This window comes from Columba livia, chromosome 8, assembly GCF_036013475.1.
Source record: "Columba livia isolate bColLiv1 breed racing homer chromosome 8, bColLiv1.pat.W.v2, whole genome shotgun sequence".
In the NCBI taxonomy this organism is placed as follows: domain Eukaryota; kingdom Metazoa; phylum Chordata; class Aves; order Columbiformes; family Columbidae; genus Columba; species Columba livia.
Window position 1 is genome coordinate 21,829,479 of NC_088609.1, and position 284,195 is coordinate 22,113,673.

The window sequence follows — 284,195 nt, forward strand, 5'->3', positions numbered from 1 at the left end:
CAAAGGCTCATGTTTAGTGAAGTATGAGATTACAGACAAACAGTTTCAAGATCTCTACTCCCTAAACCTGCAGCTAGAGGTACACTCTGGACTGGAAAACATCTCACCAATATCGTTGCTATGGCAAAGCTTAATAAGAGTTTAGTGACTGGGCATGCAGCCAAGAAAACAGGGAGGGCTGACACATGACATTTCCTCCTTTGTTCTTTTCATACAATTTGCTTTCTGCAGCTCTTCTCAAGAGCACAAGAAATGTTTCAGCTACAATTATCTCCACAGGAGCTTCATTTTTTTTTTTTCCTCCTTTTCTTTTTTGGCTCCACAACAACAGTCAGAGCTATTGTGACTTTTTTCTTTGATTCCGAATGAATTACATATGTGTTCATAATAAATAATTCCTACAAACATTATTATCACCTGTGCTGTTGATTTCCTTTTTATTAAAAGCAACTAGATGCGAAGTTGGGAACACAGACCTAAAGGCTTCCTTTCAACTCCAGTTTAACTTGATAGCAGGCATTTTCTGAAAAAAGGTATCAGTTTATTGTAAAAAGCAGATTTTTTTTTTTTTTTGTTCATCATTGTAAACAGATCTTACAAAGCCCATCACAGCTGCTTTTGTCACATCACCTTTGAAAGCCAGTGTTGGGCAAGGTTGCTATAACCTGATGCTATAATTGCATCCGGTTAACTTTAACATAAACTGTATCATCAAGTTCAAATATCTTGTTAAATATGATTGTTTCTTGTAGAAAATATTGTTGTAAACCTATACAGATGTGTTTTAATACAGAACAGCATAGTTGAATACAAACCCAGTACAGGTTTATGTATATATTTCAAATAAGGAAGGCAAAAGAAGATATAAAGGGACATTGAATGCTCTTTGAAATGCCTTTACAATTCTAGGAGACCCTTATTAGCTCTAGCTCCCTCAGCATTGGTATTGTTGAAATTGCAGGGTTAAGCTATTTTCATGCACCATGAGACCACAGCAACAAGTATGTCACATCCTGGAAACTGTCCTAGCTACAGAAATTAAGTGTAATTAATACTATTTACTCAGAAATTAGATGCTGAAGAGACTGTTGATCTGCACATCTCTATGAACATGCCTCTGAAGGAACTAGACTCAATACTATACAAAATGACAAAAGTAAAATAATACCAAGGAGGAACTGAGTAAAATCACAGGGTCCAGGGACAACTAGCCTCCTCCAGGTGCCAGATTCTTGAACGTAGGTCATGACAAGAAGATGGACATTAAGTTCTTCACTCCATACCATGCTCTCACAGGGAAATACATCACAAATGCTCTCTGCATGGGCTTGCTTAAGTTTAAAATTCAAAATACAAGTTATCACAACCCCTATGTGACCACCAGCGCAACACACTTTGATTTTTAGCAAATAAAGTGGTGGCCTTCCTCAGTGTGCCTGACACTCACCGGGGGACCTCAGGGTGCACAGATACAACACGTGAGTTCAGGCATTGTGTAGATGGGAAGCCCAGCATGGTGTATGGAAACCTCTTCTGATGCAGGAGCCTACAGCCTCCAAAACATCTGATCCAGCAGACTGTGAGCTTGGCCAAGGCCATTGCTCTATAGCTGTATTCTGGCAGGCACAAGGAGCACATAACCACTGCCAGCAGTTACAGAGCAGCCCTGGTTTGCTGGGAGGAATAAGAGCTGTATTCTCCCAGTCCTGCTGTTAGAGTCCTGCTGGGCTGTCTGCTCTACATGCTGCAGCTGAGGCTGCTTCCCCTTCCCCCTCCCGGCCCCAGAGCACCTCAGAAGATCTCCAGCAGTCACCTGAACACAGCCTGCAGAATTTTACACCTTCTGCATGTCTGAGTCCTGTTGACATTATGCCACAATACAAGAAAGCTTCCCTCCCTCAGATAGCAATGATGCTCAAGGTTAAACACATCTAAAGCCAAAGCCTCAGTCTGCTAAAACAAAGTACAAACTGAACTTACTGCCTGGCAACTATAGCTAATCATACAACTTTACTATTCCAAAACAAGTGATTCCAGAAATTCCATACTTTCAAAGATACTAGGTGTTTCCATTTTGTTGAGATTCCAAAATTAAACTGAAAGTGTGTTTTACAACAGTGAAATTTTGTCTCCCAATTGATTTTAAGAAATCTCTTACAGAAGGAATAACTTAATGGCAAAAAGGAAAGGTTTGAGCTGTTCCACTCTGCTCTGCACCCGCACAATAATTGGTTGTGAGCCTGGACTTCAAAATGCTTCCAGTAAAAGAAGTCTATTGGACATGCCTCTTACCAGGATTTGTAGCAAACAAGTAAGCCCTTTCAGAAGTGTCCTAAACCTCTGAAATACTTTTAACTCATACCATGAACAAAATAAGATCAGGAAAAAGAAAAGTAATCCGTAGGCTAGTGCACACTAAATAAACCTCTAAAGCAGGTGTAAGGTGGACAATCCTTGGAAACAAGGAGAACTATTAATGGCAATATTAATTGAGGAGGCTATGAAATAGAAACATGAGGTACTTACTAATGAACTACAGCTTATACACAAGGACTGACAGCCACCGTCTTTAGTTACAAGGACAACCATTTTCACTGTCACTTGAAAGTAACTCACCACTCAGCAGCAAAAGCACCTGCAAGGATGCAATAAATGAGTAACTGACACATGGGCAGGCACTTCAACTAGATTAGTAGCACTTTGAGATTTAATAATATTTTAATAAGAACGCTAACAGTGCTCTGCTGAAATGGCTGAATGTGGACTGCTTGGAAAAAAGCACCATATAATCTGATGGCTTTATGAACATAATGAAAACACCACATCACAGTACAGAAGGGTTTACAATTGCTGCAATTCATTTAGCCATCTGCCCAGGAAAAGGTCAATGTAATTAACAGTTTAAAGATAGATGTGATGGAAAAGTAGAGACTAGACTTTATATTAAAAAAAGTCTCTAAGTCAAGAAAATAAATACTTTGATTCAAGAGATAGTACCATTAATTTCTTCCTGAAAGACAGATCTATTTCCATAATAACATGCTGCAGCCAAAGGTGGTTATTACCCTTTAACAGATGTTTCAGCCATATTAAAGACACCAAGGATATCAAGCTTTGAAGACCTTGTTCTGGGACATTAGACCACATTAAGAAGCTTACAGTCACCCACACAAAACTACATTTGTTCAGAAACCAAAACCCATTTAAGAAGCAACTCTAAAAAGTCAAGTCTTCCACCCTTTCAGCCCCTTTTCTGCATTGCCAACTTGAAAACATCACCTGTATTTCTAAGATCGGATTACATTGCAAAGAATTAGAAAAGCACAAAGAAGGTGACTACAAGAAATACTGAAAAAATAAACAGCATTTAAAGGATACATTTCTACCAAAATGGATTAGGAATGGCCAGAAGCCAAGAAAAATATAATTGTTTGGGTTAGAAACTCACAGAGCTGAAACGGCAAAGAAATGTCAGAGGTTTCCAAACTGGCAGTGGTCTATGGAGAGCTGCTCAGACTCATGGTGTCAACTCCTCTGCTTTTGCTATCTGCAGTTAATTCCTGCAATCAAATATCTGACACACATTCTCCCTTGGACAGATCTGAAGTAAGGGGCATTTGTAGGAAACCCACATCTGGCCTCCTGCACATGGCTATCGAGCGCAGCACACCACACCACATCAGGTGCAGTAGCACTTGAGGACTGCTACTGGTTTGAAAATCCCACCCTTACCACTGCATATGTACTGGAAACATCCAAATTCTTCGGGTCCCAGACACCTAGAAACTCTAAGCAAAGCTATGCTATCTTTAAAATGTACCAAGGTAGAAAAAGCAGTCACATCCAGTAAATTCCAGGTGTACAGCAGCCCTAAATTAAATGAACATGCATATACTAGATTGTATTTCCATAATAGTAGTTGACAAAAGGATGTTTCCTGGGATATGTTAAGCTTAAATCTCATGGTGTTAGAACAGCATGGCAGCCACACAATGTTGAGCACAGTCACCACTCTCTGATTTGCACTGCTGGTCACAGAAAGAGCCCACAGTCTCAGAGACAAAGTGGTGTCACCAACCCACTAAAGCTGCTTAAGGTGCAGCAGAGAAGGCTCAGAAATGAAGCTTGCTCCTTTTTGTCCCTTCGAAGGATTGCACCCATCCAGCAGCTTGAACAAGAACAATTCTGAAGCTTCTGATAGGCACGTGAGAGCGCAAGTTCGAGCCAAAAACATTCAGACTGCCGAGCGATTAGAAGAACTAATATCCACTAGGGATTTTCTTAAAAAAAAAAATACAGCTATTGAAAAGATTAGGCTACCTAAATTTAATCTTTACTTGGTAGAAATCTATATAGCTTCACTGAACTCAACACAAGTAAACTAATTTTTTTTTTTTTTCTGGTTGAAGACCTAAATGTAATTTGGACACAAGCAGGCAAGTTCTGTGAAATTTCATAAGAATTAGGCATGCAGACTTCTACAGAAATTTATCTACAAACCCTAGAGATGGAGAATGACTACGAATCTCTACATAGGATTTTTGATCTATCCCCAGGCAGAAACAGTTTTTTCAAATGCCCTACTGTTATGTTACAAAAGGAAAAAAAAAAAAAGCTACAAAGTCAGGTTTTAGCAACCCCATGAGGCAAGTAGAGATAGCTTATACTCCACGGGGCTGAATCCATAAACTCTGCTTTGCTACCTACACAAGAAAAATGAGAACTCAAAATGCAGCTAGGTGACTCAATGCAGCCTTCTTATATACCTGTGCGGTTGGTATTTAGATCTATTTAATATATTTAATGAAAAATTATTATTTCATTATGATGGATCCTATCCCTCTCCTTCCAAAATGCTGACTAGAGTGTCAGTGAACTGCTACAGCATCATAACACTAACAACTGTACAACTAAGAGTTGCATAACTCAACTTTACCTAGCTACTAATGGAGAAAGGCTTCACAGTGCTGTTTAACTGCTCACTTCCACACCAGTGGAAACTAATGGAAATACATACTGAACAGACCTGCAGACTGCATCAACAGGTTTTGCTTCTAAACAACTTTCCAAAATAGCATAAATTGTAGTTTAGGGACTGCTTGTGTCAACTATTTATTTGAATACCTGTTACTAACAGATGGTGTATAACAAGTAAAGTTTTCGAGAGGTCCTAGGAAAGTAGAAGACAACAGAGTAAAAATGTTCTCAATGCAGAAATGACAATTTTCATTAAACAATGAGGTAATCTTTTTCTAACACTACTTGTCATCATTTATAAAGATTATTACCACAGGAAATATATTTAAGCCTATCTAGCTCATCATCCTAGTGTCTACCAACTACTGCTCCCCATTTATTTATAGGACTCCAGGCTATAAGACTCAAACTAGCAATCCTACCCCCTGCTAAGAAGCTTTCCTGACTTCAGAAATCAAAAACAGGATTCAGTTGTCTAAGGACAGGCATGGAACATTGTTTTCAACAATCAAAGACATTTCAGACACATACAGTTATTTTTGCACAGTATGTTATACTACCCACTCAGGGCAGCATGCCACAGAATTCATGGTGGAGTCTTCAATAAATATAATTCATCACTTTTTTTTTGCTTTTTGGTACAAAGCTGTAAATAAATGAAAATACTCTGAACAATGCAGAAAGCTGTCATTACCAAATGTGTAACGATCACTTTTAAAAATGCACTTTAATTTTCATAGGAAAGATCTACCCCATTGTCAGATCTAATCGCCTTATCTGAGACTTTGATCTAAGTGGTGGTGAAAACTGAAGCACACGTACAAGAATTTTAAGGATTCTATAGGTTAAATTCTTATAGAATGAGAAATATAAGGGTGTCGATATCCTGCAACTGTTAATGATTAATACCTGCCAGTTGCCATAATCAAGGAAACAGTAACTCAACTAGTTAAAAAACCACAGTAAAAGAATCATTGTCTGCTAAGGCATATTTAACTTCAGGCAGAATCTCTGTAATTAACAAAACAGACATCCATCCACTTTGAAGATAATCCTCAAAATATAATTTTCTCACTGGATTTATGTGATTTAACACATAGCCATTTTCTCAGTCAGACTTAAATATGCAGTAGTCGAACAAGCGATTGCTGTGTTTTAACCATAGTTGAGCATTTTTTTCCAGGTCTCTTTAAAGATTAGTGTAGTCTTAATTTTTATCTGGTACAGTAAAGCACAACAGGCACATGCTGGATCATGCCACTTATGAAAACAGGAATGCTCCCTGAATTTTGTAGAGCTTTCAAGCATGCAAGAAAAGCAGAAGTTTCAAATACAGAGGCACTGAAAACTAATAGCCACATTTAGAAGTCCAATCCTATACTTCTTAGCTGACCAATCATACTTAATGGAAAGACCAAGTCAGGCACTCTGAGCTCTTGCACAAACAGCAGTCTCCAAGTTACCTGTTAAAAGATCTGTTCACTAGTGACCACCGTGTTACAAGAGGATTTACAGACGCTGGGACTCATTGGCAAATGATACATTAACAAAAAGTGATTTCTTAATATTCATAAAATAATTCAAACAGCTCTATTCTCTGTTAAATAACAACCCTCATAATGAAAAGCTTTTTTCCACTCTCATTCACAGCAAAATGAGATACAGCATTTCAGTGCTGTTCTCAATAGGCACTCATTGCCATGGCACTGAAGAGCTGATGTGCATTTTCACAGGTAAAGAAAGGCTGAACTATTGAGAGACCTGACCTGAATGAGCATTGTGAACAGTGTGTAATGGCTGCTGGAAACAGGAAAGTTGTTTTGTTACTTGTGGTTTTGTTTGTTTGTGGGGTTTGTTTATTTCACCACAAAATTATTTTAGTGAGAAAAACTCTCTGTTGTTGAAAATGAACAGCTAAGAAGTCAATAGTCATAACATCAGAGCAACACAAATCCTCCGGCTTATGGCATTACTGCAGCCTTGGAAACAGCCAATCCACCACTGAGAGCCCACTAACTCCGCAAAAAACAAATGGATGAGCTATTGTCATTGGTTCTTGTCTGAACTTACTTGAGGCACTGATAATTTTTTTTAGTTTAGAAAGAGAATTCTCTATACAAAGGACTTGTTTCTTCACAACTTTCCATAGAAATCAGTCTGATTAGGTTCCACAGAAAATATCTTTTAAACATTTCACAAGCAATGTCTCCTACAAAATGCTTCCTTCTCCTTGTGGGAAGGATATAAACAAGCAGAACATCCTCTCTGAGAAAGAAGAAAATAGAAGAAACCTGCATGCCCTTTCTCCTTTACAACATATGCAAGCATCAACTCAATCCCTCAAGACCACTTCAATGACAACAGCATACAACAAAAACACATCAAAAAGACAAAATAATCTCTTCTAAAAATCGTGTAGTAAACATTCTGCATGCTGTGCCAAATTGTAAAAACACAAAAACAAGTGTCACTTTCTTGCACCACAGCTGACTTACCCATATTTCAAAGAGTTTACTGAGGTCAAAGGGGTGGAAGAGAGTTTGCATAAATCTCAATGTAATTCCACTGTGTTACCTATGAACACAATTCTTCAGGCAGATTATCTGCCACAATATTGTCTCTCAAACTCCTCTCAGAGTACACTAAATTATCTGCTTATAAAATTACCACATTGGTTATGATGGTTTAGACCCACATTTACCACCACATAGTACTCCACATCCTACTACAAACAACTTCAGTGTGTACCTCCAGGCTGGCTGCTGCTCCATAGTCATGTTGGCACAGGCAGGATAAACCATTTGCAATTGCTCATATCCACAGTTGTCACAACATTTCAGCACTCACGTTCGGCTGGAGTCAGGCTGAAACACAGCCTTCCTTACCCTGTGGGATTAAAAAGAAGTGTTTCAGAAAAATAAAAACAGAAGGACACACACCAAGCTACTGCTAATGGATCACAGAAAGGAGGTCCTACAGATCAAAGAACTGAAGGACACTTGCAGGACATCCAATAACAAATCAAAACAAGACAGGCTTCTAGCAGCGCTGAAGCTACTTGTCAATACTACAGAGCCTGGACAGAATCTTCTCCCAGCTGACGGGCACAGTACAGAGGTCACTGAGGACACAGACTCCCAAACTGATGGCAAGGTGGGCAGGAAGATCTCAACTGCTGCTCCAGTTCTTAGATGAACACAAGAGCTAGAGGCAGTCTAAACTCCACGCAACATTTTGTTGAGTGAGGTGGGAAGGAGCACTTCACAGCACTGCACCCTGCCACAGCATGAAGCACAGCCCACAGGACTGCATCCCAGCATTTTAATAAGGGTATTTCATAGCATTTTAACAGGATATTTCAGGTTGCACAACATATTAACAGGCAGGATAGATTCTTTTAGGAGAACATGATACAGCAGTGATTTGCATTCACATAAGAATTCACAAAAGCAGAGGTATCAGCATGGCAGGAGCAAGAAGCTGAGAACATTTACGCCCTCCTGTTCCAAGCATTTCTTGCAGAACTGTATTTTACCATGTTTGCCAAAGGCATAAAACAAAATTTCATGAAACAATTATTTATAATGTTGGTAGCATTACAAGGTAGAACTGCCCTGCCTTTTGCTCCAGACTAGACAGCTATGCTTTTCTGTACCCTCAGGGAACTAGTCTGGCAAATTATTCTATTCTATATATTTTTGTGCTCTCTTTTGACATCTAAACAAACACCCTTCCAGCTTCCTTGCCACACACACAAAAAAAGTAATAAATCCTTCAAAATAGGTACCTACATTATTGTCAACCCTGTTAGTGCAAACTACTAAGTCCTTCCCACCCTTGTTCTCCCACTTCACAAGCCCCCCACAGCCTTGCTACCCATCCCAATGCCAGACTCCCCTGAACACACAAGCATGGGCATGCACACCATACAAAGACACAAGGGGTACGATTTATTTCAAATACAAGTTGTAAGAGAAGAGAGATTAAAACCCCAAATCTCCAGTCTCAACACTGGGAAGAGTTCATAAGGATGGTAGTTCAAATGCAAGAATTTTTTTTTTCTTTCTAATCTGTGATGGAAATTGGAAAGAATAACAACCATCTGCTACATTCAGTTCTCTTGTGGACCCTGTATTGAATGATGCAATGCTTTGCCTTCCAGAGCTTCAAAAACTGTGCAGGGATCTGCAGGGCAAGCTGCAAGGAGAATGAAGAAATGAGAATGAAGATGCCCCAAAGTCTGAGGGCCAGACAGTTCAGCAAGGGACAGTCCTTGGACCTGCCAAGAAGTCAGTGAAGTGACTCAGCAGGATCCCACCGCAGCCACACCACTATCAGCCTGACAGCAGAGAGCTTAACTGTGAGCCAGGACTCTGTGGAAAATAGCAGCAAGAAGGAGCTCAGGAACAAAAAGCTCACTTGGGTTGAGAGCATGCTCCAGGCAGGGGGACTGTGCTGCAGAGCAGCACACTGCAGCCCCAGCAAGGTTCTGGCTCCTGCCGGCCTGAGCCCCCGGCACCGCTCAGAGCAGCTCTGGTGCCTCCAGCCACAGCTGCCCTAGATCCGCTGCACCAGGTCAACCTGAAAGCCAGTTACACAGTGGCAACTTCAAGAACAAATGTAAAAGCATCTTTTTTCCCAAAACCCAGCATATTTCTAGCTGTGTAACTAAATGTGAACCCTGTACTATTTATTTCCAATTTCCATAATTTTGGTTGTTATTTATTTGCACTCTCATCCCAATGCTTTCACAAAAGTAATAATTCCATTCAATAAAACTAAAGAACAAATACTTATAACTTTAGTATATTTGTGTAACTGCATACACATATCTATACGTATCTGTACCTGTGAAAAGGTGCAAATGTTTCATTCAAGATCCACAAAACTCAGACTTCCCAAAATGGGGCTGGAGTTTTCCAAAACAAAACATGTAAATTCATTAAAAGGTATTTACAGATCATTCCATAATGTCATCCTTGACATTTCATTAACTATTTCTGATATGCTATGGAAACATCAGAGGAAAATACTCCAATTAATATTTATTAAAATTATATTTAAGACAACACTGAACAAATCAGCTGTTTTTACTGAAATATTTCACAAAGTTCATGAAAAATCTCCTGTATTTCTCACCATCCAAATCTACTTCAATTGGTGATAAATCAATATTCCCCAAAGTTAATCTGTTTTTCCACAATGATAACTGGTGAATGATCTCCTGGTCTTTATCTCAACCTACAAGCTTTTCCATCCTACTTTCTCACCTTGTCCTGCTGAGGAGGGGGGCGAGTGAGCAAGTGGGTGAGATCTGGCTGCAGTACAAGGTCAGCTCATCACACATATCTAGCAAACTGTCTTGATGTCTAACATTCTGCAACCACTACAGGTTTGCAGTAGTTCTACAGAGCCAAACATCGGCTGAGAAGTCCTCCAATGCTATTTAATTCTTGTTTCCTGAATCCAGATAAAATACCATGATGAGGAGGACAGCTGGGTGACATCACTAGCTCATGTTGTTGTGGTGAGGCAACTGCTGCAAAGATTGTTTAGTGCTTGCAAAGGGATTTCCTTGCAAAGCCATAGCCATCTCCTGGGGGAATTTCCAGTACACAGCCACAAGTGCCTCTGCCTGCATGTATTTGCCAGCCAGCACTGGTTCAGTCATGTGGAAAGCAGGATCCAGTGAGTCAATCAAAAAGACACAGCTAATGCTCAGGGGATAACAAAGGAGGAATCATATGAATTTATGAGATTCTAGCATATGCATATACAACAGCTTGCATGTGGCTTCTATTGCATATGGGGAGGGAACAGCGTAACTCACAAAGATCAGAAGGATAAGACACCATGGGATACCAATTAAGAATACCAAGCACTTAATGCAGGAAGCTCTACTATCTGAAAAGAAATACCAACTGTAGTAAGGCTGAGGTTGCTTTGTTTGTTTCTGGCCACGTGTATTTTCATCTGTCTGCACAAGCCACAAGAATTCAGTATGAAATAGACTGCCAAGTTCCAGCAGCTTTGGAAGCCCACACTTCTCTTTCCTCATGCCTGGACAATACAGAGACCTGCACTCAGGGTGTGGAGCCAAATTTAATGCATCAAGGGAAGTTCTGGCTCAAAGGACTTGTTAAATTAGAATGTTATTTAATACAATACAACAAGAATTCTTAAAAAACTAAAAATTTTACTTAAAATGTATGTGTAGCTCTAACTTCAAATGTATCTAGAATCATAGTGTTGAAGTGGACCTCTAGAAATAATAAACTATACACACAACTCTGGACAAAAACCTGTCTAAACCAGCGTAAAAAAATATTTCGGAAAGAAGCTTTCACAGGTGATAAGTTCCCTCTCTGCTTGGAGTGAAATAGTACTCTGGACAGAAGTCATAGCCAATTGAAAAATGATAAAACAAGACACACAGTGAACACATGTAAATATTCACTGTACAAATAAAGGCAATTACAGTAGAGTGATCACTGAAAAGCCCTCACACAGGGGGAATCATCCTGACACAGACGCTTTACTAGTCAGTTCAACTAAGCCTTGAACCCAAATTATACTTGCACTTGTTCCTGCAGTATTTATTCATATTCTGCACACTGACCCATTCCTAAACTTTAATCTTTCCTTGAAAGTACTAGCAAGTCTTATTCAACCCAGTTATCTCCACCTCAGCCATGGGCAGAGATAGCTTGCTTGACTCACTTGATATCATTCTTGTTTATCTTTGCATCCCCATCAGCCCTCAGAGAGGCTCAAGGGGCAGCCCCTGGCAAATTGCTCAATCTGTCCTCTTCCCTATGCCAACATTTTAAAGGTTCCCTTTGATCTCAGCTGCAAGTCTAGGACAACTAAACCTCACCAGACCAGCAGAAGCTACAATTTAAAAATAAATCACAACTTTTTTCATTGCTTCATTGTCCTCAGGGACCCTTGGCACTTTCTGGACTGTATCTTCTCATAGCTGCTTTTTCAGCCCTAGTTAGTTTTCAGTTCCAGCCACGTTCAGTATAACCCTGAATTCTGGCAGGAAGTCACATGGGTAAATGTAAGTACACTTGTTAAAAATAAATAAATATTTACACACACAACTCACTTTCATTCTTTAGTCACAAATAATATGTCTTTCCTGACTGAATTAACACATCGTACAACAACTTTATTATAAATCAAATTAAAGTCCTGCAACCATATACCTTCTGATTTTATAGCCAGATCATATTTCTGTTGTGGATGCTTTGCTTAGGTAAAGTCATCTTAAATTTAGTTTGCACTACTGTTATCAAGTCATGCAGTGATATTTTCTTCTTATGCTTCTCTAGGTATTAAACTAATGAGGCTAGATGGATAAAGGCATATTTCAGCCTCTAGTGATTTGATTTATATTTGGACACATTGTTTTTAGCTATACAGAGTCATGACTTATAAATATCCTGGAAATCAAATTAGAAACAGATACTAGATTTGGGAGAAACTAGAAGAAATTTTTTGCTCCTATATCAGAAATAAAATACCCTAAATCCAATCCAGCTACCAAACTAGCATATACTTTAAAACAATTGCATTTGTAGAACATTTTTGCTCCTAAAGTTTTTAGAGTTTTAAAATGCAAACATAGCAGAAATCTTTCCTTCTCATTGATATCCTGCAGCTGTCTTTTGCTATTTACACATGTGAAATGGCTTCTTTGTGCTCCTGAATTAAAAAGAACTTAAGAACTATTTTCCTGAGGTCTTCTATGGTTTTAGATGCATATGAAGTAGCTAAATAGTGGAAGATACAAGGTCTACAGACATAAAGGTGTGAGCCCAAACTAGCTCAGGGGAGAACTGGGGATTACAGCAGGACCCATCCCACAATACCTGACAATGAAAGCAGAGCAGCTCCAGAGATAGCAGCCACCCTGAACCATGGCCCCCATCCATCAGGTAAATTAACAGAGTGAGGCAGGTCTGAGGCCAAGCTTGGTCACTCCACAGGTCAGGATCCAACGCAGTCAAGAGACTGCCCAACAGACCCATAGTGACAGGACAAGTCTGCCACCAAGCCAGAAACTCACGCGCAGGTCAGCAGGATCCACGGTCAAAGACAAGTGTAGCTGTGGCTAAGCCAGAGACCAGCACTCCTCCAGCACTGCCCAAAAAAGAGTAGTGGCCCCAGGCTGAGCTTGAATAGTGCTCCTGGCCCGAGTGGGGTGGGAGGCCCCAGGTGAAGCTGGTCAGGGCAATTAATGCCTATCAGTGCCTCAGGGCACCTGACAGAAGGTTCCTTGAAATTAGCGGGACATTGCTATATTGAAGCTCACAGTCAGAAGCAGCACATCATTCACCCTAAACAGCTACAGCCAGTGAGGAATAAATCTGAATGTATTATCAGTGCTCCCACTCATCCTGGTATTATTAAAGGAAATCAGAAAATTAATCTTTGGTGAAAATGAGGCAAATGAACTTGCTTATATCTCTCAGTCTACCTAAATCTTTTCTCTATGACAATTTAGTAGCTCTGTTAATATTTAGGAATTTCTTTTCCCCTCAGTATTTGTGTGGAAAGAATTTTGCTCAAAGGACAGCATGGTTCTCAGTAAAAGAACTGGCTCTTTCTAACCAAACCTGTGTCCATTGAACTCATTCTACACTAATACTTAATGTGTTGTACAAATTAGACAGATTATTTTCTCTACCCACAAGACATGCAGAATGCAGCTAAGATTGTGCTCATGTATAAATAAAAAAAAAAAAAAAAAAAAGAAAAAACCTGCAAGTCATCTCAATCCAAGTAGAATCAAATCTTTTCCTCAATCTATTAGTTATCTGCAAAGGCAATTGCTTTACAGCAACCAAGAAACCAACAAGATGCAGATATCTCTAATAAACACCCCTCTCATATATGTTCAGATGGCTCAGGTTGTTTAGACTATCTTCCATCCGAGCAACTTCTCCATTACTGTGTTTTCCCTTCACGCTGTCAGCAGAGTTTATGTTCAGCTAGTTTAAATTCAAAAAAGACACATGTAAGGTGGCCACTACTCAATACACAGTGATTCCCGCCCTGTTTATAACAAAGCACACTTTCATAACAGTGACCCAAGCTATCAAACTGGGGACAGAGGATAAAGGTCACCTTCTTATTAAGAATCTTGTGTATTTTCTGAGCCCTGCTGTTGGAGCCATTTGGAGTCCAAAACTCTCTTAGCACAAAAAGCCTATCCTTAATCCCTTGCGTAATTCCATTTGATTTGAGCATAATATAGTCTGGCCTTTCAAATACCTTTTAAAATTCATTTTTTTCCTGTTTCCTACTTTTTCATCTCAACAGCAGACAAATTTTTTCAGCATTAGGAGGGAGCAATCTAACCTATACAAGCATTAGCACCATTCAGCATTTTAAATCTGTAGAGTCTGGAGCAATTAACACAGAGTAACAGTTTATTTCACAGTGTTTTGGAAATGACACAGCATACAGACAGTTCCACAGCTCATCAGTTTTAGAACATTTGATAAACAAGTTCTTGTAATTTAAAATAAATTATGATCTAACTCATGTATGATTTTCTAATGAAGCCAAATGATTAAATAATAATTTAAAAGATATTTTTAATTCCCAGTTAGTAAATGTAGTACCCGTAGTAAATGTAAAAACTCTTAACCCATTTCCAACAGTTCCTCTTTCTTTAGTGTTTTTGGCTTATTACTGAAGGAAGGTTTTTCTTTAGCTGCAAAACACTTCTGTGTCTGAAAGTGATGTGTGACAAATGGAAGAAAGTTCATTTTGGCTGGATGTTTAAATCAGTCTGTTTTCTGAAAAAAATACAGTATTTGGTGTACATACTTTTAAATTCTATGTAGCCCTTTTTAATAGACACTATTTATTACCAGCATGCTTCTGATTGCAACTAGCTTTTATTTACTTATTAATTTCACACCTATTACTGGCCAGCTTTATTTTAGCCTGGCCATACTCGTATCTTGACTCAGCACAAAGCAACCAAATTGTCTGCATGCAAAATTCAGTGCCGTGTTGCCCCAGTTTTAACACGGAGGACAGACATACCAATGACTCATGGATATTCTGAGTAGTGGTAAACAGAAGATAACTGCTAGTGCATGAATAAAGTCATTACTTCCCTGTTCCCCTATAATTTGATTTAAAAATTAAATTGGATAATTACTATATGACTCTTTGTCAATGTCAGAATTAAAAGTGTTAAGACAATAGCAGGCATTTCTCCAAAACCATGCTAAGACTATTCTTTTCTTGTTAGTTTATGTTCTGAAGAACTGTATGCTCAAATTCTCACTTCTGGAGTTCACAAATATCTTCTAGTGGCAGTCAACAGCACTTGTTTACATGGACAAAGCACCCACAAAGACCATGTCTGTGTCTTTAAAAGCATTCTCTGCAAAGCGGTGATCCTGATTAACACACATGCATGAAGAGATCTTGAGCCTCTGCTACAAATGGGTTTCTCAACAATGCAGACCTGTGATACAGCTTAAACAGCCACATCTGTTGCAGGGATTAAAATCATCCTGCAGCAGCACTTACATAACATTTGGCTGTGAAATGCTGAGTAACACCAAGAGAAAGCCTCTGAGATGTTGAAAAATGGACTGGCAGTGCTTGGGAGGCAGCAGGGTTTGATATGTTTGGTATATGCTGGCTCACCTTAAATGACCAGCTGATACGAGCCTCAGAAAAGAGTTGTGGCCATATCCCTTTTCCACTCCCTAAGGAAAATTCTATTGGAACACTTAACTTGCACATTAAAGCAGATGAACCAAGATTGTTAGAGCTCTTCGTGTAACTTTCTAGCATGTCAAGTAAAAGAAAAGATGTAAGGAAAATAGGAAAAGACTAAAAATCAACTGCTAAATGACACAATGTAAGTTAAAAGAACATTTGGGGACCATGGATAAAAAGGGGAGCCTTTGCCACTTGGGCTTGTGCCTCCTGACTAACATAACAAAGTTAGTGAAGAAAACCTACACAGAAAATAAGTGCTACTAGGCATAGCCCTACCAGAATTATGAACAATGAAATCCCACAGTATTTACCTGGTTTCAAGTTTCCCTACAAATCCCAAGTGTGGAAGATTTCCCTGGGATATTACCCAAGGTTCACAAACTTTTCCAGAGATTGGAGGATTCATTCTAATGGACTCTTCAGCCCTGTGGCATGAACTATCTATGTATACCTCTTCATCTTTTAAAAAGATGCACTTACAAATTAGGCATTCCATCTGCTATTTGCCTCTTTTCTGCTGACAGTGTCATAAAAGTGAGAGTTGGCAACATGGATGAGAACAGCGGCTTTGGTTCATTTGTCTTCATCACTTTTTCCGGTTTGTAGAAAGGGTTGCTGTGCTAGTGTGCAAGCATAACAGATTAGATTTTTGATGAAATGTAATTTCATGGAGAGAAAAGTTTAAAACTCAATTATAGCTGAAGTTTAACATGCTTTCACAATCCCTGAAGTTTACATCAGTCCTAAACAATACCTCTAAAAGCACTTGGTGAAGAAACTGTGCCGTGTGTCTTCCTATTCTCATCAAAACTTAAAGCCAAGGCAGGAAGAAAGAAGACTTTGCTGCAAAGCCCCACACAGTAGAAGAGCACCTAAAACTATATACAAGTCTTTTGCTCTTTAGGTAGCCAGTGTAAATCCAAAACAATTCTCTTTCCCAAGAGTAACCCAGACCGATACCACGATGTTGTCAGAAAGAGACCAACCCCTCAACCAAAGAGAAAACAGTGGTTAATGCAACCATTGAAATTTTCATTTTGATGAGTATTCTTCATCCATATTTCTAAAGAATCAGTGATCCATTTATCTGTATCACTGCACACTTTATAGGCCTTTACCACTAGACACAAGGCCCCCATCACCTACTCTTTGTGTTGATGCAATTCTATCTCAAAAGACTCATGCAAACAGGAAAACAAACACTTTGTTATGAAGAAGACCTTACCATCTTGGTTATGCAGCTGAAGAGCTTTATACCTAATGACAGGATCTGCTAAGCCATGATGAGCTCTGAGTATAGGAAGTACTTGGGTTGCAAAACCCACTTGCCACATACTGCAAAATAACCATGGGAAGTTGACCTGTTTCACTTGCAAAATAATACTCATGCGATAGTAAGGCAAGACAGAAGTTTCAGAATTCATCCAATATTTCTTTTTCATTGCAGAGCTTGAGAGTAGTATTCTAAGAGTAAAATTTGTGGAGACAGGCATGAGACATGAGACAGGTACTGAGACCCTTATCGTAATGAAATCACAACTTTTTTTCCCCAGTGAGTGCTCTGGGGAACAGATGCTTACAGAGTTTCTAACCTGCCTGCAGACTGATGGCTGACCTCACATAGGGCTAGCATAGGGGTGGTAATGGCTGCTGCTCCTTATAAAAACATGCTTTTGGTCTGGGTTATGTTTAGCAAAATGCCACAGACTCCACAATGAAGAAAGTCACTCCACCTCCTGCAGCACTGGGGGTTCAGTAGAGGCCCTTGAGGGGCAGTCTTACTTTTCAAGCAGAGCTTTTGTCTCAAATTTACTTATAAGCACAGGACTAAATATACCATAGGGCATACACTGAGGAAGTAAAGCTCAATGACTCTCCATAGGCTTACAGTGCAGCTAAGGCTTGGTTTAATCTGTGTCACACCACAGCAGGGTCCAAGAGACCATGTACCATTCAAGCACAGACAGACTGAATGAGTGGGCTACAGATTTCTCTGTGTCCTTCCTTGTCTCTCTGATCATGATTTGAGCTGCAAACTCCAGAGGCATTCCCAGAATATGGTGATGACTGGAACAGACTGGTCAAGTTCAGATCTGACAGGGTCATCATTAATTCATTAAGTAACAAACAAAGAGTATGTCAAAAGTGTTAGTGGGTGCTGAAGCAGGCATTGATGTCATGCTGTTAGTTATCAACACTATTTGTGGCAGAGATAAACTGCAACAAGGTCCACCAGCCAAGTCCCAGGCAGGCGTTGCTGACCAGCAGCATTTGCCCTGTCCCTGCAGACACTGCCTTCCTGAACAGTTCAGTGTCTGCACTGCTCACTAGCAGGAAACACTTTTTAAATGAAAGTTGAATTATTTTCATACAAACCAACAACTCACGTTTTCTCTAGCTGCTAGTAATTTTTATTAGGAAAAAAACAGCCAACCCTTTTACTGCTTACATAATTAAAGAATCACACTGTTCTTCCTGTGGTTTTTCTTGCTTATAATTTTCCATTGTAATCCATTAAGTGTTACAATATTAGCAGGGATTTAACACACCAGATTTAATCAACAGTTCTTCTCATACATCAACAATTGTGCTCAGAGAACTGTACATTAAATAGAGTTTTTAGTGAATTATCTGACCTTTCCCTCTCAAGTCTGCACCTCCTAATTACAACTTTCCTTGTTTTGGTATAAAATATTGGCAAGGTCAGACCCTACCACAGCACTTACAAATTTCCTCAAGAGGCTCACAGAAATGACCTGGCTGCTTGTACGAACTGTGACTGCAAATGTGTTCAGATTATCTACATATTTTGTATTCATGAGGTTTACAGTTCTAGCTTGCAGCCAGGAAAATGGCTTTGACTTTTTTGTAAGTGTCTGAGCAGAAGGGAAATAAAAAATATAATATGCTTACTAACACACACAGTTCTTTAAACTCCTGCTACATTCACCCTGACAATTCTTTTTCCATCAACCCTCCTGTCCTGGAATATCTTCTTGAAATTTGCTGACATAGCAGCAAAGAACATCTTCTGGTTGACATATTTTAAAATTAATTCTACTAAAGAACCATTGTTTCTCCTCTGGTACCTAAAAGCAACTAGACTTCACTCCTGTGTCAGAGACAACATGAATAAATGGTCTTTATCTTCAACAAATCATTATTTTGGGACACAAGGGGTAGTTTTACCTAACTATAACATTAAAGTCTAAATACTGAGCCCAGCTCTCATCTCACAGTCATTTGGGCTAGTAGGAGCTGACTAAATGCATTGTTATTGACAAACAATACATTCCTCCATTTATATCGATACAGGCTCAAGTTGATGCAGTAGAGTGGCATGGAGTGTGCATCATGCACCTATTTCCACAAAAAATATAGAAAAAAATATGGCCTAAAAAATGAGCCACAAATAGCTCAGCAGTTAGGGCATTCCAACAGGCCATGGAATACCTCCAAGTGTCCATCCCCTTCTGGAGCAATTAGGGATACACACAAGGTCTGTAACGTTGCTGGTTTGCTCCTGGAGGCTGAGCATGACTGAAGTCTGTGGAAACACTTCCAGCACTACCAATGGATCTGGACCAGTCTTCAAGAGTGCAACCAACCACTAGCAACCCTGGCATGCATAAATGCTGTTTGTGCCCTCCTCTGAAAAACAGGTGAGATGCAGAAATAAAAGAGCAAACTCCAGTCTCACTGGCTGGTGCTTTACTCACTGCACTGAACGCCTGTGTCACACTCCTATCTCACCTGCCTTCTGCAGCCCCAGCCTACGACCACACACTCTTCCAGGCCTTTCCTCAGAAAAACAGCAAAATGGCATTGGATGTTTTGAACATTTTCCTCCTTACACTATGATTCAGCTTCTCTCATCTCATTTCCAGATAGTTCAATTTTGGCTGGGAAAAGGTTTTTCAAACATAAAGTATACTATAGGAGCCTGTAACACTATTTTTCTTCCTTATAAAACTACATAGCCAGTTTCATCTAGGAGAAGATTCATCTACTTTGATTAAAAGTACTGAAATCCCCATCCTTTTCCTTCATTTTGTGTCTTCATTTCATATACCAGCTCTAAATACCTGACCTGAATTTCAGTGGGATGCTAGCGTGACTCTGGGACTCCCTGAGGAACAAAGGGGTATTTCAATCCTGGCCCATCATTACTTCTGGAATACTAACCATTTTTGCTGTGTGTATTCCAGTCCATTTGATAATTATATCCACTGTTATGAGGTGCAAAATCCAGGACATAATGCAGAGTACAGTTGGCACAATTGCACTTAAGAAAAATATCATATATATTACAGTCAAACTCTGACACCGCTGGAATTTTAATGGCTTTTCCTCCATGAAAAGCCTTCAGTAGCATTCTGCTATTGGTTCATTTTGTCCCTTCATGACTTGTGTCAGTAAAGCAATCATGTTTTAAAAAGAGTGCTTGTTTAAAAGACAGTAAAGGGAAGCTGTTTTCTTGATTTAGGTGACAATTTGGAAGGGCTTCAATATATACAGTACATCAAGTGCTGAAGCAAACTAGATTTTTAAAAAAGCCTTCTTTCTATAAAACAGAGAATGACATTTACAGATGTGTGCCCACAGAACACAGTAATAACAGCTTGGTAAGGACAACAGGCTGTTCAGCATCATCCTCAATATAATTTGTTCCCTTTGAATTTAAAAATCTCAATAGACGATGCAGAAGAAAAGATTGTCTCCTGCAGCCAGCTGTTAGTATTTCAGCCCAGTCAGGCAACAGAAGATTTTTCTAAAGCTGTAACAACAGGTGGGTGTGTTTGTCCTGGATGCAAAGTGGAAAATTAAGGTAAATGTAGCCACATTCACTGATTGCTGCCATTGCCAGCAGAGAAGGCAATATACAAGCTGCCTCTTTCCTCCTCTGAACAGTTACAAGGAGCCCGGCACCTAGAAAGAGTCCACTGAAGGCTACTGCTCCAGCAGCTCCATCAACTGGATTAAGAGGCAGCAATCCTGCACTGACTATCAGCACACAGCAGCACTGCCGCCCGTCCCCCTGTCCGCTGGTGCAAAGGACAGCCAGGAATTCCCCACAAGCTGCTGCCACAGCTTTGCTATTTGGAACAGACACAACCAGAGAAGATGCTGAGAAACAGGCTCAAGGGATAACCAAAAATGCTGAGTTTTGAAAGATGAGGGAGAAAGAAATAGTGAGGATCAAGGGTAGAGCTGGAAGGACAAGACAACCTGGAACTTGACCATAAAAAAAAAAAAACAAACCAAACAACTATTGTTAAAAGCAGTGAAGTACAAATATGGTGGAGTGAGACTGCAAAAGAAACGTGCAGTGGAGATTCATGATGAACAGAGGAATGGGATGTATAAAGCATTATCAGAAATGCGGAAGCAAAAGCATAGGAAGACGTGAGAAAAATGTGAAAATTTGTTGCTAGTCTGAAGTAATTTATTTCAGTGCAATATGTATGGGAATATATGCAATATGACAGGAAGGAGATAGAATCAAACAGGTTTTTTCTTTAAGAAAAATTCCCTTCTATACTACAGCTTCCTTGCAACTCAGTGGGAAGCATTTGAACAAGACAAGTCACTCCTCAGTGACTGTAAGTCACTCCTCAGCAGAGCAAATGAACTCACAGTTCCCTATGCACTGGGGAGGTTGCCGTCTGTACCTCAGCTACCTCACCTGAAGCTCATTCAGGCCTTTCCATGCTGCACTGCAGTCAGTTGCTATTACAGCATCAGCATAACCGAACTCTGAGAAATCTGAGCCTTTACAGATACCTGCACACTTTCCAATCCAGAAGGCTTGCCATCTTCCCACTAATCTGTTGTACAGCCTTCTGCACTTCACAGAACTGATTTGGGGGAGATGAAAAAGCTATTTGTTGTCATAGAAACAGTAGTACTTCATGCTGCTGTGCAGGCTGATATGTGAGGATATTATTGTTTGGCCTTTTTCCACGCATCCAGATTGAGAAACACTAAAAAGCTTTTAAAAAAGCCTTTGAAATTTTGCCAAACAATCAGATGTACAATTTCCACAAACACATCCAAATATTTACCAATTGTTGGGGATAAATTTGAAAAGCCTCAGGTATGGGAAACACTGTTGAAAAAGATATATTTTTGACCCCAAAAAACAAACAAGCAATGGACATTCTGTAAGGCTACAGGAAAGTCCAAATGTCCATAATCAGTTATGAACAGGCAACAGCCAGTTGTCTCCAGTTCCCACCACTTAGCTGAGGCTAAGACTTTAAAAGCCTATAGTAGGCACAGTAATTAAGGTTAATATTGCAACAGCAGATATCCTAGGGGTTTAACACCTGCCAAAGAGCACCACTAACTGAGAGGAGGGTAAGATGCTTATGACTTTTCCTTTACTTCATGTCCTTTGTAAATGGAGAATAACGGTGTCAGTTAGTGCATAGTAGTGACCAAACCTCCTAACACTCCACATATACAGCTCTGTTCCCCTAATAGCTCCAGGGGAAGACAGGTTTACACCCAAGTTACAACTGATACACCACAGAAATACAGGGCAACTGGTAGTGTTTAGGATCACTTACTTTAGATAAAAGAAGTTTTCTTTTACTGGAACATCTCTTTTTTTTTTTTTTTTCTTTCCTTAGCATTTTCCCTAAAAATATCTTCATCCTCCACTTGCAGAGCAGTATTTCTTGGTTATGATAGAGTGGAAAGATAATTCTGAATGTGTTATTAGTTCATAGGTAAGGTGGATTTTTTAACTATTTGATTTGGCAAGTGTGAGTATGACTAGGATAGATTATGCAAAAATTTAGCTGTATGGTGGGCACAGGTGGAGGGAAAGAGGCAGTTTAGAGTATAAAGGTCACCTCTTAATCCATCTGCATTGAAACTTTCCAACACTACAATTGTCTCTCCATCTGTTCCAAATAGTTCCAAACCCTGTCCCATTTAGCACAGAAATCATCGCTCCCTTGCTGAAAGCCAGACAAAATTATCCAAACAGCCTTACATGTCCTGTGTGGAGAAAAAAATAAAATAGCCCGGTGGCTTGCAAACAGCCTGCCTCTGTGATGCAGGCATGGCATTATCTGACATCTATGAGCTAATGTCCAGCTGTTCTATTGCCCCATTAAAATAGCCTCTGTTTTTCCTACTGAAGGAATCTGCTTCTGTTACAGAATACATCTCACTTTTCTCCCATCTCCACAGAAACAGGCAGAATGCCTTAGGAATTGTAAACATGCAATTTCAGCTCACTCAGGCCATGAACCTGGATGGACGTGACACTGAACTGAGCCACAAGGAAAGTAAAGCAAAACTGCTGGAGGAGCAGTGCGGGTGGGAGTACTTTTCTTACATTTAATGTCTCATTTCTCCTTGGCCAGCAGCCCAGAGCTGCAGCCAGCCTAACAGCCTCCTGTGCCAGATCCAGCATCCACCCTCTGCTCCGGCTTCCTTTTGTGGATCTAGGCCATTTATATTCAACTTAATTGCCAGCACCAGGAGCAATCTAATGTGATGCAGGAGGGCATAAGCCATGGGAAAAGAATAGCACGTGATAGACAAAATTGTCTGTAGAGGGCTAGTAATTTACACTGTAATTATTTTTGTATTATGTGTATAATTACACAAAACAGAACAGCAGGGTAAATGAAAAGAAAAAAAAAGCTGCCATTTTCTAAATTCTCCTTATTTCATTGACTATTCAGACTGGTGCCGTGTGTTAGAGTTCAACAAAAGGGAGGACCTGAGAAGCCTGTGGTGATACTATTTCTGACCTGACCATAGAGTGATTGGACTAGTCCCTTCCAATCCCTAACATTCTGTGATTCAGTACAAACACACAGTGACTTTTAGCCTACACTCCTCTTGGACGGCAGTCCTGTGTGACCACCAGCTGTTGAAAATCCAACCTAAACCCTTTTCCTTTCCCTTAACATGCTGAATAAGTACTTTTTAAAGACAGACAAAGTGAGTTTTATTAGATATGCCACTTTTTTCCAAGAGAGGAGAACTCGTGACTTTCAAAGCACATGAGTCTGGGCTATATAGTTGATCAGAAAAATAATCCACTTGTCAAAGCCTCTGATTATCTGAGTAGCACTGGATGCTCTGCTTCATCTGTAGTTATTCATTGACTTAGACTGTAGTTCTTCACTGGACTGCACCTAGACAGAGATGTCTTGTCACTAGAATTTGTAGACATGCTGATGATATAAATCAAGACATCATCATGCAGACAAACACAGCAAAGTCCAGTTGTTTTGAATTATCCCTCATTTACCAATATTATAACAACAGCTATTAACTGACATGACACACTTGTACTTTGTAAAAAGTCACAGAATCATTTTAGTGTGATAAAATACAGTTTGATCTGGAGTCCCTGGACTCTCTAACAGGAGATCCATATCTCTTTCCAATACACAAAATAATCATCTGGGCATCCTTATACTGGCTTAGGTCCCAGAAATTATAGTACATGTCCACTTCAGGACACACAAGCAAAATATGATGACATAGTAAAAACCGTAGTGCTCACATTGCATGTATTTGTGCCACACCTGAACATGAGAAAATGGCAAAATTATTCAGGTGAACACCTCTTCAGAATATTTTCTCAAAGCTAAAAGCAAATTCTTGAAGGTTGCATGGTCTTCTCATTAGATTACAGGAAAATGAAGGTGGTCTGTATACAAAAGATAAGGAATCAGACTGAGATGTAAGCAGTAGGTATCACTGGGCTGAAGTGAACCTCTGAAATTTCCCTGCCTGCCAGCCACAGGCTTGAGAAATTCCTATAGCTACAAATGTTTATTCCGTCATGTCCTGAAGAGGGGCTTTCCCAGTTTTCTGCAGGAAGCACATTAATTTGATTGCAGGAGTGACATCCTCCCACTCCCCCAGAAGCCACAGGGCCTGTTATGGTCAATCTGGTGAGATATTGAAAAGACAGCTCAGATAAATTGCTTATAACTAACCAAACTGAAATTATCAGATCCAGAGATTACTCTGATTTTGCTTCAGGAAAGTAATGGGTGCCCAAGGGAGAAGCATACGCTGTGCCCAGGACATGCCATGAATGCTGCAATACCAGCTGGACGAAGTCAAGCAAAAACCTTGCGGACAACCAGCAACTGCAGCTCAGGGAAAAGAAGTAGCAGACATTGCATAAGAGTACACTGACAGCAGATATCATGTCCCCTTCCTTCCGTACAATTTATATATAATTTTATATAATGCCAGAAAATTCCAGTACTAACCAATGAGAGAAAAACTCGAAGGAAAACAGCTGGTGTCACAGCAAGAAGAGAGTAAGGTTAAAAAAAAGGATGATGCTAAAGCATCAGCTGAAAAGCTGATGTTGCAAATTCTGGCTCATTTGACTTTACTGTTATATGAAAAGCTTGTTTTGATTTTATTTCTTCTTTTTACAGATTCATAATTTATTGCTGCAATATATAAAACTTCCTGGTCATGTTTTTACAGTGGCACTTTCCTTTACAAATATTACAGAGGTTGGAAAAGGTGTATTTATCTGCCCCCTGCTGGAAGCACACAGCAAAAACACAGCACTGCCAGCACTGTCTTACCTACTCAGTGCAAAATGGTTCCTCCTCCACACACAGACCAACTTCATCATGGATTCAGCATTTACACGCAGGTTGGATTTTGTTTAATGTAGCTAGTCAAAATAAACTTTGTCTTAGTCGTCCAGTATTGACTTCACTCTACTATATAAACACTAGAGTCCAATCTAATCCCACTTAAACTGGAGTAAATAAAAAGTATCTCTGTGGAAATCAAAGGAATTACACTATTACAAAACTGTCTAAATGAAAGCTGAATTATACTGTTAGAAATGCACCTGTTAAAATATGGATTGCCACATTCATAGATATAGAGGCACTTGACATATACTGTGTCCATGTCAGTGGAAATAAAGTACTAATCCAAGTGGATGAAATCCTACATCACCAGATATTTAAAAGGTGCCAGAAATTTGATTATTATTCATCAGAATTAAAAACAAACAAACACAACTTTCTGCAGACACTGTGTGTGTCTGAACCCAACCAGCTTGTTCACAAGAGCTTGCCACGTAAACGTTACAGGACCATTAGGAATGACCGATCAAATTAGAGATGAAGATCACAAAAGAGAGAGGGCTCAACAAAATCACATTCAGGAAAGAACTGATGCTACTCATCAAAACCAGAGGTAGATAGACCTGTGCTATACCAGCCACCCCAGGACACTGAGGAAGCCAGTGACCTGCCAAAAGCACTAAAAACATCCAGCTGCATTACATTTATCATTCTTCTTAAGCCATTCCTCCCCATAATCAACTTTATCAGAAAATACTATCTTTTCTTAAGCGTTTGCTTCTGTCTTCTTGACTTCCATCAGCTGCTTTAGTGCTGCCTTTTTGTTTTCCTCGGGGAAGACCGATACAGGGATTCGAGCATCTGAGTGAAACACGCCTTTTTCCAGCTGTTCTGCAATAACTTACTAGTGAAGCAAGCACAAGACAGAAGATCTTCTTGCAGTACTATTACTTTTTTTAACCCAAGTCCAGCTGTGATATCTGTTAGACCACAATCCTTACCCAGAACTCTAGCTAACATAGGAAAAGACATGGTTAGTTAAAACTGACAGAGACAACCTGCTAATTAGCATGCAGACTGTATTCTAAAAATCACACTGCTTCTTTTGCCTGCTTTGCATTTAGCTCATCTCTTCCTATAAGCTGATTCAGACCACCAGAACCTCAAAGATCCCAGATGTTTTGCCAAATACAGCCTTTGGGATAAGGCATATTTGCAGCATTGCTCTTTGCACTTCACTATATATGCATTTTACATTAATTCGGTTAGCACATATGTGGCAGCAGATCTTCAGCATTCAGAGGGTGTATATTATGACAATGAAAAAAGCAAAACTAGTGCACTGGCCATCATGTAGCACTTTTTCTGGGCTTGGCTTCACCTAGTGAAAGGATTCACCATTTGTGAAGTTTTTCTTACTGATGAAAAGTGGCATCATATTCAAAACTAACACAGCTGTCTCCTAATTTTATTGCTTTCCATGATGCTTTGATTCTGCTAGTCTTAAATTTTAAAAAAGGTAAATTTCTTTTATAGATATATATTTTTAATTTGCTTTCCTCAAAGAAAGATTTCACCCTCCATGGAGGCTCTGACTGTATTCCATCCTATGGGCTTTCATAGCAAAACTTACACTAGAGAAACATAGGATGGTAAAGCCACTTAAATAAAACATTATCCTGTCTCCTTCTACCTTTCATGCTGTTATTGTAAATTAATTTTTAATCAGTTCCTACCCCAGATACATTCCTCCTTTAAACATACACTTATCGCGCTCTGTTACAAGCATTTATAAAGGAGCAATTTAAACGCAGTGCCAAAGCTGCTCCTTGGAAGCCCTTCTAATTCACATTTATGTCTGGTATCAGCTTCAACCACGATGCTCTTCCTTTTTACAAGCTTCTAGGTGTGTATTCGACCTGTGCTATGGAATACAATCCATTTCTGCCTTCTGGGCTTGCTGGAAGGGATTCTGTATTAAAGAGGAGGCTTTCAAAGCTGCCAAGTGCAGTTAGGAATCCGTCTACCACACATGTTTTTGGAAGATCCTCCTAACATTTAATTTGTTTTAAAACATACAAGTACAAATATGACCCAGATAGCTAAACTACTATGAAGTTTGGTCCTGTTCAGTATGGCTGAAGTTTTCTGTTACAAAAAAAGGAGAGGATAAGGTCAATGATTCATAATACATAAATGAAAAATTACACAATATACAGCCAACACTGCTTAGCAATTGTCTCTCCATTGTAAACTCTCCTGTTGTTTCTCATTTGCCAAACTTTAAGCATTCTGACTTCATTTACCCACAGGGCTGTCTGCATCAGACTAAGGGGCTCTTCTGTTGTTTTGTTTTGGGTTTCTGGGGGGCATTTCTGGGGACTTGATTGGGGTTTTTTTCCAGTTGATTTTCTGGGGGTTGGTTGGTTTGTGGTATTTGTTTGGTTTTGGCTTTTTTTGTTTGGGGTATTTTGGTTGGTTGGGTGGGTTTTTGGAGGGGAGGAGAAAAAAGAAAAAAAACCAAGCAAACTCAAAATCACCTGCTTTTCATCACTGCAAATTTATCACTTTCATTGAGAAGTTCTAACATGTCTAACTGTGAAGTGGGTCCAGCTGAGAAGTATAGTTTTGTTATGCTTTGTCACCACCCAAATCTGACTAAGTCCTCCCAGAATCTTTATCAGTGCTAGTTCAGTAAAAATTTAATGGACTTTGGGAGCTGAATTATCTGAGGAGTCTCTCTTACCAAGCATGTTCCAGCATTTCATAGCAGGCAATGAAACCATAAACACACCAGTATACAAACAAGTCTGAAACACCTGGGGTGGGACTTTCAGGAGTCACTTGTCAAAGTCAAGGGTCCCGTGTAGTGCATGGGGTACTCTGGGCTTTCTGACTTTTGAGTGTTTGGCTTTACAATTTTAACACTACATCCAGGTATCCTTTATTATATAATTGCACAATCCATTCTGGCAGTATAAGACACATTAATACATCCATGCTTTTTGCAAAAGTGTTCAATATTATTACTATTTTCACTACTAGGTCAACTTACAATGTAAAGTTTTAAAACCTTGCTATAAAAATCAACACTAATAAAATTAAACACCGCAGGTTAACAACAGTTTCAGAGCAGCAAATCCCTCTGCTGAACGTTTTGATACTGCAGGCTGTACAATACACAAATCAGCAGCACGCGTTAACATGTTAACACTACAGACACACAAGAATTCCGCACAGAAGGAATCCTGCACACAAGCGACACATCCTGAAGCAGAGCTCCTCACCTTTGGGGAACTTTTCCCCCTCCCTTTCAGTCTGCAACAGTGCAAGGGCATGAACCATCAGCATGCAATGCAAACCCTGTGTTTTTCTCTGCAGCCAGGGAGGACGTGACTGATGGGCAAAGATCAGCAGAAGATTTGGGGTCTAGTGGGGATTTCTTCCATTAGGACCATGCTGTGAAATACTTGATAAGACTGTTTATTATAGCAGTACATTTCTAAGCTATTGTCAAGGATGTCTGGGCCCATCTAGTTATATCAATAAATGCCAACAGGCCTCCAACCTATGACTTGACAATTTTGGATCAAAGTGAGCATCTGAGGCTTACAGGCTGATTGCAACCAGGAGGAGAAGGAAGGAGAATTCTCTTTTAAGTAACAGTGATGGAGGCAGAAGTCATAACCTTCCAGTTCATGACCAGATGACAAAGACTGATGGCACAGCATACAACCAAGCATCACTGATCCCAGCCAGTTACTTATCTGCAGTGTATGCCCTACACTTTAACCATTACTGCTGTTTGAAAAGGAAAGTTAAACAAAACCCAGAGGGATATGGATTTTTGTAATGGCTTATACAGCTTCAGTTGACACAAGCACTGTACAGGATATTTCCAGAGACTTAACTTCTTACAGACAAACCCATAGATGTTAGGGATAGATGATACCTGCTAAGCCATCTGTTCTACTTCATTGACATGGCAAAACTATTCCTACTGCATATTTATTTGACTTTTACATTAGTGTTAAATACTCTGGTGGATGGAGCTTCCACTATTCACATGGGGGGTTTGACTCACTACTTTTCACCGGCAAGATATTTTTCCTGGTGTTCAGCTTAAACTTCCCCTTTTAAATTTCATCCTATGAGTTTCATCGCCCTTTATTTGTGCATGTGCAAGTTTTCATGTTTCAGCACACAGGGAAGAGAAGCTGTTCTCATCAAGGACTGTTACGTAAGCAGGTTTTAAAAGAACAGAGAATCCATACGCAGAAAACTTCAGAGAAAATAGCATCTACTCTCCTCCTAGAGAATGCCAGAACAGTGAAGCCTTATGTTTCTCAGGTACTGGCTATAATTATTGCAGAGTTATCCAAAATTTCTAGTAGGAGAGGACAGACAGTTTCAGGACACCAACTGTTTCCTTCATCTGTACAAAAGCAGTAGCAGCAAATTGTTTCTAGGCCAGAAGCTCTGCAGAGGCACAGTAGGCAGCAACCTCCAGTTCTCCTCTGTTTGTGGAGGCTGGAGCCAGAGAGGCCAAGTGACAAGGAGGGCTTGCTGCAGCCTCCCCAGCCATCAGCCAACCGTGACTTAGCACAGACTGACACTGACCCACTGTCACACGTCCCACCTGATGCTCAGACAGGTTCAGAGTCACACAGCAAGCCCAGCAGCATTGCTAGTCTGTGTGGAACTCTCAGGCTAGCATTGTAGTGTACCCTTTTTGGTTTTGATTGTTACATGTTACATGATTGTTACATTCCTTGGAGTGCCAGTAGAGGGATACTGCATAGAGGATTTTGTACTGCTGTATGTCTGCATTGACTACATTTTACCCTTGTCAAAACTGATTCAGATCTGACATATTTAATGCTTTCCTTCATTGTTTTCCTTTAGCATCTTTATTGTTCTCCAGTATAAAAGACTGTTCCGTAATTAGGTTAACAACATGGCAGGTTTTTTTCACTTAATCAGCCTCCTACACCCTTACTAATTTGGAGATTAGTTTAACTGAAGTTAATCTGTTACAAAATTCAATGTCTATATTTGCCCTGGTTTTAGTAATAGTAGAACCACCCTTCTATGTAGTTAAATTTCATTGAACTTGTATATCCAATTAACATTTAAAAGCAACTTGTTAATAATTGATCACTTTTCTACATAGCTTACGGTTGGGTGTTTTTCGTGGTGTTTTTGTGGTTTGGTTGGTTGGTCATTTTGAGTTTTTTGTTTGTTTGTTTTTCCCAGCAGATGAAGCTGACAAATTTCAGATAATTTCACTACAAATTGCCTCTTTCACTATTTCTTGCTGTTTCTAACAGGAACAATACTTGTTTTCAAGGAACACAGTGGCCTGTAGCAATACTGAGAAATATCATTAGCAGAGGCATAAAGTTTATATATAGATATATATTTAACAGTTTACTACGGTCATGGTACATACATCTAGGTACCATATACAGAGTTCTGTAAAAATCCTAGGAATCTGGGACAAATACTGTCTCCAGTGAGATGCCATAACATCCAGTGGCACATTCTGGCTGATCTAGAAATAGATCTGCAGTCACAGCCCCACAGCTCATTTACAAAAATCTGCTAACAGTATCCTCTCTTATGCTCACAAGTCCTTCATTTCCTGACTAGGAAATAGTCAGAAAAACATAAACGTTAAATACTGTTAAGTCCAAGAACAGAAGCCTGAAAGCTTCACCTATAAACAATGACATTTTACAACCTAGGAACTATTATTTTAACTCCTTTCACTGCATACATTTGATTTTGTATCACGGTGCTTTCTTTACCAAAATATCACACGGGACCAAGTCATTGCGCTACAGAATTCCTTGCTCGTCTCATTAATGCTCGATTACACAAATCCAAAGAAGGAAAAGTTTAAAACTCTCGCGTCCAGCAACTAGTTTAGCAGGCACCGACCTATGGAAGAGATCCCCCTGGCGGACCGGCGGCCGCTAGATGGCCGTCGCCTCCCGCCGCAACCAGGCGGCGCTCGGCAGTAGGACGTCCACTGCTCCCCTAGCAGGGCTGTCAGCTCCTTTAAAGACAAAAGGATCACCATTCTCTCTCTCATACGCAGCTGGCAAGGTCTCCTGAAGCACTCGTGCTGCTGCGTGGCTCCCCGGACTGCAGCACCCGAGCGGCCCCGCGGCGCAGCGAGGGCTGTGCCCGGCTCGGCGGGTCCCCTCTCCCTGCCCTTCTGCCATGGCGAGGGTTTGTGCGACACACCAGGCCCAAAGCCCCCAAGATCTGCAACTGATATTGACTTGAAAGTGAGCTAATTAATCCAGTAATCACTTGTTACGCAATTACACATTACCTAATCACAGGTTGAATAATTAACTCTTCTTTTTGCCTATATGTACAAATTAGCCAGTTGCTATCTAGGTAAGGTCAAACTGAGCACTCCATCTGGACAAAACTCAGGAGATGTGGGAGGATAAACCAGAGATACAACGGAAATGGGACAAAGACCACTAACAACTGTTTCTTGGGAAAACGAACTTTTGGGGTAGGGCCATTTTCCCCATTCCCAGATCCACAATGCACTTCCCTTCTGTTTTTCCCCCAAGTCAATGCTGTAAGCATCCCTCCCTGGGAGCTCCCTTCTGCCACTCAAAGCAAGCAATTTTGATGGAAAATGAGAAGCAGAAGAAACTAGAAGAAGCAGAGGGGGGCGTGCAGGCAGGCGGTGAAGGTGAGCAGAACAGGAAGACCCTGCTCCCAGGGCTGTCACTGCTGGTGAACCCCAGAGAAGCCCTCTCCCTGACCTGCTTGCTGTGGGGACACCGAGATGCCAAGGTGGCTGTAACAGAAGATGAGGGTGGCTGAAACGATCGCACTAGGCAGGCACAGAGCACACATCCGTAGGAAAATACATTCCATTGCCCTCAGCAGTCACAGAGGAATGTAGTTTTAAATTAGATTTTGGGACATAAAACAACAAGGACAGGAAAAGTTCCTTTTGAAAAGTTGCCATAAGTTAAGCTGATTGAACAAATTCTCTGATGTCTTTAGAGGTGACAGGCTGCAAGCAAAGCATCAAGCAAGAGAGACAATTCACTTATACTAGCACAGAATTTCCTAAGTTTTCACTAGCAAGTACCGAGATGACCCAGACAACCCTTGAAGAGAGCATTCTACACTAATCTAAATCAGTCAGGAACACCTCTGCTTCTATTAGAAAACTGTCCCTATTAAGTAACCAATATTTGTCATTCACCCGATCTGACACTTAAAACAGCTTTTGATAAGCTGATGAAAAAGTGTGCAACATTTGGAACAACCCTGTACACTCTCATCACTACTGTTTGTTACAAGGGGTCAAACTTAGTAATTTTTAAAGACAGTTGTAAAACTAGTGATATACTGTCTTCATATAGACATTGTTACTCAGTGCACACAATGCTAGCTGTTCGAAGCTTTAAGACCTTTTAGTTTATTCTTAAAACATTTATAGGCATGTTCACATACAAATATTATCCACTTAAAGAGAATCCAGAGGGGAAAAAAATAAAAATCACTGAAAGCCTAGGAAAAAACAAACCAACAAACAAACAAACAAACTTTGAGGAATGATTACATTAATTGGGATCAGTTAGTCTAAAGACAGGGAATGAGGTGGCAGCCTGTCAGATTTTAAATACATAAAAGCTTTCCATAAGTGCAAATGGAAGACTAACCTCTGTAGGCAGAGCAGATGGAATAAGAAGTGATGGACTTAAATGATACGGAATTTCAGTGGTAAGGATAGCAAAGTGCTAGGATGGATGGCCTGAAGAACCTGCAAGTCTTCACCCACAAAGATCTTCACAAACATGTTTAAAATGTTTCTAGGATGACCTTGCATATTCATTATGGCCGAAGGTGCAACAATATGTTAGATGACTTTTCTGTCACATGATTTTATGCAACACTAACATTTTTGTGATATTGCAAGTGTCATAAAATATAAGATTATGGATCATGTTGACTGATCCCTAATAGAGCACACAGCAGTGTTTCCTCTATGTCCAGTCATGCTACAAGCCCACGGGAACTCTCATTTCTTATGGACTTTTGCCATTTCTCCTTTCATGCCTGACAAAATCAAGAAAAGCAGAGGCAGGTTCCAAATACAGTGAAAGAAAAACAGCAGCCAAGTTCCAGGAATTGCCTATGTTTAAGAATGAGCAAAAACTCAACTCAGAAGTGGTTAATCTTCTCAAAAATCTTCATTTCAAATCAAGATGCTATGACATTCTTGGAGATTAAAGAAAACTAAAGTCTATTTAAGTGGATAGTCATATCATTCATAGGATGTGTGAAGACTTGAGACAGAAGAATTCCATCTGGCACAGAAAGACGGTACAAGAGGCCCTTGACCCACAGGAAAACCTTCAACTTCACCTCCTAAACTGCTGTTTTAGGTTAAGTACCTAATGTCCCACAAGGTGCAAGTTGTGAGCACCCTGGACAGACCGCTGGGTTTTTGTTTGTTTATTTAAGGTTCATGGAAGGAACAGCACATCAGAGCACGGATCACCCAGACCTTATTAGAAACAACGGTTTCATATGTAAAATACAATAATTTATCTATTTTTAAAATCCTGAAATTCTGCAGAGAAGTGCACTCTAGCTGTGTGGGTATCACAAGAAGTTTAACCCAAGGCCTGTCCTGACCAAACAGCTCTCTCTTCTGATGTCCCATAACTTTCAGCCCCCCTGCTGCCCAACTCAAGCTCACACATACCCCGCTCTTCTAGTTATGATTTGGTGCAAGTTAACTGAGTTAGCAGAGACTGGGTTAGCTCAGGACTTAATTGTTAGGTACTAGTACTTCCAGAGCACACCATTTGAAGTGCATATTTTGTACCATACATTGAAGCAAATGTCATTTCACAAAATATCTCTATGACTATGACATGAATTCCATTTCATGGAGAGAAATAAACACACTTCACTTGTTTTGCACTATTCTGGATTCTCAAGAATGAGTGAACAAAATGGTCTATTTTCTGCTGATGCAGACTTTCTGCATTTGCTCAAATAAACATTCAACCATGCCTGGCAGGATGGGGCTGAAGTTTGGTTTTTCTAAATATCTCTTATTGTCATTCTGAAACTTACAGGTGTCTTCAGCTTTTCAGGATTTCCCTTTCATGCTGGGTGCAACAACTGAGCCAGCATGCAAGGAGCAGCACAGGAAAAATTAAGAAGTGCAACAATCGTTCATTTTTCACCACAGTTCCAACACCTCTCCCGCACAAACTGATGGTAAATCTTTCATTGACCCAAGAGTTCAAGGTCTGACAGCCTCAGTGTATTTGACTGTGACCACTAAGAGGATCAGATGCAAGTCTAGCGTAAATAGGCTGAGCTTTTAACATCTTTGATGCAATTTCCACCACTTTTTGCCAGAAACAAATTTCATCTAAGCACAGGATCTGCATTAAATGAGCACTGTCCACATACAACTCTTGCAGTCTCCTTTCTGCTTGACTATTCTTTCCTTTCATAGCCCCATTGCTAATTAACTGTTGTACAATGACAAAGACTAAGCAAACGTGCCTTTAGAAATGAACCAGCAGGATCCTGTGACAGACCACTGAACAAGGAGAACGATGGGGAATGATGCCTGAACTGCTTAAAAATAAAAACCAAGCCAACAAAACAAAACTCTTAGGAAAAGCAAGAGAAAAAGCATGAATTTTCATCCTTCTCCAGAGAGGACAAGTAAACAGCGTAATTTCAGCTTCCCCAGTACTTTGCATATAAAAGCCCTCTTTTGAAATACGGACAGTAACCACAAACGGAACTGTAGTAATGTTTCTGCAATCAAAACAGTTCTGGGTACATCTGCATGCCTGGGGGCAGATAAATGAGAGTATCTAGGGCTGGCAGGATGCAAGACAGATCAAGTCCAGGCACCAGCTCGCCATGTTAGCACTGCTGAAACAAGTAAGGCACACAAACATGAGATATCGTACATTAGCTTAGGCTGCCTTGTGGTTACCCAGCTATCCAGCTTTCATGCTCAGAAGACCAAGTCAAAGCACAGAGATGTGTCTGCACTTGACATACTGAAAGGTAAATTAAAATCAAACACAAACCTCCAGAAACATGTAGCTACAAATGGAAAAAGAAGAGCAGCCTGTTCTTCTGGTCTCCTTTTGCTTTTCACCTGGCTTATTCTTACCAACTTCACCTTTGCAAACTCCAAGAAACTCAAACGATACTATGGCAGCATTTTAAAGATCGCTAGGATCAAGGCAGACACAAATCCAAGCCTTTTTCCTAAATAACTCTCCAGGTCACATTCATTTAACTCAAATGCAAACACACATACAGCCATTCAGAACAAGGAGTCAAAGGCTGTTTACATTCTCCTCTCATGTATCATCAGCGGCAGAAACTGCTGTACCTCCACCGCAACTAGTCAAACAGGCCTGACATTTCTTTGTAATGGACATAGCAGTAACATGCAACCTGCATGTGACCGAACCCCTGAGTATCATTCTGACATCATGGGAAGTCTGTTCATGAACTCCTTATGAACTATGTGCCCATCTCCGTTGGACCAAAACTTTATTTAAATTGCAGGGCTTGTCTGAGTCCTTCACTACCTCCACCATAATCTAAAATTCCAAGTCTAACAGCAGGGCTAATAGCAGACTATTATCAGCCTTTAAGGGCTGTCAGTTTAAGTAAAGTGTTTTCAGGCCAAGATGACATGTGCCGAAGAGGCACACGGTCCCAGACCAAAGCCAGATCAGCAGCCAGTTACCCTGGGATAGAACTGGGCAGAAACCTAAAGTGTTTGTTTCTGCCTTGATGTAATGAGTTTGTATTTTGACAACCTTTTGTAGGGATTCCAGTGTTACTTGAATCTGCAGGTTTTGCCAGCTTTTTAAATCCTATGCAAAATATGTATCAAACACAAAATGTCATAGGCTTAATTCATTATGTCATCAAAACACTGAACATGTTAAAGCCATCATTGTATTACCTTCAAAACCCAGGCAGACATGGACCTGCTTGATGTATCCAGGCAATGCTCATAGGTGACAACCTTTTTTCAGTTCCCTGCCTTTGAATAGGAGGTCTCACGCATGCAATTTTATCAGTGAAAATCCTACTTCTGATTTGTGGGAACTCCTCCACTTTCAGTTTCATTAAATTATTGCCAGATTATTATCACAATGAGGAAACACAGTTAGGGTATTGCAGCTGATTGATGGATGGGGGGGGAACTCATGGTGGTGGTTAGACTGCCATTATTTTGTGGTTAATATTGTTTCTTTTCTGACTCATTGTATTATAACAATGACATTCATTTAGAAGGGAAGGAGAAGTTTTACCGAGTTGATTTCCCATAACAGAAAGAGAGTAGAGGCCACACACAAGGCTAAGGCTGCAAGTGACACATATCAAAATGCCTTCAAAGGTAGCTAAAAATGCTTTGCTATTTGTTCTGCTTTGCTCTGAAGTGCAGTTCGGAGTGGCACTAACCTCATTCCATGCAGGAATACAGTCAAACAGGAAGAAAGGTGTGATCACTAGGAATATTTGCACTTTTTCCAGTGTATCTGAGCAGTTTTGTTTGCAGTCCCTCTATCCCTGAAAAACAAAACAAAACAAACACTTCGATGAAATCAACAAATCCCCAGGAAACTTCTTCAGTAAGAAAAATCAAGCCCCTGGGTATTTTATCATTGTGTCTGCACAAATGCAAACAAGATCAACAGAGCTTTGTGTGAAAGCTGCTTGATAACCTGTGTGAGAAAGCTGGGTCCTCTGCCTGAATAAGCATTAATTTTAACATACTTCCCAAGGTGTCAAGCAGGGGTGGTACCAACCTGTTTTGTGCCTTATGTCCTTACTAAGCTGTTCCCAAAAGGCTGCCCTCAGGTGGATAACAAACATTACTGAAGTAAATTTGGAGGACTACAATAAAGGCAAGCCTGAAACACACACTTTGTCTAAGCTCTCTGCCACAGCTTTTGCACTTGTGCACAGTGGATTTTGTAATTAAACTCCAGCTACCAAGACTTTGTTAGTTCAGGCTTTAATGTCACATAGCACCATATACTCTCCCCGCACTTCAGCATGAGAAGTATCTTGCAAACACACACTCACATGAGCTCACGCACACACAACTACGGCAGGTCTGCACCGTTCCCACACAAACACCACAGCGTCCCCTGCTGTGAGGGCAGAAATCCAGCTGGACCCGTGATCCTCCTTCCTCTTGGACACAGCACCAAGGGGCCGGGAGAGGACACCCCCCGCTGCCACCTGAGGAGCCGCGGGGCGGGCCTCGGCCTCTCCGCTTCCCGCCAAACCCGCCACTTTCCTCGCCGCGTTTTAAAAGCTCTGCCTACGGTACACGATTCGGTGCTGCTGGTTAAATAATCAGCAATAAATAGAGGCGTTTAGGTACTTCCCAACAAAAATACTGACTCTGCGAAGGCGTGGGCTGCTTTACAGCTGCTGCGCTTTAATTCTCACCTTAAAAGTTCAGGCTTAACACCCATTAACCCAGCGGCCACAGAGCCTGAGCAGCGTTTCACGTCTTCTGAGGCGCTGCTTTAACTTTTCACAAGCGGCACAGCACATGCTTTTTACTATTGACTCACTGCCAAGATTAAAGTGTGTTTCTTTGTTTTTTTGGTGTGTTTTCTGTTGTTGTTTCCCTGCTGCCGCTCCCGGTGAGCTCGGGTGGCCGTGCCCGTGTGGGACCCGCCGGGCCACCCGCTGCCCGACCCCGGCGGCTAAACCCGGGCAGCAGCGGGCGGGAAGGGACACGCGGCGCAGGAACAGCCGGGCCGGGCCGGCAGGAAAACCGGGGGGAGCGCGGGAACAGCGCTCAGGAAGGGGCCGGGGGAGGAGTAGGGGCGGCTTCGGTGGCCTCGATGGGCCTGAGGAGGGGGGGGTGCATTTCGGCTCCGCATAAGCAGCTCGGGGCCGCTGCGCACCTCCCAGGCGGCTGGGGCCGCCGTGCCCCTGGGATGTGGGCGGTTGGGAGCCCCGGGCGGGAATCCCGGGCTGTGTGCCCAGGGAAAAAGATCATGTTCGCATTTCTTAAAAGAAATAAGAGGTAAAAAAATATATTCTAAAATATTAAGGTACTTAGAGTCTTCAAACATCAAAATTCAGGTAAATCCAAACCTGAAATGCTTCACATGCTTTATCTGGCTCTGGTTTCTATAGGCACAGTCTGCTTTTTGTCTGGAGCTTTTAAAAGCTCTTTCTGTGCCACCCCGCACACTTGCAGAGCGGAGCTGCCGGGCTGGGCATTGTGTGTCCCCGCTCTCGTCTCTCTGGTGGGAAAAGGCTTTGCTCGGTGAGCCTTTTATGTTCGTTCATCCCATTAAAGCGCCTCGCTTTGTTGTCCTCTGAACCCTCTTTAATGCCTCCGCAGTTTTCAGCAAGTTTAGTGGAAAGCAAAACTTCACCCCGTATCATTAAAGAGTCCTGACCAGAGCCACTCCCGCTGCTGAACCGTTTCAAGTTAAAAGATGCAGTATTCCTTCACTGTAACCTCAATTATGTAGACAAGTTCTTTTCCCTCACACCTATGTTATTTTATGAGAAAAATAAAATAGAACCACTTTTGCATTGGAAATGAGCAGCCTCTGAGATGAAAGTTAATCTCAAAGATTTCCTCAAGCAACATTTGCAATATGAGGTACAAAACCAGTGAGAGATCTGATAAAATGCAGAATGTATTGAATTGCTAAGACTGGGGCGGGGGGTGGGAGAGAGAAAAGTTTTTAACACTTTTTGGAACAGAGTTGTAAGCTGCTTTCAAGTAACATCTCTGTGAAGGACGTTAGGGGTTTGTTCAAAGGGTGCATTGATCAGATGACCCTGATCAGAGAGGAAAACTATGCTTCAGCTACAAGCAATTTCTTATCTCGCGCCAAAACCAGCACTAGAAGTGGGAGTTATGATGGAAATAAAAAACACCTAAAACTGCCTGGTGTTGGGGAAACAGCTGGCATGTTGTCCTTGTGCAACAGGCATCCGAATGGTCACCAGATTAGAAGAAATCGTTAGACCGTAGTTGTGTCTTCTCTGAAAGCAAGAAAGATAATAATGCAGACTTTAGTGAGCTGTTTTTAAATAATAACACCTCTTCAGAATGTGTTTTTTAGCCAAGATCTTGATATTTATTCCAACCACAAGGGTAGAGTCGCACATACTAATATATTTATTTTTCTCCCACTTTAGAGTAACCATGATACAGCATCGCTCAGCCCATCAAAGCACAAGGAAATATAGCAAGTAGCTGGGCAATAAATGACCTGGCAGATCATCCCCCGAATTCAAAATGCCACAGATACCTGCTCTTTGAATAATACCACAAAATTCAAAACATTCAGTTGTAAACATCCTTGTGTATATATTATGTATTTATCTCGGTGAGAATTCATGAGACCTCACCCAGAGATGCTTAGGAAAGAATTGCAGATCTAAGGGTAGAGTTCACAAGTGAAAATCCTCAACTGTGAAAATCCTCAGAGAGGATTCCTTCTTTTCAAGTGGGAAGTATCAGACTGCAGTCCAACCCCCACCCCAATCCTAATTTGTCCCTGAAACATGTTCTCCTGTACACTCTCAATCAAAATCTTGTGACAAATCCAGTTTTCACATTATGAAAATTGTTATTGCGCTTTCTCTGTAACCATATAAATTCTATTGTTTACAGCAATTCATGTCCCCACCTTCACCTTATACCACTGTAGGTGCTCGATATAGGCAAGAATTTGTCTGAGACAGTGTTCCAGCAATTATACCAGTGTCCGGCTAAGTCAAGAAGTCTTGGCTTACACCAAGCGTATCTATGCTTAAAAGAGCAAAACTACCTTTAGCAGGCAGCTCAGCTCAGCACCAGAAAGCATCAGCTGTGATTCAAACCACCAGTTTTTCCCAGCTAGTGACACTGCTTTCATCAATGATTTTGTGGATCCTAGCAGATCATTTTAACCCGGTATTTATCCAGTGATTTCCTTCTAGCCTGTGTTTTCCAAACATTCATTAGTTATCAAAAATTATGCAGTCTGTATTTTGAGTCCACTTTTAGCCGAGAAGGGTGATTCCAAATAGACCCTGCAAATATCTTAATGCTTGTCATGGCTTTGATTACATGCGTTTCCAATGTGCTGTTTTGATCTGTAGTGTACCGTATATTTAAAAACGAATCTTCTCCAAGCAGTCTTTCACATAAGCTCAAAATAAGTATTGGCCTTTGTCTCAGGTTTCCATTATGCGAATCCTAAACCAGGCTTGGTGGAAGGTTCACGGAGGGTTGACAGCGCATTGTCAGCTCTGCTTTATTAGGACTTTTCCATGCTGGAGCGTTCCTGGGTGTGGCTGATGGGATTTCCTGCCTTTTTGTCCTGTGAAGGTAGCACAGAGGGCCCGAGTGCAAGGAACTGGTTCCCACTTCATTCCCGTATAAGATTTTTCGGTAGGGTAAGAGATCTGCCTGCGCAGAGCTTTGCTTGGGGGGGTTGATTTGAAAACTGCTGCTTTGACACAGCATCTCTCAGGATTTGTGGATGAGCAGGGAGACACAAGGAAAACGTCACCCTGTTTTGGCAGGAGAGAGGGTCCTTAGCATTGTAATTCTCTTCAGTGGATCACATACGTCTATACTAATTATGTTCCCAGCTTGCCCCCCAAACCATTTTTTTTTTCCTTAACATCTTAATTTATATTAGATGCTTGAGTTTCAGAACTCTCTAGACACTTATTTCAGCAGCAAATTTATACTGGAACAAGTTAGCTGTACCACATGTTCTTGTATCTAGCTCCTGTGTGCAGAGTGAATTTGATTATTGTTCATTATCACAGAAAATCCTGTGCCTGGAGTAATAATTGAAGGGAGATTCTTGACCCAATGTGATTCTTGCAGACTGTATAAAACGAAATAAGATTCTATCAGAATAAATGAGATGACAGAGAATGAGCAAATTCCATCTATAAATGCAAAGTGGGATTAGAAAAGTTTGTGAAGGCAAATTGTAGGAACTGAATTTAGATGGATTTTGCTTGTTTGTTTCTTAAATTCTTGGAAGTTGAGTTGTAGTTGGATTAATTTCATTTTCCAAGAAACAAAGTATGGGGAATTACTGAATAAGTGTTTTCCTGGGGAATTTAGAACCCCATCAATTACAAAGCCCGTCCTTGAGGAATTTCCAGCATTTCAGAGCTGAGTAGGTTAAATTGCTCTGGTCTACGTATCCACATTTTTGGATGCTTTGTCAATCTGACCCTTTTAACAACATCTGATAATGCCGCAGCCCATGCAAAATGCAATCAGTATTGAGAGCTTCCAGACCAAATTAGGAATTAGGAAATGTTACGGTTGGGCATTTCCTGTATTTCTCAGTTAAGTAAGAAAAGGATGGATAACAGTATTTTGTGCTCCAGTTTTGGTCCTGGCTGCCTGCATGGCACCGCCAGCCCAAGGGCTGTTCCTGCTGCGCTGTCTCGAGGGTATTCTGGCTGCAGCCCCCACTGCCCCGGGTCTCACACACACATACCCAGGCTCAGAGCAACAGACATTTTGTTACCATTTTCCATCCCTTTTCTATTCCTCACACTGGAAGAACAGCTAGGAAAAATAATATAAATCAAAGAGCCAGGTTACTCCAGATAATTCAGGCTATTTTATTTCACGTAGACATTTGGTATAATGCACCTTTTCAGTTCTCAGTTCATTTTCTCTGCCGGTTTGTCACATGGCCAACAACAGGACAAAGCCGCACACCCTTCGGTGTGGACAGAAGGCTGTCTGGGGCCTGGGAAGGTGCTTTCTACATTGCTCACTTCAAAACTGTGCACTGCACATCTGGCCTAACCTGCTGGGGCACGGTGATGCATGTCTGTGGCCAAGGAGCTGTGGAGTTCCTGTGTAGGAGGTGAAGCGCAGTGCAAATGGCCTGTCTTGTCTTCTTTTTTTTTCCCAGCAGGAACCCTTGCTTTTATTATTGTTATTATTACATTTATTGTTCCCTGTTTGAATCTTATCTACTTGCATAGATGTGGCACGTCTGTGGAGGAAACAAGTTCCAGTCATCACGATCAAGAGTGTAGGAAACACTTCCCATGGCCCGGTGCCACACTCTGGTGTTTGCATTTTTTTAATTGCGTGAATTACGTAGGGCTTTGAGCTCCCCTCCAAAACTGGGCTCCCATCACACAGTCACCTCAACAGGGGAAAACAGTCATTTTCCGCAAAGGCCCAAAGCGTCATTAGAGGAGATAGATAAGTGAGGGATACAGAAACAAAGGCAAAGCGGAGGGAAGTGACTCACCTGTGGGCTATCAGCTACGAGTAAGGCTGGTGGTGGTCACGAGGGGCCAGTGACGCAGCCATGCTGTGACATGGCTCATCCCTTGTCGCAAGATCTCAGACCCGTGAGGGACAAACAACCCTAACGCCCATAAGGCTTCAAGAGCGGAAGGGTGGTCATTGTTTGGATAAAATACCCCTACAAATTCAGATGTCCCTGTGCATTGCCTCGTCCCCATACATCACCTTTATTTACTCACTGGTAGCACATTGAGGGCTTAACTTGGACTTTAATGGTTTATATAATTTTGGTGCTCTGCACAGAAGTGACTTTATCCCTGGGACAAAGCGGCACTTTCCCTCATGACTGTCAGCACCCGGTGTAAACCACCGCTGCGCAAATGAAGGCCTGAGCCAAGAGAGACTTTATCTTGTGCGCAAATACAGATTTGACATTTTTTCCAGCCCTGCTCAGGTCACTAATTAAAAGCCTAGGAAGTGAGCACACATGAAATCATTCCTTCCGTACAGGCAGACAGATGGAGAGAAATTCAAGCCTGTTTCCAGTCTTTTGTCTTCAGGGCATTTTTGGAATTTCCTTCAGGAAACGAGGTTGTGACCCAGAGCCTTCCTCGGTGAGCAGGCTCTCGTTTCCCACAGTAAACCTTGCATGGCAATGACATACAGCACGAGAAGGTGAGGTTTATCTTCGCGCTCCAACTGCATCCTGTATGAGCTCCATGGAACTTAAAAGTAATACCGAGAGGCAACGGCAGCAAGAGAGGAAAGGGAAGTCAAGCCTTTGGAAGCAGAGTCGCAGCACCTATTCCGTTACACTGGTCTTTGCTGGTGGACCCAACGGAGCTGCAGCGGTTGCATAGTTGAGGCCGCCTTCTGTGTTTCAGAAAGTTCCTTGATGCTTGCAATAAGCTATGAACTAAACTCACAAATTATATTAGTGATACAAGTGAATTATTTGACTTATTCTACTCCAAGCAGCCATGGCAAAACTGGCAGTCATCTGTTTTTTTCCTCTGTTCGTACTTCCTTAGCTGTTGGAGACAAATCACTGCTGTAGAGATTCTTTTCATGACATTTCATTGATGTGTGTGCTGATGAAAAATTATATTCTGGCATTCATTTTATATTTTACATGATCCTGTAAGTGGTATTATGCATTTTATATCCCCGCAGATTTGGCTCAATCCCAGCAGGTACTGAAATTAAGGAATTCTTTCGCTGACATGTCAACCCTCGCAATAATACAAAACTACTAGTAATCTGATAACAGGATCTTTAAAAAAATCAGTTTATTAATGTTTAGAAGTCAATAAAGCTATGTGCAAATTGAACAATAAAAGTCAGAAACATTTTAAATACTATTTTTTTAAACCAGAAAAAAACCCTCAGTTTAATTGCACTGGACATTTTACTACAAAGGCAATAATTTTTTTTTTTTTTTACAAAATACCACTTCTAGGAATTGCCAATAACTGTAAATCAGTCAGTTGCTCTCAGCTATCCTAGATATACCACTTTTGTTATAGTAATACTCTAGGTGCATGAAGACTCCTGCATCTTATTAACTTATTTACATTGTACACATTCAACCCCATTAGCACAGGTTAGAAAAATAGAGGAGTAAAAACGATGCTGTAAAACAAATACATTCAATTTAATGACAGGTACTTCTTCCATGAACTGATAAAATACAGACATCTTTGCTGGAATTATAGACATTAATAAAATGTGCCAAAATGTATTGCATTTTGTTATGGAAGTGCATTTATCTATAGTCATTTCACTTCAACTTTCCTTTTATTTTTCTGAAATCCAAGATATTATTTTCAGATTTTCTGACTGATCTTTACCACTATGAACCTGACACCGAAATGCCCCTTCCGTTTTTTGTCAAAAATCCTGCTGTTGTCAGTAGTATCTTATACTATTAGATTTACCTTCAGTCATCTTAAAGAGAAATGACCTTTAGTTCTACCTTGCATTTGTCACGATAACGCAGTTTATTTAATGCTATAGAGTAACAAGGCAATCAACGTGTGGGGCCAAATGCTGCTCTGAGCTACTCCATAAAATCTGATGCAGTCAATGGAATTGTACAGGTAAAAGTAACTGCGGAGTCTGGCTCATGGCCGTCAAATGTATTATGGACCGACAGCAGAAATTCACAGCTGTGATCTTGCTAAATAAAACCCCAACAGCTTTGGACTCTGCAAATAAAACCTTATGACTTAACTAAAAACTCTGTAAAGTGATGCCAAATTATGGTTGTACGTGGTCTAAATTATATCTTTGTGTGATCTCTCTCCTTGTTATGTGCTAAACTTCTGACCAAGTATACCAGAACCACCACAAAACTCAGTACAGAAAGATCTTTGTGTCAGTGGTTTGCTGCAAGTAAAGGAGAAATAACTTCACATTCTTCTCACAGGGGAAAGAAAAAAAAAAAGGTTCATTCTCCCTCTCCCACCTCCCCCTCTCTCTTTCTCTCTCACACACCAGGCATCATTTCACCAAGGCATCAGTCTTTCAGAGTTACTAAGGAGATTTCAGGATATGAATGCGCCTGACAATCCCGAGCTGCCTCAGTGCAAAGACAAAACATGCTCCAGGGAAAAAGATTTTCAAGCCAGAACAGTCTGTCCCATTTCTTGAACTCCAGCCTCGCAAGTGCACCATTTGCCTCATTAGAACTAATGCTACTTGCTCACTTAGCCCAACGCTGCCACCGTGAGCAGGAGGCGTCGCAGCTCCGCGATTTCAGAGGAAGGCTCTGAAATACACCCCCATGGTTACTCTTAGGAAGATGAGGTAACATTGCCCGAAGACATGATGGTTTCAGGACGGTCACCTTCCTCCTTCTGTGGGTGGGAGGAGTTGTCAGACTTACTCCGGCTGAACTCCATCCCTCCGATGATCGGCCTCTTGAATTTGGTCCCAGAATCCGTCGGGGGACACTTGCAGCAGCACAGAATCTTGATGAAAGCCCTCCGCATCTCTTTGTTTGTCAGGGTGTAGATGATAGGGTTCGTGGCTGAATTGAGCACGGCCAGTACTAAGAAATATTCTGCTTTATAGAGGATTGGGCAGGTCTTCACCTTACACCCCACATCCAGTAAAAGCAGGATGAACAAGGGAGCCCAGCAGGCAATGAAGGCACTCAGGACTATGATCACTGTCTTGAGCAAGGCTAGTGACTTTTCTGAGCTCCTAGTAGCTTTGGTAATGTTTTTCCGAAATGTCAGCCTGCGGCTCCTAGTCCTCACCATGGAGTAGATCCTGCAATAGAGGACAACAATAGATAGCAAAAGGCCAGTGAAGACAGTGGTGCAAAACAGAATATAGTGCTTGTGGTAGAGAGGCAGCACGGTGGAGCAGTTGTACAAGAGGCTGATGCAGTTCCAGCCCATGATCGGGAGTCCCCCGAGTATCACGGAGATAACCCAGCACGCGCTGATCAGCAAGAAGGAGCGGAAGCTGTTGCTGCCATTGTGGAGTTTCATCTTCAACATGGTGATGTATCGTTCAATGGCAATGGCCAACAAGCTGAACACTGAAGCTGACAAGGCAACAAACATGCTGCCTTCTCTTACAAACCACTGGGAGGGGGTGAGGCTATAGGTTTTGTGCCCAGATAGCAGGAGGTTGGCGGTGTAAGCCACACCAGCCAGCAAGTCTGAAAGAGCCAAGTTCCCAATGAAATAGTACATGGGTCTGTGAAACTTCTTGGTTTTCCAGATGGTAAGCAAGACAAAAATGTTCTCTAAGATTATAAAGCAGCAAATGATGATAAAAACCACCGATGTCACTTTTATTCCACTGTCCGCATTTTCATTTAGCTTTCCCGTGTAATTATAATGCTCTTTGATGACATAGTTGACATCAGTGTTGGCGAGGTTGCTGACGACCTTCAGCGGGGCAGTGGTGCCGGAGCTCATGGTGCCCACCTGGGCGCCGCTTCCCCCGCGGCCGCCGGACGGTGACGCCGGCACAACGCCGGTGGCTGCCCCGCAGCCTGCCTGGCACTGCCGCGCAGCTCAGAAACCGCAGCCCTGAGAACAAGAGGCACAAAGCCCAGAGTTAAAAGGAAGGCAAACAATGTAACAAATGACAAACAGTTTAAGATGATCTGCTAGTTTAATTGTACATCAGAGTCACAAATGTAATCACACTGGAATCAGTTTCATTCATCTGTTAAAATACATTTAGAAGATGGTGAGGTGCTTTCAATAGGTAACGCTAAAAAGGCAAAAAAAGTTGTGTCATGCAGAGCTGAACAGGTGAACTGGAGTTGGCAAGAGCTGCATTACCAGACTCCTTCCAATGCAAAAAATCTCAAAGCTCCCCAGCAAGAAGTTCTAGAATATCTTTTTCTTCAGTAGGAAACACACCTTGTAATACAACAGCAGAGATGAGATTTAAAGGGCTTGATTCAGTTTAACTGCAAATGCATGAAAGCCAGCACAGAAGCTACTCAAAGGTAGACCTATATTCTCCTCCATTAATAAATTCTGAATATGTTTTGGAGGGGGGCAGTTATGCAATTCACTGATGCCATCTCGAACAGTGGTAAATTCACTGATGTATACATAAGCAAGAGATCATCTCAAAGCTGTAAACAGGAAAGGGTGCCCTTGCTAAATAAAAGAACGCGCTTTACAAATCCCGGACCAGTCAAAAGTTTAGAAAATCAAGAAAAATACGTTAAAAAAGCCAGATAGCAAGCCCATTCCATGGGTCTGAAACAAAGAATGGCAAAAAAATGCCTTGCATAATTAGCACTGCAAGCTTTTGAAATGGGCACGACTAAGGAATGCAGATATGGATGGAAGTTCATTTACATGTACACATGTTCGATTTTCTAGTGGGCACTTAGAATTAAAGACATGAAATCACGCCAGGGAAGAAGAACCGGTAGAGCTGTTAAATTACAGCCTAAACTGGGCAAAGCAGGAGGTGCGAGGCCAGTGAGTACGACTCCCCGCTCTGCTCCCGGCCTCCAGCCCGCACCGCTCCCCAGCCCCATCCCAGCCCGCAGCGCCTCCGCCGGACGCGGCACCAAGCCGGGCACGGCGGGTCCCGGGCACCCCTCGCCTCTTTTGTTCCGGGGCTCCGGCGGGACGCACGGAGAGCCGACCCGCGGCGCTGGGACTTCGCGACGGCCCCGGGATCCGCAGGGACGGCCCCGCGGCGCGGTGCGCGGCACCCCGGCCTTACCTCGCTCAAGCGCGGCGCGGAGCCCACATCGGCTCTGCGCATCTTGCGTGCCCACGGAACAACTCCCACGGCCGGGCTGGGGGCTCGGTGGTTTTAATGTTTCTGCAGCTGCTGCTCTCCACCCCGTTTCCGATTATTCCCCTCTAACTCCTCCCTGCTCGCGGCCACGGGGCGGCTCGGCTACGGGACCTGCCCGCCCCGCCCGGGACCCGCGGCCCCCGGGCACCCTCGCCGCCCCGCCCCGCCGCTCCACCGGCGCTGCTGTGCCGGGGCTTTACAGACCCGAGAGGCTTGGGGAAGAAAGAGGGGCGGAGGCGGGGAGCCCTCCGCGGGACACACCTCGCCCTGCCCGGCCGCGGGAAGGGGACGCCCCGGCCGGGCTGCAGCCGCCCCTGCGCCGGCCCCGCCGCTGGCCGCGGGGGAAGGCGGCGGCTGGCCCGGGGAAGGAGGTGTCGGCGGGGCCCGGCCGGCTCCCAGCACGGCCTCTGCGCCTCGTGGGGTGCCGGCGGCAAAATCCCCCTTCTTTTCTGTGTAGGAGCAGCAGGGATAAGGGCAAAGGAAACAACCCGTGTGCCACCTCAGTCCTGGCTCTTGCGGGACATTATATGTTGAAGGACATACCTGGAAGATGCTCTTCCCTTTTCTGTGCGGAGGTGGGGTTTTGTCCTGGCAGGCCCGGGGGCCTGCAGGCTCCCGTAGGGCTGGGTAACTCAGCACCAACTCTCCTGAGCTCTCACCAGCCCCACGGGCAAGGCTGGGTGCCAGCCTGCACTTGGGGAAGGCAGAAGTCAGCACTGGCCCATGGCCGACGAGGGATTCACTTCACACCACTGTTAAACACGACCCTCTGCTGCTGTTTTCACATGCAAAAAAACTTCTTGAATATTCAGAGGATTCTGTAAAACACCGGCATATTTGAAAATATTAATAAGTTTTAAATTACTTTTTTTAAAAAACAAAATCGGCAATGACAACTACAATGGTAACAGTGCTATTACATGGAGACCGAGAAAGAAGTGAGTTTACGTTTATATAATTCCTTCTCTCTTCAAACTTCTAAAAGAAAAAAAACACCTCAGTGTATGTGAAATGCTAAGTGCTGGTGATCTACTGCTGTGCTTGCTGCAGAAGTTTTCCTTCCTTGCTGTGTTCTCTTTAACTCCACTTCAAATTGAAACACAAAAGACTACCCAGAGCTCAATGGATTTAGGTTTTTCAGTTCACAGCATCGTACTAGTCAATTAGCAGTAGCAGTCGTTACGAGGAAGCAGCTTTCCTCTGAAAGACAGCAAGAGTAACTCTACCCTCAGGAAGAGTCCCTCTCTTATTTATGCTAATAGTCATGCTTCGATTGCTCCACGCCTCTCCCAGAATGACTCAGATAAATTACACTGGCAAACAGACATTTACTCTTCCACCACAAAGCTAGAAACTTGAAAAGATGTTTAGCCTCCTGAGAGCCTGGAGGAAAATACAGCCGTTAAATTACAACTGTCAGAAAAGGCATGCAAGATAAATCACGCTTGAGGTTGACATATGCATCCCCTGCAACTGCCTGACATACCCTAGATATTTCAAGCTTTCCCCCTTGTTTAGCTAATTTATAGAAAATACTAAAGAGAAGTGCATTCATTAGGCATTTTCTTCTAGGAAATAATTCTCACATCATTTTAAGCAAGGGGAACGTATTAAAGGAACATGCTTTAATTAAAGGACAGAATGACTCATGGTTTCAGCAGTCAGATGTACAGGCTTTCACGTTTGGGTTATTGGTCAACCGAGAGGCTACAACTCAGAGATGTGACATCCAACAAATTATTTTCAAAGGCTATGTAAAATACTTGGGCAACATCAGTTCCACTCCAAGCACTTGGCTATTTGTATCACAAAAAGCATCATTAAAATTAGATGACCACACACATCATAGCCCTCTTGACACCTCAACAGAGAGGAAACTGCAATACAGCTTCATTTTTCTCAGGCAAATGAAGCCAGATCAGCTGCGTTTGCACTGGTGGCTGTCTGAAACCTCAGAGACATAGGTAAACGTGGCTCAGCAGCACAAGTTGTAGCTTGCTTATGAGGGCTGAAACACAAACAGAAGTAAGTTCAGGTCGGTCCAGCCAACTCTACCAAAAGTACGTTGGTGTTTAATGCGGTGATTTACACCAGGGTTATACTCCATCCCCAGCAACAGAACAAGAACTCTTTTCTAGTATCTCCCCAACTGCCAAGTCCAGTGTTAAGGAAGCTTGTACTTCAATGAAAAGCCCTGCAGAAATCCAGGGCAGATGTAGCTCCTTTGAGAAAGCGACTCTGGAGTTACCTACAGTCAGAATAAGGAGAAAGGACAACACACTTAGTCACACACCATTTCAGAAATAACCGGAACGCAGGCCTCAGTCAGTGGGAGGGCTGCACGCCTCATGACACCAAACTTATACATAGGAGCTGCTTGACCTGGGTAAACCAGTTAAAAAAAACGTTTGTGCAACATGTCCACAAGCGTGAAGAGGCAGACGCTTCAGTTCACAGAGATCCTGAATATGTATGTGCTCGCAGACACCTGAGTTTTTAGGATGAGCAGAAACTCATGATTTAGGGTCTGGCACCAAAAAAAAAAAAGGCTGCCCATGATAACCAAAGTTCTCGTGAACCTTTCAGAAACCTGGCGAGTCGCAGGGCAGTTTTCCAGCTGGAGAAAGCTTTGATCTTGTCAGAAAAGAGGCTGCAAGCTGGGGTGTTCCCAAAGCCTGCACACTGACAGACTGGTGGCACTGATCCCACCAGAAGACCACACTGTCTTAATGTGAGCACCGCTGGACAACACACGATTAAATCAGAGGAGTGTCTGAACATTATCCACCTTGAAAAGATACAGAAAATCCCTGCAAGACAGATTAGCAAGGGATTTTTCTCCAACACATTACTGTTATGCACCTTCAAAATTTTTTCTCTATATAAGCAAAAAGTACTTTTATTCATCTTGATGCAACTTAGGCCACGAGCCAGAGACGTTCCTCCCTCATGTGGTGGGTCAAGACAGGATCCTTGAAATGGTGTTAATGGAACACATTTGCTCACCAAGAAAGCACAAACAGCGGCCTGCAGAAGCCCTCAAAATTCTCATGACTAGGATAAATTTAAAAAGCAGTATAAAAAAAAATCAGGTTCTGCAATCCTAGAACAAATATTCCAACATTTCATATTTTTAATAATTTTTCAAGATTTACATGCATTGTAGCATGCTCTTATCTGTGCCTATAGGTAACTAATACTTTTCAAAACGTAAGAAAATAAATTGTTCAAATGTGTTAAAATGACACCTTAAATGAAGTACCTGCAAGCAGCAGAAACTTAATTACAATACTGTGAGACAGCTCAACCCATACTGGGAGAATATGCCGGAAAGTTCCAAAAAAGCAGAGAAAATGCTGAAAGTAAACATTCCTGTATCTGTAAAAAAGTAACAAATAAAAGAATAAACTAAATGATTTTATTAATTTGTTAACATAACAGTACAAACAAATCATTGATATTGATTTTTGATCAATATTTCTCAGGTACTCTCAGTACCCAATTTAGCTTTATTGTTCCATTTAAAATTAATTAATGTTTCAGCTGCATCACTTTTGCAGTGTAGAACAATCTCATTTCAAATTATCCTTTCCACAATGGATAGGTTAGGTGAATTAATTTTTGGTTGATATTCATAGTGTTCAAAAATTCCATGTCTTCTTCCTTCAGATTAAAATCGAAAACCTGGTTTGGAAAAAAAAAAAAAATGGTATGAGAACATTGCAAAGACTAAAGCACACATATTTGTTTAGCATTAGTATTCTATAATTTAGGTGGTCTGGTTTTAAGTTCTTGATATTGATAATTAATATGCATTAAATGGCCTTTTTTGTTTTAAAAGGCTGTTGTAAAAACTTTGCTATATTCATTTTAGTAAGAATTTGTACTTTAGTTTTAGATCACTAAGCTGAACATAACATTAGGAAAAGCTTAAGTCCAAGTGGAAAGAATTGAAGCAGTTGAGAAAGTGACATGCAACAGTTTTACTGGATATCATTGCACCCAAAAACATAGATGCTTTAATACATCCAACTGTGATTTTATATATATATATATATATATATATATATATATATATATATCAGAAGTTCTACATTAATCAAACTGTATAATGCAGCATTAGAAAACATTTTGAAGGTTAATTTTTCTTCCCAGTGATACAGATAAGTTAACTAAAGTCCTACTATATGTTTTCTTCTAGGGTCAACTAAAGACATTAATGGAGATTATACCTGAACTTAACACAGTATTCTGAAGAAACAGAAGTTTCGGATGGAAAATCCACAATTATTTGGCAAATTACAGCTATTACTTATCTGTAATACTGGGAGAAGACAACCAAGCAGTAAAAGAACCATTTCCGCCCTCCCCCAAAAAACCCAACAAACCCACAAACCCACCAGTGATGGTTTTCAGATTAATCAAAGGTACTTCTATCTGGTTTGTAAGGCATTCATGACAATCACGCAAAAAAAAAATCTCAGAAACCATGTGATATAAAATAGCTGGTTGCTGTTTTGTTAATATAAAGACTCCATAATATATATATCTTTTTCAACACCAGGAATGTGAATTTATACCACAGTATATGTATGACCTTGACAGGTTTGCTTCAGATTCATCTTCTACCACATTTCTACTGCACCCAAAGCAAGTGATTTACTGTAAATTTATCTTGGCAACATTATACGTATGGGTATTCAATGGGATGAATTTGAGTCACGAAGAACCACTAGGAAAGAATGACTTCATAGAAAAAAGAAAAACAAAATAGAACAAAACAACCCAACGATCTCTGCCCTCCTTGTTATCAGGAAACTGTGAAAGTAATTGTACACTCCCCCATGCTCTAAATTTCACAGCCAAGTTATAAACTTAGCACTACTTCATTATACTGGAATTGTGAAGCCTCATCTAGAAAGTTCTGGAAATACGTTTTGCTGGAGAGAAAACAGAGCAATCATTAATAGGATGATAATGCTGATAACATACTCCTGAATTTCCTATTAGTTCAGCTACAGAATGGTTCTTAAAGGGCATTGGTGAGCAAAGCCACTATTCAGTATTCCTCTTGGGTGCAGTGATTGAGATTGGTACAATGGATCTGTACAAAGTTGCTTAGAGAAGCACATCCCATAATGGTGGCGATGCCCTAAGTGGTTTACAGAGCAATACATGTTGTATCACTGGGAAGAGTATCAGTGTCACTGATTTAAATTCATTTCAGGCTTTGTGTTTCTCTGGTCCCTCAGAAGTCATTACTATTGTGTCATGTCCTGGCAGCTGTAATTAGTCCAGTGTGATGCTGCAGATGGATAAGCAGCCATTCATAAAGACAAAGAGTAAGGTTGCATCGCTTGTATCACAAATATAACATAGGCTGACTGCAAGGCAGTGCAAATACTCAACACCTTATTTCAAAAATGCAGAAATCTTAATGGAGGCTGCAAAAAGAGCCAAAAGATTAAGTACAGAAAAAGACTCCCAGCAAACAACACAAGAAATTGCCAGAAGGTTGGTTTATCTGTTATTTTACCCAATGCACTCTAGTCAGAGATGAGCTTCAAAGCTTTGCAGGGAGTGTGGCAATGTGGAAAGAGTGACCGGCTTGGATTCAATTACTCTCAGCAAGAGCTACTCCACCTTTGTCCCCATTTTCAAAAACATGAGGTTAATGTCAATTTTCCTGTCAGAACAGTTCAACACTGCTACTTTAAAAAGAACATCAGCTGGTGTGAGCCATGGCACAAAAAGAAGGGTGACTATCATGCAGTCTGCTTGGCTTAGTAGATTTGCGAACTTACTGGTATTATAGTTTCTTGATTACAAATGCTAGTCAGGAGAATGATGTATTGAAAGTTACGTTGGGGGTCAGGTGTGGTAGAAACACTTCCGCAGCGTAATTAAAACTTTTCCTCCTGAAGTACGCACTTTACAAAAACATTCCTATTATTTTCCAATTAAATATTCTCAGGTGCTTTCATCTCCGGTAATATAAGAGATGAAATTCAGAAACAGGCAAGAAAATGGAGAGAGAGAGCCACGCAGAGTCAGACAAGAAGCTACCATCTGTGCAGAAAATAGCCTCATGCTTTCCACTGACTTTCCATTTATTTTTTTCCTTTCCTTAGTTGTTTCAAGAGAGTTCCCTTCCTTCAGGAGGACAGTGCTCCTGCAAAGGCAGCTGACTGCACTTAGCTAGATAACACTGATTAATTGTATCTTATTTCACATAGTGGTTTATCTCCAGTAGAAAGGAATGCTCCAATCAGTCACTACCATAAATGACCTGTATAATAGGGAAAAGTGCTTTTAATTTTCAGGTGTATGCCCCATTCCTATTGGCAAGACGATGGGTTACACTGACAAAATGGATGCATTGCTGTATCTTAAAAATGGTCATTGTAGAAAGGTGAAAATGTTTTGTCTCTAGAGAAAGCTTGTCTTACAGAAATATGGACAAGAGGAGGAATTTCAGCCCTGGGGATGAATATGCATATAATCCCAAGAATTCACTTGAAGGATGAATTCTGAGTTCACAGAACAACAATACTTAAAAAACTAGCAACTCCAGGCTAACTGACCAAAGAAGAAATAAAAAATGGAGTTAAACTTCCTAGTTTTGTATGTTAAGCAATTTTATATCCTTTTTGCCTTCTAGGTTCTGCTTCTTTTACAGAACATCACTCCTCATTGCTATCCCTAAATCTACTGTTCACTTTCTAATTTCTTATTAGTTGTCTTTTTTCATAATAGTATGATCGAAGTTGTCGGTACTTTAGACATGTTCATTTAGCTGAGGTGATAGAGACTTATTCTTCAGCAGCCTTTGCTTAAAAAGAAAACTATCTCCCACAAGTGTAATATCAATTTAGTTATATGGCGGAGCATAAAATATGAATCTACTGAGTCTGTCTTTCCTTCTGCAAAAAGAGGATTTGCTCAATGACTTCAAGGTAACATAGTATAAAACTTGTGCATGCCATCTTCAAAGGAAGAGACCTATCCCAAGCACACAGGAGATAACAGGGCTCCAGCCTCTTGGGCAATTACAGCTTCTAGCAGAAAACAATGGCTACTAGTGATGGCACAATGTGCAAAACTGCCCACCACACCTGGGAGAAAGATAGCGTGGGTCAGCTGCGTCCTGGCGCTTAAAAAGCTTATATTGCCTCAAATCACACTCAACTTTATGCCTAGTTCAAATTAAACTCTTCCAGTTAGATGCCATGATCTAGACCAGAGAAAATGCTGGCTTGACTTCCTAGCAAAAGTAAATGTAGACACAAAAAACACTGTAAAATCTCTTTGACAGAGGGAGCAAGGAAATACATCAATGAATTAGGAGGCCATTGTCGCTGCAACCTAAAGTCACCTATGTGAGCGATTAACAAGAAAATCTGGTTTACTTCTACTTAGTTCAGAACAAGGAGGTAATCAGTCAGAAATAAGTGCAGAAAAACCAGAACTGTTCTGACCAACATGGGAATACTAACTGTGTTATTAGCCCTGACTGATATTGTTCTGGTAATATTGAGGAAGAATTTGCTAGCATATCTCAAGATTTGGTTTACTTTGTGTGCATAATTTGTGTTGGAAATAGTATGTTGATGTGATGTCTGTTTCTTTAAAGAAAACTAAAGGTAAAACTCCAACTTCTCTTTTGCAGTTTCAGAGAAAGTCTTCACTGAAGCCAAAAAGCCACATGAAGTGAATACTAGGCACATGATTCACTTCTAGTTCTCTTTTTATGAATTCAGATAGAGTGTAAAGCAAGGAGTCCCTCAACAGCACTGTAACAGGTCTTTTTTTTTTATATTGCTAAGGTAGCTAAGGCTGTTCTATGAAGTGACTTTTGAAAAGCAGGATTAGCTGATGACCACTGGTAGACAGGCTTATTTCTGGGCAATGTTCCAAATTTTCACTTGGTCATTGCCACTGTTTTCTGCAAAAGATAGGGAAAAAAACCCTAAAAATTACCTTTATTTTATAAATAAGCCTTACTTTTTGGAACTACTGAACCCCTCATCACAACTGTTAAGCCAGATACATAGCTGGTCATAGACACCTGAAGTGCCATTCCCAGAAAATGAAGCACTCCAAACTCTAGAAAATAACCTTACTGTGAAGACTGTGCATCTTTCTCTTTCTAAGTCGCTTCTTGATAAGAACTAAGGAGCTTTGTTTCACCATATGACTAAAGCAGAACAGCACTGGGAAAACTGCCTCAGGAAATCCCCACACAATATAAATCACACTCAGATTTTCCATACCTTTCTAGACACAGGAACTCCTAAAATATTAAACCAATGTGACTAGAAGTTGAATGCTCAGGTGATAAAAGACTCCGCAGACATGTTTCTCAAAACAGATCTGTAAATTACATATATCTATATCTACAACTCTCTCTATACATACATATTTTATAAGAAAATCTGAGGAATGGTATAGTCTCTTAATGAGTTTTCCTGGACAAATCCCAAATGAAAGCTAAACTAATTGTCTCTAAAAACTATACAAAATTCACCTGAATTTCCAGTAAAAGATCAGTAATTACAAAGATGCTTCTTCGGCTCTTAGAGCTTGTTGCTCAACTCTTAGCCAGGCAGATAGTTTATTTGTACACGGAAAGACTTCTACTTTGTTATAACTACAGGCTAGTAAAGAATATGCATAGAAATCTCTGGGTCAATGCCATTATTATGCAATAATATGCATAAAAAAGGGTTTTTTGGGTGGTGCTTATGACAGTGAGATTGTATTTTTGATGGAGATTTGCAGTATATTGTACAACATAAATACTGTAATAATAATGGTATTAATGTATTTTTTCACCCAGCTTTTTTTTCTTCATACGTTGTATCCCTCTAGCAAAGTACTTCAAAAATTATTTCATATTTAACACCTGTCTTGTACACTAGTAGGTAGCATTTTTTCTTACATTTTTAAAGAAGGGTTATCTCCTCATGCTCTTTGATTAAAGAGCCTGAGGTAGGGTCAATGGCATAAATAGCAGGCTTTGCATGGGCTTCAGTGAGCTACGGATCAGGATTTGAGACTGAAATTTAAGATCTCTGTACGAAAGTGCTACCCTCTAAAATATATTTTGTCTGTTACCAATGTTAAGGATTTCAAATAAGTTATCATTAATAGCAGACATTAATCTTACTATTATATTCTTATTGTAACTGTCCCTGAGTTTAAAGTAAATGGTGTGACTGACAAAGGAAAAAGCTCAAACCTTCATTCACAAAATAAGGCTTGGGTCCCAGGAAACATGTCTCCCATCATGCATTCCATTCAGAATGTCAACATCATCTTCTGCTATTGTAAAATCAAACACCTATGGGAATGCATATATAATTAACATAATGAACAAAGAGAAAAATCAGGAGTGTTTCTGTTATTTAACCTGACCAAGACTCATTTAAAGGTAAAGCAGAATTTTTCAATATTTTTCCTCCTGGAAATTCTTCTTATATTTTGTCATAGGCAAATATTCCATAAAGCTGACAGGCTCCACTAGGTCCTTTGCTCCTTTTGTGACTCATTTTTATTTGTAGACTCCGTTAAGATGGTTTTGTGGCACTCTGGCCCCAGCAAGGGTCCAAGACAATGAGAGCATCAAAGGTGTTTTTGACAGCACTCTGTACGGTCACTGCCAGAGATATAGATATTTTTCCCCATGAGAGTGGTGAGGCACTGGGACAGGCTGCCCAGAGAAGCTGTGGATGACCCATCCTTGGATGTGTACAAGACCAGGTTTGATGGGGCTTTGAGCAGCCTGGTCTAGTGGAAGGTGTCTCTGCCCATGGCAGTAGGTTGGAACTAGATGATCTTTAAGGACCCTTCCAACCCTAACCATTCCATGATTCTATGATATGAATATCTGGACTGCAACCACTCTGGAAACCTGAGCTCAATATTTCACTTATATCCAAATGTCCAGTTTAGATGGTTACAGTTCTTTTCTTCGGAACTTTAAACAAAAAGAATTATTAGAAGGTATGAGGACATTCACAAAGGTAGCAAACCAAAGGCTATATCTATCTTTTCTATGTGCACTTAGACAAAACACACATGGATCAGCTAGTACAGAAACAGTGCTGTAGTGCCTCATTACTAACTGGAACCTGAAAGCAGCCCCTGTTTTCACACACTGGTTCTTAGAGCAAATGACTTCTCCTGTGGCAAGACCTGCAATGTGAATAACAGTGTCAGTGTTTTCTTAGCAGGTGTCTTATTCAGACATTATGACTTCAGAACTGAAGTTGCTTTAAGTTGGTCTGTTGTCTTTGTCAGAGCTCCTCCATACTCAACAAAAAGATCCTGTGGAGCCTGAACTGCTGCCAAATGAGCTCCTCCCATCCTGCATTATCCAGCAATCACCGTCTGCTAGAACAACCCTTGTAGTCAAACCTCAGTGCTCAAGCTTTTGAAATCTAAACCAGGGACCAGTCACAGAACCAGAAAATTATATTATATTATATTATTTATAATTTTATTTTAAGGGCTTAATGATGTCCATGCTTTCACCAGCTTGACTAGAGGTGGTAGAGACTCAGGCCAACACAGTGGTGTGGAGGAAAAAATAAAAAGAGAGATGTGATAACCAACATCAGATAACTGCACGAGTTCTCCCCTCTTCCTCTCCATCCTAAGTGATTTAATTTTTGCTGCAATGCATTCCCTCAGTTGTGGGGGATGGCATGCAGTAAACTCTGTAAAAATAAAATTAATCTGGAATAAAATTAATCTGGATTTAAAATATCATTGGGGAAAATAAAATAAAATACCGAATAAGGAAAGATTTTTAACCTGGTTTTGTTCTCTGATCTGGTTCACCAAACAGCACCATGAACAGCTGTGCTTGTACCATAGCAGACAGTGTGCATGTCAGAATAAACAGTCGAGGCAGGAACTATTACACCTAAACAGGCATAGCCACCAGGAGAAATCCTCATTACATGTACATGGATTTACACTGACACACACAGAGTGATTTAACTAGCAGACAGAAGTTTCCTATCTTCTTGTGAAGTTTCTTCCTGATTTGCCAAACAGTCCATATCCTACGATATTTTTGGAAGTAACAATAAAGTTGTTGTGGTTTCTCCTCCCCTCCCCCAAAGAAAGCACACTTTCAGATTAGAGAAATTGAGGGAAAAACGAAGTAAGGAATTAAAAACACCAGGTATGAAAAGAAAATGTTAAAAGGGTGGGGAGAATCGTGCTGCCCATCCTCATTTGTTCCCTGCTTTTCTTTGTCCACCCCCTTCATGCTGGGACTTTCTCTGCAAGTTGAGCAGAAGGAAGAAGGTGGGGAAGAGTCAGCTCTGGCAGGACGGTGATTTCCGTAGGTCTGTAGCTGGGATGTCCCCCAGAGAGTTTTACAGCTTTCACACGGTGTAACGCATAGCATACAAACTCCTTCCATTTGGCCTATGTGCCCATCATGAAAAGGACCTAACCAGAACCACATTAGAATGTTCTACAATCAGCCAAGTAATAAATGAAAATATTAATAAGAAAAATCAACTATAAAAGGTCTTTCTATGGATATATTTTTTGAACACAGTGATTAGCTCTCCAGTTGATTTCTGACATTTGTGAATTACAGTTTTCTACTATATTGTAGTAATTTTATGGTAACATTATAGGCCAATTATAACTGAGTTGTACCAGTATAAAACTGGTATAGGAAAACAGACAGGCAAACCGAAGTATTAAAAACAGTAATTCAGATGTTAGTCGGACTTGAGCGCATAACCAAATATTACCTTGCAGTTTTCCTGTATCCTTTCTGCTTTTGTGGACTTTGGAATAGTGACAATGCCATTCTGAAAAACATAATGCTTTTCATCATTAAAATGTCCATAGTTTCAAAGAAAATAATCTCTCTTCAAAACATTTCAAGACATTCCTCATGTCTTCTGAGGTTTTAATTTCATTTTTTCAGGACAATGACATTTCTATATGCAGCTCTAAGTGCAGTCATATACACTGCATTAAATTCCACCATAGATTATGTGGTTTATATCAACTTTATACACTATTTTACTGCTTAGTACTTCATGTTGAGCAACAGAAATGGAATGATGCCCCATACTGGTTGTAACATTTAGCTTAAAAACGCCTCGTTTATTGGTGGTTCTTTTTATTCTCTACAATCAGACTATTTGCATATTTAAAATACTGCCACACTTTTTGTACTACATTCCAAATTTCCAGTACAGCAAAGTTAGTTCATGAGATATCAACAAATGGAAGGCAAAAGTACTTTCTGTATAAATTCTGGTGTGATGCACACAACCCAAACTATTTGCATTTTTGTCCTGAGAGAGAAGATGAATTTTTATTACCACCCTCCATTACCTGTATACTCCAGCGTATGCAAATCTGTGCTGGAGTTCTGCCATATTTCTTTGCCAGCTGAATGATACTGGGATGGGTGAGTGCTTCCCCTTTGGCTAAAGGACAGTAGCCTTCAAAAACAATATCTCTGCTTCTGCAATAATCAACCAGCTCCTGAGGTCTTTGGAAAGGGTGGTATTCAACCTTAGATAAATAGAAATAAACTTTTAGTAAAAACCTGGAGAGTACATTTAGTAGAAAACATCATTGATAAATGAAAAGATTTTTTTCTCTCTTGTTTTAAAAGTACACCATGAGTGAAATCACTGCTCCTGGGAGACAGATGTAAGTTACCAGTTTTAGAAGACACGTGAAGGGTATTAATGCACAAGCATTTTGCCATTAATTGGCACAATAGTTTACTATGCATTTTAGGCTTCTCCCAGAAGTAAGGTGCATAGAGCAGTTGTCTGCCCTACCTGCAGTTGGTCTTGCACTCTTGTTCTGCTCTGTGTTTGAGAAATACACACAAATGCATAGTAGAAGTCATCATCAGGTCGTTTTGATTGAGACTGCCTTCTCTTCTCTAAACCTACTTCCTTTCCTGTTTCTTTGTGAATGATCTTTGAGCTGCACAGGGAAGGGGAGGTTTGCAAGAGACCAGCCAGAACAATTTGCTTAGGATGAGGGCCTGACCTCGGAAGCAAAGCCTGTTGGCATGGATCGTGCAAGGAAAATCCTGTGTTCTGTGTGTGATGTCACCGACAGCTAATGCAGGGAAGCATTCCCGCTGTGGAATGGCATGTGAAGGAGACCCTTAGTAGGAAGGAAGATCACAAATTGCCAAGAATCAGTTAAAAGAGGAACAGTAACAAGCTGCAAAGACATAGTTTTTGGAAGCAAAAAGAAAACAGACATGATTGGAAAGTAAGGATCTCAGAAGAGCCACGTATTCTGGCATGTAGCAAAGGCCAAAAGAGAACCTCCGTGACATTCCTGACTATGTTATTATTTAAATAAGTATTTCATAGTTTATACATTGTAAGAAGCATACCTTCCTCTGCATTCAGATGAAAATGGATAGTGTTTTCTTTTATAAAAGACATGTGATATATTTTTTGACTGGCCGTTACCACTCTCCCAGTGATCTAACTCTTGTGCATTTATAGAAAAATATTCTTCTGAACAATTACCTCAACACATGGAATCTGGAAAATTTCTTCTGCCACAAAGAGGACAAATGAACATTTCCTGTTTCTCATCTTTAGTACATGTTGTCTTTGCAGACAACAATAGCCGGGAACAATAAGCTGGCAGCCGTTCAATATGCACTAAGAAAAAACTGTGCCCCTCGAAGGCTGGGCTGAGTCAGCCTAAAGCTGCTATGATCTAAATTACTAGGTGGACTCGGGAACAAGGTTCAAGCAGCAGACACATCCCTGTCTTCAACCTTTGATGTTTCTTGACCTTTGAGTAGCCTTTTTATTCCATGTTTATATGTGTAAGACCAGTGTTTAGGTCATACAGTTATTCATTCGTTTGCACCTGAGCTGACTAGAAAATATTCTCATTGTTTTTACACAAAATTGCGAGGAAAAAAAGAAAGAGCAAGCAGGGTGTATTACTCAATTATTACAATAGTAATAAGCCATTCTAATAGACATTCTTTACACTAAGTGCAACAAATAAGATAGCCCGGAAAATATTAAATAAAGAATGATGTGTTTAGGATCACATGCTGAGAAATCTGTGGTACTCTATGGCATCAGGTGACTTATTCAGTATTTATTACTAATATAACTGCAAGCAGAATTTACCTGCTGGTCTAGTAGGATTTCTAGGCAGCACAGTTCCAGGTTACACCAGAAATATTTTAAGCAAGAACAGTGTGCTGAGATGTCACCTGCCTGCTTTACAAGCAGAATACACAGCAACAACTGCTTCCTACCTGGGAAGATTATACTTCGTGCTTTTCACTGAATCAAGAGACTCCCAAATTTTGTGAAGAGAATTTTGGCACGTGCAGTTCTGTGTTGGCAGCAGCAAGCATTTTTCTGCTTAAATATATTGCTAAAATAATCAAATGCATAAAATAAATAAAATAAGCACTTTTTAATTTATTTTTCTTGCGAAAACCTTCTGGAAGGTTCCAGCAGCACCTGAATACAAGAGACTAGCATCCTGAGCTAGAATAGGCAGAGGGTCAGTGGCCAGCACGTGCTTCCCCTCCAAATAACAATTCCTGCTTCCTGGCTTGCCCCACCCTTGCTATTTTAGTCACCAAACTCTTCTCAGGCGAGGGCTGTCCGTCATATGGTGGTAGATGAAGATCTTGATCTTTTCTGGCACTCTCCCCTTAGTGATTTGTGTGTAAAACCTGGCATTTGTCTAATAAAACAGTTTGAAGTTGACATTACAGAACTCGTGACAGTTGCTGCTTGGTCAGTCACAGAGAACTCCAAGTAAGGTGCTGGTTTTATGACAGTCATAGCACAATGGCGAGAAGTCGAGCCTCATAACAACCCTGACACACCGTCGTAGAAAACCACGCCTTGGATGATGGTATATGAAAGCTTCACTCTTTCCAGCCTGCTGTGGGTTCTCTTCCCCTGGTGAGATTTCCCTGCATCTGGACTTCAGCCACTTTCTCAGTGGGAATGCATGGTCTTAAAATTAGTTCTCTTTATAAAACTGAAATATAAGCTTAGAAATGTTTTCTATATAGAGGAACAGTTCTGGGGAGTTTATGTACAAAAGGCTTGTTTACTAACGCCTTGAAATACTAAAATACATTTCTACCTTGTACAAATTTACATAGTAGAGCTCAATATTAATGGCAATATTAACAACATCACTAAATCTCCCTGCAGTCATTATACAGTAATTCACACTTGTATAAAAGCAGATAAAGTAATGACGAGCTTTCCTACGTGGAATTCGGGGAGGAACAGTTTATATTGGGTTTCAGTGTATAACTTCATTAAATGAAACATATATTTTAATTAAATTATTTTAAAATCCAGTCTTACTACTGCCGAGTCAACTACAAACGCTGCAATACAAACCTGTAACTTCTAGGTTGTAGGTTTCATTCTACACAGTGCTAGAACAAAATATTTGTCATCATTTTACACAGTGTTTAACAGTATTTTTAATAGTAGACTGTTATTTCAGAAGATGCTTACTTAGTACCAAATACCTGAAGAATCCTACATTCTTGAAAAGACAGGCCTTTCCAGCTTCTTTAAAAGCCATGATGATATTGTTTTTTACAGGAACCGAGAGGCAGGTCTTACAACTTGGTTTTTAGAACAGCAGCATTGCTTACTACTCGGTTTGCAAATGCTAATAAAGAACCTCTTTTCCCTTGCCATCCTACTTCCTCCTTTTCACAGAAAAAAAAAAAAACCTTTCAATTTTAACATCATAGGAACTGTTGGAATTGTAACAACACCCTAACTTCTTTATGCAAATTTAACACAGAAAAGAGGGAAGTGATTTTCCTTCACTTGTTTTTTAAATATTTAGTCTTTGTATACGATTATTATTTGCAAATGTTTTCTATTTAGAAATAAGTTCATTGAAAGAGTATATTATTTTATGCATAAACATAGCAAAGATCTTTTGTATTATACATTCTAGACAGTGAAATAAGAATTCAGTATAGCACTTCCATTCCCAATTTAAATTTAGGAATTCGTTAGTTATTTCAGACTCAGCAACTCTCCAACACTAAGCAAGAAACAGAATAAATACTCTTTTGAGGATAACCTGAACTATCATTCTTAAGATTCCAGTAACTGTAAAAAAGTGTAAATTATAACAAAACTGTTCAAAGTGGAGGAGTCTGCAGTGGCGTGCTTTTTTGTTCTTAATTTGGAACAATGCTGTGCATGACCTTAACAAAGTGACTATGGGAATACAGCAGGGGCACCCTCCATCCCCATTCCCAGTATCGCTACCATCTCAACTTCTTGTCTCTTTTTCAGCCACAGAAGGAGAGGCCATCAAATAGTATCAACTTTTCCCCATTAACACTACTGACACAGTAAGACTGGTAACATTTTGACATTGTAGATAGGAGGAAATTTCAAAACAAATCCAAGATTACATTTCTTTTTTCTTTGCAGTGATTTAGTAGGACACTGAAAGGCTATTCTCATTTAACAGACAGTGCCAACTTAGGCCAAATGCCAGTAAGACTTTGAAGATGTATATTTCTGAAAAGGAGACACAATTGAACCTTGGCAAACTCAACAATTCTTAGTCATCAAGCTGCTCATTTTAAGACATATTTCAATGGCTTATTTTGAATAATTGAATTTAAATATTTTATATGGTTTCATGTTAACATTACTCATAACTGCCCTTTAGTAACCTTTAGTCTAGTGTACAGCAAAAATCACACATGTTCAGTTCTCGCAGTCACATTCTGAGCAACCTTTTTGTGGCTGTTTATGACATTAAACCATAAAGAGCTGCCAGAAATCCTCCCCACCCGCACAGAGGGGAAAAGCACATGCCTGCACTCCAGCCATTCCCGTTCCCAGCTCTGTGTTAGCACGAGCACACTCACTGGCAGGAGGAGGTAGGAACTGGAACATGAACTTCCAGCACTGCTGTGGGCAGAAAACTGCAACAGGGGAAGAGTTGTCAGCGTCCTGGAAGCCTGCCGGTGCGTAAGGGCCATTTTTTATCTGCCTGGCTCAGCAAACCCATTTTGCCTGGGCTCTCATAGTACCTTCCTAAATGTGAAGTTTACTGACTGTAACGTGATCTTGAAATATGAATATGAAATAAAGGAAGAGCAAGGTAAACAGTACCCTTGCATGGATGTATAATCACCTGAGGCTTTCAGTGTCACTTAGAGGAATGACAGAGTATTTGAACACCGGCTCTCCAAAACTTTGTTCACTCTAGAGATGCTCAATGTTCAGTGGGCCTTGAATTTTATTTCTAAACTGTTTTATCATCAAAACCTGGCACATGGACCATTTGTTTGTGCCTTAAAGCCAGCCACAAACAAGTAGCCTGGGGGAAACTGGGGAAAATGCACCAGTACAGGTTAGGGGTTGACCTGCTAGAAAGCAGCACTGTACAGAAGGATCTGAGAGTCCTGGTCAACAACAGGTTGACCATGAGTCAGCAATGTGCCCTTGTGGCCAAGAAGGCCAACAGTATCCTGCGGTGCATTAGGAAAAGTGTGACCAGCAGGTTGAGAGAGGTTCTCTTCCCCCTCTACCCTCTCCTGGTGAGGCCGCATCTGGAATACTGCATCCAGTTCTGGGCTCCCCAGTTTAAGGACAAGGAATTACTGGAAGGAGTCCAGCGGTGGGCTACGAAGATTGTTAGGAAGCATCTTTCTTATAAGGAAAGACTGAGAGAGCTGGGTCTGTTCAGCCCGGAGAAGGCTGAGAGGGGATCTTATCAAGGTTTATAAATACCTCAAGGGTGGGTGTCAAGAGGATGGGACCAGACTCCTTTCAGTGGTGCCCAATGACACGATGAGGGGCAACAGGCACAGACTGAAGCACAGAAGGCTCCACCTCAATATAGCAAGAAACTTCTTTACTTGAGGGTGGCAGAGCACTGGAACAGGCTGCCCAGAGAGGTTGTGGAGTCTCCTTCTCTACAGACATTCAAACCCCGCCTGGACACATTCCTGTGTGATCTGCTCTGGGTGAACCTGCTTTGGTAGGTGGGTTGGACTAGATGATCTCCAGAGGTCCCTTCCAACCCCAACCATTCTGTGATTCTGGGAAAAGAAAGGAAGAAGGACTTCTCCCCCACCCTCACTTCAGGTCATCTTCCTGCATGGCTTTCAATATGTATATAGAAATGAAAGAGAAGAAATTGCATGACTATGGCTAGTTTGGGTGTACTCTTTCAGGCATAGGGGTGGAAGGAAATTATTAACCAAAAAAACCAAAGCAAAAACCCAAACCCAGATACTTTAAATATATTTATCCACTCACCTGATTGACATGTGGAGTAATCACACAGTCTTCCTTTAGTTGCTCAAGATGACTGATAAGAAAGTTGCTTACACCAATTGATCTACACAAACCTAATGAGCAACAGAACAAAAAAAAAAAAGTTTGGGGACAATGCTAAGTATTTGGGAGGATGATTTGAAAAAAATACCACTTTCAAGAGACAAAATGGTTGTATGCATCATTTCTGTATAGCAAAATACTGCAAGGAAACAGAAAAGCAGCACTGAAATCTAGTTTGACAATATTATCTGAAAGCATGGTTCTGTCACAGTCACACTAGGAAATAATTTTATAATCTAAACACACTGGAAACTCCCCAGTGTATAAAAAGTCCAGGCTAAATTCTGGGAAAGGCTAATGTAGTATAAGCAAAGAACAATTGGACTCCACCAGAATGAAAAGAAGGAAATGGTGTTCTGAGCAGCCTGCCAAAGCTAAAGAAAAGTGGAACATTTGCTGAAGACTAATAAGGTGTGAGCAATACAACACAAGGACAAGCAGCCCAAATGAACTATGTAGCACTGCTTATATTTCTATTAGGTCATTATGAGATGTTGGGTAAATACTCAGTATAAAAACTTCAACCAAGTGAGCAGTATCTAACAAGAACCAAGACGCTTAAAAACGCAGCCAGATTTCTCAGCTCCTGTTGACATGCAAATAAAGTTAAATGGCAGAAGGGTGACAGGAAGGTTATTTTTTAAAATAAGCCTTACATGTGCATACATGTGTATAAATTAAGTGCTGACAGTCCTGAAATCAGATGTCTGTCTTCAAACCTCAGATACGATAAGGCATAACTCCCAACACTGGCCTGTCAACCACACCTCAGCCCTGACTCATCTCTGATAGTTTGGTCCTTGTTCCCTGCTAAACACAGTTAACAGGGAAACCAACTGTGGTCAGGCCAGTGGTGGTCTCCACATGCTGAGCGTTCTTTTTTATATACGTGCAGACAAATATCTACAGGGAAAAAAAAAAAAAAGGAATTAAGCCAAAAGTTATACTGTTATGTTTTCAGAAAAAAAAGAAGTAATTGGGCAATTTCAGCCATTTGATGCCAAAAGAATGATTTCTGGACTGAAATTTCCATCATTCCACAGTGAGAATCGCCACTTTATTGAGGTCAGCAGGGAACTATATGGACCTGCCTTGATTTGAAGCTGGAATATAGAGACATAAAAAGCACTTATTAAATGCAACTGAGAAATGTGAATACATTAAAAGGAAGAATTTCACTTGAAGTGAAAGCTAATTAACGTGTTGGAGAAAAATGTACTAACCAAGTAGTTATTCCTAGAATGTTTTATGTATTAAACAAATAACTCACAAGTAGACTATAAATTGGAATATAAAAATATGAGCTATAAAATTACAAAGTATCTTGAATTTACAGGTTAGATTTATCTGGAAAAAAACATATTAAATTTTTGTAGTTTCCTATGAAAATATGCAAGTGAAGTTACAGGTTTTGCTAATTATTTTAAGCAGATTGCTAAAGCCCTAAAAAAAAAGGTTTGCATTAGAAGAGCCACCAACCATATAAATATAGGCAACCTGACTGCTACGTTGCTTTCACTTATCTTAGCAGTACAAGCAGCTAAGCTGCACAGCAGCAAAACCTGTATACATGCTACCACTTTTTAATGTGGTTTCTTTTGTAAAATACAAAAAGGAGGAAAAAATACATGAGGAACTAAAATGCTTGACAGCTTCCCCTTACAGAATTTATCAATGTTGAAGATGTATAACATAATTAGGTTATAACCTGCACTATAGCGATTTGCATAATTGGTAGGTAATCTGCCAGAAGGAGCAAAACCCGAGCATTTGACTTCTGCTGACAAACAACCCTGAAGTGTCAACACTAATCAATCATTATGCCAAAGAAGTTAGAAAAACACTTGCAGTTTTAACACAATGGTGAACCAAAATATTACATTCGAAAACAAAAACCATGCTGTTATTGCTCTTGAAGAATAAAGCTTTTATTTCAGGCCGAAATAAAACTCAATCACAGATATGAAAGATGAAAGGGCTTATGAAACTTGCCAGTTTCCACAGAAAGTTTCCATTTTTCCCCCCTCCAGTGTACTCCAAGATGTTTTGCTTCTAGAATACTTGTCATAGACTTTGAAGTCTGTTCCATAGTCTCATTGCGTTCACTGATACGAAGTTTTTAGTTAGATTTCTCATCAAGAAATTTCAGGTCAGTTACGTTTTGTCTTAAAAGTGATCTGAGTTGCTCCCACTAAAATCAGCTTTATAGCATTCCTGTGTTTAGCGTGCTGTTGAACATAGAAAACTAGATTCAAAATTGCCAAGAAAGTAAACATTTTCCCAAGCAACGGAGAAACAATAATTAGAATTTCAATGTTTTTGTGGAACCAGCATTTTCTTAAAACTTTTTTTTAAGGGAATACAATTAAAATATTTTCATTAAATCCACATATTTAGTTTTGGTAAAGTTAGAAGACTTTGTTTCAACCCCACTGTTTTGTTTTTAGTTACAGTCTAACTCAAGAAAGTTTAAGTGTTTTGACTTTTGTGTTAAATTACAATATAAAATACAATAAATATGAAAACAATTGTACAGTCTGACTGTATTAAAAACCTTATTTCAATGCATGGTGGAAACATGAATTCAAAACACTGGAATTTCCTGAAAAATAGAGAGTTTAAATTTCAACGAACAATCGATGAATTCTACTCTAGAGAATTGTGACCATCTGCTTGATGGAGTATTAACACAGTTGCTCTCCATTTTCCAAATCTGGGAAAGACTGCCTTAAAGCAGGAGATTACACAGAATTACTTCCACATTTACATCTGCTGGATTAATTCCTAAGAGCGAAGAATTAGAAAATGATGGTGAAGAAAACGGTGGTCTGGTTAACTCCAGGGCCTTATCCAACAGACCAACACTTGCGACTATGTATATCAAATAAGATCCATGAAATGATCACATCAGTGGCAGAAATAAAAAAAAATTCACACCGAGAAACTTGCAGAAAAGGGTCCTGACTCATTGCCTTGAAACAACAGGGTGTGGGGGGCCACAGTTCTTTGTATTTCCTCTCTCCCGGAGCTCTGACAGAGGTAGGTTCCCGAAAGTCTGTGCCATGAGTCTCAAAACCACCAGAATGCTCTTGAAAAAAGGGGGGGAAAACTCCAACGTTTATTTTCAATTTAATACCTGTTTAGTGTGCTTTAAAGTCCCATTTCATAAAATTCAAGCACAACTCATGTCTTAGCTGTTGTGACAGCAGGTGGTTTTGAAGTCTATACTTCTTTTTACCTTAACCAATTTAACTAGTCCTGAAGCTCAGGCTCTCCAAGGTAAAAGTTGTAGTGTGCTACCTGCAATCCCCCTAGAAAGCACACTTTTAAAAAATTTTAAAATACATACTATTTTACTAGAAATGAAGTAACAACATAGTTAACACATTTGCATTTCTCAACCTAGAGACAAAATATAAGAAGAAAAAACTTAAAAGCTATTAATACTTCATAGTTAATATTAAAATGACATTTGAAGAGCATTATTTAATGACTGTATCCAATGTCTTAGCAATATGGAAGAAGTCCTTTTAATAAGCTCATATGTATCACCATAACCACAAAGAAATAATGTAAAAAATAGTTTTGTTTACTCATGTGAATACAGGACATTTTTGTCAAATCAGCAGTAACATTCCTGCCTCTGAAGTGTCACATTACACCACATGAGATGGAATTTATCTGCCTTAACATTTAATAGAAAAGTTAGATGTCTAAATTTGTACTGCCGTACTTACAAAGTTACAGAGCTTTGACTCGGGGAGAGAAAGCATCCTCCTTATCTGCTTGAGGAAATGGGTGGTTTGGCCCCTAGGAAGCAGATTTTGAGAAAGTGCTGGGTGCAATAAACAAAGAGTCTGCAATTCCCCATTAGCTCCCAGAGCTAACTGAGGCTTTGTCCTGCTCCTTGCAACCCTGACTTCACAGGCTTGAAGGAAAACTTGGCAATGATGCTTCTTTTATGCATGCTAAAAATTCACTGACCACAATGGTGGAATGTAAATTTGCATCCAGCTTTGAGAGACTAGCATGAAAATATATAGAAAATATATTGGCAAAATAATGGTTGATCATAATGGGAAAAATCTCAGTACCTTTCTCTTCCACAAAACCAACCAAACAAACAACTTGGCCTCTACCACACTCTACTACTCCTGGTTGCTGTGAAGCAATCCATCATGCTAATGGACTGGTTTGCAATATAGTTGTGTGTTAAGCTTAAAGCATTTTTATGGCAATCTAGAAAATTATTGTTTTTTTTTCCTTCTACTTAGTAAAATACCAAATTATACAAACTTTCATGGGCACTGTTAGTCTTGCAACGAAAAAGCGTAAATATACTGTCTTGGCACCACAATATTGTTTTAGTACAATAGCGAGCCTTATCTTTCTCTAGCACTACTGTGGACTTTTATCAAACTTTTAAATACTCTCTGGAATATCAAATGTACAAAGTTCAGTTCAAAAAGGGTTTTTTAAATTACAGAACTGGATACTGGATTTGTGGAGCCCATTTTCCTCCCCCGCCCTGCTGTTCTCCATGAGTCAGAGCAAGGGAGAATTCCCACGTCCTGTGAACAGTGCCCATTCTGTTATATCTTCTATTCAGGCTACAGAAAATAAACACAAATGGATCCACTTTTCACAAGAGGTCAACTGCAGTAACTGTATCTTTATTAAAGAAGGTTACACAGGTTGAAAAGGTCCACAGTCTCTGTGATATGCACGCTAAGAACTTCTCTGTGGGTAAATGGCATTACTCGCAGAAACCATACAAGATTTGATTTGAGCACAGCTCGCTAAATCAAAGCTGTAGGCTGAGTGTGCCCCGCATGCAGATTGCGAGCCAGAGCCTTGATAAATAAAGCAGATGGCTCTTAGACAGAACCAATAAGGTTCTGAACTTCTGAATCTATGCAATAACGCTTGTTCACATTTCACAGACTACAACACAGCCACCGAAAGGCTAAGTGTTCTGTCTAAGACACACAGAAGACTGCGGCAAAACTGAAAACAAAACAAAATCATGCTTCCTCCCCCAAAGGATTTATTTTTATCCTATTCATTACCACAGTATAATTGCTTATGTGCCTTAAAAATTACTTTCCTGCTTCTACAATGCCATGATTTATTACTCCTGCTACAAATCACCTGTGAACCATGACAAACTGTGAGGACAAGAGGAGAGGAGGCATGAGCAGAAGTCAAATTGTCAGCTTTGTGAAAACTCATTATAAACATTCAGTTTACACAACTGCTAGGTGGCTAATTAGACAGCGTAATGCAGCAATACCCTGTTTCCCTGAAAATAAGCCCTACAATGATTTTTCAGGATTTTTGAGGATGCTCAAAATATAAGCCATACTCAAAAAATAAGGCCTAGTTACAGTTCATAAAACAGCCAATTTAAATAGTGCCCAGGCAGCTCTACATGTAAAAAAGTAATAAGTTTTAGAGCAAAAATTCATATAAGACCCTATTGGGGAAACAGGGTACTAGCCTAATGAATTCTGTCTCTGACCCTGGCTGCTCACTCTCACTACTTCAGTGCAAAAGTATCTTAGTTACATTGTCATACCTTTTCCTTGAATTGACGTTACAAACCAGAGCAGATTAAAAATATTCCATCAAAAAGGCTGTTTGGTTGTTTTCAAAACTGAAATTCCCTTATACTCTTACAGATTTCCCCTTCTCTTACGCCAGTTTTAAACATGTAGAATCATACTGTGATACAGGTTTGAAAAAAGCTGAAAATACATTCTGCAGCTGCTCACAGTCGGGCAATCAAAACTGCAAAAGCAACATGGTACACAGACTCAATCCCACTATACCTTACGTCAATATTACCATCACATGCTATGTTGTGAAAATGCCATCAAAATTATCAGCAACTCAGCTAAAGGCTATTAGAAAATGTACCCTTCAAACTAACACTTGGAAAGTATTACAGAGGCCACATCGTCAGATGCTAAATAGTTTATCCTCCCTGTCACTATAATGGCAGAGTCTCCTGAACTGCCATACCTTTTAGATTTCTGTATCAGGGGGATAATGATTCCCAGCTGCTATGAGTGGGAACAACCTGACTGATGTCAATAAAGCAGTACTGATGGACAACAGGTAGGAGTCTAGGGCTTAAATCCAACATATGTAAAACTGAAAAATTGTGCCTTTTCCCCAAACCATGTACATTTTTTATTGAGATAAAAAGTTACTTTTGACAAGGACTTTACTTTGAAATGTATTTCAGCATTCCCTTCTTCCCAAGAGTTCTTGTGTTCACACTGGGACCATGAGGTACTTCTGTGTGGGTATACAAATGTGTACATTTGCTTAAAGTAAGCTAAGGGAAAAGATTTATCAACATTTTTGACAAAAAGGATTGCTAGTAAAAAAAGCACAAGCCATACACTGCAATAAATCATGAAACAAAGAAGTCTGAGGGCTTATTCTTCCACTTAGAATTACCCATGAAGTACTTAAAACTTAAGAAAAAAAGAGTAAAATATAGCAAATGAGGATAGACATGCAAGTTTAAATTTGTTCCCACTTTTATACTTGCACCAAAATGACATTCTATAGGAATTTCTTATTCTTAAATAAGATACTGCACATTATGAACACTTCTTTATGATCTTTAACATAAATATGTGTAGTATCTTTTTTTTTTTTGCATACGTCTTCAATTACTTTCTTATCTGATCAACAGGGTGTGGTGCAACCAACATCCTCACCAACTGCAACCACCTTCACCCATGAAAACACATCTCTGAACTGTGCTTCTGATAATAACAAGCCCATGAGACATCTTCATCTGTACGGAGAGAATACTATAGAAAATGCGAAAAAGATGTGTTACTAGAAAAATTAGTGACTTGCTTTTACTTATCAAAACTTTAGTGCAACTTACACGCATTCACAAAGGACTTCTGCCAAAATAAACGTTGAGACATTTTGTGGAGCTGTAACAAATGTTTGTGAATTATTCAACATTTGACAATATAAGCATAGATTTAAAGTAACTTTCAGTAGAATAAAAACAGAAAGTGTCATTTAGGAAAGGATGTACAAGAAATTTGTGCCCAGTGCACAAAAACTGCATTTGGTTTACTGAACCCTCACTCTTAAGAACTGACAGAAAATGGAGGAAGAAAATATGATGATTGAAGTGGTCTATGCACAAAGATAAAAAGGACAAGAATATTGTTAAGGTTGATTATGTTCTTCTCTCACTTGGAATTCAGCAAAACGTAACTTTTTCTAAGAACACAGTGACACCGTTTCAGTTACTGGGATAAACAATTTCTGTTACTTTATGGGAGCCTCTTCAAATCATACGTGAAGACTATTAAACTAATATGTTAACAGAATAATTGTATTTATTTTGAAGAGCATTTATCTATCCTTAGCCTCATCATATGTTAACACATTAAGGAATCTCTGATGCAAGTACAAATATTTTATGTAAGCATAAGCTGCATTGCTTACACTAAAATGATAAGTAAAGAATTTAACTCTCAGTGAAATGGCACTGAGTCCCAGTGGGATCTCAGTCCAGAACAACCGCCACATTACTACTCTTGCCAGCTTCAAGCAAAAGCTGGCTGCAGGCCTTCATTCTTCCCAGCATTTTAGAAGGAGGAACAAGTAATCATGTGCATGTGTGTATGAAAAGCTTGCTGAGATGCTGGACTAGCCACAATGCCAAAATCAAGGTCATTAAAGACACTGCATACGGAAAGGGTCATTTTGCTAGGAACAGACCAAGTACCAGTGAGCACATATAATGACTATCCATGATGTCAAAGCAGTTTGCCACATTGCTTTCATCTGCCAGCTGACAAATGCCTCTGCAAGAATGTTGCAGCTGTCAAGGGAATATTTGACTCAATGTATGTATCTTGGAATGGGTTCTGTAGGCAGTCTGGCTGCTGTCCTGAGGTATTGGAGAGGATAATTCCACAAAATCACAATGTATGAGACCACAAAACTTCAAACCATAGCCTTGATATTACAAGAATCCTAGTTGATTTCAGCTGTTACAACAGAAAGAACCAGTTATTATACACAAATGTCTCACTGACCAACACTAAGAATTTTCTCTCTTTTCCCTCAGCACTGTTTATCTCATAACTCTTTAAAGGAAAACTTGTATGCAGGCTGTTGAACAAAGACACATGTCTAGAATTCTCTGCCTCTCGGCACTGCAGTACTGAAAGAGACTTCTTTACTCGGTCGCCAACCTTAAGACAGATGCACATCCAGCAATGGAGACACCCGGTTCCTGTGAAAGAGCTCCAATCAAACTGGAGCAGATTAACAGATCACAGAACAAACCAAAAAGCTACATTATCAGGCATAACAGCATTGAAAGAAACTACTTCTTGATACTGTAAGGTTGCTTCCATTAGTAGGAATCAGTTTAACATTAAGGTCTTTCCCACTCTGAATAGCTACCAGGTTGGTCTATCAGAAGACATCCAGCATGTCTAAATAGGAATTTTTAGTGCAGGTAGTGCCTTTAGCCCATACTGTAAGGTACACACTACAATTCTGAAAACAGTAAAGAAAATAATAATTATCCTCCCCCATTTATTTGTTCCTAATTCTCAATGTAAAGAAGCTGCAGTGACCGACAGTGGAAATTGCTGAAGTTCCTAGGGAGCTTTCCCATAACAAACACCTTGTGATCACTTGGGCTGACTACCCAAACCAGGTGCAGAATTCTGACCCCTGAGCTATCATAAGAGACGGCACAATTCCCTCTGGAAGCAAGGCTGGGCCTAAATGTATGCAAATTCCAGTGCATGCTGACCTGGACAGTGGCAGAGACCCAGAACCTCTGGTGTCTCCTCTGTTAGCTGCGTGAGAAGATATTTCAGGCCAGAAGCTCTGCAAGTTGTGCTACTGCAGCCTCATCCATGTCTCAGCTGCTAAGTGCTGGTAGAAACTATCTTTGTAGATGTGACCTAAAAAAAAAAAAATCTCTCAAAGCTCTGAACGTGGATGCAGTTGGGATTTTTCTTGCATCAACTTGTGACCAATCTAAAACTTAACATAATCTTTAAAAAATCTGCTTTCAAGAGTTTTACAGTCTTGGGTCCTAACAGTTTATTTACCCTCCTCTTAGGGTAATCAGTAATAACAGTTAAAAATACTATTAATAATTCACATTATTTTAAAATGTTGCTTGCCCCAGGTAAGTGGGATTTTGCAGAATAAATATTAACCTGGATTTTCATTGAAGTTGAAAGAATGAGAATATTTGCACTCAAACGAACTGTGAATACAGAGAAGTGAATAAAGAAAATCTTGTTAACTTCAGCCAGACCAAAGACTTAGGTCAATACTAGGATCTTGTAACCATCTCATAAGTCTCTTACAGACAGATGTGCATTATCAGTCCCATAACACAAACCTTTTTTTTTCCCTACAGAGAAGAGTGTTTATTGTCCCTGTACTTTCAGATACTCTTCAGTGTGGACACAGCTAATTGCTAAAACCACTAGCAAGTTGAATAATTTCAGTATTTCCTTTGTGAATTGACTGCTGAAGCATACTACTCATTTCAATGGTCAGTCCTTAAATGTGAAGCTTTTAATTTCTACTCTTTTTATTTTTTCATAATAAACATCTCCTAAAAAAAAGGATTGCAAACAGAAGTCAGCATCTACCTCAACCAATGTCAAGTTCAGAGAAGACAAAGAACTCACCTGTTTAGCATAGAACTTATAATTTTTTCCCTCCATAAATGAAAATTTCCCCTCCCCGCCCCCCCCTTGAGTAAGGATTTTGACTAAATCCTATATTCAGTTCATTCCAAGGCTAACATGTTGCTCACATAACACATAGAAAGTCAAATGCGTGCAGTAAAGATATGCAGCAAGTGTTTAATCTTCAGTGGAAAGTCTAGTGGTTAACCACGCAAACAAATTATTTAACATTTTCCTCAGATATCATTGCATTTCTGTGTCCAGAGTGGTTAACATTTGCATGTCATTTCAGTAACACACAGTTATGGTCAAGACATCCAGAGTCTGTATCTCCTAAAGCAAAACTGGGGAAGTTAGTGTTCTGAGGCACTTGATTCAACCAGACTAATAATTTTTCCTTCCCCTGCAGATGATCTAACTCAAGTAATTTAGACAACCAGAGCTGGAAAACTTATACTCAGCTAAATAAATAATGAGTCTATAGAATGCTTATATTCAGAAAAAGACTGAAGGTAGCAACAGGCAAACTGACAAAACTGTTGAAGAAATGCAATTGCAGGAAAAATAAATACAGTGGTTCACATTGCCCAAGAAGTGCATGACAGGATGGTTTCTTTTAACACTATTCCTAATAACACTTTGCGGTGCACTGAAAATCAAACTGACAGTTACCAGAGCTTGACAGAATAGCTCCCTTCTTTGAATTTTTTTTTGAAAGTTAGTACCAAAGATTCTGCAGTTGAGTGTTTGTTCCTCATCTAGCCATTCTGTTTTCTTGATCTTTTCTAAAACACAAATGGATCTAGAAAGTACCACAGTATATTGTGGTACTTTAAAATTTAAAAATTAGAAAATGGCATCACACAATTAAAAATAATCTAAAGGAAGTAAAACTTAGCATGATGTATACTTAGAACAGAGGAGGTTACTACAAAGATGTTCTATAATGGCATATACATTTCAATGTAATTTGTAGATTTCCTCAAGAAAGTATGCACACATCTCCGAGGAAGAATTTGGCAACATATTCTTTGCAAGCAACACAAAGCTCTCTTATTTAACTTACCAAAATGCTAATGCTGCAGTTTCCAAAGAGATTCACATAACTCACACACACAAATCCCACTGAAATATGAGCATCCAGTTCAAATTAAGTTTTTGAACATCTCTGCCTATGAATTCCCCAAATCCCATAATGCACTATAAATCTTCCTGCCAATATAGGTTTTCATGATTATATCACCTTTCTCATAGAGCTCCTCCATCGCTCCCCAGGTTTCAGCACGGACCTCTCGATTGCTTTTACCAGGAACATGTGCATCAGGCCAGTGTATTAAATAAAGATCTACAAAAGAAGCAGAACCAGACTACTCATTAAAGTGTCCCCAAAATATATCTATGTATCAAACCACGTAAAACAGCGTTTTCCCTCCATAACGGCCCCTAACATATTATCATTGAAACAGCTACAATTACTACCCTGTGACCTTTACAGTACACATCCATTTAGTTTTAATAAATAAAGTCTACAACATTTCATTGACAACTAAAGGTAGCAGAAGTTGCGTATGTGCCACAGGTTTAGGTCACTGTAACCAGAATTTCATGGGGACATATGCACCTAATAAACTCTCAACATATACCAAGCTCCATCAAAATCAAGGTCACTGGAATTAAGGCTGGACTACTGCTCAAGTGCTACAAGTCTTAGAGTTTATGGAAGATAAATATGTCTAGCGGTTCTATAGATATTTTATACAATTTCTGCAGTGGGTCTGGGTTTTTTACCTTTCTAAAGAATACTTCCATTTATGAATTTCTGTTGGAAATTACACCACATTATTTCATGTAGGTTTTTTTTCTAAAATTTTGTGGCAGCATTTGTGATTTTTAAAAGATTATTATTTTAAGGGAACAAAATGATGCTTCACTAAGTTTTATGGAATGTTTGCACAATTTCAAACACAATTAACATTTACTGCTGATGAAATTATGCAAGGAGCTATTGAAACTGGCTATCTCAGGACAGCATTTTTGGTGTTGTCTCCATAAGAAAAGACTACCCTTTTACTGAAAAAGGAAGCATTTCCAACAGAAGTTAAAAATGAGAAATTTACATGTATTGGACTCAGAGTTCCAAATCAGATTACCTAACTTTCAAAAATGATAGGATCTATAACTCCTTTATAAGTTTGTAGACACTGCTAGACATTCTGAAGGAGACACTTAGGAGATACTTTGAAAACCACTACATTTCTACTTAAATTCTAACCGCAGATTAAACAGGTAACTGCAAGCATCCCAGTCAAAGAGGTGTGGGTCTTTGCCGCATACCTTAGTCAGACACAAAACAGGAAAAGGAAATAAATGCATGACTGAGATGTGCATCATTGTCTCTGTGCTTCATAATGCTCCTTTTTTCGCCATTCAAATATAGAGTTAAGAAACAAAAAATTTGCAATGAGCAGCATTTTTTGTTCTTTGAATGCATCACACCATTCATTGACAGCTCCTCTTTGTGAAAACACAGATCTTTGCCAGAATTTTTTAATTTATATTTATTTACATTTATGAACTGCACTAATGATTACTATAGCACAGTGCTAGTATATTAGCTTTCCAACTCCATAAATACAAATTCAACCTCAATTTAAGAGGAAAAGGTAATGTGAAATTTACTAGAATACACCAGTTCCCATTTGCGTGCAGCACTGCAACACTGTTAAAGAGAGTATTTTGCTTAGACTAAGAATCTTATTAGAACAGTACAGAATTTTGTACAGTAAGATATGTAACAGATGTACTGAGGAAAAAAATTATTTTGGGTGTATCACAAAAATCATCATCTAAATTTGCACTTTCTGATACCAATAACCCATTAGACTTTTAAACATAATTGCTCAGACAAGCAAATATCACTCATATATAATGATTTGCAGCATTTGGATTTATGTCACATTTAAAGAGAAAGTTGCTCATTCTCTGGCCTTATATACATAAAATCCACTCCCAATTTTGAAATAAGTATTTAAAAAAAGCAGTCTTGTCACTGATCTCTGAATAATATTTATCTAATGGCTCTGAAAAAAAGTTATATTTATTAAGAATAAACACCAATACATAGTATTGGAATAAATACCAGTTCCTGTGACACTTAAGTGAGAAGAGCTGTTTAACTATGCAGAAACAGGTCCTATGGTGTCAACAAAAAATAATCAGTAACTTCAGCAGAATTTTACCAAAAGCTACTTTACCAAAAGCCTAAATATTCAGTCAGATATCACAGTTTGCAAATGTTCACAGGAATAGCTACATTGTGGATTTCCACACACAAAGACGCTTTGTACTCAGCCCAAGAAATCGAAGCACTCATAGAAGAATGACTTCTAACAGATTTGATGACTAAAAGATCTCCGGCCTTGGATATTTACAAAAGCAGAACATCACCCTTCCCTGTATTAGTGTCTGAGACTTCTTCAATGCAAACATGATTGCCTGTTGGTCCTTTACTTTAGAAAGGTGATATTATCAGGTATGTGATGTCCATATCATCCTGTTATGTTTATTTTAATTACAGATTTTTGTTGAAATAAAAATTACTTCAGAGTCAGAAATATATGCATTTAGGACTAGAAAGCATCTAGTGGATCACAAAGTGCAGTCCTCCTGACTGCAAGAAGTGCTCGTGGAAGCTGTGGGGCAAAGGTACCATATATCAGAGGCAAGCAGCAGAATGGTTTTTCTGCCAGTCATGCACAGCGAGAAGCAGAGGGAATCCAATGTACCCTGCAATGAGCAGAGGGACTGAAGGCATGGACTCTCAGTGCAGGTGAAACAAGAGACCCTTTATTTTTGGCAAGGCACTTACATTTATAGTTAGTATCTGTTGTACACGCGTTTAACTTTCTGGTTTAATTGGCTTATGGCAGCTGTATGCGTGCTCAAAGTTATCTTATGATTCGTCTACTTAATCTTTCACACGCTCTGGCAGTTTGGCTAACACATTGTAAATATCTTTTCTTGTACAAAAACATTCTGGTTTCTCATTCTATTTTGGTCAAGATCGTTCCAGTAACTCAAGATGACTGTAAGATACTACACAATGAGCAATGGAGATGCCACTCTATTTAGATAAAATAAGCACAGCTCATTTTAAGTTAGAGCCTGCTCACTTCTACTACATCTGTTAGAAAACTTGTTGCCACAATACTTGTAGGCCAATCAAGACAACAAGCACCTCACAAACCAAGGTCTATGATTTCCTCTTTGTGAACACATTCACACTTACGCCTATACAATCTCTTGCTTGAAATATTTCCCCTCCTGTGGGTTACAAGAACACACACACTCATTTTCATTTTGGAGGCAAGAAATTAGTTTTAAATTATTTATCCAAATAGCTTAAGGTTCTAGCAATCAAGTGACATGCAATTTTACCACTGGAGGATTTACAAACAGAGCACATTTGTATCTGTTGAGAAGAATGGGGTTGTGCCTTGTAGCATGGGATAGATTAATCACTACTTTGATATGTCTTACAACCATATTTTTGTTTTAAATAATCTTAGAACAAAAAAACCCCAAGGACTCACAGTATCAGGATGCATTTGACAAAGAAGGAAAGAAAATCCCAAGCATTCACAATCGAACTTTGTATTTACCAGCTTTTTAAGGCAACCTTTATAGACCATCAAGCTGCAGTGGTACAGCAGCGAGGCCTGAAGTTCAAACGTCAAAATGCAGTGCTACAGGAAAACTAACATTAACACATGAACTGTGTTCCCACAGACATTTAAAATAGAGTGGCTTATTACTTCTCAGTGGTTGCAGCACCTACAATCACCACAGTTGTCTTAGCTTTAAAGTACGGGGACATTTTACACATTTAAAAGCCAACAGCACATTGTCATGGGAATAAAAGTTAGCAATTCTATTCAAATTCCTAATACAATATTAAAAAAAAAAAAAGTAAAAATTCACTAAAGCAAATATAGCTTTGAAGAACAAGCCCTGTTCCATATCAAACCTAAAAGCAAAAGTATATTTTTCAATGATTTGCATAGTTATCTTAATGAAGGATTGTATTTTCCCTGCTTTTCTCTTTTCTCAACTGCCACTACACTTAGTATGTACATGATGTATTTTTCTCTCCCGCTTAATCTCTTTTTTAAAATGTTTTTTACTCTGTTTAAATGAGGATCAATGTGAAGCAACCTCCAAAGTGTTCTGAATTAACACGCAGTCTGAACTGGGTGTATTATCATAATTCATGTGATTCATTTGTGACACTGAATATGCTGATAGAACATTTGTCCAGCTCCAGGTGGGAATTTGTGATAGGTTAGATTTCCCTGAATGTGACAGACTTAAAGCAGTCAAAAGGAAAATAAAATTGTTCATGAATTCAGTAACCCACAAATCACTTTGGAGGTTTGATCCAAATGCAAAGGAATGTATTCTGCTACTGCCAAACCTGCAAGATTTGCTGCCATTTCAAATCGGTTTTCTGTGACTGCTGGTTCAGGACCACATTTAGAAAATGCAAGCAGCAGAATATCTGTTACAACCACTGCCCACAAATAACACAAATTTCCAGCTTCTCATGGATATATAATCTCCTGAATAAAAATTCTGGAACACTGCTATCTTAATACCAGTTGCCCAAAAAGTGTTTATCGAAAAGGCTTCATAATAGTATTTTACATGGAACATTTTTTCTCTCAAAAAGCTGCAACTGCTTTCAACAGTTTGTTTCAACAGCTGCCATCTGTATACTGCTAATGCACAGATTTATCAATTCCTGTTAGATTACTTCCCAAGTCTCCTATTCAGCCTGCATGGACAGACTGTATAGCCCATAAGGATCCTCAAGAAAATTAACAGGACCCTCCTTAGAACAAAGAGCTCAGCTGCACATTTAGCTGCCAGGGCTCCTACAGCTTTTTCTTTTTGCAGTCTTCTGAATGACTAAGTTCCTTCCAACATAAAGGTCTAACTTCACAGAGAGTTTTTTAGGATTTTTCAGTTTTTCTATATGAACCACGTATCTTTATGGAAATGCTGTGAACCTACATATTTGTTTAATATCATATAATGAAACCAGGAACTTCTGATTCAGGTACATTTCATGTAACTTTATTTCACATTCCTATTTCACAGAAAAACTGCCAGGTTTAATACAGGCTTGTAACTGAAGAATTTACTTTCCTAAATAAGCTTGGACACAAATTGGCCTGTTATTACCAGATCTTTTCTCCTCATGGGTTTCATGTCGTCTCTATGGTATAGGCTGGCCAGCAGAAAAGGGACACAAAATGCAGATATGAAGGAAAACAGAGCTAGGATATTTAAGCTTAGTTCTACAAGCATATAACCATATTCCCAAACTTCTGCATTGCAGTTACTTTTGCTAGACTTGTGATAACCTTCAATTTCCAACAAAAAGTTCTTACTCTGTGCATTTTTGAAACATTTGAAAAGTTCATATTTCAAGATATTGCCACTTTTTACTTGAAAATCCTTCCAACAGAACCTTCCAGCTGAGTATTTTCAGACAGGAGGTCCAGGACTCCCTAAAGCATGATGCTTTCTCTGAGCCCCATGAAACAGACCACGTATTGTACCTCTTCTACAGGCCTACTTCACCAGCATATATAGCACTAAATATAGAACTTAGCTTTAACTCTTTCACACGAGTGCAGATTCTACTGTGTTTAACAAAAATGGTCTGTGGAACTAATTCAACAGAGACTAAGCTCAAGCAGCCAAAACCATTACTCCACTTGCCATCCCATCCTTCTTGCGGCACTCATCATCCTCACAGAGAGGTCAGTGAATTGCATGTGAAGTATCTCCTAAGCCATCACAACTTACAGATCATCAAGCTAAGCAAGCGGAAGCCAGCACTGATTTAGGTCACCATGTCAGACCAAGTGATGGTTCAGGAAGAGCTGTATACATTTTTTGGACATCTCCACATCAGTGGAAAAAAGGTGAGGAAGGAGGGAAGATGGGTAAGTGTATTAAAAAAAAAATAAAAGGGAAAAATCTAGTCTGGAAGCAAATTGCACAGACAGTTATAATAGTCCTTCATTTGTGTTACTAATATGAGCAAAAGTAGCCTCAGAGCTGAATATATCTGACAAACTGAAGTTCTTTCTGTTTATGCCAATCCAAGGATTCACCTGCATAGTGACAGTATTTGTGCACTTCTGGCTTGCAGGTATTTTTTCCCTTGTTTCATGTATTTCTGCTTAGCAGCAACACGAAACTGAGTGAATATGTAAATTGTGTGAGCACCTACTTTATCAGTATACTACCTGAGAAAATAAAACCAAAGTACAATACTAAAAGGAATCACTGAAAATGGTTTCCTGGAAGTGAGCCAAGTTTTCCTCTCATCAACATTCAGCACCAGTGTTATAGGAAGCACAAAAAGCAGAGAGGAGAAAACATGTTATTTCTTAATTTAGAGAAGAAAGTCAGGGTTTGAAACTTTGCTTATGAAAGTCTACTTGCAGTGACCTGTATTTGCATGGGACAGACAAAGAGATTTTAATTCATTTTGCATTATTCTGTACCTGGGCAGGAAGTTAAGGGACACATTTCCAGAAAGAATGGAGCCAAAGATGTGCATACAAATATCTCAGTCTTCAACAGATACTGGTTTGGGGTTTTTTTGCCTTCATCTTACAAAGTACCTAAGCAAAAAAGCCAGTGAATACATCACACAGCTGCCATTAATATTATACACCATTAGTTCTGTGAAATCTGTACTTCACAAAATCTGTTCACTGCCTCATTATTTATTGGTAACAGGGGGACAGAGTGAGGAAAGAGAAGCAAATTGAGGTTTGTCAGGACACTGAGAGATAATGTCTGACAGTTGAGTCAACTATTGCTTATCAACGTAAACACTATCACCACTAGTGTCATTATTTTAGATAATTATTTTAAATCCATCTTCCTCTACATTTTCTTTATTTTCATTGTTCCAGCTAGGGCAGAAGAAGCAAAAGCATTTAAAAATACCATGTTTATTTTTATCAGGTACCTCCTCTCCTATGACCAGTTGCAAATAATTAATTGGCATTGTTATCACAGCTCTTTGCCTGTCTAATAAAGGTGTAACAATATCACATCTTTTACTACCAGAAGTTTATGATCAGAGCAAGTTTGAAAGTGCATAAGTCGAATTCAGTGATAGTTAAATTTTTTCTTCTAAAGTTTCGTAGCTACTTCTAACATTTTCCACAAGGTATATTGCATCAGACAGACCAAACCAAAGGCAATTATTCAGAATTTTAAAGAGTTACTAGACCTACAAAATGAGTTTTAGAAAGGACCCCTATTCCTTGAGATTTAAAAGACCAAAGAAGAAATCAGGCATTTTTGTCACCCTGTTACCAATGAATTATTCCAAGGTTTATGAAGCCTTGTTTCATGTGTTTTTAGTAAAATACATACAACTCATGTGATAGTTCCTCAAATCAACTTAACAAGGAACTCTACCTTGATCTGTTTTAAAACATTCACAATGAAGAAAAATTCTGTGCTCTCAGTTATATGCATGTGAACTTCCTAGAGAACAAACAGAACGAGAAATCTGTAAGTGTATAAACAAAGGCACTACTTGGTTTCTGTGATCTATCTGTTCTACATCTTTATTTACAGGAATTCATTAATCTTTGCAAATACTCACATGGAATGCACAATAAATGAGCTATATATAAAGATTCATACCAAGATATTCGACGCCAAGTCGTTTACATGACTCCAAGCAGGCTTTTTTGGTGTTTTCATAGCCATAATCACTATGCCATAGTTTGGTAGTTATCCAGAGGTCTTCTCGCTTCACATCACTCTCTTTAATGGCCTTTTGGAGGAGGGATTCACAGCCATATCTTTTTGCTGTGTCAATATGACGAATGCCACATTTTTGTAATGCATGGACCACAGCATCATGGGAATAGCCACCTTGATGGGAAGTACCTAAATAAACAAAATCAGAAGTGAATTGTCAGCCATGAATTGTGAGGGACGTATTTTATTCTTTTCAATTTTTGTTTTCCTTTTTTTGTATGTTGACACAGAAGCTTCTTTTTTCTAGGCTGGGAAAAACCATGAAGTGCTAGAATGCTCACACTGATCAGAAATAACTCCACCAAAATCAAATATCATCAGCATTTAACTGTAAAGAAGTGATTTCAGAAGTTAGGCTGAAGACCATCAAAGAGAAAACACATATTTTATGGAAAATGAGTATATGGCACTTCATTTTCATATAGGAGCACAGCATTTACAGACAAAAATATTACCAATAAGAAATAAAATATAACTTCAAAAGCTATTTACTTTGCAGAAAGCATATTTTGAAACCTTTACTCTGCTGAACTCCTGGTAGCTTCAAGTTATTACTGTATTGTACAACTCCAGACCAGGCCATCCCGCAGGTGCAATTCCCATAACGTCAAGCTCAGCAGTAACCAAAACAATGGAATCCTACACAAGAGCTACAGAATGGGCATACAGGGGTTTCAGTAACAAAGTACTGTAACTTGCATTGTGTAGGTATTCACTGGATATGTATTTTGCATGTCAGGGGGACGGAAGGAGGAGGAGACTCAGCAGGAAAAGCAACCAGCAGGAGGACCGTCAGATAAAGAACTGGTTGAGAGCAAGAAGGATGATGTTTCTACTTACCCTTTCCTGTTAGTTGTTTTTCCTGCCATGAGCCCCTCACCCATTCACCCTCACTCACACACTTCCCACAAACAGTATTTTCTACAGTTTGTTGGAGGAAATGCTCAGTCAGTCCCAGTCAGCTCCCAAAGCCACCTTCTGAAATGGTGCGTAGTACTTCAAGGCCTTAGCGCTATCAACAACAGCAGACGGCTGCGTCACTGACTTCAGGAGGGCCCCATGCAGTTATGACAATCGACAGCAACAGGGTCTTCAGCCACTGCTGAGGCTACATAAAGGACCCCAGGTTAAAGAAAAAGAATATAAAGTGAAATTTGTATCTGCTGCTCCTCTTTCCCTCCAAACATAAGGTTTATTTCTACATCAAACACTAGCTGCATGTTATGAATTTAACACGTGTCTATGGCCACCCAGGTTGCCAGAGAAAGGAAGCAAATGAAAACACACACACAGTTACCTCAGGCTCATCCTCAGAACCTCCCAGCCTGAACTGGAGAGAGAACGCCCACGGCAGTCTGTGACTTGCTCACACATGTCCTACCAACACGTGCAAGAACAAGGAGAAATTACAAAAGTCCTACTTGCGTGTAAGGCAAGCCAGGCTCTCCTGAATGCTGATCATTTTTGTTCATTCCTCATTTTGGAAGGAAAGCCAATGAGACCTCTGTAACCTAGTTCAGCACTCCAAGTCATCTAAAATATGATCTCTTATGGTCTGATGTGACACACATACAACTGCAGATCAGTACACTCTACTGATCACAGTGGGACAATCCCCACTTCATGTCTGTGACCTACAAAATGTGGAGTCTTGAATTCTTGACTTATCTTTATGGATTTTAAAATGACAGAATTATACTACTATATTCCTACAATTTTGACATGCATATCATAAATATTTTACCTTCCAAATGTAAAGAAGGTTTTAATGGTTTAAAATACAAAACTTTAGAACTTTTTTCCTCCATAGTCATTAATTATGAATAATAATTGACTTAATTTCTGAGTTATCTAGAAATAAATGTCCCTCTAACTTGTTTTACATCAAAGTAAGTAGAGCTAGATCACTTTACACTTTCAAAACAGCTATTTCAAAATTTTAATGCATGTTTTAGAATTTTTGATAAATGCAATCCTAGTACATTGCAACTATGGGTAAAGAATATATATGCAATTAGTACATTATTCAGATCCTAAAAGAATTTTATTAAAGAATTATATAACCACCACAGAAAAATTACTACACTTTTTAATAAAAATCCCTTCACTTTTAATAAGCTGGTATTGGTGCCAAATAAATGATGTTGTAACTATTGTGTCTGTTTCTGGCTGAATGGACATTTCTAAGCACAGAATGAATGGAGTTCATTTAGAGGTCTTGCAAATGGACTCAGACTCTTTTCATGCATAATGGATTTCAGTAAGAACATTTAGGACAACCAAGTTTTTTTTTAATTTAACCCTTTTAAGTAAAAGGGAGAGAGTGGGAAAGAAGGAAAATTCAGAATAATTTTGTTATGGTCCCCCATTCAGTTATGGCATGCACACTTGTTTCATGGGAAATAAAGAGATCAAGATCAGTCTGGAGGGAATTATCTCAATTTCAGTGCTAAAAATGAACTACAACAGTCCTGATGCACTAGATAGTAATTAAAAAGAAAACTTATTTATTTAATATTGCCACTCTGTAAGCCAACTTAATAATGAACAACAGGTTTCTAAGTTAATTATGCTACTAACATAACAGCTTATAGACTTTAGAAATCACAGTTTTCTTGTGTTTACTCATGTGATTAAATATGCTTACAATTCATAGATGCAGAAGGTCCACAAAAGAAGGTGGAATGACTTATATTTCTATTTTGTTATGTTTTAAATCCAGACTTAACATTATTTGAACACATTAACATTCTCACATGTTTGGGATTGCTCTTTGTTCAGAGAGATGTAATTCACACTGTACCTGTATATTTAAAAACAAAATCCAGTCTCACATTTAAAACTAATATGAACTAGCACCCGTTCTGTCCCCTTACTGTTTCTAAAAATATTGCCTTAATATGAATTCTCTGATAAAAAATAGGAATTACTTTTAATAAATGACATCAAATACAAATAAGTTGGGAAAAGCTCTGTATTTTTTAGCTAGTATTTTAACTTGTTTTCCCAGGGAAATAGCACTGTTCTCTCTGACTGAACTAACCCAAATTGGACAGATCTGAAGATGTCTGAGATAATTACATTCCTACAGATTCTGTGAAAAGCAGTGGCTGAGAGAGACAAGGATACTGCACTGGAAACATGGACAGGTCAAAGGACACAAATCTATTGAAAACTAGGCTTAATTAGTTACGTTGTTGTTTTTGTCATGATTACTCATCACTTTCTGATATCCTAAAGAATACTTCTATCAAAACTGGGATGAGAAACATGCTCTGGCAATCTATAAAACATTCCAAAGATTATTACAAAGGCAGAATCCTGTTCACAATGTGGTTGCTACAGGAAAGAACAACAAAAAAAAAACCCAACACCCACACACCAAACAAAACACAACTAACCAAACACCCCAAAAACCCCAAATCCCCACACCAATCAGCTACGTACCTCCTCCTCCCCCCAAGTGACAAAATCAACAACATCCCCCCCTCAATCTTCTCCCAGAAAAATACAAAACAACTAACAAACCAAAACACTACCCCCCCTTATGCACTATCTCAGCTGACCCTCAGCCTCATTAAACTTTCTGTTCTCCTTCACGGAAGCTGCAGAACTACAGAGATCCAAAGCACCAGCAGTTTTTCAAAAGAGAATCAGGACCTACTTTCTCTCCCTGCTTTCTCCCTCCCTTTGTGGAGGAGTGTGCCATTCTGATCTTTGTGAAATGTGGAAGTATTATTTATCTGAATATATAAAAATATTCTTTGACATGAAGAACTTTGGCTACTTGAAATCTATGGAATCAGTTAGATTAGAAGAGTTCCTGTTTAAGAAACTGCAGCCAGGATACTTAGAGATCATATCAGAAATTAATGCTCTTCTGACATGAGTACTCAAGTACTAAATTAAAATAGCTGACAAACAAAACACCTACAGAAATGCCCATTCCTTTGCTGATTTTATATCCAAGTAATCACTCAAGTAAAGAACTCTCAAAAGCAAAAGTTCAAACATCCTTTTATTAATGTTTACGTACTCATTGTGTATATATGGTATTGCATGCCATAAGAGGCTCAAAATACTGTGTTCTATTAGTTTTACTTCTATTATTTCAACATTACAGCCACATAATGCATCTAATTAATACATTAAAGTTTTTGGTGCCAAAGAGTTTTATTTCACTTATAAACAAATTTGATGATAAAACATAAAATGTTGCCTAAATGTTCCTAAATAATAATATCACTATGCTAAAAAAAACACTGTTAATAGACCTGGCCTATATAAAGTCTAGAGATTACCATGAAGTTTCTCTCTTCTGTAAAAACTCTCTGAATTATGGATATTACTTCATATGCACGTTTTACTTTAGTAATTTTTATTTTTTTTCCCTCTAAATATTATTTTTTTTTCCTAAATATGATCCATTGCTTAGTGCAAGGGGGTCACTCTGGGACTATTTTTCTCCTATGTTACTCAGTTAGAATAAGCTCATAGAAGTCAATAACATGAGGAAGAGAAGTAGGCAAGCATGATTTTAAACTCTGCAATTCTACTCAGGCAACTCTGCACAGGCACCAAGGAACAGAATGCAGAAATACAGCCATGCCACAATGCAACAGGGTAAGAGAGAGCGATTACATGTTTATTATGTATCCAGGGAAAGGGATGCCAGAATTGCCAGTTTTCTCTCTTCCTGAGAGGAAGGAAGAAATGGCAATGAGCCATTGTTGACAGAAGCACTCTATTCCCTCCATCCCACAGAGGCTCTGACTGTAAATGATTTTCACATAATCTGCTGTAAAATGATCATACATCTCTGATCACTGACCTACCATTTATCTGGCCAGAACTCTAGAAAAGGATGTATAAAAGCAACTACTCAGAATGTGTCCCACAAGCAGCATTTATCATCAGTGGGATGCGATGGCTCCATTATGGCACCAATTCACTAATGTGTTTCTGCCAGCAAAAACACACTATCACCCAAAAAATGCAAATATTTTTCCTGTAGGAGTAAAGCGATTTCCACTGGAAAGTGCCAGCTATTTAAATTATTCAGCTTTTGTACACAAATATTTTTATCATGCAGAACTTCTCAATTAAATTTATAGGGAAGGAAAACTCTGGAAAGTGACCTATACATTTGAAAAGCAATTATGAATGTGTAATCCACATAGAAATTTCATAAGCGAAGCAGCAGCACACATTTATTCAAATGCCTTTACAGACAGACTGCCAAATCTTGAAGCCTTTTCTTTCACTCCACACTTTCCCACCACCGTGAGAACTATTTCTCATTAACAACCAAATTGGTTTCAGATGCTCTGCTATAAGATGTTACCTTAGAAACCATTTGGTAAAAGACTGTGGCTTCCTTCCATAGAAATCTCAAGCAGTGAAAAGGCAGATTTTCTGGCATAAATCAAATCCAATTTCTAGGGTTCACTAAACCTTTTCTCCTCAGAATAATGTTTTGTGACTAGATCTTAGCAGTTAATAGTGCACAAAGAATTGCTGGTGTGAAGCAGTTTTAAATGATTTTCATTCTATTCCCTTTGTTAACTCAATTGAAGTTACTTCCAGTGCTTATCATACCTTGATAGAACTTCTAACTTCATAAGTAATAAGGATATGTAGTGTGTACAGCAAACAGACTGATTAAAATACTAATTTTATTTTCTTCCCCTTTAATACATCTCTTTAAACGACTCTATCTGATAGAGATTACATTAATTGATTAACAATATTAGACATTTGGAAATACTTCACAATAAATAAGAGACCTGTGACCATTTCTTCCTTGTCCAAACAACTTCCGTGAAAAAGAAAAATCAAAAGAAAGAAAGTATTAAGTCCACACTCTGTATCTAAGTAGGGCATTATCAGAATAATTCCTGCTTTGAAAGTTTGACTTAAAAATAATAGTTACGTAAATAATTCACAATTAAGTATAATCAACATACAGTTGAGGGACAGCAATTTTTTAAAAAGTGTAGTCGACCATAAGACCGATAATTCAAAAACACTTCAATATTGTAAAGATATTATAGAAAAAAAATACAAATACAACTGCAATATATAGTGACTTGTAGCTTACAAGTTGAAAATGTATGTACAACAGCTCACCATTGTAAGATCCTAATTCAAGATGACACTCAAGTTGATGGCTAATTTTTGGCATCATAGCAGTGCCCTTTACACCTACCAGATGTGCTGGTTTTGGCTGGGAGTTAATTTTCTTCACAATAGCTGGTATGGGGCTGTGTTTTGGATGTGTGCTGGAAACAGTGCAGATAACACAGGGATGTTTCAGTTACCTCTGAGCAGTGGTTACACAGAGCCCAGGTCTTTTCTGCTCCTCATACTGCCCCACCAGTGAGCAGGCTGGAGGTGCACAAGGAGCTGGGAGGGGACAGAGCTGGGTCAGCTGATCCCAACTGACGAGAGGGATACTCAGTGTGACATCATATGGTCTGAGGTATTTATTTTGGGGGAAGGAGAAGAGGGAGATGTTTGGAGTTAACAGCATTTGTCTTCCCAAGTAACTGCTAGAGAGCCCTGCTTTCCTAGAGATGGCTGAGCACCTGCCTGCCCATTGTAAGTGGTGAACGAATCCCTTGTTTTGCTTTGCTTACATGCACCACTTTTGCTGTACCTATTAAATCGCCTTTATTTCAACCCACAAGTTTTCTCACTTTTACCCTTCTGATCCTCTCCCTCATCCCACCAGAAGGGACTGAGTAAGCAGCTTTGTGGAGCTGAGTTGCTGGCTAGGGTTAAACCACGACACCAGAGCACTCGCAGAGTAAGTGCAACTGTGAATCATGACAAGATCCTGCAATATCATGTGACGCTGAAAGGTCTGAGACTTGCAGTGTCCCACTGCCAACTAATTGCATTCATGAATTCAAAGGATGGTAGCAACCCAGCTTTCTGTAGTACAAACTAAAACTGAAAAATAATGTTTCTGATCAGATGCCTTCTTTTTTTCCACACATCACGTAAGTTTAAAATGTATTTTCTCAAGGTTGCCAAAGCAAACAACATTTCTTGTAGCTCTTCCTCTCACACTGCACACTCAACCTTAGAATAGTATTTATTAGAATGCAAAGCACTTCTATTCAGGCGTTAAGCCTGGGGAGCAGACCTTCCAGTTATGAAACTGATGTCAAGCCACAAAGATGGCTTTCTCTGTTCCCTCACCTCTCCCCCAGTAACAAGGATTTTGTATCACTCTCTGTGCTGGAGGTACTTGGCATAAACATTAAAAGAACTGAAGAAAGTTTAGGAATCGGTACCTCCCTCCTCCCCATTTGGAGGCATGAGGAACTACAGCAGTGTAGGTTACAGCAGCATATAACATCACCATTCAGTGCTGCCAAAACTATGTTAGGGAGCTCTGGCAAAGAAAAAAAGGTATGATGACTAAAATCTGCTACATGAAGGCCGAGAGATAAAAGTCAGCTTTCTTTTTTTCCCTAACAAAGTTTGGTATCACTTATTTACATTACAGAAACATGATGCAAGACAAAAGTTAAACACACTGGAGTTTGCTTCACTACTGATTTCAAATTGGTTACAAATAACTTGTTCATCTAGTGGGCAACTAAGCTTGTAGGATTTAAAAGTATTAATGGCAACAAGAAATTTGAAAGCATACGCATAAAGTGCCTCTGCTTATACTGGTAAAAGGTTTTAATTATTTAACAGTGATATAAACCTTTTTTTTTTTTCCCTTTTACTTAAACTTAGTGATGGACATTTAAAATTAATCTGCATCACATCAGCAACAGGGTGTTTACCAAAAAGAATCCAGCATGAGAAAGGAAGGTATCTTTCTGCTATTAAATCACAGTTCATGTATCAAAATATAAATAAGGAAAAATCCCAAGCAAAAATACAAAAAGCTGACTTCATAGATTTGTAGATGCACAGAGCAGAGACAAAGTAGCAATTTCCTCCGGGGGGGGGGGGTGTGTGTGTGAAAAAGATAAATTCTGTACTGCATACTGTCTGATATAAGCAAAAACTGGTGTAGTATTTTGCCCCATGTGTATTTACTGGTATCCTTTAAAACACCATCTGTATAGCAGTCAGTCTTTTTTAAGGAATAAAACACCACCAGACTGGAAGTAGGTGAAGTCAGAAGCAAGCAAGGAAGGTGAAAGCTCGGCAGGTTTAGTCAGGTTAAGAGAGGACAATGCTTTGCTCCACTGTCTACAAATACACAGCTCCCTGGAATATGGCCACATTTTGTACATGAGAGAAGTTAAATATCTGCAGGCCCTCAAAGCTCAAGTACAACTTCTCAAGGATGGATCTACTGAAACGGTGGATGAATTGAGACAGAAAGATTTATAGACATGGCATTTTGTTCATCACAAGAGGCTATTTAAGGCAACTTGGTAACCATGGGTGAGAAGCCAAGTCCCAACAGAATAAAAAAATGGTTGAGACATAAAACAAAGGGAAGAAATAAACAGCCGATTCTTATTACACGATAAGATTAATAGGGGGGTGTGCCATAGGTCTTGGTATCAGGACCACCAGTCCATAAATTTCTTTAAGAACTGAAGCCATGAAGAAACAAGAGCCATGAATTAAAAAAAGCAGTAACAGCGGAGAATGACAAAAAGTGAAGGCTTGATTCTGCTGCCATTGAATTGAAAAGCAAGATCTTATTTGATTACAATCGCAACAGACTGGGTCTTTTTTGACCACAGCTAAATTTAAGAATAAATATGAGCAACTCTGGGATTAATTATTAAGAAGTAGGTAACTGGATCAGTAATACCTCATGGAAGGAAATGTTAAAATACTTCCACTCAGCATTAAGATTCAAGTTATATGTATCATTTCAATGAAAAGAAACAAAACCAAACAACCAACCATAAAACCCACAAACCTTCCCCCTCCTCCCCCCCCCTCCCCGAAAAAAAGTAACTTCCCCCCCACAAAACACCGAAATCAACACAACCTGATGTAATGGAAGTGGAGTAATCTGATTCTGTTTTTCTCCAGAAAAATTCTACTTGTTGTGTAAAGAACTGGGAACAACAAAAGAAGTCTTTGTGTAGTTGCAATGCAAATGATGCAATGTCCTAAACAATGTAATCAGTGAAGTCAGTAAACACTTTTACAATTTATTTACTTAGATAAAGCTACTGCTGAATTATCAGGAATCTTATCTATGGAACACCCTGAAATGAGGACAGAGATTTTAATGGTTTCTCTTGAGTATGGAGGGACTTCATGTGTATGTATGTATGATTTTACCGTGTTAGCACTGCAACATACTAACAAATACAGTAAAAATGCAATTTAAGCAAGATAGTTGTAAGTTAACTGACATAATATCTTTTATTGGAATTGATTTTTATTCCTCTCAGGCTTTGGCTATTTGACTAGAAACTGCTCGAGCAGTACCTGCCTCCTTTCCCAGTCACAGTGCCTACCATAATGGCACTGTCCATTCTTGAACGGTCTTCTGAAAAGAACATCATTACTACTAGTAAAATACTCACTGTGCGTGGCATGGGTAAGGCACAATGAGTATAAGGACTTGATTATTTTGTTTAGTAATTGCCTGTCCTGAAGCCCCTTCCCAAACAAGCATGAAAATAATGTTATACTTTAATAGGAAGGGATCATTAGAGAACTTTTTATCTCATTAAGCTGTTATTAATTCTAGCTACTCCAAAGATTACACAGAAGGCAACTTTACACAAAACATTTTATGATTTTTTTGTATCACCAGCACATCTTCTCATGAAATCACATGCTGCTTGACCAACCCTCTGAATTTCATTATTGCTGTCCCTCTCCCCATAAAACAAAACCAACCAAAAAGCCTGTCTTCTAATGGGAATGTAACCACCATGTCAAGGGCAGGAAGATAGCCTCACTAGAGAGAGCCAGAACAAGCCTGAAGAGGTGTCTATAATTGCTGGTTTTTGGAACTTTCATAATAGAGTTGTGCTGCTTTGACTAAAATTGAGTTAATTTTTCTTCATGTTAGAAACTTTTCTTATTAGTAGCTAGCAGAGTCTTTTGGTTTGGATTTACTGTGAGAATAATGAGATAACATACTAGGTTTCCCATGCTCTGCCTGAGAATAGCTAACTTCTTTCTTTCAGTAGCTGGGCTATGTTTTGGAGTTGGGATGAAAAGAATGTAAAAACTCACTGATATCTTGGCTGTATCAAGGACTCCTGAATTGTCCAGCTACAGGTACAAAATAGCAGCTGGGGGGCAGAATAATGGGACAGCACCTAGACTGACATCCAGGTTTGTCAAATAAATATTCCCTACCATTAGCATCATGCTCAGTATATAACTGGAGTTAGCTTTTCCGGCTAAGTAGTTCTGTTCTGGTTGAGTTCCATTTGGGAATTTGGTTCCGTTCTGCTGTATTTGGAGTTCCATCAGAATTTGGCCTTTTGCTATTCTGCTGCTTTGCAGTTAGCTTTTGGCCGCTTTGCCTTTTTGCTCTCTTGCTGGGATCAGTGTGCTCTGCTTTCCAGGAGTGGCTGTTCAGTGCAGATGGAGTTTTTGAAAAATTGCATTGAGTATCACTTATTTTATATGTTATTATTACTAGTTGTAGTAGTATAGTATTATTATTTTTGTTGCCTTATAAAACTGTTCTTATCTCAGCCCATGAGCTTCTCCCTTCCTTTTTGGTTTTCTCCCAGGTTGCGGGGTGGGGGGGGTGGTGCGTGAGAGGCTACGGTGGTGCCAGTTGCAGGCTGGGGTTAAACCACAACACACAGCATTTTTTTTTAAATAGAATAAAACATGCAGAGAAGTATGTTGGTAAATTTCATGAAAACAAATACTTTTACCACTAGGAGACTTCATCAAGTTTCTCTCACATCACAAAGCCTTCCAACAGAGAGTGATGTCATGCTGAATGTAACCATTCAGCACACAACCTTGAAAACATCTCCTAACATTTCAGTTACAGGAAGAAAAGCCCTTGTGCTACAAAATTATATCCAAACGCTTTAGAGGGTAGCATTTTTACCCCTCAGACTTCAAGAAAAAGAGGAAGTGACAACTTTCTAAGTGGGGGCTTCCTGCTTAAAAGACATGAGCATGAACAGTACAAACTGTACGCATTTTTCTTCCAAAGCCTGAAGAGGATGATTTCACATGTACTACTTTGACAAGTGATGCAATTTTGAGGATGCTGCTTTAGATAAACACTAAATATCCCGATATCCTGTAGTTAAAGTAAGACTAGGTAATTCTCTACTACAATACAAAGACTCACAAAGTATGTGATTCTCAGATACATGTAGCTCCTATGAAAAAGTGTTCTACACCAAATTCAAAAGAGTGTAATTTTATATCAGTTATTTGCTCTGTATTTCTAAACCACTAATAAAGTCCTGCAAATATGGAAAGAAATTATAGCTATTTTATTAGCAAGACAGTGAATGTATCAATTTTCTAAAGCAATCTAAAACCACCATGAGGTGATGTACTCTTTGGGGCATACCTTTATACTTGTATCAAGTATTAGGGCCAAAATAGCAATTAATTTTAGACTTAAGCCTGTCCTAGTTGAAAGCAGCCTTTGTAATTAAAGTTAACATCGACCATAAACGTGCCTGAATCTCTGCATGTGAATAATATTGACTAACACAATTATTAGAATTGAAAGCTATCAATAGTTTTTAGAATCATACAATAAGCAAGATACAGATGACTTTTATTTGTTAATGAAAACTTCAGCTATACAGCATATTTCTAACACAAAGGTGACTGCTTTATAATAATTGGTAGGTGTCTCAGGAAAGTCTGCTTGTCTTACCACTGCTCGACAACTTTTCTTTCTGTCGGACACAAGACAGATACAACACAGTATGAATATGTATCTAAGTAAATACAGAATTTCGGATGTACAGAATTTGTCATGTTATTCCAAGTGACCTTTCAGACTGATCATAAGGTTATGTAGTGTGCAAAATTTATCTGATGTACAAATCCATTTTTTTCACTAGAGATTTTAGTGGAAATTGATCATCCTCACGAAGAACACTTTGTGTGAGCACAGAGCATCAGAAAGAGAATGGTAACCTAATGAAAGATCACTTAACCTTCTTCCTTTCCATCTCCCTTTCTGCATCAAACCTTAACTAACTTACTGAACTTTTCCTATATGAATTTGGAAGCCAAAGCAGCTGTGACGGGGAAAAAAATCATTAAAAACAAACAGTTAATAAAACACTACCGCCCACCTTTCGACAACTGAAGCTTGAACAGGAAGAACAGATCTTTTTGAGAGAATACTATCCTAGGCTACTGTTGAGCTCTCTCAAGTAACATATTCTGGCTGAGAAACATGTTATATGTCCCCTACTCCAGCCCTCAGATACTATGAAAGGGTTTCATCACCTGGAAATAACTTGCATGCCTATCTGAGCTACCTTTCAGCTGACATGACTGGATAGTTGCAACCCTCTTAGCATATTTATCTCTCTCTGAAGCTTTTAGAAAGATTATCTAGCAACAGAGACATCATACGTATCTGTCCTCTCGAAGATGACTTTTCATAGATAACAACTGTATCTGCATTTTAGAGGGATAAGAAATGACAAAGAAACAACCAAATCACAAATCCTGGGGAATTTTTTTGCACTTCAAACATTAGTTAATGCAGTAAGGCTGTAACAAAAAGAAGCTATTAATTTGTAGAAGGGTAGTTAAGTGGGAACACCTACCATTGATAAAGATCCCATTGTGTTAGGCTGAATATCATGGTATTCATAGCTGGACCACAAATGCAAGCATGGTGAGTCCTGAGCTTCACCCACCTTTCCTAAACCTGCTATGTTTTGCAGTATGTATCAAGGACTTCTTAAAACTACATGGCTGGTTCCTCAAAAAGCTGCAGAATGTTTAAACAATATGACAACTGTTACTCTAGCAAGACAAGAATAGGCAAGTGAAGTAAAAAGCTTTTGAACAACATAGGCCTTTTTGCTCATTATATAGGTACTATGTAAGGGACAGCTGTATTGAGCATTCTTAAGGTTAATAGATACTGAAATAACTAATTCATACATTGGGCATACACATTCTATGTGTTTATCAACATGTGTATGCACATGAATACATGATAAATGCAGTTATCAACATTATGTATACTTTAAAATTATTTTTTAAAAAATCTTTTGGCTGATGATGCTGAGTTGATAAGTGTTTTAAACCAATATGTGCAACTCAAATTACTTTTGGTACTTTGAAACACACATTACAAGTTCTATCTATTCACTTAGTGTTTCTGGATGAAAAACAGCCTTATTAAAATCAAAGGCTAACTCTTACTGACTTAACTGGCTTAATACACTCTAAATACAACAGCTCAAATTTTGCTCTCCTTTATACTAATGAAAATCCTAAATAATTGCTCTGAAGTCAATACACACTCATAGGCTAATGATGAAAAGGACAAAAGGGTCATTTTATTTTATAGCTTAGCTTGATACTTGTGTGACTGATTAAGTACAGTGCCACGGACAAAAAACATAAGTGCCTTTGATTTGCGTATTTATGTAAAATAATGGAAAATATGTGATATCAAATTGACCCACAATAAAACTGCACCATGAAGGACGGATTGGGAAGGGTATTCATGTTTTAGAATATGTTATGAATGAAAGCAGCTTCTGGAAAGACTCTTAAGAAGAGATGGAAAGAGATGCTCAAATACTGTGCCAAAAGAATCTGAGGCTTTACTCAAGAGATAAATAAACGTACTTTTACAATGTCAACTATACAAAAAGACAACTATTCAAAAAAGCCCAGAAAGACATGGTCAAGTATGCAATGGTCATTGGTATGTGTGTGGTTGCCTGTTTGCGGGCCACCTTCCAGGCACTCCTACGTGTTGGGAGAGTTAATGGTGACCTTACCTGTTACATGTACAGCATGGACAGTGCTCTGACACCACATAATTACTGGTATTAACCCTCCTCTGCTCACATCATCCTGTGCTGACTTGGAAAAATGGCCTTTAATCATTTAATAGTTTGGCTTTTTGGAACTGTTAACAAATCCACCAATTTAAAGGATTTGGATTTCAGTAGAGTATAAACCAAATATTCCTATGTACAACTAAAAGAAGGATTTTGCTGTATGCCAGTCTTGGGTTTATACCATCTACAGTTCAGAAAAAAGAAAACACTTTTCTCAAAAGCACAGAGGAAAAATCAAACCTTTTCTTGCCTTGTGGAAAAAACAAAACAAAACAAAACCTTTCAAATTTCACAGACACTTTCATACCCAAGTTCGCACTGCAAGAGTGTATTCTGGTTGCCCTGTAGCCTTGTTTTGCTAGGAATGAATGCAATAGCTTTCCTGAACTATCACTAGCATTGCCAGCAACTAACAGTCTTATAAGGACTTCTAATTTTTTATTCACATTCACATTTTAAAAAGCAAACTTGTTAAGAGTTTAACCAATTCTATTGCAGAACTTCTCACTGCACAATCAACAATAAAACTAAATGTGAATGATAAAAAAACTAATTACCCTTTGCATTTTAATATTTTCAGGCAACTTTTTTCTCCTAAAAACATATTTAAAACTGCATACACATTTGTATGAGCGATAGCCAAAATCATTAGCATGATAAACTTCAATATGTCACCAAACCTTGGATTTCAAGAAGTAAAAATTATAATTAAAAAAAAGGTTAAAAAAGATCTGCACACATGAGGTTCTGACCCAGTGCCAGGGTTTAACAGCCTTTGAATTCCTTCTCCATATGCACAGGCCATGTGTTCCTGCAGCCACAAGGCACGAAGTTCCCGCAGGCCTCTGACCCTAACGTGATGCCAAGACTCCCACACACGCTTTCGACGGCAACAGGTGCAGCCAACAAAAAAAACTTTCAATACGATTAATTCAGGCTTGAAAGCCCGTTTTAAAGAGAAGTCCGCTCCCAAGCCTCAGAAGAGGGAAAATAAAATAAAATAAAATAAAGAAAACACCAAAGCACTGACCGATACCTTTGTGGAAGCAAAATGAGGGGTTGGTGCTCCCAAGCAGCAAAGCACCTGTTGCTGCAGGCGGCAGCAGGAGCCCCTCAGGGCCCGTGTAACGGGCCCGCGCAGATTCACCGGTAACAAACCCGCCCCTGGCGGCCGCGCGGGCCCCTCAGGGGGCTCAGGCCCGGGCCAACAGCAGAGCCAAACCCGCCGAGCCGGCCCGGCCTTGCGGTGACCCCGTCACCTCACGACGTCTCTCAGAGGGAGGTGTCTCGGGCGCCAGTTCCGGCCGGGCCCGCCCCGGCACTTACCGAGCCCCGGCACTTACCGAGCCCCAGCACTGGGATGCTCCGGCCGCTCGCGAGCGGCAACGCGGGACAGCCGCGCGCCCCGCCCCCCTCCATTACCACCGCCGCCGCCATGCTCAACGGCCGCTGCCCGCCGCCGTCACAGGGACCACAACTCCCGGCAGCCCCTGCGGCCGGGCCGTGTGAGCAGGAGGAGGAGCGGGGGTGCGGCCAGGCGGGTGACAGCGGCGGGGAGACCTGACGCGTGGTGGGGTGTCCCGGCTGATCCCCGCTGCCCTCCCGTGACGGGCGGCGGTCGCGGCCTCCCCCAGCATGCTGTACCTGGTGGGGCTGGGCCTGGGGGATGCCAAGGACATCACGGTGAAGGGGCTGGAGGCCGTGCGGCGGTGCGGCCGCGTGTACCTGGAGGCCTACACGTCCGTGCTGGCGGTGGGCAAGGAGGCGCTGGTAGGTACAGCCCAAGTTACATACAAGTGACAATGCTGCACGGTAATCTGAATGTCAGCCTCCTCTAAACAGCGTGAAAAGTTATGGGAAAGCTCTCAAGAGATAACAGATTCTTTACTGCAGGCATTTTCTGGAAGTCTTCCTGTGCTGATGCTTTTAAAATCAGATCTCAAAATTCAAATGACACGATTTACTTAGTTTATGTTGTTGGCCTAAAACATATATTAAAAGCTATTTGATGTTGACCATCTAAATTGGCCCTCAGTTTGGTGAAAGAACTGTATGGACACACTGAGTCTACATTTCAGTTTTTGTCAGGAGGGTGCTTTTTATATATTCTCTAGTTAATGTGCTTTGATTTCCATTAAAGCGTGTAAATAGATTCCATGAGATGAAAACAAACAGAAAGGTCTGCTTCTGGGAATGCACCTGATAGGCTCTGTAGCGTGCATTTGCGTGCAGTACTGGACTAAAGCCAGGCTGCTCCTGTGGTAAACCCACCCAAATGGATGTAACACTGGTACTGAGTTCTCAGCACCAACTGCTTTGCTTTATAGATCAGCTCCTGTTGCTGCTGTGCCACTCGCTGAAGTGCATCTAGTGTAAAAAAAGAAACAAAACGAAACAGGGTGTCAAAAATGAGTTGTAGTTTGTTTAGTATAAAACTCAGCAGTACTCCAGGGTGGCCATCAAGCATTCTGAATCAGATACGAGTTTTGCTTATACAATTATTTGGTCCCCTTTCTATTGAATCTGTACACATTGCACTCTGTTTCACAAGGAAAACAATGCCCTCATTTACAGAGGTAGAGAAACTTATCCAAGAATGGTGAGGAAATCACCTCTAGGAAAGGGCACTGAACCCAGTAACTGAGGTCCCATATCTAGTACTTTTTTTTTAATGGAAGCACTGCTCCACTTCTCTAAGTTATGATGGTTCTAGTCAATTTTTTGTAGGCAAAGATGGAGCTATCACTAAAGTCACAGGAAAGGTCAGAGGAATATCTTTCTGGACCATAACTGACCTAATAGTTTTATCAATTTCTTAATATTTGTAATACCACCCAAATTTTCTGAATACTGTTCAGAACAAAACCACCTTTTTTGGTCTATGCCCTGGAAAACAACCTTCATCTGGTAACATAAAGACCTTGTGAAATATATGGTGAAACATGACTTACAGAGACAGGTATGTTTGGGATGGTCAAATAACATGTTTCTAGAACTAACTGAAGTTTTATTACACACATGAGTTTTATTTGCACATGGAAATAAAGGCATTTAGAACAGAGACACAGTGATTACTGAGCTGCTGGAAAAAGCAAAGGGGACAATCAAATACATGTTTCTCTGTATACATGACAACGTATTTCTTAGAGAGACCTAAAGATGAAGGATTAATATGAAATCAATAATTAGATGTGGTTAGTTACAATGTACTAAGGAAAAAATCAAAAAACCAAGGTTGTAGTCTATCTGGTGTCATATTTGTATCTGGTTTGATGTCAGTATTATAGCTAACTTAAGCAGTTAGGCTCAGACTTGTGAGAAGGGATGCCTGACAGTAGGATGAGCGGTTAAATTAACTATACTGAGAGTCTACCCAGGTACCTTCAGTATACGCAGGTGCAATTGAGCTACTTTTGGAGCAGATCCTCAACTGACACAGAAAGGACAAACAAGTCAGTACCAGAATAATGTGCTTGACTAATTTCTGTCAGCGCAGGAGCTGTTTTGTGGGAAGCTCATGTGTTCTTGCAAGGGGAGGCTGGGTTCGCTAGGCTATGGCTTAGACTGCTGGGGATGATAATAAAGGTGGCCTTTCCAGTGTCCACTGTCTGTGTTCCTGGGTGAGTACCCAGAGAGATACAAAACCACTCTGAAGTGTCTTATTTTGGTGTTTGTCATTAATTTCAATTTATAGGAAGAGTTTTACGGGAAAGAATTGATTTTGGCTGACCGAGAAATGGTGGAACAAGAAGCAGATAGCATTTTAAAAGAAGCCGATGTTTGTGATGTTGCGTTTCTTGTCATTGGTGATCCCTTTGGGTAAGACAAAAACAACATTTTAGTTATTGCTCTAGCTTGATCACTCTCTTTTTTCAATAGGAATTAGCCATATTCTATAACTGTAATTGTTTATGAAGAAGCTGATCTTCAGACCAAAACCACTTTCAATGTCTTTGTATATTTTTTAAAATTGCATTAGAAATACCTTGCTTTGGAGTTTCCTTGCCCAGATATTTCTTATAGGTAGGAATGTGGACCCTCCAGGATGTATCAATCTTTCCTTCAGCAGTCACTTATAATTTCATTCTCCATGCTAGCTTTTACAGAGAATGTTTTGTTCCAGGTTTTATCTGCTAACAGAAGAAATTCTAGGATATCACATAATTAAGACATTTGCTTTATTTTGAGAGAGTATTTTTAGTTGCTATTTGGACTTAAAACCCACAACTTTTATGCTCAGTTGTTTCAGAATGACTACTGATTGTTGGTTGTACAGTGCTTCTGCTTTGATATATGCTAGTTTTTGAAATAACTTAGGTGATTACAAATGTTTTTCAGTGTGGTTTATTAAGGCCTTTGTTTTCACTTTTTACTCCTGCTGAAAAGTATAGTCTTTTCCTATCACCAGAAGTATCTCCTGCTGTCTTTTTAGTCAGGCATCATCAATCTCCAATGTCAAGCCATACAGAGGAGCTTTTAGTCTTCAGCTGGTGATTCAAGTTTTATACCACAGTGTTAAGGGCACAAGAAAAACCAAATCACTGAGTACCCTATTTGTGAATGAAAAAATGGAGAGGGTTTATGAAAAAGAGGAGCAGTGTGCACATCTGTCAAAAGTGGGTAATTCATGTAAATACAGGTTGAAGGGGCCTGGCAAGAGAATATTACATTAAATCAGTACTTATGGGCAGATGATGCTGTGTTTTGGAAATATTAATTGTATTTTTAATGCATGTAAATATTAAAATTAGAATTCATGTAGAGTGTAGAGCCACGTTGCCTGTACCCTTGTGCTCTGATCCAGTGACTGATAGAAGTACACAACACGAAAAAAACCAACCTACATGTATTGAAATGTAATTGCTACTTGTAAGCAGTATCTTTGTCTTCCTCAGTTATCATTAGTTTCAGTGTCAAAATAATTCAGTTCTGATTAATATACTGCATTATTGTAGAAAAACAGCCTTTTCTTAATGAGTTGCTTCTTTCTAAATGTTTATGTTCTTGGGTCTTACTATTGCAGCACACAGAGCCCTAGGGATTTAGGGGTTCATGAGGTTACTAGGAAAGAGTACTGAACATTTCTGTTCTAAGGGAAGCCATACGGGAGGAAGATAGAAGCCACATGGCTGCAGCTGATCGTAGATTTTCAAGTATATTTGCTGGGAGGAAGAGTACTTGGCAGCCTTAGGAAATCTCAGGTGTTGGTGGTTAATGGTTAAAGTGATCAAACAAGTTGCGCCCTTGTCACTTTTCACTGCTGGTCACTGCAAGTTTTTATCTGCATATGTCGTACCAGCTATGGATGTGCTAGCAGGAACCTGACAATTTTAGTAGTATACTGGAAAGCCCACCTTCATCTAGCCTGGTGCTAACATTCATATTATGACTACCCATAAAATTTAAAATCTGTATCAGTGACAAAAAATACTAGTATAGCTCTGGGTGCAGAGCTGATGCCATGAAGCCTTTGCTAGTATTAGCTGCGTGCTTGTGAGGGCACTTCTGCTTTAAGCTGCAGCCATTATAGACAGATCTGTTGGGACAAAGTACTGGCTGGAGAAAATTTCAGTGAATAAAACCAGCTGATCCCTTGGTCAGGATTAGCATAACCACAAAATCCTCCAGTGCTCCTTGTCCTATGAATGTGAAGGGAATAATAACAAGGCCGTAAAACTGGTCCCCTCTTCTCTTAGCGCAGGTGTTCTTAAATCACCTTTGCTTATGGAAGTCAGGAGCATAGTTTGTTTACTAACCAGAGGGTTGGTTTAGGTCACTTTACTGCATTCTCCTAGATCTGGGAGGCTGTTTGTATCAGGGTGTCTGATTTCCCAAATTCAGATTCCTTTGTTTTTTTTGCCTAGTGAAACTGATTTCATTTTAAAATGATTGATCCCTACAGCCTTTCCAGCTGCTGCCACATATGTGTTCCAGTCCGAAGCACCTGATCTGCTGATTGGTGCCTGTCAGACATGCAGTGTCAAAACTATCAGACTGAAAATGAGGGGAGTTCTGTAAGGGTGGCTGAAACGGGCCAGGGTGAAAGCACTCTTCCTATTTAATTATTCTGATCAGCATACGCTGTTTGTATCTTTGCTTCCTCCTTTGGAACGGCCACACAGAAATGTGTGGCATATCTTGGAAATCAGATGGCCAAACCATTGTTCAGGTTTGATAAATTTAGGTAAGGGGTAGATGCGTTTTCATATTTCACATGCAAATGTGAATGGAATGCCTAGCGTGGAAGCAAGCACACATGCAAGCAAGATACGTATGTAAACATCGTTGCAATGCAAAGATTTGCTGGATCTATACGTACTTTCCATTTCTAATCCCAATTGCGTAAACTACAAGCTCAGTCATTCTTGCACCAGTCTCTGCAAGGTGTTTATTGAGCATTAGACCTCGAGCCAAACTTAGCTCAGTTCTAAGCTTAACGAGAATTTTTCTTAATTATTTCAGAATGAACCTGATCACTCAAAGTCAGTATAAAAGCTGTTTTAGTCTAAGGATGATTTTTTTAAGTACTGCATGCAGTTTACCTCAGTCTGTTCAAAGTTCTTGTTTGAGCATGTTGCTTTCCTAGCACGCACTGCTGCCAATGGGAGAAGGCCTGGCTGTGCAGCGAGTAAGGAAGTGGTGGAGTTTTGTTGAAGCCTATGCCAAACAGAGCTGACCTTTACAGTTCAACAGATGTCCGGCTGACACCTGCAGAAGACAAAGGATAAATGGAACTTTCCTTTTCAAATACTTGCCAAAGCTACTTTAAAAAGTAATGGTTGTGTTGGTGCTACAGTTTTAATGATGCCAGAAAGTTACAAAGAACTGTAACAGACCAAGGATGCTTGTATTTTCAGCTAGGGAGGATGACATGGAAACCTTACTGGAGTTTTTACTTTCTAGTAACAATTAGTCAAGTTGCCCTTTTGGGACCTCTGCATTGCCATAGTTGTGAAGGGTTTAATTTTACTTTCAAAACAAACTATAATGCTAGTACCACTTGATCACTTTATGTTTTCAATCCTTCTTTCCTTTCTGTTCTCAACACAGGGCCACGACGCACAGTGATTTAGTATTACGTGCAGTAAAATTGGGGATTCCATACAAGGTCATTCATAATGCTTCAATAATGAGTGCAGTGGGCTGCTGTGGTTTGCAGGTAATGTTTTTGTATATATGCTATTCCACAACTGCTAAACTTAGAATTGGTTAGCTGTTCTACTGCTGTGGCAGTGCATGTTGCAATCTGATGTTTGGAGATCTGTAGCAACTCTACACTCTTGTGAGAATTTGTTAACACTTCCTTTTCAGCATGTTACATGTCAGCAAAAGTCCCTTTTGATGAGCATATGTGTAAATGGATAGTAACACTTCTATTCTTGTCTGTCCCAGGAGACATTGATATTTAAGTTATTTTACAGATAGAGCTTTGCTCACATTGGCTTCCTTCTACTACTGGTGTCACCTAATAAGTTTATTCTTAAATTTGGTTGTTATCCTGTTAAGAGATGTGTTGGTCTTGTCATAAAAGGAATATATGCACAAGCCTGTCTATATGCCAAACTCAGATCATAACTAATTAAAAAATCTCATATATGATGCATTCTTTCTCTCCAAGGTTAGCCTGTCTTCACTCTCTGCCCATCTGCTGAGAGGAGGGATTTGCCTAGCCAAGGACTAGAAGAACAAATGACAGTTTTTGTGATTTTGAATGGCTGAAATAGAAAAGGTCTCGTGTCCCCCAGGAAAATACTTCACTACTTCTTTTTGCACATGTCCATTATTACTTTTCCCACATCAAAAATGTTATGGCAGTGTATGTAACGTGACTAATCACATACAATTAGTTGAAGCTTCCCCTTCTTGTCTTCATTCATTACTGCCCTCTCAAGGTTCAGAATCATTCCCCATGTATGGGAACCCCTAAACCAAGCTCCCACTTTAGCAAAATCCAAAGCAAGCACAATAACATATATGTATGACAAGCCAGAGTTGAGGGTTTAAACCCTAAATTTTCATCAATGAAGGAGGAGTCATTCCTTCCTAGCTTAACATAAAAGAACATTTTTTTTTTAATTTCAACAAACAACTGACACCTTCAGATTTACACTGACAAACTCCATTAGCCTTATTTCAATGCTGCGCAGCACCAGAAAATCTGTTGCAATAAGTTGGGTATTATCTCTGGCTTTGATCCCATCTGAATGGTTTGGAAATGTGAGAGCCCTGTCTGATTTGGCAGTTCAGCAATGCTGCATTGAACAGCTGTTCTGAGAGGTGAATGCTAATGCTAAAGGGAATGCTGCACAGGATTCACGTTCTTTATAGTTCTTCCCATGAGCACTTTTCTTAGTGATACCTGCCTATTGCTGTAAGATGGGCAAAATTATCTTTTAGGAAGGAAATAGGCTCCTTTGTGTCTAAAATCTACATGTACAGCAGCCAGATGGCAGCTGCCGCATGACTGCACTTACTGGGGCGGGTAACACAAGAGTTGGGGCTGGGGCTCACCCTTTCCCCTTTTGGCTTCATACTGGTACAAAGTTTGCTTCTGCTGTCAAGCTGCTGACAAGTAGTTTCTACTACCCGCTATCTTTTTACTGTTCTTTGATGGTCTTTAGGGAGGACAATGCAAGGCTCATATTCCCAAAAAGAAGAGGTGACTTAAGTTTTCTGAAAGTTTGCTTGCCCCACAACTCCAGCTAGGCATGGGAATGACAAGTGTAGAACTTCTAGTTTAATTTAAAAAAGAGCAGAAAGCTAACTGGGAGTATATTGCAAACATTCCATAAGGTTTTTGACATACGCAGAGTTTTGAAGATTAGTTTACTGTTTCCTTACACCATGCTGAAGGGGACAGACCATGAAGGAAATGTGATGTTATTGACTCTGGCATTAGTCTCCTTTTCCATTCTGGCTTGGGAGGGGCTGCCTTCTCATAAGTCAACATTCCTGTTGTTGTATACAGCAGTTTAGGAAATAGTGATCATATTGTATTACCCGACAGACTATAACCAACTATATGTTTAACTCTTTATTGCCCCTTATAGGCATAAACAGCAAGTGAGGGGTATCTTACAAAAAAAGTAGCCTGGATTTAATTAGAGTTGTGGTGGAACTTTATAATTTATTTCAACAGTCTTTACATTTATGGGTGTCTCCCACCATCAATTTAGCTTTGGAGTTACTGCATTCCAAATTGCAAAGTTGCTGTCAAGTGTAGCAGGGATTCCTCTTTTGCTTCACCACAGAAAAGGCTTGGCTTTTTTTCTTATTTTAATCTGATTGTGATACAAAACCTCTTTCTTTCTTACTAGAGAAAAACAGGAAACACCTTTATACGCTGTTCTGAAAGCCGTGTGCGTAGTGAGCTGTATCTGATGATTAGGCCCTCAGTAAAATGCAGCTACACCCCAGTCTGTTCACAAAAGAACATATTTCTTGTCAGAGCAATGTTTCTGTGCAGCCAACAACATGCTCGTAGTTGTGCAGTTTTCCTGCACAGTTGAGAGTTAGTGAAGTCAGTAGAGCATTTTTGATGGTCTGTCACCTTCAATTCAAAGATATATTTCTTGTTAAATTGTAAAGAAGGGTGAATATCTGTTTTCAAATACTTTTTTTTTTTTTTTTTTACCCTGTTGCCTATTTAACAGAATCAGTGCAGCTGTTTTGAAGGCTACACAGGTGAAGACTGTATTTGTACAAAGAATAGAGGTTTTTTAGTTTTGAAAAATGAAACTTTCGGAACTTCTAGGAAGCTCTCAGTTTGATACAATGAGCTATAGGTGTTGCAAGCAGGAGATAGTATAACTCAGCACAATATTAGTCTGACTGGGCATAAGGCTCTATGACCTGCTGTGGCTCCCTCTTTTACACTGCTCTTGCTGTGCTTCACTGTGTCAGATTTTTTTTTTTTCCCAAGGCTGAAGAAAATAATTTCCCTCAAAACCAAATACAGCCTGGGGGGGGGAGAAGTCAGGAAACGTGCCTGTGTGTGAGTGCCTCTTGGCATGTTCTCTACAGGTTCACCTCTTGTCTGGAGTCTGACACATAGGTATGTTGATCACTCTGACGCTGGTTGTAGTGAAAAACTGCCACCAGCGAAGAAAGTCATGTAGTTTGGTATCTACACATGCTGCCAGGGAGGTCAGGGAAAGGGGACACAAGTCCCCAGGGGAAGGCAAAAATTCTCAGAGAGCACTTCTGCTGGGTGGGAACTAGCGAGACAGTTCAGCTTTCCACATCAGCAGCTGCACTGTAGTTCTGTAGCTTTGGAAAATTCAGTATTTTAGGTAACAGCCTTACCTTTGTTCTACCACTGCTCTGCCACCCTGTGAACAAGACATTGCCTTGGCTTTATCCGACTAGGATTCAGCATTGCAAGCTGAGACCAAAGGGAGAGCCTAGCCTGACTTCCATGGCTTTATCTATACCCACACTCAGTTTTTCAGAATAGGGCTGATCGCTAATGCTTTTAGTCCCAGAATAAAGAGGAAGAAAACTCAGGATCTCCAATTTATACCTTTTTCCTTCCTTCCTAATCTGCATGACATCTGGGTTAGTTGAGGAAGGTGACTGGCCAGAGCTCTCAGGACAGAATTCAATCAGACCCGGTTCTGGTAATGTGTCTTTGAGGTAGCAGTGTGGATGGTCTCACACACACGAGGAAGACTCTGCATCATAATGACCTGTGATGCACGTGAAGGAATGATGCAACTTGAAATGGCTTGAGATAATGGCATGACTGTAAAAAACAAGGATTGAAAACTAAAGTGCAAAGCTGGACACAAACCATGGGATGAGACAGAAGACTAAAATGATCCACTCATTTCTGGGAGAGTGGTGTTGCTGGTTTTGGAAGCATTTACTTTATGTTTTAGTAGAGTAGCTAGGAAAAAAACATGCCATGGCAAAGACCTGAGTTTCTTTTCAGACATACCCACTTTCCACCTGAATAGCTTCAGAACAAACATCTGTGTGTGCCCTTGTTTCTTCCAGTGACTCATCTCGGGCTTTTTGTTTGCAGTCCAGTTGATTCTTATAAGACAATCACAGTTAAAGAAAGTTTTGTCTTTTCACTACTAGCTGATCACTTAAATGCAAAAGCAGTGCTTAGTATGTTATTTTTAAGTCTCAACAGATGAGTACATCTTCAGTGTCAAGTAGAAAAATATTACTTAAGGAAGCTGAAGGACGCTATCATTATTCGCCGTGCTCATAGTCAAACAGAAAACTTGTAGTAGCTGCAGGAGCGGAACCTCTCAGCTCCACCCTGTCTCTGTGCCCTAATAGTCAAAAATACTTACTGCTCTTATAGGAAGGGCTCTACACAAAATGTTTTTTATTCACTGACAGTTAAACTGCTTTCCATAACTGGTTGGTTTTCTCACTTACCTGCCAGCTTCTGAGCCTTTTAGAAGTTGGCATTTGCTTGTCAAACTCACTAAAGCTTAAAATAGTGCTAGTCACGCTGCTTCATTAATGACAACTGGTGTTCAGCTTAATGCCATTTGTCACCAGCAAACATGACCCAGAAACATCCATTTAATCAGAAGAGATTTTTTTCTTCATTTAGGTATCTTTGTTTCAGATTATTAACCCAAGTGGCCAGGGTGGGAAGGAATCATTTGATGTTGCTGGGAAGAGTCTTAGGGGGTTATTAAAGATAAGGTGACATTACCTTGGAGAGAAAATTCTGTCCTGGCCGAGTTTGCTTGGAGTTTCTGAATTTTTTGATAGCTGAATTTTGTTCTGCTTGTGGAGTGGCTGTTTCCTAAGTGCTGATACAGGAGGCAGCCAAGAGAAAAACATGTTTTTCCTTTCAACTGCTTTTATGTGATTTGTCTCAGCTGCCTCCTAAAGACTGCAATCATGTGGAATGGGCTTCCCTCAGCCAAACATCCTTTTCTTCATGGTTCCTTTCTCTCTGGCATGTACTACAGGCACAGGAGGTTTTGGGGACAGCTGAGCCAATCTGTTGGCTTGCAGTACAAAAAGGAGTCATAACCCTGTGTGTGTGAATGGTAAAAACTTCCAGTTTCATGTGAAGGTTCTCGTGAGAGACATTCAAAATTGCTAAAGATCTGTGGTACTAAATGAGATAGTGTAAAGGGCTAGAGCTAGGCTTGTGGTTGTTTCATATGACCAATTACAAGGAAAAATTAAGCTTGTCTGATTCTTGCTACCTTTTTGTTGATGATTGTTTTACTGTCCTTTGTCCTTCTGAGCTGTTCTCTTGCAACAGTATATAATATAAAAAACAGTAGGAGCCCTTTAATCTCATGCATACGGTCTGGAGGGTTGTTAACTGGTTACAAAGGGTAAGGTGAAAAATCTGACATGTTAGGTTCCTTTTTTTGAGGATGTACATTGCATAGCATCACATCAAAACACTTATGACAAGGATAAACAAAACATGTCTTCGTTTTTCTGTGTATGGTCGTTGGGATTTATCAAGAAGCAACCTGGGATAATACCAGGTGCTCTACAGTCTCCAAATTCCATTGAGGGCTAGCCTTAGGAGGAATAGCCTTAGGAGAAAAAGCCTCAGGTTTTTGTCAGAGGGATGTGAGCAGGCTGTGCAATATTTTCATTTCCAGAAGAACTCTCTGCAGAGTTACCTGTGGCTGTCTCAGCATAGAACATAAATGAGTGGCAGTTCAGGTTTACAGGTGTTTGCATGTGTATCCAGGTGCCAGGTCTGACAAATGTCATGCTAAGACTCCTTTTCACCTTCTTCCCCGGATGTGTGTCCAGTCCTGAAGCTGTTTGAAATTTTAGGAAAGGAGGTAGGTTCATAAGCGACAAATTGCTTTGTCACTGTTGCAGCTGATACAGCAGTAATTCTGGGAAAGATGCTGTAAAAATAAATGTCTGCGTTTTGAAATGTTTACTTCTTGGTTTCTCTGCAGCTGTTGCCCTACTGACCTTCATCATCTCGCCTCTTCTCTCCTGCTCGCTTTAGTACTTTTTAGAGGGGATGGGGGATCTTCCTTTTTTAATTTCCCTATTTAGTCTCAGCTTGTTCCTTCTTTTTATCCCCTATATTTTTCTGGAGATTAGCCACACCAGTATTTTAAGTGAGAACTGTTGATCTGAACAGCTTCAGGTGTCTGATGATGTTCAGACTGGCCATTAATGAAGTCACTCAGTAGTTTCATTGAAATTTCACTTGCATGCAGGCTTTCCAAGCTGAGACCATGGTACAGCACTTTTTGTCTTGTAGTTTGTTCTGATCTCTCAATTTGCAATCAATTCTGTTTATATAAACAACAAGTAAAATAAGAAATATCATTAACAGAAGGGTTAAAAATACAAGCCAAAACCAGGCACCTCAGTACCAAAAGTTGCCAGACATTCTTTCCTATTATGTGTGTAAATAAAATAGGAAGTTATAGCTGCTTCTGAGATGATGGAAGTGTGAGTTGAGGAACAGCTTTCTGCTGTATTTTGTGAGAGGCAGAAAACTCCAGCAGACAGAGCACTGCCTTGGAGCAGAGAGTTCTGGCTTCCTTTCCTTATTTCAGCTATTGCATTGCAAAATTTAAGTGCACAAAGCTTTGCTTAAGCCAAGTACTACTTGGGCTGGGGGTGAGGACTATTTCCAAAGACCAAGGTCTTTCAAAATGACCTTTTGAAATTTTTCTGTGAAGTTTTTGAGCATTAGCGAGAAGGTAAGCAGGTTGGTTTCCAAGCTGAGAACACAAAATGTCTGTCCAACTATTACACTGAGCCCCTTTGAAATTTTGTCACTTTTGTGCCTGAGCAGAATGTGGGCACTCTAACAAATCTGATGATTAGTCAAGTGTGATGCCTGAGATGTTTTAGCTGGCCCTGGACAGATCTTGCCCACTCCTAACCCCAGCTGCTTAATGTGGAGTGCAGCACACGGGAGACCGCTGTGAAACTTCATCTGCTGTTGCCTCTCTTTAAAGCTGTGCCAGAAATTGTGCAGCATGATCCTTTCACTGGAAATATACAGAGCTCTTCATTGGCTTATAAGACTTCCTTTTAGCAATCTCAAAGCATGACATTAATCCATAGGTGTGTTGTAATACACCTTGATTAACAAATGTGTGTCACAATTTTATTCCAATGACAAGCATGTTTTCTGGAATTTTGGGGCCCTATTCAGTCTTTTATGGTTGGTGGAAAGAATATTTTTAAATTTCAGTGGGTTCTGGCTCTGGTGGACCTGCTGTCCACTGTGACTGCTGAATCCATAGGGCAGAAGTAGAGTTCTTGGTGGTTACTGCTCTCTCTGCATCAAGGCTTTTGTTTAAAGTCTGATAGTACGTGCTAGATTTCAGGAGGTAGCAATTAGAACACACCACAGGGAACTGTATTAGGAACAAATTGAACCTGCATGAGGTACAGGGAGACAGTTAAAAGTGTAATTTCTAATACAGTTATGTGTTGTTTCTTTAATGCAGGCTTGCTCTGGTGGAAGAGCAGTGCCTCTGTTTCCATAAATGTCACACCTCTGCAGAGATCAAATGCTGGATGAGAAAGAAATATTTGTTCGTGTCTGTAAAAGTGCTTGTAAGGTGATTGGTTACACATAGTCAAGCACAATAAGGGTATCCATTTACTGCTTCAGTTCCACAGCATTCAGAGATCGTTGGTGTACCTGAAAGTTTCCTAAGTAGTATTTTCCCATCTTTAATTTTAAATAAAAATATGTATGCATTAAGGGTAGTAAATCTATTCTTTAGAATTTAGTTAGTAGAGGCAAAGTTGCAAAGGCATTTCTAGAAGGTTAATAAAATATGCCCCATTCCATCTTGTTGGTGTAGAAGTTACTTGTGTGCTGCCCAGGTGCTGAGAAAACAAGTGTATTTTTGTGAGACTGCAAGTGCAGTTTTCTATTATATCAATACTTCATGAAAATATTTTGAAGTTGTTTCTAGCGCATAGACAGGGCATTTCTGACACTGTTTTATTCTTTTTTGACATTCAGACTTCAATTTTAATGCAAAACCTGGTAAACAATGGACAGATTCAGTGAAGCTGACTGGCAGTGCTTGCACAAAAAGGATAACTTGCTTAACTTCTTGCTGGCAAAGATCATGGAGAATCTTTGTAATGAGCAATGGAAAAGACAGAAATACCAATCAGAAGGAGTACTGTAGAGTATAAAGTTGAATGCCCAACTTGTTTTTCAGTATGTGGCAGAATGGTCTAAAAGATCTGATTCCCAACAAAATACTTATCAGACAGTAACATTTTGCCCATTTCTGGACATCCTTTTCTTTGCTAAAAGGCAGAGGTGGAATTTGCTCTCCTTCAGGTTATCAGAATGCCAAAGGGACTGGGATAAGATTTGAGGTTGATCGAGGCCACATTCTGTGCTGGAGGGGGCGGCTGCTTTGGGAAATGAGTGCAGGGGTGCTCAGGTGGCAGAGGGTAAGCTGGGCGGTCAGGCTGCTCCGGGACATTCATCAGTTGCTGATGACTGAAGGGGCACTACCAAGGAGATGGAAGGTTAACTTGCTTGCAGGTGCTCTGACGGTGCAGGGGAAAAAGGGAAACTCCTGGTTCTAAAAGTTTTTCTTCAAGTTCTAGCAAGCCACATGAAAAATGGGCAAAACATACCTTGTTTTTTTCTTGTTCTAGAACGCAGCCTTGAAATAGTTAAAAGATTACATCAGGAGCAATTAATTTGGTTCAACCTATATTTAGTTTACTGGAAGAACCTTTAGATTGTGAAATGTGCGCTGTGTGTTCTTGTCCTTGTGCTAGAATGAAATAATTGAAAGAGGAAATGTTTTCACTAATGTTCCAGGAATCTTTGAATAAACACTGTTCCTATCAGCACAAATGGTTAAAATCTGAGCTTTTGGTCCCTTGAAAACAAACCTGTTTCTGCTTTGATTCAAATTCTGCTCTGCCAGCGTAGAGGACTTAAAACCGCAACCTAATGCCACAGTAAAATAAGTATGTATAGGGGAATCCCCGGGTGGCGCAGAGCTGCCAGAGCCGCTTCTGCACGGGCTCGTCTGCTCTGCCACCAGCACACACTGTGCCCCCCGGAGGGGGCTGGAAAAGCAGTTTTTCCTTCCAGGGTTCCAGAGAAAGCGGGAGGTTAGTCTGTATAGCTGTTTTTTCTCTGGCGGGCTTGAGCAGACAGAATATTGGCAAGCTGCAAAATCCATCTGGCCCCGTTCCAGAGTTGAACTGACCAAAATTGATGCATGGTTCTGCCCTTTTTCAAGTTGGTTACAAAAGCTTCCAAGCCAGATGCTGCCATATGGCTTTTGCTTTTGCAAAGTGGTTGGCAAGACTTGCTTCAAATGTCTTCAGCCAGATTAGAGACTTACAGTAAGAAATATAGTCAGTGAGTATGTTTGACATAGCATCTGCTCGCAATATTCTTCTTACCATAGGTGCGTAAAAGCTGTTGCATCCCTCTGCTTCATGCACAGTCAGTCCCTGTCTTCAGATCTTCACATCCACCATCTCTTCAGACTGTGACTTCTTTGGCATGACACAGTTTTCATCTGCAGGAAAGGGCTGTTTTAATACAAATACTACTGTATCAGTAGAATTGAAACATTGTCAGTATTATGGCATTATTAGAAGTTGCCTTCTTAACCAAAATAAGAAATAATAAGTAATAATTTTGGTGCTAATCTTGCAAGGTTTTGACTTTAAAAGGTCCTCAGAATTAAGTAACGGAGAATAGAATGTAGCATAGAATGTAGAATAGAATGTATTAATATACATTGGAAAGGCGAATGCAGAGATAGGTGAGAACTTTACAGGTAGTTCCTTAGTTGTTCTTTGACATGCTTCAGTGTTTGCAGAGTAAAAGAACAACAGCACATCTCTATTATGAAGAAGAAGAAAGTTCACTAATTACAGATTTTGTTAAAAAGAAAGGTGGGAATGCAAAGGAATGCACTAAAACCAGTCAAGGGATAGAAAAGCACAGGACAGCTTTCTTAAAAGGAAGGATTATTTTTAGTGTGATGTTTTGTATTTTATCTATGAAAGAGCAAACTTAAGCATTGTATAGGAGAGTACTCTCCTGTGGTATGAAACTTCCTTCTTAACTAGGCTCAGGACTTTTCAAGGTTGAAAATTGTTGACACTTTTTGTGGCATTTTATTGCATGTGCTATTTTTTGTTCTTAGTGTGTATGTGTGCTACTGCATTTTCTTTGTTTTACAGTTGTACAATTTTGGAGAGACAGTTTCTATAGTTTTCTGGACGGATACATGGAAGCCAGAGAGCTTTTTTGACAAGATTGAGAAGAACAGGCAGAATGGAATGCACACACTGTGCTTACTTGGTAAGCAGCAGCTCCCCCGGTTCCTTAGCTACCACCTTCCGCAGTGTCCAGAGACAATCGTGGTGGGCATGAGATGAAGCCTAAGATTAAACAAATGTTCTTAGCTAACATGAATCTTTGAAAAGATACCAAAAATGGGAACGTTAGCATATGTGTACGTAGAATCAGTTCAGCCATTGTTCATGTTAGAGCGGCCAGGAATTTCTTAATTCCTCTTCAGGAAATCTGTAAGAAATGATGCCTTTGTAGAAGTCAGGAGCAGGAGGCCCATATTTGCTCTACAGACCACGTTGACTTTAAGCTAGGTCTAGCTCAGGATCCAAACCAGAGTGCAGTGAATAGCAGCTATCTTTTATTGACTTAATTAGGTTAGAGCTCAACACATTGGACTTTCTGGGAAGCTAAATCATACATTTAACTGCATTGCTGTAAGGTGGCAGTCTTTTTCCTAAATTATCTTACCTAAGGATGTTTGGCAAAAGGTAATTGTCACTTGAGAAGCCTCAGTGCTGTAACAAACCCTTGCTGATGATGAGCAGAACCAGAATAGTGTTCCTAGCTGAGCACTGTCCCCAGGCTCTCCCGTGGGGCTGCCTCATCTTTATCTGACCCAACAGTCCTCAGCTAAAGCCGCTTTCCAAGTAGCTCCACCAACCCAGGTAACTCCTTAAGGATTATGGAGCTGCCTGCATAGAAACTGTAAGGCACTTGCATATCGGTATATGTAGTTACATACTTTTGTGTATCATCTTTAGACACTGCAGTGCTAAATGAACTAATATTTTAAGTAAAAACAAAGTCTGTGGTAACTGGAGGATCCTGATCAGGAAACAATTTAAACGTTTAAGCATCACTGCACATCAGACCTTCCAATGCCTTCAAAGTTGTTTGTTTTCAAAATTGGCTAAAAATCAGTATTCTGGTAACTTGTTTTAAAGAAGGATAACTTTGCAAGTGTTTTAAACAAGGATTATTACAACTATAATATGTTAAAACCAAGTATTCCTTAGATATTTTGTGTAATCATTTATACGAGCTCCCTTTTTAATTTTTTTGTACAGTAACGAGTAAGAATTTTGAAACCATAAAACTGCATTATAAATCTCATGTTTCAGGGGCAGTTGTGGTACTTGCATCTAATTGTAGCTCCCAGCTGAAAACTACCCATTTCTAAATTAATTGTTCCCTTAATACTACCTGGTCATTGTGGTCTGTGTATTGTTTATCCAACTAGACTAGATTACCAGATAAGCAAATGTGACATAAAAAGGTTAGTGCTGGTAAACATCTGAACTCAAAGTGACTTGACAAACATATAAGCAATTTGGTAAACTGCGCACTAAGAATCTTGCAGATTTGCATTTATAATCCCTGTCTTCAGAGTCACTTTGCTTTGGGAGTTCATTGTACAGGGCGTTTCAAAAAGGTGGACCTAGTTTGAAATCACTGTGCTTTGAAATTGGGTGCATCTTTTTGAAACACCCTGTATAACTTAAGCAATATTTTTAATAAAAATCAGGATTAAAAATGTATCCAGCCTTCACTATGATAGTATTTGGGGGGCATTTGAATACAGGTAACATTTGATTGCCTCTTGGGGAGATTGTGGTCAATTAGAATTTCATAAAATTGCAGGCGCACAGAGTCTTACCTGACCCCTTCTCTGGTTTATTTTTGCCCAAATCCTTTTATTTCCCGAAAGAGAAGATTGTTCTAGATTTTGATTGGACAGGAAGGAAGTGCTAACGAAAGTCAGGTTCCTGCAGGGCAGTGATGTAACCCCTGCCCATCAGTCATACTGTTCTACCTTTGGGACCACAATGTACTCATAATTTAATAGTCTCAGTGCCCCGGTGTGCTTACACATGCTGGCATTTAGTTGTCCTATGGTAAATATGCCTGCTTTTTGAATACTTCGCAGTATTTTTATTTGTCCGTGTTGCTCTGAAATCTGTGAAACTTTCCCTATCTTTGTGTAAAATCACATGCATAAAATCACAATACCTTGTGATCAATTAACATATGAAACAGTAGAATGTAATCCATGTTCCTTTTCCCTGTAACAGCTAAAATGTTGTTATAAAGTCTATAGAATCTGCTAATTAAATTAAGCTTTACCTAGACAGAAAACCAAGTGAGAAGTTTGTAGGGAACCTGCATTTAAATGTCTGTTTCGTTTTACAGATATTAAAGTGAAGGAGCAGTCTCTGGAGAATCTAATGAAGTGAGTGAGTCACCATTTTGAAAATACATAGAAACATACTATGTATTTACAAAGGGTTTTTGGACAAGGAACAAAGGTTCTTTGCCCATAGTCTAATGCTGAACTTACCTGTCTTCTGTACTTCTTTGTGGCCACCATCTTTTGTTTCTTACAAGGAGTGGAACTCTCTTGTTCATTACAATAGGACCTGGCTTTATTTGCAGTAACTGAATGAAGTTGCAGCAGAGCATTTTTTTTAACTGTTCCTGTGAGAAGCACCAAGTCAGGATGGGGTCAGCTTTCTGCTGGGCAAATGAAGTGTTATTTTACTGCTGTTCTGTTCCATCCTCAAACAGATCAATAGCTGAAACACTGTTCTGAATTAATTGTTCCTTACACTGGCTAGAAACGGTCTGAAGTACCGAATACATAGTACCCTTTTTAAACATTTAAATAAGCGATGCATAGAAAATGCTCTTAAGTTCATTTAACTGTGTTCAGAAAAGCTCTTGCCACATCTTAATAATCTCTCTGCAATCTGTATGTTTTGACAGTGGCGAATATAAATGGTTACTTTATACACATGCTCTAGCTCTGGTCTAAATTAACATTTGTGACGTCTCACAGTATCATTGAGGTTTGTTTATTCTGGAGTTTCAAAATAAAATCCATTTGACTGAATCCACAGTTGGCAAGGAAAGCGTTTCATTTAAGAATATATTTCTAGTCTGTAATCATCTGTCTACAGGGCATTTGACAGAAAAACAGCAGTTTGCCCTTGAATTTGAGTCTAATGCATCTTTCAGGAGTAGCTGCAAAACCTGCATGTTGCTTCCAGCAGCTGAATTTGCTTTTAGGACAAATGATCTGCCAGCTGGAGGCCCTGCTGTTTCACAGGTGTGGGGAGAGCACAAGGGGCTTCTGTCTTCCCTAAAAATTGCGCTTTGTGTAAAAGGCCCAGCCTGGGAGCCTGGGCCTGTTTAAGTTCAGTTTGCTGGTCTAGAGGTTTCTTGAAATAAACTGTAAGAATGCTAGGGGTAATGAAATGGGTTATATGTGAAATTTCTCTATTTTTCTATCCCTGCAGAGGAAGAAAGATTTACGAGCCACCACGCTACATGAGTGTGAATCAAGCTGCAGAACAGCTTCTTGCCATTATTCAAAACAGAAGGCTCCAAGGACAAGAACCAGGTACTACTGCTGCAGTGTTTATATCTGCTGCCACCTCTCTCAGGTCACACTTACTGATGAGCTTCTGAACTCCGCTCCTTCCCTCTTCATCTTGGCATTCTCTTGCTCTGCAGTGGAAGTGGGTGGCCTCAAATCCTTGTCGTGAGATGGATTTGGCAGAGGGTGCACACAATGTAGTTCAGTGAGCGCAGATGAACAAGCACCGCTGACTCTGGGAGGTTTAGTCAAAGCCTCTGTTTGGGAACCCTGTGCTGTTTCTATCTCTCTTTAACTGTGAGCTCTTTGATCCATTAAAGTTGCAGGAGGTGAAAAGATTCTGAGCATTTTAGGTCAGTCAAGCTTCAAAAATCTCTGCTACATTTTATTTAGACTGGTGACACTCAGCTCTACGTGAGTAGCAGCATGAATGGAGGGTAACCCAACAATGCAGAACTGTGATTTTGACCTTGAATTCTCAACACTAGTCAAGAGCACACTGTGAAAGGTGTTTATTGAGACCAAGAGTGAAGTTACAGCAGCTATAAATGACTCTGTGTCACAGAAAACTTGTTTCTAATAGCAATTCATTTAGCTATATTCCTCCTTTTAAATATGTATCCCTTAAATACTGTTAAAATGAAAATCCTTTCACTTTTTCCTTTTTTTGTAGCATGAATCCGAAGCAGCATTTTCCTCAAAGTGGACACAATTCCTGAATGAACTTTGTATTCTAATTCTGCTGCCTTCCCATTCTTGATTATAAACATCCCTAAGATACAGCTTTATTCCCTCTGAAAAACAAGCTGCTTTCTAGGCTACTCCCATGATGTATTAGTTGGGAGGTTTAAGACAGCAGTGTTAAGGTTTAAGCATTTTGAGTAATTTTTCCTTTATGATAGGACCATTAGTCAGTAAATTAAGCATTTAACCTTCTTTCTTACAGGAATTACTGAAAACACAATTTGTGTTGGCCTTGCACGTGTGGGTGCTCCGGATCAGAAGATTGCCTCAGGCACACTCCATCAGATGTCAGCTGTGGAACTGGGCAGCCCACTCCATTCCTTGATCGTGACAGGCACTATGCATCCGCTGGAATTGGAAATGCTTAAGCTTTTTTCTGTAGATAGCTCCAGTTTTGAAAATAATGCATTTCAAAGGACCACTTAAATAAAAATGAAGCATTTAAATTTTTATTTCATCTTAATTTCATGATAGCATAAAGTTATTCCTGTGAATATTTAAAGCTTGCCTAAGTGCAGTTAGATTGTATATCGCTTCAAAAGACACCACTGTGGGAACATGGACCTGCTTTTACCTGAGGCTACAAACTGCAAACTGCACCTGCTGGTATCAGCTTCTGACACACAGACACCTCCCGAAACCTTTAATCCTGTAAAACCTTTGTCTGATTCAGCTAATTGACATCTACATTAGTCTTAGGTTGCTGACTAAGGTAAGAAGTGCAAGTAGAGAACTGAAGAAGTGTACCAGGTATGTCTGGCATCACTTTTGCTGTAGTACATTACCCAAGCCTACTGCGTACACTGGTGTAAGTGCATTTGAGATATTAAATTTTGCTTTTCAGCATTCCTGAAGCTTAGTAGTTCTCTCACCCATAGAAGCCATCACTGCGCAAAACCTGTTAGGTCTATATTCATCTTTACACTTGGGAGGGTGGATACAGACAGGTGAAAATGTTCTTTATGCCAAAACCAAGAAAAGCAAGAACTGGCCCTTCAGCCAGCTGGGGAAACAGTGCGGGAAGCTGCACAGAATTTAAACAATTTAAACAAAAACTCCATTTCTTTGTGCACTAACACGAGCATTTATGAAGTGCTGGACTCAAACTGCAGCAACCACAATTAACCTCAACCCAATTCTCAGGAAATGCTGCAAGAATTCTCTTTAAAGTCAGCTAATGCAGGACGGTGGTTGCTATTTCCACTAGTCTTGAGAGTATGAATGACAACAAAGCAGACCTGTACGCATATTTTTTTAAACTGAAGATTTATTGGAAAGAAATTTGATCCCATATCTTTTCAGCAATATAGGATATTTAACATTTTATATAGACTGTATTCAAGTAGAAAAGATTACATTAAAAATTTCTAATATTGCACTTGGGACAAGTCATGGCTAAGCTACTAACATTAGCATTCCAGAACAAAATCATACATAGTCTTCAGAATTTTAGTGAGCTGCCTTGTGTTATTAAGATTCCTTTACAGGTATTTTGATACACTGTATTTAACTTAAGCTCACTGCTTAGAGTAATTCCTGTAATTTCAAGGTAAAGGCAAGCGATATGCTGAATGCAAGCACTATGCTGTATGCTACCAGGGATAATTTTGGCAATAGTTCACATTTGAGCCAAAATACTGTAGCGATTCATTTAACTCTTGTACAAGATCCCAGCATACACACAAAGGACTTCAATGCACATGGGAAGTGAAATACACAAGTCTTTTACACATTACCACACAGGCGGGAACCTTTTGTGGCTCACTGAAACAGACAAGTAGATGCCCCAGTGTGTGCACACAGGAGACAGTCTCCACTCGCCACGCACAGCAGAAGTGTCACTGGCACCTTTTCACATTCTAGCGGCCTCTGGCCAGTGAAGCCCAACAGGGATGGTCCCTGCAACAAAGCCTCAACGGGGGAGAAACCCAAAACAGTCCCGGCAAGTTGCAGATGGGGACTTCCATGGAGGTGTAAAGGACGAATTAACCACTGAGGCTGTGTAAGGGATCAGAGAAATGGATTATAAAAAAAAAATAAAAAAAATAAAATCCCTCCATGCTCATTCCCAAACACGCTTAGAAGGGGTGGGATAATCAGGAATCACAGCAAGAGGGGAAAACAGGAGAGGACTTAATTAGTAACTAAAGCTGTCGCTCTGAACTGGTATTTAAAAATCTCATTATAGAGTATTGATTAGGATTTGCATTTCATAGAAGCATGAAGGTTTCTGCAACTGAAATGTGCCAGAGAAGAGCCATGAACTTACAATTCAATTGCACAGTGTGTGCAAAGGGTGGAAATCTGCACATCAGCAGCAGCTTCTCTCCCCTCCTGGATCTTGTTTACATTCCCAAAACAGGTTAATGTGCAATAGTTAAGAAGAGATACCCTTTGTTTCCTTCCTCTTTAAATCTAACTTTACTTCCTCAGAAAAAAATTAAGAATGTTAAGAGTGACTAAGGTCCATTTTGTTAGTAGCAGCAGTTTCAATTTTTATGTAAAAATAGTGTCAGCAGATCTTACTAATGATGCAATTAAACTTTTGTTTTAGTAAGCAGTATTACATAAAAAGCACAGTCATTTGTTTGGACCAGCACTTTTGCCTTGGTTGGTCATCTCTTTCTCTGGAGGGTCCCCACGGATGCAAGGAACAATCTATCTGTATGTACAGACTCACAGGAGTTGCCTTCAAAGGACCAGTCTTCACTGTGCACACTCTGAAGAATAAGAGTCGTTTTCTTCCACTGTCATTTACCATGACAAACATTTGGGGCATTTTAACACAGCACTTGTTTTATCTTCTTGTTTTGCTACAGGTCCTGTAAAAATCACATCATTTGTAGGCTCCACCCTTGGGACAGGATGGTTGTAAGTCACTGTTTTCAGTCACAGAAAAACAAAGAACAAAAAACGCAAAACAAAGACAGACCAGTACGCCCAAAGTAAACCTCAGGTACATGAAAACAGGAGAAAAATGATACTTCAGAAACCTGCTTCAAAATTCAGTACTGCACACCAGGAAACTGAGTTTTAGGAGATGGTGTGCAGACGTTCATCCATCTCTGGATGTCGGTCATTCACACAAATCTTTGTTTAAATGATGCGATGCATCTCTAATGAAGTCTTAAAAGCAACGTATTGTATAAGAAAAGGAGCCAAGTGTTAGGTAATTAGCAAAACACAAAATAATGGAGCTTTGACTCAGGATAGGAAAAGCTGCACTTTCAATTGCATGACGTGTACTCTCCTAAAACGTGAGCGGTATCCCCTTAGTAGGTGAAAAAAGTAAATCCAATGTCACTCCACACTGACATCCTAGATGTGACTGCTGGCCACGTCATCTACTGTCTTTTATGGAACTTCGTGATGCTTATGCTTTTTCAGAAAGCCTAAAAAGGCTTGAAGTCTACTTTGAATCTGATTTCCCTACACTATCCTCAATTATATTGAGCAAACAAACGATACATTTCTTACTATAAAAACATCATGTTGTCCTTAAAAATAATGAAGTGAAGAAAGTATCTTGGTTAGAAAGCTCAGACTTACACATGCTTTCAACAGAAAATATATCATAATAAGCAACAAAAAGACGTCAAAAATTATTAAAATCAATATTGTGTAAATATAACCAGCTCACAGGCTTTTTCACTCCATTTCTCACATGTAAAAAGTTTGTAGATGTACATCTTAAAGAGAAAACAAAACACACATCAGCAGACAGACCCAGCTGCCACCCGGGCAGATTCTCACTTGGGAATGAATTGTAGCAGTTGTCTTTTCATTAGGGAAATGAAAATAGTGGCCAAGTTTAGCAACTTGGGCAGCACCACGGTTGTTCTGCAATTCCAGGAATACTCAGTCCCAAAATGTGCTGTTATAAGAATGATTTACACCAAAGCCTGCTCTTGGATCGTGATGCAATTGCAATGAAGTCGGCTGGTGCCGACTTCAAAGTGATATGTTAATATTCTCTAGCATCAAATAGTAATGTTAACTATAAAAATAACAAAAAATCCTGCTGTCAGCCACCAAGGAACAGTCTATGTGCAGTGTGAGGGATCTCCACCCAATAATCACTGCCATATTTTAATGACCTTTTCCTTGAACATATATGCAAATGGTACCTTACACTGCAATACTCGAACATGCTCAACAGATTCCCGCACGCTGGCCCTGTGCCGTGCGGCTTTAGACCCCTCGTCCCGCCAGGAGCTCCGGGCCCGGCCGAGCGCCCGCGGGGCCGCAGGGAGGGAGCACATGGGGCAGCTGAGGGACACTGCACCCGCGTCCCCTCCACGAGCCAATGGGGCAGAAGCCAGCAATGGGGACAAAGAAGGACCTGAAGACTGGAAGAGACTGCAAAGCTTAAAAGAAATATGCACGTGGCTTTTCACTGCTATTTTTCTTTACACCCATTGTTTGGTTCCAAGCGCAAGAGTACAACCCCGTGCTTTGTACAAAATGAACACTCATGTTTCAATATCTCATCTGGAAAATCTGGGAAGCACCTATTAATTTGGCAACCGTTATGTTTTCATGTGAGAAGTCAAAATTCAGGTGCTACAGGAACGACAGAGGGAATGCAAGAAACTCTTCATCTCTATCAACATCATCAGTGGCAAAAAATGTTTCTGCAAATGACTCCTCAGAACTTTGACAGTGCCCAGCACTTACAACACAAACACCGTCAGCTTCAGAGGGCCTTGATTTCAGTATTGCCACATACCAGGTACCAGGAGAATATTTAAAATACATACCAGTCAGTAGTGGCTACAATTTATCAGAAAAACGGCTGTCTTGTTTTTTACTCCACAATGTTCTGTTTGTAAAATGTCCTCTTATAAAAACCTCCCATTACAAAGTTAACTACTACAGCATAGTGAAATTAACATCTGTAATACCAAGTATAGCAGATTGTCTCTGAAAACAATGCTCAGATCTGAAAGTGTAAAATTATTATAAATGCTAGAAAAATATGACAGACTGATGTTTCTAGAAAAACAACAAGACAATGAGAATCTTTTCCCCCCATGAAAACACACAAGGCTACAGTAAGATAGTCAAAACCACCAGACTTGTCAACCTGGAAGCAGCAGAGTGTTGAACAGCACGAACCATGGTCCTGACTTCCATTTTAGCTATTATATAACCATCGGAAGAACTATTCCCAACATTTGGAAAAGCAAAAGTTACCTCACCAATCACTTTAATAAAAATTATTACAACCTATTAAAATCAAGGAGATTTAAGCTTTCACAAACAATTTAGGGATTTAATTTTTCCCACTATATAATCCGGAAGATAAATCATTGCTTCCATCACCAGCATCTTCCCCCAGCTGCCTGTTGATTCAGTGACCATTATGAACATGGGTATCATCATGTAATGTCTCATTACTCTCAGAAGTGTGAAGGGACTAGGAACTGGAGTTAAATTTCATATTTTGACTAAAAGAATGTCCACAAGATACATGCAACAAAATATCCAGCTTGTTTTGGAAGCAAGTCTCTTCCCAACAGCTTTGCCTTTTACATTTAGAATTTTTCTGTCTGTTTGGTAAGATACAAGTCCAAAAGTAGTCTAATATCTACACTTACACAAGTACACAACCCCCCACATACATCACTAGTAAATAATCAGACTGCAGACAAGATATTTGTAAAAGTAATAAAACCCTTTGATGCTCCATATTTTTGCTGGCAAATACCTCTCCTGACATAAAAGGCACTTTGAAAACCCAATATGGTTTGGTTCATTAAGTTTGCAAAGTACAAACAATCGTACAAACATACAATTATATTGAAGCATGTCAGCCATTGTGACATTATCTACAAAACAAGTTTCCAATTGTTGATAACACTGTTTTTATGGGAATGAGCAGTGGTTTCAGCAGCTTTACTGAAGACATGACAGGGTTTCCAGTACCACAATCTTAGTAAGTAAAAAACCCTCAAAAACTTGCAAGTTTAGGGGCCACAAAAAGACAAGACCCAAAGTCCGTAACATTCATTCAATATTTCGTCCTTAGAAGTGAACTCCATCTGTAGCCCAAGGGCAGAAATCTATTCAGCCGATTCCAGAACGGTGGCGGAGGCGGCTCTGTCTTGAGAAATCAGTTGTTATACCGTTACAGCACAGAAAACTTTGGTCCAACAGCACAATTTCAGAAATTCACTACATGGCTGCGACATCAATCTGAATGTAAAGCTGTCTTACTCCTGCCTACGGGAAAGAGAGGGAGAGTTAAAAACCAGAACTGTAAAGCCGAAGCAGTTCAGCTGTCTTGAACAGCAGTCCACACCAGTAAGTTAACTAGCAAAAAATCTTAGCATCTTATTTTTCTGTAATTCATCTTCCATATTTAGCACACCATTCACCAAGATCCTGGCAGTTTGGAAACCTACAAACTTTGAGAGCACTGTATGGATACACAGGTCTTCACACAATCAAGTGCACATAGGTAATTTTATATTAACATCAGCTTTGCTACATCACTTTTTCCGATTCATCCTAAATAGCTGTCACGCGTGAAGCTGCACAAAAGCAGTTCTTACTTTCTTTTGTACAAGTTTAAATTCCTGAAAAGCGAGCTGCTTGAAGAGCTGTCGGTTTAAAATGGAGCTAAGCACAAGAGCATGATATGGGATTTGTTGTTAGAACCAGTTCTACATTAAGATTTTAGCAAGAAACAACAATGGCTACAGTGAATTTACATCACGTCATGACACGCTGAAATAATTTTTGGTAAAGGTATGTGAATTGTATGAAAGGACTTCTCCTCTCAGAAGTCCTAATTAATTACGCTTACATGGGCTTGCTTTTATCATCGTTCAGTATAAAACAGTATTAAAAATCATTTAGTCATTCATTCTAATGTCAGCAGCAGGCCAGCAACAATGGTGCGATGGTCTCCGGTTATGCAACGTGAACCCGAAGCACCAGGCTGAACACTGACTGCAGAGCAGATCGGCTTCAACATCACCAGCTCGCTTTCAGCTCAGTTCAGTGGCAAAACCAACCGTCATATTACGATAATGAGGGCAAATATTACTAAGGAGAAAAATCTCTATTTGCTCCAACTGTTCCTCTGCTTATTACCATAGGTCACTTAAGAAAAAGGAGAGACCTTGTTCTCCCAGTTCCCTTCCTAGACATGTGGCTCTTGGTACCTCCGCAGCTACAAAGCGGCCAAAGAGCTAACAACTCAGCTGGAAAATGCAAACCTTTGGAGACTTTATGTTAAAACTAATTTTACACCTGAAAGAACGTTCTGCATAGTCCTTCCCCAAAATACCCCTCAGTTTCTAACTACATGGTCTGCAGAATAAGCCACACGGACAGAGTTCTACCTGCACCATAATCTGGAGCTGTATGTGATACAACATCACAAGAAGGACCAAACTTCGCGAATAAAGTTTGATTTTAGAATATCTGTAACAACAAATCCTCCTTCCCTAAGTGTCAAACATAACAACAAGTATGTGTGTTTATTTTTACTGGGTTCTCCATGACTGACTACTTCAAAATTCCTTAAACTTCCCGGAGTTCCCAAGAGCTCAAGCACTCAGGCAGCGCAGTGCAGGGTTGGCTTCAGTGGTGAGAGTCCAGAAACTGAGAAAATCCAGTCTGGATTTCTTAAGAAATGTTATAACACAGTTAATAAGAGGGGTGCTTATCAGATGCATAAACAAGTCACTAGGCCATCACATACACAAGCTGCCAATGCCACAGACCAGCAGAACATTTAGCACAAGGGAAAGAACATGCATGTGAGCACACAAGGACCTTCCCCACTGTAGAAAGCTTTGAGAAAGCACTAAACTGTTGACAGAAGTGCATTTGTATTTACTGTACGAAATATACCTGATCAGAAACTCCCTTTCTTACTGTCCAACTGACACAGAAAAGTCACTAATTTACATAGCTCCAAAGTATTACACTCTAACTGACAATATTTTGTTACCTAAAACACTGGTTATAAACAGCAATATTTGTCTCCTTTTCAGCTACAGAACTCTTTGTAACTCAAAAGAAGAGAAAGAACATTATGGGAAAACATAACAGTTTTTTTCAAACACAGTCCTCCCAACACCGTGAATAGAACCAGGATGTTTGGCCCTGGATGGTGTAAGAGAGAGTAAGTTTCCAGCTTTATTCTTTACAAAGTTCGCTTGCTGGACTAGAATTTTCTATTCTACCTTAATAGACTCTAGGCTCTACTTGTAAACCATTCATACCCAGTAGCTATACTGGAATAGGCAGCCAAAATGAATCTCATGTTTAATGGTTGAAAGTATAAGAAAACAACAGAAAAAGCTTTCTCAAATTTGTAAGATTTTAATCATAAGGCAAGAACTATCAACTTCTAAGAAAGTTTCTCTCATCCACAAGAATTCCAGCGATACCTATCAGCTGCAAGTGCTATCAAACACCTCACCATCTACATACATATATATATATATATATATATATATATATATATATCAACAAACAGGAACATGCTGGTCATATATGACATGACAACTGATGGTTACATTTTAACTAGTGATCACCACAGCATGGATCTTACTAAAAGACAACAAAATATGCTGAGATCATGGATTCTTACAAGTATAGAAATGAATGACAAACACAGCACCAGTCTGTGGTCAGAAGCCCTATCTTGAGGGAAACCTCATTGATTTTCTTGGTTCCTCACAGGTCAATATAGAGTTTCAACTGAATTTGATACATCTCAGACAACTACAGCTGTAATTCCCATTAAGTGGCATAAAAAAAAACTAATGCAGAGTGATGCAGTAATTCCATGTACACTGATGGAATTGTTCCATGCAGCTGAAGCAGAGCAGCTTTTCCAAACACACACACCAAAACCAGAAACATTTACTTTTTCTTGATAAGAATTAAAATGCCACCTCACATGACAGGCCGTTTCCACTTTGAGATGTGATCTCCACTGACGAGACGTACCTGAGTAAAAATGTTGTGAGTCTGGCTTAGAATCCACCTCCCATCAGCATCAGGAGCTACTAATAATTTCAAAGTCCCTATATAAACATCAGTACAGAGGGTCCAGAAGTGTGGATCATGTAAACTGTAAACTCCCTGCAACTGCTGCACCTAAAAATACAAGCAAATTTTTAAAAATATATGTCAGAAAATATTTATCCATGCGATGTTTTTTACAGAAAATATAAAAGCTGATGCATTCTTTTATTTCCAGTCCATTGTGCAATTTGTGATATTTCACCTAAATTCCTTATTATTATCTCAGTAATTGCAAGGAGGGTGGAAACACACCGATTGCATGTATGTGGCATGATTGTGGCATATATGTGGCATCTATCTGCATTTACATTCTACCTATATTTTACTGAAACCATTTCTGAAAACAGTGGTATCCAAGAAAGAAAAATCAGTTAATAAATTGAGAGGGCATGCAATCAAAACAGCAATTTTTGCAAATGTAGGAATCTCCCCATAAGACAATTTGTGAGAGATTCTGACTATTAACAGAAATGTATTAATACCTGTGTAAATATTTTGTGAGGGCTTAGGTTTGTCCTGTCAATTCATCTGTACAATTTTAGCAAACCCTCCACGCAACGATAACAATCCTTTCTCTTCCTGAGCACAGATGGCACTTCTACAAGTGCTTTGTATTATTTTTGCAAAGGTGCTTCAAGTGTTCAGGTCATGACACAGTATTAGATTAGAAACAGGAGTACCAGGAGAAAGATCAAATTCCGAGTAATCTGTGTACTCTAAGTACACTTCCAATGTTACTCCACCTCACTTTAGTAAAGACAGAACTAGATTTTGAGGGAGACAAAAACTGAACCAAACAGAAAAACATTATGCACTTTGTATTAACATGAAGTACTTTGAGAGGAAAAGCTTCAGGATCTGTTTTTCTAAACCAACACAGCTCATATTAAAACACAAAGTTGAAGCTATATACAACTTAGGACTTCAGCAAGAGAAGAATCAAACTGGTACCTCCACTTATACATCTATGGAACCTTTCACAGGCACTACTGGAAAACCATCACAAAATATCCTCACACACACAGTTCAGGGTCATTCAGACAGCAGCTTGACCTGAAGCAAACATGGTCCAAGAGCTCACCCTCTGGTAGCACTGAGGCAGCACCTTTTCCAGGGAAGGAGGAGTTCGCTGCATCAAAATTCCAATGGATTCCCTTAAAAGTGGAACAATACTGGAAAGAAAAAAGGAAGTTAGCTACCATTACATTTTCAAAAGATGCAGAACAAAGAGCAAGATAACATTCCTTAATAGTCTTGAAGAATTTTTCTTAAATTGTTTCACCAGAAACTGAGAAAGTCAACATGAAAACCTGTTACAGAAAACGAAAGGACTGACAAAATTGCTATGGTGTCTTACTAAAGAGAAGATTACTTCTCCCCCCAATTTTCCACAGAGACAAGTAGTGGACATTCTCAAAAGACTAACAGTGAAATCACGGGATCTGAGAGCATCTCTCTTAGGGTCTTAAAAGTTATACGACAAAACAGCTGATAAGTACAGCTCAAAACCCAAACCCTACTTCAATGGCAATCACTTGCAATCAACCATAAAAATATGCAGCTGAAATGGCTTTTTTTGCTTTTGTGTTTGGCTTAAGGCATATTTTTCTTATGAACTAAGATAATAATGGGGAGAACATAAAACTAAATTAGTATGGACCAGTCCAGCTATAACAAAGTTATTTTGTCAGAAACAGAAAACTTAGCATATTCTTGAAGTGAACTAAGTGTAGGGTCTCATCCAAGCTCAAGGATTAAACATTTGGAAGCAATTAAGAGTTCCCTCTTGGCCAAATGGTCTTGTTTAAGCCGCAAACTAAGATGACACTTAATACCCTCTACTATTATTATTATTATTCCTTTCCTTCCCTTCCCTTCCTCCCAGCCCCCAAACAGTAAGCCCATATCATGAAGCTACCACTAAAAATTTATACTTCTATTAAGTATTCAGTATGATGATTTTTTCTTCAGGAGTAGTGCATCATGTTTGGCCTGGTAAAGCATCTTAAAATTTTCAAGAGGATGACAAATATTTATAGCCCAATACAGAAACTTCAATAGCAACCTAATTTCAAGAGCATATTAGTCACCCAACACTCTAGAACAAAAATGCTGATATATTTCGGAAATCATAAGCTGAATTTCAGTGTTTGGCACTGGCATGACAGCTGGAGTATAGAGTGATGGGATAAAAAGCAACCAGAAAACATTTGTAAGAGATTAACTGAGCCGCCTGTTAAAGGAAACTGCAGCAGCTTAGTTTAAAAATCTCATGAAGTAACACAGAACGCACTGCGTAGACCAGCTGTGTATTTGCAGATGGCGAACAGCACGACTGAACCATTCCGGCCCATGTCAAAAGAGATGGCTCCATGTGCACGTGGAAGCAGCGCTGCCCACCACCTGCTAATGCCGGGCCCGGCGCAGGAGGCAAGTGGAGGGTGCTCGACTCTTGTCTAATGAACCTCTGGAAAAACAATGAGCCTAAAATTAAGCCTCCTTGGAGGCACACTGGTTACTCCAGCCCAGTTCACTGCCTGATGCACCCAGCACGCGGCCAAACAGTCACACTGCTACCGAGGAATCAGTTCAGAAATAGGAAGAAGCAATTAAGAGGCAGGCAGGAGCTGCCTAAACCAGACCTGTCATGAAGATAATTAAACATTTAGCAATGCAATAAGTGTCAATCTGTCTAAAGGAAGCTTAATTGGAGTGTCACATGCTACAGACAGTGGATTACAGAAGTTTAGGGAAAAAGGTTCTCTTATCAATGGACCCATCTCACTAAATAATGTCCATGTCTCAAGCATTATGTCAAAGGGAGCTGAAGCTGCCAAAATACTCCATTGCTGAATTGATTTTAGTTTAACTCACTATTTAAAATGCAGGTTTGCTTCTTAATAAAAACCTTGAAGACCAACACACAAGCTCAGGATGCAAACTGAATACAAGGTTTTCGAACATTGACTCCATCCCCATAAATTTAACAAGGCTCCTCTAACACATGCATCCAAAGGCTTCAAAAAACACACAAGTACAGGCTGCGTATTTCCTCCCAGAGAAAGGACGAAGGAAATGGAGAATGTAGGAGCTTGCCTTTTTATTGGAACATACCACTACGAGTGGAAAAAAATAAAATCCACAATAGCAATGTCAGCAAGATGGGTCAGACTGGCACAACTGTGGCAGATGCACTCGACCCCTCCATTACATTATTTTATATTATTTACATTATTGGATAAAACTGATGTACACAATCTGATGGAATGGAAATGAATTGGCAAGTAGGAGACATGGAGAGACAGCCTACAGAAATTCAATACTATCAGGTTGGGAACTCTGAAAAAGGATTTGCTCAGTGAAAGTGATTGACTCATTCTGGAACAGGATGCACGTTGAAAAGTGAAAGTTAAAGCCCCATTAGAGCTCTGCAGCTGAACACGAATTGAAAATTAAGATCTGCTTCATTCTGAAAACCTTGCTGCCTTAAGAAACTGATCTTCCAAGTTAAAGTCTCCGCAATCAGCAAGGTGTGTGCAAGCATCAGAGACTGTCTCTCCTTGCCAGCCAATGGGGTGCAATTTTAAAGTGGCACATATCAGAATCATTAGCTCAAATCAACTAATATACAAAAAGATACATGACAAAATACACTCCACTCTTAGTATGGGTGGTACAGCTTAGAAGATAGTCTCCCTACTGGCAAGATTTAAGAGAGAAACCTTCTGTGCCAGTTTTTGGCAATAATGCTGCACAAGTTGTCCTTGTATCCAAATTACAAAAATCCTAAAGCCGTGAAGTTTAAGTGAAACAGCAATATATGAAAAGTCCAAAGAACGGAGGTAAATCAGGACGTGGTTTGATAGCGTAGGTGGAATATCAAGCACATCCCAGGTCACCCCTCCCTCCTCTAACTTAGAGATAGTGTTCAGCTACAAATTTACGTTTTGCAAACTGAAAAGGCCAATAGACAGCTGCAGTGATGCGAAATGTCCTTACAGACGCCGTTAGAGCACAAAGCCCCTGCACTCAATTCTGTATCCAAAGGGACACTATCTTACAAGGCAGTCTTACTGTAAGCCAAACTAACATGACAAACTATAAAATCCAGTTTTCTGATGTCTCAGATTTTCCATCGTTTCATGCATACTACTGAAGTACAAAACCTTTAATTAAAACCCAAAACTCCACACAGTATGCTCTTTTCTCAAACACTAGAACACAGTATTACTTAATGACCAGGAGGCACTAGTAATATTAGTTCCATCTCATATGACTGAAGCAAACACTAGGAAACATGATGATACCAAACAGGCTCACAATGTGGTTAGAGAACTTGACCAAGCTTTCCTTTGTTTTGGATTAGTCATTAGTGCAAAATACACGTGGTTGTCTGCAACAACTATTGCACTGCTACTTCTCCTTTTTTTTTCCTTTTTATAAAGATTAAGGAAAATAAAAAATGCTGAATTCTCACTAAGTGGGGAGTTTTTTCATGCATAAGCAGTCTATAAGCTTCTCTGCTAAAGCAAACACAACTTTCCGATGGTCTCTGATTACCAAGCCCTGAATCTAAAATATCACATTCTTTCACAAGACAATGGAATTTGAAAGAGCACTAACCCACAGCAAGACTCAGGACAAAAACACGTCCTCTATGAAAGCCATAATAGCAAAAGCGGATGGTGTGTGCTAAAGGAGTGAGCAGCACATCCCACTTTCACACACACTGTTACAGAAGAAGCAAAAGGTCTTCAAACAGGTAAAAGCCACTGACACGAACTTGATAAATCCAGCCTGACGCTACTACACGTGGCCTGGTTAATATTAAAGAGTGAAAGCAGCAGACTCTCAATCAACTTGCATCACATTCAGATAATATTCACACCCAATCCAGTCCCATCCTGTTTATGCCACTGTTTTTGCGGGCAGAGCTGGTGAGATTGTGGCACTGTCATGATGTCAGAACTTTAATAAATTTTTTCTATTAGGCAACGGTGATTTTAATCAGATTGCAGGCTTTGCTCAAGACAAAGATCACAGCTTTAATATTTACTTCTCCAATTTTAAATTGTCTCTTCTTACAATAATGTAGTACTTTCATTTACAGGTACCTGCCAGCCTTGCTTGAGAATCAAGGTAGCACATGCCGTTTAGCAATGACGGCTCGAAACAACGCCAAGGACAAGCATGATAGTTTGGGGGAATTTTGCTATAGAACATTCCTTCAGAATCTTAGGTAACACAGCACTTCATTTAAAAAAGTATTTTTTTATACTATTATGTCTCAAGCATTGCATGGTGTATATACACCCAACGTTTCGGGCATGTCCTCCCCCCAAGCTCTTTCATATATTGTATCATGTTCAAGCAGCTCTGGACTTCAAGTAAAAATGATGTAACCCATGGAAACAACTTCACTAAACAACCGAAGTAAAATGCCTCTTTTCTTTGACCACTTAATATGTAGTCTGCATGCTCTGTCCAATCTAGTATCATATTTAGTCCACGATGACTTTCTAGAAACATGTGGCTCTAATAGTGGTTTCGGAGAAACTTCTTGCTTTATAATGGAGTTGTGGCTTTTGCTTGATGACTAATTTCACAGAGATGATGGAAATACTAAAGCTGCTTCAAAATTTCAGAATAAGGTTTAGAATCTTAGGGCTAAAAAATAAATGAACATTTAGTTTTAAGTACTAAAAGCAGTTTGAGATTTGAAAAATTATATTAGGAGGAAAACACCTTGGAAGATGCTTGGAGAATGTCAACCATGACAACTGTGAAACAGCTTTTGTGGGGTTTTTTTAAAGACTTCAAACAAAATGCTAGTGAAACAGACTTGTCTATTTTAAACGCGTCCTATTTGCACTTTATATTTAAATCGACACTTGCATGAGATGGTACAGAAAGTAATCAAAGAAAGATTCATTGCATATTAGTGGTGGGAACCAGGAACACTCAGAGCTACAACCCCTCACCCACACCAGCTTCACCCTCTGGAACGGGCCATAGATAGATGATGCAGAGATTTTAAAAGATCACAGTATACAGCCCTTCAATTGAGAAACCACAAACTACCAAGCCCTCTCCTTGTCAAGGCTCAACAGATAAATACATGAACAGAGAAACACATCTTTCTACAGCAAGTAAAAGCATAATGGAATTTGCAAAGTGAACAGTATCTGACTTCATGACTTTCCCTCTATCAGAACAGTAATATGTGGGCTAGTTTTCTTCCTCTAAAAAGATTTGAAAGCATGAACTGTAATAAGTATTAACAATATTTCGATATAATTCTACTGAAGACAGGCTTTTACTGGGATGTAAACAGTCCCAGTCTACTAAAGGGAAGTGGCTGATCTTACCTCTGTTTAATAAGGGCTACCTAAATTCTGCTTCTGCTAAGCTTGGAAGTGTACTTATATGCCCGTGAAAACAACCTCAGAGAATCCCACACCGGATTTTCACTGCACAGCCAGAATGTTCCGTGCTAACTCACGAGGAGTCTGGCAGCGAATATGTCACCTTAGAGCAGCCTTAGCGAAGGATCACAGGAGCGACCGTGTCAGTAGCTGACAATTTGCACTGATGTTGTCTACAGGAAGGCTCAACCTTTTGAATTAAAATCACTGCTTGACTTCCCAGGAGAGGTGATGCACAACCCCCGTGCATCCACGCAAGACAAAACAGGTTACAAATTAGAGGCTGTGCAGCTTTATATTGCAATGATAAATGCTCTAGTCATCCTATACAGGCATTTCTGTGATTTCTTTTGGCAAGTGTTGCCATCACTTCAGAAAACTGAAAAGAGCAGGAGACCCACTAATAGGAGCAGGCAAGACTCAAGCAAATCAGACAGAGCTGCCCAACACTGAAGCAAACGCTCAACATAAAATGAACAGCTACTCTATCCAGACACACGCAGTCCTGGATCAGGAGCAATGATTCCGCTCTGCACTTGCATGTGACCACTTTGATATTCTACTGGCTTAACAGACACAGTTCCACGGAAGGTAATAAGGATTTGTGTTTCGCCTTTATTTCCTTTGGATACATAAGTATCCTGGAAAGAAAAAGAATTTAGATTAAAAACCAAAACAACAAAAAACCCCCTACCACACAACAACAAAACAACCTACACACTCTATAAGTCAGACTCAGACCATTAAGCAATAACTTGGGGGATATGTGATTGAAGCCAAATCACTACCAGGTATACGCACATTTTATCCAGAAAAAATAACATATATATATATCCAAAAAAGCCCTCAATCCCCACACTTCATTAAACCCTCAAACAACTAAAAATGTACAAAGCATTAAACACTAAATTCACTGACTACACAGTGATTTCTTAATTTTAGTTCTTTCATTTTTCATTTAACATTTTCTTGAAAATTTCCTTGTTAAAAAGCAAACTATTAAAATGCTCCTCAAAGAGTCTCATGAACCTCTAAAAGCATCTCAAACTCTATACAGCTTATGCCTTTGCCTGATACATTTGAACTACAAAATATGTTCTATATACATTCCTACAGTGTATGCATTTTGTATTTAAAAATCCAATGGCCTGTATGAACACAGCATCAGACCTTCAACAAAAATCACAGCTTACTGCAATGGCATGAAAAAAATCACAACAGCTAATTAATCACCTTAAAGTACACTAAAAATATAAGTGCACTACAATAACCACATTTTGATTAAATATTTGCTTGGACATGCAAAGTGTAACATACTAATGCCGATTTACTGACATATATTTTTAAATTAAGCTATGTTTAATCATCAGCTTCAGAAAAATGATGAAATTAAATTTCAAAGTATTTATTTTGGTAAAATTTGAGACAAAATTCAGTGAGATAATTATTTTTCCATTTCAAGAAAATTTCAATACATACTCAGTTAACAAAGTAGCTGGAGTTGAGAAACTGAAAGTTCTTGGTGACAGTTCTGTTACTCCACTATACTTGTTTGCTAATTTAAGAAAGCAAGAGCAAAATATAATGTGATTTCATAAACACTATCTCACACCCAGTAATGGATACCAAATTCAATACGTGATAATCTTCCATTTTAATCTCGTTCTTTTCTAAATTACATTGTACTACTTGCATCACAGTATCTTTACAGGATGTAAAAGCTGCGAGTTGGTTATGCAATGGTGCCACATTAGTGCACTACCTAGATCTTCCTATTACAATCCCTCATCGGGCCAAAAAACATGACAATGTAATTTGTTAAAGAGACAGAATGGATTCTCACTAGTTTCAAACCAACATGCCTAACTACTGTCACACCATTATCTTTGCTCCTCCTGCACCTACTACCAAAAAAATTCCTCTTCTATATACATATACCTAAAGCTCAGCATCAGGAAATAAACCTGGTTTTGTTGAAAATAATTCAGGCATGTTTCTGAATACATATTTCCAATAATACCCATCATACTGCAAGAATATAATCTTTCCCAAATCCCAACAGTATCCCAGATTGTTCAGCTGATTAAGAAAACTACTTTTAAAAGTTAAGGATCCAAAGGCTTCTTTAAAGGTACCTTATTATACTGTTTACAAGAATGCTGTTTATCCTGTAGAAGACTCCTGCCTAGAATTTACATCTATAATTCTGTCCTAATATGCAAGCTCATTCCAGCTGGAAAGCGTACTAACTACTCAGATTAAAGAGACATCCAAAGTGCCCTGTAATCTAGACTGGTCTGAAGATCCTTCTCTCGGGGGAGAACACCACCAGCCAGCATGAGAAAAAATTCATTTATCAGTCTGTATTTTATTGGGAATTTCCAACTTATGAAAACAATTTGCTCAATGTACACTTTATTTTCACATACAACCCGCAGAGTTCCTAGACTGTAACATTCAGAATAGTGTATCGTCATTACTTAAAAATTAGCAGAAAAGATTCAAGTTTGGACTGCTCTTCCACCATTACTTTAGTTTTATACTCATGTAGCCATCTGCAATATTCACAACTGTTTCCTAAGATACCTTCCTGATGACAGAAAAGCACTCATATTATAAGCAAGTCTTATTCCAAGACTGCAATTTGGCATTTGAGAAGGGACGAAGGCCAGCACAACAAGAGCTCAAAGATACACACACATACAGACATTCTCCAAGGAAAGAAGTCTCCCTCACGCTTAACAAGCCCAGAGCAAAAGCACTTCCACACACATTTGACATTTCAACTGCTTTATTTTAAAGCTTCAGAGTACTCAAAGACATAGAAGAAGATCCACACTCAGGGTTTTGCTTTCACTAAGAGCTGTTGGTAGACATTAACAGCAGTAAGGAGAGTATTGCCTGCTCAAGTTCATCAGTTAATAACTAACAGATTTTATGTAGAATCCAGAGGTCTAAGCAGCTAATTAAAGTGTAAATGGACAGTTCCATATAATGGGAGTCAGGCAAAAGAGCTTTGGAAGATCAGCAATAAATACACTACTACTTAGATTTAAACCATCAGCTACTCTAATAAGAAGAGCCAGCACTTTGGGGCTTTCACACAACCCCGTTTGATAGAAGCAAAGCTTTACAGCCCCAGCTTGGGGAAAGTGCCCAGGCAGCATTCAAACTTTGGGACAGCTTTATCAGACTGGCTTTTGCTCTCAGACTCAAAACCATGCTTACTTTATTACAGCCACAAAGAACAGATTCCAATTTTGAAACACGCATGGGTCTGCTTGCTGGGGCAGACATGTACTCTTATCCCACTCCGCCTTAGCCAAGTTGGTATAACTAATAAAATGGACAAAAAAACGGGCTACAAGTAAAACTGACAAATATGCCTCTAAAACAGTAGACAATTATTTAAGCTAAAGCCAAATCCCCACCCCCCCAAGTTATTTATCCAGGTTGCAAACAGTTTAGTGTCTTTTTGCAAACCACATTTTCCCCCTCAAATTTTAAATTTCACAAAATTTCAGTATAATCTTTTCTCTTGGTTAGATTTAGGTGACTTGAAAAGATTAAGGACAAAACTATTACAAATCCTATCAATCACCAGTTGGGCCCCTGTATTACTGTTACAGAAGATCACTTTATGGGAAAATCTGAAAAAATCTTTTGCATTGATTTTAGAAAAGCACTTCATACACACAGCATAGTGAAGAGTAAGGCAGAATAAACAATGGTTTTATGTCCAGAAGCATAAATGGAGACAGCTAAAGTCAAACAACACAAAAGGAGATTCAAGCTCTCAAAGAATATCCATCTGAAATTGTCAGTCATCTTGTTTATAATCACGTTTAAGTGCATTTCAGGCAAGGCCATCACTAGTTAAGTCTATTGGATTGCTTAAAAAAATAATTAAAAAAACAACAACCAACCCAAACTTGCAATTAGTGTTTGCTCCACTATTGTGCCAGGATGTGTCAGTCTGCAAGAAATGCAGGCTTGCTTCTGCTGGCTGCGATGCACCTGACTGCACTCACCATAATGACTCTAGAGACCATTTACAGTGACATGGACCGACAAAATAACGTTACAGGCTGAGGTCTGGTATCAGGTCAAATGACACACCAAACCGTGAACTTCTCCACCATTTCCAGCACAGAATACAGACCTCAGATGTTCCTCCTAACTGTGCTAGAAGACCTATAAAGCTTTATTATGAAACCTCTATTTTGGAAGGTAGTCTTCTTCCAACCTCTGTATGAATGGGGAAAAAAAAACATATTCTCATTCATGTGGTATTTTCTGATCAGCACTCCACATCTGCTTCGCTGCACACAAAGCCAGACCCTTAAAATACTGGGTGTATGGAAACCTATGTTTTATTTAACTATTACCTTACCAATAGTTTCTTTCCCTTGGTAACATGAACATTTTCTCTCCCATTTTTTGAGGTTTCAGTTACAGAATTAGTTTGTAACAATTTGTCCTTTATGAAATTACAGAAGGTTTAAGTGAAAATATAAAGTTGATATTAAAGTGGTAATTTAATAGTGGGCATTCAGTGCCTGAAGCATATTGCCCATCTCTGATAAACAGGGAGATTCGCATCAATAATTCTGTGAATGCTGCCATGCGTATGGCATAAACACGCCATATATGGCATAAGCATAAGTTGCTGCAGTTAATCAGATGACATTCACCACTGCTGGAGAGACAAAGGTGTTCAGTTATTAGGCTGTAACTGGGTTTGTGGCGCTCTGCCCTATGCTGCCATTGAAACTGCTGCCAGAAAAGCCTCAGTAACAGCATCACTGAATGAAATGTTTGCTTGTCCAGCCTAATCCAAATGGCTGCACGTTTGGCTTCACATCGCGTCACAGACCTTGATAAGCAACAACCGGGAAAGCCCACAACTACTTGAAGCACTTCCATCAGATCTTAAAAGGAATAAGGATGTCTCAGAACACAAATACAAAGGAAAAGACAGTTCTTGCCGGCGGGGGGGGTGGGGAAATTACCGGCCTTGGTTTGTCAAGGACAAGGGCACATCCTGTGCCAGCAGCGCTGCCCTGCAGCCATTCTGCTCCAGTTACTGGAGAACATGGGCTTATGTAAGCCTGGACTAAACACAGAGAGGAAGCTTTTTACAGTTTGAACCTGAAAGACATTTTTGTAGTATTATGCAAACAGGGGTAAAATATGCAGATCAGGAGTGAAAGCTGTAGAAAAGGAAAAGAAACATAGCTCATGTAAGAGCACACCAGAACAGCTGTAGAGAACAGAGGTAACATCTCACTCTCGGAAGAAAAGCAAACGTCATAAGCCATTAACACAGCAGACAAATCTTTTTTTTCTGAGCTGTAATTTGTGCTGGAACTAGCATCAAAAATACTACCAAATATCAGTGATGGCAACACTTACCTTACACCTATAAGTATTGCTATCAGCATTGAACAAATAGGATCTGCTATCATGAGACCATAGTTCTGCATCAATATAGCAGATATGATTACACCGATACTTCCAAGTGTGTCCGCAACAATGTGTAGAAATACACCTGTAAGAGATTAATCGACATGATTACAACTTGGTATTCTCAAAGTTAACGGAGTATTTCAAAGACAGTTTATGGAGAAGAGTTGCAAGACCTAGATAACATGACTTATGCTTGTTAAAGCTGTGGTTAATTTTTGGTCAAACATACAGAAAGTGATCACAAGATTTCAATGTATTTGTAGAATACAGAGCATTTGAAGAATTTACATTATTTTCTGCACTTAGCAGTAAGGGGTATTTCATGGCATGGCAGTGATTAAGAGATGTTGCTAATTCTTTTTTCATTCAATACTCATCCATATTACAGTGAAGAAACTCATGTTCCCTGATGCCTAGAGACAACAGCAAGTACTGTACAAAATGGAAAGACTTAACAGGAACAGTTCTGTAAAACTCTGAAAGATGCCAATGTTTTATCTACAACATCTTGTAGAAGTTATTTGGCAAAGAAATATGAAAGAAAATGATTTTGAGAATTAAACAATACTGCAGACATGAACAACTTCACTCTTATTTCAAAGAATAACAGCCTACCTTAATAGACAAAGAAACAAGCACTTTGCAACGGGCTAAAATTTAGCTTTTGGAGCTCTCTGCTGGCAATGACAGGAATACAATCTCCAGATTCAGATAATCCCTCCTCTCAAAAAACAACACACAACTAGAAATCAGCTCTTTAGTGATTTTTCCAAGTCTACATTTGTACCGGGTCTGGCTGGGATGGATTCAATTTTCTTCACAGCAGCCTGCACGATGCTGTGGTGGAGACTTGTGACTAGAACTGTGTGGGTACCACACCAGCGGTTTAGCTCTTGCCAAGCAGCGCTTGCACAGCACCAAGGCCGCCTGTTTCCCACTGCGCCCCCACAGCAGGCAGGCTGGGGTGAGCACCATGCTGGGAGGGCCCATGGCCAGGACAGCTGACCCCAACTGGCCACAGGGGTATTCGCCACCACGTAGCATCACCCTCAGCAACAAAACCGGGGTGTTGTCTGTTCAAAGTAGCTGTTGCTCAGAGACTTCCTAGTGGGAGGTGATGGGTGATTATCTTTGCACTGCTTGTGGGGTTTGGTTGGCTGGGTTTTGGGTGTTTTAGTTGCTTTTTCATGGTTGTTTGGTTGGGTTTTGGTTTGGTGTCGGGTTCTTTGTTGTTTTGTTTAGTTTCTTTCCCCCTGTCCTTCCCCCACCCCCTTCACTTACTAAACTGTCTTTATCTCAATTAAAGAGTATTTTTTGCTTTTACTCTTCTAATTCTCTTCCCCACTCCACTGCAGCAGTGAACAAGCAGCTGATGGGTGCTTAGTTGCTGGCCAGGAACCAACCCACCACAGCACTGAAAATGAAATTATAGAAAATTGAGTCTTTTAAACACGCTTTAATTAAAATGTGCCTCTCATGAAAAGACTTTGAAATATCTTCTACCAAAGTACTGAATATACGTAACACAGTATACTTTAGATTCTCAGAGTCAAAAATGTTCCTTTTCCAGGACCATAAACAAGACAGAACGTCATCCAGTAAGAGAACACAGTATGTACATTTTGGTACGCCAAATAATTACTATCTCTTACCTTACCTAATTTTCTCCCTCTAACTTTTGAGCATTAAAAAAAAAAAATAACCAGAGCTCAAAACTTATGACTAAATTATCAGTAATTTATTTACACTAATGCTCAGGAGATCATGGACTCCAACACTCCTTCAAGCAATTTAGAGTGAATTACCATCTTGTCTAAACCAACTGTAATAGCTTGATGAAATGCAAGTTTTAAGCTCGGGTACTCTTTAGGCTCCTTAGGTTTCTGCTTTTAACTACTCTTTCCTAGATGATTATTATTTAACTTTTCAACATCAGTAACAGCAGCTGAATCCCAGCTCCTGGGATCTCTCTTTAAAATTGTGTTGACACTGCACCACATTTACACTTGAGGGAACACAGCTCAGCACCCGGCCATGCTCTGTTTACAGCTGGAAAGGGACTTCATAAAATATCTCCTCTAAGATGAAATATAGCATTTACCCAGACACATCTTCCAAAACAGATGTGTGACAAACATGTTACAAGCAGGCAGATCATGAAAAAACTAATACCACTATAGTTATTCTCATCATACCTTGTAAAATTTGTTTGCTGGATCCAGCCATCCCTTCAAGTGAATGGTCATCTGTGAAGACAATCATTGGCATGTTAACCTACACAAAGGCTCTCCCTAGTGGTATATTCTGTTATAGTCTTCCTTGCTGAAATTTCTTGAACAAACAAGCTGCTCACAGTGACCAGCTTCTACCCTAGCTATTGTTTTATAAAGCACCAATTAAGTCTTAAAACACATTTTTAAAAATAAAAGACCACTTTACTCAACAGATTTTATCTATGTACACACAAAAACGATCAACATTTGTTTTTTTAATGAAAACAAACTGAGAAATAAGGCCTTTCTAGTATTTAGCAAAATAAGGCACTCACGAATACAAGGCACACACACAAATGAGTAAGGTCAAATAAATTTACTAATCAGAAATATTTCACTTGAGTAAAATTGCCTGTTCATCTTTCTAATTATCTTGATCTGTAAAATTGTTCAAATGGAGAACACCAGCAAAGCAGGTTAACTTTGTCCATTGATTTTAATAAAAAATTGAAAAGAGAGTACTTGATAACTGACTTCATTATAGTGCTGTAGCATACATCTGCTTTGCCAACACATTACGGTGAACATTCAAAAAACACAGGTAAAGCAAAATCTTTCAAAACTAACACTGAACTTCCTGCAAGCAAAAAAGCATTTACCAAAATGAGTCACAACACATGGCGGTGGCACAGCACACCACACATTCAGTGAAACTATTTCCATGTATGCTCTCAGTGAGCTGCCAGCACCCTCTTGTTTTTTTCCAGGAAATCATTAATGGCAAATTTTAATTGAGTCACAATGGTCTGTGACATTAGCTAAGTACTTACCATGGCAATAACTCTGACCGTGAGAGTGTCCGTGGCCGTGATCATGAGTGTGTCCATGGCCATGTTTATGTTCATGGCTGTGACCATGACCTCCGTGACTATGTCCATGGCTGAGGCCACCATTAAATAGAGAATGGCTGTGTTCATGCCCTATAAACAAATATCATTGTCAGAATATACATTTAAGTGTTGAATAAAAGTGTGCTTACATGTGTTTCTAAGCTACTTGAAACCTATTCATCTTTTACGTCATCTCATGGTATGGCTCTAAATAAGTTAAGAAAATTAACACAAGCTGCTTGTCTTCTAAATCTATGCTGTACAGCCGTATAATGTATCTGATTTGAGAAGTCAAGTGCTTTTATACATTCCCACTTCTGAGAAAAGCTGTGCTACGCTTTTAGTACAATTTGAAAAAGGTACACATAATTTGATACAAGCACATTAAAAATAGCTGTTTTAAGAAACCAGAAATCGGCTATCATTCATATATTAAAAATTCAAGCTTAAATTGCTGCTTAAAGACCAAAGACTATTTTGTTCCACAAGTCTATATCAGTTTAATACATTAAGCTTAAAGTGACAGCATTTGGCTTTGCAGTAAAAAGCTTACCATATGTATTTAGACAAATTCTACATTTAAATTCCAAAGACATTAAGATGAGAAGCATCTGAAGCTGAATCATCCCATACTTAAAATGTGGTTCAGCCACTGTTTTGTAACTTTTCCAACCAAGAAAGACCTTGCTTAACTACAGCTTAATTTTTTCCAGACGACACTTTGCAAAATCTCTTCCAGTAAGGTGCACAAGAGTGCATGTTCTGGAGTTCTAGGTCTTCCAGTTAATGGATATTAACATGACAAGTACGGTAGTGACAAATCAGGGCTGGTGATAAAACATAAAAGTCAATATTGCAAAAGATCACATATGCATTTGGCTAGGATTGCCACTAAAAAGACATTAAAATTTAACACTGGGGTTCTCACTGGAGGATTATAAGGTCCTGCAACACAAGTTGCCATGAAAAAAACACAGTACTGAAAATTCTAGACATCCTACCAGAGCCATGTGAATGTCCATGACCTCCATGTTGAAAAACAAATATCCCTATAAGATTTACAATAAATCCTAGTATAGAAACAGGAAGAAGTCTCTCATGATGCACGTCAGGAGGTTCAAGCGCTCTCTAAAAAAAAACCAAAAAAACACCACAAAACAAAACAACAAAGCAGGAAACAGAGTTTTACAATCTCCTTACTAAAAGACACTGAAAAAAACAACTTAAACACAAAGCATTCTCATACATAGAGGCATATATAAAGACATAATTAGAAATTATTCGGGACTTTCAGTTTTTGGGATGGTACACAGACTAATTCTTACTGTCTGAAGTCAAAGCTCTGCGACTAAAGCTATGAAAATATAGTAGAGTGTTCTGATATCTAGCTAACTTTTACTGTAGGATTTCATTATGCTGCAGGATGTGGCTCAACACCATATGAAAACATTCAAGTTTGTTGTAGTACATGGATTGCCCAAGCCATCCAAACAATGCCCAAGAGCCTAAAATGCCATTTCTTCCTTTCTCCTTAGAAGTGTGAGGGGATGAGGGCAATGAAATGAAGATTGAGAACAAATAGTGGCATTTTTTGAAATTACTAAAATCTAGATTGATTTTTTAAAAATTATTTTTACCCTATTTTCTTTGGAAGTTTTTTTTTTTCAAAGAGACAGGCCTAACACAATTTGCATCTGAAGCGAAGTGTTGAAGGGGAAAGAAACATTCACCATCTGTCCACGGAGTTGAAAGGTACAGGCAACAGTGAGACAATGAAACTTACAGTAGATGTAAAATTTTGGATTGACAGTGAATCATCGCAAGCAAAGGGGATACTTAGCATGGGAGCTCAGACCAGAGAAAAGAATGATGTTTCAATGCTACCTTTGACCTTTCCAGTAGCAGTTTTTCATTTTTCTAGTAAGTTTTGTTGCTGTTTCTAGCTTTGGAGTGGTTTTCCCAAGCATTTAGGCAATTTTAGCCCAGTTTCTATAGATTTTTCATTATTTACAGGCTTATTCACGTAGAGGATCTGTTCCTGAAAGCTCTTCCCAGTTCTCTAATAACTAAAATAAGCCCACTAGAATGTGTTCGGAACTACAAGTCTAAACAAACCTATAGTACCTCTCCCATTAAAAAGTAAAAGCATTAATACGAGCTGGTGAGAATCAGTTATCAATTCTTAATTCTACCTCACTTCGGTACAGACACCCTCGATGTCAAAATTTTAATCTTGAAATGATCACCTGAACCAAATCAAGAAAAGTGCCCTTCTAGATATGAAAGCTATTACTACTTGGCATTTATATCAGACTTCAAGATTGGAAGATAATGCTCTTTTTTAAATGACTTAGTCAAACTTCTTTGCAGAATGTATTTCCATTTCTTATGGCTAACTTCTCTCCACTGAATGACTAGTTTTGGCCTTTAACAACGAGAAGATCTTTCTCTGACACACTTACATGGCAGAAAAAGGATAGGGTAAACCTCACAGAATCTTTACACACAACCAAAATACACTATTTAAGAAGCTAGCACAGCTACACTGAAAAAGCTGGGCTTCTGTGCCACAAAGTAGCAACTTCAGATGGTCCTATTCTCTGTTCACATCACAGATTTTTAAAAAATTGTGAACATAATCAATTTCAATAATTCTACCCCCATTAAATATGCTTTACAAATGGAAATGTGACAAAGATACAGCAAGATCACATCGTACCTCAACACCTTCAGAAAAAATGAAGAATGCTGTAAAGATGAGGAATAAACCATTTACAAAACCAGCAAGTACTTCTGCTCGAACATACCTGCAAGAAACAAAAAAGCAATAGCATATATTACCACCTCCATTTAAATGCTGAAAGCTAAAAGTCAGACTTAGAACCTGGAGTACCATCTTGTACGTTTCAAGCAGTTGTACCACACATGGATTTGCTAAATGTAAGATTCAGCATATAAACTACAGAAAAGTATATAAAATTAACTATGTTGTATTTTGACAGAAATTACCTGATCTAGATTAGCCATTAACTGATCTACATGGAAGAAAACTTTCAATACATCAAAATCTTCCCATTTAAGATCACCTCTACTGAAAGTTACGGTATAAATGTATATTTGGAAGACACAGAGTAAGATAAACACGTAAGATGTAATCAAATTACGCTAATGTGAAGTTCTGCTTAATATAAAATAGCCATACATTAATTTGCTCCCCCGCTAGTAGGGGGATTTTTAATAAAAGTAGAAATTAGTATTTCAGCTACTAAATTTTGGCAATAAAAACCAGTCAGGTTAGAATAACACATAATTCCAATGTAGCAAACATCATACTTAATAAATTGTGGCTGTTCTCTAATAAATGAAACACCAGCTGTCTAAATGCATAGTTGTAATTAATACAGAAACTGCTTTCATTGCAATTAGTTCACGGTACAATCAATTCTTCCTAAATTGATTTCTAGGCACACTGGAGCTTCCACCTTAATTAAACAGTGCTTTAAGTTTCAAACTACATGATCCATGCTTAGGCAAGACAGCTGAAAGTAAATGCTGACATTCAGGAAATGCTACAGGAAACACAGGGACCCCTAAACCACCTCATTTGCTGTTAATTAATCAGTATCACCAATTAATAATACTGCATCACTAGTATTGTTTCAGAGGGCACAGCTGCCGTGTGCAACACAACCAAGTCCCTGCCGCAGCTCCAGCTGTGAAGGGCGGCACAGGGTGACCAACCTCAGCCCTGAGGATCCGGGTTCAAGGCGGCCACAGCTGCTGCAGCTGCTGGTTCTGGAAGTGGGGCTCACATCTCAGGTGCAGCACCATGGAGACTTGGCTCCTTCCAGTGGGAACTTACTGTTCCAAAGGTGGCACAGAGCACCAGCAACCTGAGATTGCCCGTGCGGCACCCTGCTGCGCCGCGGGGACAAGCCCACGAGCAGCTGCTCTTACTGCACTGGTGCCACGAACACAGGGGAACGCAGCTCTCTGGTGTGTGACTTGGTTCCACTAGTACAATCACAGAGATCTCAGAAGAAATAAACCTACTCCCCAAAAGCAATGTCTTTACATTTTTACTATTTCTAGGGGGATATTAACTTAAAAGTTAAAATAACTCAACTTAAAAACACCCCCCCCCCCCGCTTTCAATATAGCTTTTTCCATGTTCTGCAAAAAGAGGTTTTGTTTGTGCAGTGAAAAATTAGCACCTAGACATTTACTAAAATACATCAAGGTAACAACTTGAAGTTTCTTACCCATATGAGAAAGCATCGTTTGACCTCCATTTTGAAATAACTGAAGCTGCTAATCCAGCCAATAGAGCAGTACAGTCGAAAAACATATGAAAGGAATCTGATATTAGACCTAAGCTGGAAAAGAACAGGGAAAAAAAAAAGTTATGTTCCATATGCTGTATGCTCAGTAGGAAAAAAAGCAGCATTTAATCTTTTACACACTAGCAGAACACACGGTGTGTCTAAAGCTTCAGGTGTGGTTTTGCTAGCACAGAGGAGAAACTCTGATACAAATGGATGACAAAGCAAATATTAAGAGAAAACTGCTTTTGTCAGCTAAGGGAAGGCGCTTTGGAAGAGCCCTTGGCAAAAAATCCTCCCAGCATATGATTTCGGTGGTAGCAGGAGGTGGTTTCCACTGACACAGACCAAACCCCCAGGGGTAGATATACCCACAGACATATCTCTCACCAACATAATTCTATTGGCAGGTATTCGCTCCTATATTTTGATTTATAATTTGGCCATATGAACAACTTTGGCTAGAAAAACATATACATGAGTCACATTTAAATGCTGACCCCACAAAAGTCGTAAAAGCAGTATTCCACATCTAGTTAAAAAGAAAATTTGGTTTAAAGATACTGCTTTTGGGTATCTATAATACACAGTGTACATATAGGTTAACTAGTGCAATGAAACAAACTATTCTGTTGAAAACTACCAATACCACCAGAGTGATGGCACTAAGCATTTACAAAAGCAATATTTTCAAATCCATTTTCAAACTCGATATTTGGGAAGAGTTTTGAAACATGAAAAATTGGTCGAAAATTCATGTCTGCAGGAAAGAAAAAAAAAACAGGTGAATAAATCAAATAAAGTTTCCTAAAATTTTGACAAACGTATGTCTGTGACAAAGTATTTTAGGCCTGTAAACACTGTAGTCTTCCACTTAAAAGTTTAGTTCATTATGGCAAAAATTCCAAGACTGCAAAGTCTACTTCAGTGTTAATGTTATCCTCTCAGGTATCTGATTTCAGAGCTAACACATCATCAGATAAGAGTCTGTCTTTAACATTCATTCACACTGCAGCAACTTGACACTTTCTATGAGTAGGGCAGGCTGAAAAAATGGAGTTTCAGTACACAGGGAATTTTAAGACCATATTCTCTTTTGCCTGAAATAAAAGCAGACCAGCATGCAATATACTCCTTAAGTGCTTTTGACTACCACATACATTTTTTAAATAAACATCTTATGTTTACATGTGGTTTTTACACGAGCAGAGAAGCAAGACACTGATGGCATTGCTAGAGCACCACACCTATATTCTTCTTAATTTATTGCTGCTCATTCTCCAAATTTCCAATCACAAACCTTCAGCCGGTGTTTTAGCCTAATCATAAACAGGTATAGAATTTATCCAAGATACTTCTAGTTCTTCTCACTATAAAAGATTATGATGAGAGGGGTAAGTAACTCCACCACTCCACAGCAAAAAGCAAGGATTCCAGCATCCTGATCTCTGCTGGAAGGGTAAGACACTGTGGTGAAGCTACACTAAATCAAAGGAAGCAACAACAGTACCCCATAGAGCACAAGAGTGCTAAGTTGTTATGGATGGCCGCTTCTTCATTTTGCTAAGTGTAATGATAGCAATCATCTGCTCCTTTTGCTGGCAATCATCATTACTCTTCTAGTTTGACTGAAATGTGTCCACACAGAAATAAATCCAAGCAAATCCCCGCTTCATCTGTGCTTTCAGCTGAATGGATCCCAGCTAATTCCAGTTCAAAAATGACAGAGTGGTGTTAGAATAAAGATGAGCCACTGCTTGTAAATGTTATCAGTTCTTAAATCTTTGTCTTATCAGCTGGAAGGAATTGACTAGAACACACACACTCCCCTTCCATATGGAAGCTGAAGGAAGCAGAGGCTGAAAAGACCACTTCCTAAGTGGTTTATTTCAATGACCAATGCACACCTACAATCTCGATTGCCAGGATAAGTTTAGCATGCTGGTTTACCCTATGAAGTTCAAAGAACTCAACCTAGTTCATGAGTTACCCAGTCAGTAGAACTCATATGAGTTTGTAGGCTGTATGTAAATTGGATTTAACACCACACACAACGGTGGCCAAATTTAACTAAACTACTAATCATAAACAGGTTCTGTAAGCCAGTAAGGAAGTATGTGCATCAAAACACAAAAATTGCTTCATATTTGATAAGACATTCGATACAGAGGTACTGATGAGCATTTGCTATTACAATCATCCCAGAAGTTCCATTTTCCCAATCCTTTGGTTTTCTAAGAACAATTACATACACAATTTAGTTCTTGCAAACGGAAGAACAACAGGTTACGTAGTAACAAGTTCTGGAGGACAGCCACATGTTCACATTGAAGTCAAATACAAAGTTTCATTAGCCAAAGTTTGACCTACTTCACATTAAGAAACAAAACCATTTCAGCCTCACTGCAATAAATTTCAAGATTAATCTGAAGTGTTTCAGACAAAACACTCAACTGTGGAAGAGGTGGGTTTGGAGGAGAGAGAACAGAAACCTTGCTGTCTCTATTTATTTACATATATACTTTATGTACACATACAGAGGTATATAAACATACAACTATAACACACTTTTAAGGCAGAGGATGATGTAACGATAAATTGTCCTTAGATGCTGTAGCCACCCAAGGGGGAAACATAGGAAGTAATTCTGTACAAACCTTAAAGGAAGACCAAAGACTTTAGCCGGATGCCTATGAAGCAGTAGAATGGAACCCCTATCAAATTCTTGAAAGGTGAAAGCTTCCCCCTCCCCAAAACCAGGTGACATCCCTAAGAAAACAGCTCATTTTAGGTTTGGTTCTGAGCAGTAAGGAAGATCCAGTGGGGAAACAAAAAAACAAACAAAAACCCCACACAACCCCAACACATCAAACATTCAGGTAGAACTCGGGTGACAATAACAGTAAGTTTGCAGTGATTGTGAAACTGAAGGAATAAGCATAGTTAAACAGAGATAGCTAGTGGTTTCTGAGAGATTTTTTTTGTACAAAGTCTCCTGGGAAAGACTGTATAAGGACTGTTACTGAAACAAAATCCCGCACTAGCTCTAGAACCAGAAGTCACACAGCAAGTTATCACAGTACCGTGCTCACACCTGCAAATCTTCCAGAGGTGACACTTACCATAAGTGCAACAACAAGACTGCTGTGCTGCCATCTCCAAGCAGCCAGAGGCACGTGGATTTATCAACAGGGGTCAGTACAGACTGTGTCTACAAGGCAAGTCACCCATGGCATGAACACGCTCTGCGTTACACCTACAGCTGTGGGAGATTCGACTGCACAAACCATAGGAAGCCCAGTAAGAAGCCAATCTGATTTTACCTGAAGCTTTTTAAAAATGACCTGTAAATTAAAGGGACCTTAAAAAACAGGTGCAAAGTGACTCGTGAAGCAAACAACTGACCCCTTCAACCATTTGCAACATGAGACGTATGCAAGAACTTCCATCAGAACTGGAACACATGATCCAGAGTATAATCCAGTAGAAACCCTCTACTCAACCACATTGTGTCTGAATGAGGATGCTTTAGTGAGGACTTAATAACACAGTTTTAACACCGAATTACATAAGTATGCACGTAATAGTGTTTTAAAACAGAACAGCCCAAATAGTAGATTTCAACTTCAAACAAGCTCTCAGGTAGCAAAATACCACATGTGGTTCTGTTGTCCGTGCTTCAAGAACGTCAATATAGCAGAGTGTTTGTAAGAGGATCATAAAAATGACAAAACAGTTATGTGAGTTCAGGAAATAAATTACTTGGCAAACATAAGCTAAGGAAAATGTAAGAAGTAAGCATTAAAAAAAGAATAATTATTAGAACTGAAGACTTTTAGAGCTTGCTGACAAAAATTTGGGGGGCTGAAATAATTAGATTTGATTTTGAAATAAGCATCAGGCACTGGCCATACCCAAGACAGGCCACAGTGAAATAAAGAAGAGCTCCAAGAAGATACACAAAATCCCCTTTACAAACGTTCCGTTTCCGCATCTCACACATGGAGAGCAAAGAAACAGCGTTTTTTGAACTCAATAAATGATTTTCCCTATAGGGCTCCTTGTTTGCTTGTCACGTGTTTGTTGCTCCAAGGCATGAACCATCTGCTTTCACTGAAGGCATTCCTCACCTCTCCGCTACTCCTCTCTGCTAAGAGATGCTGGCTAAGATACTGTTCTATTCTAGCCCAAAATCTAGACTTAACATAAAGATACCTGAACGTAGTGGTATAACAAGAGGTCCAACTGATGACTATTGAGCAAATCCCAATTCTTAATATCTATAATGAACAAAAATAAGTAAGAGTCTTCTCAGTTCCAGTAAGCCAGATTCTTCAGTGATGAATTTCTGGAAAGTGTCTCAGTTTCTCTGTTTAACCTTCTCCTATACTGAATGTTTTCTGGCATAGATTTCATTTCTGGTCATGCCATCAAAAAGTTATTATGCTTATAAGAAAGACATGAGAACAAACTCTCACAAACATTTAGTTCTTTATATATGAACCATTAAGAAAAATATTTATGTCTCCTGAGCTCTTAAAAAAAATCTGTTCTTGACCAGACTACACATACAATAATCCTCAGACAACTGCAAAGTGACTCAACATCAGAGTCAAAACCAAGCACATCCAAGACGGTCTGCACATTACCAAGACACCACTGAGTTCTCACTAGTGCTACAGTAGCAATTACTGTAACCAAGGTTAAGGATTTTACAGTATGATTTGAGATTCAGAGAAACATGACAAATAGTAGGATACAACTATCTCCAAATCTGCATTGCTGCATTCACTCAAGGCTCTTAGATTAAGAGCACCAGTAATCCCTGTCCATACTGCGGCTTCTGATAAAGACAACTTTAAGTTCCATGTGAAAGAAGACACTGTTGGGCTTAAATGACATTTCCATGTCTGTCCACTTCAAACTGAAGTACTGACTTACAGACTGAAATACCACCATAAAACAACTCTGTCAAGAATGAAGTGTGATGGAGACACTACTACCATTGTCTGTTCTCTACCTGTACACTGTACAGAGTACTAAAGTTATTTGAATTTCTGCTTATATTTTACTACAGATTTTCCAGTAGCAATTTAGTCAAGTCCCTACTGTTTTTTCCACCTTTGTGAATTTATGTGCTACATAAAGTATCACTTAGTTATACCAGGATGTGTTAATTCCTGCTTCTCACTGCAAGACAAGGATGTTTGCTGTAGCGCTGGTTTTTGCCACAGAGCTATCAACTTACAAATGAAACCACATTCCCAGACAAAGGATCCTGTGGCAAGCAGCAGGCACGAAACGGTTACAAGCCCTGGGTCCTGTACCTCATGCCAAGGCCAGGCTTCCTCCTCAGCAAAAAGCCTGGCAGCGCGGCCAGCAAGATCCCAGGTTCTAACAGCACTCCTCCAGAAAGCGCCGAGTCGCGTCCCCAAGACGGAGCGCATCCCCCGAGACGCTGGGCTCTAGCTGAGGGGCTGGCGGAGCCGGTCGCTACCCACGGGAGCGCTCCCGGTCGAGAAGCTCTCCAGCAGCTCCCAGCGCTCTGCCGACCGGCCCCTCCGGACGGCGGGCCCGGAGGCCCGGCCTGCCCACTCGGCCCCAGCCCGCGGCGCCCCAGCCCGGCCCCGCCGAGAGGCAGACGTGGCACTGGCCGCGGCGGGAGGCGCCGCTTCCTGCGCGCTGGGAGCCGCTCCCGCCCCGCGCCCCCGGCCCGGTACCTGTTACTCCAGATGCCGTAGAGCAGCTCCACGAAAGCGAAGGAGAGGTTGAGGCAGAGGAAGAAGAAGAGGTTGCGGGAGGTCTTGTCCGCTAGGATGGACCTGCACACGGAGCACACAGCGGGTCACTCGCAGCCGGCCCAGCGGGAGGCAGCAGCAGGAGGCCGGAACCGCTCGACCGGCGGCCCAGACGCCCTCACCATCAGCCTTCCCCAGCCCCTCCGCGGGGGCTCCGCCGCGGCCCCGGCCCCCACAGCTCCCGGCCCGTCCCACCCTGGGCTGCTCACCTGAACCAACCCGACACCTTCCTGAGCAGGTTGAACTTAGGCGGCTTGTACTCATCGTCCTTGATGGAGAGGGGCAACATGTTCCCGGCGCCGGGGCCGCGGCGTGCCCGGCGAGCAGGCGGGGCGGCAGCGCTGCCCCCGGCCGGCCCACACGCCAGTCACACTTCCGGCCTACGCCTGCGCGCCGCCGCCGCACATGGCGCTGCGGGGGGCGTGGCGGAGCGCGCGTGTCGCCGCGGCGGCGGGCGCGCAGGGCGGGGCTGCCGGCGGGTGCCGCCCGGGCCGGGCGCGGTCTGGGCTCCGAGGTGCCGGTCACAGGGCAGAGCGCGCGCTGCCCGTGCTGGCGCGGCCAATGGAAAAACCAAACCAGGCTCCAGAACGGGAATTCTCGTCCGCGCCCCGCTCGCCATGCCCGGTGCGCCCGGAACAGCTGCTGCGGCAGCTCTCCGTCCGGGGCTGGGGCGGCGGTCTGGTCCCCCGCGGCCGGGCCCGGGCTGTGGCGTACCGCCGCGCCCTGGGAACCTGTGTGACAGCCAGTGCCGGGCGGCGGGAGGACTCCCTGCCCGCGGCAGCACCCCGAACTACAACCCGCGGCCTGCCGGGAGGAAGCGGAGAGACGCCCCACAGGAAGCGGGGTACGGCGGCGCCGCCGTAGCGCTGCGGCGATCCCGCCTGGGCCACCCCTGAGTCACCGGAGCGGCCTGCGCGGGCGGGCGCAGCCGATCTGCGGGGTGCCGGGCCGGCACCTCCTCTGCCGTGCCCTGCCCCGCCGCCGTCTCGCTGCTGTTGGCGACGCCTCGGAAGCCCAGCCCAGCTGCGGAGAGCGCCGCACCGGCGGGGAAGCGAGCGGCGGCACTGGCGCCCTCCTGAACGTGAGCGAAACCGCGCGGGAGGGGCGGCCGGGCTGCGCGGGGCGCTCCGGCAGCCGGAGCCGCTGCGGCGCGGCGGCGGGTAATAGCTGTGAAATGCTGTGGGGAGGTGCTGCCCACGGGGAGACGGGAACTCGTTCAAGAGCTCTTTTTCTTGGAAGGAGGGTTAAAGTGCTGTATTTTGATGAGGGGTTTTTATTTTCATCAGTTGTATTTTGAAAAGGTCTTCTCTACAGGGGATGGTGTAAGAATTTTTTAAAGAGGTAAATCGTACATTGCAATTTCATAACTCAGTTGGCAAAACTGATCATCGGTTTCTCACTGGAAAGCGCTATGATGCTAATTCTAAAGATTTTTATAGAGAAGTTTGTTTTAATAAGAGAATAGACAATAATATCCTTACTTACTGTTGCAGCCTATTGAGTAAACGCAAGAATCTGTGGCAAGCCAGGGAGTCTCATTACCACAGTGAACAACATCTACCCTTTCATCTTAGCTATGTTTTTAAACTAACTAATTGTTATGGTAGAATTGGTAAGTATTGTTGTGTCAAGGTTGCAACTGGGGAAAGAGAGTCTAAGGTCCACCTTTTTACTAGCACATATGACCAATATATGGTATGATTGTTTACACCTATAAAATGAAGCAATCAAAAATTAAGTTCTGAAAATAGTTTCAATGACCTCTCCAGCCTCACCAAATCAGTCAGTGGTAAAAATGGAACTTAAATTTGGAAGACCTGTATGTATGGATATATTCAGATATCTGGTATCCATACAAGTTGGCAATTCTGTACTTTTAAGAAGTAAGCTTATAGAACCTAAACAAATTACTCTTACAAAATTTCACGTAGATTTGATGATTAAATACAACTTCTTGCTCTCTGTATTTTTATAGTACCATTCCTACATAAAAAGTAAAGACTTCCTTTCTTTGTCTTAGCTAGTCTTAGAAGAACAAAAATCCCTCCAACAACCTAGGGGCCTTAACAGACACATATTTCTTAAGTTGCAGTCCTACATATTGTGCATCCTTCTTTTTTTGTGCTTATGCTCATATTTGCTTTCCCTTCTGCCAAGCTGCCAAACCAGATGGGAAAAACAAAATGCTGTGTCTTAAACCTCTAACACAACTGGTAAGCTTAGTGGAAAGAGAGTGTGAAGGGGATGAGCCAGAAAAGAGTGTGGTAGACAAATATGTATTTTAGTGGTGCCTGGTGAAAAAAGCAACAGAAGTTCTGGAGACCTACTTGTATCTCTGTAGTTGACCCACAGGACGGAACACATAGACATTGCACTGGTACAAAACAATAATTTTCCAAGCAGAGACATATGCTGTGCTTTTCTTTCTAACCAACTGGTGTAATAACTTCATTCTGGAGTGTTCATTGAAAGGCAGAGACAGTTATTCAACTGAACAACAGGAAGAGGGATTGGATAATTACCAAGAATATGTACGTCAATCAAGAATTGAGAAGAATGTTTACTTGTATAAGAATGCTGGGTAGCATGTGGGAATAACTATTAATCTTCAGTTATAGAGTCCCTTTCATTTCCAACAGATTCAAAGATCACAAACAGCTGTCCTGGAAAAACGAAAAACAATCCTACCTGGCAACTATGAGGTAAGTGGAGAGGTTTTTTAGACTAAAATAATTTACATTCATATTTTAAGGATGGTATATGCACTGTGGATAAAAAGTGATCAAAACTTGTGAGGGAAAAGGCACAGATACTCTCTTGTGAGAGATGGGGCTGTCCTGGATGACTTAATTTGATCAGAACTCCCTGCTGAAGTCTTAGAACTTACTAATGGAGTACCATGAGTAGTATCTATAGATGAGTAACTGTTTAGTAGTAAGCTCAGAATATTCATCTTTTATTCAATTCATACTAATCTTGCAAGTAAAGGAGGAAGAACACATGTGGATGGCACATTTGAGGTGCAAACTGTGGAATGCAGTGGCTGCTGGATCCTGCTCAGATTACAATTTATGAATGTCTGGAGAACTGGTAGTGCTACCTAAGAGACCTGAATGTCGGGGCTACCTTTGTAGGAGCTGCGTTTTAAGAGCTCCTGTTTAGTTCCAAAATCAGGAGGATCCAGAAACCTCTGCCTTGCACTAAGGCTGCTCTCCCATTTAGCTGATACATAACACCCAGCCTCTGACATTTCCCATTTCCACTGAGTTCTAGATTTAGCAGACCAGCTGTTACTGATGTTGTTGCATTCCTACATTACCCCATTTAGCACATTTCTTGTGCTCCCCCTTTGTTAATAGCCCCAGTTAGTATGAACAGAATTGTATTTTCCATATTGTATTTTCCAATTACCATTACTGAGCAGATATACAAACTATTGACAAAATGGCCAGCAAATCAGTGATAGATTGTTCCTTCTGTTTATGGCGCCTGAGCAACGGAAAAAGAGCATTTAACTTGCTCTTTTCTGCCACAGCTCTTGAGGAGGCACCTTCTCTGCCTCTTGTTTCCCAGCTAAGGCAGAGCTCCTGCAATGCTGAAAATACTAAATCTCTGTACAAATTTGCTTTCTAATGTCAGCTGAATGGGTCTAGTGAAGTATGTAGATGTTCAATCAAAAATGCAGTACTGAGAAAATAAGAGACAATGAACAACCTAGAGTTAAAGAATTGCTCTTGATTCATTTTTACAGAACAAAGAAATTCAAAGTTAACAAAAAAAAGGTGAAAAGCAAGTTAACGTAGACGCTAAGTACCAGAAATATGTGTCTTGATAGCTGCAAGTAATTGACCCAAGCCATGAAATCCTCCGTATTTATTACTTAAACAAAAGTCTACTTAACATTATGGAAGTTTTGCTCAAGTAAGGGAGGTAACTATACATGGGATTAATGACTTTTTGTTTCCTGTTACTTGTTTTAAAGGTATTTTCACTTTTGTAAGCTTCCAGGAAGAGTTATGGGAATCCGCCTGCTACGCTTCACTTCTGTCGTGATCATTGTCTTACTTCTTGTGGCAGGTGCTTTAACAGCTTTGCTTCCCAGTATCAAAGATGACAAAATGCCCAATTTGAAAAGGGAATCAAAAACCCAGAGTCAGTCTGCCTTGGATTCATTTACTCTTATTATGCAGACATACAACAGAACTGACTTACTGCTAAAGCTTTTAAATCATTATCAAGCCATCCCCCACCTACATAAAGTAATTGTTGTGTGGAATAACATTGGTGAGAAGATACCAGAGGAAATGTGGAATTCCTTGGGGCCTCATCCTGTCCCTGTTGTCTTTAAAGTTCAAACTGTAAATCGCATGAGGAACAGACTCCAGAATTTCCCTGAGCTGGAAACAAAAGGTAATCAGCAGTTCATATCACTACTACTAATATTATTTTCACACTTAAAATCTGAATGCTAAAAGAGAGATGGTTTGAGTTATATTATGTAATAAACCCATGGATCTGTTTGGCTACTTAATAGAATGTGGGTAATACAGAATAAACATATTTTAATGATATCGGATGCACACCACCAGCAGCAGGCTAGAGGCTGTCAATGAAGAGTAAGGAAAAAGGGATGTCAAATGCATTTCATGGGCTTTTGCAATTGCGTCTGTTCTCCAGTTTCTTTGTCACCTAAACACAGGTAGTTCAGCCTCCCTTTTGTAGTGTAAACTAAAATTCATAGTGCATGTATCTGTTGAGTCTCTGCATTAACTTAGACTTGTTATCTGATAAAGACTTGATTTAATCCTTTCATTTTAAGACTAAGTTCTCAAGCATGTTCTGTTCTTCAGAGAAGCTTCCCTCTCTAGCTGTCTGGCTTCCTATCTCAAATTATTCATCCTTTTAAAGAATATTCTTCCCAGTCTTTTGGCTATTCATTTAAATAGTCTTCCTAAGCTCTTTCCAGGAGAAGAAACAAACAAGGCTTATTGCTGTGCAAGTGGAAAAAAAATCCCAGATGTTGCATTACAGACCTGACCTTACTCATGATTAGTAAAGATAATTCTATTTACTCCCCCCTTCCTAACATGCCTTGCTACTCAAAATCCATGACTTCTAGGAACACTAGAAGTCACTAGAAACTTCAGCTTCCCGAGTGTGTTACTTACTGTAATAGGATTTATTCTGACTATAAACTTAAATCATTAATGCATCTGGAGTTCTGATCTAAGAAGCTTTTTCCTTTTCCACTTGCTGATAGTCTTTTGCCTAAAATTTAAGGTAAAGATTCTTCATTCTGTAGTTAATCATATTGAAAGTTGCCAGTGCTATTTATTAAGCTTGCTTATTTAGAACTTGTAAGGGGTGAGGAGACGGGTAACATTTTATACTAAGAATCCTGTATAAATCTCATACACTAAAGAATGGTATCTAAGTATCATACACAAAAGAATGCTATCTAACTCTTTATTTGAGTTGTATTTTTAAACAAGATCAGTAGAATTTTAAGTTGCTTTGTCAAACACTCCCAAGTTTTCCAACACATATCTGACCAGCTGTCCTACAGATTATCAAAGGTTGCTGAGTTTTGTGGCAAATAATCTATAACTTAGGTTTGCTTCCAGTTACCACAAAGCTGCAATCTTGCTTTAGCTTTGAAATCTAAATGTTTTCTCAGTCTACTTTCAAGGAGTTACGATTCAGTTCTGCAGTTCAGCTTAATGGTTATAGAAGTTGCACAGCTACCTTGTCAAATATTGTGCTGCGTATAGTGCTCATGTATTTAATCTGTTGGTAAGTTAAAAGTTTTTATTTTTTTTCCCTCCCTTCAGCTGTTTTAATGATGGATGATGATACACTAGTCAGTGCTCACGACCTTGCTTTTGCCTTTTCTGTTTGGCAGGTAATGTTTTGCACCTTTTTAAGGCAGTATTTGTGAGTTACAATTGAGATTAATGGTTTTAATTAGAGTAACATTATATCATAATGTTTTACCATTGATTTTCTAGCTATAAATTTTAGGAGGATTGAAGTAGTACAAGTTGTAAAAAATATTCTTCAGTAGTAGCTATACCTGTAATGTATAACTTTCAAATTTTTAACTCTTCTTGTACACAGTCACTGCAGTTGCTGACTGCTGAATTTATTTAAATTTATAGCAAGCTGGAAAAAAAAAAGTGGAGGTTTTTTCTCTCTAGGAAAAACTGTCTGTAAACAATTTTGAGTGCCAAATACACAGCTACAAATAGTGGATAGATGTTTCTTGGCACTACGTGATGTGGAATGAGGCATATTGTGTCAGTTTTGAAAAAACCTGTATTTAATTGCAACATTTATGCAGATCAAAGGACCACATGCCAACAATTTAATTCTTTCCTGGCAATAATTTTGTGCTCCTCTCATTTTAAAAAAAGCATAAGCCTGTATAATGAAAATGCTTAACACACATTTCACAGTGTGGCTTCATTTTGATTTTTTTAAATTTCTTTTTTCTTTCAGCAATTTCCAGAGCATATAGTGGGATTTGTTCCTAGAAAGCACATTTCTACTCCTTCAGGTGTATATAGTTATGGCAGCTTTGAATTGCAGAACCCCGGATTTGGAAATGGAGACCAGTATTCTATGGTTCTTATTGGTGCAGCATTTTTTCATAGTCGCTATTTAGAAGACTTTCAAAGACAGCCAGAAGCTGTTTACGCCTTAATAGATGAAACTCAAAATTGTGATGACATTGCTATGAATTTTCTGGTAGCCAAGCACACTGGAAAGCCTTCAGGAGTGTTTGTGAAGCCTGTTGATATAAGAAATTTAGAAAAAGACACTAACAGTGGCTATTCTGGAATGTGGCACCGAGCAGAACATTTGTTACAGAGATCTTACTGTGTAAATAAACTGGTTAATATTTATGATGGCATGCCTTTAAAATACTCTAATATCATGATTTCTCAGTTTGGTTTTCCTAATTATGCCAATCACAAAAATAAAATGTAAGCCAATGAATTTAAGGTGTTAGATGTTAAGCAGTACTCAGTGAATTGTAGAGAGTTCAAGGACAGAAGGTGTAATTTGCCATCTTTATTTGTAGCCTCTGAATTTTTTCCATTTGGCTTTTAATGTTTTTTTTTTTTTTTTTCCTTTCTTACTAATTCTCCGTGGTAAGTTCTGAGAAAACTTAAAAAATAGATATAAATGTTTAGTTATGAGAAAATCATCCTCTTTACTTAAAACCTGAAAAGCTATTATGATTAATTAGACAGGTTCTTCAGAAACCTGCAGACAAGAATGCACGCCTACCTTTCAGTATGTATGGTTGCTTTGTTTCTTGTATGTTGTTTTTTAGGTTTGTTTGGTTGGGTGTGTTTTTTTTTGGGGGGGGGGGAAGGGGGAACATTGTGTTTTCTCTTTTTTTTTTCTTTTTAATTATATGTCACTAGTCAAATGAGGTCTAGGCATATTTTTGATAGTGACATGTTGAGATGCTTCCCTGCCTTCCCCCTCCTCAATTCCTCCTGCCCAGTTCCCAGTGCAACTACAGAAGGGCTACAGTGAAGTGTTGGCCAGGCTTCTACACTCCTGTACAAAACCCCTCTGAAGTTTGTATATAAGTTATTCTGTATTGAGATGTTCCTAAAGCTGCTAGGAAGGCAAGCCAGAAGAAAGTACCTCACCTTAGTCTCAGATAGACCTAAAACCATTGCCTACAACATCTACTACTGCTGAGATAGTAATAAATGATCTCTGATGTGGCTTTTTTTCCTGTTATTAATTTGTCTAGAGTTGCTGAAACACTGCAAGCAGCTGAAAGGTAAAACCTAGCATTTGGAAATGTAAGAAACATGAATTCATGAAATAGAAAAGTTATATAAGCACCCAGAAGAAATGGATGGGATATTACTTATTAATACTCTACTTAGTACTTATTTTTGTTTCATTATTTGCATGGGCATTGTTACAAAAATGTGCCTAAGAAAATCCTCACTTTTAAAAAATGTCTTACTTACAGTTCCTAATAAGAGCAAGTTGTTCTACATTTACTACATGGTGCATTTTGTAATATTACAGGTCTACTGGGTTTTTTTAGCTACTCTTTCAAATGAATATTTATTTTACTCTTGGTTCCTTTCATCTTTGTTTTTGGTGGCTATGACAACAGAATTAAAATGTGTAATGAATGGGTAAAGCATTAATACAAAAAAGTATTTTAAGGTACAGTGATATTTGACAGGGCTGGACTGTTATCAGCCTCTGAATTCCCTGGCTTCGTTCATAGCAAGAAACAGAGCTGTTACTAACAGCTTTTGTTAGATTGGAACTCTGTATTTCTGGAGACACTGTGTTAACATAAACAGGACAAACCTTTTCCATTGCAGTTACAGATCTTTTTTCTGGTGTGGAGGAAAGAACAAAACCCAATGATTTTCCTGTATCACAGTGAGTAATCGAATCGGGCATCCAGAGTAGATTTAGTTTCACCTGCATCAGCTTTTAATTGATTCTTAGTATCAGTTCAAAGGTATTGATGGGCTATCAAAATTAGCTTATTCCTAGTACACAAATAGCATCTGCACAAATGGTGTATAATTCTATAATTTTTTGTAATAAGTTAGCTGACCAAAAAGTGGTTGAAAATGTGACACGTTCCTTACAGCAGGGCTGATTCTGGGTGTGAGTCTTTGGGTTTCTTTCGGGAAATGGAGGATTCCTTTGCCTTGTTCTATCAGTGTTAAAGGATTTGGCTTCTGTTCAGTGAAGTCTTCCTAGTACTTTTGAACGATTTAAAGGGCAAAATCTTAAAACGGCAATGTAAAGTCTGCTTAATTTTGTTGTAATAATGAAAAGCAGCTTTTAATTATCGTGCTGTAGTGGTAAGTAGTATACAAACAGGTCTATGATCTCTCCAGAAATGCAGCTTTCCTAGTGGTAGTTTACTGCATTTTATTTACTTTACTGGTCTTCTGTAGCTTCTGTGCAGTATCAACTACAATTGTGGGAACTTACAGATGTTGTTTACCTTACTTTTAAAATGTGAAATGAACTGTCAACTCAGCCAAATCTTAGTATTGGGTTCTTTGTCGGGTGAAGGAGTTGTTCTGGGTTGGTTGTTTTTTTGATCTTCTGTATCAGTGAAAGAATTAATAGAACAAGCTTTTATTATACTGGTAAATTTAATTTGTACCATTGTCAAATAAATACATAAAACAGATTTGTGATGGATTTATTTTCAGATTATTGAACAAGTTTTTCAGTGTTAGATGTCTAAATTAAACTCACAGTTTGCACACAGATGAGTAGCACCAAGATTTCTTTTCTTTTTTTTTTTAAATGTGTACTTGTTGGCACATTCACTTAATTTATGTAAGGTCCACTCATGAGGAAAAAGGGCCATGAAAAACCACAGCCTTAAGGAGTTAGGCTTAGATAGCAAAGAAAAGTCAAAGACTTCAGCTCTAGCCATAAATCATTGTGTTTAGGAAACAAAAGGGGTTTGTTTGTTGATTTTTTTTTTTTTAAAAGCTGGTAACTTTTTATCCCTTGATGGTTAAAAAAGTGCCTGGAAGTTCTTTAATGAAATGTATTACTGAGAATTTATTTTATAACAAAATAATATCCAAGTCATGATTTCTTCTACAAGATTTTTCTAGATGTCATTTGGAAATATTTTGGAGTCTAAACAGATTAATTTCTACAGAACATTCAAAGGTGGTGATCAATGTTTATGCAACACAGTATTTTTGAAATGGTATCTAAAAGATATATTTTAAAAGTCCTTGTTGAAAAAATCAGGATGAACTCTTAAAACGATGCAATGAGACAAGAAAATTGCTTCTTCACCTATAGTTAAAAATTCCACAAGATGTCACTGTAGCCTCGATATTTGATACCATCAAATGTTAAAAATAGTAATTGGAATTGATTCTAATAAAATTGTATGAGGTGAAAACATTTCTAAAGCTAGCATTTTAGAAGGTGAAGTTCATTAGATAATTATAGTAAAAGCCATGAGACATAATACTGGAACTGAAAAACATGGAGCTTATTTTGTACTTATTTTTACAGGCAGGAAGAGAGATTGTTTTAGGTACTTTTTCTGCTTACAGACGTGCTAGCTAATTGCCACAAATGAGAACTTATACGCAACCAAAACAATATTTGTGATCTTGCAAAAGGTATATAAGTGGTGTACAAACAACGTTTGATAGTGAGGCTTCAGTTTCCAGTCATGTTTGCCTCCTAGATTGACCAGCCTAACTATATGGATTTACAAATAATAGGCTTTAACACAAACTGTGTATCTAGAGATTCTAAATACTGGATAGCTACCCCGTTGCACTGCTCTATCTTTGCTTCTTTTGCCCAATATACCTTAGTTAAAGCTAATTTGAGTATGCTCACACAAACTCCCCTCAATTGCAGCACAGGCTAGAAATGTTGCATTGAACTATAGTGAAAGTCTGAGTAAAAAAGGGTGCTAAAAACTATGGTTCTGGGGAAAATACATTGATACCTCTTTTCTTACACAGGATATGTTACCCCTTACAGAGCTGCTTGTAAATAAGAAAATAAATATTTGATTTAAATAAGAGTTAAATAAGTGTGAAAGTCATATAGAACAATATAGCAAAAGAGGAATGCATTGATTTCCAGAAAAAGCAAGTACTCTCCAACAACCTTTATTTATTTTGCTGTTTACAGAAGACTATGGTCTCTGTCTTGCAAGCATCCTGCATGAAATAGCACTTACCATTCAGAATGGGGTTTCTTACCTAAATTCACAGGACCAGGCCCAAAGAAAGTCATATTCAGCAATATTAGTTCTGTAGCTACGAAAAGAAGGAAAAAAGAGGAATGTAAGAACACAGGTACAAATTGTTAGAACCAAAAATAAACAAGCAACTATGAAACAATTGCATGGGATAAGTACTTTCTGTAGTGCTTCAGCATATGTGTAAGGCTTTAAAAGGCTATGCAGTGCTAGACACTAGATTAAAAATTGAAGAGCCTAAAGTGTTTTATACTCATATTTAGCCTCATCTGCAGACACACTAGAATTAATTAGATTAACTGGTAGTTACAGTAGGTCATTTATAGTGTTAGGAAAGCAGTGATAAAGATGTGGACCTCAGGGCTGCATATTACTTTATATTACAATATTTTTAGTGTTTTTGTTTTGGGAAGAATAAAATTTTTCTTTTTTTCTCCTGAAGGCCCCTTTACCAACCTTTTGCCTGTTTAGCTGTAAAAATGAGTCAGTCTGTCTGCTGTTTGATGCTTACTAATTCTTTGTGAAGAGACAGGTGGTGAAGAAACGCATTTCTAACACTTCCAATGCTTCTGTTTCTTTGGCACTAAGTTAATTGCAGAGTACAAGCTAATTCAGCTTTTGCAAATGAGCTGCCAGAAAGTATTTCACTTTGCTAAACCATCAAGCTACACGTGATTTTGTGTAATTTTATAACAGCCTTAGTAGCATATGTGAAATCTTCATCGCTGGATGGCTCCTCTGTAGGAGTGAGATCCCACGGCTCGAACCGTGTTGAGAGAGCTTCGTGAGAAAGCCGCGTGTGTCGCAATCGGCTTCCCCGAGGTCCTGCTCCCTCTCAGCTCTCCCAAGCACACAAAACTCCCCTGAGGGAGCGAGGGTCCAGCAAGTGACAGAAAGCCCGGCGGGCGGGCAAGAGGCACCGCTCCGGGGCTCCGCTGAGGAGAGCCGCGCGCCCGCTGGCAGCCCCCTCTTCACCAGGCACTGCTCGCTCATTGGCTGGAGACGTAGGAAGGCAGCCTTTGATTGGTGGGTCAGTTTGTCTATCAGGGTAAATGGAGGTGCAGACCCATCCGGGCCGGGCCCCGCGCGAATGGGTGAGCAGAGCGCTCCGCCTGCGGGGTGCGGCGCTTCGCTTTGCCCCTGAGGCGGCCTCCTGAGCGCGGCTCGCTCACCTGTATCCCGGGCTGGACTCGCACTGCCGAGGTACTCGCTCCGGCCCAGGCGCTGAGAGCTGTGTCTCAAAACTCCTATGTCTCTGTGGGGCGTTTTGCCACGGGCCGCCCTCGGGCGGGGGAAATGGAGAAAAAAGGGCCCCGGGGCGGAGAAGTCCGTGCTGTGCCGGAGCGGGTCGTGCGAGTAGGGCGGAGCTGTGCGGGGTGCAGAGCCGCTCCCTGGCGGATCAGGGCGCTGCCGCCCCGCTGCTTACAGGCGCTGTGCGGCGGAGGGCGGGGCTGTCGGGCCGGGGGGCGAGGGGGAGGCCGGTCACTCGCACGCCTCGGCCCCGGGCCAGGCGAAACAAAGGCTCGGTAACGCGGTTGCTAGAGCGCCGCCGGTCGCCTGGTAACCGTCCGCTGCCTCTTTATCCGGGGGCGTCTGCGGGCTGGGGTGGAGTTTGAGTCCCTGCAGGCGCCCGTCCGGCGGCTCGCCGTGTCCCGGAGCTACTTCTCGCCTCCGCTCCCGTTCCTATGCGGGCTGCAGCAGCGGCGCTCCCAGCAGCGTGGCCCCTGGCGGGCGGCCCCTCTGGGCAACGGGTCGCTTCACAGCGAGCCCGGCCCCGGCCCCGCCGGGGCTGCCCGGGAGCGCCATGAGTTCGGAGCCGCCCCGTGCCTCGCTGCTCCGCGCCCTGTTTAAGATGGAGCCGGCGACAGCCGCCTCCGAAGTGCTGGGGGGAGCCTCGGAGTTCGTGAAAGGTGAGAACGGGCCGGGGAGCCCTCTAGTCCCCTGGCCACGGGGGTCCCGCTAGCCGGAGCCTCCCTCAAAAAAGAAACCCGCTGCCTTCTTTCCCGTCCTCCCCCGGTTCCGTGGGCTTTGCTGCGTCCCCGGCTCAGCTTCGGCCCCCTTTCCCTTGCCGTTTTCGCGGGCCGCCTGCCCCTCGGCTGCTGCGGGGCGCGCCTCAGCGGTTCCTTCCTCCGCTCTTTTCCGGCGAGAAGCGGGGCCGGCACCTGTTGCTACGTGTTGCCGTGTTTTGGGTCAGAACCCCCCTCGCTCTCCTGAAGTCGTACCCGAGGGGTACCCAGCCCGTCGGAGGGGGCGGGGGGGGTCCTGGCGGGCTGGGCCCGCGGGGGGGCGGCTGCTCCTGCCGCCGCTCACGCAGGAGAAAAAGGCTCCGCGGCGCCGCTTCCGCTCGTGGGCCGTGGGTTCGGTGCCCGTCGGCGGTGACAGGCGCTGGGGAAGGGGCCGGTTGCCTCATCGTCCCTGCACTGCTGCCCTGCTCTGTCTTTCAGATCGGTTGTACTTCGCTACTTTACGAAATAAACCGAAAAGTACTGTGAATACCCATTACTTCTGTACCGATGAGGAGCTGGTCTATGAAAAGTAAGTGTTCTGTTTGTTTTGCGTCCTCAAAGTCATCACCTGAGATTCTTCCCAGCACACTTTACTATATAGAATATTTTTTTCCCTATTTAGCTGCTTGCACAAAGCATCAGTATAAAATTAGCCTGAATATATTTATACGTTAGCTGAAAGTAATTTTACAAGATTGCTTAAAACAAACAAACAAACAAAACCACAGAAACCCACCCACAAAAACAGCTACAAGACCAGTTAAATGGCTTAAATTGTGGTTGAGCTACAGGAAGGATGTCTGAGCTTTGTGAGATTTGTTGTAAGGTGGAGAAAATCTCTTAATTAGATGTTATTAAATGGTGTCTTAAATAGAAGACTTGTTTGGTATGAGTAGATGAAACAATAGTTTTATATGTATTTTCCTGTATAGGGAGTATGAAGTGATCACCTTTTATACAGAATCATAAGAATGCAAAACTTAAATGTGCTTTTGAAGAACATTTGCAACTTTTTGTAAGTCTGCAGAAGGTTTTGAGATGAGCTCTTACTGTTGGCTTTTGTAGCTTTAGAATAGCAGAAAAAGTATTTTCTGGGAAGTAAGAACTTTGTGTGTTTAGAAGACGCTGGCAGCACATAGGTTAACAGTAAAACTGATTGTAGTGTGAATACTATTAAAGGACATAAAATGCATTAAACAAATAATTGCTCTGTGCTGTGGTTAAAAAGCAGCTGCTCTACACTGTGTTCCTAGCTGTTTCATGTGTGATAATTTATCTAGCAGCTTGACAAGGGGCTTGCTGTAGCACAAGTGAAACAAAAAACATGATCTTATTTTGAATACAACTTTCTGTATCAGTTGAAGAAGTTGTGAATGTAAGCCATTCCTTCTTCCCTTCTCTGGTGACTTCAGTACTGCTTCTTTGAAGGTGTAAAACAATCTTCCTTGGTTTCTAGCTTACTTTCTATGCACAGCTTATGATTTTAGCATTTCTTTTCTACATGATTTTTTGAGTCTTCGTTATGTTAAGCTGTGTGTCTTCTACTGGCGTTCCCAATGATTTGTTGCCAAAGTTGACTCTTGTAATTAACTGTGTGGGTTGGGAGTAGGTTCTGTAATGATCATTAACTGACTTAGTTTGGAAGGGGAGCTCAGGAGTACCTTAACGCAAGGTTGACCTAATATTAAAAGCAGAATTCAACTGGAAAAGGTCCAGAGCAACCGGTGTTACAGGCATATGTTCCACTTAAATGACAGAAAAATTTGATTTTGTATCTCTCTTAAAACTTCTGTGTTATACTTGACCTGAGATATTTTTGTTGTTGTTTCTAATTCTTAATATGCTTCTAGGAAAGGTGAAGGAATCTTACGTGGGATTTGATCTTAGGAGTGGGAAGGGGGACCAGTTCTGTACTCTGTTAGTTACAGATTATTGTACTAAACAAGGACCATAACTGGGGTATTTTGTGTGAGGACAATGTCATATTTTTTTAAAAAGCACTGAGAAATTTGAGGAGGGAAAAGTAATTTTCTTTAACATGGAAAAAGTACATTCAGTAACTATACTCCTTAACCCAGTTACCTTGTTAACTGCATACTCGGGTGTAACTTGATATCAGATATAATTACAAGATAATGGAGGGAAGCAAAGGACACACATCAAGATTTTGGACATATAACTCAGTGTATTTTCTGAATTGATAGTTCCTAAGCTATTTGGTCTTTTTTAAAGCTATCATTCTATATTTGATACTGTAATAGTGCTCTCCATTTTGTTCTCTCAAATGAAAATACTAAAACATGATATGAGGTAGAAATTAAGTGGTAGTTACCAGGTGGTATGGATAAGTTTTGTGTAATAACCTCATTTACGTAAACTTTCCCCAGATATTTGTATTGCAGCATCCGTCACTATCAGTGTATACAATGTTTGCTAATAAAACATGCCTGATTTTATTTTTTTTCATCTTTTTCTCCTCTCCAAGGAAGCTTATATTTTCTCAGGGAAGTAAAAGCTAGTGTAAGTAGGGTTACATTTTTTTTTTCCCAATATGTTTCTGAAATTGGAAAGCTAGAGGCAAAATAAGGGATCAAATACAAGTCTCTTGTTTCTTGGGGAAATGCTGATTTTTCCTGTAGCTTCCCTTTTCCTTATGCTGGTCAGTGAGCTTGCTGGCAGTCTGTTGTGTTTCACAGGCTGCACAGTAAAATAAGCGGCCTGACATCAGGGGTTGTCTGTAAGTAGTAGTGGAGTGTGAATTTAATACACCAGATTGGATCTCCTCATTTTCTTGAGAATGCAGCCTTCTTCTTTCTGAGAAACTGATTAGAAATACTTGCTACATGATGGCAAAATAAACATTTGTGGGTTTTGGAGCGCTGTAGCTCAGGATAGTTGTTTCCAGAGTCTTCGTGCAAAATGGCCTGTGTATTCTGTTCTTGCTGATCGGAATTTCATGACCACTTCTGCTTTTTAATCAAATGAGTTATACAGATTGTTACAAGGAGGGCAGGAGATGTCTACTCAAGCACAAAATCATCAGTACCTGTGAGGTAATTTTGCTACTATGACTGTTTATTGTCTTGATTTTGTTTAGATGCATCATTTTATTGAGAAGAGGGATACTTCGTTGTGCATGGAAGTAAACTGCTTTGCTTTGGGCTGTTATTCTCCTAACTTTAGTGATAAATTTGTGTAGCACTTCATACTTCAAGAGTTATTTAGCTGACTTTACTGAGGTATCAGTTTGCTTTTACTAAAGCAATATATGACCTGAAAACCTGGTGAATACATAGGTTTGGGGGTTGTCTGATAACAGAGCATGTTATTGGATCACATAATACTTCAAATCTCACAGCCTCACTTCCTTTATTTTTTTTTTTTTCCGCCACTCTTGAAGAGACATAAGGAAGTAATAGTGCATGTTAATATTATGTCCCATTTATTAATCAAAATGGCTGTAGTGCTAGATCTGATGGTTTTGGAAGCTTTGGTCTGATAAATGCTGACTTGCTTTTGGAGTTTGTCATGTGATTTATCACTAAATTGTACACAAAGTGTGGTTATGTAATCTTGAGTACTTCAGCCTTCAGTTTTCACTTGAAGTTGTCAACTGTTCTAATTAATTCATAACACTGTCTTTACTTTTTTGAACGTTCATGCTTTAAAAATAATAAAGAGGGGCTTAAATGCTTTTAAGAACATCTCAAATGCTAGCTGACTAGGAACTTGCTACTAGAACTGTCACTATTTTGGTTAAATGTGCTGCAATTTAATCTTGAACCTATTATGCTAGGGAAATGGTATGTAAATTCTTCAGCTGAGGGAACAAGAAAACTGAATGAATTTATCCAATCTGAATTCTTTTTTTGATCTGTTTCTGTAAGATTTTGTCAGTCTCTGAAACTCTGAGGTCCTTCCTGAGAAAGTCTGCACTGCTGCTTATAAGGGAATACAGTCTTTCAGGGTAATGTAGTACAGGTGACTATTATTCCAGGAAAATGGAGTTAATGAGAAATAATCCAGCTTGATGGAGACTGTCATTTGGCAAATAGACAAGCCTTGCTTTGGCAAGACCTCAATTAATTAGTTAGGCACTAGTAAGAAGCTTTTTATTCTCTAAGAATAGTGTCTTTCATGTTTCACCTTTCAGTAAACATATCTGGGTTGAGAATGCTACACTTGACTGGTTAATTTGGCTTTCACATATTTTTGTTAAAGCAACTTTTTATTGTCCTTCTTATTGCTGTTTTCTCAAACAAAATTAAAGCTTAAATAATGGGAAATGGGAATCCCTGATAAGTAATAATGGCAGCTTTCAAAAATCATAATGTTTTTATTCAGTCACTTGTTCTGATTTTGGATTTCTTGTATAAACAGATTTTTGCAGATCTCATCTCTGACATCCTGTGAGCAGCTGTAAAAGTAATTAATATGGTATTCCCTGTACATCATATGTTTTACACTAAACTTTCTTTCAAGCCATTTTGCGTTACTTGCCCATTTTACAGCAGTCTTATGGTAGCAACTACTTTGAGTTCAAGCAGCAGTAGAATAAGACTCTCAAATATTAGCTATAACAATATTAAATGAGTGCTTTTTGGACCTTGACTTGTAGGACAAATTTCCTTTACTGCATGTATATGCAAAGAAGCAGTTTCTTTTTCCTGTGAGAAAAGTAAGGGTTAACTTGTTTATTTTTACTTTGGCTAAATGAGTCTTTTCTCTGGCTATCCAGTAAGAGTACTTGCATAGGAAACCTGAACTACACCATCATTCTCTGGCTTATACCATTTGAAAGGAAAAAGAAAACTTAAACTTAGCCTTGTTACAACAAACAGAGCTGTCACTTCACACAGAGAACAGGTAGTTCCTTTTTCATATCAGTAGCTTTTGAGGACTTGAACCTGACTATCAGATGACCAAGATAACTTAGTAAGCTGAAGTCCACAAAAAAAAATTAGGAAATTTCCCAACTTCTAAATTCTATCAATGTGACTGTAAATACAGAGCTTTGTATACTAATACCAGCTTTTGTATGTCTAATTCTTACAGGTGAGTATTAAGAATAGTACTCCAGCTTTATTTTGTTTTCCATCTTAAAATGAGAGATTTTAAATTCACTCCAAACAAGGAAATCAGAAGATCTAAGAATTGAGAGTGTCAGCTTTTCCTTCAGACACTAACTACTGATGTAATTTTATATTTGAAGTGCTGTCCATTAACATTTATGATCTCTCCAGTCCAACAGTTTCATAAATTTTATACCCACACGTTGCTTTACGAAATCCATCTTCACTTTTTTGTATGGAAAATATAAAAAAAATTGCCAAAACTGTTGAGGAATTGTTTTGTTTGTTTGCAGTAAATCTGTTTTCTAGGCTCTAGTTTTATATTGGAGTGTAGCTTGACATAGGAAGCCCCTTAGAAGAAACTTGGTCTCTGTTGACTTTTTTTCCATAGAGAGTAGATTTTAACATGACCTGAAGATTATTCCAGGGGGAAACCTTTTATGGGAGAACTTCACTAATGCTTTGTGCTTGGTGTTGAGGAGCATTATATCAAAAATAAGTATTTTGGAATAGCTATTTATTTATCTGTAAGTTGAATCTATGAGTTCTTGTTAGATTTTGAAGAATCCAGAGCCTGAGGAAGATTTGGAACATTCAAAGGAAAATTGAGTGAATACCTGTTGTTGTGTATAATCCAGAGCCTCTGCATTATTCCTACCTTCAGATGCAAGCAGTGAGGTGATACTTTATTTCTAGGGTTGTATAATATTTGCTGTGTCATCCTTTGTCTATTCAGAAGCGTGCAATCCCTAAGTAGCATTAAGTGTTAAGGATTGTGTCTCAGCCCAGATAAGAAGGCTTCTGGCAATTGACGTGTTACTGGCATTGGTGAGGCTAGAGCAGGGACACAGTGCTGTGGAGGAGCCAGCCTTTGTTCCTGTGTTTGGGAGGGAGGAAGGATGAACATGCTCTAGGGAACGGGAGCTGGAGAAAGATGACTGAATAGGTAGGATTTCCTGAACAGCAGATAGTAATGAGTGTGTGGACTGGTCCTCTTGGCTTTCATCCAGATGTTTTGTGGCATATTCAGCTTATGATTTGAAACATTTATCTGTAGTAGCCAGGTGGCCACTTCTGCAGTAGCTGGTTCTTGTGCTGCTTAATGGCGAGATTCAGAGCACATGCAGTAAGTGCCTTACAGTGACCTGAATGTTGCAGCAATCCAGCCTAGGCAAGGAGAGGAAAGCAAGTGGAGAATGTTTTCCAACTTGTTCTGATTCAGTCTCATTGCTTAATTTTAATAGTAAGATGGCTCTTTGTAAAATGCTGAGAAATTAGTGTGATTTTTTTTGCAGTTAGGAAGCTGTATTTCTGCTAGTTCCTGAAGTTCTTGAGGTTAACCTTCTTGAGTAATTGCAAGCCTTTGGTGCTCGTGTTTTTGCAGAAAAAAAAAAAAAAGATTTTATGTGGTTGATGGTCTCCAAGAATGCAAGCCCCCTACCTGAAGGAGAAGTTATACTTCAATTCTGATGTACATACTCCAGAAAATCATTGCAATTGCTAAACTGTGCCTCCATTTTCAAGTTGCAAAACCACTAATTGAGTAAGCTGCCATGCAAGTAATGTCATCCCCTCTGAGCATTATTGCATTGTTAGGAACTGATCCACCAAGCCAGTTTTATCCCCCCACCACCCCATATGGTGATTAGGCTTTAGACCATATTCAGACTATTGGAAATGCCTATGGTAAGAATGCATTCGTACACCCATGTTCAGTGTAGCAATAACACTGAACTCACACTGCTCTGTCATGAAGAAAAGAATCCTGAAGTAGCTTTTCAGATGGGAATTTCCTATACTTTCATGTGTACCTCTGTTTCATTATCACAAAACTGCTAAGTGAACGGCAGTATAAAACCACTGCTCTGATGTATTCATCTGTGGGTAAAAAGTATGAGGCTTGTGGGGTAAAGTAGAAGCAGTGCAATTTACCTTTGAAAGATAACTTGATACCTTGACTGTAAGTAGATTAACAGTGATGTTAATGTGGAGGTTATAAATTCATTTCAAAGTCTGCAAGGCTATAGTATTCCTTCATTGACCATAACCAGTCTCCATCCAATAGTTCAAGATATGAAAGCTGTTTATTGTTCTAGTGCTGTACTAGGGTCAATGGTATTCAGATGCTTAGTGAAAAGGGACTGGAGCATTCAGAAGAGGTGCCCAAAGCTTGAGCTGACTCTGATACCTTCACATGGCTTCTCATGGAACTGTGGTGAGAAACAGCTTGTGCTGTGGTCCTAAAGAGTTGTGGGCTACATTTCTTTGATCAATAAATTCCATGGAAGAACATACAGTAACTGCTTGCATGACAAAGACCAACAAGCTCTTTATGGGCTGGCCTTTCTAGGTGGATGACCATTCTTATGATACAATACAGCAAATACCTCAGATGTTAGGCTGTAAGAACTGGTAGGAAGGAGTGGCTCTAGGAGCCTCTTCTATGGAAAATACAGATACAAGAAAGCTATGTTACTGCTTCCAGGTAGCATTATGATAGTATTTTTGAAGTATTTAAATATTCATCTAGTATATTCAGGGGTTTTGCTGTTTCTTAGTTGGGGAAGCATAAGGATAGCAAATTTCCATTGATGAGCTGGAAGAATAATTTAAGCCATCAACCAAGTACTTGATTAAAACAAAATATAATTAAATGTAGATTAATTCCATACTTGCCTTCTGTTCCTCATATCTGGTTCCCACCTCCATTGCAAATGACTGTGTCTCTTAACTGGCTTAGGCTTCAGAGGCATCCTGACTTCCTATTGTGTATAAATGCTTATTAAAACATCTAGATACAAAGAAAGTGTATTACCTATAAAAGAGGGGGAAGTAAAATAATATTGGGTAGATTATCAGTAGCTATCTTATAATAAGATTTGATTTCTTTTAAGTTTTGTCTTCAAGTACTGTGAGATAAAGTTCTTTATTCAGACGATGACTTGGTGTGTCATTTCTTCCCCATAGCCCACATATCCCATCCTCTGCTTATATTTAACTCTATGTCAAAATTCTCTTCTTAAGAAGAAAATCGTCTGTGTGTGTCATGGTGAAGTGTCTCTAATTCAAGTATAAAAATGGCCAGTTATGCTAAAAGAAATGAGGGTGCATAAGATTAAACCCTTCAGTTTAAACATGACAGAAACAGTATTTAGTTCTAAGGATGTAAATTGAAGAAGGGTTTTGTAGATCAGAGTTCATTGACTTCAATACAGAGCCTTGTGCTACCTTTCAGAGAACTCTTTTGAGATTTGTAAAGCACTGTTTCACTTAGGACATTCAAGCTTATTCCAATTTAGAGGTATTAAGTGGAGAAAGTTAGAATTATATATGTAACAAATCAACTTTCTCCATCCCTCACGGATCTACAACAACGTTTTGTCAACGAAGCCAGTGACCGGCTTACACTGCCTGCATGATGTTATGTAAATAACTTGGCAATTGCCAGTGTTCAGGTAATAATTCTGGTGCAGCAGTGACCTAAATGCCTTTCACTTATGATTGTGTTTGGTTTCTGAGAAACACCTTGTTTCTGCAGCATAGACAAACAGTGATAGTACCAGAGTCTTCAACACTGATACTCCCCCCTGCCCCTTCTGTTTAAAAGGAGCACAGCATACTTCGTGGTAACGAGTGATGGAGGAGTAGTCAGTCCAAGACTGTAACATCTTATAGTTTGGCAGCTGAGAGAATCTGAATGGCTTTATTTTGTAGAAATAGAATAACTTCATGGACAGACTAAATGTATTTTATTCTTATCCTCACGAAAATAGTAAGTAATTTGTCTATTGTGGATAAAATTATTTGTAAATTAATTTTAATGAGCTTTTCCTGCGCTTCTGTCTGAGTTTAGTCGTGTGTGAAAGTAGAACTGAATGTATGACTTCATATCGATGTACTTTCAGCAGATGAATAGTAATAGAAACTTATTATCTTAAAGCATGCTGTAGTTCTTCAGTGCTTTAGATGAACTGTGTGTTCACTTACATCTTTGAGCAGATAAAAGCTACTTTGTTCACACTGGTTTAAAAAAAGTATCCTGTATTCTAGTAATCATCATATTCCACTCTTTTTCGCAATACTTTAAAAAGTATTTTTCCCAGAATCTTAAAATCCTAAATTCTACTCTACTATCACATATTTAAGTGAAATAATGCTCTACAGTTAAGGGAACAAGGTTTTTAGATTTAGAGAAGGTGTTGGTGCAGCAAAATGGGAGGAAATGTTAGTAAGCCTTTTATATAGCGTTTTTAGAAGCTACTTGCACTGTAGTATTGTTAGAGCTCCAGTTTTAACTTATTTGTCATAACTCCTACTTGTCCTTCTTAGAACATTTTTTTCATCTTGATTAAAAACTGTCGAGGGTTTAATTTTAAGAATAACTATTAACAGTTGACCCTATCTGGCAGATTTATCTAAGAAAAGGTGAGGAATTCCAAAGTCAAACCCTGCTTTACTGCTACTGCAATTTCCCCTTGAGTTAGTTAACTTCGGTGCAACCTACAAATAAAGTCCTAAGAGCTGGACAGCTTAGTCTTTGACACAGCTAATGAGCATTATATTTTGTACTGAAGGGTTGAACTGAATCTCAAACATGTTATTTGACGTTGTAAAGTAGTTGATATTGAAAGAGCACTGGTGTGGCAGGTGGGCTGTCATTCTAGATGGTGATCAAAGTAATGTAATTGTCTCTGTTTGCACTGGTTTTGGCTTTCTTTTCTTTGAGAGAATGTGAGGAGGAGGATACTAATAAAGTTATAAGCACCAAAAAGATAGGGGACTCCTACTTTGTTTTTGTATCCATTTAGAAGAATGGCTGAAGCTGGAGGTCACCTCTGGAGATTGTCTACTCCAACCCCTGGGCTCAAAGAAAGGTCAACAAGAGCAGGTCGCTCAGAGTCTTGTGCAGTTGGGTTGTGGCTCCACAGCCTCCTTGAGCAACCTCTTCCAGATGTTTGACTGCCCTCAAAGTAAAAGTTCCCTTCCTATGTTTAATTGGAACATAATTAACTTTCCTGAAAAATAAACCCTCTGCCAGTGGAGAAGAAAGCTTGAAAGGTACTACCCACCTAATCTATCATCTGATTTCAGTAAGTTTTGACTCTTCAAAGCCCAGAAGACATAGAGTCGAGTTAACTTTTCTTTTGTCATTCCCCAAATAACATGTATTCAGATGCCGATGGCCTATTTTATTTGTTAATAGACAGGAAGGGAAGTGCCCTGTCTCTTGTCAAGGCTTAAGGCAGAGCTTATTAAAACAGTTTAAGTTATAGTCCATTCTCACTGTAATTTATAAGCTGTACATAAACAAATTTTCTTAGACGAAGACAGACCTTCTACAGACAAAAAGGAAAAATATTGGAGAAAGCTTGCAATGTAAATTTTGAGCAATTTTGCATTATGGGTGGGGAGGGAGAAAGCTCTGGGAGGTGTCACTGTAAGTTGCTTGCATAAAGGCTCCTATTAGTTGTAAAAGCACCTATGTGCAAGGTTTGCTGAGGTGGACACTGTGAACCTCTACCAAGAGCTTTTGTTGTGCAATGATTTTCCTGTACAGACTACTGCTATTAGCTCTTACCCTAAGGACAGTGATTGCTGCTTCAAAGGTAATATGAGTGTTTAAGAAGAATCTGGAAGAGAGAAACAAGAACAATCAGAAGACATGAAATTAATAAATTGGAAGAAGAGCACAGAGACAAGAGGATTGGGGGGACAGAGGGAAACATAATTATATGTGAAGTGTATATGTAATGTGTAACCTCTGGAATAGTGGAGGATGGGATAAAAAGAAATAAGTTTAAATTTTGGGCAGAGATTGAGACTGGACATTATTTAATAAATTTCACTACCAAGAAGAAATTCTGTTTAGTTTATTCTTCATAATATCTAATTAGGTAGTCTTATCTTAAGCAGTTGTAGAACCTTTATCTAGGGTGACATCAGTGTGGCTTAAAGGAGATTAGATCATGTCTTGAAGTTGTTCTCTGTAGCTTTGTCCAAAACAAGAACTGGTTATTATGGGATGGAGAATAAGTTCCATACTTAGTGTGTGTATATAATGGAAAAGGTAGTAACGAGAGCATCTGAAACTGAAGCTACAAATGCTTTCAAAGTAATTGTAGCTATCCTTCTGTTAAATTAATTGATAGAGGGTTTATTGTTGCTCCATATATATTGGCTACTCAATATCCTCCCGAAGTTACTGATTTTGCAGCTTTAACTTTCAATGACATGCATGTTGAAATTTGCTTAGCTCTTTTATATAAATAACACTTCTTTTTGTTCTTTTTCTCCCAGTTTCTATGGAGATTTTGGGCCGTTAAATTTGGCAATGTTATACAGATACTGCTGTAAACTAAATAAGAAATTGAAGGTAAGCTTTGTTTAAAAACAATATTCTTTTTTTGTTGTTTGTTTGTATCGAAATTCGGCTAAAATGTATTATCTAGTTTGGTTCTTAGGTGCTCATTCTAGATGGTTACTATTAAGCTTCAAGGTTGTTCTTTGTTCTGAATTATTTTCTGTCTTACTCGTAGAAGTGTCACTTGCTGTCAATTAATTTGTAGAAGCTTCCTTATTTTCTTGCTTCCATATAATGATTGTTGATTCAAGGCAATTTTGAGTTGCTGCTCACTGGAGAGAGAAAATTTTAGTATCTTGTTTGGATACCACATTAGCTTTTTTGTTTGACTGAAAAATGTTGGTCCATCCTTTATAAAGCCGACTAGAATCTGTAAATGCAGCAGTCAGTTCTGAAGATCACTGTGACTGCGTTTTGTTGTAACAACACTGTCTTGTCATGAAACCACAAGCCTGAGCTGAGTTGACCCTGGCCAGAAACTGAACCCCTGGCAGCAGGAGACCCTTCACCAAATATTACATATTTAAAATCTTTATACAATAGTAGACCTGTAGCGGAAAATGGGACAACAGATATGATAACTTTGGCCACTGTTAAGAGGATTCCTGTATCAAAAATGACATTGTGTTGTGACTAATGTTTGCTGCACAAATGAACCCATTATGCAAGTTGATTCACACTCTCTGGTGCTTTGAGAGTAACACTGACTTTAAGTCAGTTTTAAGAGGAGGTTTTGCAAATTGATGCATTTGTAGAGTTGCTATAACTTTTTTTTTCAAAAAAGTGTTTCTAGCAAAAACTAACTTTGCTTCTTAATACAGTAAGTCAGGAACAGCACAGAGAAATCTCGTGTGGATCAGCTGCAGTCTCAGCTGGGAGGAGGTGCTGTTTGCTGCTGCTGCCTTACCAGAGGCTAATTCCGAATAGGTTAATTTAAACTACTAGTGCATAATAGAGAAGAGTAACCTGATAGAGCAACCACTTGAAAGTAATACCTTATTCTAACAGCTAAAGCATGGAATACCACCTGAGTGGTACAGAAACTTGGACATGAATAGATTCCAGTCTGGCACTACCCCTGAGGTAGGTCGGTACCTGCCAACGTAAGCTTTGCTCTTCTAGTAGTTAATATATATGCCAGCCCAGGTTCTAATGTAAATACTATCTGCAGTGGCTGAATAGGCTTGTAAGACCAAGTGCCAGGGCTGAAGTGTGCACCTGATGTGTGCTGTAGGCCTACCTACCAAAGACTACTGCTGAGCTTCACTAGTCAAGAATGATGGATTCACAGTTTCTACCCTTCCACCCCTCACCTTCTCATGTCCGTCCCTTGCAACTGTCCCTGAGAAGATTCCTGAGGCCTGAACTATTGTGTGTAAAACAGAAGTTCATGACCTGTGACTTAGCTGCCAGCAAGGCTTTGATGCAATGAACAACTGCAGCAGGAGTGTGGTAATTCTCATGTGGCATCAGGGGACACACAGGCAGCCTGTGAGCAGTGTTTCAGACATGGGGAGCACCAATTTGAATAATGACGTGGAGAAAGAAAGAGTCCTATTTGACAGTCTGGTGCTTGCATACCCGTGTGGGAAGGGTGGCCGTGCCCAGCAGCAGGAGCTGGCTGATCCCAGTCAGGAAAAGGCCCTGCAGGTTGTCCTGCTCTGGAGCTCCAGCCTCTCCTGCGGGGTGATTGCTGCTGCACTACAACACTTTTGGGACCCTGAGGCAATCCCAGTGCTTAAGTTCAGATGACTCCTGCCATGATTTGGTATATACCTGGTTGGGTATGCACTTTATGTACTTTTCTTACATAAAGAGTCTTTAAAAGAAGCATGGCACGAAAAAAAAAACATTCACAAGCCGCAACAGTTTTTATGTGGATATGGTGTTCCTATTTATAAAAGTTTAAAACTTAGTAATTAGAGTATAAAAGCTCATTAAACTTCACAAGCTTCCTCTCAAAGTCTTTCAGCTGTATCTATTTTTGTTTTGAGAGAAGGATTAGACATGGAGCAATTTTCTGCTTTCCCACCCCCTTTCTTGGGGCAGGTGGGGAAGGAGAAGGGTACCAGTTGAAATGTGCTAATAGCAGACCAACATTTTAAAGTAAGCTGTTGTAACTTCATGCTGACTGATGTTAAAAACAGTAAATAGTTCTCTTCTGAAGAGCTGAACAATTTAGTCAGATATCTGCTGAGAAAGTCAGAAGTCAAGTCCTAGTTATGCTTTACAGGAAACCCTTTCTGACCTTGTTATGTCTGTAATGTTTTGATTGCTGTGGAGATGATCTTGACTAGCCAAGTCAACAGCAAGAAAAAATGCTTTGCCATGCTATCTTTCTACCTGTTCTTTGAATTCTGTTTGAGGGAAAAATGCCTGACTAAGCAACTGTGATTAATTTATGAAAGAAATCTTTTTTCTTCTGTTTAAATAAGTCTCGTTTCATTAAAAACTGCTTTAAAAACCCTGTGTTTTATGCATACATAGCCTTACACAATCTCAATAAATTCAGAAGGAGGGGTAATCAGAGAGAGAGAGTGCTGAGGTAAATGATAAAAGTACAGAAGATCCAAGGCAGGAGAGGGAAGGTTCTGGCCAACGTATGAGCTATGTGGTTAACATTTCTTGTATGCTAACTGTATTGCTGCGGAATCACAGGAGTTGGTTTAGTATAAGCAAACTGCTGGGCATTCACATGGCACTATAGTAATTGCAAGTATCTCCTTTAGGACAGCTTAGATTTTTACACAGGATGCATTTACATGTTTTAATACATCATTTTCTATGAACAGCTTGTCAGTCTTGTAATCATTGCTATTCACATGTACAGATTACATATATATACACATGTATATATTTAAACAGTATTTGTGTTGGTCCAGGCTTATTAAACACGTTGCAGTAACTTCTTGCTTGAACAATGCAAGTACATTAAGCCATATCCATTAAATAAAATACCATCAAATGCTTTGATTCTAAACAGGTGTCAATCTAGTTATTCTCCACAATAGCACCTTCTAAGGCTGTTATCAACTTTGGTGCAAGTACATCTCTCTTGAGGTCTTTGAGAAACAAGAACTAATCATTTATTATTAAAATATATATATATATAGTGAAAATTATGTGCTGTGAAACCCTCTCATAAACCAAATGAGTTAGTTTTATCACGTAAAACAAAACCTGCCACACTTTTCATGAAACCTTTGCTTTTAGTTTAAAAGATTGAGTATAATTCCTCTGGGATGTATCTTGACAGTTACTGTTCTGTTATATTGTTACATTGTGTCTTGTTATGATGTGTGAAACTGCTAGAATTTTCTTACTGGTAGAGAAAAATATCTTTAGTGCTTTATAGTATGTCTGTTAGTTTTGTTTTAGAGAAAAGGTTATTTTCACCTATGTTTTCTATATCTCCAGCTATTCTGTAGACTGGAAAATTTATCGTTGAGACATTTTTGGTTCTTCTGAGTTGCGCAGTATCTAAGGGAACTAAAGCCAAGAGCCACACAGGTAGAGCTTTGGAGCTTAAAACAGTCGCCTCAAAGAACTGTCTTTAACACTTGTTATCATTGCACTTAGCCAAAGGAATAGACTTAACTTATTAAACAGGGTCAGAAAATCAGTATTTTTTAGAAATAGATCATATGGCTTAGTATTGATATGGAAAGTGTTGAGAATTTGTGTGTTAATGTTAACGGAGGCATTACACTGACACTTCAGCAAACACTGTAAAACTTTATTTGCACATGAGTTAGAGAAAATCAAGACAGTGGTTTGGTTTATAGGCTTCTGAAAAGTAAAACCCTGATGCAGTTTTCCTCTGGTTGCTATGCTATAAGCTGTTAATGTAGGTTTTCAATTTTGTGTTAAAGCTTTCATCAGGATTCAAAATATATTTGTTTCATATAGCAAAATGGTTTGTAAGAATTAAACCCTTATATTTTGAAAACAAAACAATGAAAATTGGGAACTTTTAAGCTGAGCTGTCCCTTTTTGGCTACTTAGGTACAAATGTGTCTCAATATCTGAATGACTTCATATACCCGTATGATTTAAAAAATCCATTCTGTAACATAAAACGAGAAATATGGTCCTCTTCCATAGAACTTACTTCTGGCTCGGTACATGCTTTTTGCAGTTTAAAATAGTATTTCAGGTGAACTGTAAACTGTTGCAATGAACTTCACTTTAAAATAAGTAGTAGTCAACAAGTTATAATTGAAGTTCTGTCACTGTTGCGTAACTACTGTAATCTTATCCCACCCACACATCATGGGTGGAATTGCAGTTAGAGAACACTAAAATTAAAAAATTGAAGAGGGGGAAGAAAGGAGGGATCTTAAAATACTGGGATTCATTTTGTCAAGTTTTAATAATAATTGAATGCTTCACTAATTAAATAACTACTTGTGCTTTGTATGTTTGCACATACACGGAAGGAGATGTTGCTGTTGGTCTCAAGATAAAACTTCTTCCAATCAACAGCGACCAGCTATCTTAGGAATTACAGTCCTTTTTAGAAATACTCAGTTGCATTAACTCTCGCTCCTTCTACCCATGGAAGTTGTGAGTAATAAAACCAGACTAGAATGTACAGTTAAAACTGCTAGTAAGGGTGCTGCTTCTGGGGATGTGGGAGTAGGAAGCTGACCATGATATTATACGTACATCGGTTTTCTCCTGAGTTTATCAGCTATTTGGGTTTTTTTGCCAAATGTGATTCTGTGGTTAAAGTTGTCCTAAAATTTGCAATAAGGTTTAAGATGAGAGCCTGCATTTGCAGGTTTCTGGAACTAAAATACAGTTGGCATGAATTACATGAAACACAATTCTGCAGCAGTTACCTTATCTCCACACACCCAAGTGTCATTAGTGCCAAGAGTAAGAAAAGTAAATTAAAGTTGTCCAATTGGAATTAAAAACCTGAAGCTGAGTAACAGGAGCACTGGTATAAAGGCAGTTTATAAAATGTGCGATTTTTTGTGAATAGAAACACACCTCAAATATTTAGAAGCAGAATCCAGTATGTTTATCAGACTTCCTCAAAACTGTACTAGTACTGCAGAAATCTGTCAGGAAAAAGATGTGCAATAGTGCTGCAGAATATAATAAAGGTGTAGCAATTCATGAAGCTAAAAAAATAATAATGCAAGAAACTGTCCAACTTGTCATTTTTAAGTGACAATTTTATATCTTTCTGGCTTTAAATGTTTTGCTGCAGTTCGTCATTATTGTTCTTTTCTGGTGCTTGTTGGTCTGGTTTTCAATGGGAGTTTTGAGCACAGAATTCTGACAGAGGCTTCTTTTCTTCCTAAAGAAAGAAGAATTGCAAGTGTTACTAGTTTAGTCTCTGCATACCCTTTTTCAGGCTTTTCACTGATGCAATAATTTAATCTTTTCAAAATTCTTGCTGTTGAAGCTTTCTGAAGATGTCTGTCACCGCATTTTTAGGTAGCATAGATGGAAGATGGTGTTCAATTTATAAAATGCCTGTAAGATTGATCGCTTCAGTTTTTCTACTGTATTCTCCACAGAACTATGTGCTAAAGCGATTTAACTCATAGGAGGATGTTTTAGTCTGAAAATTTCAATCTCCTTAATCAACATTCATAAGCTGTTGTTCAAATATTTAAAACTTGGAAATATAAATCCAGAATTTTATACTGAACTTTTTGGTTCAACTGCATTTTATAGGGCATTTTTGCACAGCAACTAAGAAACCCACACTGATACAGTGGCTGTTGTCCTGCACTCTTATCTGTTATTTAAGAAGATTGTTCGTGGTATTGGTAATTTTTTTCTCTTTTAAGGATCTTCTCTGTAAGAATTATTTTGGACTTATTTTTCAGTTTTGGAAAAGGGACTTTTTAAAGTATTTTAACATGTGTTCTCTCAGTAAATATAGTGTGTTTTGTTTTTGTTTTTTTTTTTTTAAAAAACAGTATTTCAGCCTATCAAGAAAGAAGATCGTGTACTATACCAGTTTTGACCAGCGGAAACGAGCAAATGCAGCATTTTTAATAGGTGCATATGCTGTAAGTATGATTTATCGCATGAATACTTCTAGCCTTCCTTAAGAGACATCTGCTGTGTGTAAAACAGCATCTCAGGGGATGGTCCTTTGGGGACACGGGCAGGTTGTAATTTGATTCTTCTGTAAGCTGTCTTTCAAAGTTCTGCTGTATGAGTTTTAGGGAAACCCTGTCTTTAACACTTAACTTTCATTTTCTTGCATGTCAAAAATGTGAAGCACAAACTTAGATCTAAACTTGGCTGTCTTAGGATTGATTGCTGCTCATGGCAGTGGTGAGATTCATACTGGGGAGGAGAAAAACTCACAGCCTTTCATGAAGTTATTATACCAAAACTGTAGTGATTATTGAATGAAATTCTTTTCTCAGTTAATTGTTAGAGCCTACCCAGGATAATGGAAAAACAGAGATACTTCGGCTTTCTGTTGTTGCGGATAATATGCAATACACAAGCCTGTCTTAGTTACTTAAGCCTAATTTATTGTGAGTTTTGATCATGTAAGTTTTGATAGTCCCAAGCTGACACCTTGCACAGCTGCTTTTGTTACATAGCAGTGTTGCCCAAACTTCAATTTCATGATCTGGCTCTACTGTCCAGAATTGGAGCACGCTTCTAGAAAACTCAGAGTTTTTGCTATAGCATGTTTTACAATGGTAAAGTATTGGAACTGGGGAGCTCTTTGTCCTGAGCTGACACCCATGTGGTCAGCTGAGTTCTGAAGTCTCTGTTAAGTCGGGCTTTATGCTGTGTTTAAGCTGGTGGTTTCCTTTCAGGCCTGAGGTCATGCAGAAAGCAAAGCTCAATAAATGCAGATGATAATGCTGAAAGACCTTAGGTTGCAGATTCTTGTAATTAAACATGTTTTACTGCAGGTGTGGCAATAGTGTGTAAATGCTCTTGACAAAGATGATCTATTTAAATTTAAAGATGGAAAAAAAATTAGAGATAAATTCACATTCTAAAAATCTTGGGGTTAGATTTTTAACCCTTGGGGGTAAACCTGATGAAACAACTCTACAAAACGAATAGTAAGAACAAATGAGTTAGAATGTTCTAAATTTGTTAATGTTTTTGACTGTATAAGGCTATATTTAATAATGCTGGAATTAATTTCCAATTCTGTGGTTTAGATTCTGTTTAAGGAGCCTCCAAATTCAGTAGTGTATAAGCTTCACTGTCCCTTCAGGTCCAAAATATGTCTGAATTGTAGTGTCTTCAGTAGTTATTCCCATACTATAGTTTAAAGAAGTTTCAGTCATTCCATTCAGATTGCTCTTTTTCTGTTTGCATCATTATACCTCCAGTTCTGTATTTAGAAAGATTCACTTCTAATTAAGCTGGTAGCTAGAGAGCACTGACCTAGCACATACATAGATTACAGCATCTAATTGCCTTCACTGGATTGCCCTTGTCTGATCCCGCCTTCACCTCTGGTACATCTCAGAAGCCTCGGAAAGGGCAGGACGCTGGCATTCTGAAGAGGATGAGATTTTTTTTTTTCTTTTTTTTTTTTTTAATTCCCCTTATCCAGTCCTTGTTATCTGACTATTTCAGCTAAGTAGCATCTCTGTGTCTGAGGAGGGGTTAAAAGGCCCTTATCAGTCATGTGTAGGCCCAAGGAAAGGGTGCTACTGTTTGTGGGGAGAACTTGCAAAGCCAGTTTGTAGGAACAGAAAGCCAAGGAGCTGCATAAGATGCAAGTCCTCCAAGCAGAGGACTGATCAGCTAAGTAAGACCATGCCAATTTTACAGTATTTAAGACTTAAATATGGGAACAGTCTGATATATTTGGTAGTTCTTATTTGAAGGAGCCTGCTTAGCACCTATACCTAGGGATAAGGACATACACGGTGGGGAGGGCAGCAGAAATCCCTCTAAAGAAAGTCAAGACAGAGAACGTGTAGTACATGTACCATGGTGTGTCTGTATATGTATTGATAACGGATATCAGGTGGCACATTACACATTGGATGTTAGCTTATGTGTACAATAAGGTGAATTAGTGTGCCACAACTACAGGCACATTTAACCCTTGCCTAGTCTGTTTTAAGCTTCTTATAGCTCTTAATTGTTAGCATATGCAAGTGATTTACACTGGCTTTGACACTGTTACTCTCTTGCCAGGCTAATAGATGTTTTAAGTATCTTCTGATTATTGAAGATATTATGTACCAAGAATTCTTTACTAATACAGTGTTACCGTTACAAAAAAGTATTCACTGTCTTGTTGAAAACACCTCGTAGTCGCCTTACAATTCCTCTCAAATTAGTGTAGCATGAGAAAACATTTTGCATGAAGGTATCCAGTATGTTACATAAGTATGTCTTCCCAGAGTTACATCTGTAGACATATATTCCTGAACTTGCAAGTGCTATGGGAGTTCATTCACCTTCTTCTGTAACAGTTGATACTAATGCCAATAAATTCATAAAATGAATATTTATTCTAAAAATATATTATCTACTTAATCTATTTTGTTTTGTGGGGTTTGATTTACTGCAGAAGCTTATCTTCTTTAATTCAGGCATATTCATTTTACACTCAAGAAATGATATTTGCATTTTTTGAGTGGCTTACCTGTAAATGTTCAGTCAGATGCAGTAAATGTACACTCTGAGATTATGTGACAGAACATTTCCTGACCCGAAGGAATCTAAGCATATCCTTCAGTAAAAGAACTGCCAACTGCCAGTTTGATGTATTGCAATTTGAATATCCAAATTGTGACAGAAATATATGTACTCTTTGATTTAAGGTCTATCTAGATTTTTTTTCTCTTCTTCGATTATACAAGCTTTTTAAGACCAGAAAGTCTTACAGTGAAGAACGCTACCAATGTGTGAAAGTTAATTGAGAAGACTTGTTTTATTTGTCGTGGTGTTAAAATATTAAGTCTAAAATGAAACGTGGAAAACAGTGGATCAGGTTTTTAGGAATGTGTTTCCAGTGGTGATTATGCAACTTAGATTATTCCATTAAACAGCTTCTTACACATATTAAACTGAAACACCCTATAGCTATTAAAATATTTTAATAAGAGAGCCATAAGTTTAAGCATAAGTCTTGAAACCTCATTGGCAATGGCTTGCCTGTTGTAAATTGCGTCTTAGGAAGTTGCATTTTCTAAATTTCAGTTTTTACAATGGACTTTCAATACATTTGGGCTAATCATGTCCAGTTGATAAATTATTGTTCTTGCTTTTAAGGATTCTGTAAAGATTACTTCTGTTATAAAATTCAGATTAAGAAGAGCTATTTAAATAATACGGGTATTTAAAGTTTTCAAGAACAGAACAGCATGCCAACTTCTTTGATCTTAGAGAAGTTCAGAGTTCCTCCTAAATGGCCAAGTCTACACCACAGGCTGTTCAGTGATGTCAGAAACATGGTGCCACCAGGTTTTGCAAAGTCTTATCAGATACCACACCCTTCTTGAGACCGCTTTAGATTGGCTTCACAGAATTCTTCGTGGCTCGAGTGGATCTGTTCCGTAGACTTCTAATTAGAAAATGACAGGTGTGGGTGGGAACAAGGTGAATCCAAATTCTATTTGAAATATTGTGGGTGAGTGTTGAGATGGACTTGCAAAATACTAATTCCCTTTTTGTTCTGTAAACTTTTTAGAGCATATGGTATGAAGGTGTGGGTTTACTTGGCAGTGTGTATGTGGCCAGTATTGCTACATGTCACGTGCCTGCATAGTGTCCCAACCATGGAGAGCTTTATCTTTCAACCACATCATTCAGGAAGTTGAGAACATGATAATGGAAATGTCCCAGGAAAAAAAAAATATATATATATATATATTTGGAGTTTTTCAGTATTTGCTGAACTTGCTTTTTTACAGATAGCAGTGCCACATGATACAAGTTACAGTAGTCACAGGAGGGAAAGGGAAGAGAACCTTGTCTCTTGTAAAACAATTATCACAAGAGAATAATCACTATCTGGAAGGTGAATTCTTTTTTCAAGGCTTTTACTTGCATTACTTCCTAGATACATGTTCAGTTTATACCAGCTATTCACAACAGGCTCTGTGTGTTGCTTTTGTTTTTCTTTAACTTGTGTATGTTGCAGAATGAAAGCACTCAGAAGTGTCATCATATTAGATCTAAAAATGAGGCTAAGTTTCAGTTGCTGAGTTTTCATTGGTAAAGATGAATCAGAAAACAGTTTTCTTGATTTTCCTTAATGGATATCACTACTTTTTAAGTATTGAAGACATGTACTGTAGTGTTTCCTTCTCCATTTCATTATCCTTCCTCCTTCAGTTATTGCATTATTCTTGACATCTGCAATACTATTTTTTTTCTTTTTTCAGGAGCTCTGTTCAGTGTTTCTTACTCTCTCCTTCCTTCTGTGTTCTTAGTATCTTTTTCCTGTTTCCATTGTGGTATCTTTATTACAAACTTTGTGGACAGACAACTAGCAGTGTTTGGTTCAGAATGTCATAACTTCTGTGAAATAAAAACTGCTGCATTGGAAAATATGGTACAACTTTGCACCTACTTCAGTTTTATGGCTTGCTAACTGTGTGAGATGGAAACTCATCTTTGCCTGAAGTCCTCTGAACTACCTTCTAAACATCTTTTGACTGCAAGGAGGAATTTAGGCTTTAAATGTAAGCTAATTGATGTGATTATTAATATTAATTGGCATGGATAAAATTAGTGTTTTTCTCTGAAATACAACTGCCGCTGAAATCTACTGCACAGGATGTGTTGTTCTTAAATGCCCAACCTTCCCGGTGTGAAGGACTATAAAGAAAATATAAAGGAGACTTATTTCACACACTGAAAGAATCTTGCTAATGGCTGTGAAAACAGAACGGCATCACTATGCTGCAGGGGTTGAAAGCGTGAACATGGTGCCGTTATTTAGCAATCATGGCTGCAGACAGACCATTACAGCAAAAAATAGAAAGAAATGGGCCCTTCACTTGTTGAAATAAGTACATACATACATCCATTAGGTAATGTCTCAGTATTAGTAATTACTGGTTTGACCCCAACAACAAAGAGTCCAATAATTGATTTAGAAGTAACTGTTCTGATAATACAGAATAAATGGAATGGTTTTCGTATAGAAATATGGTCTGTTTTGATGGTGGAAGGCTTCAGAAAACCTTTGCTTTTAGAGTTTCAGGAGGGAAGTTTGGCCAAATACAGGGACGTGAATTTTGAAAAACACGTAATTTGGGCACTTGCTAAATGAAACGGCAATAGATACAGTGCCGCGGTGTTGAGATTTAACATGGAAGAAAAACAGGGTTTGTTCTTCTTTTTGGGTACTGGTCAGACTGATCCGTGCTGTCAGTGTGACCACGGTGAGTGGAGCAGCAACAGCAGAGCCTGAGGCTGAAATACAGCTCCGTGTCAGGGAATTGATCTTTTGAAAGCAAATCAATTTTTGTGGAGGGTTTTAGTCCAAAATTAGAGCAGTTGTTCAAAGCAGTCAAACAGGTGGTAGATGAAAAACAGATGATTCTGGACCCTCTTTTTATTGCAACATGACAGAGTTTCTCAGACTTTTTTACTTGAGTCAATTTTTTTGTTGTTTTGTCCTGATCTTGTCTTTTCTGTGTGTGGTCTCCATGCTTGAGGAAGAAATTAATGTAAGAAAATCTACCTACCATGTTGACTGCTTAGAGAATGCTAAGAATCCTATTAACTTGAGATATGACTCTAGACGTAAAGCAAATGGCAAATATTCTGCTGGAGTGACCACTACTTACCTACACTCTAATGTATTCAAGGTCAAAAGCTGAATAAAGCTTTGATATCAGGAACTAGCTTATGTCTTGGTTAAGAAAATAATTATTAGAATAGTTTGTATTCAACAGTTAAGTATGCATAGAACTGAAAGGTAACTGCTGGTTGTGAGGTGGGGGAATGTCTACGAAAATTATGTGGTTTGTTTACGAAACATATTTGTACACATGAAATATGTAGTTCTAAGCTGGATTAAATATTTTTGTAAATAATGTCCTTGTTTAATATGTATTCCAAGTTAAATTTATTTTAGGAACAGTTTTACTGCACAGATATGAACTGGAATGCAACAAGCTGTGGTTGTATTCCAGTTTCTTAAGCAAGCTGAGCTGCTAGTGCTCAGCGATAGCAAAATGAACCTTGGCCTAGGGTGTTACAGTAACTATATGTTGGTCTCATAGTAACAGGTTCAGCTGGTTGATTTGGGTATTTTTTGTTAATTAGTGGTTTAATATTGATAATTACAAATTTAGAAATGTTTATGTTGCAAAATCTGCCATTGAGCTGTCATGGAGAAATGTTTCCTTTATCAGCTGCTGTGATAATGTTTTGACTCATGTGAAGCTGGACAGAAACCTCCAGGCATAGATGCCTATTTTTCGTCTTTGCACAGTGCTGAGTCTGTCTTAAAGTCTCTCAGTTGCAGAAATATGTGGGGCTTTAATTTTTATTTTTAAAGGGGGGGAACGAAACAAAACAGAAGTCTCTGACTTACGTTAATTTCTGAATCTCTTGGTGTCTTTTCTGACATAAATGTCATGGGAGTCAGTCACAAAGGAGTATAGTGTACAAGAGTTTAGTGGGGTGAGGGAAGTATATGTATGGTTAATGACTTTTCACGCTCAATGCTTATTTTTTTTTTTTTTCCTCTCTCCTCTCCTGCTTTAGGTAATATACTTGAAGAAAACACCAGAAGAAGCTTACAGAACACTCTTGTCTGGATCTAATCCACCGTATCTTCCATTTAGGTATGTGAACATGAGAAATGGGCCTGACTTTTCTGTGTTGGAATTTGCTAAACATAGCTTTTTCAGCTTTCCTTCCCAGAAAAGGGTTTAGTGTCTGTACAGATGTGTGGAAGTGACCAATCTCCAGGAAAAAATATTTTTTTTTACTTCTGGTGGGATTACTTGCTCTGTGTTAGAATAATAAAGCCATTTAGATTGGTCTTGAAAACTGTCAGGTTTAGAAACTAGTTCTTAGCATGTTTGTGACTTAGCAATTAAAAGTTTTCTTGATGTTGTATCATGTTTTACTATTTGGAAGTCATTTAAATCTTTTAAATTACCTAGTACATAACCAGCTAGACTTCTATGAATGAAGGGTGTTTTATGCTGTTATATTTTTCTCTATTTTACAGAACAAGTATTGATGTTCTAGTTATTAAACTGCCTTTCTGTTTTCAATGAATCATAGATAATTTCTATCAATCTGTATTTATTCTTAGCACTAAAGTCATATCAAGACTTGAATCTGAGGAGTTCTAGCTATCATGCCTATCTAATAAAGAGATTGCTGGATTTTTTTTCATGGTGTGGATCATGAAATGCCCTTGTACTCTCTGAATGGGAAGATCTCACACTATTATTGTGCAAACACTGGCAAGAAAAGGCAACTACAAGAAGGTCAATACCCTCTTTTTTAGGGGAATCAGTATTTTACAAGTAGTGTTCACTGTCAGCTGATGCATTTGTGAATGTAGACCTACTTTGTCTATATCAAATTCATCTGATTCTGCAGCCACTCAGCAAAGGAAGATCAGATTGTCTCTCTTATAGCCTTTACAGCAGCCAGATGCAGTATAAAATATCAGGACAGTACGTTTGCGTGTGAAGACCAGTTTGACTTTGAAATCTTAAACCATCAAACACATTTTTTTAAAAAGGTATCAAATCAGTGATAGCTTTTATTGGCAGGGAGTTTATACATTCACCTGGTCATCAATAGCTCCCCAAAGCCCAAGAAGTTCACTGAGCTGTTGATATCTATATTTTTTTCAGCTAAATATAAAACATATTTGGTTCAATGCATTAAAAATAATAATTAAAAAAACCTTGTTTTTACCATCTCTAAATTCTGTATAAGATACAGGAGTGATGATTTAAGTTAAATTAAGAATAATGTATAATTTTATCCACCTTTTAGGTTATTTCATTCCTGATCTTTTCCCAGTTTGAAATAATTACATTGGTCCTTTCCATTCACAGAAGGTTCAGCTATTGAAAAATTGCTACGAGAAGGTCTTTAAAGCAAACTCTATTTGGAGCACAGAAACAGTGTCAATACATTCCTGTCTCCTTGTTCTTCTGGGAAACAAACAAGTGAAGTGTTTCCCTGCCGAGTCTAAAAACATCCTCAGTGGTTCAACTTTGGCAGGAGTATTTCTTTCATATAAGAATTTTCAATAATAAAATGACTTAAATTTTTCAGAATATTAAGCTTAGTTTATTCAAAACTTGCTCAGAAAGCAAAACTCTTAGTAGTGAAGGATGTATTTTACCTGAGAATAGCTGTATCTTGTTCACCAGATGAAAAAATTTACTGTTTGGAATTGGAGTAAATTGCTGTGTCTTTAGGTAGTAAAGATTAAGGTGTATAGAAAAAAGGTTCTGACAAAGCAAAGAACCTTAGTTGTCAGATCCCAAAATTGCAAGACACAAAACTTAGGAGAAATAGTGTTTGCAGAACAGTCTCATGACTGGGGAATCTGATCGGGAGGGGATATTTGTGAGGTGGATTCATAGGAAAGTGCTGGAATAATACATAAGGAGCTTAAGAATGATGAAGGCTGAGAGAGGGGCAAGTAGATTCGATGAGGGCCTGCGGTGGGACAATCTAGACTAGCTGGGAATGGGGAAGAAAGCCTTTGGGGTTGTTTGTTCCCCCTGACCATCCTAAGACATTGAGACATCTCTGGTGCAAAGCACAGCATGATGCAGAGGCTCAAGCAGAGGAACCTGTGCTGGAAGCAGCAGCGCTGCCCCAGGTAGATCTGCTTGGCATCAGGCAATGCTGTGAAGAAACAAGTTGGTGCTATGAGAGTTTCTGCTCCTTCCACATCTTTAGTGTCTTGGAAAGGACTAAAATGACTTGTGTACAGTGAAAAAAAAAAAAAATGTCTTACCTCTTCCCACCTCTTCTAAGGTCTAGGAATGAAATAGTTTGAGATATTAATCATGGTACTCAGGACTTACTGACTTGAATTTATTCTTGGAACCTGGAACTTAGATGTAACTTCTGTAGTAAAGGTGATCTCAATTTCAGTAGGTTCAAGTGCAAGAGTTTACTGGTGAGCAATGATCAGTTAAGTGTTACAGCTAGACCAATTAACAAGTTTGTTCATTTGATATGTGCAGTGTCTTCTAATTGGAAAAAAAACAGACAGCTTTCAATAGGTGGAGGCTGCAGGATTGTCAGATTCTTTATGGCGTATTGAGATATGTTTACATGAAGTGATTGCTGGGAAACCGATTGACTTCTATCTAGCTCAGTGACCTCAAAAAGCCTTAATCGGCTTAGATCTTCAGCCGCTATTTCATTTGAAGACAGCTTCAGCAAATATCGCTCAGGGGTAGAAGGAAATCAGAATGCTGTTCTTACAAGATACATGGATTTTTTGGGGGGTGGTGTTTTTATAATAGAAAAAGCTAAAGACAGAGCAGGAAGATAAGGCACTACTATCTCTGAGATACTTTCACCTTATTTTTGGCTGATTTGCTGTGACTTAATGATACTCTGGTGTCTTGAAGATATTGTGCTGTATCTTCACTTACATTTAACAAAATGGTGCTAAGACCATTTTAAAAATCGTAAATAGCAGTTTTCTATTGTGAAACTCAGTTTTAGATTTTTACTTCAAACTACTCTGTATTGACATTTTATTAAAGAGAAAAAACAAATGCATTTTAGTATTATTGTGTTCAGTCTCTAGATATGGCGTGAATTTCAGAGCTAGATTTTGTAGCTTTGGGGTTTTGTTTCTTTATTGCCAAGTGCTGGGGAAATAAACTGTTTTGTTGTTGACAGTGGTTAGAGGTTTGGTGAAAGGAAAAGCGTGCAGTATTGAGGTCAGCTACAACAACTGTGAAATTGGATGTAGGATTTGCAGCTCTGTAATGCCGTCTCAGATTCATACTACAGCTGTGTCTCATGGAAATATTCACATTTTGAAAGCAATTAGAGTACTACCAGTTAATAGTTGGTAAAACCCTGTTTGAAATTCAAGGCAGTTATGTATTTGGCCATGAAAGACTGGAAGAATACTGTAATGAAATGTGATCAGCAACAGAAATCCAAGCACCTGCACTGTAGAACTGTGCAGGTGGTACCTGTATGTGCTCTATTCTATTATTCTGACATGAAGCGAAGCATTCCTTTCTCTTGTATGCTTTTTTAAACAGAGTTCTGAGCTGAACACAAAGGTATAATATTTGAAATCCAAATAGCTTCATTTCCACCAGTAAAACTCCTAAATGTTTTTGTATATGCATATGTAGCCCCAGTAGGTTAAAAATTACAAAAGCATATGCAGTAGTTTTCCCTAGGGTAGGATGCTGACTGTGTGTGGTAGAGAAAGGAGAATAAGTTTAAATAGGAAGTGTCTGGAATTAATTGTAATTGTAATCTTCCTCATAACTGTTAGTGCTTGCATTTGGTTTTACTGTGGTACGAAGTGTGGCCCATTGAGAACCGATTGCATTTTATGCAAGCTAAAATCAGTATTATTTATTATTGCACTAAACCTTTGAAATATATCTGTCACTGGTAAAAAGAAAATGCATGCTGATGGATTTCGCGCTGTATAACTGACTTCTCAAGTCAGTGTGATATGAGCATAGCTATATTTCTGACAGGATTGTTTTTTAAAGTTCTGGCAGTATCCAGTGTTTATCAGCATGATTGGAAACTTATACATCAGTAGGAAGGAAGACGGGTTGACACAAAGAACGGTGAAATTGAACTAGCTGTTCTGCATTAGTTTTTAAATATTTATTTTTTCCAGTATATGCATTAATTCAGGAGGATGCAGAAAATAAGATAAAATTTAGTTTCTAAATATTTACAAAGCTTCTTAATGATTTGACATGACTTCTTAGTGATTTCTCTGGGCTAGAAAAAGAACTTGATAACTCAGCCCCAGCCTGGAGGGAGTCCTCTAGGTGACTGAGGGGGAGATTTGTTTTGGTTTTGCTTTTAACACAGTACGAATCAAACTAATTAGTGATTTAAAATACCTTGGACAACTTCCTCTAAACAAAAATATATTTTACAAGTAATGTATTTAAAATGTTCAGGAAATCAAGTCACTATAAACTCTTAATCTTTGCATTTTGAGTATTTCAAGGCATTTCTAGACATGCCCATCTTATCACCAATTGCATTAAGCGCCTTTCCTCTAATATTTCTGCAAAATGCTCTTTGACTTCTCTGGAATAATATTAGAAGATCTATTTGATAAGAAGATGGAATATAAAAATGTATCACTTCATAAGTATGGTGCAACTTTACTTCATAAATAAACTAATTTTAAATATTTAAAACAGCTCTGTAAAGTGCATTTTGTTGCTTGCTGTCTGTTCTGAACTTCAGCTTCATCTTCTGAGTCCACAAACACCTTCCCTGTACTTCAGGTATTGCTTTACTATGTCAATGGATCCAGCATACACATTTCCCATGGATTATATGTAAAACTTCTGCCAGATAAATGTCCTTGTTCTTATACCTAAAATTGAATGCCTGTGGATGGCTTAGCTTAAAATTCTGGAGCATAAAGCACTTTCAGAAAGGGATGTGTGTCTGGAATTGATTCTGATCAGCCAGTTGTACTGTTGGAAACTAGGAAAACAACCAAAAACCAAACACACAAAACCCACAAACAAACAAACCCTACAAACCACAAGCAAACAAGCCAAACCAGGTATATTCCTGGATTTACCTTGAGAAAGTTTTGGAGTGCTAAAATGAAAATGGCTGTGGCTTTAATGAAAAGTAAGTACGTAAATTTTGTTCCAATTTTTATTTTTCCAAATTATGGTAAGAGGGACTTTGATTATTTGCTTGCGTTTTCTTACCAGAAGATACTTGAGGAGCACAGGTAGAGAGAGATGATGGCGGGTCTGGTGTCATATGCTCAATATTTGCCATGGCTCATCAAACATGATGCTTTCCCTTGAAGCATTAGGTAACATTACGCCACAGCTTCCTGGCGTTATTTCACTACTGCGCTGTACTGTCACTCGTGGCTAGTGTTTGTTTATGGTTTTGTTACAATATTTTCTTTTCCCACAGAAGATAGATGGGGGTGTGAGTTTTTCAGATCTTAAGTCAGTGTGTTGCATTTCTTAAAAAAAATAATAATAATAATAATAAAAAATCATTAAAATACTGCTATTCTTTGAGTTTCTCTTAATGTGGGGATTTAAACAGCTCTTTTTTACTTGTTCATTCCAAAACTTGGCCTATTTGGAATTTTTCTGGGTTTCAGTCATTATTTCACTGTGTGCGGATGGCAGGTGTCAGCAGAGCAGTTTTCTCTGGTGCACGTGCACCTACTGTGATGGTTACGTGCACAGCAACAGCAATGGGACAGGTGTGGCTTGGATTTGGGGGCAGTGGGTGTGAGCTGCAGGTGTCCACGTGCACTCAGCTGTCATAGCTGTCTGTGGGAACAGAGCTAAGAATACACCTGCAACTGTCATCAGCTTATCTTGTACATCTAGGTCAAGTTCGGTGTCCTCCCCCTGCTCTCCTTTCCCTTCTCTCTTGCTCTAACAGTGCTTCTTAATGGATTAGAGACTCTTTTCCCAGTGTTGTTTTTATGTGCTGCAGTATCGGATGCCTTATCAGTTGAAGAAGTAGTTATAATTTTTATTTTATCTCTCTCTATATTATTGTTTTTGCAACCTAACGTGTAAAATAGAACATCTGCTACAATCATATCTTCAATTTATATTTCTCTGAATTCTTAGTTGTGTGGTTTCCATTAGCTTAGGTTTTGTTGTTGTTGTTTTTGTTGTTTCTCTCAGCTCCTTCAGAAAACTGGTACAGCTTTTAAAGATTTTCTGCTATGTATGTGTTCCCACTGGGGCCTGAAGATTTTTTGCTCAGAAGACCTTTCTGTTTGCTAAAATGCTTTTGTGCTAAAATGATCTGTTATGCTTTGTCAGGGATAAGTTGAATATTGTCTGTAAAGTTTATATTTTATAGCTTTAGTGTGTTTTGCTTATCTAAGGTAATGAAAATACTTCATGGCTTTTCATTTTGAAAAATGTCTTTGGATTCGGTTATTGAAGGTTTATTCACACTTTAAAGTTCCCATTCTAAAGCATTGTGGCTAAGTACTTTGCAATAATCTAATGGCTTGAAAGCTTGTCTAGAGTAGCCTGCCTGTAATATGACACTACCAGAATTGTAGCTTTTAATTTTCTTAAATACATTTTCTATGAACAATGCTTCTCAAAACTGCTATATTTATTCTGTTGTAAAAGAATGAGTGAGAATATTCTACTTACTTGGGTTTGAAGGAGCATATCAATATAATGAACTTCATACTAATAGCAAGTAGACTATCTAAAAAGGAAGATTTTCAATGAGAGATTGAAATTTTGAGTCAATTATAGATAAAAGATGTATCTGTCTGAAACCTAAAACTTTGATATTCTGAGAAACTACGGTTCTTAGCATTCTGGATAAGATAGCTTAGAGCAATACTATAAAAGATTTCTTTAATTGAGTGAGTGGTGAATAATCTTCCCAGGTAGAACTTTGTTAAAACACAAACTGATCTGAAGCAGGCCTTCAAAAGTATTTTTTCCTTTTCCGTAATACATCTATTGCTGTAACTTTCTTGGTGGTGTTGTGTTTTGTGGTTTTGTTTTTTTTTTTTTAATGTTGGTGTCTCTTACTATTTGAATATGTTTTGCCTGAGGGTATCCTGTCATCTTCTAAAGAGAAATCGTTATTTTCATAGTGGCAGAACCGAGGTCAAGTAATTTAAACTTTAATTATATCTGGATAAGTTTTAATCATATGTGTAATCAGGCATCAAAATGAGAGACTGTAAAAGAAATCTGAACTACTAGTCTATTTGCCTTTCCTTATTAGACAGTGTAACGCAATTAAGACTTGTATAACGGTTAAAGCAATTTTTGCTTTATTTGCTACTGCCCTTAAACAGTTGGGAGTACACAAAGCTTCCTGTTCCAGGACACCCTAAGTGATTTGGTAAAGGACATGTAGTTAGATGATGTAAAATGTGCACTTAAAATAATTCATAGTATCTCACTGCATTTACACTGAGCTTCATCTTTGGGAGAGGTGTGCTTTAGCATGAGCAAGCTTATAGAAAGATGTTATCTTCTAACTTTAATTCAGATTTCTCAGTGGGGATTTAATAACTTGAATATACTCTGTGTGCTGCCCTTCCTTGAGTATTAAAATTAATTCTGTGTATATTCATTTGTATTAAATCTATAGGGATGCTTCATTTGGGAACTGCACGTACAATCTAACGATCTTGGACTGTTTGCAGGGAATAAATAAGGTAATAACACTTTTCCTTGGCAAAACAGATTTAAAGTGACAGATCTAAAATGTAAAGGAAGATACTGTTAAAATACATTAGAAAATCTGGTTTGAAAGCAGAATGTGTGTGAATGGGTAATACGCTGTCACGAAGCCTAAGGTACTGAGGGCTGTGGTTAAGCAGTGACACCAGGAGGTTACACTTTCACCTGGCCGGCCTGGCCTTTGGCAGCTTTCTGAACTTCACCTTCTGAACTGGAATGAGCAAACCCACCAGGCTTGGCTGTGGACAGGTCCCACCAGTGCACTACGACTGCCAATAGAACATTTGTAGCCATTGGTAAAAGGGAATAACATGGGTGACAAAGTGAGACAGATACTGAGGTATACTGTGATTTAATCTGGGCAGGTTTTGCATGAACTTGGCCCCAACTTTCCCCCAAAACACTTGGTTCATTGTTTGACACTAGTATTTTCAGAATTGTTTAGAAAGAATGAAAAATAATATATCTTTCTAATGTTTTGATGTGTCACTTTCAACAGTCCTGGTCTTCAGGAATACTAAGCTCCAATATAGGGGTTTTTTATGTTATGTCACCTTTTAATTGGCAACCTTGTGTTATAGTGTTTACTTCATACTGTAAGCAAGGATTAAATTTTGTTCATTTCCCAATGATCTTGATGAAGGGAGCTGGCTGTAGAACAGTTCTGTACAGACACTTTATAGACTATTTGTAATTCTTAAAAGTATGGTAGAACAAGTGTTTCTTAAAATTGAAAAAAAGAGATCGAGCTTAATATTTTTAGTTCTCTGGGGGTGGGAAAGGAGCTGTCAGTTAACAGAAAGACTCTAATCTGTGTGACATTCTACAGATCCTAAAGCTCCGTGAAGCAGTAGGTGCAGTCACTGAAATTTATCTGCAACCAACATACCAAAAGGACTTTGAGATCAGTTTTTTCTCCATTGTTCCCATAAATTTTATTGAATTTTTGTCCAGTTTGCCTACAGAGATAAAAATACTTGGAGCAGAAACCAAATGCCTTAATCTATCTGGGTAAATTTGGTGTTTACATGCACATATATCATACACATGTCATCAAGGGTTCCTATGAATTCTGGAGTGCAGCCAGCCAACCATGCTTAAATGAAATATGTTTTTCAAACTCAGCTGTTCAAATAAACCACTTGGTATCTTATGTTTCATGACAGGTCCAGCCATTGAGCTTACATTGTGTATGACAAAGCTATTTTTGTTTTGTCTTAAAAAAGGTATCTATGTAACAAATAATGGCAGACTGGGTATTGTTTTTTTAAATCATAGATCTGTGGTGTACTTTTTATCACACCTAAACCCCAGAATGTTGTGTAATATCTGTACTTCTTGGAATGCAATAGATTCAGTATAAATCTATGCTGCAGAACTGTCTTCCACCTATTCCTTGGAAGACATTTGGGCTAAGAATTCCTCATTTGTAGAATAGTTTTTAATATGGTATTATACACAAATCTGCAGTACAAAATTGGCATATTTAACAATAGTACAGTAATTAAATGCAAAACTTGACTTCTTTCAATGCTGTAACAGACACTGTCTAACGTAGTCTAGTGAACTTCAATTTATCAGAGGAATGTGTATTAAAAAAAATACAAAAAACCCCACATAAAATACAGGGTTATACACGGTACTGTATTCTGTATATGCCATTTTGCCTGGGTATTATGGTGGTGAAATCAGAGTATCAAGTATAGAAAATCAGTAAACCCTAAATGTTTTATATTTTGCTATGTCCAAAGGCACAAAATGTATTCAGCATAGAAATAATGGAATGAGTGTATGACAAAAAGGGAATTGCTTTTTAATTTGTCATCTGCCTTACAGAAAAAATATACACAGTGGGGTGGGGAGAATGAATTTTATTATTTAAGTGATATGCAACGACCTTATGTTCCATTGTAATGTCTTTGAAGAGGAAATAGTGAGCCTGACATATTTTCGTGACTTTGTTGGAGTTTTTGTTGTCTGTGTTGTTAATCTGTGCAAATGTAATGTTGTCTTCATGTAGAGGCTTCAATAGGCCAAAAACACAAACATGTAGTAATTTAGTTTTGATTCTCAAAATCAGTATTATAAAGTGAGATTATATATAATATTTCAGAATAAACTGACACCTTGTTGCCTTTTAGGCCTTGCAGCATGGATTTTTTGACTTTAAGACATTTGATGTGGATGAATATGAACACTATGAGGTTTGTACATTTAATAATGAGTTGAACATGTTTGGTTTACCTAAAATAAGTTAGAATATGCCATATCACACAACTTTAAGACATACTGGAAACCCATTTTAATTTAAGTAAAACCCAGTGTTCAAATGTAAGGTATGTATATCCAAACCTATATAATCTGTGTGAAAAACATGCAGGATGAATATCGTTGCCATTTCAGTTCATCCGATAAGTTGTCTACTATTTTCTTACAGCAGTTTTGACTTGTGGGGACTCTTTCCTGCTTTCCCAACCTTCCCCCAGGATATGATTCAAGGTCTCTCAGCTGATCCACAGTATCTGTTTTCTTTCAACACATGTTGAGCTGCTTCATGAGATGCTGTTAGTTCTAAATATATGATCTTTTTGTTTTTGATAGCCACATAGATTGAGCAAATTTTGAGCTTTATTAGTAAAGATGCACTATATGAGGATTTCAGTAATGAAAATACATGCAAAATATTTCCCTAATGAAGTTCCAGAAAGCTAACACATGTAATTAACTGTTACGCCAGCTTTCTTACAACTTAAGAATAGATACTCTAGATGCTTCTAGGGCTTTGTTCTGTAACATACACACCTTTCTCTGCCAGCAGTAGGCAGTTCTCTCAAGCTATATTGCTGCAGAGAACCTTCAAAATAGGCCTGCCCTACACCATGAACTGTGCAGTGTATAGAAGAAATTGCAGGCACAAAAAGTGAATATATTATATACAGAATAGTGACGTGATCTTTGTCTACCATTTCCCACACCTAAAGGAAGAGAAAGGTTGGGTTTTGTTTTTTTTACTGAGGTCAGCATCAACCATGTGGTTGTATTGGACCTTGTCTTTGGAACTCCCTGAAGTTCCTGCATTTGTGTTGGTTAAGGAGAAAGATATATAAACTGGAGGTGTAATAAACATTTGAATATATATTAAACTCTTTTTAGAGTTGCTACTTAATCGTAGCCAGTATTCTTCCACACAGCCCCCTCTAATGCAATTTTCAGAAAACGTGGAAATGATGAGAATAAATTTGCTTAGTCTGAAAATGTCCATTTAAAAATGTACTATTTTAAGTTGAATATTTCTAATATCAAACAAGTTTTATGGATAATTGCTTTTTAAAAACCTCTAATGTTTGATAAATAAGTGTTTTGTTTTACAAGCAAGAGTATAGGGGTGTCTCAGTACATATCTGAAATACATACAGCTTTAGGAAATGCTTCATAAATGTTCAAGAAAGAGGGTAAACTCAGGAGAGGAATGAACAGTGTCAAAACGTGATTTACGACACAGATCTATACAGTTGATGTTGGCTGCAGAAGGCACACTATAACAGCTGTTCACAAAACATAAAGAACTTGTAGCAGGATTTCTGTATCCTGTAATGCTACATAATGATTAGATTAAGAAATTGGTACAGCTTTTGGTGAATTACTGAAATTAAGAGTAACTAAAATTTAAAGTGTGAAATTGCTGCTCTTTTACTATATGTACAAAAGGAAAATATTCTAAAAACAAATGGTGGTTGGGAATTCTTAGGAATCTGTAGATATAGTTGGCATTAATCTTCCTGGAAAAGTATTAAAGTAATTGACTAAAGCTATCACATTATCTTGTTTAATACCTAACATTGTTAGTTTGTGAAAACCGTATATGTTCAAATTATGTTTAAAGTGTGCTGCCCCCTGTCTGAGTTTAAAAAGCAGGAACTTGGAATCATCTTTCATTTTTTGTCTATTTTTTGGAATGCCGTCTTTTATTTTATGCATCATGGTCAGCTTTATATGTTTAGATACGTCCTGTGCTGTATTTCTAAAACTTTAAACGTTCCAGGTTTTTGCTGTGTTAGGTTTTCAAATGTGTAGTTATGTGGAGGAAAGTTGCATAAGACTTAATGGGAGCAGGCTAAAGAAAATTCTACTTCACGTTTATAGGTCTTTTATCTTTCTACATTATCAAGGCAGCTAATTCCCCTTTTGTTGGACTAGATGTAAAATACTCAAGTTCTCTTTTTTCATAATAATGTTGTTTGCATGTAGCATTGAGTATATATATGTATGCACATAGATACCTGTAGTTGAGATTGTTTAAAATTATTCACAGTAACTCGTGTAACTATGAAGAACTACTGAATTCACAAATAAAACCAGTAATACAAATCTGAAAATACTTTTAACCTCTTCCTTGAAGGGGTAGAGCTGCTCCAGTGTTGAACCTGTGGTCTGTGATACAAATTTGTGGGGCAGGGGGGTCCTGACTTGGCCCCAAGGTCGGTTCGCTGGTCCTTATGCAACCCTGTTAACTTGCAGGAGTTGTCGCTGCGTGAGGACATTTGGAGCAGCCTAATGGGCTCTGCTAAGCAAACAGTCGGTGAATTGATTACAGTAATGTCCATTATCAGAACCTTTCACTCATTAGGATGTTTTGATGAGCTGAGCGCTAAAAACACAAGCTTAATAATGCAGTTGAACTGAGTTCCATGTCCTTAAAAGTCATGCTGAGAATAACTGTGTGACCAAATGAGGAGCAAGCACCCTTCAATTAAAAGAAAGTGGAGTTTTGAACTTTAGCTATGCATTTCCAAAGAAGCCTTCAGTTTTCTCACTGTCAGAATTTGAAGAGCCTTTTTAAAGTTCTTGTTTTAAAGTGAGCAAGAAATTCTTGCTTATCGCAGTTTGAAAGTTTTGTTGGTTTTGGTTTTTTAGGCTTTTTATTTGTTTTCTGCTTTGTGACTATGATTACTGACTCATCAGAGCTTATACCAATATGTAAATCTCTGTTTCTACTGGGAAAGGATAATGGGTTTTGAAGGCTAATTGGTTTTTAATTTATTTTCTGTGAATTTGGGCTTTTTTAGCCAGTGCCTTATAGGGAAGCATTTTTCCCTATTGCATTTCATTTTATTAAGAGATTTCTGTGAAGCAGCTTGTGGTAAGTTGGTTTGTCCTATAGTGGTAAGCTAACTAATGACATTGAAGTGGTTTGTTTTAATGCAGCAAGAACATAGTCAAAAGTAAAATAAAATCTTTTTCTTTAATCTTATATGTACAGATATTCAAATGTTGTTCTCTTTCCCTTTTGAAATTTTTATAGCGAGTGGAAAACGGTGACTTCAACTGGATTGTTCCAGGAAAATTTTTGGCATTTAGTGGACCGCACCCAAAAAGCAAACTTGAAAATGGTATGCTGTATATTTTAATGCTATTCTAGAATCCTTTTTTTTCCAGTGTGTTAAATAATCAGAGCCAATGAGCAGAAGATAGAGGTTTATAGATTATCATCCTCAGAAATAATCATACAATGAACACTTTATATACTATCATAGAACTTAATTCTGAAGACTATGGAATCCTTCTTTAATAGAAGAATTTCAAATCCTTTAGTAGTCAGTGACTTTCATTCAGTGATGAATTGCCTGAGAAGTTCAGGCCCCTGACTTTTTTCCTGGAACCTGACACCTGGTACGATAAGTATACAGAATTAAAGATGAGTTGCAGAAGCAAAGGAAACTATATTAAGAGTTTTGTAACTAAGGCCAGGGAAGACTAGAAAAAGAAGCTTGTCTTTACTTCTGATGATTCTTGGGATAATGGGAAGGACCTATGTGATTCTAATGGAATAAAAGAGACACTTGACCAACAGAGGGAAAGTAGAGATTTGGTCCTACTAAAAGGAAAATGAGTAATTTATAAACTATAATCAGATTTTTGCTGAATTTCACCTTGTACTTTGTTCGATGTGGCTTTATGTGAGCATGTTTTCTGAATATCTACTTTGTCTTTTCACTTCTGTTCTCTCATGTTACCTTTATGACTGGAACGCTGCTCATTGCATAGTGTTCTCCGAAGGCTTAAATGAAATACAAGAAGAAAATATTTAGATTGGTTTGGGTTTCTTCCCCAATCACTGTTACAGTCCCTTCTTGCAGAATTTTTTCAAAAATTACTAAAATTGTTCCATGCAGTTTGGAAAACCTATGCTTTATTTTTAACATGTATATAACTGAAAACTACCAAAGAAACACCAGCGCTTAAAATCCAGTTTGGAGACTATGAATAGGCCTCACCCAGGGGAGCCTAAGTACACATGACAAAGCTATGTTTTTGTCATTATATTGTGACTCTAATCACATTTATTAATGCATATATGACTTGTGGAAAAGATGCGTGTTTTGTGGGGAAGCTTTTGGACTTTATTTGAACAGGAATAAAAATTCTGGAGATAAACCAGTGAATTTGGTCAATGAGAGGCCTTCTGATTTGTGTGGTAGCTATGTTGTTCCTGTGTTTGTTTACAAGACTTGATTGTTAATAGAAAAGAATAAACTACATTTTACAAACATATATAGACACGTGTGCACGTGTTCCCTCACACCCTAGTCAGAGAACATCTATTTGGTGAAAGTGCCCTAAACAGGACACTCCCTGCCCCCCCTTCTTCATCTAGAGGATCCTTTTGTTTTGAACGGAATTGAGGGACTAAAGCTTTATTACTGCACAGTGAAGCAAGCGTATTTCTGATATTACAGTTTATTCTTCGGCCGTTCCTCTCATCCATAGTATAGATCACCAATCTATTTTCCTGATAAATGAGTGTTTCCTCTTAAAGTGTGTTCTTGTTCTTTGATCTGCAACTTGACTATAGATGAACAGCTGTTCTGAAATGCTATATTCATATATGTGCCTAACTTCATATATAAATCCTACTTGTAGAGAGGAACGGGCTAATGAGGAGACAGTACAGTGTTTCACATATACTGTGCTTTAATTCTTTTTCCTATCCTTTTTTTCATTATAGTTGTCTTCATGAGAATTTTGTGGACAATTGTTTTTTAATATCGCTTAATGTGTTTATTATTCTGAATAAAATAGTCAAGCCTTTTTTTCATTCCAAAAAGTTTTGGAGGCAATTTTGATTAGGAGGACTTTGAACTTCATATATGACATTAAATGATTGTTGCTTTATTTTTTTAATAGGTTATCCTCTTCATGCACCTGAAGCCTACTTTCCCTATTTCAAGAAACATAATGTCACATCAATCATAAGACTAAACAAGAAAATTTATGAGGCAAAACGCTTTACTGATGCTGGTTTTGAGCATTATGACCTGTTCTTCATAGATGGAAGCACACCAAGCGACAGTATAGTTCAGAGGTTCCTGAACATCTGTGAAAATGCTGACGGTGCTGTTGCTGTACATTGTAAAGGTATATGCGCTTACTTATTTCAGACTGAAGCTCAAAATAAGTTCATTAAGTTTATTCCAGACATAAAGCATTTAAAAAATAATGCTTTCTGGTTGTGAAAGTAATATCGCTTCATGATTCTTGGCTTAAATGAATGACAAATATTTGTTATTTTCGTGCACATACGAAGTTACTTCATCCTACACGACTGCTTACAGTAACTGACAATCTGTTGTTCATTGTTCTGTTTATTCTTAATATCACTTGAAGGCATGAATTTTACTTGATGGAGATTTCACTTTTGCATTATGCTTTCCCAGCATTATGATAATTGACTAGGAAATGCAAAAGACTGAAAGGCTTTCTTTGTGCTTTTGGACTGTTCTACATTTTTCTGTGGGGCATGACTTCCACCCTTCAAGTTAATGTGCGTTATTGTGATGCCAGCATTTCAAACCAGCTTATTTCAGCAAATCAGCCAGAAAATACATAAAACATGCTTAGTCAAGAATGATTAACAAAGGCTTTGAAGGGTTCAGCTTGGTTTATGTTTAGAGTTTTGTAAGGACATTGTGGAGACGAATGTCTTGCTGATTTGAAAGAAGAATAGCACTATTCATAATTTTTTGCATGAACAGTAAACATGCATATTAAAGATAAGTTTATTTGCTAACAAGTTGTTAATGTGGCTAGAACCCAGAAATTCTGGCATTTACAATCTGGACATCTGCTAAAAGACTAAAACAGGAGTAGATTGTTGTGCTCTAGGTTTAGTTGCTACAGGAAAACAATATACTTTTTTTAGGGACTTGGATATGCACTTGCTAAGCTGAAGTACTTTTGATCTTTTGCCTGACAATTTAATAAGCAAATCAGTCTGTGGTGTAGTTTTTTTTGTTTGCTTGGGTTTTTTACACCCTTCTAAATAAGCCTATACAGAGTTAAATCAGCAGTTAACTCAGTTAATATCTTGTCTGTAGTTTTCTTGTACTCACTGCAGAAGTATTCCAGCCACAGCTTCCACACTAGAAATTGCTTGTCCCAGAAGTTATACAATGGTTTAATGCAAAACATTGCTATGGAAAGATTGTACATTAGCAGGAACTTAAAGAACTGAAGTCTTAGTGATATGTGCAGTTGGTAGACGTCAACTTCAATTTTCAGAGACCATTTCTCTATTCAGACGTGTGCTTAGTATAGTACAGCTCTTGGTTACCTGTTTGCATGTGGCATTCCTTTTGCATTTAAAAATCAAACAAGTAAACAAAACCACTTAAGCCCAAAACTCTCTCTTAACAATACTTCCCCTTCTTAAATGAGCCTTCAGAGCTGGTCTTCCAGTATCCAGTTAGCGAATCTCACTATTTGTGAGCTTTTACCTGAATCATCTTAACTTGCCAAACAGTCACAGCAACATTTAGCTATTGGTTAAATGTAAAGAGCTTGTAGTTGTGTGTAGAATTGACAGCAAGAATGTCTGGCTGCTTAGAGAGTTTCCATTTAGATAGCTGTTGGTGCATAACAATAGCTGGCCGCCATCGGACTGTAAACTGCAAATATTGTATTTGTGGGAAAATAAGGTTTAAATGGGGAGACACTTTACTAGTAAATAAGACACGAGGCTAGAAAGGTATTGATTCTTACTCTATAGTGAGGGATTTGTCTGGTGGTAAAAGCTAATTTTTGTGTCTCTCTATTCTCCCCTTAAACGCAGGATTAGTTTGTCATTTGGGGACCAGTGGGTTAAATTTTTTTGAGCTATTGATGTATACAGTTATATGCTGGTGAACATTCATTGCTGTTTATATAGATAGCAGTGCATACTTTTATAGGTTGGTTTTACAACAAAACTGATTCAAAAAGAAAATGCGACTGGCTGAGAAGATATTGTTATATGTTGTGATGTGCATATGTATTTGCACATTGATTTGTAAAGTATGTGTGTTGGCACCTCAAAGGTACTTTGATTTTGTTTTTTACTGGTTTTATAAATATGAACTTTGTATCTAGGTTGGTCATGGATTTTTTTTTTTAAATATCAGACAAAAAAAATGTTTGAAGTGGAATTGTGCAAGGGTGATCACTGTTGCATGCATTCTTAAACACTCAGCTTTTTATGAGTATGAAATATATGTTATTGCATCTACAGCATTGAAATCCAATTATGTGATGAATGGGATACTGAATTGGAAACTTTCTTCAAATATTAAGGTGGTGAAAAACATTGCAGAGAAGTCTTCTCATATTCCACACTTTGATAATTATGAAATGCTGATGACTTGGTATGTGAACACTGGTATTTGTGTTTCTGCAGCTGGCCTGGGGAGAACAGGAACACTGATTGCCTGCTACATAATGAAGCACTACAGGTTCACACATGCTGAAGCTATTGCTTGGATAAGAATATGTCGACCAGGCTCTATTATAGGACCCCAGCAACACTTCTTAGAAGAGTACGTATTATGTATACCTTCCTTGCTGCTAAGAATCAACTGCTTCTCTATATCCTTATCCATCTTGCACTATTGATAGAGTTTACTCTCTGTCTACTGATGTTGTATATTACTGCCTGTTGCAATCAATGTATTTAAGGCTAGTTAATTAGTAGCAATCATCTTCTCTGGAATGCTATGCATTTTGTCACCTTACGGGGCAGAGGGTCTCAAGACTCTGCATGTTTAGGAGTTACACAAACGTGTTGGAAGTGTAAAGTCCCTATGTGGACAAAAGATTAAATCAACAGTAAGGATTTATTAAAAAATCAACATATTATAGAAAGGATAGACTTTATATACTTTATATATAGCCAATTATGATGCTTCAAAATTCATCTTACAATAGTAGAAATGATATGGTTTTTAATTTCTTGTAGCTAAAGATTAAATAAGTATGTGCTGGACAGCTTATGATCTGTCAGATTCCTAGCATAAAGTATGAAGTGTTTCTGATTTGGACCTAATAGTCATTAGCAAAACAAATATATGATTGTAATATAGCTCCTTCTCAAAACTGAGTGTGTACTTCGGGTTGAGAACATTTCATTGAGAGATAATCTGAATGAGTGATTCGAGGTTTGATCCTGACTGGAAATTAATGGCAAAATTGCACTGGCTTCAGTGACGTAGACATTAAGTTTTAATTTCATAGTGCTTTCTACATTGTACATCACTATCATAGTGGTTATGCTCATATTTCAGTGTGGATACCATGATGTTATTTAGTTGGAGGCATTTTCACTGTTATGAGAAACAACATTTTGAGATAATCCATCACAAATTATCTTTTTTCAAAAAAAGACAAATGTAACAGATCTTGTAGATACTGTGTAAATACAGTAAAACATGCGCTGAGCCTGCATGTTAAAATCCATAGGATATCAGAGACAAAAGAGTATTACTGTAATTCATGAGAGAAACTGAGCATGAATGAGGATTCCTATGCATCTTCCAATGCAGCTGAATGGGCACTCCTTTATTTGAGAGGTGGCCCCCTGTTATTTAAAAGACTGTGAATCACACACTTTGAAACCCTGTGTTCACAGAAGCTAGGGTATACTTCTTCACCTGGGGCTGATGCCTGGATGATGCACTTTTAAAATAACTTGCACAACAGAGCAAACTTGAGAAAGGTAGTAGGTAGTGTGATTAGTAGGTGCTGTTTACTTGAAAGGTAAGAAAAACAAGGCCCATGTCTTTTCTGTAGTGGTGTGTATTCGGTTTGATTTTATAGATAGAAAAAGATCCTTCACTTTTTTAAATTCATCTGTACATTATTCACAGCTAAGAGCTGTAGGATTGTTCAGTAAGAATTTTCTGTTGTTCTAATGGCAATAGATACCTGTTTTGACAATCAGACAAAATTCAAGCAATGTCACCACTAGTGTCAAAATGGAATTGAGAAGGAAGGAGCCAACATCAGTTGCATCATTCTAATATAAAATATCTTGCCCTCAGGGCTGCAAAGTTGCCTCTGACACAAAGGAAAAATCTTGCAACTTTGATCTCCCAGCCTTCATAGAAGTCAAAGCTCCAACTCTTTAGTTCTTTGAGGTTTGTTAAGGGGGCTTTGAGTAGTACTTTTGTATAGACCCTCCCACCCAAGTATGTAACAAATCAGTTTGTTACTGTGAATGCAATTGATCTTGAAAGATCAATTTAAAGGTATTTAAATTCAAGCCTGTTTTCTAGGTTACTTCTGTTAGGTGCAATAAGTGGCGTTCCCTGTCCCTGTGCCCTTTGCTTCCTCCTTCTCTTGTTGTGTTCTTGGGACATAGTGAAATTTTTCTGGAAGTGCTTACCTTTCCCATTTATTATTGAGCAAGGTTAGGCAGTTGGCTCAGACTACTTGGCTCTTAAGCCTTGCTGTAATATTTTGCTTTCAAACAAAGAAAAATTTCCAGTGAAAGTGTTTTCTGATTTAATTTCTCATTCTTTAATTCTCTGATTAGTATAGAAATTTAATTTTGTTGCAGTAATATGACCTCAGTTCTTGGATGGAAATAGCATGACAGGCACCTACCCAGCAAACTTCCTTATTGAAGAATAATGCAGTCGCATCAATAAAAACTTGCTTAGCCCATGTATGTTGTAACTTTTTTACCACCTGTCTGAAGGATATAATATTTTCTAAAATACTAGAGTCCTGTTCAACTTTACATGATTATGACCACTTCCACTGTGCAGTATCACTACTTCTGCTACACATTACATATATAAAAGCATTACTTCATGAGTTTTTGTTTTAAAAGCCTTCTAAATACCATCGCAAATTCCTGTTTAGTTAATTTCTTTTCCCAGTAGTATTTTATAAAACGAAGTCTTAGTGTCTGTATGATTTGTGATGGCTGCAAACTTGTTTGGTGATTTTGTTGTTTTTAACCATTGTGGTTTGTGTTGGGTTTTTTGTTTGTTGTTTTTCTTTTGTTTTGTTTTTTGGGTTTGTTTGTTTTTGATAGGCGTTTGAATTTTTTTCCACTTGAAGATGTACAGAAAGTTCAAATGTTGGCAATCTATAACAGTAGTATGTTTTCATATTGGCTTTTTATATGTATTTAGTTTTGCTGATATGAATTGATTTTGTTTTGTATCCTAAAGGAAGCAGGAAATGTTATGGCTGGAGGGGGATCTTATCCGAACAAAGCAGAAACAACAAGTAGCTGATGGAAACATGAACAGAGTTCTTTGTGGCTTGAATGACATTTCCATCAGTGACAGCTTGAATAAAGTACAGGACTTGGATCAATACAGGGAGGTAAGAGTTCATAAGAAAACCTTCAAATGAGCAGAGATGGAGCTTATAACTAGCTATAGATAATTTTTAGGTGGGAGGTTTTTTTAGGCTTATATTAGTACTAGGTTTTCACAACTGAACTTTGTATGGGTCATGATTAGAACAAATCTTCCCTTTATCAGAAATAAAAGTAAAAAGCTTAGGCTATGTTTAAAACTGCTATAGCTAATTTTGCAAACTTCAAAAGGTTTGCATTGTTTCAAGTCATTCTTTCAGGGTTTTCAGTTGTTTATTGGAGAATGGAGGAAAAAATGATCAGTGTTCTTCCTGGAAATCCATTTATTCCAAGCTTCTAGCTAATAATGCACAAGTGTATAGCTGTCTATCCCTTTGTCGCAGTGTTATGGATTACTGATGCCATGTGTACACTTTGCGTAAGGACCTTTCCAGTTATGTAGTAGAAGCAGGGACATGAAGTGTGGACTAAAGTGAACATACTTCTGCTTCTGGACTTGTAAAAATCTTAAACTGTAGTTGCCTACAGTATCTGTGAGAAACAGTTTAGAGGAACCATGCATTTGATTGATCCTGTCTTAGCTCTGTAATAACTGAAGCACTTTGATGTTGCTGATGGAATCCTTTACTTGATGTAAAAGCCCAGGGAGGTAGTGGGCACCTTCTTTAGATAGTCATTAGTGTAAATTAAAATAATCATCTATCATGTGATCTATCATAATCTGGAAGAGCAACTTGAATAATTTTCTGTAAAGGTACTATTTCCCTTTTGGAAGTTCAGTTTGTGGCTTGGAATATGTAAAGTTAAATATCTAGGTCAGTAGCTGGAGAACATAACTGTGTGGAGATGATCTCTGTGCCTAATGACAGCAGCTGGCACACAGCCGTGTGGGTAAAAGTCATGTTTTTGAATCTCAGCTACTACTACAACTTTACTGCTTCTAGTATCAAGGCAATTTACTTGCAGCTAACTCAACTACCTGTACGCTGTGCAGCAGCTCATGTATAGATTCACAGTATAAGTTCACAGTGCTGCTTTTTTCTGCTGTAGCTGCCCTGTAATATGTAAATTTCAGTTTTTTACAGATCTCATGTTAAAGCCGTTTAACGTTGTTTTCAAAATATTTAACTTATCTCTTTGAGTATTCAGTTACTTTTCAAAACCTCATTATACTGGGCTCTCTAGAAGCTCAAAACAAATTAATGTTCCCCGTCCCAAAAATGCATGAGGTCAGAGGACAGAATAGCTACATGCAGTAAATGTTGGGCAGGTAAAGACTCTGAAACAAAGTTGATCAGCATTGAGGCTGAATGATAGGTAACCATGGTCTAGCATATAGTTTTTAATGAAATCTAGCTAAAATATTTAATTTTTCCTGTAAATAATGCAACATTTAGACCATTACATCATTAGATTAACTTCTGTTACCTTACTACTTCTGTCAATCCTTCATCTTGGTTAATGGCAGAAACTATTGCTCTGTTTTACCAGAGCAGTGAGGTCAATGAGGCACAATAGGAACTGCAGTACTACAAACACGTACTTGATCTGAGATCAAATGGAAGCATAATTGGTGTAAGTTTTTTTTTCATTTGGCAATTTAAAAAAGATCAGTTCTCTTGCTTTGTGCTTCCTTATTCCTCTACTACTTGAGATACTGTCTATACTTAATACTTGAGTCTTAAGAGAGTCTATTTTCAGATCAGTCAGAAATTATAAACAGGCATTTAAACAGTGTTGACATACACTTTTAATATTTCTTAGAGTTTATAATATTTTCTAAAGCTAGCAGAAGTAGATAAAACTCTGAGATCTACTCATCCTATATTCCTCATTAAGTTCTCATGGGGAATTTTTTTTCAAAACTGTATTTTGTAGAGAACATGAGAACTTTTTATTTTGAAAAAAAATTAGTAATTTATGGAAGTTGATTTTTTAGCTCCTCTTGCAGGACACACAACTTTAAATTTCTTCCTTGTACATATCACAAAATTGTGTTACTGCTTCTCTTTCACACTGATAACTTTTAAAAATACTGATGGAGAAAGGAGTTGGAGTTTTAAGCCTTTGAAGTAAATAAATACTGATGTTAGACTTAAGCATCTTGAGCTGATTTTGAGGTCACATTTCTGCAAAAAAGCCTCTGTGAATGTGCATTTGTACAGTGACACATTTAATTTACTGGAACTATGCAAAGACAGAGGAGTGTCCTCTGTACACGGAAGACTGTAGATGAGCCTTTTAAATGATAATCTTTGTGGAGGAGATGTTCAATACTACGAAACTGTGCTACTCCTAAGGATTTGATGTATTTCCTTGCTTGAATTCTTTGTGTTTCCCAGAACGATTCTGAAGATAAAGCAGGTGTGGAAACTCAGAATGGCATGACACAGGGAGACAGGCTTAATGCTTTAAAAAGTCGGAGACGGCCATGTTCTGCTACAACTGGAGCTCTGAGGTAATTAATTCTGAGGTAATTTGCGGTTTTAATTTCAGTCTATTGCTATTGGATCTTGATGGCAAGTACATGACCTCATTTAAGGCAGTGGTACTAAATTTATGCAGATATACATCTATTCATTAGCTGCAGATTTGGTTTATTTTTTTCTCTGTGTCCCTGTTCAGGGTACCTACTTATTATGATATTTCAAAACTTTGAAATGTATATCTAACTAGCATTTTTAAACTTATGTCTCAAACAAAATAGTCTTCAATCAACTTGGTTATCTTTCTGTAATTACTTTTCTGTACTCATTATATAAATCTTAAATTCTTCAGAAGCAGTAAAAATGTGACATTTGAAAATAAACCTGAAGTACTTATCTGTTTAAGTTTAAAATAGTGATTGTTAATGATTCTTAACTCTTGCTAGTCTTGTACTTTAAAGCTACTATGATACATGCAAGACAGTTTGGGAGAGGGGGAGGGCTTATTTTTCTTTTGATTAAGATTCTGCTTGTGTTTCTTTAGGCTGCAAGACATGAAACTGCACACCAGGTCAATATCACAGCCTTTCAGGTATTAACTTTAAAATTATAGTTCTAAATGTGTACCACCTAGATCTTAAATTTTCAGTGTTCTGAGTGACATCAGAACACTGAATAGAAATGGCAGAATTGAGTCTTGGTTTTGTATCTATAATATAACATGTAAGACAAAACAGCTGTCATTTTAAAGCATGAATACGGAAAAGAACACATTCTCTTCAGTTTTGTGGCCACCTGGAGTTTTGAGATGGACTATTCTAGATATCTAACATTGAAAATGTCTTTTTACCCTTTCTTGGTGTGAAATTAAAACTGCTTCTGCTCAATGTGATTCCTTCTGTGCTTGTAGTTGGGAGACTCGTATTCAAGGTCTTTCATCCTTTAAGAGCTGACCCTGGTCATATCCCCTGCTCTAAGGATGGGGAGAACTTCATACTACTGCAACAGCTATTTGTTTATCAGTTTTTAATAAACTGATATAGACAGCTCTAATGCTAACCTTTTGGAGTAGTCCAGTGTACATGCTTACAGCTCATCATCAAAATATGAAGAATTTGGTCATTAGGAGTCCCCTCCTAGAAAGAGCTGTATGTTCTGTGCAACTTTGTAAAAATGTTCTTGCTGTCATTTGGAAATTATGATGTTGTTATGAAAGCTACAATGTTGGGTGTTTTTTCAACTCATACTGGATTTGTTGCAAACACAGAATTATTCTTTCTCAAATTAACAATGTTTAAAACTTATAATCAAATTTACAATAAATTTGATACAAAATGGACACTTAGCTTTCACAAATTATCAAGGTAAAAAGTAGCCTCTAACTGTATTATACAGTACAGCAGGGGAAAATCTTAGGAATGGGGTATTTGAGAAGGTTTTTCTGAAAATATATTTGAAAACAGGCAAACTTGAGTTTTTGCTGTGGAGTTCTCAGTACTCAGACTTGAGAATTCCCACTTTTTAAAATACTAGTCTATGTATTAAGACTGTGTTTCTGAGGTGTGTATTTCAATTATAAAAAGCTTGCTTCTCACTAAAACTCTGCCCTCCTTTTAGACTGAATACCTCAGGTAGCACAGAAGGATCCATGTCTCCTCTGAAGGCCTCCAAAGTGCTGGCAGCTAAGTCACCATCTGCAGAAAGAATCAGCAGAATTCCCATATCCTCCGGCTCTAACCTTAAAAGGTTTTCTGCTTCTTATTCTCATTTTGATACAAATACTTACTGTATACTACGATGGTTTTCAACACACATGCAGTCTACTAAGTGCTTGCTGTTCTTGGGTAATAAGGCTTAAATTTACTTAAAGTTCCACTAGCCAAGCTTTAGTTGCCTGCATATGAAAAAAAAAAAAAATCACCAAACCTCAAAACCTATACTACTGGTATGAGAGTTTTCGTGGGATTATGTCAAGTTAGAAACAGTAGTACATTGCTCAGGTGGGGTTTTTCACTCATCTGAGTTTATAGAAGTTTTGCAAGTATTCCCACAAGTCTTTTCTCAGAAGAATACTGAGTGGTAATTAATGTTTCTTTATGAACCCTTGATTTATTGCTATTTTATTCCATTATTACTATTATACTAGGTAATTATGGATGTTAAATTAAATTTAGAATGATGCATTTTTAATAACTTCCAGGCACAAATATTTACTTGAAGAAAATAACTAACTTAAAGAGATTACAGGACACCCTCTTTTTATTGTCAAATTTTATCATATTAATTCTTGGTTACTTGATTTTGAGAAGTGGAAGAGGAGTTCTTAAACCATTATATGTGCATGAAGTACTTCAATATAGATCAGCCACTGGCTAAACCATTTAACACAATCTCCTGCATGTGCAGATGGTTTGAAAGAGATGAAAGCTGGCCGTAGTGCTGCTTTAATAAGCAAAGGTTAGGAACTCCTGACAAAGAATTCTGGTTTTCATTATTTGAGAGCTGGAAGATGAACCTGTGTACAAACATGATTTAAGAATCATCTAGGTTATTCATCTAATGTCTTCTGAATTGTCTTTGTTCTGTATATATCGATACATACCTTGTGTGTATTTTTTTTCCCCACATGTGTTTTCCATTCAGCGTTTCCATAAACTCCAGACTAGCCAGTTCTCTAGGGAACCTGTATACCGCTTCAGATGATGATGAGAGCAAAATGACATCATCGTGCTCTAGGACAGGTTTTTCTGTAAGCCAAATCTCCAGCCACTTGAATGGCAGCTTGCAGCTGCCTCACAGAAATAACCATGAACTGAACAACAACTTATACAACAGAAACAGCACTAGTGGCAACAACCTGAGCAGCCAAACCAGTTTTCACAGCGCTGTGACAGATGAGTACGCATCAGCCTTCCTTTATGGGCCTTACAACTCCTCCAGCACGATACCAGAGTCAATCAATTCCTGTAAGTTTATAGTCACAACAGCACTTTCAGGCATCTGACCGATGCTTATCTTCCTTGCTTCTGTGAGAACAGCTGTCACAAAAAATCTTAACCCAGCATAATTCTCCAGCTTCCTTTAATGCTTCTGAACAGCACCTTTGTCTGTTACCTTTTTAAGTAATTATCATTTCAGCTGCTTTTTTTTCCATCTTTTTCAAGAATCTAGATCATGGAGGGTTCGTGAAAATAAATCAATCCTGAACTTGAACTAATGCCTTTTCTCATAATGTCGCTTTTCTGGACCTTCATAGCCTTTAGGTGATTTTTTTTTTTTTTTTTTTTTTATTTCAAATTATCCATAACACAGTTTATATGTGCTTAAGTATCTTAATCTTCATGTAGTAACAGATTTAAAGAAGCCTTTGTATGTATCATACTAAATGGAAGGTATCACGTTCTTAAAGGTGGGGTCCATTTGAAAGGTGAGTCCACTTGACGTGAAACCCAGTCATTTTCTAACACCAAATGTGAAGAGTATTTTAGAGCAAGATATTTCTGGTGGTCTCACCATTTTAGCTTTCATTCCTCAACAACTTTGCTGACTTGGGCTTAATTTGTGCCCTTTTTCTGTGTGAGAGAGTCTGTATAAAAAGCTTGCACAGATGAATTAATGCAACTTGGAAGTGATTCTGTACAAAATTCAGGGAAGAAAGACCAATAACTTCAGCTATTTTAGGGAAAAAATAAACATTTACCACTATAAAGACAATTTAAAATGTCTGGTTTCCAAAGATTTGATATCCTACTAATCATAAAATAGTGCAGTGTTTTAATATAATATATTGCCTACAATCAATTGAATCTATCAGCCTCTTTAGTACCAACACTTCAGATTATTTTTAGGTGCTGCAAATAAAATTGCCTTCTTACAAAATTAACTTGAGAATATTACACCTTTTCCATTTTCTTACCACTGAGAAATTATTTCAGTATAAAGAGTGTTTGTGATATACCCGCTGCTGTTTCTGAGCATGGCAAGTCCCCTGTCTTAAAAGAGCTAATGCCCACATTGCATGTAACTAGGATGTCAGCCAAAAAGATAGCTCATGGGTTGTGTTCTTTTTCCTGAAGAAATGGGGGGGTCTCCCTTCTCGTTAACACCAATTGTAGCACCATCTACAGCTCAGAAGCCACATGTGCATAGCTTGGGGTATGAATTGCACTTTCTGAAGACAGATGACAGTAGGAAATAAATTCTCATTGTTCCATTGTGGAATTAAATTGCATGTGTGACTGAAACCTAACTAGTAAAATGAAGTTAGTTGAGGGCACTTGATTCTGTATTCTCATAAATTCAATGGATAATTTCCACTGGAAAAGGAGTAGAGTTACTATGCTAGGATGTGCTTGACCTAAAGCAACTCTTCAAAATCCTTGATGCTTTCACACTCCTTGTGTGCAAGTACATTTAGCTTCTTCTCCACTACAACTGGAAATAAATGTTAATATTCCATGATCTTAGGATTACTGAGTGTTCTGCATTGAGTTGAAATTTTACTTCAGACTTGACTTTAGACATCAGCAGTAACATATTTATAAGGGACTTCTTGATCATTGCCACATCCTTTCAGGTCTTTGAAGTTGTTTTACCTCTTTAATTTGATTGTGTTTTTACCTGCTACATGGGATTGAGGTAAACTATGTATAGTTGAGATTTTTCGCAAGTTGGATATAGAAGCCATTCCAGTTTTCTTATGATGAAACCAGTTCTAGAACAAGAGAACTGTTTAACTAATTTGGTTTAATTCCTCCAGGTGTAGAGATGAGGGGAGAGGTGAAAAGGTGTGTTGCGAGCTGAGGATGTTTGATTTGGGACATGTCCACAATTCCTTCATTTGTTTGTGAATTCTCATGGTTCTGGAAAGTCAGCCTTTTTAGGTGTTTTTTAGGGGTGTTTTAGGTGTTCCCATCCAACACGCTTGCAGAAATTCAGTCCTCAGGAAGGCCCCAGTGGAGTATACTGGAACCAAAATCAATGCACCAGCAATGGTAGACAGCAATCACTCATTTGAGAAAAAAAAAAAGTGGTAAAGTGTCATATATATATATATATATATATATATATATTTTTTTTTTTTTTTTTTTTTTTTTTTCTTTCCTCTCACCTTCAATATTGTCTCATATTTAATGTATTTGAACAATAATTCTTTGGAAGGTCAACCCATTCCCACTCTTTTCAATTGTACCTTCTGTGAAAGATATTCTGCCAGCAGCAATTTAAAAGTTTTTTCCATATTCTAATTACAGCTGCATATTATGCATAAATATGTAAACCTACATGCAAAGCCCGAAAGGGGAAGGAAATGCGACTCAGTCGTGAAAATAAGTTGACATTGTTCACAATAGGCCAAAAGTTAGAAGAGTACCACATGATAATAAAAATTAGTATAGAAACAATAAGCACATTTCCTCAAACAGCTTAAAAGCTTGAATGAAAATGGAACATCTTTAAGAACTGTCATCTCCTTTGTAAAGATATTATAGTTGCCAGACTTCTCTGCTTTCACTGTTAAAAATGATTTGTAGCAAAGTTAGTAGGCTTGTTCCATAAGCACAGGCTAAGAACTTAAGTAATGGTTGATGCATTCTTTCTTGTGTCTAGATATTTACAGAATTCTAGGTTAGCATTATGTTTCGATTTAATCTCATAAACCCTCAAGGTTCAACATAATGGAATTGACACAAAAATTCCCCAAATATATCTGGGAAGAGTGGCTGGGTTTATAACGTCACTGTCTCTTCTAGTATTGTAATACACATTTCATTCTTAGATAAGGGTGAGTAAAATACTTAAGGGAGAAGAGCAAATAGTGTTGATTCTTGCTTAATTTAAGGAAGAGGATAAGAGCAATTAATGAACAGGTGAACAGCCATCTTGACATCAGAGACAGACTATAGCTATGTGCATCTTGTAAAGTGGGAAATTAATTGTTGTTCCCTTGCAATAAAACTATTAAGTGCCTTAAAACAGTCATTTAAATTAAATAGCTTAGACATAGTATAAAGTTTTAGGTTGAACAGGAAACATTTTTGCAGAAAAAGTAGCTTTCTAGAATGCATGGTTCTCCTATTTTAAGGTCTTCATTCTTCTCCCTACCTATCTTAATGACTGAGTAACCCATGAAAGGATGTACGGGTGTAATCTTTGAACAGTGCTTGGATTTATATCATTTGCTGATTAGGAGCAGAGGATATACACAGTCAAATATATAACAGCAAGACCTTTAAATGAGATGCTATATCCAGTCTTTGGAAGAGTGAGGTGAGAGAAAAAGTATTTTATGTATTGTGATGTGGGAAGCAGCGTTTCTTAGGAAGAATCATGCCATACAAAGGCTGTGGTGGCAAAATACAAATTCCTGACTTACCTGTAATCTTTTTTCAAGATAAAAATGGTTAAAACACTTTCCTGCTTAGAACATGTTTTTTCAGACGTGTCCTGAATATTTCACGTGCTTCTAAGTATACCATATGGCCCTGTGCCTCTGTCACAATCACAGTGGAGTGCACTAAATGGTTATGTGGTTTATGCACAATTGACTGAGTTGAGTGCAGTTACTGTGATGCCACAGTGTTTAAGATGAGTGGATTATTTGATCATTTGGTCCCTGAATGCTTTTTGGCTCATAGTGAGCCTCTGACTTACTGGCTAATACAGATCTATCTCAATGGTGATTTATTTTGAATGCAACAGAATTTTTCTTGATAATTGGTCCCTCTGGTTGAATAGAGTCATGCTTAAAACCATCTCACTTTTAATCTGAAGCTTGCGGTATCTCTTTATTATGCCACTGTTATAGTCCTTTATTACCTTATTTTCTTGTCATGATGATGTTTCATGCTAGTCATATCAACTTGATGGTCTTTCGATAAGTTAAGTTGGCTCAAAGATCAAACCCTTTACAGTTTTTGAAAATCCTTTTTTAATAAGTAAATACAACAATCTAATTGTCATCTTTCAGGCCCAGAAAGCTGGTACTCGACGCTGTCCCGCTTATAAATAATCTGTAGCTTGTGTTACTGCTTTAACTGTAATGTGTTGGGAATTTATGAGGAGAAGAGTTCTTGCCATCCAAGATATTGACTTGTATTTTAGTCCAGTGTCTTGCATCCCGTTTTTTTTAATGTGCAACTCTGCGTTTGGCTCTGTAAAAGCATGATTTTTTTTTTCCTTCCCTCTTCTTAATAGGACTGATTAGCCAGCCAAGGAAGGTTATTTTGTCTTACCACTTCAACCACTGACATCCAGCTGTTTGGCTTTTGGTGATGTTCATCAGTGGTCTTAAGCTCATGAGCAAAATATGGAGTAGCATCAAGCCTTAATACCAGTTCTGGCAGAATTCTGTTTAATGATTTCTACTTCAGTGTTTTAGATGCTGAAATATCTTGGAAATCTTGTCAGCTGCATCTTAGTCTTGTTGCAATGAGTGTTTGTGTTGCATTGCACTTTTTTATAATTGCAGCACCTGAGACAGTGTACCTGACAGAAGTCTATTACATATACAGGAGGTTATGATTATTCATTTAACTTATCAAAGAACTCTTGAATTATATTAATTATATTCATCTTCTTTTTATCAGCAGCACCTCACTTACCTGAGTTAGATGTCAACCTAACCATCTATAATCGTATAGATGTTCCATTTTAGAAAACCACCTTATCGCTCTTATTTCTTTGTTTGTTAACTACTGACACAAGTAGTGCAGGAGCATTTTTAAGACTCTTAGGACAGTAAATTTTCAGTTCTAATTAATATTCTTTAATCTCATGAGTGAGGAAATGGGGAATTTCATTTTTATGGAAAACAAGTACTTCTCCCCTGCCCCCAGTATGGAAGGGAAAGTTATTCAGTACTCTTTTTCTTATTTTGTAGTGAAATAATTTAAAAAAAAAAAAATGGTTCCGCATATCACTTAAACAAAAAGCAACCACGACTATGACTTTCTGTTGTTGTCAGTCATATATTTTTCCCTAGTGGTTTTAATCCTTTATCAGCGTAAGTTTATAATCCACTTATTGTGTTTATGCTGTTGTATGCTGATAAACTAAAAGAATAGACAACCTGCTATTCTAGCCAAATAGAATAAATCTTTTATTTGCAAATTTTACAAATGGGATGTTTTGATCAAACAATTTCTTATGATCAGAATTTGCAGAAATATTCTTATCCGGTATCACATTAAAAGTACCACAATAGTTATAAACACAAATACCACTCTTTAAAATGTCTTTTTTTTTTAATTGAAGAGTATGTAACTGGGTAGTCTTAAGATGAGTCACCTTTTGCTTCTATAGCTGTCATGGAAACTGGCAAGATGGAAAAAAATTCAGAAAATTGAGAGGTGTAGCAGTATTTTAAAATTCATATACATGATCTTTATACTTGTAGAACAGTTGTTCTTAATGAGAAATTACCATTAATGAACATTGGACAGCCTTTGCAGAAAGCAACAAACACTAGTGCATCTTACTGATTGGTAAATCTAGCAGACTCAAGGGACCACTTCAACTGCGTATGAATTTTCTATAATATATCCTGATTTATTTTAGTGGATCTTGTGTATTCATGATAGTTTTTGCCTGTTGCAACAGTGTTTTGGGAGAGTTGATGCACAATTCAAAACACTTGAATTACTTTTTTCAGTTCTCTGGAAAGTGCATGTTCAGGTCCTAGCAGGCAGCCCCTAATGTGACAGGCTTGTTCTGTCTGAAGGGTTAACTCACAGCTGACTTGGTCCCGAAGTTGAATTAATGCCAGTATAGGTCTAATGCCTAGAGGGATCTCTGGCTTATTTTGTCTTCCCGGAGGCTTTTGGTGCCTCCTATTGAAAAAGAAAAATGATAGTGATCTAAGCAGTTGCTTCAGCATGAACTTCATTAGGTACCATTTCCTGTAGTGAAGCTGTCTAGTTCTTAGTTCTTTGTTTAAATGTCTGATACTTGGGTATAAAATGCCAAGCTTGATACTGCATGGGACCACTGTAGGAGTAAACCTTGCAAATTCCACTCAATTAACTGATTTTATACTCTCACCATTGCAATTCAGCAGTCAATTTTCTTTTTTTTTCTTCTATTTTTACCTCTATTTTAAATAAGATTTTGTTAAATATCAGCATATGACTTGTAAAGATGGATTGAGGCTTTTTGTTTTTAATAAAGCTTTCAGAATCACAGGCCATACTTTGAGTCACTGAAAATAGGAAATAGGAATGTAAATTTTAAAATAGAAAACTCCTCAAAAGATTAAAAAAAAATCACAATTACAGGCTTTGAAACATTACAGTCAATCTCTTTGGACAATGTGAAGAGATTGAAGAGTAGGAATTACTTAACTGCAGAAGAAAAAAAAACCTCCCCAGCTATGATTTAATTTTTCGAAATCAAAAAGTACTCAGTATACTTTACAACAGCTCAGTTGTTACGGCTATCACCATGTTTTTAATAACATGAACTTTATGTGAATAACGTCAATTAATATGAAAACAATGCTGCTTAGATCTAATTATTCCCAGTAATCAGAAAAGGCTTTGAAGCATTAGGAAGAAATCGTTGCCATGTGAAGTAGAGCTACGGTGAGGGTGGGAACACATTGAAAAACATATTTCTCAATTTGAAAATAAATAAAATAAACCCTGCCTACCCATCTGTAATGAAAATTAACAAAACATGCTGTCTTTTTTCCAAGCAATCTGTGCTGCGTGGATATTTGTTCTTTTTATATGTTGCCATTAATATTTTTCCATATTTGTATAACTTGGATTCCTAACAACTTTAAGAATTTTAGTTTAAACTTCAGAGTCTTTAATGTATGGTTTGCTTGTTTGTTTATTTAAATTATAAGTTAGAATGCCTGGGTATTACTGTCTCTTCAAGGGCTGCTGTTTGTAGTTCTTTGTCAACTAAGCTCGCTGTTCCCAAGATCACCAGAAGTGTAGGGTGCTGTCTGGTCATCTCTCATCTGTCCAAACTTAAAGTAACCAACCTATTACTGTACAACACATGAGAGTACGTTATTAAATGCCATGCATTTTTAATGTTTGTTAATCAACTTTACATGGAATTCAGTTTTAAGGGATCCATTTCAGGTATTGCTCTGGTTAACAATCAAAAAGGTCATTACCCTTAAAATACGCTTCTGAAAATGTGAGAGCTTTGAGGGTCATTAAGAGAGCAGAAGTTTCAAGTGCTCATTATTGAAAGGCTATTCCTTCTGACTCTTACACATGTAATAAATGGCCTGACAAATGCTTTCACCAAAGCTAATAATCCCAAATGATTAATTAGCAGTTTTATTTTTCCCCACTCTATGATTACATATTCCATGGTGATTCTGAGCCTATAATTTAAAAAATACTTGTTAAATCTCTTTAGTTTTATTATAAAATATTTTCTATTAAATTATATCCTTCATGTTGAATCCTTTCAGTACTAAAAACAGACCCTTTTTAGTCAGTGGTATTCAAATCTTTCTATGCTGACAGCACTTCTTTTTCAACGTAAGGAAAGAATATCCACATGGTCTCAGATCTTAAAGATGTGAAAATACATTTAAAAGGCAACTTTGGAAATATACACTGAGAGTTAACATACAGGAAAGAAAAGTGGTTTTGTGATATTAGTTAGAGGTCTAAAGGTTTATGTATCTGTTATGCACCACTTCTACTAATAGGTTTCACTATGGACACCAAAGAGCATTTTTATAGTGACGAGTTAGGAATAGTGGGAAAATGGAAGAGAAGACTGCAGGGTTCTGAGCTTTCTTGGGATTCATTTTGTTCTCCAGTAGTTATCTCTAATTCTGATGAATTGGTGCAGTTTTAAAATATGTGGGTTTTTCTTATTTGCTATTTGTTTATAACCATACTAGTACAGTGAAGATATAAGACTTTCCATTCATCAGAATTACTTCCTGAACACGTTTGTATACAAGGCAATAAAATGTTCGGATGTTGCCTAAACTGATTAAGTACTTTATAATAAAACCTTAGATTTCAGCAGAGGCAGAAATCTAAATGAATAGAGTAGACCAGGTGATGCTTTCCTCTTAATTATACTGACTATTTGCTAATGCAGGTGAACCACTTGCAGTGCTTCATTGGCATCTGGTTTTAGTAGTCAGACATAAATTTATTCATGTCCATGATTGTATGGCTGTAGTTTTTTGATCAATAATTAGCTATACCATATGTTTCTTACGATTCTTAACTGAATCAACATCTTTATTATGCTGTATTTTACAGCAGCACTTTGATTTTCATTTAGGATAAATGGAAACAGTTCAATTACAATAACTGCAACCATATGTTTTTCCAATATTGTTTTAAGGTAGTGTTTTAAAGAGCTTCTAACAACTTCTTCAATTATCTCTATAATTTGGTTTGGAAAAGTAAGCATAGATACAGGAAAGCTGATGGACTTTACTGTATCCAGTTTTTGAGTTTATTTTATTCATCTTTACCTATGTAGAGATTCAGATCCCCCTCCAACTATACTTTTCTTCTTCCTGTCCTTCCTCTACTCTTAACCTTTAAGTGCAAAATGTGTATTATATACAAGTACAGCCTGCCCAGTGAATTCTAATCAGTTTTTCTTCTCTGCACAGTCCCTTCAGTCTGAATGTGTTCAGTACTAAAGCCTTGCTGCTTTGGTGAATCCTGTTGAGCTCTTAAAATTGAAGTTGTTCATGAAGGAGAAGAACTGAAGGAAGGAAGCTGCTCACTCAGAGGAGGAATCTTCAATACAAGACATATTAAAACCTTAACACCAAGAGGAGACTTCTTAACAGGCAGAAATGTCTTGTTAATGACTACTGCAGATGCACTGATGTTGAATTTATAGAAATTATTTTACCCCATGTTATATACAGATTGAAATTTTTAATGTTAAGACAGCCTGAATATATTTCTAATGAGTTTCATTAAGACTTTTATTAACTTGTGTACAGTGTTAAAATATAAAGAGAATATTTTGGTAAGCAATATATATATATACACAAATTATGTAAAAAAAATAGTATATATTTTAATTTAGTGTTGTTTACCTCTTTGCTACAAAAATGTGTATTTTACAGAATTTTTGTGTTTATCAAAGATAAATTTTTTTATGGACAAGATGGTTTTTCTTGTTAATGGGTCCACCATTATGGCTAAAAGCCTAATCTAATTACTTTTTCACTAATTGGTCTTCTGGTAACGTAATGGAAGTCCGACTAATGAGGGGCTAGTTATCCTACTATCTACTGAAAGCACTTGATACATAGTCTACTTTCCACTTTCAGCTGCTAATGTTTCATAAGGAAACAATATGAAAGAAAAAGGGAAAATATTTGCTGAGATGTAAACTTACATCTTACAGGTAACTTACATCTTCCATTGCAAAGAGAAAATAATTGATCTGATGATTCAAGTGTACAATTAGTGCTTTCTTTCCATTTGTCTCAAAGGAATGTTTTAACTTTTTCTTTGAAATGTAGAAGGTTAAATTGCTATGCAATATATACTGCAAAAATGAAAGCAGACCAAACTTAAGTTGGTAAGAATGTGTATGTACAATGAATTTGGCAGTGCTGCATACTTACATGTTTTTATCTTACATTTGGCAGTATATGTACAGTTTCATTAGCAAAGCATACTAAAGTAAATGTTGGAAGTTTATGAAATTTTCCCTTATCAACTGGACACTTCATGAACTTTAACATGTGAAAACTATTACTAAACATACAGCTAATGTAACCTCCTGTATCACAGAATATTTTTATAAGTAGTAAAGATATTCTTTAATGTATAGTTTAATCAGGTGTGATTAGGAATGAGATGTAGAATGAAGTGGTATTACAATGAAATACTAGAGATCATGTGTAAAACTTTCAGAACTCCACAAGTGCACAGTAAGCAAAAAAACGTAAGCAGCTGTGAGGACTTGATTTGCCACTGATTTCAAAGACACAAACAAAAATGTATCACTTATGAGTTTTTCTGATATCTCCAGAAACTTGAAAATAAAACTTGGTTGAGTTATGTCACTCTTTGTTTCTGAAGACTTGTGAATGCCCTGCATTTGCTCTACAATTGAAGTGAAGATAAAGTGCCACATTATTTATTTTTTAAAAGATTGGATGACATACTGCTATGGAAGGTTGTACTGAAAGTGTTAATAAGCAATACTGAGAGCAGCTATATAAATTGCTGAATAAAATTTACATGCAATACTGTACTATTTTCACAACTGTGTATATGTAACATATACACACACAAAGTAGCATATGTGTGTGCATATATATACAATATACTGTATATGAATTATAGATTAATGGTAAGGTAATTCTACCTCTTATAAATAATTTTGTCATGTAGTTTGTTATAGTTTCCTTAATAAAACTGTTTAATTTTGAAATGTAGGTATATCTACATACAGCTAATTGACAATAAAATGCCTATTATCAGCCAGCTTCTTTGTTTCATAGCTTTTTTTTTTTTACTTACTTTTGATGTAAACTAGTATGATTAGATCTTTAATTGAAGAGTAGCTCTGCAAAATAACCTGCTTTCTTCTAAGAAACGTAATGTATTTATAAAAAGGTGATGTTGCAAAAATACGTTACTGTGGCAGGTTTCTTTTATAATTTTTAAACCTTCTTGGGTTTGCTTTGTGTAACATCAAGTATTTAATCAATGTGTTGATGTTATGATGTAAAGCATTTATTTTAAAATACCATAATTTAAAAGGTGTGTCTGAATTGAGGAAACTTTTCCTGGATAGGGACTCCCAATAAAGGTGTAATATACCTTCTCTTTTTCGTATGTGCAAGAGGTTTCTTGGTCTCACCAACAGCAGAGTCTTTCTAAGAACCTAAGATCATGCTTTCATTTAGCTTTTTATCCTTCCTTCAATTAAAAACTAGTCAGAAATAGTTCTAACATTGTCTAACTCTGCTGCTGATTGTCAGCAAATTTGTGTGTGCATGTTTATTTATCTATGGTGTTTAATATTCCTGTCAGACAAGCCTGTACTGCAATAGATGACGTGGGCCGGATGGAACTGCTGCACGGCCACTCTGAAGGAATGGCACAGCCAGGAATAGCGTGGATGCTTTACAAGTTGCCCAGAATCTACAGTGACAGTCTAATCTAAAAACACAATAAAAGGCTTCTGCCACTACGCTCAGATAATTAATGGATGTTGAGTTGGATGTGTAAAGTAAATATAAACCAAGAACAGCTACTTAAAAAGTTTCTAGTACATAGGAATCAACCTCTCTCTTATACCTTTTTCTAAACTTCCATTGATTTATTATACAAACTACAGTAAATGCCAGCTAATGGACAGCGTATTTTTTTGTTCTTAAAAACAACTTATAGCCAGTATTCTGTAACAATCAGCTTCTTAACAACAACAAATTTGGGGACAGTGAAAGGTCAGGGAGGTCTTTAGAACCTTATAGCTTTTTAAGAAATACCCTGAAATTTGTTTCATATCCTCTGTTCACTTATCCTTGAACTTTACCATTTATGGTGCTTCATACATAAATATATCTTCTTCTTCTGGAAGAACAAGCTCTACCACATGAGATCTTTAAAAAGAGGTTTGATAAACATGGATGGATGGATTAAATACATATAGAAGCCTCTACTGGACCTACAATTCTGTGGCTAATGCCTTATTGAAACTTTTAATCATATCTTTATGCTTTATGAAGGTTTTTTGGTTAGGAAGATATTCTTGTTAAAGATTTAGAGAGTATTTTTCAATTACAGTACTGCAGAAAGAGGAGGATTTTAGTTTCTATAATAACTGTTCTCTACTGACAGCTAAACAATGAAAGGCCTCAAAAGGTTTGACACTTGATTAGATCTACACTGTAAAGTGCAGCAGGCAAAAAATATGGTAATTAAGGGCCTGATCAAGTACATCACTCAGGTATGTCTTTAACCTTAAGCACATGAGCAATCTAATTAATTAAAAAAGAACATAGATATTCATGTTTGTAACAAATCCACATTTGGATCAATAATCAATTGTAAGCATATCAGCCTTTATGTCAAATAAAAGATGTGTTATGTTGCAATAAAATAATCCATTGACCCACACAAATTAACTTCATTATCTTAAAGAATGTATATTGTAACTATAATTACATCCTACTATATTATTTCGGCATTGTCATTTGTTAGCATTGTGAGTTTAACAATATCCAAATGCCTTATAAATATATCTTGGGTCAATATACAGGTCATACCTGATGAGCTGAGATTTCTTACATCTGTAGCCCACATATAAACCACCTGTAAAAGCAGCTTTTCTCCTGAAATCACCAAAAAATTAATCAGCATTCCTTTTCTGCAGAGCTGCTGAGAGGAAATATAAGTTCTTTCACTAGTTTCTTATTAAATCTTGTCCAGGGTAAGGACATTAAACATTTTGTCCCTGTTTGAGTAAAGCACTGTAGAGTTCCTGGAAGAATCCCACTAGTAACTCTTCTCCATTCAGGAGGGACTGTTAAGCTTTTGCCAAGGTTTAACCCTATCTAGTAATCAAGACCAAAATGGCTGCTCACTCACTCCCCCTCCCACCCCTAAAGAGGGGAAAGAACCAAAAAGGAAGAGAGACATTTGTGGGTTTAGATAAAAACAGTTTAATAAGACAACAAAATAATATAAAAATAGAAGATAAAATAAGTGATAATGCAATTTCTCATGAACTCCCTCTGCATCAAACAGCCAGTCCCATGGAGAGAGAGCTAATAGGCACAAAGGCCCAAAGGCCAACTGCGAAGGGGTAGAATGGCAAAAGGCCGAACTAACACCAAACTCCAAACAACTCCCGAATGAAAGGGAACTGAACCGGAATGGATATAACGAGCTGGAAAAGTTGACTCCGATTATTTATAGAGCATGATGCTAACGGTATGGAACATTTCACTGATCAATCTAGATGTCAGTCCAAGTGCTGTCCTTCCTGTGGCCGCCTCCTACCAATTTGCACCTGGAAAGTCCTTGGTTCCCCTGACAACCACCAAGATATCAGCGAGTTCTTACATTCTCTTCACACCTACTCAAAAACACAGCTAGCCACTGAAAGAAATAAAGCAGCTCTATCCCAGAGAAAAGCGGTGCTAGCTCATTATTCTTACGCTAAATCCAAACCAAAGACTGTGCTAGCTACAGAAAGTTTGTAACTTCATAAAGAAAATTAACTTCATTTCAAACCAGCGCAGCCCTACTCTTCAGCTTTTAGTCCACCTAAGAACCTGTCATTCACCTCTGCAGGAACTTGTGCTCTGAATTAATTTTGGTGCGAGACGATTTCTAACGCTACGCTGGTTGTTTTATCTGTGCGCTGACACCTGCACTCCGGTCCAGCAGGCTGGTGATGCAGGATTTCCTGCGCACTGAGACAGGCTGAGTTTTATGAAGAAATGTAGAATATGTAATTGAGGATCAGCTTCCTCAAACAAGAAATACTGTCTTACCAAGGATCTGTGTATCATGTTTGAAAGATTTAATTTGGAAAGTATATTATTATAGGCCAGTTCTAAAATTAACTTGAAGCTTGCAGAAGCATAGTGCACTTTCTTTTAACAAAAATAAGATCAGAAAAAAAATCAGTTTAAGTCAGTATCTAGCAAAGGAGTTTCCACAGTAAATGGACTGTATGTTAGACAAAAGTGACTGACACTGGTTTGAAAGCTTGCTGCAAATCAAAGTTGTGTAAACAGGTTTGAACCAGGAAACTGGTAAGGCAAAGAGAAGAGCCAGCCTGTAGTTGCAGTATTTCTGGAGCATGACAGGATTTCGTTGTGTTTTTTTTTTCCCCTCGATTTAACAAGTTGAAAATCTGCTGAATAATTCATGAAGAGTGGAAGGGCTGAATCTTCCTGGAATGATATACAGTGTGCGTACTGTGGCACAGGAGAAACTGCAAAGCTTTGTATCAGTTGCTGCCGTTTCTGCTGCTGATTGCGAGGTGCTGCTGCTTTTGGCATTTTCACAGCCACAGAATCCTCAGTTGTGCTCTGGTCTGCCAACAGCTATCTGCTGCCTATGGACCCACCTTCACTAGCTACAGCCTGTGGGATCTCTTGCTGCCCACCTGCTTTGGACACTGCTGTTCTCTGGACTGTCAGCGCAAACTGCATTTTCTGGACCTTGCAGCTTGTGTGACTGAAACCTGCCGTAGAGTCCCTCAGCTGCACATCCCCCCTTGTGCTCAGTGGGGGACTCCTGCAGCAGGATCTTCAGACCCAGACAAGGATGGCATTTACAGGAAGAAGTCAAAACTGAGCTGCATTCAGCGAGATGCCCAACGCCTCTTCCTGGAGTGCCAGCTCACCTCTGCTGCTGCTCTGGGAGGACTCCTCCGGGACCCGCATCTTCCTGTCGCTGCTCTACGCAGTCTTAGCTATCTCAGGGACTTTATCTAATGTGATGGTCATCTATTTAGTCTTCTCCTTCAAGAAGCTGCAGACAACCAGTAATGCCTTCATTGTGAACGGCTGTGCGGCAGACCTGAGCGTGTGCGCCCTGTGGATGCCCCAGGAGGCTGTGCTGGGGCTGCTGCCCCCCAACTCCTCCTCCCTTCGCTCGCCGGAGTACCGGCTGCTCCGAGGGGGCCTCCTCGGGCTCGGCCTCACCGTCTCGCTGGCCTCTCACCTGCTGGTGGCCTTCAACAGGTACGTGCTCATCACCAAGCTGCCCAGCGTGTACCAGGCCCTCTACCAGCGCAGGCACACGGGATGCATGATCGGGCTCTCCTGGGCGCTCGCCCTGCTCCTGGTCCCGCTGCTGCCCGGGCTCTGGACGCCGGGCGCTGCCCAGCAGCCGCCCCCGCGGCAGACGGACGGCAGCTCCCGCTACACCGCCCTGCTCCTCGCCCTGGCCGTGCTGGGCCAGACCGCGCTGCTGCTGCACTGCTACCTGGGCATCGTGCGGCGGGTGCGGGGCAGCGCCAAGCGGGTCAGCGTCCTCAACTTCCACCTGCTCCACCAGCTGCCCTTCCCCGCTGCGCCGCCGCCGCCCCGCCGCGCCCAGCGCCGCCTCAGCAGCGTCTCCGTTCTGCTGCTCTGCTGCGTCTTCCTCCTGGGCACCCAGCCCCTGGTGTGGGTCAGCCTGCTGGGCTTCTTCCTGCGCCCGGCGCCGCCGGCGCTGCAGGCCGCCAGCTGGCTGCTGCTCTGCGCGCTCTCGGCCCTCAACCCTCTGCTCTACACGTGGCGCAGCGAGGAGTTCCGCCGGGCGGCTCGCTCCGTCCTGCCCCGCGCCGAGGGCTCCGCTGCCGCCCCGCGCCCCGCCGCTGCCGCCGGCCCCGCCGCCGCCCCACCGTGCCCGCAGCTGCCGCGGCGCCGGGGGACGGTGGGCAGCGCCGGGGCCGCCGCCGCGCCGCGCTGAGGGGCCGCGCCGAGCGCCGGGCAGTGCGAGCGCCCCCGCCGGCCCGCGCCCCCGCCCCGCGCCGGGCGGGCGCGAGCGCCCGCGTGCCCGCCGGCGGTCACCTCACGGCGGGGTCACCTCACGGCGGGGTCACCGCACGGCGGTCACCACCGCGCCGTCCCGGCCCCGCGCACCGCTCTCCCGCTCCCTCCTTCCCCGCACTGACAGGAAGCCCGAGGCTCCGGCTGCGTGCATGGGGCACCGGGACGGGCGCTGGGTGCTGGTCTCCCGCCCGCCCGGAGCGCGGCCCTCGCCGCCCCCTCAGCGCCGCTCCCGCCCCCGGCGCCGTCCGGGACTCCCGCCAAAAGCCGTGGATTTAGAAATCTGGGATAACTGGTAAATATGGCAACGTACGTAACTGTTGTTATGCTTTAGAGATTTCAATATGAGACAGGCACCGAGACAGAGACTTACTGCAAATTTGTTTTTATAAAATCTGTGTAATTCTTAAAGCATTTGAAGTAATTATTTCAAGTGAGCTCCCTGGACACGAGGTTCACTTGTGAAGAGCTGGCAAGTTCCTCATCACACGCACACAAATCCACCAGGAACTTTCCCCAACAAACTTCCATATGATGGTGTCTGTGGAAACTGGTAAAAACACGCACGCCTCTGTGGTGATCTGGTTTGGATATTTTGTTTTGAAAGCTCTTTATATAAAGGCCTGTTTTGACAAAGGTCTCTGCCTATGGTAAGGCACTTGATAAAATGCAATGCAATATGGAGACTGGTGGTGTCCATCTAACCTTGTGTCCTGTTCAGTTACCAGTTTATTGTGTTTCTATTAAATGCGTTATTGCTGAAGTGCAATCACACAGCCTGTGCTAAATATAAAATTACATTCTGTGAGGCATTTGGAAAGGCAACAGCTTCTCGCGCTGAGGGTGGCAAGGGAAACCAACTGCTGTGAGTGCGGCACCCTCATTCCTCCCAGGAACGCACCTGAAATCCTTGTTTCCTTCCCTGTTTCTTGACCACCTTCCTCCTCTTTTCCAACATGTTTGCTGTTGTTCTCGTAGTGATGATACTTACTGCTCTGTTTGCCTTTTGGCACAGAAGTCTGGAAGAAGGTAGTTGTTTTCTGAGTCCGTGAGCATCCACAAGCAGTATTACCTAAATTGTTCTGTTTTGAGAAGAAGAATGGACACATGGGATCATAGGAAATGTCTTCACAACCAGTGTTTGTTGCTCTGGATGACAGGTATTAATACAAGCTTGGCAGCTCTCATGAGGACATTTGAACAATGAGACAATAATGAGGAAGCGACAAGCATGATAGGTATAATGTAAGAGGCCCTATGGCCATATTTTATAATGCTCCACACGTTGCTTGCCTTACCTGATGGGTTTGATTTTCAACAGAAATTGCTTTAAGAGGAAGGGAAGAATTTTGTTTTTTCCCAAGTTTAAGACCTGTTAGGCATCTGTGATAGAGTTACGTATCTAAAATCCTTATACCAATATTTTATTTTTCTAAATAAAAATGACTGTCATCACAGAACATATTCTTCTTGAGGTCAGGATTTGATAACAGCATCAAACCCAGGCCTCAAAAGTAAAATGAAAAAAAAAATCTTGACATCCTGAAAATGCATCAACATCTTGAAAACAGCTTTAGCCATTTGTAAGGACCTGTGGAAATGCAAGAGAAGTTTCCTAGAGTCTGAGGCTTACAGAGACCTGCTTCCTCCATCTGGGGGATAGTGTGAGAGACAGTGTGCCGCTGTGTGATAGCATCAGAAATATGGAGAAGGCTAGTGGGGAAACACGAACACACGAGATATGCAAGATTTATTTTTGTCAACACTGCGCACATATCTTGGAGAGCGGAGGAGCCACTATATCTGTGTTGTAATCTCATCCTAATCACAGCGATTGTGCTTTTGCTAGCTTTGTGCAGCAAATTGAGAAGGAAAACTGTTCCAACCACACCTCTACCAATTCTGGAAAATATTCCGGATCACTGCAGAAATAAAGCTAGACCAAGGGCCACTTAGGCATGAGACCCTGTTCTCCTATAAAGTAATCTTTAGGCTGGAACGCACAAATAGATCCACGTTGCCAATTCCCACCATGGCTAAAGGAACTGAAGGCACTTGGTAAAGCCCAATACTGGGCCCATAAGCAAAAGAACAAACATTAAAATAAAAAATTAGACAACATCCCCCTTGTTTTCAACTATGGAACTTGTTAGTCTGGAATTAAAGCAATAACCTGTTTCAGAATTCAGTGTGCAAACATCAGATAGCTGGAACTTCTGGGCTTCTTCCCTTGTAAAATAGCATGCTAGTCAAATCTGAAATGCCTGTATTTTATAGAGACTACATTTTACATGCAAACATGTAAAAAATGCTGTTATGTACAAAACTCCAGCTATCCTTATGCTATGCATTAATTCCAGAGAACAGCTGGAGATCCCGTGGAAAGTTTGATGTGATTACATCTGACTGTAGATCTTTGACTGTTTTAATATACTCAGGTGACCTAAATAGCATTACGCAGAAAATAATTTTAATTTAAAGTAATTAAGAAAGAGCAATTGTCTCAAGATCAGTTTCTCTGGGAAATTACTGCTCAGAAAAGTCCTGTATGCCTTGTTCTACAGCCATATTCTTTGTATTTCCACACTGTAAATACTCCATGATAAATTGCAATGGAAGCTCGGCTTAGCTCAACTTCTGCTGGCGTGGTGGTACTGCTTCTTGGTTGAGAAAACTGATCTGACTCACAGTTTTTGGCATCTATGCTTTACTTTTACAGCTGATTCAAATGTATCCACTGCTACTTTAATGGTGACTTTTCTTCAATATAAATTTCTGTCATACTCAACTAATTTACAGATGCAAGGGATATGTGGCCAATTGACCTTTAAAATGTCTCAACCAAACAATCTTTCAAGAGGTGTAAATGAAGATGGTGGGAAATCCCATCTGCAGTTCAGACGAGATGTGCTTGAACTGAATTGCTCCTTTGCTCTGGTGTTGTGCCAAGCAAGTTGTCTCAGCATGGCCTGAAGTTACGCTTCCTAGAACGGCTGGTCAGCTGGCTTCACATGTGCTAGATGAGGGCTGTGATCTCATTAAAGCATTGGATTTATTATACAGTAGTTCAGCTGTGTTGTTCATGTGCCACAGGTGCCTATTCCTTTGCTATTTTCTCAGGGCTTCTGGAAACAAGAGTAGCTAGGAGTTAGTAATGGGCTGGGTGGATTGTGGCCAGTTGTACTGTTGTGGCTTAAAACCAGCCACTTGGTGTATTAGGGCCTGAGGAAATCTGCTACTCAGTTTGCTGTTTGTCCATGCAGAAATACACGTGGGAGTGGCTTTTTGAAACTGAAATTGTGGTGCCTCAGAAAAACACCCTAGGGCAGGAATATGGTTATGAAAATTGCTGGCAGAGGGTGTTCATGAAATCATAGTTTGGATTAAATCTTTTGAAATTACCCTTAATTTAAGATAGTTGTAAAAAGCCATTGAACTGCTTTGTGGAATCAGGTAGCTACAGTAAGTAATATGTGCTTCCACCAAAACTGGACAATCACTGCCCTAAACAAAGGTGCATTAAAAAGTACAGACAGCAAAATGAAGCTGGGAAAATATGACGAGGAGATAAAGGTAACAAGACAGGGGCACTAACAGTGTGATTCTGAGGAACAACACAGCAAAGAGTCCAAAAGCCAAAAGAGGCCTGGGATTATGATGAAATAAACCATCTCAAATGATTTGATTCTTTATATATGTGAGGAAATAGAATTCTGTGCTCTTCTTAATAAATAAAAACATGAAATTGTATTCTAAATTTCTTTTTTTTTTCTTTTTTTTTTTTTTTTACAAAGCATTCCATACACCAACAAATTTTCTTTAATCTCTGGAATCAAAAAAGACTAAAGGTATGAGTTGCATCAGGGCCCTTATGGACACTTAATTCAATGGCATTACTGGATTTAGAAGCAGGGATAACATCTTAGCTAATCTCCAGATTCAGTCAGCCATAAGCACACTGTAAACCCTTTTTTGTAACTACCAAATTGATGCTATTTTTAAGAAAACCCACATACAGATTATTTTCAAATGAAGACGTTTAAGTGTAGCATTTCATTAAAGAAAAAAGTGACAACATATACTTTAGCTTTCCATTTCATCTTAAATCACATATCTAGATTATTGCAGTATTCTTTAAATTCAGAAGTCCCTTTCCCAAATGGCAGTGAAAATAGCTTTTCTCGTGACTGTTTAACTTCTAAGAAAGCTACCTTTTTTTGCTCTTTTATGTCAATCCTTCCCATGCACTGTCATCATTTTATCAGGGTAATAGTCTATTTTCTTTCTTTCTTTTCTCCCTTTCTTCAGTGTTTCTGTCATTTCCTTCACTAATGGAAAAGTACTTGATCCTGCTGATCAGGCCATGACTGCTAGAGCCATGTAAATTTTGGGTGACAATTGTAAACCAAGACTAAAGAACTGAGGGACAAATCCCACATACTTGAATTTCTACCTAAGACTGAGTGGGCTTTGAAGGTGGATTGTTTCCTGCATAGACTAGTGGACAAATGCTCTGTCTGTAATTACAGATACTTGCATTTTATTAAGCCTGTGTAAAGAACAGGGGTAATATAGAAAAAAAACGTCACAAGTAGTTTGAAGGCTGGAGAAAAAAACTTTCTAGCTGAAGATCTCATGATGATTAACTTATCAAAACTTATCCTTACAGAATACACACCCTTTCCATAGCCTTTGCTGTGGTTATCAGCTTTTTTAGTATGGTATTGAAACAAGAGAGTAGAACCATCTATCATGTTAAAAAAAGAGATATAAATAGGAACACAAAAATTATTTATCATATATTGTTAGTAAATGTAAGTTCTCTTGATTCCACAATAGATAACTTGCTTGGCTCTTTCCTGTTTGTTGTAACTGCTATGTACATGCTGACAGCATTAGGAAAGTCACATACAAATATAACAAATTATGGCTCTGAGCTGAATTAAAGGCATGAATTAGTTTTCTTCTATCTCATGCATCATGAAATATTGCTATTTTACTGTCTACTGATTATCTATATTATACCTGTCACCTGATAGCAACCACGGTCGTTATGGTAATGTCAAGATTATAATTATAGTCCCTTCTGCAATGTAGTCATACTATGCTAAAAATCGTCTCTTTGAGATGGTAGTGTCCCATGCTTGGTCTCAGCCCAAACACAAATACATTTTTAGATTTTTGAGAGGAAAAGTATTTTGTTTCTGAGTTAGTAACATTCAAGGAAAATTATATACTTATATGTACATACGCGTGTATATATTAAATATATATAGCCTTTTAGTAACATTCAAGGAAAATTACATACCTATGTGTACATATATGCTTATATAATTGAAAAATATGTAGCCTTTTGAACTATGGTTTAACTTCATTTGAAATAAACAGAACTTATCAAAAGTTCTTATCCCTTGCTCAACATCCCTTCGCTGAGTTTGGGAATCTAAGAGTATAAAAACACGCAGTTATTACCCAGAGATCAAAGTAATAATGTAGAAGCTTGTTTGGCAGCGTGTGTCAGTGTGGTAGGTAAACCCAGAGCCTTTGTGGTTCCAGCCATGGTGCTCGAGGTGTTCTGGCTGCACCTCCTGAGGTGTCTCTCGTGGCAGAGGCTGGTGACCTCTCATGCTCAGAAGCTGATCCGAGAACCAGAACCAGGGCTCCTGGGAGACACATGTTTACAGGATAGCAGGTTGTGGGTGGCAGGGAGAGGGTGACTTCCCAGAGAATAAAATGCATGCTTTCAGAGAGTCATCTGATTTCTGTAGAATGTAAGGGCAGAACTCTGAGAACAAATTTTAAGTCTATATCTGGTATCTTCTTCAGATTTTTATTGCTATCATTGGTCTGTTTTATTTTAGATTTGGGAGGCAATTGTTCATTTAATTCTAAAGAAAAAAATATTTTCTCATAAGTATACAAATGTACACAACAATTATCTTCCCAAATGTAAAAACATTCCAGGGAAACCATATTGAAGAATCTGTATGAATGCAACTTGGGGAGCAAATAATTCAAAATAGAAACCCACTGCATGTAAAACTAAGGGTTTTGTAACCATTGTCACATTTAGTGACATCCAACACCATAACATTATGTTAACCTAATTAATAAAATAGCTGAGTATATGTTAATCTTATCTGTAATTTGAAAATAATTATGATCACCATAATCAGTATAGAATGGCACATACAAGCTTTTATATTTATATGAGAAATCTGTAGAAATACTTCAGTGTTGTTTTGTTTCCTATTCTCATCACTTACACAGTACTGTATTGAAATACTGCTTTTTATTAATTGATTTTAAGAACTAAGACGCTGAGTTTAATATATTTTTGGTAATATTTTGACATCAGTATTTGTTTTCAAGCAAAAGTATACAAAGCTGTTTGTATACCAACGATTCCTAGGTTGGCATAGATACCTATTATGTAAATACTTTTATTCAGATAGTCTGTGAGCCAACTATTGCCAAGAATGATGATGAAAACATTCAGTGGTCATTCGATTGTCTGTAAATGGCAAGCCAGGGTGTGTGATGCCAGTGGGTGTTGTCGGCAGTGTGACAGCTGTCTCTGTGCTCCTCAGGAGCAAGCAGGGTGAGGGCGCCAGCCTGAGGCTGCTCCTGGCAGACCCCAGCCAGGGGTCTGACCGAGTCATTCTCCCTCGTACAAACCAGTTGCAAAAGGTTGCAGCTACTGCAGGCCTCTAACAGCTGCACATATATGCCACCTTTACACTCTCAGTAGCAGATTTATCCTCATATCCTCACAGCCTTAAACTGGTTTATGTGAAAAGGAATAAGGGCAGTGGAATCTCAATTAGTTTGTTAATTATTTAAGGATTAAGGCCTTATTATACCATAATATTTTATTAAGTTTGGTTGATTACTAGAAATTCGTGGAATATCTTTATCTTACCATGGAGTCTGAAGTGGGAGTTTGAAGACTCAACTGGGCATTTGCAGCTAGAAGCTCGTGAATTTATGCCAATTGATGGAAGTGAACCATGCTTATGAGATACAGCAAGAAATAACCCTCCTAGCAGTAAATAGCACAGCTGTGCATGAGAAAGAAAGTTTAAGAAAACTAGATTGGATGTTGTATAGTTCTGGCTCACCAGAAGCTGCCAAGAATGTGAGCCAGACCCAGATGTAGAAGAGACTTTACCTGGTCTTCTGCTGCAGCCTTTTTTATGAGGTTACACCTTTGTTAAGGGGACTGGATTTGTTGTATTCTTGCATATAGGTAGTTCCTGCATATATTACAAAAGAAAATGCAGCCCAGGCATCTTTGAGTAAGTCTTAAATTCCAGGTGTGTACACAGAAAACCATTATCCAAAAAGGGTTCTCATTTCACACAGCCTGTTACAAGGAGTTGTGGTGGACCATTTCATGTCTGCTCTGCTATGCTCATCAAGAAGACTTTGTTACTAAAGGAAGACACCTCCATGCACACCATGTGAATGAAAAGTATCTTTCGCTAGCTTTTTTTCTTTCTGGGCACCTCAGGGAATCTTCCAAGCCTTTTCAAATACTGCTCCTTTGAGAGCAGGGATTTTTGTTAAAGAGACAAATGCCTTCAGCAATGTGAGAGGATTTAGCCTTTTTGTCCTTGATGTCCTGTGAAGTGTGTATTAGCACTGGTCTAGTGCCAGAGCTTTCGCAAAGGCACAGCTAGCTTGCTTAGAGCATCAGCATGGATCTTGACTCTCCATTTTGGAGGGAAGCAATAAGACCTATTGCAAAGGAAAATACATAGGTTTTTTTTCTACCATTTTTGAATGAATTATCAAAGGAGGAGTTTATTGATAGGCACAATGAGTAATAGACAAGACTAGCTGGACAATTATACTAAGAATAGCTGCCTGGGCCGCCTTCTGCTACATCACACAATTGTGTTCAGCACACAGAATTACTGAGGTCAGGAAAAGAGCAGCTAGATGGCACTATGGTCCAGAGAGATTATGTGCTGCTGGTAAAGGGGATGAAGCTGTGCAAGTCATCTGGTCTAAACAGCCTCTAGAATTAGATAGATAGATAGATAGATAGATAGATAGATAGATAGATAGATAGATAGATAGATAGATAGATATCAGCAAAACCAGGGTCAGAATTCCTGAACTGGAATTAGGGAAAGAACAAACTGCCACTGCTATAATTATTTAGCTTTTAGTGTGTGGGGTTTTTGTTTGTTCTATGGTTTTGTTTGTTTTAATATTAGCAGGCTTAAACTTAAGCATATAGACATGAAAGAGATTACAGATGTAAAATGGCTTTAAGGCCACCTACACAGATAAAACTGTAAGAAATAGGTTGTGCATCCTTGCCTCAAAAATCTTAAACATATTTGTGCTTTTTAAACATACATTCAGATACTTCTGCTCAAATATGATAATAGGTATGGAAGTAGATAAGCAATGAACCACATCTGTGCAGTTAGAGAAGACCAATCTTACTGGGTCCAGGAAGCTAAAGGGGGAAAACTTGCACCCTCACCTACTCATGAAACTTTTCTTTGTTGATTTTTTAAGGATAGACACAAAGATAACTGCACTGCCAAAGTATAAATTTTGTATAAGCAAATATCTGAGGCAGTTATAGTAGGACACTTATTAAGTTATCTTTATATATGTATATTTCGACTTTCATATGTCAGTTTTCCCTATCTCTATTCTTAGAAGAAAATTTGTTTTTTACCAAGTTATGCTAGTTTTTAATTAACTAATAGAGGTAATTCATCCATTTGTATTTTTATCAGAAATAAAAGTCAGACAAGAATGTATTAATATAGTTTTTATTAAAATTATAAGGCCAGTCAAGCCTTTACCTCATCTGTAGTTAGTATTTAAGAGTACAAGTAGGCAACTTAAGCCTAAGAATTCCTTACAAGAATGTTAAAGTTATTCAAACACAAAACAAATCAACAAAAATATCCCTAAGCTTTCGAAGTCTGGGGAGGTCTTAGTTAATAATGAGTTTAAAGAAGGTCTCAACATTTGGAAGTACATAAAATCCAGGCAGCCAAACAATTTTGGGTCTGTGGTGGAGTCAGCCTCAAGGCTTTTTCATTAGTGTACTTTGCTCACGCAATGAAGGGCATTGCCTTGTGGCATGCTGCACTTGAACCAAGGTCTGTTGCAAAAGGAAGAGGACATTTTTTAAGAGGAGTTCAATAGTTGTTGTTTTAGGGGTAAGGTGTTGCGATACAAACTCGCAAGTTACAGAAACATGCATCTGTTACAAAACAGATGCTACAAATTACTGATTTTGTAGTGGTTTATCATGGCAGAAGGTAAGTGTGGAATACAAAACTATTCCTTCAGGGGTTCAGTGCGTCATTAACGTGACAGTATGGGTTATGGATGAGCATGTAACTAATCTGGAAATGGCAGAAAAGCTTCAAGGTTAGTGGCTGGTAGGTAGGCACTGGAGGAACTTCTGGGGAACCTGCAAAAAACACTAGCAAAATTAAATTAAAAGCTTTATATAATTACAGAATTTTAATGCTTACACAATTGCAAAATTGCATATGAAGAAGGTCAGTGAGACAAGTTCGTAGAACTGCAATCCTACAAGGACAGTGTTAACAAACTAGCAGCTGGAAAAGAAATAGAGCCAATGAGTAGGAATGAAGTTGAGAAAATGGGATCGGAAGGAACAAGAGAACAAGACACTCCCTTGGAAGTGAAAATGAGGTAATGGACATAGCCAACATGAAATACTGGGGGGAATAGGAAGTTTATCAAAGACGGTTCAACAGTCTAAAGAGAGTCAATCTGTAGACAGAAGACATAGTAGAAGAAGAAGATCAAAAGTTCTGTAGAAAGTCTGCAGAGAAGCAGGTCCATATTAACTGGCAGCAGAACTGGAAATTTGAAGAATCAGGCTATTAGAACAACCATACACTGGAGTGGCAAAACAAATTTCCCTTGGGCTAGCAAAGAGCACAAAATCAATTACTTTTAACATGGCACTTTCTTTAAAAATAAGAAAAAAGTGGAAGGAATTTCACAGCGGTTATTTTTGAGATCTTCCTCCCATTTCAAGATAAACTGAGTTTGTCAGCTCCTGCTTTACTGTGTATTTGATAATTCAGGAGTCCTTGCCAGCTCCTGTGTTTAGTGTCAGAAGGCTAGGAGGACCTACTTCAAATGGGAAAAATGCTGCTTCCCAAGGGATGGAAAATGTAAATGCCATCCATGACCAAAATGCCCAACTAGAGGGAATTAGGAAGAAAATTCATCATAAATTATAACAAATTACAAAATCTTTTCCTTCTGTCTACAACATGGGAAAACTCTAATTCCTGTTAACACCTTTTAGGAACACCACCTACTAGCTGGTCTGCCTCCATTTGCATTGAATGAGCAACTGCCATAGATTGCCCAGAAAACTGTAGTAGTATCAGTCCTCCAACTTACACTAAGACATGGCAGATCATGAGCCTTGTTCTTAATGAACCGTGGATTACCGCTGCTTTATTAAACCACCAGTCTTTATTTTTTTATTTATTTTTAATCTTGTGGCAATCATACACAGTTTTTTCTTTATGGGGACCATACTCTGCAGTTTGCCATTCAGCTGTGAACTTCTGAGAACTGACTGTAGGTTTCAGCCTTCAAAAGCCCTAAGAAATACGGGAGTGCTGATACAGGACTTGTATAGCTGTGAGTTTTGCTTTGTGCCACCTCAGCAACAAGGAGCAGGACTGTCCACAGAGTACTGTCTGACCTAACAATACTTCTGTTCTTTCCTTTTTTTGCCATTCAAGTGCTTTCCCCCTAGAATTCAAGGAAACTCACATTTTCTTTTTTTCTGATGATGTGTCAAATCCTTTTAAAGTAGCATGGATGTTGGCTGAACCTTCTGGAGGTTCAGTCTATAGTGGCTAAACTGAATGAAAGCCAAGAAGTTCTCTTATGTCTAAGTCAAGGGTCATGTTGTATATGGAGCAAAATACATGTATGGTGACAGGAAGCAGACTTTTCCCTATGTTTTAAATAAACAATAGCAGGTCCAATTTCTAGTTATTGGTGATAGGAAGATCTCCTTGTTCCATCAGATTTCTGTTTCCTGTGACACTCTATAAGGTACATCTCCTTCATGTTTGCTGGCATTATTTGTTTTCTAAATGTGTGATGCAGCACATTCTTAAAAATAACCATCAACTTTGTATTTGTTTCCAAAAAAATGCTGACACTAAATAAAGTACTAATTTTGGATTGCAGCAACTACCCTAAAATAAGCACACTCAGCAAGAAATCCAGCATGAGTGCTTTTTGAATTTAGTGTCATAGGTGAACTGAAGAAGCATGAGCTGCTGAATTCAGTGTACTTTAAATCTGTGAGAATGTTTAAAAGTAATTATTCCAAACATTATTATTTTTTAATTGCTTACCATTTATTGAAACTGCTTATTTTACTTCAGTATCCTTGGATTAGTTTATCTACCAGATGGTTTATCAAACCAGTATATTTTAATGGAAAACTGTGATATATTTGTAAAATACTAGAAGTTATAGGCTAAATATATTTTGGCTGGTGACTCTTCACAGGAAGTCCAAACAGGGCCTATGAAACAGGTGTAGAGCATTGAGTCTTCTAGCAGGAGACACAGACAGTGCGTGAAAATATTAACATTTCTCATCAATTTTAATTTCTCTGGATTAATGAATAATTATTTATTACATTGAAAATAATTTCTGAGCAATACTAGGAATGCATTAGAAATATATGACATTATAATGGAATTTTGAATAGGGTCTTCATTGACATAACATTGTGCACTGTACTGATTTGAAGAGTGGATTAGAATTACAGATATCATTATAAAGGCATTTTATACTGCAACAGTCTGCAATGGGCTGCCCAGGGACGTTGTGGAGTCTCCTACCCTGGAGATACTAAAAACCCGCCTGGACACCTTCCTGTGTAGCCTTATCTGGGTGTTCCTGCTCTGGCAGGGGAATTGGACTAGATGATCTTTCCAGGTCCCTTCCAATCCCTAACATTCTGTGGTTCTGTGAAAATCACTCTTCTGCTTAAAAAACTGTTTATTGTAAATTAATTAGTTTAACATTCTTGGAAGGTGCCAAATTAATGATGTTTGTTTATTTCAATCCTCTGTGAATATTTGCTGCAACATCCATTGCAAATTACATGACAAATTCCCAGCCCTGCCCCAGTCATTCCCAGAGATGCCCTGGCATAGCTGCAGTGATTCAGCTCCCATGTGTCTTCCCGGCTGCCTGCTGAAGAAGGCAGGCTGGAGAGCAGGACAAGAGCTGAGGTTGAAAGACCATTTCTCTGCAAGTGACTCCTGTCTGTCTGCCCAAGCATCTCTTCCCTTTACAGCCTTGAAATTGGCTGCAGGTTCCGCAGTTGCTCCACATCCACGAGACACCTTCCTGGGAGCAGGAGCCTTCCTTCCTGGGCCTGCTGCATGAGGGAAGGACAGAAATTCCAGCTTGGTTCTCACTCATTCTCTGTTTTCACCCTGACTGTAAGCTCTCTGCAGTAATGTGGCTCTAAACTACAATATTTCTGTTGTGAGCAGAAATGTCTAAACACCTTGCTCCAGCACAGGTGAGGTCTAAAGAAGAAAAGACAAGAACATTCATAACCAGTGGAAGAAGCCAGAGAAAAAGAGCCTCGCCTCCATGCCTCTGCTCTGCTGTCTGCAGCACCTGAGTGAAGTGGGTATTAGTTTGACCAGGCACATTCCTTTTCCTTTCTGTTCTAGTCTAGTCTTGTGATACACAAGAGTGATTCCAGCAAAAAATAAAGAAGGGGCCAATATCTAACAGTGATGAGGTGACTTGGAGGTGTCTTCGAAGGAATAGCTATGAGCAGAATATTTTTTGGAAAAACACAGGGCCTTGCAGATCTCCACAAGATACCAGGAATGCAGGAAAAATTTTTATATTCCTAAACATTCAACTTCATACATGACTGTGATGTTAATTTTACATAAATACATTATTGAAGAAATAATGACATGTGGGAGGATTTCCATTTCCTCTCTTTTACAAGGGTATTTCTAAAGCTTTCAAACCCTCATTAAACAGCTGTCTGCTCTTAGTGCATACGTACAAAACGTGTTAAGAGCTATTAAAATGTGATTGCTACAGTAAAAGTTTTTTAGAGTTTTTTTTACACAAAGCCTATAAGCCTTTGAGTTCATGGGTTGATGCTCTACCAACTAAGGGGAGTATCTTCTAGTACATTTCTTATTTAACGATAGTAAGGGCTCTTTAGGCAAAACTAGTAAAGCATATATGAGACTTTGGTTACATAGTGAACTGGACCTAATGCTTTCACTGATGTTATGTATATTTTTCAGTATTTTGGAGAAGTAATAACCAAAAATACATTCTTGCAGAGTAACATCTAAATATTTTTTTTTTTTTTTTGAGAGTCTGCAATGTGCTGAGAGGCTACATGGAACTTAGTGTGAAGAGTATTAAATTTTTAAAGTACCCTTTTGGTTTGTTTCACAAATAAGAGGATTTTTTATATCCATTTTTTCTTATTTTTCTTTATTCTTCTGTAGAAGGTTTCAGTTTCAATATCTCAGAAATTTTTTCACATTTTTAAGTTGGTGGGGCATTTCCAACAAGATAATGAAAAGAAAGAATAGTAGGAAATCTTAATCAATTTGATTCTACTATTTTTGTACAAATGAACTAGCTGCAATGACAGAGCAGGAACTAGGTGGGAATAGAACAATAGCATGTTTACGCAATACTAGTAATATGAGTAATATGGGCCTAGATTTGGGAAGGACTTGGAAGCAAGGAGTTTGAGAATTCAGCTAGTATGGGCAGTTATAAGAAATGTAAACAAGTTAAATACCTGCAAATGTTATGCTACAAAATTTCTTACAGTTCTGATAGTTTTAGCTATCAGAGCAGTTGCAGTCTACATGTGATAATGGCTTAAACAATGAATGGCATGTGAAAAAGTAGTCAGCTGAGTGGTCTTGCCAGCTCTTCTCAGGTACAAGTGAGAAAATGTTTACAAAGGAGTAAGAGAGATGTCCAGCATACTCAATAAGAGATTCGCTGTAATTCAAAATGTTTGAAGCTGACTTTCGGTAAAGCGTATTGGAAAAGAAATTATAATATTTAGCCTGTGATCTTGACAGGACTGGAAAAAGGCACAAGGACAGTTACGGTGATAGAAAATGTGAGAACTGTCAGTGTAGAAGAGCATCTTAAAAGAAAAGGAATAGCAGGTTTTTGAAGTTACCTTCTGCAGAATTAGGAAGAGAAAATAAATATGCAAAGGGAAAGTGGATGTGCTGAAACAAGTGTATAAAGTTGCAAATGATTTTATAATTAAGGAGAAAGATGGTCAAACTGAGATCCTGACAATAAGATGAAACATGAATTACCAGCAAGAAGAGTTTCAAGATAACCCTTAACTTACTGATAACTGAAAGGAGATTGAAAGAGGGCAGCCCAGGTACTTAAAGAAACAATTCTGCAAGAAAGGTTCAAAAGTTTCATATACCTGATGTGAATTTTAGTGCTAGCGCTTGCAACTGTTCTATCACAGAACAGCTAAGGTTTGGTGTTGTACAGACTCGTAAGGATAGAATGACAGAGCAAGTTACTTTTGTCAGCAGATTGTCTTCATCGTTCCACGTTATTGCTTTTGCTTGGACAAAAGTGCCGAACAGTTACAGGGAAGCAGAGGCTGCTAAGGCATGTGATAATCAAGAAGGAAGTGTAGGCACGTGATAGCGAAGAAGGAAGTAATTTAAGTTCCTTTGGGTCTGAGAATGATTTTGTGTATGTGGAGAACTATATGGTTGTGAGAAGTAGATCTTCCAGATACTTCTCAAACAGTAGTGTTTAAAGTGCTTTTCCCAGTGGGGCTTCCCTTATCTTGAACTCATCAGAACAGCTTGGGGCATTTGCCATTGCAGTGCTGTGAAACTGCTTGGCAGGGAGGCAGCTTTCTTCCCAAGGGTGAATTTCTCCTTGTATCTATCTTTTAATAAGATACTGGTTCTTTACATGTTTGTACTCATTACACTCTTCTTTTTTTTTCCATGGTAACTTCCTGCTACAAGTGTTACATCACACAAAATCCCCCAATGTTATGAATCATTGTTGAATCTAAATTCTGCATTAAGTCTTTCTCTCCATAGTCCAAATGTTGTTCTTTGGTTGATGAGCTATCTGGATAGATTCTTCATGCTCAACTTTAAGACTTTCTTGTAGGCACCCAGAGAAGCTTGTGCTGTGGAGGGGCTTGCAGCAGACACCACAGACGGCTTGGGCACCTGGGTTTTCCACAATGCTGGACTGTTATCTGTGAGTCGCTCCTCATCCAAACTTCATTAACTTCACTTTCTAAAAAGAAAGTGTTTTCCTGATGTCACTGAATGACTCTGCATGTGTCCTGCTCCAGGGAATAAAATCTTAGTCTCTGCTCAGGGGTGTTATTTCCCTGAGTTCTCTGGAATTGAGGTGCACTTAGTACAGACAAAAACGTGAACTTCTGGCTAGAGAAACTACAGTGAGAACCTGGGTCTTGCTTGGTGTTCTTTCATTGTAGAAGTGGATGTGTTTGTAGGAAATGGGACAAATGAATGTCACTTCCTAAGTAAAAACTGTCTAGAAGCTGTATATACCCTAAAGCTGTTTTTTCAGTTGTTTGGTTTTGATGCTTTCTCATTTTCATCTGTAATCTCAAAGCATTTTCTCATTATCATGCGGATATTACAGCAATTCCTGTTAGTAGCAGGATTTTAAAACCTTCCGTTCCCTTGCAGCTTATTCAGAGGATAGTAGATGTACTGAATTAAACACATGTGTTTTTGTTGTACCTACACCCACATAGCTGTAGATTACCAAAAACATGAACAATAACTGCCACTGATTATTATTTTTTTCCACCCATTTATCTGGAGCACCTTAACTTCATTAACTTTGAATGCCTAATTTGAGCACCTGTGTTTTCAGAGTAACAAGCATTCCTCACTACTTTAATTAGGCAAAAGATAGTTCTCACTAACTTTAGTCGTGCTAAATGAGGCAAAATTCAGGTACAAAGAGTCTCCCTTGTCCTCCAACTCCTCATTCATTCCCACAGCCAACCTATCTTCTACAATAAAGAAACTGAAGGTTTCTTGGCAAAAAAAAAAAAAAGTATGTGAGCGTGTAAGTAAACTTTAATTATCTTCTTTCACATTTTATAGCATGTGGATTTGCAACCTTAATGTCATTGTTAAACATGATAGCGTATTGCAGAAATTCCATTATACCGGGTCATACTGACAGAAAACATGGGAATGCCTTAAACTTACAGCCCCACCACATCAGCTGTGCTGTTGAGCTCTGATGTCTGTGCATTTAGGACTATCCTGAGTACATGCAAGCAAGAACTGAAACATGTTTATTTGCTCTGACGGGATTATATGTGTATGGTCTGGTCATACACAATAGTCATAAGAGGATAATACATCCATTTGGAAATAGCTGAACTTGTTTGTTTGTTTAATTATTAAAATTAGTACAGTAGTGTTTAAGGAATACCTTAAAGTAAGTAATGTGAGCAACTATACATTTTTGGGTGCAGGATATTAAAACTTATATTGTAAGAGCAGCATATATATATAATAAAATCCACTGGGGACTTTGCTATGACCAGTCTGTTTTATATAGAAGTTGCTAAAATACTCCTAGCATGTTTTAAACTCTAATACAGTTAAATAAACAAGAATCTGAAAATGTGTTTTCTACTGTATTTGTAAAATATGTATGTACACAGGCATTCACATGCATAGGAAGGATCATGCCTTAAAGCCTAACAGATTGAAAAATTCTATCAATGATGTTGAGAATGTTTATATCTTACCTAGTAAATTATTCTGTAGTGATTTTTAAGGATGTTGGTAGTACATAAAATTTACGCAATTCAGTGGATGTTGTAAGGGGTGCAGACATTTTCAAAATAATCTTAATTGCCAGACAATATCTCAAAGCCTAAGCGCCTTTACAGGAAAAATACAGTTATCGCCATCAACCTGCTTTAACTTATGTACTATAAATACAATGAATGGGGACTGATGAGGCTTTGTATGTCCGGATCAATTTTTTTTTGAGAATGGGGGAGCGTTGTCATTAAAGTCTGAGAATTAGATCAGTGCAGTAAAGCAGCACCAGTCTAATCAGAGTTCATGCAGTTGCAGCCTGTACTTTGAAAACCAATGTTTGAGAAATCAGCAAAAAAAAAAATTCACTGATAAATTGAGAGATTCTAGAGCAATTTCTTAGGCAGTATTCCTACTTTACCAGAAAAAAAACCAACTTCTGAGATCATTAAAAAGTATCTTAAGAGCTTAAACACTACTTGGGAAGGGCAGTAGTTCCTAAATACTTTGGAAAAGTGTCTGTCCAGGTTTCTAAAAAGGCTGACTCGTTCTCTTTTTATCAAAGAGAGATAATGGACTGAAATAGGAGATAGACTTTGGAAGGGACCCTGAGACAGATTATCAAATTATCTCAATACAGAATTTGACTATGTAATTTTTGTTTGTTTGTTTGTTTCTGTACATAGCTATTGACATGGGAGTTTCTAACAAAGTGTTTTGATCGAGTCATCTTCACTAGAACAAGTTTGGAAGTAAAAAGCACTTCCAATTTATTAACAGTATTTGATCTGTGACTGCTTGCTTTTATCTTGTGAAACTGTGTTTTTATAAATGTATCTTTATGGTTTTAATGAGCATTCTTTAAGTCGAAAGCTAACTCTATATCTGAATGTACAAACTCATCAAGAACTAGGAAACGAGTTCAGTTCAATGGTTAAAAAGCTTTTTGGGGTGTATTTGTAAGGCTTTTAATTATTACTATAGCACTTCAGAAATATGAGGTACTCCATGGTGAACATGAGAAGACACGTCCTTAATTCAGGTGAGTTCCTGTCAGCTTCTGATCTGGCATGTACACAGTGGTCTGTTTGCACAGAATTCACACCTGTATGAAAGCTTAATTTCAGTGATTGGGAAGATTTACAAACAGGGCATAGGGGCTGTAAGGAGGTGAACTGCATTAAGGTGAATCTTTTAGCATTTAGCATCAGTAACTGAGGTTTTGGAAAACAGGAAGCTGTTTAGGGTGGGGATTCCTAAAGCATCTACTGTTCTTTGACATAATTGTGTGAAATGCTCATGTTTGTGTAACTGCTATGTGGGCATTTGGGGTTCTTTATTTTTCTTCTCTTTGCTTCTGCAATATTTTTAAGCTTCTCCTGATGTTAACAACTAATTGCCTCTTACCACCTTTCAAACAGACACCAAAATGAAACAAGTTGCCTTTAGCAAAATATTTGGAAAAATGTGGCCATAGTAGAGGAAGAAATTTTATCATGCTCCCATCACTGAATCAATGCTCAGTACAGCCAGTGCAAAGCAAGACTGACTTAAGAAAGAACTTAAAAAATTATAATTTCTAAAAGAAAAGTAATGCAAAAAGAACCTAATTGCAGAAGTAGCATTACAGCAGGTGGACTTGCCCCTAAATATAAGTCTTGTCTCCTAACTAAAAAAATCTTAGAAACTTCTCCATTCCACATGCCATAGTGTAGCATGACATATACTAGGAGCCATATGGTTTTGCAACATACCTAAATGTTACCATATGTTTTGTTAAAATGTGTCCTACCTGTTACCATGTGCTATATAGTTAACCAAAAGCATTTTTTCTGCTTGTATTTCATATGGAACAGCTCATCCTGAATTGCCTAGAGCTCATCCAGGGGCATAGTACAAGCCACAACACACTTAGAGCTGCCTCAAATATTGCCCTCAATAATGGAGGAAAAAGCTGTTGCTTGGGCTCTGTTGGTCCTGGAAGATTTTGGTTCAATGAGAGACACACAGCAGGGCTGATTTGATTAACATGTTTGTGAATCAAGAGAACAGACTGTAGCAGCTCAGTGGTACATAAGAGTAGTTAGTTTCCAACTGTCCTAAGAATATTGTTCCTTATAAAAGATATTTTACATCACATTTAATTGGGTTTTATTGTTTCAAATGAAACGCCCTACCTCCCACTGCTCCCCAAAAGGTCACATATAAAAAAAATTTGGAGGGAGACTTCTGGTGACCTATTACATTGTTTTAGCATTACTTTTCCTAGGAAAGACTGCTTGTCTTGGCAGTCAGTCATAATTTTGAAGTCCTTCCAAAGGAAGACAAGTCTCCATCCTCTCTGAATAGGTCCAAAATAATCAAAATTCAATGCCTAGTGCTAATCCTTGCCAATAACTTTTGGAAGTTATTGCAAATAAGGAACTTGCAATGCCTGCTGAGTGGCAAGATTTACAGGGCCCATGAATGTATGGCCAAATCACTCTGGTCACATATTTCTCTGTACTGAATCAAATAAAAAAAACAGTGCCTCTCAATTGTATTTTTTCCCCAAATTATTATTGTTATTGTTATTATTCTTATCTCTGATACTTTACTACATAACAATACTGGATGGACATTTACAAAAATACGACTAGAATGTCACCTCAGAAAATCTATATTATAAGGAACAGACTGTATTACATGGGGGATTGGGGCTGAGTCAGTCAGATATTGAAAGCAATTGTGTACCTGTGTTAGGGAGATGACTTTCATGTCCTGCTGGTGAACATGCCTGCTCTCTCCCTTTAATACCACAGTTATGTCTCTAGCGTTCCTGTGCAGTTCATTCACAGTGAGTGTTTCCATCCCAGCTTGGGTAGCAGCACAGTTTCCTGTGAGCTTGTTCGACAAAGTCAGATAGCAGTTTCCATCAGAAACCATAGTCCTTGGCTGCCGCTTGTACACATACAAACAACTTGCTGACAACGGCATTCATCAACAAAGTGAATAATATGTTTATAAATGAACTTAATTTTCAGTAAATTTGAGATACTTTCAACTATAAATTCCTTGTCTCATAGAGAATGAGACTATGAAGTTCATTGTTGAAATGAGTTTCTCTTTTTGGTGCAGAGTTTCTTAACACTGAAAACATAAATGCAGATGCAGCACTCCTTTTGGCACTAGGAAACATTGTGTTTTATGTAGCTTTACTAAAAGATCTATTCTAAAGCTTATATGTGGTATTTTCAGTAGTAATCCACAGTGTATACATAAATCATTAAGTAAAAACTTATTCTAAGAGAAGTTATAATATATGGAGAAACAGATGTGTATTTTCTCTTTTGCATATAATTATTTAGTATATATGCCACTTAAACATTAATAACTTATATTGATATATCTGCATATGTTTCACGCAACACAGAGCATTTTTATGTTAGCATAGGCCATAAAGTTTTGTATTGTAAGGAGTTTTAAACTGTAACTGGGAAAGAATATCCTTTCAAAGGGACATAACAAAATGAGATTAAATTGCAGATATAAACACCTAAATATAGGCTATCTGCAGGATATCTCTAGGTGTCTATGTCAACTCACACAGTTACTGAAGTTCAGTAAAACTGGTCTGAGTCCTACAACTAGGTGGAATGTATGAAAAAACAAACAAAAACCAGTTTTTGCGTGGCAATGATTTTAACTTCTAGACCATCAAAGACTTTAAGTCCCCTCCTTTTTTTTTATTTTTAAACATTTTTTCTTCTGCCTATAACTAATTTTGATTAAAGGTCAAATATTGAGTTCTCAGCCTAAATGCAGGCAGCTCCAATGTTATCAATATCACAGCACAGATTAAATGAGGAACATTACTTTTCTTATTTGAAGAATAGCAAACCCTGTGCTTTGATAAGTGAGAGTTCCTCTCATTTCCAGTCAAATGTTTTGCGTTTCCTTGAAGTAAGTTTTGATTTCAGTTAATGATACTGTCTGATTATGTGTTGCTTTCTAGCTGGGAAACTTTCAGGAAGTTTCTTGCTGTTTTCAGAGATAAAATGCCAGAATTTTATACAACTTTATATGCCTCAGGATTTACCACTTTTTGTATGTATTGTTCATTTTGTATTGGTTTTGACTGTTTTAAAAATTTATGTGTTTTTTCACTGTTGAAGGAATATTTGCAATAAAGCAAGCCAAGATAACAAAGGAAGTCATACCTCAAGTAAGGGGACATAATATTCTGTGGAAATAAGGAAATTATTTAATGCTCTGCATGATGAACTTGGCCTGTTTTGTGCAGTCTTCATCTTCCGCTGCAGCACCCGCTGTTGACTGTTGCTGTAAGTCAGACAGTGGACCAACAGTAAATGCTGCTGATGTGGCAAATGATCTGTTCCTCAGACAGATTTTGCCGGAGCGCCCTATAGTCTTGCGCTTCTGGCCTGAGGACGATGGGTCTCCCTGCCCAGGTGGCCCACTTTGTCAGGACAATAAATCGATGTTCTCTCTTCTCTGTCCCGGAGGAAGTTGGAGGAGGGAAGATGGTCTTCCTTCCAAAGGATATTTGCCTTTGCCATAGTGATAGAAAAAGCTGTTGAATAAATCAACGAGAAAAACAAAACAGATGGGTCAGAAAACCTATGGCAAAGGAAAAAACAATGAGAATATTGTATATGTCAGGACTCTCGTTGCCATTTCATAAACAAACTTCTTCCTATTTTTGTATATCTTACTTGGATATCCTGTTTCTTTCTTTATCCCCTGTGTGACACTGGGATTTTGAAAAGGCCTGAAGCCAAGGTAAGGTTTCCTCGATGGCGTATTTGAAGAATGTGGAGATTTTTCTGCTAAAACTGAGAAATGTTTGAAGAGTGATAGTAGACACTACTAAAAATGGTAACTGCAAGTCTTCTCCCAACAGGAGGATGGAAAGAAACATATCAGGAAAAAAAAAAAAATTGACTACACATTAGAGATTTTTATTACATGTGTTTCCCTTGAAACTTCTTTGTATTTTGCAGTCAGTTTGGGCATGTATTTTCAAGTCGTGTAGCAACACCAAGTTACACTCTTTAGATAAAGATGTTTATTCTTCATGGTAAAGTTTGCAAGCATTTGTACTATGGCAAAGACAGGCTCCTGAACTGCAGCCGTGCTCTGTGCTTGAGCCCTGGGCTGGGCGGCCCATCGTAGCAGGAGGTCATCTATAAAGTAATGAAGAATCTTGTTCTTCATGGCTTCTTACACAGATCTTTGACAGCAAAGTAGCTTTTTAGTTTTTCAGTTGTTCCAGTTTCTAGTGGTAGTAGAATTCACTTTTAAGAAACCGGTTGGTAAGTTGTTGCACAGCTGAAGGGGGCAATACAAAGTCTAGGAGTATCTCTAGAAGATTCTCTGTTTGAGTCCATTGGGTTTTAGATTAGGCCAGAATGAAGAGTGAAGTAAGAAGGTGACATGCTTATCTTAGGGAAAACTCACCTTTAGAGGTGGGTGCCAATGGGCAGCTTTGTAACAGCATGTAGTGCAAAGTCAGCAGAGGGAGAAGCTGCTACACAGTAGAGGCAGCCAAAATGTGGTCACAGGACTGTGAGATTTTTCTTGTATCTAATTATGCTCTCAAAAACACAGACTAAATGCATAGAAACCATCCCTCTCTGAGTCCTTGTGTAAGCAAGGTATTACTTGTGGTTCCCCCATTCTCAAGATTTTATCTTTTCATCTGCTTTTGGCCAGTGTCAGATATAGGATTACGGCTCAAAAAAATTCTGGCTGATGCACTGCAGGTGTTTATAGATTCTGATAAAAATCTAAGTTGGATAAACTAAAACCTCAGTGGTGGGTCAAAGTCTGGATGCCATCTGTCTCTCCTTATAAAAACTACACTGGTGAGCTCATTCAGGCAGGATTCATTCAGAAATATTCATTCATTCATTCAGAAATATTTTAAATTGGGAGGAGGAGTGAGATCTTGGGTACTAGCTATCCTCTGACCTGCTTTCCATGATTCTTACAAAGATTCAGAGGAATATTGAATTAACTGGGAAACCCTCTTTCTCTTACAAAAGTAGATATTTTGTCAAACGTTTTGGTGTAGAATTGCATTTCTTTTAATATATGATGGAGAAGATCACAAGCAAATAGTTCTAAATGTAAAGAAGAAACAGGAGCAGTGGAATTTGTGGATGAAAAGGGTTTCTTTTGGTGTGAGAAGACAGAAAGTGTAACCTCCAAGCCCAAACACGTCATGTGTTTTATAATACATGAAAATAAGAATAAGAGAATAAGAATATTCTCAATAATATTTTATTTTTTCTGAACTGTACATGGTAGCTTCCATTTGAACTACTAGAGAAGGCAAAATATTTTCCCTAAAATGTGTGAGATACTGAAGACTTAAGACTATTTAATAATGTTTTGGGAAGAGCTTTTTCCTTAATATTAATTTCCTGGTTTCCATTTTTTTCTCTGTTTTTGGGAATTTTATGTATTTGCATTATTTATTGTGTTTTGTGGAGCAACTGTGACTCTTGCGCAGAAGCCGGGCTTTGTCAGGAAACATTTGAAGTTTTAGAGTAAGAAGAACTCACAGTTTTATAAGAGTTTGTTCTGCTACTCTTTCAAATAGCCTCTCACTATGTGGATGCTGGAAATTCTACAAAGACATTCGTGTCAGTGTCTGGCATTCATGCATACAGTGAGTACTAAATTTCTCAGTTGAGTAGTAAATTTCTCAGAGGAGAGCCTGTGAAATTTGTGTGTAAAGCACTATTACATCGGCGGGAATGGTGGATTTAATTCCTCTCTAACAGCAGGATTTTGAAGCAGCCATGGACTTGTGGGCACTTAATCCAATTCATCTGGGAAGCACAAAGCTGCTCTCACTGTTACTGAACACTTCTGTGTGTTGTAAACCCAGATGTGACTATGCAGGCTATACTTGCTTTCAGTCCAGGCTCTTGACATTCCATGTACTTGAGAGAGCTCTCCGAATAACACAGACATTTTTCTCTCTTGAGAGACAGTGAGCAATTACAGCCAAGATAAAACTGAAAGTTCTTGATCACATACCAAGTTAGCCTTCCATAGGGTTTCACCTTCAGTGACCTTAACGAGTAACTATGAAACAGTTAAAACTGATATAACTTCGTTATTATGAGATTACCAAGAAATTACAGACGACTTCTTGCTTATTTTTATGTCCTATTTCTTCTAATTAGATCCTGCCAGGATTTCCAGTTATTCACAACAGTTTGCTTTATAGCTATGTGCCAGGGAAGTGCTATTCCCAGTCAAGTCCAGTAGATAAAATTAATCTTAAATGGCATATGATACTAACCTGATGAAAACAGACAAATGCCATAATATGCAATGCATTCATTAAAACATTAAATTTTATGAAGAAGAGTGAGAAAATAAAAGAACAAGGTAAATTTACAGATAATTCACCAAAATGAAACCAACTTTACAAAGGATGTTGTGCAAAATTATCAACTTGTCATTTATTTATCTTTGTAATAATCTACAGCTTTAATCTAAATTAATGGTCTTTTTCAACTGTACTGTCCAGTCTTTTTGATAACATAGAAACAGTGTTGTAATTTGTATTAAAAAGTAATATGATGATCTAGTAGGCAGCAGTAAATAGTGCAGATTAATTTAGTAATTGCTTTCCCCTGGGTGGTTATGGACTTCTAAACGCACTGCCTGCTTTTCAACCTTCTGATAAATTCTTGTTCATTTTTGTAATCAGTCTGTACTATAGACTCCACCTGAAAATTTGTCCTTCTTTACACCAGATGTGGAAACCTTCTAGTTGTCTTTTTAAATAAGTTGTATTTATTAATTTTCCAAATAATAAATTGCATATAAAACCAAATAGAAATAAACCTTCAAATTAATAAATACAATATGCAGGATAAAGAAAAACAATTTTTCATAAATTTTCTGAGATCCTAAATTGTTAATAGAATGTATTTGCTATGTACAAACACATTTTCTGAAGCTATAAGCTACAGCAGGATCCATATGCTGATCTTACAGGTAGAATGAATGCCACAGCATCCATGCCACAAAATTCAGTGCAGTCATGGCACAAGACACCTGAAAGTGCAAGAAAAGTGAAGTCAGCATTTGGATCTTGGCACCTTAGCAGATGAATCAGTGTAATAAAATGTAATAATAAATATTTTAAATCATTAGTTTTAGATCAAACACTTCAGGTAAATAATGCAGAATTACTAGATTATATTTCTTTTTAGTGTGAGATAATTGTGTTGTATTCATTCCAGTAATCTAGGAAACTGAGTGTAAGATAATTTGCTCAAAATTTCATGAATTCATCCTTGAACATGCCCCTGAAATTCTTGTGCCATGATCCTGATGGTCTTGCAGATACTGAGTCACCACGCTACTTGATATCCTGAAAACCAAGAGACATTACAAAGGTAAGAGAGATCTCAAACTCATGAGCCTACCAGAATTTAACTAGATCTGGTCCTTCATCCACAAAGGGATTCAGCACTGCATATGCAACATTTACATGGCTTCCTTATCTTTTAGAAACTGTGGGGTGCACATAAATGTTTTGATTCCCATTGGGATGTCCCAGCTCCCAAGTGAAAGCCCTGGCAGAAGCTGCATGGTTGTCTGACCCAGTCAGTAGTGATTTCATTCAGCAGGGAGAGAACCTTGGCCAGAAAACCATGTAGTTAGAGCATTTGTGTGGAGCTGAGCTGTTGGAAGAGAGGTACTAATATCTATTCCTCATGGTGTGGAGCTAATTATAGTCAGAAATGAAGACAAGAGAGGCAAAAGGGTTATTAAACTCTCAGTTCCTTATGAATTGGTATTCACATATAACTCTGGGAAATTTCAGGGAGGATCCTTGGCTAAGAAGCATGGGAATGTTGAAAGTCAGACACTTCTCAAGCTAATTCAATACAAATTTTATCCTGCCTGACAGCAATTTGAAACACGCGTCACATTTCTCAAGTTGCTTCTCTTATCACTAGAGAGTAACATGGTCTATGATAGAGGGTGACACAACTATGAAAGTCATTCTTGCTCAGTTGTCTATATCAGACAACAATGACTGGGGCTTTGATGCCCAGCCAAGTAATTGTCTTGAAAGGGGAAATAAATCCCAGCAATTTGCATCCTTCTTACCCTTGCTAGTCTAGAGAAACTCAGCTGTCCATGGGTTTTGTCACTTAGCGACTCCTACATTAGCATATTCCTCCCACAAAAGTGTTAACAAAGCAAGTAGTTAAGATGATACTTAACTTTGTGGTGAAAAAATGGAAGAGAGAAATAGTCAAAGTAACAAAACAGCATGTTGTAGATTCAGGGTAGTGCACATTCAAGAGACAAAGAAAAGGTGCCAGATCCTTAACAGACTTACATATGGCTTTAAGTGTCACTCAGTTTATTAGTATATGTACACACACAAACACACATATTTTGCTACTGCAAAATGCTTTCTCATGGATGCTTATCATTTTGGCTTGATGGAAGTAAAAATCAGTTCATTGCTTCTTCTTTCTATTTGGAGGTTCATTTTCTTTAGAACTTTCAGTCCTCTTCCTGAGATGGAAAAATAATGATATCTATATAAAATAAATATTTCCATATGTGTCTAAAAAAAAAGAAAAAAAAAAAAGAACAAAAAAAATAAGAAAAAAAAAAAAGAAAGTGAGCAATCCCTGGAATTCTCACCTGTATGGAAGATTTAAAAATATGATTCTTGAATCATGCAATGTTAAGTCATTTAATTCCCTTCTGATATGTTAGTGAGCCAGTCCACTGAGGGACTACAAAGATACATTTATGTAATTCAGTGCAGCAAAAATAACATCTGTACAGCTCAACACAGCTCTTCAGAATATGAACCATTGTAAGAGAATAAAGGATATAGTCTGTGATAGACAAGTTGAAGGATAATCAATTAGTAGCAGTGCAGTTGTCAGTAACTTGTCTAGGAGAATCCAAGTTCTGCATTTGTTCCAGCTGGCATGGGCTGTCACAGACCTTGCTCATCATTCCCCTTGTCTTCCTGGGTCCATAGGGACACACCTTGACCTCATGACTGAAGCGCAGGAAGGAGGTGGGAAGCAGGAAAGTGACTGGTCTCCGTTTTCCCATAGTCAAGAGTCTACAAGTGCCTTGGAGAGCAGCTGCTGGTGAGTAGTAGCAAAGCTTGGTCAGAAAGTTCTCCACTCATCTCTTGATTAACTTAATCTGATCATGTGAAATGCTGGCCACAATGAGGTGCACGACGATATTTAGTGGTATTGGAGTTTCATGTAGAGTATGGGGGGAATTAAGTAACTTGCTCATATTCCATGTTAAATGTTTTAGCTGACTTTATCTTGCCATATCCCAGGTGCTAACCAGTATCTGCACTTTGATCCAAATCAGACTTTATTTTTTAACTCTGACCATTTTTAATGAGTTTTGTCTGAAAAGCTATAGTTCCAGTGAGAACAAACAACTTTGACATGTCTCTGTATTTGTCTCAAAATAAAAGATTGGAGATCTCACTTCAAAATTCCCAAGGAGATGTTGAATACACCAAGGCTCGTATTTGAATTTGGCTCTCAGAATACACAGGAGAATGTTTCAAAAGGGAAACTTCTTTTTCTACATATGTCAGTATGAAGACAATAGAAGCTCAGAAACCCAAACTAATAAAGTTTGACTTACAGTACAGTACTTGGCACTCTAAATACGTGGATTTAATGGCTATTCAACAGTTTCACTTTTAGGTCCAGCATCACTAAAATAATGCTTTCTTTTTTTTTTTAGAAACAAGATTTGGAATTTCCACAGCTTGTTTTTTGCCAGCAACAAGAGGCTAAGGTAAAATGTAGGGACTTTTTTCTCTTGTGGTTTCTATTTATTTTTTAGATGAACTTCTTGTTCTTTCTGTGAAGTGAAACAGACAATGCCTGTGAATAGAAGAAAATAATAAATCAGTTATTTTGTAGTTTATGCAAGTTATTATACTTCTGGATTATTTTATCTGTCATCTTTTGTGGATTCTGGATGCCTTCAGCTTAACCAGACAGGAAGTGTCATAGCTGGTGAGCTGGTGCCTCAGAAAGATAATGAAGGAAAGAGATGCATTTATTTTTATATGCAGTATTTCAGAAATTCCAGAAAAGGGAAAGAAGCAGATGGTAAAACTTTATTTTCCCTTTTTTCCTTTTTTTTTCAATAGATGACAAGTTAGATGTGGAGTACAATTGTAAGGTGTGATGTGGGTTACAGGGTAATGCGTTGGTGTTCTTTTTGTAGCTAGGAACAAAGTTGCAATCCCTGAAACACACACAACTCTTTAAATAGATCTGTATGTGGATCTCATCCTTCTCATCCATAGATGAAAATTATAGGGAGTCAGTGATGCTCTCCTCCCCCTCTTGGGGGCTATACAGAGGTTGTATTATTGTCAAGCAATGAGAAAGACGGTGGAGGGAGTTAGGGAAAGCAAAGGGTCAGAGATGCTCTGGGAACAAAAAAGCCAGTAGGCTCTGAGGCAGGAAAGGCAATATACAACCTGTATAGCAGGCTATTGAGGTTGCTGAGAACTGAATATTTTGAGTCTGGCAGATCATTATCTGCTGTAAAAGCCATATAAGTCAGCAATCTTCATACATGTCCTCCAGGTTCATGTTTTTTCAGTTACTTGATCAAGATACGACTGCATTAAAGGTGTTACCTTGGATGTGGTGCCTGAAGGGCATTTTTCCTTTGTTGATACTGATATGTTTTCCCCCTAAGAATAGTACCATTTGAGTTACAGTACATTCCTCTTGCTCTTCGTCTTTAGGCATGAGCATACTATGGAGGTATCAGACACTCTTTGCATAGAGTGAAAAGTCTTCATCCCAGCTGTTTCCATAAAGCATCAGAAAATCTGTAAGAAGCTTTCTTGTCCTTAGATGTCCAGTGCGCATCTCAAGGAGATCTTTCATAAGACGGGTGAGAGCTTCAGTTTGAATGGGGGACCTAAGTATGAACTTGCTGTAATACCTCTATGATCTGAAGCTGAGGAATCGTTGAGTCAGACTTAGCTGCACCTTCTCACCTGAATGCCATGACTTCCAAAGAAGGATTTTGCCCTCTGAAGCTGATGCGACACAAAGATCTTAGTAATAAACACGTAGCATATTTTACGGTTTTGGGGTCCTACATAGAAATTATTATTCCAGCACTAGATATTTTTTAGCAGAAATCCCAAACGGTGGATGTAGATATTGGGACGAAGTGCCATGAGGAATTTTACTGCTGACACGGGAAACCGAATGATGAGTTTCCTTCTGCCTTTTTAAAATCTCCTCTACCAAAGAGCAGGATTTGTCCCCTTCTCCATAGATCCGTGGCCATAAATCAGTGAAGGTTTCAAGAGACCAAATTTTGCATGAGGTTTAGCCTTTCAGCTTTCCCTGGATAGCCTCCATGAGACAGTGCAGTACCTTAAAAATGCAGGAAGAGGGTTAGAAATGTTGGATTACTAACACGTTGCATAACATGCATTTTGTTCAAGTAATTCATTGCGGTATTAAGGACTTGTGATCTATTTTATCTAGAGGAAATTAATTGAAGTTCATCATATAGGTATTTAGCAGGATTGTAGAAGTATGAGTTAAAGCAAATGCTTAGCACTGTTCTGAGATGGTTTTCTTTTCTTACATCCAGAAGTCTGATGTAAGTTTCAGTTTCCTGAAAGATATTAGTATTTCCTAATGCCAGGCCAAAAATGATGTGTTCACTATTTCCAAACGCCCTTCTGAGACACACAATTGTTTTATCTTTGTTTGTCCATCAAAGCCTGAGAAAAATCTCTTTTCATTACTAGACATATTGGAAAACCTGTATTTACATGCCAGCGCTTAATTTTTTTAATCTCTTTTGCCTTTAGTAATATTTGTGTAATACTTGTTACATTCCAGTCTTCATTATGCTCTGCATGTGTCAGGATTTCTCCAGCTGATCCTATAATACTTCATCTCACTCTGAGTCTAAATGCATCCTCTATTTTTATCCCCAGTATCGTCCTCTGTGCCATTTGAATAAAAAGCTAGATTATCCGAACTCTTGGGGTCAACTCCTAAAATTTGTCAGCTGATCTCTTTTTGTTTTCAGATAGAACAGCCAGTTCTGAAAACAAGCAGGCTTGATTCCCATTTTCCCATGTGCAGCTTGTTGCTGAGGGTAGTAGGAGCAACACTAAAGTACATGTTCTTTTAAAAATACATAGAAGGGACATATTTGAAGTTGGGTAAAGAGCAAGTTTTAAGAAATTTTTAAATTTCTTGGCAGATCTCTACTTCTTTTAAAAATACTTGTTGGCTAACCCTGCTCTTGCCTATACTGTCTGAATTAAATTTGTCTGGTCACTCAGTATAGTAGTCCCTCTGGTGAGGATCCAACTCCAGTAAAGTTAATGGCAGCTGTCCAGTTTAATTTACTGAGAGCTGGATCAGAGTTATTTCCTATTTGATGTTATCTGATTAAGGACTTGATTACAGTTTTTCCAGCATGCGGATATGGCCTCCTATGTTTATATCTCTTTCTGTCTAGAAACAGATTTCCCAGAAATGGGGAAATTTTGCCTTTTCTCCTTCAGTTTAGCCTGTGATTATTTAAGCACTCAAAGCAGATGAGTTTCATTTCTTGCTTCTCTCTGCCTATGATTAGAAAGTATTTATTTGCAACTTAACTAAGAGTGGACACTTTCCTTCAACAAAACCCCTTTCAGAGAAGTAAAATCACATTCTGTAGATGTTATTACCTACTCTGGACAGAGCTTAGACTTCCCGACTTGATAACAGTACTTCCAGAGCAGTTCTCTGCTTGCATTTCCTGAGACCTACGAGAATTTTTTTCTTCCACCTCCTTCTCTAATAAAACCAATGAAAATGATAATAAAAATAATATATTATGGGAGAATCCACTGTGGCAGTTGTAGAGAATTTCAGCTTTATTGACTTTTGGTAAGGTATTGCTAGGTGCTTCGGATTTCCCTGTTTTATTTTTTTCTGGGTAATTCCTGTGTTGTTTAGTTTTTTCATATTTTTGAATATTGCTGTTATTATTCATTATTACTATTTTAATACATACTTTCTGCCTGAGATCGTAATTTTTTCTTCTTGCAATCATTACATCCCTTTCATAAGTTTATGATAATTGTATGAAAATAGGGGTTGATCCTTCTTATCTTACCTAGAGTGTTTGTTTCTGTAGCAGTTTGTACTGTCCAAGTATCCTTTGATGGGGCTGCAAACATGGTGGCACCTGCAGTCAGGAAAAAGCAGAAAAGAGGACATGTTGCCTGAGGGCCAGCGGGAGCCTTGTATCCTCTGGTACCACTCTCACCCAAACAAGGTACTTTGGAGTTGGCATTAGGTTATTAACCATAAAATCTGCTTAACTCAAAAAAGTATTATGTTGATGTAGTGGCAGATTTTCAGCAATTAAATTTCTTTAGCATTTACAACATTGTTACTTCAGCCTTTATTTTTCCACCTTATTGCTCATTTACTAGATATTTGAATCTTTGCTGTTTATAAAATATGCTATATGATGACAACATTTCATAGACATCAAATGCCTAAACTATTACATACCAAATTATTTGCCAGAGACATTTTGAAAAAGTATAGGTTTTGTTTTGGATTTCTTGTTGCTTTTATTTAGTGATTCATAATTGACCAATATGAACTGATCCAGCAGTTGAATAAATAAACAATTCCGATTTGGAAACCTTTATCCATTCTTTGCATTCATAGCATTTCTCAAATGAAAATTAGCACTGAATATGTTATTTTACTTTTTAAAAACTATATATATATATATAAATTACATTTTTGCTATATTAGCCAGTAATAATTGTCCTCAGAAATATCCCAAACTAGATTCATATACCCACTGGAAACCAAACACTGAAAATAATCCCCGAGTTGTATTATCAACTCCTATCCTTCAGTTATGTATAAACAGGACATAAAAGAGCTGAAAGGCGTATCAGTAATGTGGTGCATACCAGTAGCAACTTGAAAGAGGGACATTTTAGAAGCACTTTTAAAGTGAGATTGGGAAAATCAATTCGTTCAGTTCATCTGAACAGGATGAGCCTGATTCAAGCTGATCAAGTCACATTTCCAGACTTCCGTTATCTGACTTATTTCTTCATTTTTAGGGATCAAAAACACTTAGGGACATGACTAACACCATCTCTTAAGCTGATAACACAGTTTTCAAAGGAAATACTGAGTTAGGTGAAGTTAGTTACAGAACTGAGCATCATTGGAAGTATTCTCAAGATTCAGCCCTACAAAAACATTTGCGCTGAAAGCAAACTTGACTAACTTTTCCATCTGAGATATGGTGCCATTCAATTACTTGGAATTACCCACATTCTTTAATTTTATCTGTTGTTTGCAGGATCAGATCTTGACTTGGTCTTTTTAAGTCTAGTAGGCACTTTATTCCAAGCGTTCCTGTTTGTTTTTTCCTGGGCTTTGAGTTCTGTACTGAAGGCAGCAGCAGAGGGCGCCGGCCCAGCCTAGCCCAGCCCAGTCAGTCTGTGCCTCCCTGCTCTGGACTTCCCCAGGCCGGGATTTCCCACCCCGCCTCCCAGAGCCCTTATAACAGCGCGCTGGGGCTGCTCTCATAAGCTGTCGCAGAGCAGCAAGATCTCACTGTGCGTCTTCACAGAAAATACAAAGCAAGGCTTTTGCATTTACTTTCTTTACCTAGTAACAGCAATTACAACAGTTAAAACAGATGGGAAGAACACGCCAAGCTGTGCTAATAATTTTGTATGCTTTAATGACTGGTAAGTTGGGGGGATTGTTTGATTGTTTTTAATTCTGTTAAGTATAAACTGACCTGCAATTTACTGTTTGATCTTCATTTCTCCTTGTTCCACTTGCTTTTACATGTCGGTGAATACAGTTATCAATTAAGTAGTTCTGACAAAATGTCAGGAAGTTTTTTTGACATTTACTTTAAGCTTTTTTGTGCTTTGGAATGACACAGTAATTTTCTTATTGAGTTTGCTAAAAGGCAGTCTAGGAGACAACTGCAGTATATCACTGCATGATTGGTTTTTACTGTCATCCGTGACAATATTGGTCAAGTTTGGTACTGAATGTCCTGTTGAAGGTGATTCTGCAGTTATCCTTGCTATCTTACTTCCCATTCCTCCCCACAAATGTTGAAAAGTTTTACAACCAGATACACCTGACCAAAAAAAAAGTAAAAAAAAATTATGCCAATGCATTGATTTTCACTGAGAGGACTGAGTTTATGCCATTTTATACATGAGAACTGTCTGTTAGAGTCATCTGAGTCTGTATTATCTTTGAGAAAAATACCAATGTTTATTTGGTATTTGGAGATGTAAACTATTGTATGAGCTTTATCAGTTTTACCTCCACGCAACTGTGAAAGTAAACTTGCAAATTAATGACCTCATATCACAGCAGAATATGAGAAGAAAGAGGAAAATAAATGTTGAGAATGCTGCTGAGTTTATGTATGTTCTCCATATTGCAGTTAAAGCATTTGAAATGGAAATTATACCTGCTAACAGAGTTGTTGCCCAGATTGGAGAAACACTCGTACTAACATGCAATAGTACTGGCTGTGCATCACCAAGCTTTTCCTGGAGAACCCAGATGGACAGCCCCCTTGGAGGAACAGTGAACAACCATAGGACATACTCTACCTTGACTATGAATCCAGTCAGCATTGTGAATTCTCATCATTATCTGTGTACTGTCTTCTGTGGTGAGAAAGAGAAAAAAGAGAAGAGTATCAAAGTTGAACTTTACTGTAAGTAAAAATGTGAAATTCTCTTTTAGTAGTACAAGTTCATAAAAAATCAGTAATTGTTTTTAGATCTTGTGGTTGGTAGTTAACTGGTAATGCTAGAGTAATGAGTCTGCTGTAGCTCAATATATATTCTCTTGTAACATTCCTTTATCTGTCTGTTCAAGACTCTTTCTCAACCCCTTTCTGCTTAGTTTCTGCACTGAATATAGTACATACTGGTCTTACTTTTTCTTATTCTTGGTAATACTTGAAAGCTGAAACATAGACTCTTCAAAAGATCAATGGAGCTAGAAAAAAAAACAAACCAACCAACCAACCAAACGAATACCCCAGCAACAAAAAAAACCACCAGCAGCCTATGTGGTTGAGATGGATGTCCTGCTGGATCTTATTAGATCATTCGTGATCATATTTCAACAATCGTACAAATATAATTCCTGTCAGTGTATGAACTGCTTATGAAAGACCCGTATGTCTTCATATCCAGGTATATTAATATATCTTGTAATAAAGTTGATATAATATTGTGTTCTGAATGCCTCTAAACTCAAGGTGTTTGATCTTGCTCTTATGTTAACCATGGAGCTCATCTCTGCTAGACTAAGGAAACTGATTTTATTCTTTTAGCTTTCCCCAGTGATCCTGTTATTGAGATCAGCCCATCCTTAGTTGCTGGAGAACCAGTCACTGTCCTCTGTAAAATTCCTGATGTGTATCCTTCTGATCGCCTGGAAGTGCTCCTAAAGAAAGAGGAACATGTTCTTCATGAGGAAAATTTTTACGCAGATGGCAGCACAAATACAGAGACCAAAACTGTGAAATATTCATTTAATCCCATGGCTGAAGATATTGGGAAAGAGATTACCTGTGTGGCCAAGTTACCAATTGCTAATATGGACTTTGAACCCAAAGAAAGAGTAGCTTCTCAGAAACTGAATGCTAACTGTAAGTATTTTTGTTCTAGGGCTTTCAGACCAAGTACTCTTTAATGTTAAGTTTCATGGAATGGGTTTACAAAGTGTGTGCTATAAATAATTTATAATCTGCACTTCTTATCTGTATTATTTTTGTAGATAATCTAATGTATTCAGTTGAATTCTGCTGTATTCAGTAACAGTCATTGAGTCATTGAATACCCATTGTTGTTCATGACAGAAGTTAGGCAATGCTTTAATAACTCCCCTTTCACTCTCTTACCTTGGGCACTGGTGCCTAGTCAGAAAGTGAAGACCGGAAGAAGAATGGCAGCATGCAGATAAAGAGTTGTTTTTAAAATTGCCATTGTATGCTTAGCAGTTCCAAGTTTGTAGTCCTAAACAACAGGGAGACAAATGTAAGAGTAAAAAAAAAAAAGTCCACATTTTGTCTAGCTTAGTAAAGCTTTCAAAGCTGCAAGCCGAATGTCTTATCAAGTCTGGAGAAATTATTGCACTGTGTTACGGGAATACAAATGATTCATTTTTTTCTTGATATTTTGTCAAAGGTACCCCTAGAGAAGTTAGTGTTAAAGATGTGCATGTCATTCTTCATTAACTTACTGACCTCATTTCTCTTTTGTTCTCTTTCAGTTGGTCCACAAAATACTATCATTACCGCATCTCCAGGCAGCTCGCCAATGGAAGGAGACCATCTGAAACTCACTTGTGTGACTGAGAGTAATCCACCACCACAAATAGTCTGGAGAAAACATCTGGCTGATGAAAGCATTCAGCATCTGGTAGAAAACAATGTCCTTTCTATTCCGCATGTCCATTCCACTGATTCAGGACTGTACATCTGTGAAGTAATTAATCTGGTGACTAATAAAACGGAGAAAGCAACTGTGGACATTGTTGTACAAGGTACAAGCCTGCTTGAATTTAACTTCTGTTATCCAGTACCCAATTGGCAGCTGCCTGTTGGGTTGGAGGATGCTGAGACACTGAAAATTAGGAAATTATGGCCCCTTCCTTGTTATGTATTCATGATTTAGCTTTCAATTTACTGCTGCTCTTCATGGGCCGTGCTTTTGATTTCTATGCTTAATTTTCAGCTAATTCTCTCTATACTGCTGCTGTCCATGCACACCTCTAGACATTTCCAGCAATGCAACACTCGAAGTGATAAAAGAATCTGAGAAAGCAGTGGTGTGGGGGACACTGTTATTTGCTTGAAATGCTAACGCATGTAGCAATTATGCAGGGGCATAACAGTCTCCTTCTTGCAACTAGTAGTTGTAGCCAGTAGTAGTAAATTTAGCAGTTATTTAATAGTAAAATTATTTGAGACATTATTATTATTATTGCTGTTTCAGTAGCGCCAAAATTATAAGATGGAGCCAGGGACCAAAACCAAAATGAACAGATCCTTGGGCAAGCAATTCCTGCTTCCTTAAAACCCTCTTAATCTTTAGTACTTTTATATTAGTCTAACAGCATTTTCTTTTGTTATGCAGGTGCTCCAAGCATTGCAGAACTCTCTATTGAGCCTTCTACAACAGTTCAAGAAGGACAAAATGTTTCCATACAATGTTCTGCTGAGAGTAACCCTCCTCCCAAGATTATTTTAAGGAGAAAATCGGACAGAGCAGACATGGGGTCTTACAGTGACAGGAGAATTCTTCTTCTTCCATCTGTGACATTCCTGAATAGCGGAGACTATGAATGTGTAGCAGAAAATAAGTTTGGGAAAAGTAAAAGTGAAATAACACTTAATGTGGAATGTAAGTATGTGTAATGTTTTCCCAATAATTTAAAAATAATTAGTTAATTCTCCACTTACTTCAGTTATAAATGTAACCAACAAACTAAACAAAACCCTGTGAGTACAAAAAAATCAGTGTAGTCCTCAGCTCTTCCCCAAAGAAAGAAGTAGTGCTGATGAGCAAAACAAAGACATGAAATCTTTAATTTAATGATAGTCTTAACTCGGGATCTGAATGAGTGAGAAATTGATCTGCCTTCTTACTATTATTGGCTAGAAGTATTTGGTTGATATGTTTAGGTGATAGAGAGTTTGTATGGAAGCTCTGACAGTGTGTATTTTACTTATTCTGAGAAAGAAGAAGCAATTAACCATGGAGGCCAACAACCTGGCATCCAGTAGGACATGTTGGATCCATGTCTAAAAAAGCCAGTGATGATTAACTACAGGATTCTTCCTTTCAGATGGACCAAAGAATACAATGATCTCCGTTATCCCTGCTAACACCGTTAAAGAAGGAGAAACTGTGACGATGAAATGTACTAGTTCTGGTAATCCAGCTCCAGTGATCTCTTGGAAGAAAAAGAAGGCCACTGGGGAGTCTGAGAAAATTTCTGAAGATGCCACTTTAATTGTACAGAACATAAAAAGTCAAGATCTGGGGCTTTATGAATGTGAAGCTTATAACCAATTTGGCAAAGAAGAAAAAGTTGTGAAATTACTTGTTCAAGGTTAGTAGAAGACAGAACACAAGTGTTTTTGTTCTATGTATTTTAGGTCCAGATCTCATTCTGTGAAGGATGGTGGAGTTCTGTCATTGGTATCAATGGAGTTAAAAGGCCCTGATGTCATTAAGTCATTTTGGAAGCTTTAAACAATGAAGGGTGAAATCTGCCTTAGTACAGAGAGCTTATGCAAAGTTCTCATGTCAGTTGAGCTTCCATCACTCCTTCCAATTGGCAAATATATGCATGAGGCAAAGAAGCCATGCAGTGCCTATATTTTCTTCCAGATAGGTCTCAGGGGAGGATCCAGATACCCACATACAAAATGTAAAAAGCAGAAGTACATGCTGAAACTTCTCTGTGGAGGGACTGTATCATAGCCTCTTGGCTCTCCTTTAAGTTATGACCCTGTATCACATTCTCACAAGCTGCATTTAAGCTACGCCAAGTGCTGATTCCTCAACCTATGTGCAATGATAGTAAGCGGACTTTTCTCCTTCAGCCCTGCTGCTTCTGTTTATTGCATGGCAACAGGCTGAGGGATTGCTTCTGCCACTAATCCATCTCTCTTCGTTATTCTGCACTATTCCTGTAGCTGTACCAAAAAATACACTTTCAGTTTTCTGTTCAATTACCGTTATGCATGTCTATTCAGAGAACTCTAAAAGAAAGTGGTTGGTGGGATCAGAACCCTTGAAACGGTAGATGGCAAATACACCAGAGACAGGGCTCAGCCAAAGGGCACAGGGACATGTCATTAATGAACTGGGAGAGCAGTCTCAGCACATAGTACTTTATCTCCAAGGTTAGTTAAAATAACTACTGTGCAGAGTTAATATTAGGATTTGTTTTAGACAGACAGAATCACACCTTCAGTTCTGTTAAGAATGAATTGTCTTTAAAAAAAAATGAGTTTCACAGGTTCTTGTCATAAGTGGTAGGATCTTAGTGCTAACAAAAATTTCTGTCCAAAACAGCAGATGCACAAAATAATTGCTGCTTCAAAATTTTTCATAGTTCCACTTCCACCTTTGAAAACAGGATGTAAAATTGTGGAACCTAGTGAAAACAACTACTGTTCTAGGACTCCTTCCTTTGCCTTTTCAGTTGAAAGAGGACATCAACCTCTGGGTCTGTTGATCTGTATCCTTTCATGAACTCAAATAAACAGTTAATTTAAAGAAAGAAGCAAAGGCTTCATATAACATAAAAGATATGCAACACAAACCATCGATGAAACATTCTTTCTGTCAGCTGCTGTTGACTGCAGTGTGTAAAGCATAGCTAGTGACAGAGTAGTGTCTAAAGTGTGCTCAAATATGAGAGTGAATCCACTACTGGATTAGTACTTTGTGTGTACAAGCTGCTGATACTTTCTGAGTTTTTTTGCTTCTGTTTGTTGCTAAATCCTACCTTGCATTTCTTTTCTTTTCAGTTCCTCCCCAAAATATTACTGTGTTAGTATATCCATCAGAAAATGTTAAAGAAGGAGAAAATGTCACTATTACATGTAGCACATACAGTAACCCACCATCACAGATGGTCCTGAAAAAAGTCCATCAGGAGAATGAAATTATTCTGCCATCAGTGAATGGAACCTTTATACTCTACAATGTCACCAAAACCGATACAGGCAGATATTTACTTGATGTTTTCAATGAGGTTGGAAACACCATCAAAGTGATTGATATAGCTGTTATAGGTAGGTAGGTTGCCTTAAATTTATTTTGCATGTACTTTCCAATGAATTTTGTGTCAAGGTGACCACAACTACTAGTTTATGGCTGATCCTTGTGCAACAGTACTTCAGTTAACCTAAAAAAAACCTAAATCAAACCAAATAATAGAACACCTGGTGAGAATAAGCTGGATTTGACCTCCTTTCAGCGTGGATGTTATTGGCGCTCTTACATGAGTTGGTGAAGTAGCTTTAGGGATAGGGCCAGAAAAAGGTGAATCCTGGCTGCATTTCTGTCCGCGTGCATGAATAGTGAGACCAACCCAGATAATGTTCTGTTTTACAAAAAAAATCTAAAGATGAGGCTTTTTAAACATGATCATCTTCTGAAGAATTTTTTCCAGGAGGTGGAAATGTTCCCTAATCTTTCCTGGGTGAAATAGGTTATATTATTATTGTATTCTTCATGGGCTCCATGGTATTCTTCATTGTAGATCATATCAGATGGGTTTGAACTTGCATAGCAAATTCAAGACCACGATAGCGGCCAATCATGTAATAGTACCAAGTGTGTAATATGGAGTTACTAAAGAAAAAAGCATATGGAAAGTGTTTTGAAATGTGCTTTGTGCATGAAAATATAAATAGTGTTCCAAATAAAGGTAACTAATAACGTGACTTTTACAGTAATATACATGTATCTTTTTCAATCAGTTTTTATGCAACTCTTTTCTCCTTTTGTCTCCATTTTCAGGAAGATTGGAAAAAACAGATCAAATGATACCACTGATTATTGCATTCTCCTCTGTAACAGCAGTAGCAGTACCTGTGGTTGCAATTTGGATCTACGTGTCAAGAAAAGCAAAGATAAATGGATCATACAGTCTTGTAAAAGCACTCAGGCTGAAAGTGTGATTGCATGAATATAAGTCTAAGTTCATACTAAGCCATGTTATTTATTGTTGTGACTGGTTCTATTCTTCTGTACCATATGGTAACAAAAAAGTGACTTAAGAACACCACCATGTGATAGCAAATGGATTTTTTTCATGTTTTGATAAGTATTTCAGTATTTAAATTAAAGGGAAAGCTAGCATCCTGTCCTGGAAGCTGGTAAATTACTTCTGTGTTGCAGCATGCTGAACAAAGAGTTCCTTGGAGAAGTAGGTTTGTACATAGTGTATAATTTGTGTTATAAATATGTTCAACTGAATATCAGTTTGTAAAATTGCCGTCTTACTGCAACTGTACAGAGAATTGTTGTCAATTCAAAGATATAAATCAACATTACTTGAGCTGATCAGATAATAATATTTTATTTTGTATTACTCTACAGAGTGAATGTTTTTTATATGATTTGTCTGCTGTGGTAATGTTTAGAAAATGTTCTCTTTTTGCTCATATTACCATAAACTCTATACCTTCAATTAAGTTACACAACCACTGGGCTATGCATTTCTAATTCATTTAAGATCTCAGGGCTCATTTGTGAAACATTTTATTTTAAATATTATTCAGAAAGTGTCTGGGATTATAGTCTAGTTACTTTTAGGACAGCTGAGGTATTTTTGTATTTCATATTTTTAATCATTCTCAAATCAACGTCAGAGTTTGGTTATTTCATCATGAGCCAAATCAGAAACTTTATTTACAATATGAGTTGCTGATAAATACACTTTACAGATTTCTGCTGCAAAATGAAGTTACCAGTAGGTTTTTTTGACTAGATTCCCCTAGTGATTCTTGCTTAAGATTATGTCAGAATACATATTCCTATGGAAGGAACCAGTGAAAACTATCATCCTTAGCAACAGCAGATTTGAATGTAAAGTCACAAGCAAGGCAGGCAGTGACACAAGCAAGGGGGAGAGGCAAAATCTCTGCAGTCTCAGCAGTGGTGGGTGGGTTGTTTCCTGGAGAAATCCCCTTCCCAAGCTGCTCACTGGGGAAAACTGAACCACTTGCCTGACATCTTTCCTTGTAACAGACAACCAGTGCCTGCGTGTTTCACCCTGGTTAGCACCTTTATTCTCCACATGCTCTCTCCAGTGTTGGCAAAAGGGCTGTGAAAACAGTGGGCTTCCTGTGCAGAGACAAAGATGAGGGGGAAGGAGAGATGGAGTTTGATGGCATCCTCCCTTACATCCCTTCTCCTGGCTCGCAGTCCTGCTTTAGCTTAGCTGGTTGGTGATGTTCTGCACTGAAGGGAAGGTGGTGTGAGGTGCAGGCGCTGTGGCTGAAATGTTGAAGTGAGTTCAGTCTCAGTAGCCCTGAGCCAGTGTGTTAGGCACAGGAAGGTGGGCTTGGCTCCCCCAAACTTGCACACACGAGGTCAAGCAGAAATATGTGAAAAGAGCCTTTAAATTATACAAACGGTAACAACTGCCCCCAACAGCAACACCAATGCAGATGTCTCCTGGCAGCTAGCTGCTGGATGAAGCAGTGGTGCAGATCTCCCATATCTTTTTCACACCACTCTCAGCAGTGTTTTGTGCACAGTAAATCAGTGCATGCAGGGTCCTGTGCTTACCTACAGCTGGAAAGTGGGGGTGTAGCAGAAAAATGGGAGCAGTGTGGACTTGGCTTGGAGGAATGTGAGCATGCAGTAGGAGGGTGAAGAAAAGATTGAAGACAGAGGAGGAGGAGAGCTTTGACAGGCCCACGACATACATTTCTTGGAGGTGGTGCCAGGCAGATTTATTCAGAATAATGTCAGGCCTGTCTCAGTGCTGTCTTGTGAAAGAAACAGAAAGCATGATTTTTCCACTGTGCAAAACTTTGCTGCACACACATTTTGCAAACTGGGTGTAGTTCTGATATCTGTATTGCAAAAAGGATAGAAAAGATACAGAAGAGGACCGGAAAACAGGAAAAATGAACATGCCTGGGACTTTCCAGTTTGGAGTAAGAATTCTGAAGGAGGAGGGGATATGACTGACGTTTTCCAAATTGTGAAGGCAACTGACAGCAAACAGATGCAGAACTGCTGTTTGCCAAGTCATGCAATGTCAGAACTTCAGGGTGTGCAAACTATGAAGAGAGCAATTTAATTAAAATAATAGCTATGATAGAAAGTGAATGGTGAATTACTGGAAGCCAATGCAGAATGTTGCGGAGGATAACGGTATCAACTGGCTAGAAAGGGGAATGGAAAAATAATGGACTAAGAGTCCATAAACAAATGCTAGAGGAAATAGGCAGAAATGTACAGTATAACATCCCTAATCCAATGGCCATTGATGCTGAGGAATCCTCAGGGAATATACTGCAGAAAGTGTCCCACTGCTGGAGACATACTGGGGTAGCTAGATCACTGGTTAGACCCAGAAGCTTATGTCTGGCCTTCTTACACCTTCTCTGAGCAATCTTGGGCCAGGCCTACTTGGAGAAGGGGCTGAGCAGTTCCTGTGCTGTTTTTCCCTCTACTGTAATCCCTTAGAAGGAATAAAAAGAAGAAAGAGGTATGGGAGACAAAAAGGAGTCATCCTGCAATAGCACTTTGGTGCTTGTGTAGTCTTTCCTGGAAATTCACCCACAGGTTCCTGATATCTCTCCACTGTTGGTTTTACCGGTATTTGTGATACAGATACTTTAATGTCTACAGGGCTTGACTGCCCTCTCAGGGTCTCTGTTAAGTACTAAGTCATTTAAGTCAGTAGGAGTTGGCCTGTGATTTCAAGAGGCACAGATTTTCAGCCAGAAACACTGAATAAATACATAAAGCTTGTAGTGCTCACTTTAGGAGAGGCTGCTCTTGTGAAATCACAATGAAAGACCTTGCCAGGGGATCTCCTCCCCTGTTGCCCGATTTTTGGTGTTTTCCAAGACACTTAATGATTTGTGCAGAAGCTTGTCCTATGGAGGTTTAAAGTTCACAGTCAAATAACTTCTCTTTTTATTGAAAATTACAGAAGGAATATTGTTTCTCCTTGCACTAGTTCTCATCAAGCAATATGCAAAGCCTCTGCCCTGGCAAAAAAATCAAGAACAGCAGCTCCAGCCCAGCAAGCACTTTGAGAAGGGCTCAGAGCCGCCTGGAGTTCCAGGTAAGAGTCCCTGTCACAGGGCTTGTCTTTATGACAGGAAAGTGGTCTGTAGAGCAACGGGCTGTGGCAAGTCCAGCCAGGTTTTCCCCATGAAGTCACCTCAGGTTATAGAGATGCATTTTCCCCTGTCTGGGACTGCGCTCAGGCACACCAGTTGCCCTTGTGTCCTCAGAGCAGGGGTTTATCCCAGCACTATATACCACGCAGCAATGCTAATGCTAAAATGAGCCTGGATTTTAAAAGATGATTGCAAAACCTCACTCCCTGCAGCTAGTTCAGGGTGCGCTCTTCCTTAAAATGTAAAGCTCAAACAGAAGAAGATATGTATTTTTAAACTTCTCCAGGAATGTCTTCAAATTATTTTGTAGGTATGCTGAAGGGAGCAGTTAATATATCCCATGACAGAGGTGCTGTTACATGCCGGAGATAGCGCAGGAGGCTGTGTGTTTGCAGGGATATACTCCCCCTGGTTTCAGGGACCAGCAGGGCTTGATGGTGATGTTTAAGGCTGAATGATGACCTTTTGTCTTCAGCTGCGGCAGGCTATTCAGCTTTATCGACTTGCTGCTGTGCTGGACCAGGTATCTTCTCTGGTCAGACCATGTCTCCCTGCAGGGAACGATTTTGAGTGGAAATTCCTCACAAGTGGTGAATAATTAGCTGTGCCCTTTCTGTTGTATTTACAAGGCCTGTTTCCTCGTCCAGCATGTCTGCCCTTTTAGTCCTTTCTTCCCACAAGATAATTGCATCCTGTAGTCAAGCCATCTCTTATTTATTTGATAAAGAGATGGTTGTAAGCCTACCCATCTCTATAAAGCATTTTCTACAGTGGTAAATAATCCTTGTGGTCTTTTCTAAATCCCCTCCAGCACTTCAACATACCCTTTACCATGTTGGAAAAGTTCTGTGTATGATCTTCCAGTGCTGTTTCTGCCAATGCCAAAGGTGATTTTGCTTCTTTACTCCTTCTCTGTGCAGCTCTGCTTCCATAAACAGCCTTTTTTTACATTTGCCACTTTTATTTTTTTTGTCAGAGAACCAATGCAGGGAATAAAGAGTAAGTCAATTACTTATTCCCATTATGGTTTCTCAGTCCTTTGTAGGATACAGTCCCTCAGAGATGTTCTTGGTGCTGTTTTTTGAAACCGAAAGTAACGTGATACAAAGTCAAGTGCCTCATGAGTACAAGTACCGTAAATCTAAGTTTTCTCATAAAGCCTACGTTCCATAAAACCATGCATTTTAAAAAGAAATCAGGGAAGCGGTTATATTAGGGAAACTACCTCTCATGATCTGCTGTCTGTTGTGCGGGTCACAATCTTTTTGGGTCTACATGCTGTGTATCCTGCCACCAAAGTGTTGCAAGTTATGCTAACAGAAATAAGGGAATGCCTGTAAAAAGAGTGATGTGCTTTGCTGTTAGCTACCGGGCATCTTAGTAGTTAAAATGTATTGTTTCAAATGCTTGGGCAGCCACTCAAGCAGGGAACCTCCTGTCCGTGTCTCTGCCCTTCCCACCGAGGAGTCCTTCTGATGCTGTTGAAGTTCACAGAAAGGCCAGATGTGTGTCTATGAGACGCAGGGGTATGAAGTTCCCCCCTTACTCACTGTGTTCTTGGTTCCTCTTACTGATTCTGCTGTGTTCAAATTTCGTTGTGAGTGAAACAAGGGGAACGTTTTTTTGACAGGTTGAAAATTTACCGTTACAAGGACACCTTTTGCTTTTGTCCTTTTTAAAAAAAGCAAATATATGTTTTATGAACAGATGTGACAGAAGGTCTGGGACTCTGTGCTTATGTGACTTGAAGCAGGACAACAATGACTTTTTCTTTTTTCATTGCAATAATGAAAACTATACTTGTGTTAACTGAACCAGAAAGGAGTGTATGAGGAAACCAGAATGACTTTATTGCTCCTTGATGTTCTTAATTGTAAAAACCAGAATGTTGTGACCTAATGCTGTTGATTTTTTCTCTTAAATATTTTATATTTCCTTTGAATGAGAGGCAGATATGGGACATCTGCTCTCAGCATTTGGAAGAAATGGTGCCATAGATGTTGAACGAATCCATATTCCCAACACATGTATCTTGTCTTGAACACTTCCACCTATTTCAGACTGTTCTATTTTATGTTGTTCTTTCATGTTTATTAAAGGCTCAGAGACTTACAGTGATGGAGACTGTCGGTTTTAACAGTGATGTAACTTGGAGACACTACTACGGGTTGAGCCACAAAGCCTTTCCACTTTGGCTAGTCAAACCTAGTTGATTAAACTAGCATTTTACATTCCCATGCACTTGGTGTGCATGAAAAAAAACCACAGCACTAGATCCTTCAGCACTATTTCTAACATGCAGCTGAAGAGAGAACTTCAGAAAACAGGGCTGGAGTATTTACTGGCATTGTATCTTGACCTCCAGCTAGTGGGCTTAAGCAACAAAATCTTACACAAATTGTGCATTTGTTTGCTTGTTTCAATATCAGAAATACATATAAAATAGTTAAAACACAACTGCCCACAGTTTTAAAAATAACATCAAATGTGTATCTGCTATTGTTTCTATTAATTCCCTGTTCAATCAAAATTCAGGAACACTTTGTCCCTCCGTATATGTCCAAGCATCGTTAACAGTAGAGTAAGGCAAGACAGCACGATTCTTCACTGCTGAATAATTCATTCAAGCACTCTTATCTAAAAAGCATACAGGAATAAACTTTTTGGGGAGATAATTTAGTTTTTGTAGATAAGCTCTGGGAAAAAGGAAAGAAGAATTCCTTCTCACAAACAAAATATAATTCCAGCATCACATTCATGTTGAGCCTTTTGTTCTAGTTCATAGTCACAATGGCCTTGGTGCTGATAACAGAGCAGGGATGGAGCAGATAGCAAGATTTTGTTCGTATTGATTAAAGAACATCCCTTCTTTCGAGAAACTGTGGCAATGTTGACATAAACCACTCTTCCCAAGTTGTCCAAGTTGAAGTGAAAAGCAAGAACATGGCAGAATAGCACTCTACTTGGTCTGCCAGCCAAAAAGTGGTATATCTGTGGAGGCAGCTAAAGAAATGTATAGGATATAGTATAATTTATTTCCACATCTAAAAGCTGAAAATTCTGTGTTCAAAATATAAGTGTAATGAAATATCCTGTTTATTAGATCTGTGAACTTATTGACAGAACTTAATTCTTCTTTGTCTTGTTCCCTGTTTGTAGCAAGTATCCATCACAGCAAGCAGTTGAAGAGCACACTTCACCAGCAGTCTGCATGTAAGATGATTCCTTTTTCTTGCCTGTGTGTAGCTCACTGTTAATTCAATAGAATAGGGCTGCATAAACTGTCACAATCTGCCCTTCTTTGGACATGAAAATCCACCCCCTAAAACCTGTTTTAGTTTTTGTTGGCAAAGCCCTCTTGTTGCAGAGATGAGAGCCAGGTGAGGAGGTTTGAGTTATGATCAAGGCACCTGTTTAGCCTTGGGCTTGATTGAATAGTGAAGAGAAGGAAAAGACTGTGTGAGATCAATGCTGACTCACCCCCAAGGTTTCTGCAGTCTTTTATGAGTGCACACACATAGTTTTGGAACCAGATCCAGGTAAGGAGGTAACAAGATAATTGTGGAAAGATCCAGTGAAAGGGAAGTGAGCTTCACTGTGGTGTAGAGCATAGGAATGACCACACTAGGTCAGAGCAAGCAGCAGTTAAAAGTTAATGCCTAAAAAATCCTATAAAAACATGAAGCATTGTAATATATTTTCCAAGTGCACTCCTAGCCTCAAACAGTTTTGAAGCTCAGGAATTTCCTGAGTCAGTTTGCTTCACTGCATTTAGTAACTAGCAATGGATTTGTTTTCTGTTTGTGTTGTCACTTGCAACTATGTAAAATCATAGCATGCACAATATCTTTGTTTGCAAGCAAGTACTGCTTTGCTGAGTTTGATGTCTTGTGGTGGTATGTCTGGGAGCTTTTGAAGTTTCTATTTTATACTCTTTTGGTTTGTGTTCTTTTCAAAATGAAAGGGAGCAGGAGAGAGTTTGAGCAGCCTTTCAACACTGAGCTGTCTAGATTTCCAGATATGTCTGGGACACAAGAGAATGTAGTGTGAAAAACTCTGTGCAGCATTGCCACATGCTGTCAGCAGCAGGCAGGAGGGATTTGGTAGTGATCCCACAAATTATAGATGGAGGGCTGAATATGCAAAATCTGTTAAGGAGTAATTCTACATACAAGCTGTATTGCAAATTACTGTATTTAGCACAGTACAAGTGAGTAATCAATTACTTACACATTTTAAAAACTCTAAATTGGACATTTAACATTCAAATTTTTGTTTAAAAAAATGTAAGCTGATTGGATAATTACTTTTAAAATTAGGTCAAGTGTTTTCTATAAAATAAAGATGGGAAGAAAACTTGATTTTTAAAATTTTTATTAAGAGTTTATATTTGAATCAGAGTGGAATGTTTAAAACTCTTTAAAAATCCCTGTTTTCATGCTATATCTCTTTGAAATTAAAACTGAGGTTATTGCATTGGAGTAGTGTTGCAATCACATTAAATTTTAAACCCTATCTTGGTCACTTTTTAGGCTGATTAGAATGTTATGTACGTTCACAGAATTGCTTTACACTTAGCAAAGTTAAGAAGATTTATTGTCCAGAAGGTGTATGGTAATTTAGGATAATGTTCCTTTGTGAGACCTAGACCCTTACAAGGAAATGAAATCAAGGTAAATGAGGTTAATTTTGATGTGGGGGAAATTGGGTTTTTTTGACTCATTGAAGCACTGCAGCAGAGTCTACTTAGGCTTCTTGCAGAGGAATTGTTTGCCTTCATGTTTTGGTTTATTTTTTCTGTTACACTGTGCTACCCTGTTCCATTTGTGAAGTATTCAATGAGGCAGGGCGGTGGCTGTGACAGGTTCAAGCAGGAGCAAGACTGGGTGCCACCACACCTCCTCCTGTTCCTTGCAAACAAAACTAAAGCCTTCGGTATGCTTTTCACAACCACCATGGGAAAACATTTCATGTAGGTTATTCAGATTCTAAGAGGGTGTAATGTTTTTAGTATGTAGAAATCTTGACCAGGGAGTGTTAAAGAAGAATGGCTGATACATTGTTCAATGTCCTAAACTGTAAGAGTAATAATAAACCAGAGTAGACAGTAGTAATAAAACAGATGAAATATTGGGAACCTTACTGAATTGGTAGAACATTTTAAAAATCTCATAGAATTTTTAAAGGATTGTTTATATAGGTATTGTTTCCACTGTTAATGACAAAAAACTTAATTTCAAGGTAGCATTTTGTATGTATGATTTATCAAAATGAATATGTGAAACAATAGACCAACAGCATGAAGCACAGATGAAACAAGAGCTTCTTTTGTTGGAGCCTGTGAAGAGTGTGTAATCAGAGCTCAAGTCTATGACACTTGACAAGAAAAACTGTCAGTTCTGAACCACAAGATTAACATCCCTGCCTGTACTTAAAAGATACCTCTTTTTAGTTGTATCTTTCCTGCAGTTGAACTGTCAAGCACAGACATAATGAAAGCATGTTTTTTGAGTGTCTTCAAAGAGCCATCCTCGGGCTCTTGGTTTTTTTATGGAAAGAGACAGAAGTCTGCAGTCTAGATAAGGGAACATAGTACAGTGCATCTTCTAGGTCACCCCAGGATTATGGCCTATACACTACTTGTACAAAGAAGCACCTTAAATTTCATATAACATGCTTGATCATTTTCCCAGCTTTAAAGAGGTCATAATTAGATTGAATTAAAAGCATAAACTTTTTTGAAAATATATAATATAGTGACAGCTGGTTTAAAAGTTAAAGTATGAGAAAATTTGTGGCTATTGTAGGCCTACTTTTCCATCCCATTTAATCTGTTTTGCAATTTGAAGTTTGTAATCTGCAGATATGTCTAAACACTGTTGCCAGATGAAAAACACATCTTAGAAGGGCAAAGCACATTTCTGGACTGATTGTAGTCTCTCAATATCCCTCCACTTAGCAGGGGTAAGAGAAAACATAGAGCCAGTCTCGTCTCAGAGGTGTGCAATAAAAAGATAATCAAAAAATGTGAGAAGGGAAGCTCCAATTGTATATAAGCAACAAATTCATTGTGAGGCTGGTGCAGCACTCAAAACAGCCTGCTCAGCAGCTGTAGAACCTCTGTCTTTGAGGATTTTTGCAATTCAGCTGGAAAAGACCCTGATCAGCACACCCTAACTGTAACGTTAGCCTTGCTTTGGTGGGACATTGGACTTGCTGATCTCCTGTGGTCATCCACACTTAAATGTTTCTGTAACTATGCATGGTAGGAGCTTTCAGGAGATACCATTGCTTGTTTTGTAATGAGCAGTGTAATTCCCGTACAAGATCAAATGAAAAATATTCGAACAGTTCAGTACACTGGTCTTTGGCAACAATCAGCAACCAAACTTTTGCAGGAGAATGCAAGAAGCACCCCTAAGACAGATTTAGGAACAGCTGCTTCTACAGTATCGATCTTGTTTGATACCTGATATTGACTGCTTAAGTGTAAGTCTGCACGCATGAGACTTGGTCTCTCTTCCAAATCACTGGCATTAGTCATAAGCCTAAATGTCCAGTCATTTTATGACTCCTTTTAAAGTTCCGTCCGGAATGACTTCCTGTGAAAAAAAAGCTGCATAGGTTAATTGGACACTTTGTGAAAAGTATTTCCTTTGATTGGTTTAAAATACTTCTCCTTTTTGTCCCTCCTCTTTTTTTTTTTTTTTTTAATTATGATGCAGAAAGACTAAAAGTTTGTTAGCTACCATTTTTCTAATAATCATAAATGTGTGCAAATCTGTCTTACTCATATATTTTTTAAATGAGAAAAGTCACCAAGTTATCACTCTTTTAAGTGTTTATATTTAGAAATGCTTTTCACATGTCAATAATCCCTGTTACCCTCTCCAGAACTTCTAGTGCAATGTCACTGTTCATAGGCAGTGATCAGTCTGGTACTTTCTATTCCAAATGAAGCTCCGTTGTTTAGTTATCTTGAAGGAGTTACAATGTTTCTTGTATTATTCTGCAGCTCCTAATATTAGCTCCTAATATTAGCTCCTAATATAATATTATTATATATTAGCAGATCCTAATATTTTGGGATATTGCTGTTTTAAGCCAACAAGGTCTGACTGATACCAAAAGAAGATATTTCATAATTTCCAATCCAAATCACCCATGATAGGGCAAAAGGAGAGCCTGCTCCTTACTGAAAACTAATTTCTCACACATGCCCCCCTGTTTTTTTCTGCTGGCTTTATTTTTGACTGCATCAGCTCCTGAATCCAAATTGTTATAGGGTCTTACTCATATTTAGGCTAGTACAACCAAACTTGTGGTCATCAGCACAATGACAGAGCCATCTCCCATACTTGCATCAATTGAAAATGTCTGTGAAACCTCTTGATAGCTGACCTTTTTTTAACCATAGATGCACACTCAGTAGAGAGCTTTACTGAGCTGAGAGCTGTGATTGTTAATTGCCTGCTTAGTAAAATGCACACTAAACTTGTAGTAGGTTTAATAACTTCATCTAAATGTTCATTGTTTAGCACGTCACACAGCAAAAATTTCCTGTAGGAAGTTGAAAGCAATTAGCTTCCCTCTGAAAGTCTTTGATATTTATAAAGCCTGACTTGGATTTTCCAAGTAAGTTGATTGAAAAATATTTTCCGTTTCCCTGAAAGTGTATTTGGTGACCACATTTAGGACTTACTTTAGAGTATCCTTGTTTGAAGAGTGTATTCAAGTAAATCTTTATTCCCAGAAAGAGTTTAAGGTTGTCTTAACATTCTTTGAAATGCAAAGACCTGTACTGTAGACATAAATGAGATTTGTCAGAGATAACACAGGATACAGCCCTTGCAAAGGAAGATGTGATGATGGGCTATATCTCTCCTGCTATGGCCCTGCAACGTTTTACAGCCGTATCCCTTTCCTTTTCAGATTATTCCAAATAGCTTTTAGGATCAGCCATGCATAAATCACCAGTATCATCCAAAGCCAATTAAAATATAGATTTCCTCACTATGGAAAGTTACAAAAACTTTTGATGATTAACTTTTTTTCCTGTTTTTACAGAATCAGCATTGACTAAAAAAGAGAAGTTTAAACTTCTCATTAGTATTAGTTATAGAAAACACCTCTTTTGATCCTCTCCTGTTTGAGAGTTTTGACCTGTACATCTGTTCTGGATTACCTGTTTTATGACCACATCAGCCACATCCCAGGTGCAGCCATGAAATCCAGTATGTGCTTCCATGTGTTGCTGAGATAACAACTCTTCAGTGTCCTCCACCGCAGCAATGGCACTAACCAAGAATCACACTGGGTGGAACAGAGAGACACCAGGGACACAGGGCAAACTCGGGGCTGTGAGCTGCATCAGGGGGTTCAGTGTTCCCTGCCCATGGAGAAAGCCTGCAGTCTGGAGCCAGGAGCTTTCCCTAAGGAACCTGGTGAGCAGAATTAAAACTGTAGATGAAATGTGTGGTCTGAGTTACTTCTAGCAGTTTTGCCATACAAGTGACACCCATTGGTATGTCAGCAGCTTCCCAGCATTGTTTCAAACTGGCAAGTTGGTCAAGAATACATGATGTTCCTGTCATCTTGTATTATCACCCACTTGCTCAACAACAACAGAAAACCAAAAACCCCTGAAACTTTGTGTCAAAATCAGTGAGTCAAGAACATAAATCT

At 38.8% G+C, this 284,195-nt stretch overlaps 8 protein-coding genes and 4 long non-coding RNA genes across 24 annotated transcripts; 6 read left to right on the forward strand and 6 right to left on the reverse strand.

The window, feature by feature from the left end:
- Nucleotides 1–43,927: 43,927 nt before the first annotated feature.
- Nucleotides 43,928–48,714, reverse strand: S1PR1 (sphingosine-1-phosphate receptor 1). 2 transcript variants are annotated; one of them, XM_065072494.1, is made up of 2 exons: nt 48,502–48,714; nt 43,928–46,715 (listed from the first exon to the last, which is right to left on the reverse strand). In XM_065072494.1, exon 2 carries the CDS (start codon nt 46,599–46,601, stop codon nt 45,462–45,464), a length of 1,140 nt encoding a protein of 379 aa, XP_064928566.1. In that variant the 5' UTR covers nt 46,602–46,715; nt 48,502–48,714; the 3' UTR covers nt 43,928–45,461. The 2 variants fall into 2 exon arrangements, with proteins under 2 accessions (XP_064928566.1, XP_064928565.1); XM_065072493.1 differs by lacking the exon at nt 48,502–48,714 and adding an exon at nt 47,881–48,158.
- Nucleotides 48,715–48,773: 59 nt separating this feature from the next.
- On the reverse strand, nt 48,774–100,453 carry LOC102093474 (uncharacterized oxidoreductase ZK1290.5). Of its 4 annotated transcripts, none has more exons than XR_010474352.1 (8): nt 100,275–100,453; nt 84,824–85,072; nt 77,325–77,426; nt 66,288–66,379; nt 60,334–60,516; nt 59,739–59,798; nt 51,457–51,642; nt 48,774–51,336 (listed from the first exon to the last, which is right to left on the reverse strand). XR_010474352.1 is itself a non-coding variant. In XM_065072500.1 (8 exons), exons 1-7 carry the CDS (start codon nt 100,366–100,368, stop codon nt 57,206–57,208), a joined length of 876 nt encoding a protein of 291 aa, XP_064928572.1. In that variant the 5' UTR covers nt 100,369–100,453; the 3' UTR covers nt 51,363–51,642; nt 57,200–57,205. The 4 variants fall into 4 exon arrangements, 3 of the variants coding, with proteins under 3 accessions (XP_064928572.1, XP_064928571.1, XP_064928573.1); XM_065072500.1 differs by lacking the exon at nt 48,774–51,336 and adding an exon at nt 57,200–57,301 and having other exon boundaries at nt 51,363–51,642; XM_065072499.1 differs by lacking the exon at nt 48,774–51,336 and having other exon boundaries at nt 51,363–51,642.
- A 9-nt stretch (nt 100,454–100,462) lies between these two features.
- Nucleotides 100,463–120,788, forward strand: DPH5 (diphthamide biosynthesis 5). The gene is made up of 7 exons (XM_005498774.3): nt 100,463–100,701; nt 102,626–102,750; nt 105,982–106,090; nt 116,104–116,224; nt 118,409–118,448; nt 119,515–119,618; nt 120,541–120,788. The coding sequence occupies exons 1-7, from the start codon at nt 100,567–100,569 to the stop codon at nt 120,762–120,764; spliced, it is 858 nt and encodes a 285-aa protein (XP_005498831.2). The 5' UTR covers nt 100,463–100,566; the 3' UTR covers nt 120,765–120,788.
- On the reverse strand, nt 100,699–111,150 carry LOC110361988 (uncharacterized). Of its 3 annotated transcripts, XR_002418909.2 has the most exons (5): nt 110,612–111,150; nt 109,454–109,675; nt 105,474–105,639; nt 102,917–103,061; nt 100,699–101,298 (listed from the first exon to the last, which is right to left on the reverse strand). It is a non-coding gene; the product is annotated as an uncharacterized LOC110361988 (long non-coding RNA). The 3 variants fall into 3 exon arrangements; XR_010474356.1 differs by lacking the exon at nt 102,917–103,061; XR_010474355.1 differs by lacking the exons at nt 100,699–101,298; nt 102,917–103,061 and having other exon boundaries at nt 105,358–105,639.
- A 4,329-nt stretch (nt 120,789–125,117) lies between the features above and the next one.
- Nucleotides 125,118–154,950, reverse strand: SLC30A7 (solute carrier family 30 member 7). Its single transcript, XM_065072495.1, has 11 exons — nt 154,716–154,950; nt 154,429–154,530; nt 148,649–148,762; nt 147,106–147,193; nt 145,388–145,514; nt 144,327–144,476; nt 143,479–143,529; nt 141,230–141,365; nt 130,471–130,561; nt 129,312–129,461; nt 125,118–126,563 (listed from the first exon to the last, which is right to left on the reverse strand). Exons 1-11 carry the CDS (start codon nt 154,793–154,795, stop codon nt 126,516–126,518), a joined length of 1,137 nt encoding a protein of 378 aa, XP_064928567.1. The 5' UTR covers nt 154,796–154,950; the 3' UTR covers nt 125,118–126,515.
- Nucleotides 154,951–155,001: 51 nt separating this feature from the next.
- On the forward strand, nt 155,002–163,708 carry EXTL2 (exostosin like glycosyltransferase 2). Of its 2 annotated transcripts, none has more exons than XM_065072497.1 (5): nt 155,002–155,587; nt 157,146–157,208; nt 158,489–158,916; nt 160,338–160,408; nt 161,005–163,708. In XM_065072497.1, exons 2-5 carry the CDS (start codon nt 157,204–157,206, stop codon nt 161,494–161,496), a joined length of 996 nt encoding a protein of 331 aa, XP_064928569.1. In that variant the 5' UTR covers nt 155,002–155,587; nt 157,146–157,203; the 3' UTR covers nt 161,497–163,708. The 2 variants fall into 2 exon arrangements, with proteins under 2 accessions (XP_064928569.1, XP_064928570.1); XM_065072498.1 differs by lacking the exon at nt 155,002–155,587 and adding an exon at nt 156,100–156,118.
- On the reverse strand, nt 161,856–166,577 carry LOC110361991 (uncharacterized). The gene is made up of 2 exons (XR_010474357.1): nt 166,441–166,577; nt 161,856–165,326 (listed from the first exon to the last, which is right to left on the reverse strand). It is a non-coding gene; the product is annotated as an uncharacterized LOC110361991 (long non-coding RNA).
- Nucleotides 166,578–166,758: 181 nt separating this feature from the next.
- CDC14A (cell division cycle 14A) lies at nt 166,759–227,596 on the forward strand. Its single transcript, XM_065072492.1, is given in 17 exon segments — nt 166,759–167,178; nt 167,713–167,803; nt 178,644–178,719; nt 184,650–184,742; nt 191,401–191,480; nt 198,988–199,054; nt 201,221–201,283; nt 204,382–204,469; nt 206,265–206,495; nt 208,789–208,927; nt 211,568–211,724; nt 214,062–214,177; nt 214,690–214,737; nt 215,763–215,891; nt 216,789–217,049; nt 217,051–217,111; nt 225,754–227,596. Coding segments are annotated over 17 exon segments (1,836 nt in total). The 5' UTR covers nt 166,759–167,072; the 3' UTR covers nt 225,784–227,596.
- Nucleotides 227,597–230,962: 3,366 nt separating this feature from the next.
- GPR88 (G protein-coupled receptor 88) lies at nt 230,963–238,011 on the forward strand. Its single transcript, XM_065072496.1, has one exon. The coding sequence runs from the start codon at nt 231,446–231,448 to the stop codon at nt 232,529–232,531; it is 1,086 nt and encodes a 361-aa protein (XP_064928568.1). The 5' UTR covers nt 230,963–231,445; the 3' UTR covers nt 232,532–238,011.
- A 21,037-nt stretch (nt 238,012–259,048) lies between these two features.
- On the forward strand, nt 259,049–264,093 carry LOC135580126 (uncharacterized). Its single transcript, XR_010474354.1, has 3 exons — nt 259,049–259,660; nt 260,286–260,339; nt 263,727–264,093. It is a non-coding gene; the product is annotated as an uncharacterized LOC135580126 (long non-coding RNA).
- Nucleotides 259,654–263,809, reverse strand: LOC110361958 (uncharacterized). The gene is made up of 3 exons (XR_002418875.2): nt 263,706–263,809; nt 261,199–261,955; nt 259,654–260,428 (listed from the first exon to the last, which is right to left on the reverse strand). It is a non-coding gene; the product is annotated as an uncharacterized LOC110361958 (long non-coding RNA).
- Nucleotides 264,094–265,125: 1,032 nt separating the features above from the next.
- On the forward strand, nt 265,126–272,846 carry VCAM1 (vascular cell adhesion molecule 1). 6 transcript variants are annotated; one of them, XM_005498768.4, is made up of 8 exons: nt 265,126–265,320; nt 266,043–266,321; nt 266,949–267,266; nt 267,890–268,162; nt 268,756–269,022; nt 269,468–269,734; nt 271,164–271,430; nt 272,161–272,846. In XM_005498768.4, the coding sequence occupies exons 1-8, from the start codon at nt 265,269–265,271 to the stop codon at nt 272,319–272,321; spliced, it is 1,884 nt and encodes a 627-aa protein (XP_005498825.1). In that variant the 5' UTR covers nt 265,126–265,268; the 3' UTR covers nt 272,322–272,846. The 6 variants fall into 6 exon arrangements, with proteins under 6 accessions (XP_005498825.1, XP_021148958.1, XP_005498826.1 ...); XM_021293283.2 differs by having other exon boundaries at nt 265,131–265,320; nt 271,164–271,434; XM_005498769.4 differs by lacking the exon at nt 271,164–271,430 and having other exon boundaries at nt 265,141–265,320.
- Nucleotides 272,847–284,195: the final 11,349 nt, after the last annotated feature.

Coding starts and splice junctions, on each gene's coding strand:
- LOC102093474 (XM_065072499.1), bottom strand. CDS start 100,368: ATGGCGGCGGCGGTGGTAATGGAGGGGGGCGGGGCGCGCGGCTGTCCC. Junction 60,517..66,287: donor TTACTCCACATGTCAATCAG/GTGAGTGGATAA, acceptor TATTTATCTAAG/GTTGAATACCACCCTTTCCA. Junction 51,643..59,738: donor GGATACAGGAAAACTGCAAG/GTAATATTTGGT, acceptor TTTCCAAACCAG/GTTTTCGATTTTAATCTGAA.
- VCAM1 (XM_065072559.1), top strand. CDS start 265,976: ATGAGAAGAAAGAGGAAAATAAATGTTGAGAATGCTGCTGAGTTTATG. Junction 269,023..269,467: donor AATAACACTTAATGTGGAAT/GTAAGTATGTGT, acceptor TCTTCCTTTCAG/ATGGACCAAAGAATACAATG. Junction 269,735..271,163: donor TGTGAAATTACTTGTTCAAG/GTTAGTAGAAGA, acceptor TTTTCTTTTCAG/TTCCTCCCCAAAATATTACT.
- GPR88 (XM_065072496.1), top strand. CDS start 231,446: ATGCCCAACGCCTCTTCCTGGAGTGCCAGCTCACCTCTGCTGCTGCTC.
- S1PR1 (XM_065072494.1), bottom strand. CDS start 46,601: ATGAGCTCCGGCACCACTGCCCCGCTGAAGGTCGTCAGCAACCTCGCC.
- EXTL2 (XM_065072497.1), top strand. Junction 158,917..160,337: donor CCCTGAGCTGGAAACAAAAG/GTAATCAGCAGT, acceptor CCCTCCCTTCAG/CTGTTTTAATGATGGATGAT. Junction 160,409..161,004: donor TTGCCTTTTCTGTTTGGCAG/GTAATGTTTTGC, acceptor TTTTTCTTTCAG/CAATTTCCAGAGCATATAGT.
- SLC30A7 (XM_065072495.1), bottom strand. CDS start 154,795: ATGTTGCCCCTCTCCATCAAGGACGATGAGTACAAGCCGCCTAAGTTC. Junction 144,477..145,387: donor TGGACATTCACATGGCTCTG/GTAGGATGTCTA, acceptor ATTTGTTTATAG/GGCATGAACACAGCCATTCT. Junction 141,366..143,478: donor CAGCAAACAAATTTTACAAG/GTATGATGAGAA, acceptor AATCTCTTACAG/GTGTATTTCTACACATTGTT.
- DPH5 (XM_005498774.3), top strand. CDS start 100,567: ATGCTGTACCTGGTGGGGCTGGGCCTGGGGGATGCCAAGGACATCACG. Junction 100,702..102,625: donor CGGTGGGCAAGGAGGCGCTG/GTAGGTACAGCC, acceptor TTCAATTTATAG/GAAGAGTTTTACGGGAAAGA. Junction 106,091..116,103: donor TGGGCTGCTGTGGTTTGCAG/GTAATGTTTTTG, acceptor TTTGTTTTACAG/TTGTACAATTTTGGAGAGAC.